Below are 239,920 nucleotides of genomic sequence, written 5' to 3'. Positions count from 1 at the left end.
GCGGCATGTGGGATCCTCCCAGGCCGGGGCACGAACCCGTGTCCACTGCATCGGCAGGCGGACCCTCAACCACTGCGCCACCAGGGAAGCCCCTACACTTTATTTTTTAGAGTGGTTTCAGGTTCACAGAAAAACTGAGTGGAAGGTGCAGAGATTTCCCATGTACCTCCTGCTTTCCCCACTATGAGTACCGGGCCCGGCAAATCCCATTTGTTCAGCTGTGAAGTGTTTTTTCTCTGTGTGTCTAGTGCGTCAGAATCAGGACCTTGCTGACTCAACCGCCTGCCTTTGTTGGGGTGGGGGGAGAAGGAGGGATCCAGGAACCCACTGCTCCTTGTCTGCACCTCCAGCCAGTTCTGTTTTCACCCCTGTGCATGGCCTGGCCTTTGAGGTTCCCCCTAACTTCTGTTTTTCTGGGGTCTTCTAGCTTGAATGCGTTTGCTTCTTAATGCCTTACCTCTGTGCAGGCTCTGAAGTTTTGGCTTCCTCTGGTCTGTTAAGTCAGTTAGATTTGACCGTCTGCTTTCGATCTTTCAAAAATTCCATCAGCTTCTCTCAACGGCTGATCTCCTTTTCTATTCTCTTTGAACTCACGGGTTTATATCCTTTTTTATTCCCTTATTGCCATTTTAGCAGACTTTGAGGAAGGAGTCAGATTAAAGGCATGTGTTCAGTCTGTGAAACATCATCTCATGTTCCTTCTTTTATTTTATTATTGTGCCCCCCCTGCCTCCACTCCCCTGTAACAGAGAAGAACAAACCTGACTCCATATTGGATCTGTTCCTGTAGCTCTAACTTTTGGGCTCTGTTGCCTGTGCTTAGTCATGCTGGCTCTGCACCTTTTGTAAAAGAATGTTGCCTGTAGCCTGAAATTTATGGGGTAGCCCATTCTCAAGGCTTTGACCTTTAAAGGTATAACACTTTTCCTTTCATGTAGAGATAAAAGGTTGCAGAACAGAGAATAACAGTTGTCTTGGTGGAGGTTTATAGGAACATTGTGACCAGACCTACATGGACAGCTGCAAGAACAAAGGGCTCTGGCACCAAGAGGCTTGCAGCAACCAGTCACCTCCCCTCCCCTTTTAGCATTAAAGAAGTCCAAACGAATTCTAACTCGGGTAAGATGGTCTTTGGGACATGAGTCCACCATCTTCTCTGTCAGCTGGCTTTCCGAATAAAGTTGCTATTCCTTCCCCCAAAACCTCGTCCCTCGATTTTTGGGCTTGTTGTGTGGCGAGAAGTACGAGCTTGGACGCGATGACATCCCATATGTGCACCTGCTCTCTAATGAGTGCCATTGCAATTCAACTTAACGTAAGTATTTAAACATAAGTATATTTTGAACAATGTATAAGATGCATGTGATTTACAGTTTTACAATAATGGCATTGTGCTGGGAATCCCATTTTGTTTTCAGCCTCCCTCACTTGGCTACATTGTAGATTAATCCTTCTGATTGCTGCAGGAAGGTTACCTCCAACTCTTTGCTGCTACATGTTGGTATCTGATGAACATTTTAACACATCTTCTTACACACCAGAAAACTGATTTTTGATACGTACCCAGGAGTAGGGAGATGGGATATAGGGTGTACGCATGTTAAATTTATTAAATACTGCCGATTTCTCTCCTAAATGGCTATGGCAGTGAGAACTCCTTAGAGCCCTTACATCCTCATTGTGGCTCTCCCTAAAGAGGGTATAAAAGGCAGCACTTCAACTTATATGACCTTGGAACTCTCTCCAGGAAAAGCATCTTGAGCGCACTGGGAGATGCTGATGTAGATTACAAGGGACTGGAGGAGCAGCACACTGTTTGGGGAGGTGGGAAGAGATTAGTAGCTGTAAGCCTAGCTCATTTTGGTTTTTTTTTGGCTGCGTTGGGTCTTCGTTGCTGCACGCGGGCTTTCTCTAGTTGCGGAAAGCGGGGGCTACTCTTCGTTGCGGTGCGTGAGCTTCTCATTGCAGTGGCTTCTCGTTGCGGAGCACAGGCTCTAGGCGCACGGGATTCAGTAGTTGTAGCACGCAGACTCAGTAGTTGTGGCTTGTGGGCTGTAGAGTGCAGGCTCAGTTGTGGCACACGGGCTTAGTTGCTCTGTGGCATGTGGGATCTTCCCGGACCAGGGCTCAAACCCGTGTCCCCTGCATTGGCAGGCGGATTCTTAACCACTGCGCCATCAGGGAAGTCCCCAAGTGAATGGTTTTAAAGTGACTTAAGCAACATTAAGGCTTGGGCAGCTTAGAGAACGGTCTAGTCTTTCAGGATGGAACAAATATGTGAAATGAAATAGTTAATTGTCATTACTTCTTCATCCCACGAGGTCTCTACACTTAGGTGCTAGAGTGAGCTGAATCTTCCTGAAGGGCAAAGGGGTCTAGAACATGCCTGCCCTGTGCCTGTGATTCTTCTGGGAATCAGGACACCCGGCTTACCTGTCCTGCCACCACACCTGAGCCCCACCCAGTTCCACCAACTACCAGTCCACATACAAAGCATCTCTGCAGAGTGGCTAATAATTACACTTGCTAATGATTTCTATTTTGCATATTATTTTGTATTTCCATGTACATTATCAGTCTTGGTACTGATTTTACTTCTCTATATACAAGAATTCAATAAAAGTGATGGAGGCTAAGACACTGAAGTGGTCTTTGATACTCAGTTTCTTCCTGGCAGTTACATTTTTCTTTACATTTTAGGAATACTGTGAGTTTATTCCGTTATCCATACATACAGTTTCTTAAACATTTAGGAGTCGTTGACCCCTTGGGGAATCTGATGGTGGATCCTCTCTCTGGAAAAATTCACATAAGCACTATATTTTGCATACAAATCTGAGGGCTCACAGACCATTGAGAGGCCATCACAATTATCCACCAGATTCTGAGCCTTGCATTAAATATTTATTTACTGCCTACTATGATTTAGGTGCTAAGGAACAAAAGGATGAAAAGGGAGCATTCTACCCTTGAGAGGAATACAACTTAGTAAGACTACAGAGCAGTAAACACTCAGGTGACAAGTGTCAAGAGAGGGTTGGTAGAACCCTGTAGCCCAGAATAGAGGAGTTTAATCCCGACTGGGCATTAAGAAAGGATTCCTGGAACAGGTGACATCTGCACTGAGAATTCTAACAAGCAGGAGAAAGCAAGGTCAAGTAGAAGGAGAAGGAAAGAACATTTCAGATAGAGGGAAAAGTATGTTCAGAAGGGAAAGAGGGGAATTCCCTAGCCGTCCAGCGGTTAAGACTCCACGCTTCCACTGCAGGGGACGCGGGTGAGATCCCTGGTTGGGGAATTAAGATCCTGCATGCCACATGGCACGGTGCCGCCAAACAAACAAAAAACAGAAGGGAAAGAGCCTGGTGAGTTCACGGAACGCAAAAGCATTTAGCTCTCTGATCAGCTGTCTGGTGGCTCCCGGCTCCATGCCTGCTTTTCTCTGTGTTGCAGGAGGCTGAGTCAGCAGAGTACACCAACCAGATCCCTCTGCCAACTCGCTTCTGCTGCTTCTGGGGAGGTGCTGCCGAGGGGAAGCGCTGGTAGGAGACTGGAGGCAGGAGGGAGGGAGGAGCCATGTTCCCTGCCCTTGTAGCATCTGGGGGAGGGGGCAGCAGTAGCATCAGTGAGTGGGGGGCACTCCTGGGTTCCTGGGGCAGTGGTGGCAAAGTGGCCCTGCAGCAGCAGTACCAGCAGTGGGTCAGCCTGAGCAGCCCAGCAATCATGAGCGTTGGGTGACACACTCCCCTTCTGCTCCAGCCTAGTACCCAGGCACTACCTCACTTCTGGGTCACCTTTTTTGCCCCTCCAGCCCTTACAAGTTTTGAAACCAATTCCATATATTTTACTGCCTTTGTTTAAAATACCTAGAGCGGCTCTGATTTTGTGACTGGAAACTAACGAATACAGCAATGGATCAGAAAATACGGTGGAGGAGGGCTGGGGTGAGGATTTGGTTGACTAGGTAATTGAGGCAGATCATTCAGGCTCCTCTTAGGAAATGACCAGGTGTTTGAACTTTATGCTAAGAGGAATGGAGACCCATGAAAGACTTTAAAGTCATGGTCAACTCAGTCACTTTCTATGAAGATCATTTGGGCTATAATATAGAGACCACTAAATGGAAGGAAGCTTTTGCAATGATCTAGGAGAGAATTTGATGGTGGCCGGTACTAGGGTAGTGGCCGTGAGGATGAAGAGAAAGGACTGGAAGGCTTTTTATGAGGTGGAATGGCCAGAACATAATGGGGCATTGTGGCCAATTAAAGGCGGCTACAGATTCATTGGCACTGTTTCCACTGATAGCTGGGTTCTATAGCTCCTCCTTTTGAACTTGGGTGTGCTCTGTAACTGCTTTGACAAAAGAATATGGCACAAGGGACACTGTGGCAGGTTCTGGGCCTTAAGAAGCCTGCAGCTTCTATTTCTGATTTCTTGCTTCTTGGAATCTCTACTATTGGAACACAACTGCCATACTTTGAGAAGTATAGCCAAATGGAGAAGTCACACATATATAGCTGCTCTGGTTGACAGCCCCAGCTAAGCTCCCAGCCGACAGTGGCAACAACTGTCAGCCATGTGGGTGCCATGTTGGACGTCCAGATCACTAGAGCCTTCAGATGACCCCAGCCCCAGCCCCAGGCCCAAGCAATTCCCATGCGTCTGAGCCCATTCAACCCAGAGAACCATAAGAGGTAATAGTACACTGTTGTTTTAAGCCACTACGTTTGTTGGTTTGTTTGTTTTAAAACCACTAAGTTTTAGGGTGGTTTGTTACACAGCAAAAGAAAACAGGAATATATGTGGAAGGAGAGAAAGAAGACAGAATCAGGATGATACCTAGAATTCCGGTTTGGGCCCAGGGTGGAGCCAGTCACTGCTGAGATGGAGACCACAGACAGATGAAGAGTTTGGGGGTCGGGATGGGGGAGTAAATGATCTATCATAAACTAGAAAATATATATTTTTGGAAATTCATTAAAATTTTTTCTAGATCCTGTCATGTTTTATCTTCAGCATTAGCCATCCTGATTTTAAACAGATTTATGTTTTGCCAATTCCTACCTTTAAGACCCTCTAAAATATGAACTTTAGTATCTTCTGCTATAAGAAAAGCTGTGCTTTTCAAAAGTACCAAGAGGAGCTGGTACCTATTTCATCACATTTAGTCCTTGTAGATCTAGGGATCAACTTCCAGGTCTCTTATTCGTTCATCAGATATTTACTCATCACCTGCCAGGGACTCAGCAGGACTCAGGGAGTTTACATTCTGATCCACAGGCAGACAAAAAACAAGCAAATGATCACCAATTTCTTTTAAAAAAAGGAATGAAAGAAGTAAGCAGGGGGCTGATGGAGAATAAAAGTTGAGGGGAACCCACTTTACATAAAGTGGTCAGGGAAGATTTTTAAGCTGAAACTTAAGGAAGTGGAGAGAACTAGCTGTGAGAAGAGGTGCAGGAGGGGAAGTGAGGGTCGGTAGCCACAGGACTGCCAAGAGTGCAAGGCCCTCGGTTGGTTAAATGCTCCACCAGATTCTAGGAACTGAAAGACTAGTGTGTTTGGAGTGTAGTGAGACAGAAGTATGGCAGGATAGAGCGGGAGAGGGAGAAGAGGCAGATTAAACAATACCTTTTAGGCCCTATTCAAGAATTTGCATTTTACTCGAAGTGCAAAACACAGGCAGAAAGAAGCATGAACATGCTCTGATTCAAGTTTTAAGAAGATAATGGTCAGATCACCCAGGAGGGGGAATACTGGTTGAGAAACTTGTGGTTTTGGACAGAGAAAGACAGCCTGGACTAAGAAGGTTCACTCTAATTTTCTTTTCCTTGGACTCTGTCTCTTCCTTTGTGAAGTGCAGGCAGAGAAACAGATCAGCAAACAATTATTCCCCAGTGCCAAGTATAAATAAGACTGTCTCTGGACTCCTCTTGCTTTGTGTAAAGATTTGAAACATTTTCAAGGTTGATGGTGTTTTCTACTCCTTTCCACCAACCTACTTCCCCCAACCTAAGGTTTCACACTCTATCAGGAACTGCCATCTGTGGCCTTTGATACACTGAACCAATTAGTGGCTTTTAAGTCACTGCACCATAAACAGTATTTGTTGTCTGCCAAGTTTGTTGGCAACTGGAGTAGGTGGGGTGGAATCTGGATGGACTCAATCTGTTGAAGATTAGTTTTGTTTTTTTTTTTTGTCCTTCTGCAGGGCCATAGGATTTATCTGCCAACAAAACTAAACTTGAGTGTAAGGGATCAGACTGAGGAGCCTTATTAACCTTAAATTCTATTCTCTTATCTAATACCTTTAAGTTTTTCAGTAACTCCATGTGGGTATTGATGAACTATCCTTCACTTAAGACATGGCAACGTAATTCAGCTGATATGCTTAAAAGCTTCTTCAACGTTCAGAGGCTGATGGCAATATGTGAAAAAGGTTCTAGTTAAAAAAAAAATGAGTCAATATTTTCGGTCAGTTTAAAAACATAGGTAACATTATAAAAGCAGCCCCAGAGAGATCCCTTGTCCCTTCCGCCACATAAGGACACAGTGAAAAGACAGGGTGAACCAGGCAACTGGTCCTCACCAGACACAACTTGACCCTGTACTTCCTAGACTCCAGAACTGTAAGAAACAAATTCCTGTTGTTTGTAAACATGTTAGATACACATGACACCTGACTACTTAGAGAGTAACAGCAGGACTTTCTTAAGGCATCATCTGTTTAGCCAAAGAAAAGTCAGTTACACTGTTACACAATCTGTTCAGTAGTCTAGTAACTTTGCACTTGATTTTTGTCTACTTGTAAAAATTCATTTGGTCACTAATGTATACAGATCCAATTAAGATTGAATATAGGGACTTCCTTGGTGGCCCAGTGGTTGGGACTTCACCTTCTAACTAGGGGGTACAATCCCTGGTGGGGGAGCTAAGATCCCGCATGCCTCCTGGCTAAAAACCCAAAACATAAAACAGAAGCAATACTGTAACAAATTCAATACTCTAAAAATGGTCCACATCAAAAACATCTTAAAAAAAAATTGTAAATTTAAGCAGCTTTCTTCTCCCTCCCCCTCACCCCCCCAAAAAAGTCCATCTTCCAATATAATATACCTTCTTAACCTCTAGTTAGGGGTGAAGAAACATTGTAAAAAATTGTTACATTCTTTCCTGAATCAGTGATTTAAACATGAAGGAAGGCAGATCTGTCTACCAAGATTTACTTTATGCTATCATGCTATTCATAATAGCACTTATCCAGCTATGTTTGAGAGTAAATCTTGAAGGAAATACCAACTCTTGTCTGCTGAGTATGCAGACCTGTCACAGGCTGAAAACACAGGTTGTCAAGGCCTTTAGGAAAATTACCTTTATAGAAGGCCTGTATAGGGTCTACTCTATGGTTGAGAACACAAGCCACTGCTTACACCTCACCCAGAGCTGGAGATGCCAAATAGAATCCTAAAAAAAGGTGTGTGTGTGTTTGGAGGGCCGGGCGGTCAGTGGTAGAGGGAGTGGAAGGCAAACAGGGACTCTTTCCTGCTACACTCATGGCGTAAACCGATGCACATACTGGTCAGCTATTTTTACAGCTGGTTTAAGTTATAGCCCTCAGTAGGCTCAGACCTGCTTCCAATCAAATCTGGCCTTCCCCTTTATGCGAAGGGTAACTTTTTAAAAGGAAGATTTTTTGTTCGTTTTTCGTTTTTTAAAATTCTTCTAAATTTCCTAAGGCTGCACAAGGGGCAATGCATCAAGCAAGGACGACATAGGGCGGGAAGTAAGAGAAAACAGTGATTTCTGAATTCCTTAAAATATGTTGGGTCCTTTTTCCTTCAGGAAAGGGAGGCAGGATAGAAAGAAAAGCAAGAGAAGTTGCAAAAGACCAGCCTAGGCGCGCCGTAGGTGCGCAGGGGGCTGAGCCGCAGCCAGGGTCAGGTCACATGGCGTCACCTCCGGGTCTGCGGGGCCCGGGGCGGCCGCTCGCTGTCCTGGCCCAAAGTCCAAGGGCGGCGGCAAGGCTCCCGCTGGGCGACGGGAGTAACGAACTGGACAGCTGCCTCCCGGCCGCAAGCACGCTCCCGCCCCAGCCCTCGGAGGCCAGCGCGCGACCGCCTCCGCCCCCAACCACGGCGGCAGTCCGCCGCGTGGAGAGCCGGATTCCGCAAGGGGCACGGCCCGCCCTCTTCTCGCGAGAGGTAGGAAAAGAGGAAGGTTGGGCTGGCGACGGCGATCTAGCCAATGAGCGAGCGGGAAGGGCGTGATCGACGGCCTCCTCTGAGCCCCGCCCCGGCTGCAGAGGCCCCAGTCGCCGCCCGCCTCTCCTTCTCTCCCTTCTTGCACTCCCTTCCCTCCCCGCCCCGCTCTTCTCTTTCCGTCTGAGGTGGCGGCCGGCTCCCTCCTCGCCAGCTCCGTTTTCCCTCTGCTCCCGCTTCCCTTTTCCCTTGTGCCCGGGCCCGGCCTGAGCGCTTCCTCCGCCTCCTCAGGGTGGCCGCCTAGCTCCCGACCCCTAGAGTACTGCGCCTTTTCTTTTCTCTGGTCTTCCGTCCGCGCCCGGCCCCGCCATGAATGAGGAGTACGACGTGATAGTGCTGGGCACCGGCCTGACGGTGAGGCCCGGCGGGGAGGGGCGGGGGTCCCGGGGCCGGGGGCCGGGGTTCAGGGTCGGGAGAGGGCTGGCCGCACGCCTTGCTCAGCCCCCTTTTCCCCATCCCCGCGGGCCGCGCCGCGCCTCGCCTCCGAGGGTCTCCGGGTGGGGCCGGTTTCCGCCGCGGTCTCGGGCCGCGCTCTGGAGCGGAGGCGGGTCGGGCCTGCGGCGGGCCCTGCGGGCCGGGCGGCGCATCGGGACGGGGAGGAGACACCGGGGGATGGAAAGCCCGGTCCGGCAGCTGCCTGGGCGGGTTGTGACGGCCGAGTAAGAGTAGGTGGGAAACGAGAGTCTGCTCTGCTGCAGCAGAGGCCGGAAAAGCCCGGATTGGTGTATTGATGCGTCTTCCTTACGGGTTGATGGCCTCTCGCGATTGGAAACAGAAAAGCAGCCGGCGGAGTGGGGGAGGGTGGAGGCCAATCACAGTGGCATTTCCTACTTAGACTTCAGCCTCTACTACTAGTCGGTGTCGGTGACGAGTCACTGGATAATCACTGTTTGGTAGGTAATTAAGTTCAATGAACTTACATTTTTGGAGAAAATTAGATTTCATCCTCCTGCCCCACTCCAGGTGAGAAGCATTATCCTTTTCTTTTAACCACCCTCCCATCCCACTTGAGCAACTGTAGAATGGAAATGAGTTTTCTCAAAATTTGTCTAGTCCATTCTCACCTGGCCTTTGCCATCTTTTACTTTTGTGTGGTCTGTCCTTGCCTACATTGTCTCTTCTGGAGGCTTTCCCCTGAGAAAGAGGTTGGTGATGGGGTGCTAGAGGCCAGGTTCTCTATTACTGCATGGTGTGCGTAATACCATGATAAATTTATTTTCCTGGCTGTCTGCTTAGAGAACTTTAGATAATATTCTGCAAATAATACAGGCAGATGTTTTACTTCTTTTTGTGCTTTTAAAGGAAAATGAAGACTATTCATCTTGCAAAATAATTCCATTTGAAGAGAGGACCATTTCCGTTATCAAAAGTTTTTTGGAAATTTGAAATTCTGACATTGGACTGCTTTGTTTTAAAAGATGAATACTGATTTTGATCTTGCGTATCCCATATAAACTGATCTCAAAGTCCGGAGTCATTTAATGTAAACCACTACGAATTTGTTGAAATGCATTGTAATCTCTCAAGATGGAATTAACATTTCTTTCAGCTAACACTCCAGAGTAACTATTTTAGATTTCTCTGGACAAGAGAAAACTGTCAAACTTGCATTTGGCCAGTTTTTTAGGAAAAGATTGTTGGGAACTAGAATGGCACTTTTCTGGCATGTCATTTTTCTATTTATGGTGATTTATGGTGATTGTTGGATAATACTCATTTCTGAATGCTTCATTATGTTTCAGCAGTCCAGAAAAAGAAATGGGACTGGCTAGGAAATAGTACCGAATAGATGAGATTGTTTACCTAGAAAGCTATTTAGTCATTTTGAATGTGAGGTATTGGGTTGAATTTCTTTTTTGATGGTGAGTTGGAAGACTGTTGGATGCCTAAATGAATAGCCTACCCACTGCAGGGTGTTTTTTTTTCATTTTCTAAGTGCTTAATTGGGATTCTGAGCTGAGCTTATTAGTTTGTGGTGGATTTTGCCCACTGGAATGGGCACTGTTGTTGCCAGCATATTGTAAGAGCTAGTTAGTTCCACTGTTTTTCTACGGTTATTGCTGGTCTTTCAGATTTGCTCTTGATTAGGGCAGTTAAACACGGACAAATAAGTGCAAATCCTTTCTCATGCAGGTTTCTATATGCCTAATTCGGAAGTATCACTTTGTCTCAAAGAGGGCACAGTCTTATTGCATAACAACCAAGTTAAGATAATGCACCTTATTTAAATTTTCATTTGGATCAATTGTGACCGTTTTGGTGAATGATAGATGCATACTTAACTAGTAATCAGATACATTTCTGCTGTCATTTATTATTTTATTTATTTTTGGCTGCATTGGGTCTTCGTTGCTGCACGCCGGCTTTCTCTAATTGTGGCGGGGCGGGCTACTCTTCCTTGCGGCACACGGGCTTCAGTAGTTGTGGCACGTGGGCTTCAGTAGGTGTGGCTCGCGGGCTCTAGAGCGCAGGCTCAGTAGTTGTGGCGCACGGGCTTAGTTGCTCCGCGGCATGTGGGGTCTTTCCGGACCAGGGCTCAAACCCGTGTCCCTTGCGTTGGCAGGTGGATTCTTAACCATTGCGCTACCACGGAAGTCCCGGGATGATTTTTTTTTTTTTTTTTTCTGGACGCGGGCCTCTCACTGTTGTGGCCTCTCCCGTTGCGGAGCACAGGCTCCGGACGCGCAGGCTCAGCGGCCATGGCTCACGGGCCCAGCCGCTCCGCGGCATGTGGGATCTTCCCGGACCGGGGCACGAACCCGTGTCCCCTGCATCGGCAGGCGGACTCTCAACCACTGCGCCACCAGGGAAGCCCCCCGGGATGATTTTGATAGTGATAAAATCTTATACCCTCATTTTTAGTGATACAGGGACTTTGATTACTTAAATGAAGAGATCACCAAAGTTAAAAAGCCTCAAATTATAATTAACTTTGAGTAATTGGTGTGAACATACCATTTACTTTTCTTAATTTTTGATTTATAAATATTTAGTGCCTGAGATTTAAGAACGTAAAAACAGGTGTGTGCTATCAGTTGTGGGTACCAAATACTGCATGATGCCTGTGTGTCAGTGCATTTTTTAGTGCGATTAACTTGTTACTTTTAATATAAAGTGTAAGGAAGTGTTGGGGTTTCTCTGTGTTGCCTAATGTTGTCACTGTTTTGTATCGATTGTTACATCTAAAATAAGGTCATAATAGTGCACAAATATTGATAGTAACTTTGATAAAGAAGGCATAAAACAATTTAGTGTAAACTAGAGCAAAATCTTCATTCTGTCTAGGAGAAATGGAATATTTCATATAATTGAGTTCTTTAAGGAAGTGAGGGCTTTCCCTTTAAACCATAACTTTTAGATAAAAACCTTTCAAATGGTATCACAACTTCTTTAACAGACTAAGGAACATAGTTAATGTACTGATAACAAAGATTTCACATCAGGAGGATTAATTACTGTTATGCTATAACATAATGAAGCCATTGAGACCTAGGGAGCTTTGTAGGAACTTTGGCCTCCTTACTAAGTCCTCTTAGACTGCTCAGCTTTGGGAGTTAGTTCTACCGTCTACTTTTCATTTTTTCCTCTTTGCTTACTTTGGTTAGTCTGGTGACTGTCGACAGCCTCTGACCACTTAATTTGCTGTTTCTGATTGACTTTGGGCTTGGCAATAAATTCATGAGTCTTCTTAGAAATAGTAATAAATAATAAAATAAGGGTAACTAGCTCCACAGCTGCTTGTGCTTCCGAGCAGTATTTTGTTTTGTTTTGTGCTGCATGGTAATTTTCGTAAGGAGTTTTGAATCGAAAAGGACACTTTAGTGATATCTAACCAGATTATTCTCAGCAGTATTTGTTTAAAACATTGTTTTATATCCCAGCCATACTTTTCTTCCTTTCTCTTTATTAAAATTTTGCGACTTCAAAGAGGAGTTTTTGTACCGCATTTAAAAATCTTGAATTGCCTTTTATATTTACTCCTTGACAATCCTTGCCATTGCTATTTGAGTTCTATGGACAAACAACTTTCTGTCCACTGCAGTAGTGATCATAGGACCAATGTGTTCAAATGTCTTATTTTTGGAAGGTATAAATACTGTGTAGGCAGTTTGTATTTTAAATCAGCCTTAAGCATACTGGTCCAGTAGAGTAGAAGTAAAATCAGACATATTTCAGCATTTCGAGGTAGTAGTGAGACATTTGGTTGTGAAGACCGCTAGGTAAACGTTTGGCTCGCATACGTGATACCCTGCAGTTACCCTTATGTCCCCTCTCACAGTACCTGATTAAAGACTTACTGGAGTAATGGCCTACTCAGTTTCAGTTACCTGTGACTGTTGTGCTCGATTATGGGCAATAAAAAGGCAAACACACCTGTCTGTGAGTAGCTTCTTCTCATGTGGGGGTAACTATAATATGAGTTAATATGAGAAAGTACTAAGTGCCATAAGGGAATTCACACATGTGGGAATTCAGATAGGGGAATCAGAAAAACCTGCATAAAGAAGGAGTTATTGAAGTTGGCTTTTAAAAATAATTGATAAGCAGGGTAGGGGGAAGGGGGTATTAGATGAAGGTAATCAAAAGGAACAAACTTAAGCTATAAGATAAGTACTAGGGATGTAATGTACAACATGATAAAGATAATGAACACTGCTGTATGTTATGAATGAAAGTTAAGAGCGTAAATCACAAGGAAAAATGTTTTTTCCATTTCTTTAATGTTGTATCTATGTGAGATGATGGATGTTAACTAAACCTATGGTAATCATTTCATGTTGTATGTAAATCAAATCATTATGCTGTAGACCTTAAGTCTTTACCGTGCTGTATGTCAATTATATCTCAATAAAACTGAAAAAGTTTAAAAAAATATTGGTAAGTTTTGAACATGAGGAGGAATGATTTTCTAGGCAGAGAGAGCAGTGTAAGTCAGTATTAAGAAAAGGATATATATTTAGGGGATAGGGAGTTTATTTTGTGTGAAACAGAAGGTATGAAGAGGTGTAATGGAAACAGTGTTGGAAAGAAGGTATATCACCAAGGATGCTGAAGATAGTAGGTTAAGAAGTTTGAATTTTATCTTCTAGGCCAACGAGAGAGGGTTTTGAGCAGGAATGATCTAATTAGAGCCAAATTTCAAGAAAAGTTATCCTTGACAGCTTTTAATGAGATGCATTAGAGGGACAGAGACATTTAAAGAAACACTTATTCTGCTGAAAACTAACTTCCACTTTTATTGTTATTGCTGTAAGACGTATACCACTGAGATTAAATGATTTAAAAGTTTTCTAGCTAATATATTTTATAGATAAGTATAAAGACACTTTTCTTTAAGATGACTTATTAGGTACCTTGTTTTCCTGATCACATTTTTGTGTGCATTTACTTTCTGTTTCTTTTTTTTTTTTAAATCACTCCAGAACTTTAAAATGCAGGAGGATTTAGTGTTAATAGTGTTTAGTTTGGTCACTTGGAAGTTACATCAGAATTTTTTTTTTTACATCAGAATATTAACGTACTCTGGTTCTATTCTCTTCCAAGCCTGAGTTGCCCTCTAAGTAGGAAGGGGGGTGGGCATTAACTTTTCCAGGATACTGGGATACTATTTTAGTACTAGTGGCCTTCGCAATTGTGTTTAGGTTCGTCACAGTTCATATTTGGGAACACCATACAGGCTGCTTCACTACGTAAGAGGTACTTCGCCTAGTGTGTTTAGGTGCTGTCCGTTTGAGTTAGTTACTCTGATTATTGCAAACCTAGCGCTATGTGTAGGTGCTGAAGGGAAGTGAGCCTCAGTATCACTGATTTGGTCCTTCCTGACCATCACCGCACCCACACATCTGCACAGACATTTAGTTTAATCAAATCTAAATCTAAAACTAAAAACTAAATCAAACATTTAGTTTAATCTGGTTACCTCTTTATGTAGGCCAACATGAAGAACCAGTTGGGTGGCAGATGCCATTATCTTAACTTGGATTCTGGGCCTGAGCTCAGTTTGGATGAAAGACCCACCTGAGATTGCCAGGCATCCTATGTGCATCATTAATGCATGCATGCATGCATTTGTTCACTTATTCATGCTGAGCACCTAATATGCTCTAAGCCCTAAAAATAAAAAATAAATAAGGCATAATAGCAAACAAAACACCAAAAAAACTTGGATTCTGAAGATGGTTTTACAGTTTTAGTTATTTTGGTTGTGAGTCTGTATATTCTTATCCTGTTAGGTCAGTTGTGGGTGAGCTTGAAATTAAGTGTGGAGCACTCTCATCTGTTAGTTTTAAAACTAATGTGTTCGTTAATATTCATTCATATATGTTTCCTGGTAAAAGTTATCAGTATTCTTGACATAGATGATGGATGGTCCAGGTTGTCTAGTGTGAAAAAAGGAAATTCACTTAGAGTATTTTCTCTGACTTTGATGTGCTTTGCTTTTTATTCTGTATTCACCAGATAGTAGTAGATTTTAATTTTGAGTTGTTAATTTGGGAAGATACTAAAATTTTGGGATCATTAATATATACCCTATACTCAGATGTGATTGGTTTTATCAGTGAATTAATGACTTCATCCCATGTTGTAAAGTAAAATTTAAAATATTACATTTGTGCTTCTATGTATTCTCTTGGCATTGTAAAAGCAGTCTTTTATAGATGGGTTTAGAAGAATCAGTGAACCTGCAAATTATTAATTAGCTTTTAATATATTTGCTCCAAGTGATGCCTTTAAAGGTAGTTAGTATCAGCTCTTTGGACTGCTGAATCTTTATATTCCTGGGTCCTTTATTAGGCCTCAGCCTTCAGTGCTTCCTTTGGAGCCATGGTCCAGTGAGTGGGTCATGCTTATTTGCAGTGAAGTATGAAAAGTTATATATAGAAGCTGTGCAACACTCAAAGTTGCTTGCTGTGATTTTGCTTCCAAAAGTTGAACGGTGAAGTCTACTTTTTGTCAACTGGAAATGTGACTATTTGGTTTTCCTTTGTTTATGTCATAATCTGTTTTTGAGATTGTAAATATTATTCTACTTTCATATAATATATTGAATCATATGTTAGTACTTCTTTAGATTTTTTTTTTTAAGCAAGTGATTTGCTTTTGATAATATTGGAGTTAATTTTTACAGTTAAAATACTTTCGGTTCTGTTTATCAAGACCTCATTAAGAAAGTTAAAAGTCAAGCTGTGGAATGGATGAAGATATTTTCAATATATATATAACCAATAAAGCACTTTTAAATATCTAGAATATATAAGGAATTTTTATATAGTAGTAAAAAAAAGAAAGCCCACTTTAAAAATGGGCAAATAATATGAATAGGCACTTATCAAAAGAAGGTACTACAATTATCAGTAAACTGTGAAAAAGTGCTCAGTCTCATTATTTGTCAGGCAATGTAAATTAAACCACATCCTAACTAGAATGACTAAAATTAAAAGGCCAGAACAAAATGTTGGGCAAGGATTTGAAACAACAGGAACTTTCATATACTGCTGACACAGCTTATGAAATTGGTACAACCATTTTGGAAAGCTGTTTGGCAGTATCTGTACTCTCCTTGATGTCTATCCAACAAGTGCATACATAAAAGACACATTGAGAATGTTTATAGAGCATTATTTGTAACAGCCCCAAACTGGAAACGATCCCAATGTCCACCTGTAATAGAATGGACAAATAAGTTGTGGAATATCTGTGTGGAGTATTCATTCAAAAGACTCCTATGGCTTTGTTACCCGCAGCGTGGTCCATGAATCAACTGCTTCTGCAACACCTGAGAACTTACTAGAGATGCAGACGGTTATACCCCTCACCCCAGATACGCTGAATCAAAATCTAGTTTCCCAGGTGTTTAATAAAGTTTGAGCAGCACTGCTTTACTAGTGGTTCTTGAAACTGGTCCTGGACCAGCAGTATTCTCACCTGGGAACTGGTGAGAAATGCAGATTCTCAGGCTCCACCGCAGACCTGCTGACTCAGAAGCTCTGGGGGTGGGGCCCTGCGTTCTGTTTTAGCAAGCTGTCCCGGTGATGTGGATGCAAAGTAAAGTTTCAGAATCTGCTTAGAATTTACATTTCTAACAAGTTCACAAGGTGATACCAAATCAGGAGCTCTCTTTGAGATCCACTGTTGGTAGGGCTAGGCAAACCTGTAAAAGTCCACAGCTTTTTCAGGCCACTTGGTCTTTGTCACAGCTACAGTTCCAATGTGGTACAGTGAAAACAGCCAACATGTAAATGAATGGGCATGGGTGTTTACTGGTAAAACTTTATTTACAAATATAGCCTGCAGGCTGGATTTGGCTCCTGTACTTTAGAGACCCCTGCCGTATAACAGTAAGAGTAAGAAAATTTCTATTGCAAACAAAACATGGATGAATCTTGTAAACATATGTTGACCAAAAGGTGTATACAAGAAGTGTATACTACAAGATTCTGTTTATTCAGAGTTCAAAATCTTTCCTCTTAAAAGTCATGAGCGTGGCTGTGGGCTGAGGAGTGGTTATGGCTGGAGGTGGCCTGGAGTGCTCATAATGTTTTTTGATCTAAATAAGAAATGATGCACCCTCTTGGAGTAAAATTTGAACCTGATAGTAACTAATTTAAAATATTTTTAAAATATTAAAATGAATAGTACATTATGGAGGAGAATTTGAGATATGTATGAATTTTTGAAAATAAAGATTTTAGAGTCAGGCTTCTAGGGGGATGAGCTTGTTCTCTGTTGTCTGGAGTCTTGGATAAATTTGAGAAGCACTAGGATTTATAAAGTTACAGAGAATTTCCTTTGTCATTAAAAAAAATAAAGCTCGCATCACCTAAACTCCGGTATAAGGGTTTTGGGTGAATGAATATCCCATCTCTGTGTTTCTTCTCATTAATCCATTAATTGGATTGACTTTCTTGACTGCTCCCCCACCCCATCTTGATTTGGTATGTCTTAGTATATTCACACTTTGTTTACCTTTTTACTGAGAGTGATGGTTTATAATCCTCTGTTGATTGTCAGTTGATTAATGGTTATCCTGGATACTTCATTTAGGGCTCTAGTTCTCAAACTCTTGGTCTTAGGATCTATTTACACTCTTAAAAATTGAGGTCCCTGAAGAGCTTTTGCTTGCAAGAGTATCTGTCAGTATTTATCCTATTAGAAATCAATGCTGAGAAATTAAAAAAATGTTTTTTATTCACTTAAAGATAACGGTGATAAACTCATTACATGTTAACGTGAATAACAGTTTTTTGAAGTATAACTGTTTTCCAAAACAAAAAAATTTATGAGAAGGGTATGGTTGTTTTACATTTTCTGCACATCTCTTTAATATCTAGTTTAAAAGATAGCCGATTCTTATCTGCTTTGGTGTTCAGTCTTTCATAATTTTTGTCATAGCTGAAGTATATGAAGAAAATCAGGCTTTAGACAGATGTGTAGTTGGAAAAAGGAGGAGTATTTTAATAGCCTTTCAGATTGTTGTGGGTATCCTTTTATAATTTACACCTAAACACAAGTGGCAGGGTATTTTTAAAGATTAATTGCAATATGAAATTTGAAACCACATCAGTGAACATTTCTTATTCCGTTACATTAAAATCTGTTAATCTAGCTTGCACTTTGAATTTCTCTTTTAACTTCCTGTATGATTTTGTAACATCATTCATTGGTCACTTGGGAAAGTACTGTTTTACTTAGTAATGCAGGTCTTCTGAATTGTTGACACATTTCATTATGCCATATCAAAAGCTCATATTTGTTAATATCACTGATGTTGTCTGAAAAGTCCTTTAAGTATTGGGGATCTGATGTACCCATGGTGGTGGATATAAGTTTTCCAAAATTCAGATTTTCATTCAAAAATTTTTTTCAATACATTTTATTTATTTTTAATATTTGGATGTGTTGGGTCTTCATTACTGCGCATGGGCCTTCTCTAGTTGTGGCGAGCAGGGGCTACTCTTGCTTGCGTCGGCTTCTCATTGCAGTGGCTTCTCTTGTTGCAGAGCACGGGCTCTAGGTGTGTGGGCTTCAGTGGTAGTTGCACATGGGCTCAGTAGTTGCGGCTCGTGGGCTGTAGAGCACAGGCTCAGTAGTTGTGGCACATGGGCTTAGTTGCTCTGTGGCATGTGGGATCTTCCCGGACCAGGGATCGAACCCGTGTCCTCTGCATTGGCAGGCGGATTCTTAACCATTGCGCCACCAGGGAAGTCCCTCATTCAGAATTTTGACTTTTCATTTTTGGCAACAAATACTGTTGGTTATTTTCCTTGACATTCATTTTTGAGAAAATGTCTGCCAAAATCCTAAGTCTGAGCAATCATAGTCTGTCAGTTATTTTTCCACTTAAAAATGATGATCCGTGGGGCTTCCCTGGTGGCGCAGTGGTTAAGAATCCGCCTGCCAATGCAGGGGACACAGATTCAAGTCCTGGTCCGGGAAGATCCCACATACCCCGGAGCAACTAAGCCCGTGAGCTACAACTACTGAGCCCCCGTGCCACAACTACTTAAGCCCGCACGCCTAGAGCCTGTGCTCCGCAACAAGAGAAGCCACCACAATGAGAAGCGCGCGCGCAGCGACAAAGACCCAGTGCAGCCAAAAATAAATAAATAAAAATAAGTATATTAAAAAAAAATGATGATCCATGAAAAAAGTAGCTAGGTCAGCTTACAAATCAGTCGCACAAAAGGCTTTCCTTGAGCTAGAATTGCTTTATGTGAACTTCCTGTTTTGCTACATGGGATATTTAAAAGATGGGTGTTCAAGGGTGTTGTTAACAGAGGTGATTTTTAATGCTTCATCAAGGGTAGTCTTAAGTGAAACTGGCCTTGTTTTTTTAAACCATGAGTGCCTTGTGGTGAAGAATATAATGACTAGTGCAGCTAGAGCCACCGCCTTAATTTGCTTTATCCACCATTGATCTTCTGCTGTCAGTGCAAGTATAACACAGTGGGAAAAAATGATGTCTTAGTGTTACTATGAAAATAGTTTAAACCTTGGGACTCAGAACACACTTTGAACCCTGGTTGCTTTAGGGCTTTGTCTTTAAAAATTACATCAAATATCGCATATACATAAGAATTAATTACTAAAAGAATGTTTAATGACAGGCTTGTAAAAATTATCTGTTTGAAACATGCAGTAACATTTTCCTTCCTTTGAAGATACTTACGCTTTCCCTGTAGGAATGTATCCTGTCAGGTATAATGTCAGTGAACGGAAAGAAAGTTCTTCACATGGATAGAAACCCATATTATGGAGGAGAGAGTGCATCTATAACACCGCTGGAAGATGTAAGTATTAAAATAAATTAATGTCCCTTTTGTACTTTGAGTCTTTTACTTGTGAATCTCTACTTTTTTATGGATGGTTTTAATTTTGTTTTATTAAATAAATTATCTGTAACATCATAATTTTCAGGAGCGCCTAGTTTGGGGCTTGTAGATATTTAAATTGTGACCTTTGTTGCCATCTGGAGCAGTTATCTATTCCCTCTCGAAGTTAATAGAGTGTAGACTTGACAGGGTGCATGGAGGGTACCTTTTGATGAAGACCTAACATATGCCAGGCACAGTGCCAGTGCTTTCCACATGGTCTTAGTTATCTTCCCAGTCACTCAAAGAGATTTTATCCCCATTTTTTAGATTGCAAAATAGTTTCTGTGGGCTTAAGATCACGGAGACGGGCTGATAACCCAGGTTATATGATTCCAAAGCTTAGTTCCTTTTTCTTGTAATTTATTTTATTGAAGTACAGTTGATTTACAATGTTATGTTAATTTCTGCTGTACAGCAGAGTGATTCAGTTACACATACATATATATATTCTTTTTTAAAATTTATTTTATTTTCATTTATTTTTGGCTGCATTGGGTCTTTGTTGGTGCATGCAGGCTTTCTCTAGTTGTGGTGAGCAGGGGCTACTCTTCGTTGTGGAGCGCGGGTTTCTCATTGTGGTGGCTTCTCTTGTTGCCGAGCACAGGCTCTAGGTGCACAGGCTTCAGTAGTTGTGGCACGCGGGCTCTAGAGCACAGGCTCCGTAGTTGTGGCACGCGGGCTTAGTTGCTCCGCGGCATGTGGGATCTTCCCAGACCAGGTCTTGAACCCGTGTCCCCTGCATTGGCAAGTGGATTCTTAACCACTATGCCACCAGGGAAGCCCTATATATATTCTTTTTCATATTCTTTTCCATTATGGTTTTTCACAGGATATTGAATACAGTTCCCTGTGCCATACAGTACCTTATTGTTTGTCCGCTCTAGTTTGCATCTTCTAATCCCAAAGTCGCACTCCATCTCTCCTCCAGCTTCCCTCCCCCTTGGCAACCACAAGTCTGTTCTCTGAGAGTCTGTTACTGTTTTGTAGATAGATTCATTTGTGTCATATTTTAGATACCACATATAAGTGATATCATATGGTATTTCTTCCTCTTTCTGATTTATTTCACTTAGTATGATAATCTCTAGGTCCATCATGTTGCTGCAAATGGCATTATTTCATTCTTTTTATGGCTGAGTAGTATTCCATTGTATATATGCACCACATCTTCTTTATCCATTCCTCTGTTGATGGATATTTAGGTGTTTCAAAGCTTAGTTCCTTTTGCTATACTCTGTGCTTCCTACTTCTTTAGAAAATGAGCACATGAAGCATTTCCAAAGTGTGTTTTACTAAGTATATTTATTTCTCTGTGTGGGGTTTGTTCACCATCCACGTGTATGAATCTGAGCTGTACTGTGCTTTATAGGAGATATATAGATATTGTCAGTTACTTTTAAAATAGTGACTTTGATGAAATAAACTTAATGTTTATATCAAAGAGGATTTTTCTCTATATTCAGGCATATAGGGAAGTTGAAAGAATAATACCAGTGGAATATTTTTTTGCTTCATGTCTGTTTGTGTTATTGGTTTTGAACCATTGAAAGTAATAGACATGATACTTGACCTAAATATTTCAGCATTCATCTGTGAAGAACAACATTCTCCAACATAATCATAATATCATTATCACACTTAAGAAAATTAACCATAATATCCAGACTATATTGAAATCCCCCACTGAACCCAAGAATGTTGTATATTGCTGTGTAGGAGTGGTTTGTTTTTTTTTAAACTAGTTTAAGCATTGCCTTTTGTGTTGTTTCCCTTTATTCTCTTAATCTACAAAAGTCTCGCCACCTCTTTTTTTTTGGCAAGTCTAGGCCAGTTTATAAGAAGGTATTGTTGGGCACTTCATACTGCATCCCATAAGGAGGCACAGTGCCTGCATCAGCATCACTGTTCATGATGCTCAATTTGATCTAGTTGAGGTGATGACCGCTGACCTCTCCATTGTAAATCATCTGTGGAGTGATGCACTGGCGTCATTCCTTCTTCACCTAGTATATTTATTAGCTAGTGTTAAGTAAGATGAGCAAGCTGTCCTGTTTCTTTTTTTTTTTTTTTTTTTTTTTGCGGTGCGCGGGCCTCTCACTGTTGTGGCTTCTCCCGTTGCGGAGCACAGGCTCTAGACGCGCAGGCTCAGCGGCCATGGCTCATGGGCCTAGCTGCTACACGGCATGTGGGATCTTCCCGGACCGGGGCACGAACCTGTGTCCCCTGCATCGGCAGGCGGACTCTCAACCACTGCGCCACCAGAGAAGCCCCCCTCTTTTTTTAAATTTAATTTTTATTTTATATTGGAGTATAGTTGATTTATAATGTTGTTAGTTTCAGGTGTATAGCTAAGTGATTTAGTTATATATATATCCATTCTTTTTCAGATTCTTTTCCCATATAGCTTATTATAGAATACTGAGTAGAGTTCCCTGTGCTATATAGTAGGTCCTTGTTGATTATCTATTTTATATATAGTGGTGTGTGTATGTTAATCACAAACTCCTAGATTATCCGTCCCCTGCGTGTTTCTCCTTTGTTAACCATAAGTTTGTTTTCGAAATCTGTGAGTCTGTTTCTGTGTTTTAAGTTCATTTGTATGATTTTTTCTTTAGATTCCACGTGTAAGTGATATCATATGGTATTTGTCTTCCTCTACTGACTTACTTCACTTAGTATGATAATCTCTAGGTCCACCCATGTTGCTGCAAATGGCATTACTTCATTCTGTTTTACGGCTGAGTAATATTCCATTGTATATATGTACCATATCTTCTTTATCCATTCCTCTGCTGATGGACATTTAGGTTGCTTCCATGTCTTGGCTATTGTAAATAGTGCTGCAGTGAACATTGGGGTGCATGTATCTTTTTGAATTGTGGTTTTCTTCACATATATGCCCAGGAGTGGGATTGCTGGATTATATGGTAGGTCTCTTTTTAGGTTTTTAAGGAAGCTCCATGCTGTTCTCCATAGTGGCTACACCAATTTACATTCCCACCAACAGTGTAGGAGAGTTCCCTTTTCTCCACACCCTCTCTAGTGTTTATTGTTTGTAGACATTTTGATGAAGGCCATTCTTACTGGTGTGAGGTGATTTGCATTTCTCTAATAATTAGTGATGTTGAGCATTTTTTCATGTGTTTTTTGGCCATATATATGTCTGTGTAGAAATGTCTGTTTAGATCTTTTGCCCATTTTTTGACTGGGTTGTGTACTCTTTTTTAATGTACTCAAGAACTTGGGGGTTTTTATTGAGTGAATATATACCACCTTTGCTTGTTCTGTTCCATCTTAGCAATAGAATTCATGAGTTTGAATGAATATTAAATTTTAAGCTGCAAGCTGCTTTTTAGAGCCTCAAACTCATGTAAATTATAAATTAACTGGAACTAATTTTAATTGTCTTTTCTGATTTGAATAATCCAAAATTTATTTTTAACTCCCTATGTAACCACAGAAGCAAAATTAAGCCTTTGTTAGCTTTTTATTTAATAGAGAATGAACGTAAATGATTTCTACAAATAGTAAGGGATGTTTCTGCAAAACTAGTACATCATAACAAATAGTTTGTTTTGTATTCCTGCTAGTTAAAAGCAAATACACACCATCTCTGCAATATTTATTTTGGCATTCATGAGTTGAGTAATATGTTTAATTTATATATGTATTGGAATAGTGTTACATGTTCTGATTAAAAATGAAATGCACTTGTACTTTACCTCATGTTGGTGGTATTTAGTTATACCAAAATCACTTCATCAAAAAATAGTTGTGCAATGAAAGTTAAATTTTGTTACATTATGTGTGTGTTTACTTTTGGTTTTAGTTATACAAAAGATTTAAAATACCTGGAGCACCACCAGCATCAATGGGGAGAGGAAGAGACTGGAATGTTGACTTAATTCCCAAGTTCCTTATGGCGAATGGTAAAGAATTCCAACTTAAACTTATGATAGTACATTGAATCCAATTTGAAAGTAGAAAGTAACTGTTGACAGAGAGTGTTACTCCAGTTATGTGGAAGTGGATTCTGTTGAATGGCAACGGTATGGTGAGTAATAGGGCCCATTAGAGGCATCTAGAGTTGGTAAGTTAAGAATGGAGGGAAGAGGGGGTGACTTCTTAGTAATTGGTTTTGGAGAAACAAAATTATGCTGTGGCATAATATCAGAATTGTAAGCATTTGTAACAGACTTTCCTCTTGATACTTTGGTGACAATCTTAGGTAACTGGGCCTTCAGAAACAGCCATATTAATGTTTTTTTCTAGTTTGTAAGCTTTCACAATTATTTTTTCATATTAATTTTTTCTCATTTTTTTCCTTTTTTCCTTCCGTTTTATTGAGATATAATTGACATACAGCACTGTATAAGTTTAAGGTATATGGCATAATGATTTGACTTACATATATTGTGAAGATTACCGTAGTAAATTTAGTGAAAATCCATCATCTCATATAGATACAAAAAAGAAAAAGAAAAAAATGGTTTTTTTTTCTTGTGATGAGATCTCTTAGGATCCACTCTCTTAACCACCTAGATCCCCTTTAAATGCTGGAAGATAAGGACTCACTGGCAGCTTCCTCCCTTAGATAAGGCCTCCTGAGCTCTCAGGTTCCCCTCAGCTTCCACCACTTCCTACCTTCCCTTAAGCCCAGTCCACCTTGCTCGTTTCTATTACCTGCCTGGCCTCAGTAGGAAATGAGTTTGCAAACTGGTCTGTAACATGCTAGGCTAGATAAGAGAGAAAAGGACAGGCAGGTGGGTGGGCGGGGGATGGGGGGCGGTAAGCAAGTAAATGTGAGTGAGTGAACAGTGAGAGACATAAATGCTCATATTCCAGGTAGGTCCCTTAACTCAGTTAAGGAACTGATCCACACACTGTGTATACTTTCCTCACTACACATGGAACTGGGTGGAACAGACATTTCCCAGGACAGTGTCTTCTGTTCATCAACTCCCATGGAACAGCTGGGGCACCTGACAAAGAATAAAAGGGAACTGAAAACAAATGATTGCATAATGTGTTAATGGCATTGCAGTAGTATAAAAAGTGTGACTTTTTTCAAATAATTATCATAATCAAGTTATATTAAAAGAAAAATTCCTACAAAGGCAATAATTTTGGTGTGCGCAGAATTCCAATCTCAAATCTTAACTTTTGGTAAATAAATACTAATAACGTCTTTGTGGCTGCTCTCAAATGTATGCCAGTCAGAAGATCTTCTTGAGGTTCACTCATCAATAGAAACATGGACACATCTCACTGTAATGCAGCAGAAATGGCAGCTATGAAGTCATAAATACGGCCTTAGGTGGCTCCAAGGAACACTGCAGTGGTAGAGTGGATCCACCCTCCTGGTCGGCGACCATGGCTTTCAGCAGGGTTCATATCACAGAACAGAGGGCTCATGCACTGGGGGTACTTAGAGATCACCTGATGATTCACTTTGCCTCACGGAGCACGAAGAGTAAGAAGAAACTGGATTCAGTATGCTCTAGTGGGCTTTTTCTTTTCTTTTTTTTTGTGGGGGGAGGTCTTTTGTGTGCTTTAAAAATAATGTGAAGTCCCTAGGTAACACCAAAGAGCTCAGTGAAGTCTGAATGATCTGACACTGTTCAATATACATGAAACTTTAAGACAGCTGAGTGGATTTATTTCTGTACATCCTTTTGAGAATCACTAATATTACTGGTTCACACTTGTGGGTCATTTCTGTTAGGAAATTTTTTAAAGGTATATGAAGGCAGGGAGTAGAAAAGGAAATAAGGCCAAGGCAGAGAGAAGGAGGTGGAAGAGGCGAGAAAACGGAGGAAAGTAATGCCTTAAGACTTTGCAAAGTTCAGTCCATGGACTAAGGGGCACTTGGAGCTGGTTGGAAATGCAGAATCTTGGACGCTACCTACAACTACCCAAGCAAAATTTGTATTTTAATAAGAGCCCCGGGCAATTCCTAAGCAGAATGACCTTAGAGAAGCACTGCCTTAACAGTCCATTGCAGGCTCTTTAATGTCAGAAAAAGGTGACATACGGTGAGAGAACTTCACAAAATGTCTTTATCTGGGCGACCCCAGACCACCTACAAAACCTGTCTGAGCTTCATTTCCTTATCTGTAAAATGGAGATGATAATAATAGTAATGTGATAGGGTGGTTCTGAGGATTGAGGGAGTTGTTAAATAACCCTTTCAAGGGCCTTGGCATAGAATAAGTAATGGATGTTCATTAGATTTTTGTTTTTAAAACGCATCACGGTATTTTCTTAGTTCCTGGTTTAATGGGTATATTATTTTAGAACATTATAATTTTAGCTGTTGAATTTTTTGAAACTTTTTTTTCCCTAGGCAAACTAATAAACTAATCCTTAACACAAACTAGAAATTTAAAATATACTCTTTTTCTCATATTTTTAGTTAGAGGAGTATCTTTAAATTGCATCTTGTGATTTTTAGCATCTTTTTCTGAGATGACGTTGAAAAACTAAATTGTTTATGTCCCATGAAATAAAGTATGTACCACCCTTTCCCCCTTTTTTGAATTTATGTTCTGTAATTTGGGAATATGTTCAGTGGAAAGATCCTATTGGAATTTTCCCTGAAATTTGAAGTTAAATAACTGAATTATCTTGAGGTTAATTGTAAACACAAAATTTTTATTATATAAATAGTAAAATTATTTAATTAAAATTAGAAAACACAGATAAGCAGAAAGGAAATAAAATTTTCATAACCAGAATCTTATTGTTTAGAATCACGGTTAATATTCTGGTGTATCACCTGCCAGTTTCCCCCCCACCTCTTCCCAGTTAACATGTTTTTCAGTCAGTATACTGTGAACATTTAAAAGAGAGAGGGAGGGATGGAACCAGGGGCTGGAGGGGATGATAAATCTCATTGTATACTCCTGGAAGTGTAGTATGGGGATAAAGGCAGTAATTTTCTTTCTTTCTTTAAAAATATTTATTTGGTTGTGTCGGGTGTTAGTTGTGGCAGGTGGGCTCCTTAGTTTCATTCATGAGCTCCTTAGTTGTGGCATGTGAACTCTTAGTTGCGAAATGCGTGTGGGATCTAGTTCCCTGACCAGGGATCGAACCTGACCACCCTGCTTTGGGAACACGGAGTCTTATCCACTGTGCCTCCAGGGAAGTCCCTAAAGGCAGTAATTTTTTAAGGCTTTTTCCTTTATATTGCCAAATTTTACTTCACCAGTAGACTGAGGCTGCCCCTTTCCCAGTACCTTTACCACTCCCAGATATTACTCATTTTAGTTTTTGTGATTTTGTCATACTAGAAGACAAAATAGTGGATTTTTAAAATATGTCTACTTACTAGAGGGTGAAATGATTTCTAGAGTTACTGGCTTTCATGTTCTTTTTTTTTTTTTTGCTGGACGCGGGCCTCTCACTGTTGTGGCCTCTCCTGTTGCGGAGCACAGGCTCCGGATGCGCAGGCTGAGCAGCCATGGCTCACAAGCCTAGCCGCTCTGCGGCATGTGGGATCTTCCCGGACCGGGGCACGAACCCGCGTCGCCTGCATCGGCAGGCGGACTCTCAACCACTGCACCACCAGGGAAGCCCGGCTTTCATGTTCTTTAATGAACTGGCCAGCCTTTCACTTTGCACATTTTTCTATTGACGTTTTGTGTTTTTCCTTATTGATATAAAAGAGCTTATTATAACAGCTGTTAAATGCCCTTTTGAAGTATGTTGAAAATATCTTTTCCAGTTTGTGATTGGCATTATATATAACTCCTGTGGTTTTTTTTTTTCTGTACAAAAGCTTTTATTTTTCACACAGTCATTGGTTGAGCTTTCTTTTATTGGTTTTGATTTGGAAGTATGTTTAAAATTTTTCTCTCTACCTCAAGTTTATAAAAATACTAATATCTGCTTTTAATGGTATTATGGTTTCATTTTTTTCACTGTATAAATAAGTTCATCTGTTTTGTTTTGTGTTTTTATGTCAGCATCTATCTTATTCCTTCATAGAACTATGAAAATATGTCACAATTTTATTTTATTTTTAAAAAAAAATTGTATTGGAGTAGATTTACAATGTTGTGTTAGTTTCAGGTGTACAGCAAAGTGAATTAGTTATAAATACACATATATCACTTTTTTAGATTCTTTTCCCATATAGGCCATTACAGAGTATTGAGTAGAGCTCCCTGTGCTATAGAGTAGGTCCTTATTAGTTCTATTTTATATATAGTAGTGTGTTTCTGTCAATCCCAATCTCCCAAGGTTCATCTGTCTTAACATGAATAAATTTATTTTATTACCTTGTTGTTTGAGAAGTAGAGATAGAAATTTATTTCTTCAAAATGGCTAATCAGTTGTTCCTCAACATCATTTATCTTTTCCACTTTGATTAGAAAACTTTCATCATATATTAAATTCTTTTACATGGGTCTCTATTTTTCACTGATTATGGACTAGTTAATGTACAGTATACTGAAACATTTGGCTGCATAAAGGTCTCCTCATTACCCTATTTCTTGTTCTCAAAAAGAATTTTTTTTGAATGTCCTTGTATGTTTATCCTTTCAAATGAGCTTTAAAATAATTTTTTTGGTTTCTCAAAGAAGTTTACAATTTTTAGTATACCAGAATTTCTTTGGTTTATCCTAGCTTTTTCTTGACCCAAAACTAGTATTCATTTTAATAAATATAAATTAACTTAGAAACTGAAAAGCACAAATTCCTGGAAAATTTTGCCTATGAGTTGTCTCTCTTTAAAATACAGTAGGAACTTTAAAGAAACCCAAACACACCTGCAGTTGTACTATAATTCGAAACCTCATACTTCTAATAATTATTGTATAACTTTTACAAAAGCATGTTGAAGTTATTAACCTTGAAGTTGTAACATTTAAAAAAAGTCTAAATATGCTAAGCAATAGGTCTGCATTCTGATTGTCCTATTTAAAATATGGCTTTGGAGACTTTTCTAGGAGTTACTGGATGGTGTTAAGAAAAAATTGGAAAGCCATTAGTATTAGTAAATGTACTTTTATTTCTGCTGATTTTTGAAAGTAGTAAGATTTAAGTAACAGTTTGAATTATGTGACTCTTACAGGTCAGCTGGTTAAGATGCTGCTTTTTACAGAGGTCACTCGCTATCTGGATTTCAAAGTGACTGAAGGGAGCTTTGTTTATAAGGGAGGAAAAATCTACAAGGTTCCTTCCACTGAAGCAGAAGCCCTGGCATCTAGTAAGTAATTCTATTTTATTTTCTCAGAATATTAAGATTTTATAACATAAAGGGATCTTAGAGATAAAATTTAAGGTCCCCTGCATTAGTCATCCATCCATTCGTCCAGTCAACAAAGATTTATTGGGTGTCTGTTATGTGCCAGACACTGTTGTAGGCAGTTGAGAGTACTTCAGTAAACAAGATGTTCAGAAATTCCTGCCCTTCCGAAGCCTGGAGAGGTTTTATCTCATGGAGCCTGTTGCTGGTGAAGCTGAGCCTTCCTAGGTCTAGTATACTCTTTTCAGATTAATAATTCGTGAGAGTCACTGTCTCTTGGACTGTTTCCTGTGCTAGGCTCTGTGAGAGACACTTCACATTTGCTTTCTTACTTGACTTGTGAAGCCCTTTGTGAGGTAGGGTTTCCATTTTATAGATGAGGAAACTCGGGCCCAAAATCACATAGGTAATGAGTGGCAGGATGGCATTGAAACCCTGGTGGGATTGCTGCACAGTCCGTGTACTTCATCACCCATCTACGCTGACCTCCTTTGCTACTCTATCCAACATGCTGTTCTGGTGGAACTCATCCTCTAAGTGGTGCTGGTGTCATTATCCACCATCTCTGTTTCTAGGTATTCCCAGTAAATATGGAGTGATTTTGTTTTCTGCCCCAAATTATTTCCTCTACTGGCTCATCAAAGATTTCTGCTTAACATTTTTTATTCTGAGTCTTTTAAATAGCAAACACCCTGAGAAAAAACCTTCCATCCTTTAAGGTGTTTTTGTTGCCATGCAGAGCAGTTTAAGGAAGGATAAATTTGTATATCTAAAGGGTAGATAAGTTTTGTAGGTGCTGTAGGAGTTCAGAGGAGGGAAAGGTTTGCATTGGGAGAATAGGAAGAGTGTCAGTAAATTCTCCAGTAATTATTTTGGCATTAAGATTGGAAAAGATTTCTCACCTAGGGGTCGTCCCTGGTGGCACAGCGGTTAAGAATCTGCCTGCCAATGCAGGGGACACAGGTTCGAGCCCTGGTCCAGGAAGATCCCACATGCCGCGGAGCAACTAAGCCCATGCATCACAGCTACTGAGCCTGCGCTCTAGAGCCCATGAGCCACAACTGCTGAAGCCCATGAGCCACAACTACTGAAGCCCACACGCCTAGAGCCTGTGCTCCGCAGCAAGAGAAGCCACCGCAATGAGAAGCCCACTCACCGCAACAAAGAGTAGCCCCCGCTCGCCATAACTAGAGAAAGCCCGTGCACAACAATGAAGACCCAATGCAGCCCCCCCAAAAAAAAAAAAAATTTCTCACCTAAAAACCTAGTTTAAGGGCTTCCCTGGTGGCGCAGTGGTTGAGAAGTCCGCCTGCCGATGCAGGGGACACGGGTTCGTGCCCCAGTCCGGGAAGATCCCACATGCTGCGGAGCAGCTGGGCCCGTGAGCCATGGCCGCTGAGCCTGCGCGTCCGGAGCCTGTGCTCCGCAACGGGAGAGGCCACAACAGTGAGAGGCCCGCGTACCGCAAAAAAACGAAAACAAAAACCTAGTTTTAAGTTATTTTGGCAGTTTTTCTAACTCCATTTATTTACTTCTTGCTATTAGGGGAGAAAATATTGGGCATAAAACGTTGAAAAACACTAAAACCAGAAAGTAAAAAATAGCACTAGTAATTGCAGCCAGGTTGGGAGTGACAGTTGGGTAAGGGAAGGGATGGCTTCTGAATGAATGGAGGGGAGTCCATGGTGTGATCATGGGTTAGAAATCATTTAAAGTCTTTTCAGTGACAGTGCATCTAATTTAAATAAAGTGTTTTCATAGAAATAAGAGTTCAGCAGTTTGAGTAGAACTCTTAAACAAAGTTTGTGGTTTTGTAATTTAAAATTTTTATTCTCTCTTTGAGCTCTTATCTATATTAATAGCTTCAGCCACTTCCTTCATTTAATAAAAATTGAAGGACTTAACAGTTTTATGTTTCTGTTTTTGATTTAGTATTTTCAAATATGTAAAACATTTACATGGCTTGAAAGTCAAAATTATATTAAAAGATATATTTAGAATCTTATCTTTGCCACTCCATTCTTTCCACCCTGATAGGTGATCATTTTTACTTATTTCTGATTTACCCTCCTTATGTTTCTTTTTGCAAAAATAAGCAAATATATTAATGTATGTATTTCTTAAGGTTAGATTTATTGAGGTTTAATTTACATATACTAGGATTTACCTATTTTAGTATACAGTTTCATGAATTTTTACCAATCACTACCTTATCAGCAACTATTTTTATATTAATGGATAGGATTTTGAATTTGGACTGGCAGGCAAGACAATTCTAGGCAGAATGAATGAATGGGGTAGGAAAAGTGTAGAGGGTGGGAAGTTCAAAAGAAAGATAAATAAAAACAAATTATTTTATGCTTTTAATAATAGCTAACATTTTTTAACATTTTGTGCAGGCATTTATATACTAATTATTTAATGTGTATAGTCGAAGTTTATTTTATATAGTCCTTCACTACAACCCTCTGAGACGTGGTGCTATTATCTATATTGACAGATGGGAACACCAAGGTATACAGGTGTGAAAGAGCCCAAAGCAGCATAGTTCATGACTAGTAAAACTAGTTTGAAGCCAGATTTGTCAGACTCAAGAACCCCACACTCTTAACCTCTGAACTATCTAGTATATAAACGTAGCTTCTCAGATATTTTAACAACTGTCACGTACACTGGAATTCCTTTTTTCTCCGTGCTACATATTTCCAGTTCATGTGGTTGTTTCTCATATAATATGCTGTCTAGGTCCCTTGGCCACTTTTCTTTGGAAATTCTCTGATTTGCCAAGATTATCTTATATATAATAGAATTAGAGCCAGACCAGACCTGATACTCCAAGTGTTGTCTGCCCACTCAGTGTCCTTGGGACTTTTACTTTCCTAGGACAATATATTTCTATTAATGTAGCCTAAGTTTACATTGGCTTTTTTAGGAGCTGTATATACTGTTGGTTCTTGTGGTAGGTCATGATGCCAGCTAAAACCTCAAGGTTCCAATAAATATTTGTTTATTGGTCACATGTTATTTTAGTCAAATAAATGAGGAGTATATTTGGCCTCTAGAGTAATGTTGAACACAGATACTATGTTCAGAGAAGTTTGAGACATTTTCATGAATAGCTTTGAAACGTGCCCAGCAAAATCTTGTATCCTCGGTTGAATCTTTAGCTTGCTTGTTTGTTCTCACTCTTACCGCTGTGAGGCATCTGTTTGTCGGGAGCACCTTTGACATCTCAGGGCTTGTGGCTGTCAGGAGTTGGTGTGCCTGCTGCAAAGCCCAGCTGTGAACTGGGGTGAGGCTGCTTAGGTCCACTGTTGGAATGACATGTTGTGTGCCATGTTTTAGTGCTTTTCTTGTGACGTTAATTCTACTCTGATTTTTCTATTTTTTAATTCACTTGTCAAATCTTATGCCTGTTAGTTAATTGGAACGCTTTTTTCTGTTCTCTTATTGAAACTGCTCTGGATTTTGTAGCTTTATTCTGTTTTAAAAGTCTTGACATAAGTGTCTTTTTTGGTAAATAACCCTCAGTGTGCAAGTGAATGAAGGAAAAGTAAAACCATTTGAAATGAGTGAAGGTACAACTCAATGGACTAATTGTGAAAAAGATATTTTCTAGTCCTTTTATCATATAATTTGAGTATTTTATTTATATATTGTATGTCCAGTATATGAATAAGTCAACTTCTTTTATATTCAGTCCCATCAGATGTTAATTATATGGATTGAATATTTATTGAGCACTTGCTATATGCCAGGTACCCTTCTAGGTTTGGGGGTAGGGAGGGTGCAACAGAAGGAAAAAAGTAAACAAAAATGCTTTCCCTTTTGGAGCTTCCATTAGTGGGAGACTGGCTATAGATAAATAAGGAGAAGCATTTCAGATGGTGATATAATCTGATATAAAAACGTATCAGATGGATATGGAGATGAAAGGAGGGAGTGAGGGTGGGGCTACTAGTTTAAATAGGGTGACCAGGGAAGGCATCGTCATATAGAAGTAGCTGTTATAAAAATTACGTGGTAGGGAATAATATTTGAATTTGTTAAATTAGGACTTTTTCAGAATGAGCACCGGGTCTCTCACATGTTGGTAATTGCACTGGTATCTGGTTCTGACATAAAGGGATGGAGGAGCAGCTTAGAGCATCTCCTCTGTGCTGGGAGACAGGAGTCCACTGCGCTGGGAGAGTGTCCCTGTCAGGCTCAAGGCTTGGAGGAGGGAGGGAGATGAAAAGAGGGAAAGAGTGGGGAATTTAAGAATACATAGTAGATTTTCATTTTTATTTTAAGAGAAGTTATGCGATAACTCAACAATAAACTGTTGGTAAGAGCTTTAGGTTCCAACAGGCAGTGTCCACCAGATTGACCCCCAAGTTGTAAGTGCGTTGCAGTGGTGACTCATGTTTCCTTTGGCTGTTTTACACCTTCCCCTGAAACTACACTTGTGTCTTAAGTAGGGGGCTGCGTGGTAATAGAATATTTCTTTTTAGCCTTATGCTTTTACTGTGTATGCAGTCTGTCCATTTTTTTAAAGCTAGGTTGTAAATATTAATTTAAAAAGTTAAATGTAGTCAGCTGTCATGATAGCCTCATGATCATTTTAATTTTCAGTTTTGTTGATTTCAGCTATAGTCTTGGGGGAAATAATGTTTAAATTATCACAATATTCAGCTGTCAACAGATATAAAAGAAATGGTTAAGCGTTTATTTTTAAAGCTATAGTTGTTTTTAAAGTAGCCGTATGGTTTAAGAAAGGGGAAGACGGAGATGGAACCAGAAATTTTTCTTTTCCTTTGACCTTGTCTTTCTACCAGCAATCTACGGTAGTAGGGATCCTGACTAGTAGGAAGAACTGAGGGTTTCTTAGGTGGTAGTTCATAGCTTTCTCCTGATCTACTTTTTAGTGTAAAAAGCAGTGAACTGCTTATCTAGGACTTCATTAAAGTGACTGGCAGCATAATCAGCATCTAAATTTCTTTGAGGTCAGAGATTGTTCTTGGTATCTAAGCTGCTTTTCCATTAAATACCAGAGTGTATCTTAGCATACAGAAAAAGAAAAAAGAATGAAGTGCATTGAGAATTTTAGGCAGTTGCTGGAGTACAGATCAGAGTTGTCAAAAAAACTTTCAGATAGATGCCTTCATGAATAATAGTTTTTCAAAGTCTTATTTATCTTGTACCTAATAAGAGGTATAATTATACATATTGCATTTAATTAATTACTGGTTATAATTACTTGTAATTGTGTAAAATTGAAGGCTTAATAGCTGATCTATTGTAATTATGACAGTTTATTTTAAAGTGTTATGAAACTGTCAGTTTATTTTAAAGCAATGTCCAAACTCCCATATTTTAAATTGCACATTGCCTTAGAAGAGCCTCAGATAACATAAAATATTTAAACTTTATTTTCACATTTTCTTTTCCTCAGTGTCCTATTGTGAGTGTGTGCTTTTTGAAAAATTATTTTTTAGGCCTAATGGGGCTGTTTGAAAAACGTCGATTCAGAAAATTCCTGGTGTATGTTGCCAACTTTGATGAGAGTGATCCTAGAACTTTTGAGGGCATTGATCCTAAGAAGACGGCAATGCGAGAGGTGTATAAGAAATTTGACCTGGGCCAAGATGTTATAGATTTTACTGGTCATGCCCTGGCACTTTACAGAACTGATGAGTAAGTTTTTTGGTTTTTAGATTTACATTTTTCTTGGAATTCTTCACTGAATTTCCCAATTCTGCAGAGTGGAAATTCTAACAAAACAAATATATAGCTCTATTATACTACTAAAGAAGAAGTTCTAACTGCATATTAGAGTTAGAGCCTTTTAAATAAAATATGGAGATGTTGAATTAAAATCCATTCAGAAAAAGATTTTAAATTGAATATAAGAATGCAAACCAAAGCCCTTTTCTAATGGTCATTTCCTTTTGTCTAGCTATTTAGATCAACCATGTTGTGAAACCATTAATAGGATTAAACTTTACAGTGAGTCTTTGGCAAGATATGGCAAAAGCCCATACCTTTATCCACTCTACGGCCTTGGAGAACTGCCACAAGGATTTGCACGGTGAGAGCCCATGTTTAATCTTTGTGCTAAAACCTCACTGATCCTGAACCTCGTCTTGAACGGTAGTTTATGATATGGTTGTGGTTGTGAATAATGAGACAAGATTTGTCTGTGAGTGGTGAGGTGCTTTTTGTTTTTATTGAAGTAAAATTTATATACAGTGAAACCACAGATCTGTGGTTAAAAAAAAATGAGTTGGACATATATATAGACCTTTGTAACCAAAACTCCAATCTAGATGTAGAACATTTTCCTTACTCCAGAAGTTCCCTTGTATCCCCTCATAATCACCAACACCCTTGCACTGTAACAGCTACATACCCTTGCACTGTAACAGCTACATCATCATAGAACACTTTTGCCTGTTTTTGAAGTTTTATTATATAAAAGGAATAATATATACTTACTTAAAAAATTATTTATTTATTTTTTGCTGTGTTGGGTCTTTGTTGCTGTGCACAGGCTTTCTCTAGTTGCGGTGAGCGGGGGCTGCTCTTCGTTGTGGTGCACGGGCTTCTCATTGCGGTGGCTTCTCTTGTTGCGGAGCATGGGCTCTAGGCGCGCGGGCTTCAGTCGTTGTGGCACACGGGCTCAGTAGTTGTGGCTCATGGGCTCTAGAGCGCAGGCTCAGTAGCTGTGGCGCACAGGCTTAGTTGCTCCGCGGCATGTGGGATCTTCCCGGACCAGGGATGGAACCCGCGTCCCCTGCATTGGCAGGCGGATTCTTAACTACTGCACCACCAGGGAAGTCCCTATGTACTCATTTTTATCTGGCTTTCGCTTAACAATGTTTTTGAGATTCAGCCATGTTGATGCACGTGCTGTTAATTCATTTAAAAAATACTGAGTAATGTTTCATTATGTGAATTATGTGAATATACCAGATTGTCCTGTTGATGGACATCTGGGTAGTTTTCAAAACGTTTTGGGGTATTATGAATGAAGCTACTATGAACTTTTGTGTAAAAGTGTGTATGGACATCAGTTGTCATATTTTTGGGTTCATATCCAGGAGTGGAATTGCTGGCTGATATGGCAAGTATATGTTTAACTTGATAATACTGCCTAACAACTTTCCAGAGTGGTGGTTGTACCATTTTACATTCACTTAGCAGCGTGTGAGAGTTGTGGTTGCTCCACATACCTGCCAACCTTTAGTATTGTCAGTCTTCTTAATTTTAACGACCCAAGTAGGTGTGAAATGCTATCTCATTATGGTTTTAATTTACATTTCCTGAGGACTAATGTTGATCATCTTTTCATGAACTTGTTGTATATAATTTTGTGGTGTGAGTGTTCATTTCTTTTGCACATTTTTAAAGATTGGGCTTTTTGTTTTTGATTTGTAGGCAATCTTGATGTATCCTGACTGAAGTCTTCTGTCAGTATATGTATTATAAATGTTTCTCTTAGTCTGTGGCTTGTCTTCTGATAAGCAGAAGTTTTAAATTTTGCTAATATACCAAAGGGTTTTTTTTTTAATGTTTAGTATTTTTTGGTTTCTAAGAAGCTTTGCCTACCTCAGGAGCACAAAGATACTCCTATGTCTTTTTCTAGAAGCTTTATAGTTTTAGCTTTGTGTTTAAATCTGTGATTCATCCTGAAATCATGTTGGTGTGTGAGGTGAGGCTTGAGGTTCACTTTTTTCTGTACTGATATTTAGTTGTTCTAGCACCATTTGTTGTAAAGTTGTCTTGGTGCCTTTGTGAAAAATCAGTTGGCCATATACACATGCCTATTTTGTTCCAATGATCTATTTACTTTTCCTATTCCATTACTACACCATCCTGATTATTACAGTTTTTTATAATAAGTCTTGAAATCAGGTAATATAAATCCTTCAACTTTGTTCTTTTTCAAAATTGGTTTGTCTATTCTAGGTCCTTGCATTTCTACATAGATTTTAGAAGAAGGTGTCAGTGTCTTGAAAACAATATTTGGTGTGATTTTAGTTGGGATTGAGTTAAACCTGTAGATCAATTAGGGAGAGAATTATCTTAATAACATTGAGTTTTCCAGTACGTGAACGCTGTCTCTCACCATGTATTTAGGTTTTCTTTGGTTCAGCAATATTTTGTAGCTTTCATTGTAGAGATCCAGCACTTTTTTGGTTCAAACTTATTCATAAGTATTATATGTTATTTTGATGCTGCTGTTAATGAAAGTTTCAATTTTATTTAAAGTTGTTTGCTGCTTATATACAGAAGTACAATTGATTTTTGTACTTCCTGTGACCTTGCACTTATTCTATTAGTTTTATAGATTTCTTAGAATTTTCCTTGTACACAGTTACATCATCAGTGAATAGAGAGATTAGCTTCTTCCTATACAACCTTTGTGTTTTTACCCTCTTAACTTTATGAACTGGCTAGTACTTCCAGAAGAATGAGGAATAGAAGCGATGAAGATGGACATTCTTGCTTTGTTTCCAGCCTTCAGGGGAATGTTTTCAGTATTTTATTATTAAATATGTTTTCTGTATGTTTTTTTTAATAGGCAGTTTTGTCAGATTAAATTCCATTTTCATAGCTTGCTGAGAATTTTTATTATGAATGGGTGTTGACATTGAGTTAATAATGCATATTTTCTTTATGCTATTGTGAATTTTATAGATTGATATTTGGATATTAAATTAACCTTGCATTCTTAGAGCAAACACTACTTATTCATGATGTATTTTCCTTTTAATTTACTGTTGGATTTAATTTGCATATATGTGTGTGTATGTATGCGTTTGTGTGTGCCTGTTTGTATGTGTACATTCACACACGAGTTCTTGTGCCTATGTTCATGATAGATACTGGTTTATAATTCCTGTAATATTCTTGTCTGTTTTTTTGTATCAGGGCTTAATAGACTCATAACATGAGTTGGAAGAGTTTCCTCCTACTCTGTCTTCTGAAAGAGGTTGTGAAAAATGGTATTGTGCTTAAAGGTTTGATAGAATTGACCAATGAAGCCATCTGGACCTGTAGAACTTTTTTTATGGGAAGGCTTTTGAGTGTTAATTCATTTTCTTTTAATAGAAATAAGGCTGTTCAAATGTACTATTTCTTATTTTCAGTTGTGTTTTTCAAGGAATTTGACTATTTCAAATAAGTTCTTGAACTTTTTGACAAAAAGTTGTTCATAATATTTCTTTATTATGTTTTTGATGTCTATAGGATCTTTAGTGAGGTTCCCATCTTCATTCTTGTGTTGGATAGTTTATAATTTTTCTTGATGGGATTGCATCAATTTTATTAATCTTTTCAAAGTGCCAAATTTTTAGCTTTGTTAATTTCCTTTGTAGTTATTTTTAATTTTACTGATTTCTGACCTTAATTTTTTCCTTTTACTTATTTGGGTTTTTTTTTTCTTTTAGTTTTTAAGGTTGAAACATAATTGATTTTATACTTTTCTTCTCTGACATAAACATTTGAAGGTCTAAATTTCCCTCTAAATATGTACCATCTAATATGGTACCCTATCTTTCCTATGATTTTTTTTTCTTTGACCCTTGGGTTATTTGAAAGTATAGTGTCTAATTCCTAAACATTTGAGGATTTCCCTAAATACCGTACTGACATCTAATTTAATTCCATTATGGTCAGAGAACAAACTTGTAAATTATCAGTCTTTGAAATTAATTAAGGCATAATTTATGGCCAAATATATGTTTTAGTGAATATGCCCTTGAAAGAATTCTGCATGCATGTTTTAGAAAGGTAGCTCATAGAGTTGTTCCAATGTATATTCTTACTGATTCTTTTTCTAGTTCTGTTGCTGAGAGAGGGTCTTCTACCACGATTGTGGATTTATCTGTTTCCTACTTTAGTTCTGTCAGTTTGTACTTCAGACATTTAAAGCTCTTTTACTAGGTGATACTAATTTCTGATTACACCAAATCTTCCTTGTCTCATACTAATATAACCATACCAACTTGTTTACTGTTTGAACAATTTTTTTTATCCTTTTGATTTTAAACCCTCTGTGTCTTTATATTTAAAGTGAGTCTCTTACAGCATATAGTTGAATATTGCTTTTTTATCCAATGTGACAACCTTGGCCTTTTAATGGAATTTTTTAGTCATTTATGTTTAATATAATTATTGATATGGTTGGGATTAGATCTGTTGTTTTGCTGTTTTCCCCCCCTCCCCCTGACTCCCCCCCCCAGGTTCCTCTTTCCTTTTTTGGAATTAATCAAATATTTTCATCTTAATTTTTAGCTGTGCCTTTTCATTTCTAATTTTTTAGTGCTCACTCCATAAATTATAATATCATCCTTCATTTATCACAGTTATTTGGAGTTAATACTGTCCTTCTTTACATAAACTGTAAGAACTTTGCAACAATCTCATCCCATTTACTATTCCTTTGTGCTGTTGTTGCCTATATTTTATGTCTACATACTTTATTAAACCCCACAATACAACATTATAATTTCTGCATTAAACAGTCAGTTTAAAGAAATGAAGGGAAGGAAAAATGTAATCATTTGTCCACAATTTTACCATTTTTGATGCTATTCATTTTTTCTTATAAATCCTTGTTTCCATCTGTTGTCATTTCTCTTCAGCTTTTCATTGGCATTATTGTAGTTACTGTTGATGATTTCTCTCAGCTTTTATTTTTATCTGAAAGTGTTAAGTCACCCTCATTTTTGAAGGACTTTTGTTGGCTTAAGATTTTTTTTTATTCAGAACTTTATAGCTGTTGTTCACTTGTGGCCTGCTTTGTTTATGAGAAGTTAGCTGTCAACTGTAATAAATAGTTGTTTCTGTGTTTTTGTTGTTTGTTTTTTGTTCTTCTGGTTGCTTTCAAGATTTTCTTTGTGTTTTTGGGAGTATAACTAGGATTTGCCTAGGTGTGGTTTTGCTTGGGATTTGCTGAACTGCTTGGATGTGTAAGTTAATTTTTTAGATCAAGCTGGGAATTTTAAAGTCATTATCCTCTTCAGATATTCTATCTCATTTTCTCTCTTGTCCCCTGGGACACTGATTGCTTGTATGTTAGATACTTGGTATTATTCCATAGTTCAGGGGTCTCCAACCCCTGGTAAAGGTCCTCAGCCTGTTAAGAACCAGGCCACACAGCAGGAGGTGATTGGTGGGTGAGCGAGCGAAGCTTCATCTGCCGCTCCCCATTGCTCGCATTACCGCCTGAATGATCCCCCCCATCACTCACATTACCACCTGAACAAACTCTACCCCCGCTCCCCCTACCCCTGGTCTGTGGAAACATTGTCTTCCATGAAACTGGTCTCTGGTGCCAAAAAGGTTGGGGACCGCTGCCATAGGTCACTGAGGCTCTGCTCATTTTTTTCTTTGTTTTATCTCTTTATGTTTCATATCGGGTAATGCATGTTCATTTAAGTTCACTAGTTCCTTTTTCTGTTATTTCCAGTAAGCTGTTAATCACATTCAGTGAGTTTTAATTTTTTAAAAAATATTTTTCAACTGACCTAGAATTTTTATTTTTTAAATATAGTTTTCATTTTTCTTGTGAGATTTTCTGTTTATTCATTTTGACTTTCACGAATATATAATGTTCTTTTTTTTAAATCTTCATTGGAGTATAATTGCTTCACAATAGTGTGTTAGTTTCTTCTGCACAACAAAGCAAATCAGCCATATGCATACACATGTCCCCATATCCCCTCCCTCTTGAGTCTCCCTCCCATCCTCCCTATCCCATCCCTCTCGGTCATGGCAAAGCACCAAGCCAATCTCCCTGTGCTATGCTGTTGCTTCCCACCAGCTAACTATTTTACATTCGGTAGTGTATATATGTTGATGCTACTCTCACTTAGCCCCAGCTTCACCCTCCGACCCCATGTCATCAAGTCCATTCTCTATGTCTACCTCTTTATTCCTGCCCTGCAGCTAGGTTCATCAGTACCTTTTTTGTTTTTTTTGATTCCATGTATATGTGTTAGCATACAGTATTTGTTTTTCTCTTTCTCACTTACTTCACTCTGTATGACAGACTCTGGGTCCATCCACCTCACTACAAATAACTCAAATTTCGTTTCTTTTTATGGAGTAATATTCCATTGTATATATGTGCCACATTTTCTTTATCTATTCATCTGTCGATGGATGTTTAAGTTGGTTCCATGTCCTGGCTATTGTAAATAGTGCTGCAGTGAACATTGTGGTGCATGTCTCTTTTTGAATTATGGTTTTCTTACGGTATATGCCCATTAGTGGGATTGCTGGGTCATATGGTAGTTCTATTTTTAGTTTTCTAAGGACCCTCCATACTGTTTCCCATAGTGGTTGTATCAATTTACATTCCCATCAACAGTGTAGGAGGGTTCCCTTTTCACCACACCCTTTCCAGCATTTATTGTTTCTAGCTTTTTTTGATAATGGCCATTATGACTGGTGAGAGGTGATACCTCATTTTAGTTTTGATTTGCATTTATCTAATAATTAGTGATGTTGAGCATCTTTTCATGTGCCTCTTGGCTATCTGTATGTCTTCCTTGGTGAAATGTCTATTTAGGTCTTTTACCCATTTTATAACTGGATTGTTTTTTTGATATTGAGCTCCATGAGCTATTTGTATATTTTGGAGATTAATCCTGTGTCTGTTGTTTCATTTGCAAATATTTTCTCCTATTCTGAAAGTTGTCTTTTTGTCTTGTTTATGGTTTCCTTTGCTGTTCAAAAGCTTTTAAGTTTAATTAAGTCCCATTTGTTTATTTTTGTTTTTATTTCTGTTACTCTAGGAGGTGGGTCAAAAATCTTGCTGTGGTTTATGTCAAAGAGTGTTTTTCCTATAAAAGTTTTATAGTGTCTGGTCTTACATTTAAGTCTCTAATCCATTTTGAGTTTATTTTTGTGTTTGGTGTTAGGGAGTGTTCTAATTTCCTTCTTTTACATGTAGCTGTCCAGTTTTCCCAGCACCACTTACTGAAGAGGCTGTCTTTTCTCCATTGTATGTTCTTGCCTGCCTTGTCGTAAATTAGGTGCCCATATGTGCGTGGGTTTATCTCTGGGCATTCTATCCTGTTCCATTAATCTATATTTCTGTTTTTGTGCCAGTACCATACTGTCTAGATTATTGTAGCTTTGTGGTATAGTTTGAGGTCGGGGAGCCTGATTCCTCCAACTCAACTTTTCTTTCTCAAGATTGCTCTGGCTATTCGGGGTCTTTTGTGTTTCCATATGAATTGTAAGATTTTTTCTTCTAATTCTGTGAAGAATGCCAGTGGTAGTTTGATAGTAATTGCATTGAAACTGTAGATTGCTTTGGGTAGTATAGTCATTTTCACAATATTGATTGTTCCAATCCAGAACATGGTATGTTTCTCCATCTGTTTGTGTTATCTTTGATTTCTTTCATCAGTGTTTTATAGTTTTCTGAGTACAAGTCTTTCACCTCCTTAGGCAGGTTTATTCCTAGGTATTTTGTTCTTTTTGTTGCAGTGGTAAATGGGAGTGTTTCCTTAATTTCTCTTTCTGGTTTTTTGTTGGTGTATAGGAATGCCAGAGATTCCTGTGCATTAATTTTGTATCCTGCAACCTTACCAAATTCATTGATTAGTTCTAATAGTTTTCTGGTGGCATCTTTAGGATTTTCTATGTATAGTATCATGTCATTGGCAAATAGTGACAGTTTTACTTCTTCTTTTCCAATTTGTATTCCTTTTGTTTCTTTTTCTTCTCTGATTGCTGTTGCTTGGACTTCCAAAACTATGTTGAATAAGAGTGGACATCCTTGTCATGTTCCTGATCCTAGTGGAAATGCTTTGTTTTCCACCATTGAGTATGATGCTTGCTGAGGGTTTGTCATATATGGCCTTTATTATGTTGAAGTAGGTTCCCTGTATGCCCATTTTCTTGAGAGTTTTTGATCATAAATTGGTGTTGAATTTTGTCAAAAGCTTTTTCTGCATCTATTGAGATGATCATATGGTTTTTATTCCTTAATTTGTTAATGTTGTGTATCACCTTGATTGATTTGTGTATATTGAAGAATCCTTGCATCCCGGGGATAAATCCCACTTTACCATGGTGTATGATCCTTTTAATGTGCTGTTGGATTCTGTTTGCTAGTATTTTGTTGAGGATTTTTGCATCTGTGTTCATCAGTGATATTAGTCTATAATTTTGTGATATCTTTTTCTGGTTTTGGTATCAGGGTGATGGTGGCTTTGTAGAATGAATTTGGGAGTGTTTCTCCATCTGCAGTTTTTTGGAAGAGTTTGAGAAGGATCGGTGTTAGCTCTTCTCTAAATGATTGATAGAATCCACCTGTGAGTCCATCTGGTCCTGGACTTTTGTTTGTTCGAAGATTTTTAATTACGGTTTCAATTTAATTACTTGTGATAGGTCTGTTTATATTTTCTAATTCTGCCTGGTTCAGTCTTGGAAAACTGTACCTTTCCAAGAATTTGTCCATTTCTTCGTGGTTGTCCATTTTATTGGCATATAGTTGTTTGTAGTAGTCTCTTATAATCCTTTGTATTTCTGCCGTGTCAGTTGTGTGATTTTTCATTTCTAATTTTATTGATTTGCATCTTCTCCCTCTTTTTCTTGATGAGTCTGGCTAATGGTTTATCAATTTTGTTTATCCTCTCAAAGAACCAGCTTTTAGTTTTATTGATATTTGCTATTGTTTTCTTCATTTCTGTTTCATTTATTTCTGCTCCGATCTTTATGATTTCTTTCCTTCTACTGACTTTGGGTTTTCTTTGTTCTTCTTTCTCTAGTTGTTTTAAGTGTAGGGTTAGATTGTTGAGATTTTTCTTGTTTCTTGAGATGAGATTGAATTGCTATAAACTTCCCTCTTAGAATTGCTTTGCTGCGTCCCATAGGTGTTGGGTCATTGTATTTTCATTGTCATTCGTTTCTATGTGTCTTTTTATTTCTTCTTTGATTTCTTCAGTGATCTCTTGGTTATTTAGTAGTGCACTGTTTAGCCTCCATGTATTTGTGTTTTTTACATTTTTTTTCCTGTAATTGATTTCCAGTAGCATTGTGGTCAGAAAAGATGCTTGATACGATTTCAGTTTTCTTCAATTTTCTGTGGCTTGATTTGTGACCCAAGGTGTGATCTATCCTGGAGAATGTTCCATGTGCACTTGAGGAGAAAGTGTATTCTGCCACTTTTGGATGGAATGTTCTATAAATATCAATTAAGTCTGTCTGGTCTGTTGTGTTATTTAAAGCTTGTGTTTCCTTATTTATTTTCATTTTGGATGATCTGTTCATTTGTAAGTGGGTTGTTAAAGTCCCCTACTGTTGTTGTGTTACTGTCGATTTCTCCTTTCATGGTTGTTAGTATTTGCCTTATGTATTGAGGTGCTCCTATGTTGGGTGCATAAACATTTATAATTGTTACACCTTCTTCTTGGATTGATCCTTTGATCATTATGTAATGTCCCTCCTTATCTCTTGTAACAGTGTTTATTTTAAAGTCTATTTTATCTGATCCCGAGTATTGCTCCTCCAGGTTTCTTTTGATTTCCATTTGCGTGAAATATCTTTTTCCTTCCCTTCGCTTTCAGTCTGTATGTGTCCCTAGGTCTGAAGTGGGTCTCTTATAGACAGCATATATATGGGTCTTGTTTTTGTATCCATTCAGCCAGTCTGTGTCTTTTGGTTGGGGCATTTAATCCATTTACATTCAAGGTTATTATTGATATGTATGTTCCTATTACCATTTTCTTAATTGTTTTGGGTTTGTTTTTGTGGTTCTTTTTCTTCTCTTTTGTTTCCCGCTTAGAGAAGTTCCTTTAGCATTTGTTGTAAAGCTGGTATGGTGGTGCTGAATTCTCTTAGCTTTTGCTAGTCTGAAAAGCTTTTGACTTCTCCATCAAATCTAAATGAGATCCTTGTTGGTTAGAGTAATCTTGGTTGTAGGTTTTTCTCTTTCATCTCTTTAAGTATATCCTGCCACTCCCTTCTGGCCTGCAGAGTTTCTGCTGAAAAATCAGCTGATAACCTTATGGGGATGGATCCCTTTGTATGTTATTTTTTGTTTTTCCCTTGCTGCTTTTAATATTTTTTCTTTGAATTTAATTTTTGTTTGTTTGATTAATATGTGTCTTGGTGTGTCTTTCTGAGGGTTTATCCTGTATGGGAGTCTCTGTGCTTCCTGGACTTGAATGACTATGTCCTTTCCCATGTTAGGGAAGTTTTCCACTATAATCTCTTCAGATATATTCTCAGACCTTTGTTTTTCTCTTCGTCTTCTGGGACCCCTATAATTCGAATGTTGGTGCGTTTAGTGTTGTCCCAGAGGCCTCTGAGATTGTCCTCAATTCTTTTCTTTTTTCTTTATTCTGCTCCTCAGCAGTTATTTCCACCATTGTCTTCCAGCTCACTTTTTCGTTCTCCTACCTCAGTTATTCTGTTATTGATTCCTTCTAGTGTATTTTTCATTTCAGTTACTGTGTTGTTCATCTCTGTTAGTTTATTCTCTAGTTCTTCTAGATCTTTGTTAAACATTTCTTGTATTTTCTCAATCCGTGCTTCCATTTTATTTCTGAGATTCTGGATCATCTTTACTGTCGTTACTCTGAATTCTTTTCAGGTAGATTGCCTATTTCCTCTTTATTTATTTGGTCTTGTAGGTTTTTACCTTGCTTCTTCATCTGTGACATTTTTTTGCCATCTCCCTTTTTTTTTTTTTTTTTAATTAGTGGGCTTGTGTTCCTGTTTTACTAGTTGTTTGGCCAGAGGCTTCCAACACTGGAGTTTGTAGGCTATTGGGTAGAGCTGGGTCTTGGTGCTGAGATGAGGAACTCTGTGAGACCTCACTCCAGTGAATATTCCCTGGGGCCTGAGGGTCTCTGTTAGTCCAGTGGTTCGGACTCACAGCTCCCACCATAGGAGCTTCCACCCGACCCCAGGCTCACGAATCAAGATCCCGCAAGCCGCGTGGGGTGGCAAAAAAGAAAAAAAAGAATAACAAAGTAAAAAGTAAAATTAGACTAGGAAACTAACAGATGTATTATAAAGAATGTAAAAATAAAAATAAAGATGAATCAACAACCAGAAGGTACATCAGTACCACAATAGTGAAAAAGAGGAGGAGGGAAAAGGAAAAAAAAAAAGCGGGGGGCGGGGGGAAGGTCCTTGGCTGTGGAGAGCGGGGCCTAAGCAAGGGTGAGGTTTGGGTGGTAGGTGGGGCCAATGCTCAGGACCCACAGGACTGGAAAAGGCCCTGGGGGCTGTGAGGGGTGGGGCTTAGGCTCAAGGAACAGAAGGGGCCCAGGCGTGCTCCCCACCCCTGGTCTCAGAGGGCAGGGGACCTCATCTGGGAGCTCAGCAGGCTCCCCGTGCCTGAGTGCACGGGGTGACAGTAACCCTCTGCTCCTCACCCACTCCTCTGGAGGGCCCCTCCCGCTTGCCTCTCAGGTACTCCCCTTGGCCTCCTTTCTGTGCCCCCCAGGACACATGTGGCCTGGATGGTGCTTTGGAGCTGGGGGAACCGGCTTGGGAGCTCCCCGTGCCCGAGTAGGTGGGGCAGTCGCCCTCCACTGCTCTCCCGCTCTTCCTGGAGACTCCCTCCCACCTGCCTCTCCTGATCTCCCCAGACTCAGGGGCTGATCTTGTCTGGCCTCCACTTCTCCTCCCCCCTTGGTCCCCTTACATCCTACTCGTTCATTATGGAGTTCCTTCTGTCTCCTTGGGGGTCAGAGTCCCCCACCAGCGCCTGGCAGCCGCCCTAGTTCTGGGGAGACGCTAACTCCGTGTCTTCCCACATCGCCCTCTTGACTTCTCTCCTATAACGTTCTTGAACATAGATCTTTGAACAAGGATGTTTGTCCTTGTACATATTCGTAGTAGCTGCATTTAACTCCCTGCGTATTTTAGCATCAGTAATCTGGGCATCTGTTTGTTTTGATCACTCTTTCTCTTTACTTTTTTCCATTTTCTTTTTTTCATGTGTCCAGTAATTTTTGATTGTATATTGGACATAACTGATTGGTATATTGTAGAGATGGTGGATTCTTTCTGTGATGAGTGTTGATTTTAGTTTTGAGTTGGCAGTTAAACTATTGGCTGTTCACCTTGAACTTTTGGAGACTTGATTTTATACTTTGTAGGTGGGGGGTCTTTTGTCTTTGGCTGAATCCTTCATGAGGTGTGGTCCTCTGGGGTTTCATTGGAAAGCCCAAGGTATGTACCAAGTTCCTCTAATATGGCAGTTTCAAACTTCAAACTTATTTGTCCTTAAGGCCTGTAGCTGTAGTTTCTCCTCAAGTCTTTTTGCCTTTTAGCTTTTGTTTTTTCCTGGGTTCCTTGGAGTCTCTCTCCTGTGTACAAGCATTTCTGGAGTTAGTTAAGGATTTGAAGAGATTTTATAATTTGGTTGCTCCCCATTTTGGAAGACTTTCTCCCACAATTTTTATCTCCTCATACAGCCCCAAACTCTATCTTATGGCACGTTAAATCAGTAAGACTGCAGGTTTTTTGCTTCTGTTCTAGCTGTCCCATGTTACAAGGACTGGGTAGGTCATTCTGTCAGGGGAAGAGCCATACAAACCACATGAAGATCTCATCCAATTGCTTCCTTCAAGTCTCTTGTCTAGTTTCTGCCTGCTTTTACTCACTGTCCAGTGTGCTTTCTGATAGATTTTTGGTTGTTCAGAGTCTTAATTTTTAATATGCAGGAGGATTAGACTTACAAGCTGTTCTTCCATTACTGGTCAGTGTGGTTTGTTTGCACTTGATATTCATAACTACGAATGTGAGACATCATTACATGGTTTTGACTGTTTTAGAATTGATGCTTTTATGACTTAAACTAATGCCGTCTGGAAGGAAACTGAACAAATAAATACATGTTTCCTGTAACTCATTAAAATCTAAGAAAGGAGACTTTAGTAGTTGAAATAATTATAAATTACTGATTGATTATAATTACAATTATAATTACTAATTATAGTTTAAATACTTTGCTAGGCTAAGTGCTATTTATGGAGGTACCTACATGCTGAATAAACCAATTGAAGAAATCATTATGCAAAATGGAAAAGTGATTGGTGTAAAATCTGAAGGAGAGGTAAGTAGCTTTTACAATTTAAGAAATATTATATTCTTGTAAAGAAAACTTTATTGTTTAATAAGTACTAAATTTGGTATGGACATCGATCCTAGATTTCACACCATGTATGTTTTCTTTATGGTAACTTGGTATTCATAATGACTGAAAACTTATAATGTTTAATATTTTCTGTTGTGTTGATTGTTGCTTAAGACTAAAACAAATTATGAATGAGCTCTAAATGGTAAGTATTATATATGTAGTGTGGGTTGGTGTCTGTCTCCCAAATTTTCATTTAAATTTAGCTTTATATGTACCACATAACTTATTGGTTGAATTGGGGCTTGGCCAATACTATTTTATTATTTAATTTATTATTATTAAATATTAGTAATGTTAATCATTACTGTTAACATTATTTTATTTTGGGTTTAGCCAAGGAACTGGCCGGGTGGAGTTTTGAGCAGTGTTTCTCAAATTTGAATTGAATGTAAATTGTTAATTTTGTCAGAGTACATGTTTCTCATTCAGTAGGTCTGTGGTGGGTGTGCATTTTCTTGCAAGCTCTCAGATGGTGCCAGTGCTGTTGGTCTGCAAGCCAGACCATATTTCATGAACCATCAACTTTTACAAATGGAACCGTTCAAAAAAGAAACTGAAAAACTATGTGTAAAAAAATATTTTGGGGGCTTCCCTGGTGGTGTAGTGGTTGAGGGTCTGCCTGCCAATGCAGGGGACACGGGTTCGTGTCCCGGTCCGGGAAGATCCCACATGCCGTGGAGTGGTTGGGCCCGTGAGCCATGGCCGCTGGGCCTGAGCATCCGGAGCCTGTGCTCTGCCCTGCGTACTGCAAAAAAAAAAAAAAAAAAGTGTATATATATATATATATATATATATATTGGGGATTCCTGATGGTATTCTATGGGTTCAGACCATATAATCTACACTCACTAGCTGGCCATCTGACCCTTTATTGTTGTAGGTCTTTTGTAACTACCTTGTGCTTCCAGCATACACATAGTAGATGTTTAGGAATAGGGATAAATGTCTTAATCTGATATCTCAAAGTTCTTTTTATTCATTCCATTTTTCTTTGCTTCAGGCAACTGCTTCCTCTTAGGACATTTCAGGGCTTTGATATAAAGAGGAAGACTATAATATAATACATAATTTATCTTGCAACTTAAGTTTTACTTAGTAAGTATAGTCTTAAAAGGAGAGATTATGGTCTGTTTCTAATATTAGAAAGAACTATTTATAGACCATTTACTTTTCACTGGGTCCATTTACATATAATGACATTCCTTAAATACACTGTTTCATTTAATCCTAACAACAACCTCTTTGAGGTTGGGTAGAGCAAGGATTTTAACCCTCTTCTGCCCAGTTTTAAAACTTATGTGTCTGAAAACCATGCAACACACTTTTCCTAATATTTCAATAAGATGTAGAATTTATAGATTTGCTCCAGGAGAATTATAGGGATTGTTGGCAAAGCTAGTTTTAATAGTTATCTATAATTCACTAATTATCTACAGTTAACTTGAAGATAACAGGTGATGTTCAAGAACGATGGCATCATTATACCCATTAGAAAGTCTTTAATGTTTTATTACAGATTGCTCGCTGTAAGCAGCTCATCTGTGATCCCAGCTACGTGAAAGATCGAGTCGAAAAAGTGGGCCAGGTGATCAGAGTCATCTGTATCCTCAGCCATCCCATCAAGAACACCAATGATGCCAACTCCTGCCAGATCATTATTCCACAGAACCAAGTCAATCGGAAGTCAGGTCAGTTTTGAAGATAAGCAGATGTGTGTAGGAATTCCAAATTTTATCTGCTCTATTATAGTGAAGAGACTCTAGTTTACATATGGAAAATAAAATGTGATGTATCCCTTTTAGCTCATAGAGATCCTAAGTCATCACTTTGAAATGGAAACGTTTGCCTAGGAGCCCCGCCTTGGACTTGTACCCCCCACTCTTTGGGCCTCCATTTCTTCTTCTGTAGAACTGAGAGGCTGGACTGGATGAGCAGGCAGTCTTGCCTGGTTTGAACATTGTGTGCCTTGTGGAGGTTTATGCTTATTAGTTGACCTGATTTCACTGTTACTTTGAGCTGATGACAGCACTGCTTTTGTGTCATGATTTGTCAACTTAATACTTGTATTTGATTTTAGCAGTGCGCTAGAAAACAACTTTGATTTCTCTGATTGAGATCAGGACTTAGCAGGACTTCCCTGGTGGCGCAGTGGTTAAGAATCCGCCTGCCAATGCGGGGGACACGGGTTTGATCCCTGGTCTGGGAAGACCCCACATGCCACGGAGCAACTAAGCCCGTGCGCCACAATTACTGAGTCTGCACTCTAGAGCCCGCGAGCCACAACTGCTGAGCGTACGCTCCGCAACTACTGAAGCCCACGCACCTAGAGCCTGTGCTCTGCAACAAGAGAAGCCACCACAATGAGAAGCCTGTGAACTGCAACGAAGAGTAGCCCCTACTCGCCACAAATAGAGAAAGCCCGCGTGCAGCAATGAAGACCCAACGCAGACAAAAATAAATAATAAATTAAAAAAAAAAGATCAGGACTTAGCTCTGAAATCGTAATTCCTAATCTGTTTGCTTTAACCAGTTTTCTTTCATCCACTAGCTTTCCCCCCTTTCAGTTAGAAGCCCTAAAGCTTTTAATTTTTTTTTCCATGTAAGAGACGAAATCACAGAAGATTATTATGAGAACTAAGAGACACAGATGAAAGTAATCTTTCAAGGGTTCCCAAGTAGATCTCAGGGTCAGGGAGAGTGTAAAAAGAGTAAAGGGAACCCAGTAATTAGTAATTATCTCTTATATTGGAAATTACGTAGTTAACTAGTAGTATACAGACAAGTAGAATCTATGGAATTATTATGAGCTTATGCCAACTCAAGAATAGCTTATTGTGTTTGCAATTTTATATTGCTTAAAAAATGAGGAATCAGTAGTTAAATAAATCCTATCTTAGCTATTCAAAACCTTTCTAAATGCAGGGTTCAGAGAGGAAGACAGGTTTCCACAGTGAGCTGTGACATCTGGGTAGAGAATGTCATCTCCCCGTCCACCGTTCACTGCCACATAAATCCTTCATCTCCAGTAGGCTAAGAGTTGCTGAATATTTGTATATTTTATGTATGACCTTGTTTGTCTCCATATAAAACTTAATCTTAGAATATCCAGTCTGTTCCAAGTAATTTTAACTCACACCTCAATGAAGTATGGGTGAAACTGAGTGCACACACAGGCCCAAGGTTTAAAGACCCTGGCAGTGAGGTGGCTTTGCTTGCTTGCAGATATCTATGTCTGCATGATCTCCTCCGCACACAATGTGGCCGCACAGGGCAAGTACATTGCCATCGCCAGCACAACCGTGGAGACCAAGGAGCCCGAGAAAGAAATCAGACCAGCTCTGGAACTCTTGGAACCAATTGAGCAGAAGTAAGTGATGCGTTCATTTATAGCAGCTCAAACCCAGGATTGCCTTTGGCTCCATGGTGAACAGAACCCCATGAGAACAATGAGAGCAGCCATCATCTCTTACCAGCCTCGGTTTTGAATTTCAGGCAAAGCGGTGAGTGGGCGTGTCAACTTCCCTGCTTACTTAATTCTTTTTCCCCTCCAGATTCGTAAGCATCAGTGACCTCCTTGTACCAAAAGATTTGGGAACAGAAAGCCAGGTGAGTGGCAATCTGAAAAGGGTAATTACCAGGCTTTATTGGGAGACATCACTAAATAGTCTTAGGTCTTTGTGACTTTCATTTCCAGATCTTTATATCCCGTACATATGATGCGACAACTCACTTTGAGACAACCTGTGATGACATTAAGGACATCTATAAGAGGATGATGGGATCCGAGTTTGACTTTGAGGAAATGAAGCGCAAGAAAAATGACATCTATGGGGAAGACTAACAGCAGTACATGTTATCATCTAATTAGGACAAACTTAAAATTTGGCAAATGATGCATATTGTATGAAATCAATATTGTAAGGCCTGCTTTTGTAATCAAAGCTGAGAGATTGCAGAGCACTGTACCAGTAAATATTCTTCCCCTTTCTAATATCATGTATTAACTTGTTTTCATGGAGTGGCTCTTCAGAATTGGCAGGTTCCCACATTCTGTTCAATTTAACCAATACTGGCTTGTTTTTTCTAGTGAAGGATCAGTTTTAAAACATTGTGATACTGATACAGAGAACTTGATACAGTATTTGTATCTTTTAATCAGTGTAGCCTTTGCAGTTATGAGCTTCTGCTGCTCAAGAGCTGTGTCAGTACAGTTTGCGTGCCATCTGTCCTCTTGACATTAAGGAGATACGGAATCGAATGTTCCATCGTTGGGGACAGTATCCCTCACTCCTCCCCACCCCTTTACATTTACATCAAGTGTTAGAACAGTGCCCAGGCAGCATAGCCACAAGCTGGGTTTATGTGGGCCTCCAATTCTAACCAAACTCCAGACTTTGAGAGTCATTTTGGAGGAAGCCTGTGTGCGGTGTTTTAATCTAATAAATTTGATGAGAGCAGAGGGGAAAGAAACTATCATAAAGCAGGTAAACGTAGAAGCTTCTTTTGTATCCCAGGTGTGGCTTCTTCAATGGACCAAGCTGCTGCAACGCAGTATTGATTTGACAGAGCCTCTGCTTCAATGATGTCTGTCTCACAATGGCTCCAAATGATTTCTGTACTGCAAAATAAAGCCAAACTCTGGAAACCAGCTCCCTCTTGTTGGTCTTTTGTGTCCTGACAATTCAGAGCTAGTAAGTATTGTACTGGCCTTGACACAGCTGCTCATTTCCTTCACTAGAGCTGAAAACGGATGCTGGGGAAGAGTGCTGAAGACCCTAGTGGTTGGTGGAGTGCTGCCATCTGGCTTCACTGTGAGTAGACCCCGAATTACTTCTTGGTACAATATAATTATTAGACCTTCTTAGATATCCTTAGTAGTGGTGTAGAACAAGGATTCGTTCCCATCAGAGAGTAAGTGACATCCGGTGGAATGGGTGCGTTAATGTATTTATTTAATAAGTTAATTAATTTTATTGTTGGCTGTGTTGGGTCTTCCTTGCTGTTCACGGGCTTTCTCTAGTTGTGGTGAGTGGGGGCTACTCTTCGTTGTGGTGTCTGGGCTTCTTGTTGCGGAGCATGGACTCTAGGCACGTGGTCTTCAGTAGTTGTGGCACATGGGCTCAGTAATTGTGGCACACGGGCTTAGTTGCTCTGTGGCATGTGGGATCTTCCCGGACCAGGGATCGAACCTGTGTCCCCTGCATTGGCAGGTGGATTCTTAACCACTGTGCCATGAGGGAAGTCCCAGTATTTTCATTTAATTCAGATTGTAGACAGTTTTTAGTGGTACCTCCTTTCCCCTTGATTGTTACAAGCCTCACTGTATGTGCTGTCATTTATATCGAGGACATTGTATTCTCTTTTATAGTTGAGTCGGTCATTTATGTCGGAGGAATGAGGACACTGTAACTGTATTCTCTTTTAAAGTTGAGTCTGAAGGACATAGACTAAGGTAGGCGATCTGTTAAAGGATTTAGGGTAATAATAACTTCGATTATCCAAGTGATTACTTTAGCTTTCTCAATCTCATACTATCCATTTTTGGCTGAAGAATTTTTTGTTGTAGGTGGGCTGTCCTGCACATTGTATGCACCTCCCTGGCGTGACAACCCCAGATAACCCCGGTTGAAAACAACTGCTTCCTTTTCATAAGATTATCTAAAATTCCAGCAGGCCTTTCCCCTCTTTTCCTGCAATATTTCACATTGTGAACCATTAACGCAGGTGGAGGCACAAGCTGGGTTAGTAGTACGAAGGAAGCATCAGGATGTCTTCGTATTCTGCACTCGGCATATTTATTGGAACAACTAACGTTTCTGTGCCAGGCCAACGGGGCACAAAGGTGATGAGGGCAGAGTCTCTGCAGAAGCTCAGTCTGGAGGCGCCTGCTCCTCTGTGGCCTGGCTAAGCCTTCAGTTACAGAATGGGCGGCCTCGTGGGTGCTGGAAGCTTCTTCAGGGGAGGAGCACGGCTGGCAGGTGCGCTGTAAATGTTACTTTCCTTTTCCGTAGTAATTTCAGATTAATTCAGTGTACCAAATACAGTTATGGTCCTATTAGATTCTTATCCCTGGGGTAAAAATCAGCTGAGTGGGTCTCTAAGCAAGAGCTAGGGTAAGAATTAAAACTCAGTCATTCTTCCTCCTCCTAAGAACATACCGAGGGGAAAGGAACACTTTGGGTTCTGTAGGGGGAGTATAAAAGCAGATAAATGGCTTTTGAGGGAAGTTCCTGTGCAGGCTGACATGACCCCCTGGAAGGGCCAATTGGAGCGTGTGAAGTGTCCTCTTGCTGGAGCCTGCTGCTCGGCACCGCACGAGGGAGGGGAAAGCACCGGGCAGGCCTGCGGGGATGAGGCTTGACAGATGGCGGCCAAAGTGAGGTAAGTGGTAGGATTCTTTTGGAAGCTACTTATTCTGCTAAATGGCCTAAAAAATTTAAAGTGCTGTAAAACATTCTCTTACAAATTTAATATTTGCTATAAAATCATTGCAGAAGCAGTTGAATGATTTTTAGTTGTCTTTATTAAAATGAAACAAATTAGGTACAAAAACCTTTGTTCCAAATAGATACTATGTATCTTACCAATGTTTTTGCTTGGTTTTGAGTTTTAAAGATTGTTGTAGAAATTATTTCTAATATAAATAAATGATTATTTCTTCCTCAGAGGATTGATTTTTGTAGTACGCTGTTTACAAAAACTGAGTAAGTGAAAATGACAGTTTATAAATTTGTACCATTTAGGAAAAAAATGTTTATGTAGTGTAGCATGAATAACAGCAGATAGAGCCATTGAAGATGTTAGTTTTTACACAGGTGGTAAAACCTTTAAAACAGACTACAACATGCATTACATGTGCATTTCTGACCTTAACGTGCAAAAACAAAGCTACTGGTTAAAATAGACTTATTTTTGCTACAATTGAGTACACTTGTGAAATTCTTATTTTTATCATTAATTTCAATGAATAGCTTTGAAGCTATTCTGCTTAAAATAAGAATAATTTAAAACAATAGTATTGAACACTGTAACCCAAAACTAATGGAAAACTACAGTGCTGCTGTGAACAAAGCCAGACAACAAAGTCAGACATTCTGGCAATGTGTAAAACATGAAGAAAAATGTTCCCCCAAGTTGTAGAACACTGAGATACACAGAACAGTCTTCTCATATAAATCAAAGGTTTTCAAAGAAAAGGGAAAATACTCATTTGTTGTTGGCATCACCGATGTCTAGGTAAGGTGCAGTTAAATCACCTGAATACAAAATTGATAATTCCGTCTTTAAAATAAAATAACCAAGAACTATTCCATAAATAGGATGCTACCTACTGGGGAAAATGTCTATGCATGTAGGCTACATTGTCTTCCGTCCTGGCAGCAGATGGACTGCAGGTGAAAACACTCATAGAATGGAGGTTAGTTATTTCATTAGTGATACTTGAGAAAGTCCCATTTATGCCAAACTAGCAGCACCCCTAAATAAACAAAACTTTAAATTTACAGCATGACGTATAACGTACAAAAGTTTTTGAGCAACTGGTTTCCCGCAGACACAGATGTCAGCATCTGCTGTCAGTTCCAGCTCACGTGGGAGAGAGTCACAAGTGTTCTTACCAGTAGCTACTCCTGAACGGAGCTGCTACTTTCTGTATATTTTCAATAAAGTCATTTACATCTGTAACAAGGATGCCACTGTTTTCAAAGACATCTCTGGAGACAACAGGCTTTTCTGTAAAAAGAAAAATAACCTCTTTTGGTGAAAAAAATTCATTAATACTTTTTAAAAGTAGCAAAATCCCTTTTATTGGAAAAAAAAGACTCATACACGTGAAGGAAAAAGCGAGCCTGTTTCAAGTGAGGAATGAGGTTGGAGCTCTGGGAGCAGTCGCCTCCATGGGCGGTGGTGGGAGGGAGGGAGCTGAAACCACTGATGGGCACTTTTTTAAAAGCTTAGATGGTTACACTTAACAGATCTAGTACAGGTTTTTTTTTTTTTTCTATTAACAGGACAAAACCCACAATACCTGCTGCCCCAGCCTCGTGTGCGTTTATTCCTGGCCGCCAATGACTCCACTTGGATGGAAGGACGTTTCTAAAGAGTGGACCTACTGGGCGTTAACTGGTTGATGAAAATTAGAACTTAAGGCTATGAATTTACCTGTAAGGAAGACGGCAAACCTCGCGTGGACACGCTGAATTTGCAGGTTTAGCAGACATTTCAGGTGCTCAGCTTTTGTTGATAATCGGGAGTCACACTGGTGATAATGAAGCAGCTCAAAGATATTTGCACTCTGATACGATTTCAATATTAAGTTCTTTTTATATGCAATTGAATCCACTCTGAAAAATACACAAAAATGTTAAATTTAGATAAGTCTAAGTTTGTGAAAGATTTTCTGTATCTTAATTTTCAGTTGCTTTATTCCTAGACTTTTCCTGGCCTTCACTATACTTAGTCAAACTCCTTTTCCCTTCTTTGTTCTTCTGTACGACACACTTGGCTTCCCAGACGTCACCGTCCTGTCGAATTCCCTCAAAACATTCCGAGTGTACTTACTCCTCGTCCCGTCAGGAAGGACAGCACATGGCCATCGAACACTGCTTCCAGCCATGTGGCTGGCAAGCCTCCCACTCATTCCCAGCGGGCCCCTTCCTGCATCCTGACTCATACAGCAGTGCTTCCCGTGCTTTGGCTCTCCAAAACCACTCTACTTCTTTTTGGTTAGATAGTCACCAACTTCATTAAGATCATCTAACAGCTAGAATTTTCTCACCTCACTTTAAATCTTGTTTCTACCTTTTATTCTTCCTTTTAGAGGAAAGTGTTCCATCCTGCAGCCCCTCCAGTACTCACACCCTCGCTCCTGCTTGCTGGAGAAAACCCAAAGCCTGCGTATTCCCATAGCTCTAGTCACACCATGAACTGCATCATGATGAATTTCCTTCCAGGTTTTATCCTTCATGTGTGTAAATTTATATGCCTGGCATCATACTGTACATAGTTTATCACTGTGAATAGAAATTTTTTATATGCTTCTAGTTACTATTTTATGCTATGTGTGGCATTATTTTGCATATTTAAAAAATTATGTATCTATTTAGTCCTGTATCTGCCTAGAGATGAATTAGAGGATGGTTTTGTAGCTACTCATAACCACGCATGGTTTTTGTTCTGTTTTGTTTTAGTTTTGGACAAATTCTCCCCGCCTCCAAGGGCAAAAGGATATGATAAGTTTTCTGAAAAGTTCTCACTATTCGAGACTGGCCTGATGTGAAGAGATTCCAGTGACATAAGTGTCTCTGTTTACGCAAAGTCCTATGCATGCTGAATTAATTTACACTGACCGATCTTAACAGGTGTGCTCTGCCACCTCAGCTTTCATCTGCTTCTGTACTTACTCCTGAAGTTGAACCTTCCCTCTGAAGTGCTGTGTTAACTAAGCCCTGTGAGGGCCCCTTGGAGCCCTTCCTCCCTGACAGTCTCAGCTCTCGGTTCCGCTCCCTCTTTTCCTCCTGTACAAGTTCCTCTCCTAAGTGCAAGCCTTTCCCCAACTGCTATTCTCGGCCATCTTTCGAGATCCCGTGCACATCCACAATTTCAGTTGTCTTCCTCCGGAGAAAGCAGTGCGGTCAAACAGAAGGTAACTGTCAGGTTGGAGACGAACATTCCGGGTCAAAGCCCAGCTTCCTGACTTCCTCCTTGTCTGCCTGGGTCAGGTCTGGCATCCTCTGTGCCTCAACTTCCACATCATTAAAGTGGGTTTGTACTGTCTACTTCCTATGTGTGAACTTATTAGAGATGGGACAGGTCATCTGTCACAGGACTGTTCTAATGACAGTCCTGTGACAGATGACCTGTCCCATCTATAGATTCCCCCAGTCCACCTCTGCATTCCCACACTCCTTTTCCCCTCTCATTACAACCTGCAGGCCCATCTTTGATACGGAAGGGCCTCCCGCAGGCCCCAAGTCTCTTCATTTAAGGGAGTCTGCCTGTTTCTAGTCTATTATTTAAGAGTTAAATTAAGGCTACATGCTGGTCTCAATTTTTCTGTCCTTGTAACTGGAGCAACCTAATTTACCAATAAATGTACAAAAACCCATAGGTGAATTTATTTTTTTTACATTTTAGGATTCCTGTGTGTGTCTGACTTGGTCACTGTTGGTCTGGAGAAGGCAACTCAGACCCTGGATTATGGTCACAACACAGCTTCCTGCACTGAAAGCCTTGCTATAAAAACAAAACCCGAAAAACAGTCCACAGACCTAAACACTGCCTTCAGTGACATAGACGATTTATGTTCTTACAAAGTGACCTTGTGGCAACACGTGGATGACACTGGTCCAGAGCTCAGGGAGCCTTTCTGGGTGAACCCAGGTGTCTCCACCCTCCCCCACACCCAGGCCTCAAATTCCATAAAGGTCTCACCTCACATCTTCTTTTAGCTTTTTAGTTTCCCTGTAGTGAAGCAACCACTTCCATCTTCCATTTTCATTTAGTTTCTCCAGGATTCTGATAATTTCCTTCAGTTGTACTACAGAATGAACAAGTTTGACAAGACAAGATGTATTTTAGGATTTTTGGCTTGTCTAGTCAAAGCCCAGGGATGATGATTTGTGAGAATAAGGCCCCATGTTTGAGTGTTGACCATCACTGCCACTCCTGTAGCTGGGCAGGAAGGATGCTGTGCCGCACTTTAACCCGTGGTCCCTCAACCCAGCCCCACCTTCTCACACTAGCAGGAGAGAAGAGCACTGCAGTCATTAGCAGTTAAAAGCTCTGAGTGTATATAAATCTATGGATGGAACGAAAGTGGGGTCCTGTTGCAACAGAGATAAGATAGGTCTAGGCTTCTAAATACAGAATCTACAAATATTTTCAACTCCACTTTCTATGCAACATTCATGCTTGTTAAGGTACGTCCTCCTCCTCTTCAATGGAGAAGTGGTATCCATGTTTACTTCTAATGTGCTATCAGAGCTGGGCAGGTTTTGATTGTACATAAAGTGTCTGCCCTGTGCTCTAACATTCTTTGACGTCAAATTCATTGCCCCGAGAGAAACTATTTATATATGAGTGTTTAAGGAGATGACTGAGAAGACTTCCAGTAGCCTTTTTTAGATTTCCATGATACCGACAAAATGGTAGGGGTGATGGCAACAGAAACGGAGGAAAGAGGGCTGATTCTAAACCAATATGTAGCTGATTTGATTTGGCAAAGGGAAGAATTGAATATAACAAACTCTCAAATGTGTATGAGTAGTTTAGCCACATTACTGAGAGGTTTTAATACAAAAGAGGTGAAGAGCAAAGTGCTTATTTAGCACAGCATATGACAGAAATTAAGCCCTCAACAGACGGTGACATATTGAGTTAATGCTGATTTCTTTTTGATGAAATAATATTTGAATCACTGGGCAAGGAGAAATTGATTTGACTAGATATGAAAGGAAAATGAGAGACAAACCTAATGTTAAAGTTTCTAGTATTCTGTCATCTGACACCACAAAGCCTCCTGTCTGGAACAGCTCTTGGTAGGTGTAACTGAGGACGTCTTCAGGGCTGTCGATTCCGGCAAAGATGACACTGGGAAGGTGCTTCAGCTTCAGCAGAGAAGGAATCTGAAACATAAAAAGGTACCCCGGTGAAGACAGGTTCATTGGGTCACTTTTGTCATTTCTATCCAAGGGTGTCCAAACTCAGGAACAGCTGGAAATATCTTTAACCTTGATGACTGACTGGTAATTCTGTCAGTTAATAAGGAATTTTAACTCCATCAGCAATGCTGCAAACTCATTAAGATTGGTTACAAAGTGGTCTCTCAACTCCAAAGGTGGAAGACGGAATGAGGGGAGAACACCTGAGGTTTGGGACCTGTAATCAGGCAGGTGGCAAGCTCACCACCACCCTAGTCTCCCACTTCACGTGGCGTCCATGCTGTGGGTTCAGTTCCTGCCTCCTGACGCAGGACCATAAGCCCAGGCTGAGCCTCGATGTCAGAGCTTTTTGGGACAAGCAATTACTTTTATTTAACTGATAGGTAAATATGGTAACAAAGAGTTAAGAAAATTTTCAAAAGTCCTTTTAAAGCAAGATTTATTACTGTTAGACATCAACAAATGTAGATTTATATTTCAGGTGAGAAAATTTTACCAGTCTCTCTTCATCGAAGTTCTCCCTTAGTTACTATGAAAATGTTCTTAACTCTGAGACATAATTTGCCTTATAAATACCTTGGTAAATTACAACGTTAGTATCAGTAGTACAAATGGTATTGTGCTTTAACTTCTTCCCTAAATAAAAAGGCAGTGATGAGCCTGATAATTATAGAATAACATAAAATGCCCAGAATACATTTCTCCGTAAGAAAGTTACTTCCAAACCTACCTGATGCAAATGTGATGATATATCTTCATTTCTGATGATGACTATGAGCATATCCTTCTCCCTGTAAAATGCTTGACAGAAATGCTGAGGTTCAATTTCTGTGTAGCCTCCTTTCCTTAGAATATGCTGAAAGATTTACAAATAGACATGATTTAAAAAAGGATACTTGCACAGAACTACTTTTACAGTTTACTAAAAATATCAAAGACCACATCCTGTTTACTAAATTACGTTCTAATAAGGCAACATAAATGGCAGTTTATCTTATTACCAGATGTCAGCTTTCACATATAAAATGACTCCTGGGTATCACTGACAACTGGATTTAGAAATTTATTTCAAAGGCAAAGCACTTTATAATGAATCTTTCATGTTCATAAAGTATCAAAAGTGGATTCTTCTGAAACCTCAGACTAATATACATACATGAACCTCACCCTATTCAAAGGAGTTACCTTGGGAAGGCAGATATTTACTTTAAAAATGCCATCTCCAGTCAAAATGTTTCTACGACTTTTGACAATACTTATGATGCCTATGCATTACTTTGAGTATCGATAACAAGGACGGATTCTGGAAGCTGGCAGTGGCTTGGACCCAGGCTTTGAAGAGTGGCAGGAGCCGGGTGTTACACTGTGCCTGGTTATGGGGCGCGGCTGTGTTCCACAGAGCAGTTCTGCAATAAGCCTCATTGGGAGGATAAGTTCGTGTAGTTAAAGAAGTTCCTTAACCTTGTCCTCCTTTGTGATTTTGACATTGTTTCTGTCTGAAGGATTCTGGAGGTTTACCAAAAACACGGACCATCACTTGTTATTTCCTTTCTAAAATAAGGTGTTACTTTGGTCAGTCTCCCCGCCAGATCTCAAGACAACTCAAATTTTGACTTCAAGTTTTCACTCAAAATGTATGGCAATGCTAACACAACATAGTGAATCAACTATACTCCAATAAAAATTTAAAAATAAAATGAGAAAAGTATGGTGATGTATTTTCAAAGACATTCCTACAGACAAGATATCTTTTAACAAAGAGCTCCTTAAAATATCTAAATATAAATCCTTATAAATCCTCACCTATTTTACTAATGAACGGTTTGAATTAATACATTTTCTGATAGGTTCAACATTTTCATCAGCTCCTGTGGAATTCTGGGCCATCCTGTCAACACCCTGAATCACCTTATGAGTAAACAGGACCTGATACCCCATCACTGGTGAATGCTCCAGGACAGACGGATTCTCCACCATAGCTTTCTGAGCTTTTTAAAAACACTTTGCTCTTGATCACACTTTATTCTCAAATGTACTTTATACTATGTCCACTTTCTCACTAGAAGTTGTTTTAAAGGTGCAAACAATTTGTTATTTTCTGTTGTAAATAGTGGCCACGTGATAAAATATTACCATGAAATGATACAGTCACTACCGAAACAAGCATGTTATCTAGAAGTACCATGAAATGATACAGTCACTACCGAAACAAGCATGTTATCTAGAAGTGTTACTTCGATAAACATCACTGTGACTGCTCCCGTATGAAAACCAGCGTCACCTGTGCTCTGTAAAAGACATGAGAACTAAGATAGTGCATTGTTGCTTTTGAGATGGAAGCAAAAAGAAATCAAGTATTTTGCTCAATGTGGTAAAACAAGGACATGGCCATGGTGCTAACTCAGTCGATCCCTGACTTATTTCAGCGCAGGTCAGGGTGTGGTGTATCTACTCAGCCAGAGAAAATCAACTTTAATTCAAGGTTAAAATAAATAATTTCCAGGTTACTTTTGGAGGCTAATCACCTTCCAAAGACTGAAGGCCACTTAATGCTTTATTTTTTCAACTAAAATCTTACCAAAATTGTCAGAAATTGCAACAAAGACAATGGGGAGGGGGGCGGGCGGAGGGCAGACCAGATATGGCAGCCATTTGTGAAGAATGTTGGACAACAAAAGGATCCTTGATTCCACAAATTTGGAAAAAACTAAAAATCATATTAAATGATACAAAACAGGAGCCATCAGCCGCCTCACAGGAGAACGTACTGCTGACTCGGGCGACACGGGGAAGCCTCGCGTTGAGGCCGGTTGCCTCGCTTTTCTAATCCACTCTCCGTGCTGTAGTGGAGGGACCACTCTGTCAAGTGCAAACGTGCTGCTCCTCATCTTTCAGAAACATTTCTCGGTGCCCTGCAGGTACCTCAGGAGAGCCCAAGTGCCCCCGCGTGACGTCCACGTGGCCCTTTTACCCCTGACGGTGATCGCCGTACCCCCGACCGCCCCCCACCCTTCCGGAAGCCTCCTCAGGCCCCGTGCTTCCCCCTGGGGCAGCGCTGAGCCTCGGCCCGCAGGTGCCTGATGACTGCGACGTCCACACTGACCGATGCGGGGCAGGACCTGCCAGGAGGCGCAAGGCGCGGTCTGGGGCCTTTCGCTCCTCCGCAGCGGCCCTGGCATCTACACGCCGCGCACCCGTCATGGCGACCGTCACGCTCGTCACTCAGCCCAGACGTTGCAAACATCTGCAGGCACTCTGTGCTCCTCAGCAGCTTGGCGCTGGCAGGGGTCTCCTGGGACACGTCATCCCGGGGCAGCCACCCTGACTTAACCCAAGACTTAGCACGAGGGCAGACACGCGTGGACCTGAAACAAATCTCATCGGGCATCGGGACCCGAACTCTTACTGGTCTACCCGCCCACACTTGGTGAGAGGCCGGCGTCCTCTCCTGAAGGATAACGTCCCTGGGCCCCTGACCAGGTCTGCCACCCTCAGAATGACATCTTCGCACCTGCCCCGCCACACCTGCCACAGCTGCACAGTTATCTTTACCATGTTTCTCACGTCCCGTTAGACCGTGAGGATCAGGAGAGGCAACGTTCCCCTCACCTGCGCACGCGGGGCTCCAACACGCACACCTGAGAAGGACCCTGGATCCCCCTCACTCTCCACACTAATGGAGGTACACAGGTAAGTTTTTTTTTTAAAGGTGAATCTTACCTTTGGCCTGTGTGTGTGTGTACAATTGAATATGCCTCCACTGGTACTGTTTTATGAAAAGAACTCACTGCACTAATCCTGGGTAATCATACAAATCTTCAAATATAGTACAACGGCAGATCCCTGTGGCCAAACCTTTAGTCTGCAGGGAAAGACTGAGCTGAGAAGCTGAAACACCACTTCATATCAATGGCTTCTTTCTGAAGCTGAGAATCCTGTATTACTTACAAAAAACGTAGACAGCAATCAAAATAATGTGAACTGTTAAGAAAAATCTGGCACTTTACCTTTGTTCTTACAAAGAACGACTTGTCCTCTGTCTCCACGAGGTGGAAGAGGAAGGTCCTGGTACAAGCCTCCTTCACAACCCTCTCCAGTTTCACGTGCAGACTGGTGCACAGGTCTGCAACCATGTCATCGTAGGAGGCTGACCGAGGGATGGAGGGACACAGCTCTCGGGGTTTGGCTTCTCCAGAAGCAGCATGTGGCTCTTTCTCCTGGAAGATGACCGGGTGGCTGTTCATCACCTTGTTGAATTCGGCGTATTCGTTGAGAATGAGGGAAATGTCATTCCGGGACTCTTTCAATGTACTGTTATATTTCAGTTTGTTGAGGTGGTATGAAACAGTCGAATTTCGTTCAGAGTTTGGGAGATGATTTCTATCGTGGCCACACCTCTCCTTCCAGGAGGAGGAGGAACGGCCCACACAGCTGGGTGTCTGCCTTCTCGCCTGCTGACCCTGGTGTCTGGGGTCTGAGTGCACGACTGTCACCATGAGGGGACTCCTGCTGCGGGAGGAAGGAGGCAGCCCTGGGGCCTCGGGCACTTTTGTCGCAGGGAAAGCCCCCATGGCGCCCTGGAGAGGGGGCTCCTTAGGAAAGACGGCGGTGGAAGGGGCGGAACATGGAGCAACTCCCGTCTTCACAATTTGTTTTAGTTTATGTGCAAAACGCAGATACTCCAGATCTAAAGTGTTCTGGGTGAGGTCGTCTGCCACCTGCCAAGTGTCTGTCCAAGAGCTGAGCAAGCCGCCCTTGGCCGTGATGCCGGGGTGCCCGCACAGGCTATGCAGGGTTCTCGTAGTGTCTCTTAGGTCTTTAGTGACAGTGAAGTTAGTGTAGGTCCTGGGGATCCCACGGAGATCTCGGATTTGGATGTAAGAGGGCACACACTTATCTTCCTTCTTTAATCCCATGGGCCAGCTTCTGGGAGAAATGCCCGTCTCCAGCCCTGGAACCTGGCTCGAGTAGCCCCAGTCGTCATTATCACTGTTGTTTAGGTTCAGGAAAGAGTCAAAACCATCTTTGGAAGTACGTTGTTTTTTCTCGGTGTGACTATATCGCAAAGTACAGGACTCTTCCGTATCTAATCTGGGGTTTCCACACTCACCAAAAGAGTCTTGATCCGAGTCTCCAGAAAGTGGTTCATAATGGATGTCAGAGTTCACAGTGACATCCAGGCCTCCATCTCGGGTCACAGAGCCCCACTCAGCCCTCAGCCCCTCATCAGCACTCTTATCTTCCACCTGCTCTTCAAAGACCCCACAAACAAGAGGGGCACAAGATTTGGGAACAAAGGAAGAAGGCTCTGTATCGATAGTTTCACCGGTTGCTGCTGTATTCTGGTAAGAACAGACAGGGAAAAGCCCACCATTCAGCAGAGCTCTTGCTGCACACGGTGACTCATCTTGCAGCATGTGGGCCGGTTTGTGTCTGTCTTCTGAAGAGGTGGTGTGCAGCTGAGAGCCGACACCTCCTAGATCTATAGCTGTTTCACATAACTCAGCTCCAGTTTCATTATTCTTCAGCAGACTGGCCATTCTGACGATCATCTCCTGTGTTTCAAACTCCATCTCTGCATCGCTGGGTCCTGCCCTGTGGGTTAGGGTGGCCCCTCCCGAGAAGAGGGTGGGCTTGGGGAGCTCCAGGTACCCGCGGGCCTGCACAGCCTCAGCTCCAGCAACTGGGTCAAGGCACAAGGACTTAACCAGGATGTAACAGAGTTCGTTTGTTTTCACATCACTGCTCGAGTCATTTTCCTTAAGGCTCTTAGAGCTGGTCTGCTGTTTTAATGACACATTCACACCACTTGGTGTGGTTGTAGAAACAAACGTGTCAGCAAAAGACTTATTTTCAAGGATCTTCTGAGGGCTAAACGGAGGCTCACTGGTATCCACAAGATGACTTAGGTGGGGATTTCTGTTCTCTACACTCATTGGTTGCAGTGGATTTCTTGACGTTACCAGGTTTTCTAGAGAATCTCTGCATGTGGCAGCTGAGGCAGGCTGGTTTAACTCTGCATCATGGTGTGGCACCTTATCTGAGAAAGAGTAACCCTCACCACACTCACTTGGGACAATTTCCTCAGTGACTTCACCAGGAAGGGTTAAAAATCTATCTTTTCTTCCTGGGTGATTTTTTAGTATTAGAGGCATTTCAGCAGAAAGCTGCATTTGCTGTATCTGAGTTAAGTTATCTTGTCCCACTGGATGGGTGGGACCAACAAAAGAATTTTCTTTTTCTGTTATGGCCAAATCTACTGTTTCAACCTGGGAGGATCTGTCAGTTTTCTTACAGGGTGCATCACAGAGTTTAAAACTACTTGGAGATACAGCCCAAGCTGGTTGTGCTTCTTCACCTGGTACCTGGCAGTCAGGGCTAGAAGCTGGTGACACTTCTTCAATTAAAGAACTGAAGGAGAAGTCTGAACCAGCATGAACTTCCTCTGCAACCTCAAGGGCACAGGTTTCTTTCGAAAGTATGAAAGCCACTGTCTGTAAGTTATCGCCTTTTCTCTCACTTTCTCGTGGTTTCATTGACGTGTGATCAGCAGAGTTCACATCAGGCACCTCTTCAGGCTCAATTATTTCTTCCACTGTCTCCTGAAGCTCTAAGCAGGGTAACGTGGCCTCCTGCTGCTGCTCCATTTCACCAGTGGATGCTTCTTCCCAGGGACTTGTGGGCGGTGATATGGTGAGAGTGAGGTCAAGGTCAGAATCCTCCTCTGATAACTCGAGGCTGACTTCCTCTCTAGTCACAGATAGGCTGGTTTGTTTGGTAAATGCAGAATTAAATGTTTCAAAACTCATATTTTCACTGTTTAGACCACTCTTGTCATTCTTTAGTTCTGAAGAGCCATCCGAAGCATTCCTCATTGATGGGATGCAGTCAAGTGAATCCTTTTCTTCCAAGGGGTCAGAGGCCGACGATGAGACTACTTCTTCAAGCTGGGACGACTCTACAGTCTCTTCCGAAGAGATGCTAAAGAGACTCTGAGCTGACAGAAAACATTCTTGAGAGAGCTTCATTTCTTCTCTGGGTAACAAATAACTAGAACTTTTAACTAGTGATAATGCCTCTGTTACAAGGGAATTATCAGACGGCGATGGTGAGCCTGCAACAGCCTGTCCTTTCTGTAATGAACACATTTCTTTAGCAAGTATCTCTCTACTCACTGAGGAGGCACAAAGGTACTTAGCGCCTTGTTGTCCTGACACTGCCAGAGAGGGAACGTCCCTAAGACCCTGTGTCTGTGCCTTTTCAAATGCGGACACAGGATGTCTAAGGCTTGTAGCAGGTGATACTTGTTTAATCAACTCCACATTAAAGGTTGTAGGTTTATCAGCTCTGTTTACAACTTCTGTCTGTATTGGTGCATAGGCATTTTTTTCAAAAGTGAATGTAACTGGTTCCAGATTAATCACTACATACTCCGTATCATCCTCCCCTTCCAACGATGACTGACATTCTTTGTTTATAGAGCTGCTGTGCTGGATAAGGCCCTGCAAAGCACCTGTTTTTGTTTGCATTTTTGCATGAAAAACATCAACTTTGCTTTCAAGGGTGCTGTACATAGACTTTTGAAAAATCATTGACGGATTGCTGATCCCATCGTAAGTCCTGGCGAATGTGGACTGTGTGACGGTATCATTATAAGAAGTCACCTGTGTGCCATCAAGTGGCTCAAAAGTTTTATCTTCAGCAGGAATAGAAGATCCATTAGTTTGGGTGCTTCCAATGCTAGAAAGCACCAGATTAGAGGTCTCTAGTTTATCTGATGACTCTTGTTCGGCTTTCCCCCCAATTATCTGAAACGATAAAAGCAAAAGAAATAAATTAATTAAAAAAATCAAGAGCCAAATAGATCTTTTTTTCAAGCATTTACATATGTGAAGAACAGAACAAAGATCAATTTCAGTTTGCTCTGTTCTTTTGAATCTTCATAGGGTAGAGATCAAGCAAATCCCTCTCTTCTTAGATAGGCTTAAAATACCCCCCAAATAGGAATTTGTTTTATCTAAATACACACACACGAGAACTCCAAAACTTTCTTAGTTGCACAGCCTTTTTTTTTTTTTAATGGACTTTTGGGAAGAAAAGTGGCTAGACCACTGGCAATTTAAAGACTTGAAAATGCAGACTGTTTGCTGAATAGCATCACTTAATTCAGAAATGCAGCAGTAGAGGAAAAAGTGCTCAATTAATTTAAATTATTTTTAGTAAGATTAAAAGATAATCTTTAAAGCAAAGAATAACTTATTTTAAACACCAGCTTTCAATTAGACTATAAATGCATTGTCATCTGGAATGTTCCCATGAGGAAACACTAATTATTATCTCTTGTACTCAGAATACACTGATAAGCAGCTTTCCCAAGGTATCAATCTCTATCCTGTTAAATAAAGGTCCCTTACCCCTTAGCTGTCTTCTTAGCTTATAACTGGACATAATCTCTCTCTCATTTTAATACCTCCCTATTCAACAAAGCAGTAGAAAACACAGTGCAGCTTGCATTAATAAACTAAACTAAAAGGACTGATTTAAACAGTACCAGAAAGGATTTAGGATAAACAGTAACAGAAATATCTCTGGACAATTTTGATAACCTCATAAAAAGGCTGTTTCTTTTCTTTTTTTTTTTAAAGGCTGAAGAATGGTCTTGTTCAGAATATGGTAAAGTGGATTGATCATACAGTTGACCTACACCTGAAGTTCTGGAACACTACGGTCACAGATTTCCTGCCATATTTTGAAGCAGTCGTGTTGTAAGTCAGGACCTGTGTTTCAAATCTCTTGTTAAAAACATTTCTGCCTTAGTCAAAGAAAGACACTGACCTGAGTAATTGGCAGGGAGGAGCTGAGACTTGGTTTTAAGAGGACACGACTGGCCAGATACAAAGCATAGAAAACTCTTGATGGTACACTCATTCTGAGAACAGTTCTATGACCCTCCCAATCATACTGTGGCTGATAATGTTGGGCCATAGTCGTGAATCTCACCATGCCTGTGCTCTTAGTGAAATGAAAACTTTGATAATCCTAGTTTGCCCTAGAATAGGGAGTGGTACAGGATGTGTGTGCACCTTTAAAGTATGGGTACAGTATTCAAGAAGATGACGGAAACATATTTCTAAGTATATGCTATAAAAAGTGTTAGGAATCATTAATTTTAACATTCTACTTTCTACTTAATACTCTTTCATGTTTGCAAGAAAATCATTCCTAATTGGACATTACTAAAGTACCACAACAAAAAATACTTTATAAGAAACTAGTGTGTGTATAAATATATATGTAATAATAAAATCTGCCTGACTAAACATAAATACTTTCTTATTCTAAGGTAGTGATTTTATGTATCTCTTTGAGAATAAGATGAAATTTATGAACGCCATCCTCAGAAAAAAAACGCATACACACGTAACATATATTTTATGTGTACACATATAAACACACATATGTGCATATATATACATAAATACATCCACAGAATTAGACATTGAGAAACAGCTAGAGTGTCCAGATCTGAGTCTTGGCCGGACAATTTACTATGTGCCTCCAGGCCATTCTGTACTTCTCCATCCTCAGTCTTCTCACCTATGAGATGGGTGGCACGGTCCTTACCTCACCCGGCCGTGTGAGAATTAACTGAGCTAATGCGAGTGAAGGGCTCAGACCAGTCTCTGGCCCACAGCGTTCCACCAGTCTTCATTCTGATGAAGATGAGCATCTGCAGACACTCACAGACCCTCTGAGGCTCACCCCTGGACCTGCAAATCCCCACGGAAGTCCAGGTACAGAAACTCAATGTTCACACAGGCACTGAAGGTGCCCAAACCCATGTAAAATTATTCTGTAATAAATCTGCTCTGAAAGCTTAAAAAGGCAGTTATTTTGTCAATCCATTTACTTAGAATCTTGATACAACTTTTTAATTTGCTCCAATTAAAATTCGATTATCAGGCTTCCCTGGTGGCGCAGTGGTTAAGAGCCTGCCTGCCGATACAGGGGATACGGGTTCGTGTCCCAGTACGGGAACATCCCACATGCCGCGGAGCGGCTGAGCCCGTGAGCCGTGGCCGCTGAACCTGCGCGTCTGGAGCCTGTGCTTCGCAAAGGAAGAGGCCACAACAGTGAGAGGCCCGTGTACCGCAAAAAAAAAAAAAAAAAAAAAAAATCGATTATCTGTCCTATCAGTTGAGAACAGTGAAATGAAACAAAGTGTATTTTCCATATTTACAAACAGTTATCTGCAGAACTATGAGAGGTCTGGCATTTTATTTACTGTCTCAGGATTTGTTGTTTCGCGGTACACGGGCCTGTCACTGTTGTGGCCTCTCCCGTTGCGGAGCACAGACTCCGGACGCGCAGGCTCAGCGGCCACGGTTCACGGGCCTAGCCGCTCCGCGGCATGTGGGATCTTCCCAGACCGGGGCACGAACCCGTGTCCCCTGCATCGGCAGGTGGACTCTCAACCACTGCGCCACCAGGGAAGCCCTCAGGATTTGTTTTTAAAAATATTTTTTAATATATTCAATTTTAGTTTCCTTTAAGGTTTATCAAAGATTTTTTATATTTATTATTACTGCATTTGATCCATAAACACTATTATAGGTAAACAGAATAAGTATTATTCACCTCTTTTAAAAAGTAATAAGCTCAGAGAACAAGTAATTTGCCCCAAATCATACAACTAAAAAGTTACATAATTATGGTTGGCTCCCAGATCATCTGAGGCCTACGATTTTTTTCCTACTTTTGTTTCTTCAATCAGGATGGTAGATAAGCTCCACCTGCAGACAATCCAGACTTTGTAAACTAAGTTTCTGGCATTCTAATCCTTTACATAGCTAGAGAATCCACTTTCCTAAAGAAACCAATTCCTTGTTATGAATGTGATTTTACGTACAAAAAAAATTTCTTCAAAAATAATACCAGCATTTACAGTATTCAGCTTTTACCTACCTCATTATTACAAGAATAGATGAAATTCTGGCTTTCCGGGGTCTCTGGATGACCTGCTGTTGCAAACATTTCTTTCTGTTCATTCTGCACCCAAAGCTCCAAGCCTCTCACAGGCGGTGGTTTCATGAAAGGAAGCAGGGGGTCAGTGTCTGGGAAGGACACTTTGGCAGTAGGACCTCTGGGAGCCTCATTAGTCTCCAACAGAGGGTCTACGGAGCACCCTTCTACACCGGAGGACTCCTCAATTTCACTGAATTCAAACGATTCTAACGTGCTATTTATGCACACGTATTTTGCTGGGTTGCTGTGTTCTACTACTTTTCGGGATGATTGTATGCCTTTGTTTTGATTGCTGTAAAACAGAGCTACCCACATATGAAGTAAAAGCCTCACTTCTTCCATGTTATCTGGTAAATCAGTATTCCAAGGCCTGAGATTTTAAAGAAAGAAGAAACCAAAATCATTGAAAATGACTATTTCAGTTGATTATCTTATCATAAATAAGTGCCTTAATTATTAACCTTAGTGTTTGTGTTCATTTTTATTTTAAAAATTACATGACCATGAAACAATGAGTAAAATAAAAATGAAGTTGATGTAACAAATAATTACAGTGAATCTGCCTGGTATTACTCCCAAGTTACTGGATTTTACACACTTCCTTCTCCCTCCCCAGAGTTTAGCACAAGTATCCCTTCTCGCTACATTTATCTCAACAGAAAAGTTCATCCATTTTCATCCAGTGTCACTCCTACTCACCCGTGTAGTGCTCTGATTACAGTCTTCTCCAGGGGGTTGTTGGTATACTTGCTGTCTAAGCTGAACACGTAATCTGCTTCCCATATGAAAGTGACCTTAAAGGAGCCATCACAGCTGAATACGGTACGAGAGCGGCAGAAGTCCTGCAGGCTGGAGGGCAGCACCCTGCTCCTGCGCCTGAGCGCTGGGGCCTCGGAAAGCTGCTGCAGTGGGGAGGTGACCTGCTGATGCCGAAATGGCATCACTTTCCCCACTGGGGTTCCCGCTTCAGGGCCTTTTGTGCCATTCTTGGCAAACGCAGGGCCTGGGGCCCCTCTCTGCTGTAGATGCTTCTTTGAATGTTCTGCAAGGAGCAGGGCATAGGAATGCTCCACAGCAACAAAAGAGCTTTGGCTTGCGTCGGAACTTCCTAGGGTTTCCTCAGGCAGTGCCAACTGGGCTTCTGCAGGGGCCTGAATGCCAGCAACCAAGCTTTCTTCCTCCTGGCTGACCGTGGGGTCTGATGTCAGATTACTCTTATCAGAGGGCTTGGATAACGGTCCACCTTTTTGACTTTTAACTCCTCTATGATATTCGTGGTCTGATGTACCACGCAAAGAATGTTCTTTAGAAAGCAAAACATCGTTTTGTGGCAATTCAGAGGAGCAGGGCAAGTTTCTGGGCTCAGAGGATGGTGTGGTAGAGGTAGCAGCGCTTAATGCAAGATCAGCCAACATATTTAGGGCCTGGGAGTCACAGTTGACAATGGAGTTTTCAGGTGGGTCTTCTGGAGCCACTGTGGTATTTTCTGGTTGAGCTGTACTTATGCTAATAACTTCTTGACCATCTGAAATTTCTGATTGAAGCTGTGAAGAAGTTTCTCCTTTGGCTTCAGCATAAAAGAAAAAAAGACACGTAACACTTGATTTCCATAGAATTAATTCTTTGTCATATTACTATGGTTCAGTGAAAATCAACAGTTAAGTCAACATATTCAAGAAAAACCTCTTGATATGTTGCATAAATTGTATGTTAAATTTTTATTACCAGAGTGAGGTCTTGTCCAACTTCCTGATGTATTATAATGTATTTACCAGAGGAACAAGTCTTAAGGAATGTGCATATTAATTTAAAAAGAAATCACCCTTCAAAACTGCATGTACTCAGGCTTCCCTGGTGGCGCAGTGGTTAAGAGTCTGCCTGCCGATGCAGGGGATACGGGTTCGTGCCCCGGTACGGGAAGATCCCACATGCCGCGGAGTGGCTGGGCCCGTGAGCCGTGGCCACTGAACCTGCACGTCCGGAGCGTACCGCAAAAAAAAAAAAAAAAAAAAACCTGCATGTACTGATCTACACACAAGGCATACTGCTCAGCTAAAGAAATATACAAAGAGAAAAAAACAAAAACAAGAAAAGAAAACAAGACTCCTGCCCTCAGAGAGCTTACAATCTAGTGAGAATCTAAGAATTTCTAAGTTTAAAGTGTATATTATAGAAGGTTAATGTACTTTCTTAGAAATCATTTCCCTTGGCAAGTTATTAGAGAAATCACCTAAGTTCAAAATAGAGATGATTTTTAACCATATTGATGTTTATAATGTTTATGATGTTATAATGATATTTATAATACGTTATGATACAAATAAAAAATGAGAAAAGTAAGAATATTCAGAATCGCCAATTAATTTCAAGTTTTAAAACTTCAGTTTCTGCATTAAAAATATTTCCTCTCTATTCTATCTGCAAAAAAGCAAATCTCCTCATCTACTGATAATTCTTCTTACAGCAGGTACTCAAATCTACCCACTGGCATTCGGTCAGAAAACTAACATTCTCAGGTGGTTTACTTGCCTTCTCAGGACTTCGATTCAGCCTTTTAAAATGTGGTTATCATGAAGGACAAAGTTCTCAACAATACTGGGCAGTGAGTCCCTGTAGCAGGTGGCTGGATGGACAGAAAAGCCAACTGTGCTCCTCTTTATAATTAGCAGTAGCAGGTCTGAAATAAATTACTGACCTGTCTGCAAAGCCCAATGACAGTACATTCACAGAGAAAACTCTGGCCTATGAGGTCATCAAACAGAATGACAAGAGTGTGTGTATGGTGAGGAGGGTAAAATTAATCAACCACTGCCCAGTTTTTATTTAAAATATCAAAGTCCAACAGGGTGAGGTACGAGAAAGTGGCCTAAAGAGGGCTGTCTCGTGAACCCTCTGGGTGTACTGGAAACACATTCATTTTAGGATCTGATGTGTTTACTGACACTAAGTTCATTCTATCCTTAAATACTATGGTTCTTACACTGAGTATCACTATGAGGAAGGTCGAATATAGAGAACACTGTATTGAGTCAAGAAAAAGGGTTCATTTTAATATGCGTCATTTCAGGTAAATCATTTAATAACTGACTTGTTAGAGGTTTTCAATTAATTAAAAATACAATACTGATAATCTATCTCTTTTAAGAAATATAGATAAAATGATGCCAAATAAATTATAAAAAATTAAAGAGTTCAGTAAATAAAAACTATATTGAAAACTTTAAAAAGGACAGAAAACCATTAGTTTCAGCAACAAAAGGATTGAGCCTTCTTAAACTCTGATATTTCAAGTAAAAGAAATGAAGTGGATTAGCATGGGTGATTAAGAACTAAAAGAAAAATTAACACATTATTTAAAAGGTGGTAATCTTAAAATTTTAACTTGGAATGTGGCTGCACAATATATACAGACACTTGCAATACAAATCGGCCTCTTTCTGAATACCCATTCTGGAAACTTTTCATTTTCTGGGCTCACTTTTCTGCCAATGCCCAGTTGCACACCTCCTCCCGCTAATCGATTAGCCTACAAGTATATAGAAGCCAATTCAGCACAAGGAATTCTAATGACAAGGCTGGGAATACAATGCATTATGTATGTATCTATACTCATCCTGTTTACAGACTAATTGGAAAGACAGGACCAAGACACACCAGATGATTGGAAATAGTATGAATTAACTCTTTAATGTTCTCAAAAACCCAAAAAAGAAATGAAAAAAAAAAGGAGAAATGAGTACAGATCAGAGCATCAGGAAATGGCTCCGTGTGGACTTAGCTGAGCAGAGGGGACTGCACAGGGGTGACAACAGGCGTGGTTCGTGTGGGTGGCACCATGTGCCTGGCAGGGAAGGCACGAATTGGGAAACAGCAGGAGAGAAATGTGGACCCGTGGGTAAGACCACCTCGTAACTGCCTGGGGAGACAAGCAGAGAGTCTGTGTTGGGTATGACTCTCTACAGGTTGTATGGTGATATGACTGAGGAGCTTTCAGAAAAATCTTCAGCCATAAACAACATTAACGAAACTGAGGAAAGGGACTTCCCTGTGGTCCAGTGGTTAAGACTCTGCGCTTCCAATGCAGGCAGTGTGGGTTCGATCCCTGGTCAGGGAACCGATATCCCACATGCTGCAAGGTGTGGCCGAAAAAATTTTTTTTAAAAATGAGGAAAGAAAAAACCAAGCTCATCCATAATACCATCACCCCAACAAAACAAGAGTTTCTTTCCCTGAATTCCACTAAATTTGAGGCTTTTAAAAAACCTAAAGGTAGATGAGAGAAAGTAGAATCATGAGATTAGACAGAAAATTGATGGAAATACAGAGATATGAGGAAATGAAGGTTTTTCTAAACAAAAAACACCACCACACATACAACACAGTAGGACTCAATACCGAAGATACTGTAAAATGTATAGATTTTGCAGCTTGGTGGAGCTGCACTCTACTCAGAGAGACGGGTGCGAAGAGGGACATGGAGCTGGGAGAAAAGTGAGGTCCGCGGTGATGAGGGAACGTGCCAGCAACGAGGAGGTTCCAGCAGGTGGAACACGGAACTAGCAGTCAGCTGCTGGCTCACAGAAGGAGACTTGGTTATTCACTTCCGCACAAGTAGAAGTAGAAAAGTAAAACGGCTTTTAAAATTAATTTAATGCCTTTTAAAACCAAATACAGGGAGGGGCTTCCCTGGTGGCGTAGTGGTTGAGAGTCTGCCTGCCGATGCAGGGTACACGGGTTCGTGCCCCGGTCCGGGAAGATCCCACATGCCGCGGAGCGGCTGGGCCCGTGAGCCATGGCTGCTGAGCCTGTGCGTCTGGAGCCTGTGCTCCGCAACGGGAGAGGCCACAGCAGTAAGAGGCCCGCATACCGCAAAAAAAAACCAAGAAAAAATACAAATGAAATACAGGATTCGGGATTACTGACTGCTTTGAACCATGTCTTTACAGTTCCCTCTGGACAAACTTATAATATCCTTTTTATAACTGATTATGGTCCAGAAAAATACTGCCAGATGCTACTTGCTTGTGAATTTAGTCATTAAAAAAGGCCATTTATACTTTAACTCTGCTAAACAGTTCACGTTCAGGCTTTCTGCAGAATGAAAAGTAGGGTCTATTTAGTGAAGGTATGAATCTTTGCACTTTCTAATTTATTCACAATGGGAAACCAAGTTACTTGTCCTGTCAGTGTCTGAACTAAAGAAGACCATAAGAACGTGACAGATTTCAACTGATCTTACACTGTTTCAATATGCTATTTTATAATCTCGATTAGTCTGTATTACGGTGCTGAAATTTACAGGAAGAGGACTTCTTACCAGGTTGTGGCTGCTTTCTGATTCTGGGATTCTGATTGCCTTTTACTATATTTTCCCTCTGTTTTTGTGGAGATTTCTTCACAGGTGGCTCAGCCCTTGGAACAGTTTTGACTGGAGATGTCTCTTGTTTCCTTGCCCTTTTAGCATTCGTTGACACTGGAACATCTTCAGAAATAGGAGCTTCTTGGTTTTTCCAATCCAATTTGGTTGTCTGTACAAACTGTGCAGTCAGCACTTCAGCACCTTATGCAGAAAAGACACCGTTTTTTAAGGGGCAGGGGGCTCACATATTTATCAGCATAGCTTTCCTTTGATTTGTTTTGGGGGGAAACTTTAATAATGGGGAACAAAATATAAAATTTGGGGTATTTCATTAAAAGATTTTTGAACTTGCTAAGTGTTGGTCTGTATCCCTAATTAGGATTAGGAGAAAAATATCCGAGTAATAACTTTATAAAAACAAGGCATGACTTAATTTTTTAAAAAGATTCCATAATCTTTGCTGACTGATGTGGCAGGTAAGGCTGAACATGCTAGTTCACAGCACAGGGTGACGGATAATTCAATTTACACAAAAGCGACACAGCTCCCATAAAGCCATATGGTTAAAACCATGATCACAATGTAGAGAAGAGACTGTAGGTTCACAAAGAGCCACCTTACATATTTTCCTTCACTACACCTAAATATCAAAGCTTTAACACTGCCTGAAAAATCATCTCTTAAGACAGAGGAAGGTACATTGAAGAAAGTCCTCTTCTGATTTAACTTCCTATAAATCTATTATAATTGCTCATTTCTCTTACAAAATGCTCAGCTTTACCTCTCACAGGGAAGGAAGGAAAGAACTAAAGGTGGAGGCACATGAGGAGAAAAAACTATTAACAACCTGCTTGTATCACACGCAGAAATCCTTTAAGAGTTAAAAAAAAGTTAATAAATGTTCCCCGTGAAAACGTTTTCCCCACTGACTATATAAAATAATCACACATGTGAATGTTTGCAAATATTTTAAAATCACATTATATGGAAAATACTATTTCTAATTGATTGAGAACAGAAAACATATTAAAGTTTCAGAATGTGATGGTTATTAGTGAAATGTAGAAAAGAGACCAATTTCATTTTATTCTTTTGAAGGTTAGAAAAACAAATGGTTTTTTAAAAAAGCTTTTAGACTCTCTTAATGTTGTACATTTCCCTGGGTCTAATTATTTTCTTCCCTACTAAACTATTAACGGCAATAAAGCAGCAGTTTTATTTGCTTTTAGAGTAAGACTTCTGATTTTATACCGGTTACAATTTCTAAAATTTTTAGCATAAAAAAAGGCAAAATATAAGTCAAGCAGGAAAACTGTTAGGACTAAATTAAGAAGAGAAAGAAAATAAGATGAGATGATCAAGACTAGGGGAAGCGTAACATCTGCATGGGCAGGAGGGGAACATCTCTCACAACCTAGGTCCTGCGAGGAAAAGGAGAAACACAAAACAGGTGATCCTGCAGGGACTGCCCTGCTTATTTGCATCACTCAGTGACATGTTTCTCAAACTGCATGCAATAATCCATGGGTGTATTATAAAATAAACTTAATGGGTTGCAACCAGAATTCTTTATTAAATGAAACAGAAGATATCAGATTGTATTACACATAGTTAGGGTAAATGCTCCCTGAAATTTCTATTTCAGTAATGTATGAATTTGTGTGTACTGGACTACAATATACAACGTATTTCTTTTTTTTTTTTTGAGCTTTTGTGGTATTATATTTAGTCATCTTGGCTGGTTTAATCACATCGTTGTTGTTGTTCATTTTTTGGCCACACTGTGTGGCATGTTGTGTCTTAGTTCCCTGACCAGGGATCAAACCCATGCCCTGTGCACTGGAAGTGTGGAGTTGTAACCACTGTACTGCCAGGGACATCCCTAAAACATATTTCTTATAGTGGATGAAATTAGCACACTTGAGAAACAGTGACAACATATATGTTGAATTATAGGTAATTTATTTAATACCTTTAAAATGGTTCATATAGAGAGAAACCCAATATGGTTGGCCTGGAATTTGTGAGGAAATGTAGAGTGTGAGTCGCTGCTTCATACTGCCGTTCTTTCTACCACCCTCCTAGACACACATACACACACAATTTCCCAAACTATAATTGGCCAGAAATAACTACTTGTTAAACCACAGGGTAAAATCTTAATTATCTAGGATCCTGGGGATCCACACACCTCCGATGTTTCTTCTTTAGGCATCAGAATTTTTAAATTCAAAATACTATAGATAGGGTTGGCAAATTTTTTCTGTGAAGGGCCAGACCTCAGTCACAGCCGCCCACCTGTGCCAGCGCAGTGAAGTACGGAGACAACAGGTAATGCCTGAGGGGCCCTTTGGCCCAAGTCTGCTCACCTCTTCTCTAAGGGGTCATAGAGCATAAGTTCCCTAGTTTTAAACAAAATACACCACACGTAATCTGAGATGACTCTCAGCCAAAATTGTGTTATTTGTTGTGCTCTGTTCACTGAAGTGCACTTGACTAACATTAAATGGCTCTGGACGCTGATTCTCCCTCAGTTTTCAGGGGGCAACAAAACCACTTGAGGAACTGTTTCAATATATATGTCTCGAGGCCACTGGACCTTGTTTCAGTAGGTCTGTAGTAGGATCCAGACGACCACTTTTAAAACACACAAAGGATTAGAAATTCTGCCCCAGGATGCTCTAGTTCTGGGAGAGTCCAGGCACTTCCCCCCTCTTTAAACATGTTCAGACTATCACTTATCAGTTTTTGCCATCTGTTCTTAGTGTGCCTGATTTTAGCAGATCCTCTTCTTCCACTCGAATTTGTCCAAGGACAGTTCAGAAACTGAATGACCTTATTTCTTAGACAGGTAAGTAAACAACTGAGTGATGATTTGAGCAGTTTTACAAGTGAAATACAAGCTTTCGGTGGGTGGGCTTTTGTCCTATTTCTTGATTTTCATGTTATCTAGATTAGTGCTTCTCCAACTTTAGCATGCACACAGATCACCTGGAGAGAGCTAACGGACACTGTCAAGCTACAGTCCAGGATGGTCACACAGGAACAGGGCTTACACACAACAGTTATTACTAATTGCTCATCTGAAAATCCATACAGACCATGCTTACCGTTTTCTCTTTTCCGAGGAAACTTGAGAGTTGTGGGAGAGTCTGGACGCTTGTTTGCTCCAGCAGGAGTTCTTCTGGGAAAGGGACGGCACAACTTCACCCTTTTACTCCGTACCACGGGCAGCGTGCCTGCTTTTCTCTTAGGCTGAACTCTCAGATTTGATGCTGGACTTAATGGGACCAGAGCTCCCTGCCTTGCTTTAAACATCTCTTCAGAATTCTTTTGTGTTTCTGTTTCTTTTCTTACTTCTGCCGCTGAGTCGTGAAATTCAGCATCTGGAGTCATAACTAAAGAAAATCCAGCATCACAAATTCCATCTGAAATACCTTATTTCTTAGACAGGTAAGTAAACAACTGAGTGATGATTTGAGCAGTTTTACAAGTGAAATACAAGCTTTTGGTGGGTGGGCTTTTGTCCTATTTCTTGATTTTCATGTTATCTAGATTAGTGCTTCTCCAACTTTAGCATGCACACAGATCACCTGGAGAGAGCTAACGGACACTGTCAAGCTACAGTCCAGGATGGTCACACAGGAACAGGGTTAACACACAACAGTTATTACTAATTGCTCATCTGAAAATCCATACAGACCATGCTTACCGTTTTCTCTTTTCTGAGGAAACTTGAGAGTTGTGGGAGAGTCTGGACGCTTGTTTGCTCCAGCAGGAGTTCTTCTGGGAAAGGGACGGCACAACTTCACCCTTTTACTCTGTACCACGGGCAGCGTGCCTGCTTTTCTCTTAGGCTGAACTCTCAGATTTGATGCTGGACTTAATGGGACCAGAGCTCCCTGCCTTGCTTTAAACATCTCTTCAGAATTCTTCTGTGTTTCTGTTTCTTTTCTTACTTCTGCCTCTGAGTCGTGAAATTCAGCATCTGGAGTCATAACTAAAGAAAATCCAGCATCACAAATTCCATCTGAAATACACGGAGACTGAGGACACTCTGCCAATAAGTCTAGTGCAGTAGATACTTCCAAAATGTACCCATTAGGATTTGAAAAATAAGATCTCAACTGAGTTAAAGACTGTAAAGGGCACTTTTCAGCTGGAGGAGTCACGTCAAAACCACTGGACACTTTGCCAAAGAATGCAGTCTCTTTAATTCCATCCTGAGAAGCAGCAGTCAATGAAGGACTTTTGTCCACCTTGTACAGTTCTTGGAGATTATGCTTTACTAATGTGTTTAGACAGATTCCTTTTTCAGAAAATGATTTCTTTGCTTCCAGCAGGGCACAATTAAGGGCAGGTAAAATAGGTACCACCTTCAATGAGATGTCATCTTCAACTTTCAAGTCTTTCAGCCCTAAAATATATACACATGTATTAAAAACCCAAAGTTCTTTTTTTTTCAAAAACATGCAGGAAAAAACGCTTTAGGTTACAAAATTACAAGATGGTTAAATATGATACAGTGTTTCAAATGGTAATCTAAATAGCAATTAATAGAAGACTTATGGATGCACTTAATGAACATATATTATCTACATATATATGAAAACACGCACACACAGAACCAAAAAAGAGTCACTCAGATGGGATCATCAGGTGAGAATGAAGAAGGCAGGCCCGCCTGCAGCTCCATCTCATCTGACCAGGAGCCCAGCATGGGCTCAATGCACCGGCATTTAGAGTTGGCAGAATTACTTTTCTATTCTCATTTTCTGCTTTTAAAATATATCTAATCTGTACCTTATATGACCTACTTCAAATTCTCTTAAGAAGGTAGTCACAGGTGCAAACTTTCAGTTATAAGATAAATAAGTACTAAAGATGTAATGTACAACATAATAAAAAATAATTAACACTGCTGACGTTACATATGAAAGTTAAGAAAGTAAATACTGGGACTTCCCTAGTGGCGCAGTGGTTGAGAATCCAGCTGCCTTTGCAGGGTACACGGGTTCGAGCCCTGGTCTGGGAAGATCCCACATGCCATGGAGCAACAAAGCCCGTGCGCCACAACTACTGAGCCTGCGCTCTAGAGACTGCGAGCCACAACTACTGAGCTTGCATGCCACAACTACCGAAGCCCGCGTGCCTAGAGCCAGTGCTCTGCGACAATAGAAGCCACCACAATGAGAAGCACGTGCACTGCAATGAAGAGTAGCCCGCGCTAGCCGCAACTAGAGAAAGCCTGTAGCAACGAGGACCCAATGCAGCCAAAGAAGGAGAAAGAAAGGGAATACTAATAGTTCTCATCATAAGGGGAAAAAATTTTTTGTTCTATTTTCTTTAATTTTGTATCTATATGATATGATGGATGTTCACTAAAATTACTGTGGTAGTTGTTTCATGATGTATGTAAGTCAAATCTTTATGCTGGTAAACCCTAAACTTATATAGTGCTGTATGTCAATTATATAATATCTCAATAAAACTGGAAGAAACTAGAGTTGCAACACAAACCAGCTGAACTAAAAGAAAGTAAACCCTAAGTAACCCCCAAGTCTCATGGTAACTACTGGTATATATTTCATCACCTTCTCTATCAAATGAAATTTTTTAATATTATGTAACTAGACTGACTAGTCTGTATTTTACTTCCTCTCCCTGGTTCACTCTCTGACTGAAATGCTAATTTTTCAGCAACTCAATAACCTAAAGGAAAATAGTACAGGGAAAAAAGAGAAAAGGTCAGGTCACTGAGAAATAGGTAATAAAATCCTAGAAAATGTAATTTATCAGTAATAAAAAACCCACAGATAATAAAGACCTTTGGTGCCTACTAAACTGAAGTATGAATTATACCATTCTTTTTAACGAAAAAGTAACTGCAAAATTAAGAAACACCTAGCTGAATACATTTATACTTGAGCAGGTATCAGGAAAAGAATGGCAAATAAAAATAAATAGGAAAATGTGGCTAGCCATTAAAATAAAAATTCCTTTCTCTGCAGTTCATTTAGATAGTAACAAGGAAAAATAAAACATGACAAAGTTCTTAGGTACTACTAACAGTTCACAATAAAGCAGTAGTTTTCTAGACAACTTCATTATTTCAAGAATTTGGAAAGGCAGAAGTCAGAACGATTTGTAACAGGCTATTATGAAATCTAAGAAAAAGAACTTTTTAAGTCTGCTAAGCGAAGAGTCACTCAATTTAAAACAAATAACCACAGCACTGAACATTTCTGAGTGACCAGAAATAGAAAAGTGTCTTAATGAACTAGAGGAGGCTGTGAACATTGAACACAACAATCCAATGTTTACTCAAAAAGAAATCCCGTGCTGTTCAACACCAAATGGTACAGGAACTAATGTTTCTTATTCAGGTGGTAGTGTACACCTAAAAATAAGAATAAAGGCAGAGCTCCTGCATACGGAGGGAGGCAGTGTGGGAACAGAGCTGGAAGCCTGCTCAGACTCAGCTGTTTGACCTTGGGCAAGTTTAAGTTTCAGTTTCCTCATCTTTGAAATGGTCATAATAAAAATACCTATTAAGGGCTGTGAAATCAATTGTGCCTAGCAGAATATCAATGTAGTAAATGCTTGAAAAATGCAAGCAGCTATTGCCATTATGTTATTATAATTGGTAATATTTTGCTTATTCCAAACAGGTAATGCCAGTAGTTCTCTGCTTTGAGTAGCTGAATACAATTTAAAAATATCAATTAAAAAAATTTTTTTGGGTTGGTTGTAGCTTTATAAATACTATATACTATATACAAATTATGTTTAAACATACACAGTGTGATTATAAAACAATGAGGAAAATTTCCTCATATGACAAAAAGAAATGACTCATTTACTTTAATTTATTTATTTGCTCAGCAAGCATTTATTATTTTTTAGGTGCCTGACATTTCTAAGCAGTAGGGATGCAGTAGAATACAAGAAAGGCAGGCATTAAATAATTATAAAAATAAATATTTAAATTATATTGGTGAAAAGCCTAGGGGTCCTCATTGAAGGAAAAGTGGTGATGGGAATAAATAAAGTGATATTTAAACTGACACCTGACAGCTATGGGTAAGTGGCTAGACCAGCACTTCTCCTCCAATTTTATTCATTATCTACTCCCACCAGAGAGAGCCTTTCTAGACTTTGTTTCCTAACTGCCCTCTGAAATTCTAATACCACAGATATACTGTATATCTATTTACATACTGCAGGAGCAATATTTTTTGCCCCTAACAGGCAATTCCTGGTCCTGGCTCGGGGGGTGGTCAACATCATCTGATCAGGGGGAAGGAGACAAGTAGTCCAGACAGAGGGAAGTGCTTCTGTGAGGACCTTAAGTCCTACTGACGGGGAGACTATGATAAAACCAACTCCCAGCTCTTGTTGTTCAATAACAAATGAATCCAGTTTTGGACATGCTGAATGTGAGGACCATCTGAGACATTTAAGTAGAAAGAAATGTCCATAGGCAGGTGGATATCTGAACATGGAGCAGACAGGAAAGGATAAGCCTACAAAGAAAGGAGATGAAGGATGAACCAGGGAGAGTAAAGGAAGAGTTATTTAAGAGAAGAAAAGAGTTACCAGGGTCATATGCTGCTGAGAGTTTAAGATGAGGACTGAAAAATGGCCCACAGGTGCAGTGAACTGCCAGTCCTGGTCCTTACCTGCTGACGGGGATGAATGGAATAAATGCAACCCGTGAAGACCCATCTGCTCCTCTCCAAAACCTACACAGAATGAGAATCAGAAGAAAAGTGAGGTTGCTGATCTTATACAATAAAAGTAAACATACTGAAAAACATTTATTCAAAAAGTTGTTCTTACTTGTTTCTGACATAAAGGCTGACGACGTAAGTAAAATAAAAAATTCTCGATCTTCTAAGCATTTGATGATTGCCTTAAACATAAAATAGCAAGAAAGAAGATTCAATTACTCTCTCCTTCTCCCTCTACCACATTCTTCAGTGATTTTTAAGCTCATGAAAAGTTAAAGAAGAAAATTCTTGAAATGTCAGTATTTATGGGAATCAGGACAATTTTGTCCCCAGTATCAGAAACTGCAAGTTCCTTAGCATTCAAGTAATCTTGGCCTTGTTATGGCTACATATAATAAATAACTAGAACATCATGGGTTAGTTTTAGGATAGTGTTCAACTACATAACAAATCAATCAGAAACAACGTCTTTCATTTTTTTCATTGACATGTTGGACATTTCATCCTGCTAAGTAGCCGCTCTGTTCCCATTTAGCCACTACAAATTCAAGGTCAATCAGACCTATGATTAACATGTTAAGCTCATTTTAATACAAAACATATCACAGAATCCTGGGACTAGAAAAACTGGAAGATACTATCCATTAAAAGAATCCTTTCTACAGCTTCCTAAGAGATGAGTAATAAAAGAAAATAACATCATTAGGTCCCCTGGTTATAAGAAATGCAGATGAAAATAAATACTTCTATTTTCCCTCTACCACAGTCTTCAGTGGCATCTTCTGTCATTCTAAATCACAGAGATAACAGCTCTTCTTCCCCATTAGTCACCATTTCAAAAGCCTATATACCCTTAACAAAGATAAAATTCAATGTCATACAATAATTTGTCAGTTAAAAAAACAATAAAATATACCACTTTATAAAGTGATAAAACATACTTCAAAAATTGACAGGTCATAAGCCTACAAATATGATAAATCAATAAATTATTCAACAACTCAAGTATGAAAAAAAGACGTCTTTTCTAATTATTTATTGGAACTAATTATGAGACTGAAACTTCACCCACAGGAACAATCACTATTGTGAGTGTCCAAACATTTCTATCACAGCCCCTATGCATTGGTTGGTTTACATTTTTGTCTCCTATAGTCTTGTAAGTTCCTTGATGGCAGGGACTATTTGTCTTTTTGCTTCTGGCACTCAGTAAGCACTCAAGAAAGAATTACTGAATAAATGTATCAACAGTTATATATACCCATATCTTTGGTATTTATCAGCAAACAGATGTAATTCTTGTTTTATTTTTTTATCGGTGTAAAGAGTAAAAGTGACAATAATTAGCTACATTATTCAGAATTTTAGTTTTGTAATATAGATGAAAGTAAAATCCTGTATCTGCTTAAAACTGTACATTTCTTTATTCCAAAATATGTGCAAGTAAAACAAATATGTAGTGTATCTTATTAGTCTCTCAAATTATGCGCTGAAAGGGCTATATAAAATTCCTATTTTAACCTTTGTGGGGAAAAAAATCTTAGAATCTTTGAAATATCTACTTCTAGCCTTTTCCATTCACACACAGAAAAATCCAGCCATACATGTCTTTACCACCTTTTAAAGAAGAGACCTTCCTCAGTACTGTTCTTGAAGTCCAGTGTTGTAGGTACAAGGGACATTTACTGCTTGTCCACTATACACCAGGCACCAAGGTGTCAAAGATGCTTAAGACATGATACCTACCCTCAAGGAGCTCAATGTCTAGGTAGGGAGACCGATATGTAAAGATTATTCATTATAAAATGAGGCAGGAAAAGCAGCCTGGAGCACTGAGAGCGAAGGACCTTATGTGATAAGTAATTTCTGTTAAGTAATTAACACACAAACTGTGAAGTAAAGCTGGGCACCGAGTCTCCTGAGTTCAATACCAGAAGCGCTCACAAGTAGACCCTTCACTAATGCATTTTCTGAAAGTATCTTTGAACTTCCTTCTTTTGAATTTCCAAATATAAAATGAACTACACTACTTCAAAAACACATAGCCTATAGTCCCAGTCGATATTCAGTGGTTATCTGCTCAGCATCTTGTGTCACCCACTGCACCTCCTTACTGCAGAATGGGGGGCACTGACCTCGCACCCAGTTCTGGAAGGTGGGCTCTGAGTGGCCTGAACTTATCAGTGTGGGCCATTCGCTTTCTAGTTACTGCTGAGAGACATGCAGATGATGGAACTGGTCTAAGGACATAAGCCATGGTTTGGAGGACGGGTTCTCTCTGGATGCAAAAAGGAGGCACGCAGCCCTGCCTGGCAGCCGAGGACAGAACTATTGCACAGAGGAGGGAGAAGCTGAAAGAAAAAGAGTCCTGAGCAAACAGCACTTGAACTTGCTTTACCATCTAAAACTGAAAAGTAAGCCTATCAAAACTCTTTATTGTTTAAGCCAGTTTGAATTTCTGTTACATGCAACTCAAGCATCTTACCTGACACTACCCCCAAGGCAGCTCACCTATCTATTCTGTTAATTTACTGGTTTCATACTGTCTACTACGGGGATAAGTCCGTTGTGCCACTAAAGGGCTGAGCAGACTTGTTTGGTCACTTCCATCACGCACACTGTTTCCTTTGGGATGTTTGGGAATCACTCACTATAAGGTCAGCATCTACTCCTTTCCTCAGACCGAGGAGCCCTGGTTAACACAGTGGAGAGGTCTTTGGATGTTACATATTTCTCAGTAGAATCGTGCTTTTCTAAGCTATGAAAACAATAGAAGCAGCAACTTTTCTTTCTTTATACACCTATGTGTTGACAAGGGTCACTTTTAAAGAAATATCCCACAAATCAATCTCCTTTGATTAATGCAGAAATACTAGGGATCTACTCAATTCTTCCATCATAAAACAAAAACAACAACAAAAAAGGATTTGAGAAAAACTGTCCTCCTATACTTAAAACCAGGAGTATGAACTGACTAGTGAGACACAGAAAAAGTAAACTAAGATACAAAGGGGATGAATATGTTAGCCAATAAATATCATGTCAATAAATATTAAATGATAAATATCCTCTGAAGGGAATTTCCTCGCGGTCCAGTGGTTAGGACTTGGCACTTTCATTGTTGTGGGCCCAGGGTTTGACCCCTGGTCAGGGAACTAAGATCCTACAAGCTGTGTGGCGTGACCAAAAAAAAAAAAAAAAAAAAAAAATCCTTTTAAGCAAGCTAAAACAATTCAATCTAGGCAGAGCCAACTAATAAACAGATATCAATTTCTCAATTTAAGGAAAACATAATAATAATATTTTAAACTGATGATTCTTACCAATTGCTCCCTTTTAATGTACTCTGTTAGTTTATCTACTTTTTCCCCTTGTTTGTTGGATAGTTCCACCTCATACATATTGAAGCACATATCTTGGCAACAGACTGTGAAGAAAACCAGAAACACAGAACATTTCCTATTTTAAAATGCTATTGTGAAAAATTCCGTTTCTCCCTAGACCCACCATGTGGCTGACATGGTTGGTCTTGGTGCTCCGGCCTGGTGTCAGGCCTGAGCCTCTGAGGTGGGAGAGCCGAGTTCAGGACACTGGACCACCAGAGACCACCCGGCTCCATGTAATATCAACCGGCAAGAGCTCTCCCAGAGATCTCTGTCTCAACGCTAAGATCCAGCTCCACCCAATGGCCAGCAAACTCCAGGGCTGGATGCCCCATGCCAAACAACTAGCAAGACAGGAACACAACCCCACCCATTAGCAGAGAGGCTACCTAAAATCATACTAAATTCAGAGACACCCCAAAACACACCACTGGACACAGCCCTGCCCACCAGAAAGACAAGATCCAGCCCCACCCACCAGAACACAGGCACCAGTCCTCTCCACCAGGAAGGCTACACAAGCCACTGAACCAACCTTACCCACTGGGGGCAGACACCAAAAACAAAAGGAACTACGAACCTGCAGCCTGCGAAAAGGAGATCCCAAACACAGTAAGTTAAGCACAATGGGAAAACAGAGAAATATGTAGCAGATGAAGGAGCAAGGTAAAAAACCATCAGACCAAACGAAGAGGAAATAGGCAGTCTACCTGAAAAAGAATTCAGAGTAATGATAGGAAAGATGATCCAAAATCTTGGAAATAGGATGGAGAAAAAACAAGAAACGTTTAACAAGGACCTAGAAGAACTAAAGAGCAAACAAACAATGATGAACAACACAATAAATGAAAATAAAAATTCTCAGGAAGGAAGCAATAGCAGAATAACTGAGGCAGAAGAATGGATAAGTGACCGGGAAGATAAAACAGTGGAAGTAACTACCGCAGAGCAAAATAGAGAAAAAAGAATGAAAAGAACTGAGGACAGTCTCAGAGACCTCTGGGACAACATTAAAAGCACCAATGTTTGAATTATAAGGATCCCAGAAGAAGAAGAGAAAAAGAAAGGGTCTGAGAAAATATTTGAAGAGATTATAGTTGAAAACTTCCCTAACATGGGAAAAGAAATAGTCAAGTCCAGGAAGTGCAGAGAGTCCCATACAGGATAAATCCAAGGAGAAACATACCAAGACACATATTAATCAAACTATCAAAAGTTAAATACAAAGAAAAAAATCCTAAAAGCAGCAAGGGAAAAGCAACAAATAACACACAAGGGAATCCCCGTAAGGTTAACAGCTGATCATTCAGCAGAAACTCTGCAGGCCAGAAGGGAGTGGCAGGACATATTTAAAGTGATGAAAGGGAAAAACCTACAACCAAGATTACTCTACCAGCAAGGATCTCATTCAGGTTCGATGGAGAAATTAAAACCTTTACAGACAAGCAAAAGCTAAGAGAATTAAGCACCACCAAACCAGCTTTACAACAAATGCTAAAGGAACTTCTCTAGGCAGGAAACACAAGAGAAGGAAAACACCTATAAAAACCAACCCAAAACAATTAAGAAAATGGTACTAGGAACATACATATCGATAACTACCTTAAATGTAAATGGATTAAATGCTCCAACAAAAAGACATAGACTGGCTGAAGGGATACAAAAACAAGACCTGTATATATGCTGTCTACAAGAGACCCACTTCAGACCCAGGGACACATACAGACTGAAAGTGAGGGGATGGAAAAAGATATTCCATGCAAATGGAAATTGAAAGAAAGCTGGAATAGCAATTCTCATATCAGACAAAATAAACTTTAAAATAAAGACTATTACAAGAGACAAAGAAGGACACTACATAATGATCAAGGGATCAATCCAAGAAGATATAACAATTGTAAATATTATGCATCTGACATAGGAGCACCACAATACACAAGACAAATGCTAACAGCCATAAAAGGGGAAATCAATAGTAACACAATCATAGTAGGGGACTTTAACACTCCACTTTCACCAACAGACAAATCATCCAAAATGAAAATAAATAAGGAAACACAAGCTTTAAATAACACCTTAAACAAGATGGACTTCACTGATATTTATAGGACATTCCATCCAACAACAACAGAATACACTTTCTTCTCAAGTGCTCATGGAACATTCCCCAGGATACATCATATCTTGGGTCACAAATCAAGCCTTGGGAAATTTAAGAAAATTGAAATCGTATCCAGTATCTTTTCGGACCACAACTTTATGAGACTAGATATCAATTACAGGAAAAAAAAACTGTAAAAAATACAAACACATGGAGGTTAAACAACACGCTACTAAATAACCAAGAAATCACTGAAGAAATCAAAGAGGAAATAAAAAATACCTAGAGACAAATGACAATGAAAACACGACCCAAAACCTATGGGATGCAGCAAAAGTTCTAAGACGGAAGTTTACAGCAATACAATCCTACCTCAAGAAACAAGAAACATCTCAAATAAACAACCTAACCTTACACCTAAAGCAATTAGAGAAAGAAGAACAAAAAAACCCCCAAAGTTAGCAGATGGAAAGAAATCATAAAGATCAGATCAGAAATAAATGAAAAAGAAATGAAGGAAACAATAGCAAAGATCAATCAAACTAAAAGCTGGTTCTTCGAGAAGATAAACAAAATTGATAAACCATTAGCCAGACTCATCAAGAAAAACAGGGAGAAGACTCAAATCAACAGAATTAGAAATGAAAAAAGGAGAAGTAACAACTGACACTGCAGAAATACAAAGGATCATAAGAGACTACTGCAAGCAACTATATGCCAATAAAATGGACAACCTGGAAGAAATGGACAAGTTCTCAGAAAAGCACAACCTTCCGAGACTGAATCAGGAAGAAACAGAAAATATAAACAGACCAATCACAAGCAGTGAAATTGAAACTGTGATTAAAATTCTTCCAACAAACAAAAGGCCAGGACCAGATGGCTTCACAGGCAAATTCTATCAAACATTTAGAGAAGAGCTAACACCTATCCTTCTCAAACTCTTCCAAAATATAGCAGAGGGAGGAACACTGCCAACCTCATTCTACGAGGCCACCATCATCCTGATACCAAAACCAGACAAAGATGTCAGAAAGAAAGAAAACTACAGGCCAATAACACTAATGAACATAGATGCAAAAATCCTCAACAAAATACTAGCAAACAGAATCCAAGAACACATTAAAAGGATCATACACCATGATCAAGTGGGGTTTATCCCAGGAATGCAAGGATTCTTCAATATACGCAAATCAATCAATGTGATACACCATATTAACAAACTGGAGGATAAAAACCACATGATAATCTCAATGGATGCAGAAAAAGCTTTTGAGAAAATTCAGCACCCATTTACAATATAAACTCTCCAGAAAGTAGGTAGAAAGGGAACCTCCCAAGAACTGAATCACAGAGCTACTCTACACCTTTCACAAAAGACCCTTTTAAGAATTACTTAAGGGAAAACAGAAGTAAGAGGGCGAGAGAGAGAGTGCACATGCACGCGTGCATGTGTGTATGAAAGAGAGGGTGGAAAAGAACTGGAACAAAGCTCAGGACATGCAGTGTACCATGATATCTGAACAGACCTTTGTGCTCCACGTAATTCTGTTTTCTAAAAGCAGCTTCTGGTAGTCTGTTTTTCAAAGACGACACTTTCATTACATACTTAAAATCTAGTTCATGTGGTCTAAAAAACAAAATAACAATATCATGTAATGTAATAAACACTGAAACTACAGCTTCATAAGTTTTGGTTTTCTAATATAAAGCAAACAAAAATATTATAACCACAAAAAATTCTTAAATCTATAAACGCCAGATCAAATAATGTACATATTCATAAATATTATAGATTTTTGAGTATGTGACCTCATAAACCATGGTCTGCAAATGTGTTCACATTTTCTGAATGCGTGCATTTCTGTTATAACCAAAATATCCAGACATGTGGAAGAATTATGCATATTGGAATGAGAATCTTCTAGAAATTACACTACGTAAGAACTTTTGATAATATGGGACTGCCGACCATGCAGTGCCACAGGATGAACCGCAGCCAGACTTGCATCATTTCCCCTGACTACCTTTTCCTTCTTTAAAACTCATTTTTAAATACTTGTAGACTTACAGATGCCTCCTTTCCCCCCAAATACTTCTTAATGTGTACCCTTAAGAAAAATATTTCTTTATATAACCACAAAACAATTAGCAAAAATCAAGAAATTAACAATGATACAGGACAATCTTTTAACCACAGACCTCATTCAAATGTTGCCAACTGTCTCACTAAGGTCCCTTGTAACAAAAGAAGGTACTTTTTTCTGGTTCAGGATCCAATCCAGGATGCTACATTGCATTTACGTATGTCTCTTTAGTCTCCTTCAGTCTGCAACAATCTCTTAGTCTTTATCTTCAGTGACCTTGAGATTTTTGAATAATATAGACCATTTATTTTGCAGAATGTCCCTCAATCTGGGCATGTTTAACATTTCTTCCTGATTAGATTGGCAGGAGCACCACAGACTGATATCGTGTTATTCTCTGTGCATCATATCAGGAAGCACATGATGTTTATTCCTCTCCTGGTGACATTAACTTAACCACTTAGTGAAGATGGTATCTGTAGCTTCTTCCATTGTAAAGTCTTTATTTTTTCCTTTGCGAGATATGTAAATACCATCAAACTTTCACCTACTATATCAAGCCTCCATTGATTATTATGATGTTGCCAAAATGTGATTTCCAAATTCCATCACTCTTTCTATACCTATTAGTTGCACTCTATAGTGAGAAAGAACTTTCCCTTCTCTCCCATTTATTTATTCACAGAATCCTTAATTTATTCTATGGGCTAAAAATTCCCTCCCTCTTCTTAAAAAAGGCCAGTAGAAAGTAAATGATTTCTAATAGCACACCAGTTTTCATTTTATTTTTCAATTAAAGCATGTCTAACTTTCAACAGTTTTGGGTGCAAACTAAGAATAGATTAAACAAAAAGATATCACAAGATGCCCTTCACAGTTCTCTCTGCAGAAGCAAATACTGTAATTCATCATAATGTAAATACATGTAAAAGCTACTCTAATACTAGTCTAGGAAAATCATGTGAAAATTGAAAAACTAGATACTGCAAACCTTATAAAGATTCTAATAGAATTCAGTGGCTAGAATCGGTTGCAACTGTTATCTAGGCAAGTCCAATTTGTTTCTTGGGGAAAGTCAAACTTCTAGCATCTTAGCCTGAGCGATCATTCTCCCATAAATGGATTAAGATACTAAAATATAAAAAGTGATTTGTCAAAGATTATAAAACTAACTTATTTCAAGGCAACGGTCAGATTTATATCTGAATTTAGGTCTCCTGTGTCATGGCCCTGTGCTCTATACATCTCCCCAAGAGTAATCTAAAACCAAGTACAGTTGCTGTATTTCACACCAGTGCCAACAAGCAAGACCTAAAAATGAGAATCAAAAAATTATACCAGCATCAGTAAAGGCACTTATTCAATACTTACAGTTGTTTTGGAACCAATGTACCGTAAGAGGACCAAAGAGTTATATCACACATCAGACAGCCTTGAATAATTAATTTCCCTTTCCATGGATAGATGAGAACTGTAAGAAATGAGGGTAAGAAAGAAACTGATTATTTTATTTATGAACAAAACATTTACTTAAAGAAACAGCTAAAAGAACCAATTAAATAATTTCTTACCATCTTCTTTGAGTTCAAGTCTAGGGGGAAAAAAAAGAAACATATTTTATAAGAGCAAAGGAAAGAAATCCAGTAAAACAAAGTATGTACATAATTACTTACATGCTTTTATGATTATGAGCTGGTGCTGCCATTTTTTTAGGTTCCCTGTACTGAAAAGCTACAATCACATAAGGACAGATCTGTCTGGGTCGCTCAATAACAGTGCTGCCTGAAAGTTCATAGAGGTAATACTGAAAGAAGCAAAATAAGTATTATCAGGGTAATACTACAGAATTCCACGTGCATCAAGTTTATTTCAACCCTACCCAACCCCAAAATTTAACTCATTAGATTTAGAAATGATTTATTCCCAGGTGACTATACCTGATTCAGTTCAAAGGTGCGAAAATGACTTGTCTTGTGAGAAACCTTGTTAGTATTTACAGCCACGTGGCAATCATAGCCAGAAGATGGGCTGGTATAGTTAGTTGTATAATTCTCAGACACAAACTTGACTCTTCCCTAGAATGAAAATATTAAGACTAATCAAATGTTTTCAAATAGCAATAATCTTACTCTAGGATTTATTTAAAAGTAGCCTAATAAAGAACATATACACGTTTGCTGTCAAGGTCCCGCCTCTTCATCAACAGGACCACCAAAGGCAATACTAAGAAGACAAATGATATAAATGGTACTTCAGTGAGCAATCAAAACCTGTATCCTCTCCCCATTAAACAGCTTATGATGTTGGGCAGGGCTGGCTTCTAAGCAGTAAAGTAAGGAAGACTGAGAGCACATAGGCAAAAACTAAACAGCAGTATCCACCAGACAGGGTGGGATATGGGGGCACGAAACCAATGGCGAGGCACAATCTGACATAAACAAAAAATGTTTGTTACCTGAGCTGACAGGCACGTTGTCTGCGGCAGAACTACAGCACTTATCACAGAGCAGGAGAGGGAAGAGTAAGGGAGGGAAGCAGTGACTATGAGCCAATGCAATGCTACTTTCCCTCCAGTTCTTGGGGACAAGTTTTGGAATATGAAGAGTTCACACTCTTAAAAAAATCAGTAGTGTTAGGTTTATAACCAAAGAACTTAAGATAGTAGGAAAGCTAAAACAAAAGCAAAAACAAAACAAGACCACAGAATATGTCCTCAAAAAGCCCCCCAACCTCTAAAATTAGAGTTTTCCTACTATTTGAGTGAAAATTCTAATTGCGTGATTCATTTATACTGGACTATTTAAGGGCATTTAAACATTTCTGAGATCATCAGTTGCAGGTGCCCCATGAAACTGTCAACAAGGTCTCGATGTTTTAGGGGTTAAAAAAATATATAAAGGTTTCTCATTTTGACAATTTAAATCAATGAACGTTGCTTTCTAAATTCATCTCTTATAACTGAAATCACACTGCTTTATAAGCAGCTACTTGTTTTCTGTTATTTACTATTTAAAAAGTGGCATTGTGGGACAGGGTGAGAGGAAAGCTTTTCACTGAATACCTGTTGTACTATTTTGAAGCTTTTTTTTAAAAAACATATTCATAGATCATCTATAAAATGAATTTAAAAAAAGCTTTGTCCGTAAAGGAAAGCAAAAAGCAGTTATTTTTTCTGACTTTAGATAGCTGTCTTTGGCAAGGACTATGTGTAGCAAATGATCTGCAAAGAACATTATCACAGACTGATAATCTTTCATTTTTAAAAGAAAAATTACACAGAAGCACATTTAGTCTTTACCTTAATTAGATTAAAAATTACAACATAACCAGACTTCCCATGATACCAAGGTCTTGCATGAAGATAGTCTGAGTATTTGGAAATGTATACACCTATAAAAGTATAAAAATAGATTAATTTACACTTTAAAAAGATTATTTACACATGGGTTACCTTTAACTGAACAAGACAACACAAAAGACAAATAAATGCTAACATTAAAAAACTATTTTGAAACTGCTTACCTTTTAAAAACTATTTGAGATATTCTAAAGGTATGGAAACATTAGAGCTGAGATACAATACATCTGTTCGACAACCGATTTTCTATTTGGGTATGGTAAGTGAAAAGGGATAAGAGTATCACATTTTTGGAAAAGTCTTCGTGAGTCTTTTTTTTCTCCATGCAATCATTCAGTGAAAAGGCCTATAGTAATCTGATTCTCAAGTTATTTTTTGCAAAAAATCTCAGTAAGTACTCATATTTAAGAATGTGTGCTGAGGTCTACTACACTGCAGCTGTGTGCCAGGCAGCAGTGCCACAAAGGGAAGTACAACGAGGTCTTGCCTTCAAGCAGCTTATTCTGCTGGGCTGTGAATTCCAGGGAGGCGGGGGTTATATTTGTTTTGTTCACCACTGTAGCCACATCACAGCCCACTGCAGCTTAATGGAGAAGTGAGTCTCAAGAGGGGAGAGACTCCTTTAAGTTACGACAGGAGAAGAGGATCCCCACACGGCAGCAGCAGTGAGAATAAGGAGGAAAGGACACATTTCAGAGATATTCCTGAAGTATCTCTTTTGAAATATAAAAGACAATGGTGAGGACATGGATATAGCAGACAGAGCAATAAACTTGTGGCCAGAAGATTGGGTTCCAGTTCCAGGTTTTTCACTTACTGCTAATAATAACCATGTGACTGAGGAGTATGTCACTTAAGCGGGCAGGGTGGGCATGAGTATAGATACATAAATCACAGGGTTCTCAGGAAGATTTAAAAAGATCCATAAACTTTTAAAACTATAATACACTACAGTAATATAAAGGATTACTTTCATACACAGAACTATCCATTTCTATTTGAGCCCAAAACTATAGAACACGCACAGGCAGTAGTGCTATTTTATTATTACCCCCAGTACACGTGATGAAGAAGATTGTGTATTTATAGGAGCAATCCAGCCTCTATCTACTCCACCACCCTACTGAAGCCAGCCTCTCAAACATCAACAATAAACTCATGCGATTGCAGTAAAGCACAAAAATGGCCTTAATTTTTAGAGATGTAAGCTGAGGTGTTTGCTTGTAATTCACTTTCACAATTTTCAGAAAAAAAATTTTTTTTAAACAAATGAAGAGAATAATGCAAAACATTATCTGTTAAATGTAGGTGATAGGTATATTATACTATGCTCTCTACTTTTTCTATGTTAGCATTTTTCATAATGAAAAGAAGCAGGGGTTAAAAAGAGTAGGGGAGAAGGAAAAATAGGTTTTAGGTAAACTGTTATTGGGGTTATGAACTTATCCCCTTTCATGTCCTTTAGAAGAGCTGAATATAAGTTTAAAAAAACATTTGTTTTACACAGAGTTACCATATGAGCCAGCAATTCCACTCCTAGGTATAAACCCAACAGAAATGAAAAAACATGCCCACATAAAGACCTGTACAAGAATGTACATAGTAGCATTTTTTATAATAGCCAAAAAGTAGAAACAATCAAATGTCCATCAAGTGCTCAATGGATAAAGAAAATGTGGTACAGTGGAATATTATTCAGTCAAAAAAGGAATGAAGTACATGCTACAACATGGATGAATCTCAAAAACACTAAGCTAAGTAAAAAAGTTAGTCACAAAAGGTCATATACGATTCCATCTACATGGAATGTCTGGAATAGGCCAATCCATAGGGGCAAAAAGTAGAGTACTGGTTGCTTAGGCTGGTGGGAGTGGGGAGTGACTGATGAAAATGGTCTAAAATTGATTGTGCTAATGGCTGCATATTCATTTTAGTGAATATGCTAAAAAAAATTGTATACTTTCAACAGGTGAAATGAATGGTATGTGAATGTTATCTCAATAAAGTTGTTATTTAAAAGAAATGGTCAGCAGGAATGTAGCCATGAAGCCCAGTAATCCTTCTCAGTGCTAATCTCCAACTTCTGTAGCATCTGACACTGCTAACACCCCTCCTTACAGCCTTCTGTTCTCTGTGAAACTCCACCTCCTGATTCTTCATCCCCTGGACTGCTCTCAACTCCCTCTTCCTAGTCTTGCCCCATGGCCCCATCCCTTGCTCCCATAACCACCTGAAAGTTCTGCTCTTGCCATCTTTGCTGCCCCATGTAACTATGTTTTTGGCTTCAACTAACACCCACCCGCTGCCACCTTGAACCCCAACCTCCAGTTCTAATCCCTTTTCCAACTATTTTTACCACCAGCAGGACAGCTTTCAGAAACACTTATGACCACCTCATTATTTCTCAAATTTAGCTCACTGAAGTAGTAGTGTTCATTTAGGTGTAAGCTCCAAGCTAAGCACTTGACACAGTCTCATGTAATCCTCACAGCAAATCTAGATGATAGTTTTATCTATTTTACAGATGAGGAAAGTGAAGCTTAAAGAAATTAGTGCTAATCCGCATTCTTGACAATAAGATTACCTTTCTCGTTTAACTCAACAGCTTCGCTACAATTTCCTCTCCTCCGTGTCTCTCCTCTACTGACAATATCAATGCAGTGTAAGTTACCTTATATCTGATTCTTTCCTTTCTGTTACTCCTCACATTCCACAGTTGCCAAGGTGCGTCAGTTCCATCTATTATGTGTTCCTAACTGCCATTATGATAATTCCGAAGAAATCCTCATTAGCCCCAGATGACTGCACTAAACTCTTGGCACTGAAAGATACCTTCAGTACCTTTTCTAGTCCAACCATCCTTTTAAAAAAGATAACTCCTATTAGAAAACCTTAAGTCTTAGATTCAAAGCTCATTTATATGTTTAAAGGTCTGCTTCCAAAGATTACTATTTATCATCAATGAAACTAGCATTTAACATAGGCATCTTATGTAACTAACTAAACCCCACTTCACCTTGTAAAAGAGATTCCTTTTCCTTACAGACGTACCTTTCCCTGGGTCACCCAGAGTGGTGATAGCACTGCTGCCAACACAGAGTCCACGCTGACATACCAACTTTGCCTTAAACAAAAGATCGTACTTTGCTTATCATATCGTTCTTGGGAGGGTCAATGAAATAACTCTATAATCTATATACAAACTTTCAATACAGAATCTGTACATTGTATGCATTCATGGCACAAAGTAAGCTTATGTAAGGCAATTGTGTTTTAGTTAATATTAACAGTTCAAACTTTTTCGTGAAATTTTATTATTCCTGTTAACAAAAATGTCACCAGCAAAACCAAATTAAACAAGCTCACAGATAAGTCCTCTCTTGAAGATTTCTTTTTCAATTACAGCTTGGGAATCAGTAAATTTGAAAATGTCTTATCCGCAAATGCTTTTTTTTTTTTTTTTGGGTATGAATCCATAACATATCTTATTTGGAAGTTAAATAAACTCTCTAGTATTACTATATAATCCATAAGTTATATGGTAATGTTAATTATTCTTTAGCAAATCTATCCCTGTTCTTTAAAAATCATGACCTCAACCGAAATACTACCTTTGAATTACTTTAAGTTGGATTATAGATCTCTAGCATTGCTGAACCGTATCTCGAAGCCACACACATCTCTGGAGACATACCTGCACACAGCAGTTTCCTTCTCCACAATTTAGGTACAACCAATAATATGGATGTTCAATTTTCAAAATAAGGCATGAAACAATTCCAAGTAACTAGAATGCTGAACGTGTTCATCTTGTCCCCAAAATCATGTAATTTAAACTTGAAAAACCTCCACAAGAAATAGAAAATATCTATCTAAACAATGATCGAGAATAGAAAATATCCATTCACTCCATTAAAAGTCATTATTAATACTTAAGAAATCTGTATTAATCAAAATCTCACCATGAGCTTACAAATGTATTCAAGATAAAACTAAAGAAAACCTATGGAAAGTTGTAGAAATCCAATCTCTTTCATGACAAGCTTTCACTGTCATTTACATTGCCACCAAACTAACAAAAAAGACTGATGAACTGGTAATCTTACAAACTTTATAGACCTAAAATACCAATATTTAACTTTAATGATATAATTAATTTTGTACATTAACATCACAAAATTACTTTTCTAAGATCGAATTCCCTTACCTGATTTTCAGTTTCAAACAGAAGAAATCCGTAAGTTTCTTGAAGTTCTTCGTGAGTATAGTTACTTGCTTTTTTTTCTTGGTAAAAAGTTTTGTACTGTATAAGGAGAGAATAATCAAATGTTATAAACATGTTATTTTGCCTTGAAAATTAATTTTTAAAAATGCATCATCTGAATTCCTCCTGCTAAAAGACTAATGAAATTTATTATTTTTCTATTCCGTAGAATATATTATAATTACCTTTCAAGTGACTATTTCCAAGGATCTTTTATTTCAGCTGAAATGTGATAGCTAAAAAGAACTAGGCTTATATATCAAAAATAATGGGTCTATTTCTTTAAAACTAAAATAAAACGAACACACAGACACAGTGTGTACCAAGCACCTCACCTCATTTAAGAAAATGTCATTTTTCACCAAAGTCACTTGACTGTACTGAAAACCATGCTCAGATGCAGAGTCCAAGTAAGAAGTATGGAGAATTGAAACTGCCCTCTGGAAGAGAGAGTCTGAACTCAAGGACACTGTCTCAAAAACTGTAAAACACAAACAAAAATAATGCAACTGTTTAAGATAACCAAAGGATGGGGAAAAGTGGCACACTAAATATCACTGAATACTGATACAGGAAATATATCATCTATGATAATAGGAAATAATCATCTATTTCCTTCCTGTATAATTAAGACATTTACAATGTGTTTTGGCTACCATATCTGGACTATCTTAAAAGATCTCACATGTGAAAATAACCTAAATGGATTATAACTGAGGGTGAATTACTTTTAATGCAAGAATAAATCCCTTTTGGTTTAAAGCTGGGTGCTGTAACCATACTGGGTAAAAGCAGATGCAATTGTAGTGTCAAGTTGGTGGTCAGCAACTGCTTAGACCAATGCTTCTCATTCTTAAATTTTTTTAAACCTAAGCCACATTTTGATAAACTTACCCTTCCTGTCTTCTCACCAAATCCCCAAGGAAGTCTGTTAGGTTCCTTGGAAGGAGCCTACTACTGCACACTCAGCAAACACATTAGAAATCATATTTCTTTGGGGCTTCCTCACCAGCCTGTACATGTCTATTAAAATTTACTTCTTATGGGCTGTATTATAAAATCATCATTTTACAAAAATAAAACTTCATTACTTTTTTTGAAAGTGCTTTTTTCAAACCATACCCATGTGTTATCCCAAAGATGTTGGTATACCCCTCCCATGAGAGGCATGTTTCCTAATTGAGAACTACTGACTCAATCCAGTAATTCTCTTGATTGAGCCCTTGTGTCTTTTGATTTTACCAGTCCTCACTTAGCAAGAACTGAGCCTAATGAGTTCTCATAACATTTAACGATTTGATTTGTTTACTCCTTTCTATTTATATCCTCTCTATTCTCTTTAACAAGGTTGGGGGGAGGATACACACTGATTATTGGTAAATAATAGAATAATTTATGTAAGACTGGAAGTTTGGGCCTTACAGTATAAATAAGTACATTAATATGGCTTCCTACTTATACCAGGACTCTGCCAATTACACTAAAGTTCAAAAGTTAAAGAAAACATAAGCTTTTTAATTAAAATTAATTTATGAACAACAGATTAAAAAACCCTAGACTATTACAGAAATCAAAACAAACATTTCAGTAAAATTAATTTGGACTAAACTGTCCTAATGCTTCAATTCCCAAGGTAATTTAAAAATGATTTTGATAACAATACTTCATAGTATCAAAAATAGAAGATTATAAATAGCAAGGAAAGAAAGAAAAGAGGATGAAACACTTAATATTCTGAAGTTGGCACATCTGATCTATATCGATTGTATCTTACTTTTATTTTTCCTCAGTTTCACCTTCTCTCTTTCAATATCAGTATACCAGTGCTGTGAAAAATATGGATATTCTAAAGAGATTCAAATAGCAAAACACCAGTGATAACAATTAAAAAATTATGGCTTTCTTTAGCTACTTCCTCAAAACAAACTGGGAAGCCTATGCACTTGCAAACTCCTTTTACAAATAATCTGTAGAGCTAGCTCAAATGCAAATCAGGATTCCTTTAAAAATTATAATTTTGGGGGCTTCCCTGGTGGCGCAGTGGTTGGGAGTCCGCCTGCCGATGCAGGGGACACGGGTTCATGCCCCGGTCCGGGAGGATCCCACGTGCCGCGGAGCGGCTGGGCCCGTGAGCCATGGCCGCTGAGCCTGCGCGTGTGGAGCCTGTGCTCCGCAACGGGAGAGGCCACAACAGTGAGAGGCCCGCGTACCACCAAAAAAAAAAAAAAAAAAAATTATAATTTTGGAAACCTAGTATCTAATTTTTTTAAAAGGCAATATAATATTTAAAGAATCTAATTATACTATGAGGCTCAATATTTGTGAAAGATGTTGCTTACAAGTGAAAGAAATAAAAGTTGTCATAGCTTTGGAAATGACCAATCTATGATTATCAACTTCCCTAAATTCTGCAAGATGTTAATAGATTTTAAGTTTCAGAAGTACTGAATACTACATATATCCCCAATTTTGAGCGTCAACGCACAATAATAAACTGAAAACTGTGAGAAATAATGCAATTTAAAAAACCCTATCTAATACAATGTGGGGAGTACTGCTCCCAATAAAGCTAGGACTAATGGTAATGATTTAAAATAAACAAGGAGGAACAAGTAAGAAATGACTTATTTTGTACTTTTATACTGTAACTTCTAAAACTATTTATTTATGGTTAAAAATGCTTCCTTTTTATGTCAGCACTCTCCAAATAGCCATATGTTAGAAAAGTAATAATTTTACAGTTGGCAGAAGGAAAAGCATATCAAAAGAGAAGTTAGTGGAAAACCACAATAAACCCTGAATCTTTCATGACTTCATAATAAATGACCTCAATTATACTCTCAAGAAAGCACAAGTTTCCTGCTCTATAATTAAGGAGATAATGAGAATGTTATTGATAAATCATTTGACATTGTCTCTTTCCATACAATGCGCTTTCATTTAACCACCTAAAACAAATGTACAAAACGAGGAGCATTAAATAAATGGATAGTTTCATTTTTTGCTGAGCAATGCACATGCTCTAGTTAAACATTCAAGATGATCAGAATATTAAGAGAAAGAAGAGGGGGCTATTCCACAAAGAAATCTAAAGCAACATCTAAGAAGGTAACTTGAAAAGTACCTGTCTGTAAAGCATAAAGAGTATCCCTTACGGTTTAAGTGACCAACAGAGAGCACACGGAAAAAACTGAAGTTCAATCAAAATGGCTCTGAAAACTGACTTAATATTCTTTCCTGTAGCACCTGGCTTTGGGCACGTTTCTCTGCCATTTGTGGATTGGATCTTAAAAGTTAGGTCAAGCTTGGGTTTCCCTGGTGGCACAGTGGTTGAGAGTCCGCCTGCCGATGCAGGGGACACGGGTTCGTGCCCCGGTCCGGGAAGATCCCACATGCCGCGGAGCGGCTGGGCCCGTGAGCCATGGCCGCTGAGCCTGCGCGTGTGGAGCCTGTGCTCCGCAACGGGAGAGGCCACAACAGCGAGAGGCCTGCGTACCGCAAAAAAAAAAAAAAAAGTTAGGTCAAGCTTGACACAACAAGTTGGATTCTGCTCAAAGCGCCCTGCATGAATCTCCCCCATCTCAAAATCCATGACAGGGATACTGAGTGTCTGATTTCGGGACACTTTTTTCTCTCTTTATAACTTCTAACAAGAGAGATAAAAAAATTATAAACCAGTTTCTGATGCTATACCACAGGTATCTATTTTCCATTCTATAAGCATCTGGTCTGAAAGCAAATAATGAGATGAACAAACGTCAACAACTTAGGGGTCACAGTAATCTAACAGAATCTAGCCACTTCTACATCTCCCCCAGACTTACATGACCACAACTCCTGTTTGTGAATTAAGCAATAGCACTTATCAAAGACAGAAACACTAAGAACCCAACAATATGTGCCATTAAAGGCCCTTATTAGTAGAATGCAACCTACACCTTTTAATACTCTCCATGCCTATATACTTTATCTCCTCTAAGTAGGTCATTTGACAGTTGCTGAAGGAACAGCCCATTCTTTAATCACCTAATCCTAAAATGTACTACCCTTACCTTTAAGATATCAAAGGACTGCCAGTTTAAGATATATACAACTTTTTTAAAACACAATTTGGCAGAAAGTAACAAAAACTTAAATGGGCATGGCATACCAAATAACCATTCCATTTCTGGGAATCTATTCCTCAGAAATATTAGCATAAGTGCAGGGGTTGTACGTACAAGGGTGTTCCATGCACCAACACCTATAACAGCAAAAACACTGGAGACAACCTAAATTGCCATCAATAGGGAAACACCTTGCAATTACTAAATAAAAACAAAGTAAATCTGTATATACTGACGTACAAAGATATCTATTGTATACTACTGAGTGAATAATATGTATTATATGTCATTTATTATATGTCATGTATTATAATAATATATGTATAATTATATACATATATTATTATAATAATATATATTATATATATAATATATATATTATATATAATATATTATATATATATAATAATATATATAATATATGTCATGTATTATATGTCAAAAAATTATGTGTTTGGAAGTATACAGAAAAAGATGTAGAAAGATGGGAAATCCAACCGTTAACAGTATATACACCAATGGTGATTGGAGAGTGGACAAAAAGGAGAACTTATACTTTTACCTTATATATATCACTACAATTTAGATTTTTCTTACATAAGCATGTATTACTTCTACTATTTGAAATATCTCAATTTAAAATCAAGTCAAATAAATCATAATTTCAAAGAAATACAAATACAGGAGTGTGACAATTTCTCTTGAACACACACACCTTTTCTGATGCAATTTGCAAACTTAATCACCTATCAATTTTGGACTAATAATTATAAGAAATCTGTAGCTACTGGAAGTTATAATTTTTTAAAAAGTCCTTTCATTTTACACAATCTAAATTGAAATCTAAAAAACTGTACTGTGCAACTTTGGATTCATTAGTAATAGCTTATAGCATTTAGTTTAATACCCACTCTTCTCTGATATGAACCTTGTCTTGGTCTTCTCTAACAGGGAATGTAGCTGGGAGGGTGGTCTTAATTCATTTTCACCAAGTATACCCCCAGAATTCTTGACATAGTCCTGTTCTCTGCTAATGTCATAAATGCTAAAATGAAAAAAGAAAAAATTAAATCATAAAGTGAATAGTTCTATTTCAGGCATATCTACTATATAAATAAATGTTTACTGAGCATCTAGTTTGCATTAGGTACAATTTTGTAATGTTTCCCTTCTTTGTCAAGTCTCCAGAGCTAAAGGCTAAATTTGCTGTATAAGAAGTAGTAACACACATAAATTGAAGTGGTTTTCCCCCAATTATTTAATTTCTAAAGAAAATTTTCTTCACAGAGATAAACAGGAATCAATTTTGCCTCATTGAAAAAAAACTTTCAAAATGCACAGATTATAGAACCACACCCACGTTCTACTGGTTGGAAATAATAAAATCAAATAGAACACAAATAAAACCTCTCCCCACCCCTAAATAAGTAATATTTGATTCACCCTTCATTAAACAAAACTATTAGTGATGACTATTCTGTATCTAGTACTATGTTATACCCTGGATTTTATCAAGACAAACGAGAAAAAGTCTCTATAATGAAAGTGTCCGGGTGGCCTGGAGATCTTAGAATGTGCTCACAAAATACTCCTAGAGTGAGTGTGTGACCTTTGGAAAGCAAGGGCTGTATCTCCTGGTGACAGTGGTCTCAAAGAGGAAAGCAGAGCTGGAAGTAAAGACCCTCCCAAACCAGATTACACTTGCAACTTAGAAAAGGAGTAGCAACAAAGGCACCATATTTTTAAAAACAATCCTCAGCTTCAGGAGCAGAGGAGGGAACCCTTAAGCCTGAAAACTGCTCTGTTGCATCCCTACACTGGGCTCAAACACATCTTCAGAGCTAGAATAAGATGAAGGCAGGGAGAGTGCATCTTTTCCTTTGTCCTTGGTGAGAAAGCTTTCCCAGAATTCTCTCTGCAGGCACCCCATTCTCACCTCATTGGCCAGAACTGAGTCACACGTTTATTCCTAAAACAATCACTAACCAAAGAGAGTGGAATTACCATAATGAGCTTAGAGTAACTAATAGTCACACAGCCCCCCACTCTCACCCGCCCAAACTGGTCCTGAAGCATGGGATCACCCCAAAAGCTAGACAAAATTGTGGTTTGGGGGAAGGGAAGAAAAAGGGAGGTGATTACTGGGAAGGCAGTCAACAACATTATCACACTAAGGTCTCAACAAGTTAGTGGTAGGTCTGCACTAGAATCCTGGTCTCCTGAATCCCAATTTAATTCTCCTCTCTTGACATAATGAATGATATAATCAATATTGCTACTTTTTCTAAAGAATCTTAAATATATTCACACAGTTCTACCTCAAATCCTTTTTGAAAAAAGGTGTACTATTATAAACCTATACATGCTATTTTTTGTAAAGTATACTGAATTTCTCAAATAATGAACTGCTTGCAGTTCCTCATGTGTATCGTGTTTCCACCTCTGCATTTGCTATTTCTATTGCCCTGAAAATGTTTACACTAGTGCCCTTTTTTGGCTTATCATTTGAATACTTACTTAGATTTCAGGTATCAGTACCTCTCTGAAACCTTTCATGACATATCCCATCTCAATGACACTGGCTGTTGGTATCACTGGGTACCCACTGTATCATGTTCCAGATTCTCCCACATATTTATAGTACTGATTTCGTTATAGATTTTTCTCCCTACCACTGGATTAGATGAAAAACTTTCTTGACTGGACCTTTATTTTCTAAATACTTTCTCACTCTTTTTGTCTAATTGTTGTGGCTATTCTATTTTTTAGGAGAGTTCTTCAGCTTTATTATCTAATCCTTTCCTGCTTCCTGAATAATTTCTCTCCCTTTTTAAAAAATAGAATCTCTTCTTTTACGTAAGTTGTATTTTCTCTTTTCTTTTTAAAGATACCACAGTTTACAGATACTTCTATTTCTATTCCACCCATATTCCTGCCCTGAGAAGTACTTGGTACCTCTAAATCCTGAGCCTTTTCCAGATTCTGTGGAGGGAATTGGCTTGCTCTTGTTGGCTTACCTCTCTTCAGCCTTCAGCATTCTCTAATCCACTAAATCATTTAGTAATTGACCACCTTCTTTTGTAGTTTCCCAAATACTGATTTCATTTATCTTCTCCTTTCTCACTCTCTTGATCTTTGTGGATTTATATCTTCACTCTTTTACTATAATCTTAGTGGAATTTCCAGAGGAGTGTACAACTGGAGGTGTCACAGACATAACTGAAGTGTCTACTTAATGTAAGTCTTAATTTCTTCAATCAAAAAATGTGCAATATACCACCTACCATGGTAGCTACTATCACCATTATTTTTATTTTAACTTTTATAATTATGAAGACCTCATTTTATTTACTTATGTATTTATCACAGAAGTAATTACATATCAAATCTTCAACAAATATTAATTTTAAAAGAATTAATTTTTAGTGTGTATTAACGCAATAACCATTTACTCAAATACATGAAAAGAACAGTCAAAGTAGATCTTCAATGATTTCTTTCAGAGTATTTATCATGGTTTATAATTACATAATCATAATTATTTCACTAATGTCTATTTACCTAATAAACCAAGCCTTATGAGGACAGGAATCATGTCTTGTTTTGTCTACTTGTGATTACCCAGCATCAGCCCAATGCCTGGCACGCAGTGAATGTTCAGTAAATATGTATTTGATAATTAAATGAAAGAATAATACTTATGCAATTTAATCTGTTCCAAAACTCAGAAAAAGAGCTTCCCAATTTTTTTTATAAAGCAGTCAAATGCTAACACCAAAATCTGACAAAGAAAATACTAAGAAAGGAAACTATAGATCTATCTCATGAATATTGATACTAAAATCCTAAAATATATGTATTGGCAAAGAGAATCCATCAGGACACTAATATAATAACAGAAGTCAATTAAGGTACATTTTAGGAATGTATGAATTGGTTCAATAAATAGGAAATCCATAAATTTAACTAACCACATTAACAGGTCAAAGTTATCATGAGGGGCTGCTGGAACATGGGATGAGGTAGGAGAGCCACATGTCAGACTGTCCAAAGGAAGTTACTATATACTTCTTTCCAAACAGATGACTTAGATAAGTTTTTGTTGCTGCACAGTATTTTTTCATTTATGTAGTATTATTTTGGCCATACTTAATCTACAAAACAAATTGATGCTCCCAAATAAAAGAAAGCTGTTCATTTAATGTAACACAGAAAAAATCCTACCATAAGTTGTTTAGGGGAAAGAAAAGCTGATAACAAAGGAGAAGTATGTATATATATATACACAAAGTCTTAAGAACATATACTATGATTTAAACAATGGTCATCATCTGTATAATGCTTATCAATATCTGATGTTTTTCTTGTTTATTTGATTATGCTCCCACCACTAGATTATTAGCTTCATGAATACAGGAATTTATCCTTTTCCATGCTGTACCCCAGTGCCCAGAACAGTGCCTGGTACACAGTAAGGTTTCAATACACATTCATGTATTGAATGAATCAATCCATATTCCAAATCACTTCACTTCTCTACTTAAACCCTTAGCGGCTTCTCGTTGCCCCCCAGAATACAACACACACTCCCTGCCATGGCCCTGTGAAATCTGACCCCTGCTTGCTTCCTCCACCTCACCTGATCCTCCCTCCTCTGGCTTACTACTACGGTCCAGCTACCCTGGTCTTTCCATTCAAGCTCTTTGCTCTTTTCAGGCCTTTGCACTTGCTGTTATTTCTGACTGAAACGCTCGCTCTCCTGTTTTGCCCTTGGCTTATCTCCCTCTCTTCTTTTAGTGAAATCTCAAGTTATTCCCTCAGATAAACCTCCTCTGATCACCCCACCTAAAGTAGGTATTTTCTTTAAATCACTCATTACAACATACAGCTATTTTGTCTATTTACTTTTGGGTGTGTGTGTGTCCATCTTTCCCAGCAGAATGTAAGGTCCACAGAGGCAAATACTCTTTGTCTTGCTCACAAAGCCCTTCAGTACCCAGCAGAGCTCCTAGTACCACAGTACTCAACGCTCTACCAAGTTATCTTTGGGTAGGTCAAGTACAGGTAATTCCTGTTTCATTCTTTTTACAGCTTTATGTATTATCTGAAATTTTACGTAAGCATAAATATAATCTGGGGAAGTAAAGCTATTTTCATTTTGGAAAAAAAGATCTTCCATGGCCCTACGTAGTGGCAAGTTAGTTTTTAAAATGAACACAAAGTAAATGAATGGAAATAACATTTCCCATAAGCCAAAACAGTAAGAGACCCATAAGATAAAGCTTCTCTATTAAAAAATACTACAGAATGAGAAATGTATGATTTTTATAACAATTTTTAAGTTTTTAAAAATTTTTAAACTTTAAATTTTTAAAATTTCTTAAATTAAAAAAAGTCTACCACGTACAAAAGTTTAAATGTTTTCTAATGTCAAGATAATCACCCACAGAAAGAATAAAAACCAAGATACCCTTGCTATTATTTGAAGTGCAAAAGTCCATTTGGAATCACTGCTTTACAATTCAAAAGACTTCCTAAAATACTATACACACACAGAAGTCTACACACACAGAAGAGTTGTAAAGAGTGATGCCATCTCTCTGGCAGTTCGGCAAGGGTTTCTCCACTCCACCCTCGCAGAATCCCATGAGTCAGGAGGCAAAGGCGCTCCGTAAACCCTTAAGTACATAAAACCGTTTGTTCACCACCTACCTCGGCGGCCCCACCAAAGCTTCACTCCCTAAAGCCCCCTGAAGGTGGGACACCCAGTCCGTCCCTTCTCCCAGTCTCCTCGTCACCCAGTTCTCTGGCAGGCAGCTCAGCGGCCAGGTGGGAGGCCCCAGACGCCAGGTGTCTCCAGGAGCCCCTGGCTGGGTGGGGGTTAGAGCCGGTCCCTCCTCCTCACCTCATGGTGTGTGGCGGAGGGGGCTGTCCCTCTGCCCAGCTGGCCCCTCCGGCCCCCTCCCGCCAGCGAAAGCCAGTGTGGCGGGGGCGGCGCGGGTTGTGCCTTTAAAAGTCAACGAGGGCGGGTGGTGAACCGCGAGCCGCGCACACGCGCACAGCCAGGTAGCCTGGCTGTGTGCCGGGTCGGGGAGCCGCAGTCTGGTCCGAGGGCTGGACAAGCAGAGTGTCCTCAGTTCCCTGTTTCTGACGTCTCCCAGTACTCCTAGGTGGACAGTTTTATTGTTATTTTACAACGATCGCTCCAAGCTTCAATTCCCTCGAAGGTCTTGCCTGCAGGTTATTCAGTAACCATTCTGGATTGCAAATCCTAGACCTAAACCGAAATCCACGTCTTTTCACCACAGTGACCCCAAGTTATTCTAACTCACCGCTGCTATAAAGCTTTCCCATTATTGTCTAGTAAATTCGCTGATTATAGTTTCATGGGGCTTTGCTGTGTAATTTACAAAAATAAAAGGTCTACTGAATATGGTTTTGGATACTCCATATATGCCCAGGAGATGCTGATACCAGCACCCAGGGTTGGGATGGGGTGCTTGTCCCTCCCACTAAGCCACACAGCCTTAACAAAACTCATGAAAAATAAAGTTGGAGTGTGTGTGTGCGTGTGTGCGTGTGTGCGTGTGTGTGTGTGTGTGTGTGTGTGTGTGTGTGTGTGGTGTTTGGCCTGATCTAAGGACGTCTTTCCTTTTGGCTTATTTTAACCAAGTAATCTAAGACATCCATATGCATTTCCTGGACCGTATCTGCACTTGCCAGCGGAAAACTAATCAGGAGCTCCTAGAGAATCATTGCCGCTATGGTATTGTACAAATAGAAAACATACAGGAAAACCTTAACTCACAAAGGAAATTACTTAAATTCATAAAGAATCACGTAGATTAATTACTATTTAAAATAACAAAATCACTTTGCATATTTAACATATGCAATGGGAGAGCAACTGCCTTCTTTTTAAAAACTTTAAAAAATTATTTCCATTGCTGGGGGAAAATTGGCTGCGGGTGGTAGTGGTGTGATGAATTGGGAGATTGGGATTGACATGTATACACTAATATGTATAAAATGGATAACTAATAAGAACCTGCTGTATAAAAATATAAAGAAAATTCAAAAGTAAAAAAAAAATTATTTCCATTGCTAAAAATCCCTTTGTACTATGATTTTTTCATTTAACTGTGGCTTACTTTTAGACTTAATATTCAATTTTTGAAGATTGTTTTAACATTTTCAAAATCCATTTCTACTATAAAAAAGATTTCTATATATCAGACAGATGCTTATAATCTTATATCATATTTTGTTTTCTTTCTTGCTATGCTGTGTAAAAAGTCAACAGATTCTTTGGAGAACATACTTTCCATATTCAAGATTATGCACTTTTTATTAGAATCACTTCGAAGTTTATATGGTGCCATTTTCAGACATCTGTATAAAGGAACCGGCCTTTGTTCTGGCTCATCAAACCACGTTTACTAATTTGTGCTTCAGCATCAAACTATCAGCCTGCAATGAAATGGCTGCATTAAACACATTACTGTATTTATACACTACAAAGACACTGTTAAGTAGTTTTGTCCTTCTTACAAGAAAATCCTAAGACTAAATTTCTCTCAGGGTCAATTACATTTTAAGACCTGCTTTAGATTATTTTGATTATCACATATAACAAAAGGGAAAGTGACATCTAATCCATACCATAACAATGATTTTTTTTTTAATCACCACCACCCCTAGATATATCCCATCACAAATGCCCTGGGCAGAGAATAGGCCTATTTACTAAAGGTGGCTCATAGAGAAGTGGAGGATAACCACAGGGTGAAGCAGGTGCTTCAACTGGTCAAAACAGGCCTCAGGAGTTGGGGTCTTGAATATTTAATGAGGGAGCAGGTGTACCCAAAGGTTCTAAACAGGGTCTATTTCACCGTACCAAGGAGGGCAGAGTCTTTAACATAGAATATTACCAAGGGATTTAGTTATCCAATTAAGTGTTACTAAATTCTTAAGAAAAAACAGAAAGTATGCCCCAGACACTTCTTAGAAAATTCATAAATAAAAAGAGGCCAAATTTAAAAACAAAAGGCCAATTGAGTTAAACAATAAAAACCAAAAGCTAGTTCCTTTTTAAAAAAAAAAGATTTTTTTTAATGTGGACCATTTCTTTAAAAAAAACTTTACTGAATTTGTTACAATATTGCTTCTGTTTTATGGTTTTTGTCCCCCCACCCCCGCCAGCCATGAGGCATGTGGGATCTTAGCTCCCCCACCAGGGATTGAACCCACACCCCCTGCATTGGAAGGTGAAGCCCTAACCACTGGACCACCAGGGAAGTCCCCAAACTGGTTCTTTTGGAATAAGTAACCTTTAGCAAATATAATCAATAAAGAGAAAAAATTAAATATCAACAAAAGAAGGCTAACCACAAATACAGGGAAAAATTTCGAAAATAATAAATTATCACACACTATACCAATAAATTTGAAAATTATAAAAATATAATTTACTAACATTGGTCTAAGTGGAAGAAACATCTGAATAAACCAATTATGATGAAAAAACTGAAAGAGTAGTCGCAGTCCTACTCCTCTCAAAAGACCAGTTCCAGAGTTTTATTGTCAAGGTTCACTTTTCACTTATCAGATTATCAAAAATCCATGAGTTTGGCAATGCAGTCTGTTGGGGAAACTGTGGGAAACAAAGGAAAAGAAAAGCAAAAGACCAGGAGAAAATATTTACTATGAAGGTTATAAAAGATTTATTTATACATTAAGACAAACAGATCAATAGAACATAAAAATGGAAATTCACAGTTTAGGAGTTATGAATAAGTCAATAAACACATTTCAAAACACCTCCAATTTACAGACTTAAAAAAGCCAAATAAACCCAAGCAAGATAAATATAGATACAGTGAAACAGCAGAAAGCTAAAAACAAAGGGAAAAATATTAAAGCAGCCAGAGACAAGGAACTGAAAGACTGACAGGTGACTTTTCAATAGCAATAATGGAAACCAAAAGACAGAGGAATGAGATCTTCAAATTGCTACAAGAAAATAACTGCCAACCTAAACTGCTATATTTAGCAAAAACATCTTCCTTAAGTGATGATGAAACAAAGACATTTTCAGGTAAACACAAACTAAGAAAGTTCATCTATTCTAAAGGATAGACTTTAAGCAGAAGGAAAATGGCCCTAGGTGGATGGTCTAAAAGATAAAACAATCAATGAATAATAGAGAAAGTAGCAAAAATGTGGGAAATATAAAAAAGGACTGACTGCAAGACACAATAACAATTCTAAACAGGTCTCCTTCTGTCTTATAAGAATATTAAAAAAAATTAAACTACATAATAATAACATGTTAAGTCATGAGGGGCTGAATAAAATTAAACTACTAAGGTTCTTCTATTATCTAAGAGGAAGGTAAAGATATTGGTTATTTTATTTTTATTATTAAAAAAAATTTTTTTTTTGCGGTACACGGGCCTCTCACCACCGCGGCCTCTACTATTGCCCTCTACGCGCAGGCCCAGCGGCCATGGCTCACGGGCCCAGCCGCTCTGCGGCACGTGGGATCCTCCCGGACCGGCGCACGAACCCGCGTCCCCTGCATCAGCAGGCGGACCCCCAACCCCTGCGCCACCAGGGAAGCCCTACTGGTTATTTTTAGATTTTGAAAAGTCAAGGATGCATGATATTTCTAGGATAACTATAAAAAGAGAAAAAAGTATAAAACTTCTGAAATAATATATGGGGAAAATGAAATGATATAAGATATTAAATAGCTATTTTAAAAAAAATAACAAAAAAGGAGAAAAAAGAAATATAAAACAGCCAGGACAAATAGAAAGCAAAAATAAGAGCAACTGCAGCAAATGTAAATAGGCTATATATCCCAGCTAAAAATGTTTGAAAATTGCATTAAAATTCCAACTGATGCTCTTTAAAATGAGCATATCTAAAGCATACACATGCATACAAATCTATAGCTATCTCAAAAATAGTTTAATAAATGAAAAAACAAAAAATAAACACAAAAAGAAATATATGATAAGACTTCCCTGGTAGCTCAGTGCTTAAGAATCTACCTGCCAATGCAGGGGATACAGGTTCAAGCCTTGGTCTGGGAAGATCCCACATGCTGTGGAGCAACTAAGCCCATGTGCCACAACTACTGAGTCTGCAAGCCAAACTACTGAGCCCACATGCCACAACTACTGAAGCCTGAGAGCCTAGAGCCTGTGCTCCGCAACAAGAGAAGCCACCGCAATGAGAAGCCTGCACACCACAACGAAGAGTAGTCCCATCTCACCGCAACTAGAAACAGCCCGCACACAGCAACAAAGACCCAACGCAGCTGAGTATAAAATATAAACAAATAAATTAATAAAAAAAGAATTAAAAAATAAAAACAAATACATGATAGAGATAATCACAAAGCTAAAAAAGGATTCACTGAAAAGACTAATAAGATAGATGATACACTACAGGCAAGATGAATTAATAGAAAAGGAGGAGGGGAGTTGGGAACAGAAGTATGCAGTATCAGAAATGAAAAAAGGAGACATAATTACACATTCTTCACACATTAAAAATAGGAAGAGGGCACTTTTAACAACCCTGTACCAATAAATATTACAAATTTAGACAAAATGGACAGAGTCCTAGAAAAAATCTAATTTACCAAAACTGACATAATTTTCTTTAAGAATCTAAGCAATCCTGCTACTATTAAAAAAATTAAATCACTAGTCAAGAATCTGCCACCACCAAAACTTCAAACCCAAGTGGATTCAATGGTAATTTCTACCACAACTGGTTATCCATATGTGAATAAAGTTAAAATTACAGCTATACTCCAAACTACCCACAAATAACAATTCTAAATACACAGACATGAAATAAAAATGTTTAAAATTAAGAATTACTAGCACCACAAAGAGAAAAAGAATTTGCAACCTACTTAACTATCAAAAGATTAGTACCTAGAGTATGTAAAGAAGTCCCAAAGTTCAACAACCCAATAAAAAACAGAAAAATGGACAAAGGATATGAACAGTTAGTACAAAAAAAGAGGGGGGAAAGACCTTTAAGCATATATAAAGATGCTCAAACGGTCCAAGAAAATGTAAATTCAAATAAACTGATACCACTTTTCACTGATCACACTATCAAAACCTATAAATTTATAAGCATATTCTGTGAGGCGAGGTTTTAGGAAAAATAGTCACTTAGGTATACTGCAGGTAAGAGTGCAAAATCCAAGGAAAAGCAATTTGGCAATATTTACCAAAATTTCAAAAGCATTTACATATTGACCCAACAATCAGTTTTGGAAATTAACTGTATAGAAATCTCACATACAAACTGACAACTCTACAAAGTTACTCCATGCACCACTGTTCCGTTTTTTTTTAATAGCAAAAGATTAGAAAAATATCAAATACTCTATCTACTACAGATTAGGTAAAACTGGTACAGCCACAAAGTAGAAAACTGCTTTTCCTACTCTATAGAATGAGTACGCTTCGTCTATACTTATTTGTGAAGACTTCTAGAATATACTGAAAAGTGGAGGAAAATAAGGAGCATAATAGCAGAAATTAGAGTAAGAAGGAGGAATATAAAAAAATACACTGGGGGAATGAGCTGGACAGGTACAGGGAAGAAAGACTAAAACATGCCTTTACATGTTTTTAAATTGTTTAAATAAATGATCCTAGTAACTTTTTTAGCAACAGGAAGAGTTCATCAACTAGTATATATAACATATTTCATTTTAATTCGTAGATATTAGTAAGAAAAAACAAGCAGCCTGTAGAAAACAGACCCTGAGTTTCTTTTAAGTAATCAGAGAAATGCAGTTTAAAACCACAGTAATATATCATTTCACTTCTACCAGACCAGCAAAGATTTTAAAAGTTGGACAATGCCATACGTAGAGAGAATGGAGAGCAAAGGGAGGTTTCATTCACAACTGGTGGAGTATAAATCAGAATCACCATCTGGGAAAAGTTAGATATTATCTAATGAAATTGAACATGCAAATATCCTCCCAATGGATCTAGCATTTCCACTACAAATATGCCCGATCAACAGTACTGTGTATATGCACTTGGAGATGACTGAGAACATTTATGGCTCCGCTAATTATAACAGCCCAAATGTTGGAAATAACCAATATGTTCATAAAGAATAAAATGGATAAACGTATAATATATTCTTAGAGTAGATTATTATACTTCAACAAAAACGAATGAATCACAGGAGTGGTTCCCAAAGTGGTGATGATAATGTAAGTGAGTTTTTGGTATTATATATTGAAATGTGCCATCATTTGGGAAATCTACATAATTCAGTGAACTAGTATCTTCCTCATGACCAATGCATGGGTGAAAGATCCCTTTAAAGTGCAAGCTACCAGACAAACATGTCACAAAGAAAGAAAACTACAGGCCAATATCACTGATGAACACAGATGCAAAAATCCTCAACAAAATACTAGCAAACAGAATCCAACAGCACATTAAAAGGATCATACACCATGATCAACTGGGGTTTATCCCAGGAATGCAAGGATTCTTCAATATACAAAAAGCAATCAATGTGATACACCATATTAACAAATTGAAGGAGAAAAAGCATATGACCATCTCAATAGATGCAGAAAAAGCTTCTGAAAAAATTCAACACACATTTATGATAAAAACCCTCCAGAAAGCAGGCACAGAGAGAACTTACCTCAACATAATAACGGCCATATATGACAAACCCACAGACAGCATCGTTCTCAATGGTGAAAAACTGAAACCATTTCCTCTAAGATCAGTAACAAAACAAGGTTGCCCACTCTCACCACTATTATTCAACACAGTTTTGGAAGTTTTAGCCACAGCAATCAGAGAAGAAGAAATAAAAGGAATCCAAACCAGAAAAGTAGAAGCAAAGCTGTCACTGTCTGCTGATGACATAATACTACAGAGAATCCTAAATACTTTACCAGAAAACTACTAGAGCTAATCAGTGAATTTGGTAATGTAGCAGGATACAAAATTTATGCACAGAAATCTCTTGCATTCCTATAAACTAATGATAAAAAATCTGAAAGAGAAATTAAGGAAACACTCACATTTACCACTGCCACAAAAAGAATAAAATACCTAGGAATAAACCTACCTAAGGACACAAAAGACCTGTATGCAGAAAACTATAAGACACTGATGAAAGAAATTAAAGATGATACCAACAGATGGAGAGATATACCATGTTCTTGGATTGGGAGAATCAACATTGTGAAAGTGACTCTACTACCCAAAGCAATCTACAGATTCAATGCAATCCTTATCAAACTACCAATGGCATTCTTCACAGAACTAGAACAAAAAATTTCACAATTTGTATGGAAACACAAAAGACCCCGAAGAGCCAAAGCAATCTTGAGAAAGAAAAACGGAGCTCAAGGAATCAGGCTCCGTGACTTCAGACTATACTACAAAGCTACAGTAATCAAGACAGTATGGTACTGGCACAAAAACAGAAATATAGATCAATGGAACAGGACAGAAAACCCAGAGATAAACCCACACACATATGGTCACCTTATTTTTGATAAAGGAGGCAAGAATATACAATGGAGAAAAGACAGCCTCTTCAATAAGTGGTGCTGGGAAAAACTGGACAGCTACATGTAAAAGAAGGAAATTAGAACACTCCCTAACACCATAAACAAAAATAAACTCAAAATGGATTAAAGACCTAAATGTAAGGTCATACACTATAAAACTCTTAGAGGAAAACATAGGCAGAACACTCTATGACATACATCACAGCAAGATCCTTTTTGACCCACCTCCTAGAGTAATGGAAATAAAAACAAAAATAAACAAATGGGACCTGATGGAACTTAAAAGCTTTTACACAGCAAATGAAAACACAAACAAGATGAAAAGACAACCCTCAGAATGGGAGAAAATATTTGCAAATGAAGCAACTGACAAAGGATTAATCTCCAAAATTTACAAGCAGCTCAGTATCAAAAAAACAAACAACCCAATCCAAAAGTGGACAGAAGACCTAAATAGACATTTCTCCAAAGAAGATATACAGATTGCCAACAAACACATGTAAGGATGCTCAACATCATTAATCATTAGAGAAATACAAATCAAAACTACAGTAAGGTATCACCTCACACCAGTCAGAATGGCCATCATCAAAGAATCTACAAACAATAAATGCTGGAGAGGGTGTGGAGAAAAGGGAAGCCTCTTGCACTGTTGGTGGGAATGTAAATTGATACAGCCACTATGGAGAACAGTATGGAGGTTCCTTAAAAAGCTAAAAATAAAACTACCATACGACCCAGCAATCCCACTACTGGGCATATACCTGAGAAAACCATAATTCAAAAAGAGTCATGTACCACAATGTTCACTGCAGCTCTGTTTACAATAGCCAGGACATGGAAGCAACCTAAGTGTCCACTGACAGATGAATGGATAAAGAAGTGGCACATATATACAATGGAATATTACTCAGCCATAGAAGGAAACAAAACTGAGTTATTTGTAGTGAGGTGGATGGACCTAGAGTCTGTCATACAGAGTGAAGTAAGTCAGAAAGAGAAAAACAAATACTGTACAATAACACATATATATGGAGTTTTTTTTAAAAAAAGTTCTGAAGAACCTAGGGGCAAGACAGGAATAAAGATGCAGACGTAGAGAATGGACTTGAGGACACGGGGAGGGGGAAGGGTAAGCTGGGATGAAGTGAGAGAGTGGCATGGACTTATATATACTACCAAATGTAACATAGATAGCTAGTGGGAAGCAGCTGCATAGCACAGGGAGATCAGCTCGGTGCTTTGTGACCACCTAGAGGGGTGAGATAGGGAGTGTGGGACGGAGATGCAAGAGGGAGGAGATATGGGGATATATGTATATGTATAGCTGGTTCACTCTGTTATAAAGAAGAAACTAACACACCATTATAAAGCAATTATACTCCAATAAAGATGTTAAAAAAATGCAAGCTAGACCAATAGGTTTTAATATCGCATAGTTTGAGAAGTTCATTGATTCCAAACTCTATATTTCAGCTAACCGTTAAGAAACTATTAGGTTTTGATGAGTATTAAAGAAAAAGATAACTATTTAAAAGAATATTAAAATATTCCTCCCTCTTCTAAACATACAGCTTAGTGAGGCCGGATTTTTTCATATACTTCAACTAAAACAGTATATTGCAACTAACTGAATGCAGAAGCAAACATGAGACTCCAGTCATTAAATATATTTGCGAAAACGTAAAACAAAAACACTCTTGCCACTAACTTATTTTGGGTGTTGGAACATAGTTATTTTTCATTAAAAATGTTGTTTAAGATGTAGTAGGTTTACTATTAGTAGTAGTAGTATTTTTTAGAGGTATACAAATCTATAAGCAATACACCATATGCTTAATGGTATATGTAAATATACCAACATCTACGTTTAAAATTGGTTGGTTTTAATATCTAATATGATATAATCCACATAAGCAAAGGATCTTTGTGGTCCTCAATACTTCCTAGAACTGTGAAGGAGTCCTCAAGTTTCTGAATTGAGCTATAGGTACATGCTTCAACAGGGATGGATCTCAGAAACATAACGTTTAACGAAAGTAATTCACAGAGTACACAATATGATTCTACTTAAAGTTCAAAAACAGGTGAAAGTAAACAATATGTTGGTTAAGGATACATATATGGTTGATAAAACTGTAAAGAAAAGCAAAGGGATAATTAACACAAAATTCAGGATGACCATGGTGATGGGGGCAGAGAATCCTTTGTTTCTGGAGAAAGGCACACACCAAAGGCTTCTAAGGTACTTGTGATGGTCTATTAAGCAGAGTACACAGATACAGTTTTTTGTTTTTGTTTTTTAAAACAGTATATACAAATGGTATATTTCACAACAAAAATTTTAACAGAAGAAACAAGGAGACATACCTATCCTCTTAGAAAGAAAAACTCAAAAGAATGTCTCTTTTCAAATTAATCTATAAATTCAATGCAATCACAAACAATATCTATCCCAACAAGATTTTCTATAGAACTTGAAAAGATGATTTTAAATTTCATCTGGAAGAAAAATGCAAAAGAAGAGCCCAAAATTTTTTTCAAAAGAAAGTACCAAACTATGTTATAAAGCTACAATAATTAAAACAGTGTGGTAGTAGATAAATGAGTCAAAGAAAAGAAGAAAATTCAGAACTCAATTAAAAAAAAAAATCAGCAAAGTATATGACCTGGCCAAAAATGCTTAATTTTCCTACTACCCAAGGAAGATAAACATTTAAATGAGATGTTATTTCAACTATTAGAAAATTGGTAAAATATTACCATCCGGTGCTGGCTAGTGGGGAGATAAAACACATCTTTTGAGAAAGTGAATATAAAAAGGTACAATCATTTGAGGGTAATTTAATACCATTATTATCCATCATTCTCAGAAGCAATCAAGTCTACGATTCATAGAAATACTATGATGAGCACATGAAACACTGCTTATAATGGCAAAAAAATCACTGCAGCATTTTAGTTATAAGGGAAAACTTGAAAATAATTTAAACGTCCATCAGTAGAGGAATGAAAGACTCATTTGACAAATAGATGCCATATCTATTTAATTACACTAAGTAGATATATCACACTGCATTTATTTAACAAACACTACGTCTCAGTTAAGTTTTTAGACACTTTGCAGATTTTAATTCATTTAAGCAACTATGTCTGGATTACAGGAGATGCTCCTGATACAGCTCTTTTTTAAAAAGAACTGGTTACACTTGGACAAATGTCCTGAAAACACAAAATTTCAAACACTGTTCTTTGTCTTCCTTAAAATAGTTGTGAACACTGTGTCACTTTTAATTTTTCTCCACTATGAGTTATTTACTGTTGTACTGAGTATACTGTATAGAGCTATCCGGTTCTAGAAGGCAGTTTTTCAAGAGAAAAGTATTTTTACACTATTAAGGAATAGCAGCTTTGTTATAAACCTCCTGAGTAGGCTTACTACCAATCTCATAGCCTATAATATTAAATATATCCAAACCCCTTTCCCCTTCTAATGCTTTTTCAGGGGAACACCGTGGGACCTTGGATCACCAACGTTACTGCAATAACACCGTATGCTTGCACAGCACTTAACGTCTGGAATGTATTTTCAAAAACCTTACTGTTCTAATTTTACCTTACAGGGAGAATAAAGGGTAAAAGAGGTGTATTTAAATATATGGATTTCAAATAGACAAGTGGTGATTAAGAGAAACTTGAGGCTTTTCAAAGGATCTTCCCCCCAATTTTGAGGTTAATGTGCCACGTTCTCCCACAAATGCTGCTTGGTGCCACCTTCAGACAAACTGCTGGGTTGAATGGACCAACCTACGATGACGCGCTACTTCGGTTTTCAGCTAAATGACCCTCCCTGGGGAAAGACCTCTTCTATGCCTACTTTAAAAAAGAAAAGGTCACACACGGCCAATGAAGTCTATGCAGAAGGAAAGCGGAGGTGCGGACTTCACCAAGAATCCTTAGAAAAGTACTTCACTGCCAGTCCCAACCCAAGGAGCAAAGAAAGCTTCAGCTGGCTACTTCTTACAACGTCCACGAGGATGCAGCGGTCCTCTCACAGGCAACTCAAAGGAAGTGCTGAACCACCCTACACTTTCCACCTCCGAAAGGGGAAACAGGAATTCTGACGCCTTACACACCTGGAAGACGCTGACTGACTACAAACAGGTGAAAATCGGTGTGTTAGCAGCTGAAAGCGGCCACAGGTGGAGTCAGAGCCGAAGCAGCAAAGCAAAAGCGATTCTGAAAACCTCCGACCCCCGCCCCTCCCACCCAGAGCAGCGCTACCAGGCAAGAACGCGTGAGTCAACTCAGCATCCATGAGAAGCATGCAAAGTCGACTGGAACTCAATTTTTCATTAAAAAATAAAATGACAACAACGAACCCCGCACAGCCCGAGCGGCCACGCCGGGCACTCGGCCCCGGAGGACGGGCTCCTCTCGCCTGCACTCTGGGTGGGCGTTCACGAGAGGCAGTCTCACCTGTCCTGTGCGCCGCCGCCGCCCCCGCGGACCGAAGATCAGCGTTCAGTTTCCTCCCCATGCTAAAATGCTGTCCGCGCCTCCACACGCGCTTCCTCCCCTCAGGCCCTCGAGGCCAAGCGTGACAGATCCCGTCGGACCCTGCCAACCAGCCGCGCCCGGGCCAACTCCCCGGGCCGGGGAGCCTTCGGGCCGCCCCTTGCAGGGACTCCCCTCCTCCCGGTTCCACAGGGCCCGCGTTCGCACAGGCTCGTCAGCAGCGCGCGGGACCCTCCACGTCGCAAACAGTCCTTCCTCTCCGCCCTTGTGCCAAGAACGCCGCCCGGGCGTCGCGGGGCGGCTCCGAGGCGCCGGCGGGAGTGACGCGGGACCGGAGTCCAGGCTCGGAGCCTGCAGACCTCGCCGCGCTCGTCAGCCAAACGCTGCTCCTGCCCCAGAGGGTCATAGGAAGGCACGAACGCTGAAACTCCCCACCACCTGAGGTAACAAGTCGACTTTCTCAGTGACTGACGCTGGAACCCGGAAGTAAAACCCCACGCCCACAGGAAGCGGAGATGGGGGGAGAGAAAGTGAAAACTGAACTGTCGCGTCCCTAGGAGGCAGGAGCCAATCGCTGGGGAGAAGCCGACGCGCAGGCGCGAGCTGCGGCCGTCGTCCACGCGGCGCTCACCTCTCTCCTCTACGCAGGCGCGAGCCCGCGGCGCGGCCCGGGATTGGACAGAGGATTCTGGCGGGCGCGGTTGCCCGGCGGGCGGAGCGGGGCGTCTCGCGGGGCTGACGCGTTACCGGAAGCGGAAGGCGCGCAAGGGGAACCGCGGAGGCGCGGCCATGACGGCCTTGAATGTGTTTGCGGGTGTCTTTCGCCTCACCGTTGGGAGTATATACCTCCTTGAGTCTCCTGCTACAGCTGCTGCAGCGTTGCTTGTCTTGTCTTGCCCAAAAGCGACGTTTACGAAATCACGCCTTTGTAGTAATTTAATAAACGTTGATCCATGTAACATTTGTTTATGTGGTGGGTTCCCTAGGAAAACACCACTAGAAGTTTCTATTCCATGCAGAGTTAAGGGAATAGCATTACTATAGCAATGCTGTTACCACAAATAGCATTACTTATACCAATCAGAGATACTAGGTGATGCACTTAACCGTGAGCCAGACACTGGGCCACACTATGGGAACAGAATAATTTACTCATTCAGTAGCATCTTTTATTGTTTACTGTGGCCAGGTGCTGAATTAGGCACTAAGATTACAGTCATGAATAAGCCAGATAAGGACCTGCACAGAGTGGAGCTTATTCTAGAGGTGGATGACAAACAGTAACAAGTAACACCACCACCACCACCAGAACAGAACTTAATAATACTGCAGTGAAAACAAGCCAGAAATGCTGAGGATGGGGTTGGAGGCTGGAGGCCGGAGCAGAAGAGGCAGAGCTACAACGTCTCACTGAATAAGGGACATTTGAGGTCAAACCTCAGTGATAAAAACAGACCAAATTAGTTCTTGGAAGATGAGGAGGAAGAACTTTCCAAGCAGAAGACAAAGTAAGTACAAAAGTCCTAGACATGAAATTGTGTTCAAGAACTGAGGAAGGTTGGCTGTAGAAGCAGAGACTGAGGTACAGCCGATGTTTTCAAAGTACATAAAACCAGTATGTACAACTCCCTGGTTTATCACAAAGCAAATATTCATGAAACCACCACCCTGGTCAAGAAATAGAACATTGCCAAAAACCCAGAAGTTCCTTCTTGCGCCACCTATGGATCAATACCCACTCCCCTTACCTACCATCAAACCTAACAACGAATCTAACTTCCATGGTAATCTCTTCCTTTCCTTTCTTAGTAGGTTTGCTGCCTAAATATGCATCCCTAAACTTTATCATTTAGTTTTGCTTGTGGTTTGAACTTTATATAAACTGAATGGGTTTGTGCCTGGTTTCTTTGGAGTAACACTGTGAGACTCATGTTTTTGTGTACACAATTCTTTCATTTTCATTGCTATATATATAGGGGTGGGTGTAGTACATTTTCTTTATCTATTTTACTGTTGATAGACATTTGCATTATTTCCAGTTCTTGGCTATGATGAATAATACTGCGGAGCACAGGCTCCGGACGTGCAGGCTCAGCGGCCATGGCTTATGGGCCTAGCCGCTCCGCAGCATGTGGGATCTTCCCGGACCAGGGCACGAACCCATGTCCCCTGCATCGGCAGGTGGACTCTCAACCACTGCGCCACCAGGGAAGCCCTGAACTTTCTTATTCACATCTCTGTACACTTGGGCATCATTTATGTTGGGTGTATTACATGCTGGACGTGCTGGACATGATGATTTGGACTTTTTGCTTCAGCAAATATTTATTCCCTTCCCTCTTTTACTGTTGGTCAGGTTTGCTTTTCTACCCCATTGATATTGTCCTTGGTCATATGAATGCTTTTGGCTGATAGAATATTAGCAGACATGATATATGCAGGAGTCTTGTGTGCTTGCATAGTTTGATTTGGCTCCTGAGTGCAGGTGATGCACACGAGGAGACCATAGTCTCATGTAGCTGTTGCCCCTTCAGTCTGAGCCCTCAGAATAAGCACATATGGAGCAGATGTGAATCCAACCTGCAGGCCAAACCAATCTTAGATTAGCATAAACTTAGACATCCCAAAGACTGGTGAGTATGAGAATTAATGCTGTTGTCCTAAGTCACTGAGCCTGGGGTGGTCTATTATACAGCATTATTGTGGCAATAAAGAAGGCATATGTTCAGCTTTAATAGATAAAGTCAAACTTCTTGCAAATTGGTTTTACAAAGTTATATTTCCACAAGAAATCTATGAGAATTCTAGTTTCTCTACATCTTGGTCAATATTTTTTAACTTTAGTTACTCTGAAGGGTGTCATATGGTTTGAATTTGCATTGCCTCCAACTTTGTTCTTTTTCCAATATTTGAATAGTTTTGGCTATTCTAAGTCATTTGAATTTCTGTATAAATTTTAGAATCAGTTTATTTTCTACCTCAAAACACACATACACACACAAAAACAAACAAATCAAAAAAAAACAAACAACCCACAGCTTCTAGGATATTGCCTGGGATTGTGTTTAATACATAGATCAATTTGGAGAGAATTAACATCTCAATATTCTACCTTTGAATTCATGAACATGATATCTCTATTTATTTAGGTCTCTCATATTTTCTCTAGGCAACATCTATATTTTCCAGTGTTCAGGTCTTGTGCACATTTTGTTATATTTATCTCTTCATATTTTTATGGTATTTTGAAATTTTAATTTATAATGGCTTATTGCTAGTATATAGAAATACAAATGATGTTCCCATAGCAACCTTATATCCTGCAACTTGCTAAACTCACTAATTAGATCTAATAGCTATTTGTGTGTGTGTATGTGTGTGTATTCCTTAAGATTTTTCTAAGACAAACATGTTGATTGCAAATAAAAATACTTTTCTTTGTTTCCAATCTGTATTTTTTTTCCTATTGCATTGGTTAAGTCCTCAAATGCAATATTGAATATAAGAGGTGAGAGCAAACATCTTATTATTGATCTATGGGGAAAGCATTCAATATTTCACCATTAAGTATAATGTTACCTTTGGTGTTTTCTGTCCTTTTTTAGGTTGAGGATTTGCCCTTTTATTCCTAGTTTTTGAGAGCTTTTATCATAAATGAATGTTGAATTTTGTCTGCATCTATTGAGAGGATTATATAGTTTTTTTTAATCTACTAGTATGATGAATTACATTATTTTCAAATGTTCATCCAACCTTGAATTCCTGGGATGAACCAAATTTACATAGGATGCATTATCCTTTCTCTATATTACTGGACATGAATTGCTATATTTTGTTAAGGATTTTGGCATGTATGTTCATGAGAGATATTGGTCCACAGTTTACTTTCCTTGTGATATCTTAGTTTTGGTATGAGGGTAACTCTAGCTTCACAGAATGAGTTGGTAAGTATTCCCTCATCTTTTAATTTCCAAAATACTCTGATTAAAATAGGTATTATTTCTTCCAAAAATGTTTAATAGAATTAATCAGTGAAGTCATTAGGGACCTGTATTTTCTTTATAGGGAGTTTTTTTAAGTACAAATTTTATTTCATTAATAGATATAGAGTTATTAAGAATATCTATTTTAGAGGAATAGAGCTCTACCAATACCACTGTCACAGCAGGGTGACTGTGGGCTTTCTCCCAAAGCCCCAAGGAGAAACAGCAGAAGCTTAACACTGTGTGTTTGAGGAAATAGATACCACCAAAATAATCCAGTGAGTCACTGAGCAAATAAATAAGCAAATAACAGTAACAAGGCCCCAAGGGGTGAGGGGAGAACAGCACACAGAGTTGTGGCAATTTATTACATAAATGTTCAGCTTCCAACCAAAAATTATGAGTCATGAAAAGAAAACAGAAAAGTATGACCATGCACTGAAAAAAGCAAGCAACAGAAACTCTTGTGAGAGTGACTAAAATTGTATTTAAGAAAGAAAGACTTCAAAGTAGCCATTATAAACATGTTCAACAGACTAAAGGAAAGTGTGATAAAAGAAGTAAGGAAAGATATGTTGACAATATCACATCAAATGAAGAATATCAATAAAGCGAAATTATGAAACCAATTCTAAAAAAAACAAAGAGAAATTACAAAAAAGAGCCAAATGGAAAGTGTGGAGTTGAAAAGTAAAATAATTGAAATAAAAACACCTAGAGGGACTCAACAGTGATTAGAACTGGAAGAAGAAAGAATTAGCAAGCTTGAATATAGATCAATAGAGATTATTGATCAAGCTGAAAAACAGCATAAACAATAAAGAAAAAGGAAAAAGAGGCTTCAAGATGGCAGAAGAGTAAGACGTGGAGATCACCTTCCTCCCCACAAATACATCAGAAATACATCTACATCTGGAACAACTCCTACAGAACACCTACTGGACGCTGGCAGAAGACCTCAGACCTCCCAAATGGCAAGAAAGTCCCCACGTACCTGGGTAGGGCAAAAAAAAAAAGAAAAAACAGAGACAAAAGAATAGGGACGGGACCTGCACCATTGGGAGGGAGCTGTGAAGGAGGATAGGTTTCCATACACTAGGAAGCCCCTTCACTGGCGGAGACTGCGGGTTGCTTAGGGGGGAAGCTTCAGAGCCGCGAAGGAGAGCGCAGTAAAAGGGGTGCACAGGGCAAAGTGGAGAGATTCCCGCACAGAGGACCAGTGCCGACCGGCACTCACCAGCCCGAGAGGCTTGTCTGCTCACCCGCTGGGGCGGGCTGTGGCTGGGAGCTGAGGCTCGGGCTTCGGAGGTTGGATCCCAGGCAGAGGACTGGGGTTGGCTGCGTGAACACAGCCTGAAGGGACTAGTGCACCACAGCTAGCGAGGAGGGAGTCCGGGAAAAAGTCTGGAGCTGCCGAAAAGGCAAGAGACTTTTTCTTGCCTCTTTGTTTCGCGGTGTGTGAGGAGAGGGGATTCAGAGCTCCGCTTAAAGGAGCTCCAGAGACGGGCGCGAGCCGCGGCTAACAGCGCAGACCCCAGAGATGGGCATGAGACGCTAAGGCTGCTGCTGCCGCCACCAAGAAGCCTGTGTGCAAGCACAGGTCACTCTCCACACCTCCCCTCCCAGGAGTCTGTGCGGCCCGCCACTGCCAGGGTCCCGTGATCCAGGGACAACTTCCCCGGGAGAATGCACGGCGCGTCTGAGGCTGGTGCAGCGTCACACCAGCCGCTGCCGCTGCAGGCTCACCCCACATCCGTACCCCTCCTCTCCCCAGCCTGAGAGAGCCAGAGCCCCCGAATCAGCTGCTCCTTTAACCCCGTCCTGTCAGAGCGAAGAACAGACGCCCTTAGGCGACCTACACGCACAGGCAGGGCCAAATCCAAAGCTGAATCCCAGGAGCTGTGCGAACAAAGAGGAGAAAGGGAAATCTCTCCCAGCGGCCTCAGGAGCAGCGGATTAAATCTCCAAAATCAACTTGATGTACCCTGCCTCTGTGGAATACCTGAATAGACAACAAATCATCATAACTTGAGGAGGTGGATGTTGGGAGCAATGATATATATTTTTTTCCCCTTTTTCTTTTTTTGTTAATGTGTGTGTGTATGCTTCTGTTTGTGATTCTGTCTGTGTAGCTTTGCTTTTACCATTTGTCCTAGGGTTCTGTCTGTCCGGTTTTTTTTCTTCTTTTTTTTAGTATAGTTTTTAGTGCCTGTTATCATTGGTGCATTTGTTATTTGGTTTGGTTGCTCTCTTCTTTCTTTTTTTTATTACTTTTAAAATTTTTTCTTAATATTTTTTTATTTTAAATAACGTTATTTTCTTTTCTTTTCTCTTTCTTTCTTTTTTTCTCCCTTTTATTCTGAGCCGTGTGGATGACAGGCTCATGGTGCTCTGGCCAGGCATCAGGGCAGTGCTCTGAGGTGGGAGAGCCAAGTTCAGGACATCGGTCCACCAGAGACGTCCCAGATCCACGTAATATCAAATGGCAAAAATCTCCCAGAGATCTCCATCTCAATGCCAAGACCCAGCTCCAGTCAATGACCAGCAAGCTACAGTGCTGGACACCCTGTGTCAAACAACTAGCAGGACAGGACCACAACCCCACCCATTAGCAGAGAGGCTGCCTACAAGCATAATAAGGTCACAGACACCCCAAAACACACCACCAGATGTGGACCTGCCCACCTGAAAGACAAGATCCAGCCTCATCCACCAGAACACAGGCACTAGTCCCCTCCACCAGGAAGCCTACACAACCCACTGAACCAACCATAGCCACTGGGGGCACACACCAAAAACAATGGGAATTACTAACCTGCAGTCTGTGAAAAGCAGACCCCAAACACAGTAAGGTAAACAAAATGAGAAGACAGAGAAACATAGCAGATGAAGGAGCAAGGTAAAAACCCACCAGACCTAACAAATGAAGAGGAAATAGGCAGTCTACCTGAAAAAGAATTCAGAATGATAGTAAAGATGATCCAAAATCTTGGAAATAGAACAGAGAAATACAAGAAACATTTAACAAAGACCTAGAAGAACTAAAGAGCAAGCAAACAATGATGAACAACACAATAAATGAAATTAAAAATTCTCTAGAAGGGATCAATAGCAGAATAACTGAGGCAGAAGAACAGATAAGTGACCTGGAAGATAAAATAGTGGAAATAACTACTGCAGAGCAGAATAAAGAAAAAAGAATGAAAAGAATTAAGGACAGTCTCAGAGACCTCTGAGACAACATTAAAGACAGCAACATTCAAATTATAGGGGTCCCAGAAGAAGAAGAGAAAAAGAAAGGGACTGAGAAAATATTTGAAGAGATTATAGTTGAAAACTTCCCTAATATGGGAAAAGAAATAGTCAATCAAGTCCAGGAAGCACAGAGAGTCCCATACAGGATAAATCCAAAGAGAAACACGCCAAGACACATATTAATCAAACTACCAAAACTTAAATACAAAGAAAAAATATTAAAAGCAGCAAAGGAAAACAACAAATAACATACAAGGGAATCTCCATACGGTAAACAGCTGATCTTTCAGCAGAAACTGCAAGCCAGGAAGGAGTGGCAAGACATATTTAAATTGATGAAAGGGAAAAAACCTACAACCAAGATTACTCTGCCCAGCAAGGATCTCATTCAGATTCGATGGAGAAATTAAAACCTTTGCAGACAAGCAAAAGCTAAGAGAATTCAGCACCACCAAACCAGCTTTACAACAAATGCTAAAGGAACTTCTCTAGGCAGGAAACACAAGAGAAGGAAAAGACCTACAATAACAAACCCAAAACAATTTAAAAAATGGTAATAGGAACATACATATCGATAATTACCTTAAATGTAAATGGATTAAATGATCCAACCAAAAGACATAGACTGGCTGAAGGGATACAAAAACAAGACCCGTATATATGCTGTCTACAAGAGACCCACTTCAGACCTAGGGACACATACAGACTGAAAGTGAGGGGATGGAAAAGGATATTCCATGCAAATGGAAATTGAAAGAAAGCTGGAATAGCAATTCTCATATCAGACAAAATAGACTTTAAAACAAAGACTATTATTACAAGAGACAAAGAAGGACACTACATAATGATCAAGGGATCAATCCAAGAAGAAATATAACAATTCTACATATTTATGCACCCAACATAGGAGCACCTCAATACATAAGGCAAAAACTAACAGCCATAAAAGGGGAAATCAACAGTAACACAATCATAGCAGGGGACTTTAACACCCCACTTTCACCAATGGACAAATCATCCAAAATGAAAATAAATAAGGAAACACAAGCTTTAAATGCTACATTAAACAAGATAGACTTAATTGATATTTATAGGACATTCCATCCAAAAATAACAGAATACACTTTCTTCTCAAGTTCTCATGGAACATTCTCTAGGATAGATCATATCTTGGGTCACAAATCAAGCCTTGGGAAATTTAAGAAAACTGAAATGGTATCAAGTATCTTTTCTGACCACAGTGCTATGAGACTACATATCAATTACAGGAAAAAACCTGTAAAAAATACAAACACTTGGAGGCTAAAAATACACTACTTAATAAGCAAAATATCACTGAAGAAATCAAACAGGAAATCAAAAAATACCTAGAAACAAATGACAATGAAAACACGACGACCCAAAACTTATGGGAAGCAGCAAAAGCAGTTCTAAGAGGGAAGTTTATAGCAATGCAGTCCTATCTTAACAAACAAGAAAAATCTCAAATAAACAACCTAACCTTACACTTAAAGCAATTAGAGAAAGAAGAACCAAAAAACCCCAAAACTAGCAGAAGGAAAGAATCATAAAGATCAGATCATAAATAAATGAAAAAGAAATGAAGGAAACGATAGCAAAGGTCAATAAAACTAAAAGCTGGTTCTTTGAGAAGATAAACAGAACTGATAAACCATTAGCCAGACTCATCAAGAAAAAAAGGGAGAAGACTCAAATCAATAGAATTAGAAATGAAAAAGGAGAAGTAATAACTGACACTGCAGCAATAGAAAGGATCATGAGAGATTACTACAAGCAAATATAAGCTAATAAAATGAACAACCTGGAAGAAATGGACAATTTCTTAGAAATGCACAACCTTCCAAGACTGAACCAGGAAGAAATAGAAAATATGAACAGACCAATCACAAGCACTGAAATTGAAACTGTGATTTAAAATCTTCCAACAAACAAAAGCCCAAGACCAGATGGCTGCACAGGCAAATTCTATCAAACATTTAGAGAAGAGCTAACACCTATCCTTCTCAAACTCTTCCAAAATATAGCAGAGGGAGGAACACTCCCAAACTCATTCTATGAGGCCACCATCATCCTGATACCAAAATCAGACAAAGAAGCCACAAAGAAAGAAAACTACAGGCCAATATCACTGATGAACATAGATGCAAAAATCCTTAATAAAATACTAGCAAACAGAATCCAAGAGCACATTAAATGGATCATACACCATGATCAAGTGGGGTTTATCCCAGAAATGCAAGGATTCTTCAGTATACGCAAATCAATCAATGTGATACACCATATTAATAAACTGAAAGAGGAAAACCATATGATCATCTCAATAGATGCAGAGAAAGCTTTTGACAAAATTCAACACCCATTTATGATAAAAACCCTTCAGGAAGTAGGCAGAGAGGGAAGTTACCTCAACATAATAAAGGTCATATATGACAAACCCACAGCCAACATTGGTCTCAATGGTGAAAAACTGAAACCACTTCCACTAAGATCAGGAGCAAGACAAGGTTGCCCACTCTCACCACTATTATTCAACATAGTTTTATAGTTTTGGAACTTTTAGCCACAGCAATCAGAGAAGAAAAAGAAATAAAAGGAATCCAAATCGGGTAAGAAGTAAAGCTGTCACTGTTTGCAGATGACATGAAACTATACATAGAGAATACTAAAGATGCTACCAGAAAACTACTAGAGCTAATCAATGAATTTGGTAAAGTAGCAGGATACAAAATTTATGCACAGAAGTCTCTTGCATTCCTATACACTAATGATAAAAAAATCTGAAAGAGAAATTAAGGAAACACTCCCATTTACCACTGCAACAAAAAGAATAAAATACCTAGGAATAAACATACCTAAGGACACAAAAGTCCTGTATGCAGCAAATTATAAGACACTGATGAAAGAAATCAAAGATGATACAAATAGATGGAGAGATATACCATGTTCTTGGATTGGAAGAATCAATATTGTGAAAATGACTATACTACCCAAAGCAATCTACAGATTCAATGCAATCCTTATCAAACTACCACTGGCATTTTTCACAGAACTAGAACAAAAAATTTCACAATTTGTATGGAAACACAAAAGACCCCGAAGAGCCAAAGCAATCTTGAGAAAGAAAAACGGAGCTGGAAGAATCAGGCTCCCTGTCTTCCGACTATACTACAAAGCTACAGTAATCAAGACAGAATGGTACTGGCACAAAAACAGAAATAGATAGTGGAACAGGATAGAATGACCAGAGATAAACCCACACACATATGGTCACCTTATCTTTGATAAAGTAGGCATGAATATACAATGGAGAAAAGACAGCCTCTTCAATAAGTGGTGCTGGGAAAACTGGACAGCTAAATGTAAAGAGTGAAATTAGAACACTCCCTAACAACATACACAAAAATAAACTCAAAATGGATTAAAGACCTAAATGTAAGGGCAGACACTATAAAACTCTTAGAGGAAAACATAGGCAGAACACTCTATGACATACATCACAGCAAGATCCTTTTTGACCCACCTCCTAGAGTAATGGAAATAAAAACAAAAATAAACAAATGGGACCTGATGAAACTTAAAAGCTTTTACACAGCAAAGGAAAACACAAACAAGATGAAAAGACAACCCTCAGAATGGGAGAAAATATTTGCAAATGAAGCAACTGACAAAGGATTAATCTCCAAAATTTGCAAGCAGCTCATGCAGCTCAGTATCAAAAAAACAAACAACCCAATCCAAAAATGGGCAGAAGACCTAAACAGACATTTCTACAAAGAAGATATACAGATTGCCAAGAAACACATGAAAGAATGCTCAACATCATTAATCATTAGAGAAATGCAAATCAAAACTACATTGAGATATCATCTCACACCAGTCAGAATGGCCATCATCAAAAAAATCCACAAACAATAAATGCTGGAGAGGGTGTGGAGAAAAGGGAACCCTCTTGCACTTTTGGTGGGAATGTAAATTGGTGCAGCCACTATGGAGAACAGTATGGAGGTTCCTTAAAAAACTAAAAATAGAACTACCATAAGGCCCAGCAATCCCACTACTGGGCATATACCCTGAGAAAATCATAATTCAAGAAGAGTCATGTAACACAATGTTCATTGCAGCTCTATTTATAATAGCCAGGACATGGAAGCAACCTAAGTGTCCATCGACAGATGAATGGATAAATAAGATATGGTACACACATACAATGGAATACTACTCAGAGTACATTAACCTATGTATAATGGGAGTAGCAGGAGAGGAGAGAGAACAGAGAAGAAAATATATTTGGAGAAATAATAGCTAAAAACTCCCCAAATTGATGGAAAAATAATAAGATAGACATCCAGGAAGCTCAATGAACTCCAAGTGGTATAAATTCAGAGAGTCACAAACAAACACATCATAGGAAAAAAATGCTCAAAGTCAAAGACAAGGACAAAATCTTGAAAGCAGCAACAAAAAAATAACTTGTCGCTTATAATAGACCCCTGATAAGATTAACAGCCGACTTCTCAGCAGAAACAGTGGAATCTAGAAGACAGTGAGATGACATATTTAAAGTACTCAAAGAAAAAAAACTGTCAACCAAGGATCCTATATCCAGCAACTTTATGTTTCAAAAGTGAAAGTGAATAAAAGACTGTCCCAAATAAACAAAAACTGAAAGAATTTTTTGCTAGCAGATCTGCATTGCAACAAATACTAAAGAAGTTCTTCAGGTTGAAACCAAGTGACCACAAATGGTAATCTGAATCTGCATGAAAAAGCAAAGAACTCTGGTAAAATTTATTACATAAAGATAAAAAACAGTATAAATGCATATTTTTCTTCTTCATTCTCATAACTAATTTTAAAAGCCATGAAATAATATGTACATAATGTAATATTGGGCTTATTGGGGCTTATAACATGTAGAAATGAAATATATGTACAGTACAGTTGCCAATAAAAGCACAAAGGAGGTAAGTGGGGGCAAAGCTGCATTTGGCTAAGGAAATGACAACAGATGGTAAGGTAATAATTATAAGAATGTATTCTTGGGTTTGTAACATTTGTATGTGTAATATGTATGACAATAATAATGCAAAAGGAAAAAATGGATTAGATCTAAATAGGTGTAGCATTTTTATATATCACTGAATTAAGCTAGTATAAATCTGAAGCTGATTCCGATAAGATGTATATAGCAAACCCTAGAGAAAAACTAAAATAAACAAACAAAATTAAAGAAATGAAAATGCTACAATAGAAAATATTACTTAATGCAAATGAAAGCAGTAACGGAGGAACAGAGAAACAAATAAGACATGAGACATATAGAAAACAAAAAATAAAATGGCAAGACATTAATCCAACTATATAAATATAATTAAATGTGAATGGATTAAACAACAAATCAAAAGGAGAATTAGTAGAGAGTTCAGCAGAATGGATTAAAAGATGATATAACTATAGTCTGTTTGCAGGAGAGACACTCTAGATCCAAAGATATAAGTATATTGAAAGTAAAAGAATGGGAGTATATTCACCCATAAGAAAGCTGAAATGGCTATACTAATATAAGACAAAACATACTTTGAAACAAAAAAGATATTCCTAGAGATAAGGAGGGAAATTTATATAAGTATCAATTCATAAGGAAGAGATACCAGTTATAAATAGATATGCACCTAATAACAGAACTCCGAAACACATGAAGAAAAAACTGCAGAAATGAAGAGAGAAATAGGCAATTAAACAACATAGTTGGAGACGTCAATACTCACTTTCAATAATGGATAGAATAATAAGATCAACAAGTAAACCTTCTTTTCCTAAGTTCCCCCTTGAGAGGGCCTTGGGAACCACGGAGGAACTGCTCCCCAAATGTGTGTGGAGAAATGGATCTGTGTGGTGCAAAGGATTGACTGTGATGGCACTGGAGGTGAACTCGTTCAAGAGCACCTGCTGTGGAAGTGTAGTTGAGTCACGGACTCCAGCAGCCAGCCCACTGGACCCACCATGGCATTCACATTTCCTTCAGGATGCTCCTAGACAGTAACCATTGGCATGGAGAATTGGGAAATTTTAGGCAAAACAAGTTTAATCACGCATTAATAGTTGTTAAAACTAAAAACACCAAAACAGCATTTTGCTTTCTGGCCATGATGAAGTAACTGGTGTCATTTTAGCTTTTCACTATAAATTTCTGGAAAACTGGGAAAAACATTTACAACAACTATTTTCAGACTTTGAACAAGAGATAGCCCAGCACTTTGATCCCTGAACTGAAAGAAAGTGAACAAACAAGCTTTCTGACTGGATGCATGTATTGCACCATGGGTGGGAAGGGAGAACCCCACACAGAATGATGGTATTGTTGAGCTAAGGAAACAGAAATTTGAGTTTCAAGAAACTAAGGTGGTTTGAATTTTTGGGACAGTACACAAGGAGGAGAAAGATATGTGAAGAACTCCAGAAATTTGCATAGGGGTTCACTAAAGTCTGACTGAATACTAAGTTTCACATGTATAGCGAGAGACTCCAAGAGGTCAGGAAAAGAACTCCCAGAAAAAGACTCCTGGGGAGCTGTAGAATTACCAAGTACCAGAGCTCACACAGGCTTGGAAGACATTTGAGTTCTGACCTACCAGAGAGGAAAGAAAGACCTTGCTGAACACCTGGGGCATTCAGGAGAAACCCCTGAAAGCCTTGCCTTAGTAGGTTAGCAAAAAAAATAGTAGCCTTAGAGATTAACAAAAAAATAGATAAATGAATTACTACATAATAAGTATTTTGGGAACAATTCTTTTTAAGTTCAGAAAAAAATTACCTTAGATTCTACACATAGCAACAAATTCCAGATGGGTTAAAGACTTAACAGAACAGAACAAAACAGAATAATATACATATTCTGGCTCTTGGTGGGTAAATACATTCAGAATATTGAAGATAAAAGACATACTCTAAGAGAATATATTTCTGAATATATAAAAACTTAAAAAATCTTTCCTACAAGAAAATGTTGAAATCAAGCAACAGAGTGGAGAAACATTATAACATAGTAAGCTAATAATAAGGAAATGTTTGCTTTCTAATATATTTAGTAAATACTTGCATACACATATATGTGTGTATATATGCATACAGATACAGATATAAATACATCTATACATAAGTATATAAATATATGGTATATACATATATAAATATAAATTTTAAAATATAGTCTATACTCAGATCTAGATGATCCTTTGTTAAGGAAGAAATATTGAAGAAAATACAAACATACAAACACACGGCATTGTCATAGGGAAAAACATAACATCCCCTGGGCAAATATATTCATTAAAAAATGTACTGCACTTAGTAAAAAAATGCAAGAAACTTGCAAGAAAAATGCAAGAGCCTAATTTTGGTAGACAAGTGGCAAAAAGGTTAGAAACACATATTGCTAATAGGCTTGAAATGTCACTTCCAGGCCTGGGGCGATGAATTTCCCCGCGCTTGGGATTCGGATAGACGAGGTTCAAACCCTTGTGGGTACAGCGCCGGACTGGTGGTAAAGACTCACTCTTAGGGGAGACCTCTCCTGGGTCTGCTCTCTGCTAGTCCTTATGTGTTTCCAGATGGGATCATTTCTGATATTTTTACTTTTCAGCTCAAACTAACTTCTGCATTTAGGCTCAGTACAGGTCCCGTGATGTGGCTGCAATCGATTACTCAATCGCCCACTTGGAATCATTTGTAAACGGAGTCTTCATTTCTGTCATGAGACTTCAAAAGGCGTGGTGTATGCGTGCGTTTTAACGAACCTGAACAATTTGGAATTTATGATTTCTCTGGAAAGATGAAAGAAACAGGGGTATGCCAACTCGGGTAGGAAGTCTGTCTTTAAAATGAAAGTATGGGGGGAGGGGCGGGGAGGCTCTGGAGCTTTGCTGAGGTCGATTCAATACAAAGGAAGGTAGTGAGTTGTAGCAGCTGGACACTTTTGCACACGGACACTTAGACACGTGGACACGTTTTACACACGGACACAGGACATGTTCTGCACGTGGACACATGGGCGCAATTTGCATGCACATACATATTTTGCACACGGACGCTGATTTTGCCCGTGGATACTTGGACATGTGGAAATGTTTTGCACACGGACACTTGTTCTGCACTTAGACACGTTTTGCACACTGACACGGACGCGCAGTGCACATGGACATACGGGCACGTTTTGCATGTGGACATATTTTGCACCTGGACACGTGTTTTGCAGAGGGACGTATGGACACGTTTTGCACACTGACACCCTCTGCACATGGATACACGGCACGGTTTGCACAAGAATATTTTGCACATGAACACGTTTGCCTAGCAAACACCAGCGGCGAGCGCGGAGTCAGACGCAGGTGTCTGCGGCTTGGCGAAAGCCCTGAGCTGGGGGAGCCGCGCCGGCCGGGCCTGGAACTACAACTCCCAGCGCGCGCGGCCGCCTCTCCTGGACGCGCGGCGACGCCGATTGGCCCCGCCCAGCGGGCGGTGCTAGTGGCGGGGCCGCAGAGCCGGGACGCGGGGAGGCGGTGGCATGGAGACCCGTGCCGCAGACGGCAGCTTCCTGGGCGACTTGGGTACGTGCGGGTTGCCGGGAGCGCGGGGCCGCCTTCGTGGACCGAGAGCTGCATCTGCTTACATTCGCCCCGGGCAGGGACGAACCCGCTCCGAGGGGTCGTCAGGGGCGTCTGGCTGGGTCCGGGTCGGAGGGCCGTGTCTTTAAAGGAGCAGGTCCGGGGGTCCCATGCAGCTCAGACGCGGTTTCTGCGTCCGGCTCCTGGTCCCCTGCCGGCCGGGTCATCCTTGTGACTTCAGAACCGGAGACCCACCGGAGCGCTGCGCACCCTGGGGAGGATGCGGGACTGTGCGTGGTCATTGCCAGGTTCCGAGGGGAACCTAGGAAATGCCCACGCGGGACCACTCGTAGGGCAGCCCTGGCACGGGCCCGGGGTGGGAGCTGGACCGTCTTCCAGGCGCCCTGTGGGAAGGTCGTGCGCAGGGTCGTTCGCATGCAACGGATACACCCAGGAATCCAATCCAGAGGGAGCATGTGCCCTTGTCGCACTGTGTGAGACATGCGACCTCGGTTCTTAACTGAACCTTCTTTACCGTTTGGGCAACCCGAGAGTAAAATGGATTCGAGGGCAAAAGGCCATTCTTTGGGGAAGCAAACTTTCCCGCCTACGGAGTAATTCTAGGGCAAATGAGCAGTGAAAACACTTCCAAAGCCTGCAAAGAAAAAAATAATCTATAAAGTATTTTTACACTGATAAAAAAAATGTAGTGCGAATGAAAGTGAGAAGTCTTATGGGTTAATTTAGCTTAAGACGAAGTGCAGTCCTCGCAAAGCTATTTTAGTTGATTTTGCAAAACAGCCACCTGCCACAGGATCAAAGGCATTTAATAAGCATCTCTGTTTTTACTTGGCATTCCACCCCAGGCAGGCACTGGGCTTTGACCCTGCCAGTGTGTGCTGTGTTTGGTTGGTTCACCGTGGAAGCTTTTTAAACACGTTTTAATATTTTTGTTCATGTGCAAGGTTCAATAGCATAGCATCACTTCCGAGTATGTTTTTTGTATAGTTTAAGGAATGTATCTTTAGAAGAAAAACATATTCTAAACTAATAGATGCACCGTTTCTGGGGTTTGTGGCTACTTTTGACATTGTCATTGTTTAATTTCATATATTTCTCTCAAAATACATCCTGCTGACAGTTTTATTCTCAACACTAATGAATAAACTCAATGTGTTGAATCCAGAGCGACACTGCTATCCCAGCAGAAGTAGAGGCCCATCATAGGAACTTTAACGCATTTTATCATTCTGATCTCAAATTCTATACATGTGGTATACTCTAACCAAACCGTGTAGCTTTATTTTTATTTTTTTAAATTAAAAATTTTTTTTATTGGAGTATAGGTGCATTACAATGTTGTGTTAGTTTCTACTGTACAGCAAAAGTGAATTAGCTATATGTATACATATATCCCCTTTTTTGGATTTCCTTCCAATTTGGTCACCACAGAACACTGAGTAGAGTTCCCTGTGCTATACAGTAGGTTCTCCGTAGTTTTATTATTATTTTTTAATGAATTTATTTATTTAATATTTTTGGCTGCGTTGGGTCTTCGTTGCTGCGTGCGGGCTTTCTCTAGTTGCAGTAAGCGGGGGCTACTCTTCGTTGTGGTACGTGGGCCTCTCACTGCGGTGGCTTCTCTTGTCGTGGAGTACGGGCTCTAGGTGCACAGGCTTCAGTAGTTGTGGCTCGTGGGCTCTAGAGCGCAGGCTCAGTAGTTGCGGTACATGGGCTTAGGTGGTCCGCGGCATGTGGGATCTTCCCGGACCAGGGCTCAAACCCGTGTCTCCTGCATTGGCAGGCAGATTCTTAACCACTGCGCCACCAGGGAAGCCCTGTAGCTTTATTTTTAATATAACACCTCACAGAGGTAAAGGTTGCAGTCTTATAATATGGCCTTATCAATAAGAACCAAGAATTTAGGGTAAGTCACATCCTAAAGTGAATCAGTGTTTGTTACTTAGCAAATGTAATTCATATCATTATTGACCCTAGGTTGTGTCTATTTGTAAAGTTGAAAACGTGACTCTCGTATTCAGCATCTGTGCTCAAGGGCTTCTGACTTGGAAGCAAGAGGTTGGCAGAAGATGAAAGGGTGCCTTAGGGATCTGGGCTCTAAGCAAGGTGAGCTGCTGGCGTTCTTCAGTTATCCTCAGCCAAGAAGTCTAACCAGTTCATTGGCCTCTGGGGTGTTGGGAAGATGGGATGGAGAGAGAAAAGGAGAGGCAGCCCCTGGGACCGTGATGAGAGCCACTGAGCTGCTTTGCTGTGGGCCAGGCACTGGCCACGAGCCCTGTGACAGTTGCAGGACAGTCATCATTATCGATTAACTTAGAGGTGAAACTGAGTTTGCACAGCTAGGAAGTCACAAAGCTGAGGTGTTAACACAGGTGGTTCTTTTTTGTTTCGTTTCTTTTTGCTTTGCTTGTTTTATGTTAAAGATCCTTTTGTTCTTCCTATCAGATAGGTTCATCTGTAATCAATTTGTAGGGCTGCCTGGAGCGCTGAGCTGGTTTTGTGACTGGGATGGATGACCCATGTCCACTGTGGGTTCTCAGGGGACTGGGGAGCACCGCTACCAGCCATCATCTCTGTACTATAGCACCTTTCGGGCTCTGAGAAATGTCTTTGCCTCCAGGGGTCCACAATCAGGATGGTAGACTGATCTGAGTCCCCGGGCCCGGGAACCTATATCCAAGTTCATCCTTTTGTTGAGTCTGTGGAATTTGATTTTTTTTTTTGCTGCGCTGCGTGGCTTGCGGGATCCTAGTTCCCCGACCAGGGATGGAACCTGGGGCCCTGGCAGTGAGAGCAAGGAGTCCTATCCACTGGACTGCCACGGAATTCCGGAATTTGATTTTTTAAACATAGAATTGTATGGAAAGTACTTTGAGAGATCTAGATAATCAGTGCCCTGGCTGGGAGGTCAACTTCCCTTAAAATCTTCTCAAATCGTGCTTCTGTTTCTGCCTTAGCGAAAGCTGCATTCTAGAAGTGTCTAGACGTGTCCTTTAGTGGAGAAGCCTCTGGGCACTATATTACACTGCTAATAACAACGTTTGAAGGAATTTAGGCTGATTTTAACACCAGCTGGGATTCCCGGTAGTCACTGCGGCCAGGAGTGGCTGCCGACTATAGCAGTACAAGTGAGTTTTGATTTTTTTGGTATAACCTTCCTGCCCTGGTCATCAGCACCGTGGGGTGGGAGGGAGGCAAGGGGAGGGGTTGGGTGGCAGAGAATTGGATAAGCGGTTAGTAGGGGCTGTTGAGTGAGGGCGAAAGTTGGATTCGGGCGTTTCTCCTTAAGCATGTTTAGGAAGATCTTTCTTTCCTTTTCCCTGGATGTCTGCTGCTTCGGTAACCTCTTCCCACTTTTCTCTTTTGCTTTCACTTGTTCTCTTTCACTTTCCTTTTGCCTCTCCTAACTGAGCTTTGACTGTCTTGTCCCTGTAGGAAAGTAAACCTTTTCTCTTTAATTTTTATCACATTTAACAGATCTTAAAACCACGTATGCCAACCTCAAGTTTACTGACAAACAGTATTTGGGGTATTCATAATTAAAACACTGAAATAGAACTTGTTGAAAAATCTCTTCAAGAGTAACAAAATTCTCAGCCCCAGTTTCTAAATAAGTGTTTCTACATATAAAAATGATTTCCATTTTCCCTGAGAATCAAGGTGACTGGTAATATCAAGCTCACTGAACTTTAATTCGGACAGCACGTTAAAGATGGGTGGTCACCACAAAGCATTTATTAAGCACCACCTGTGCCAGGCACTTTGCATGTATTGTGTCTTTGGTCCTTGCAGCATCCTCCGGAGCAGGTCTGTCATTCTCAGGTGCTGGTTTCTTTGTCCTTGTGGGGGTTTGCCCCTATTTTGTTTTTTCACTCTTTACTGTCAGATGGATGTGTGCACTTTGCCATGATTTCTAGGTCCTTTTAGCTCTTCAATTTGTTTTTGCTTTGTACACACAAATCCTTGGCCTTCTGGGACCTTGGGGGACAAGTCACTCGGGACCCCTGACTTTCCCGAAAGCTGAGTTTAGCCCGCTGAGAGCGGTCCTCAAAACACCAGCTCCACTGTGGCTTCAGCAGCCGCTCCCGGCGGCTACATCTGCACACCGGTGCCCCACGGGCATGGATGGGGTATGGGGAGGCTATCCATCATCATTTCAAGAATATTTATCTACTGGGGTATTTGGGGAGAAGGGCTTATTTCAGAGCTGCAGCTGTGGCCGAGAAGGACATGTCTGCAGCGAGGGCCCTGGGCCCCCCTTCATGACATACCTGGAGCAAGATTCCTGGCCCAAGCAGCATTGAAGGGTGCCTGGTGGATACTGAGCACGTTGGATCCGCTTGTGGTGTAGGTGTTCTCCGTGGCGTTTGGAAAACACTCTTTGTTTGAACGGGGCTGCTGTGTGGAGGGGCCCCTGGCTGAGGGAGGAGCGGTCAGGGTCTGCACAGGGGTCGGGTTCTAGACTCTGGACAGGTGGGTAGGGCTGATAAGTGCTCCGCTCTGCATGTGGAACGGGAGCCCGGCAGGCCCTGCACGTCACAAGGCCAGGCTCTCGAGGAGGGCCGGTGGGGCCTTGGCCGAGAGCTGCGGTTTGGGCTCAAAGAGCAGGATTCTGGGCTCTGGATGACTAAGCAAGATGCTGGTAAATTGGCTCTCTGGAGAAAAAAGGAAAAAAAAAAGGAAACCTGATCTGATTTTCTGCTTTCCCTGGTGTAAATACTCACCCCCATGCTGATTTCAGCTCCCAGGGGTTTCCGCCTGGCGGAATTGCTGAATATTGAACAGTTGGCCAGGGGAGCCGGTCTGGAACACCCACCGCTGGACACGCGTAGAGAAGGTGGGTGCCAGGGCCAAGGGGCTGGGACTCCTGCATTGCAGGGGACTCATGCGGGATCCAGATGCTGGAGCCGGAGTCCCAGGTGGGGCTTTGGAACATGACAGACAGTAGAACTGGAGGCTGGGACCCAAGCAGGACCAGCAGAAATAGAATGATGCTAACAGTCCCATCATGGTCATAGTGTGTGCTGTCGTCGTACACTTGCCTGCCACCATGCCGGTCACGCCCAGCAGGATTTCACTGTCATTACAGCCACCCCAGGGGAGTAGGCAAAAACATCGCCATTTTACATGAGAGAAAGCTGAGGCTTAAAAAAAATTGATGTGTAATTGAAAACTGAGGCTTTGAGAGGATAAGTGACGTGCCCCAGGTCACGGGGCTAAAGGACAGACAGGCGTTGGACTCATGAGCTGGGTGGTTCCTGAGGCTCCTCACCATGTATCCCGCTCCCAAGGGAAGGCTGACGCTGAACCACTTGAAGTGTTCAGCTGGGGTTTCTTGATTCCCGAAGGCTGGGCCTGGGCCGGGCAGGGCCAGCCCTCAGATGTGAGAGTGTCAGGGCCCGGCCAAGGTACACAGGGGTGTCGGGTTGGGAGTCAGCAGGTGCACGTCTGGTGCCCAGGCTGGATCAGTCAGGTCAGGCAGGGGTGCAGAAAAGTGGCAGAAATGTTCTCAAGCGTCTGTCATTCCTTCTCGGGGTGACCTTGCACTTGTCCGGTAGAAGATCCTGTAGGTGGTGTTGGTGAGACTCTAGTTTTGCAGATGACGGTTTTCACTTAGTCCTTCATGAGCTTGGCTTGCCAGCAGCCACTTAGCAGAAGGAGTGACACAGGTATCTCCATGACCTTGAACCGAAGCATGGGCAGGAGGCAGGAGGGGCCTGGGCGCTGCTGTCTGCCCTGCAGCACCAGCACCCTGGTGCTCTGTCTTCTGGGGACTGCAGCCTGGGCTCTGCTACAACAAACTCCTGTTTAATTGATGCCCTGGCCCCTGGCACGGCCGGAGTGGGCAAGGCCAAGGTGTGGCCCAGGTCAGTGTCAGGGCTGGGCAGGCCTGTAAGGGGCCGGTAGTGGGGTGTACTTTGGCGGGGGCAGACCCAACTGCAGTAGAAGTTTTCCGGCAAGTAGAACAGGCTTCTGGAGAGTCTATTTATTTGATACCTGTGTGTCAGGCGCTGTGCTGGAACAGGAGGTCGGCGGCTGCGGTCCTGTCCTAAAGATGCTCGTGGAAGGATGGAAGAGGCGTGAAATCAGGTGCAGCTGTGTGTACAGAGGTGGCTTACAGGAGGGCCTGGGTGGGCAGGCTGCACGCTGGAAGGCTTCCTGAAGGCGCTAAGACTCGGTCTCGGTGGGGAGGATGGAGAGTGGGGGGCTGAGTGGGGCACAGCACCCCCAAAGGCACAGGCCCTGGACCACCCGACCCTATGCCAGCTACATGAAGCTCAGTGTAATTGGAGACAAGGGTGTGTGTGTGAGGGTGGTGATGGGAGGGTGTGGGGGGAGACTGGAAAATGGGGCTGGGACTCCATCCTGGAGGGTCAGTTTGCCTGGCTTGCGAAGGAGTGTGGATGCTTTTCTGGAATCAGGAGCAATCTAAGGGTCCTGAGCAGGCCCCCCATGACCTGCTGATGACCTAGCTGCATTAGGGAGGGGGCGAGGGGAGGGGCTGCTGGGGCAGGGGAGCACCAGAGGGGGCTGTTGACGGGATGAAGGGAGGGAGGGTGACGGGAAGGGGGTGCTAGGAGTCCACTTATGTGGCAGGGCTGGGATTTAGGGGAAGGCTCATCCCCGAGGGAACTTGCCAGAGGGAGGGTCTCAGGTTTCCAGGGCGGCCCCTCTCCCAGGGCGATGGTACAGGGGTGGGGGCATCTGGTCACAAGTGGGGTCCAGGCACAGGGCCAGAAACAAAGCCTGAGGTCAGTGGGTTGACCAACGTACAGCGTTTTCCTGCCTCTCTTCCCTGCTAGCAGACGTCTTTTTGCTTTAAAGTTGATAAGTACGTGTCAGCCGTCCCCCATCTTCTCTCTGGTGGGGGGTCGTGGGAGGGGTCGGGGGTGGATGCCTCTGAGCTTCCCACTGAGGACCAGCGCTCCTTCATGCAGCTGCAGCCCCGGGGGCCACCAGGCACCCCGTGTTCTTTACCTCTGGGGTGGCTCTCCCCTCCCCCTGTGCTTCTCGGGGTCTCCAGAGGCCATTGAGGCTACCACCTCCCCCTGACCCCCACCTCCCACTGTAAAGGTGTCCCCCCAATGACATCCTGTGGTTGGTACCAGCTGTGGGTGACAACCTCCCCCATCTCCGGGGCCTCCTCCATCTTTGTTACTTCTTCAAAAAATAATTTTTAGGGCTTCCCTGGTGGCGCAGTGGTTGAGAATCCGCCTGCCAATGTAGGGGACACGGGTTCGAGCCCTGGTCCGGGAAGATCCCACATGCCGCGGAGCAACTAAGCCCATGCGCCACAACTACTGAGCCTGCGCTCTAGAGCCCGTGAGCCACAGCTACTGAGCCCGCGTGCCACAACTACAGGAGCCCACGCGCCTAGAGCCTGTGCTCTGCAACAAGAGAAGCCACTGCAATGAGAAGCCCGCGCACTGCAATGAAGAGTAGCCCCCACTCGCCACAACTAGAGAAAACCCACGTGTAGCATCGAAGACCCAACGCAGCCAAAAATAAATAAAAATTTTAAAAGTGACATTTAAAAAACATAATTTTTAAAGTTTTAATTGTGGCTAAAAACATAGAAATGGTTAAGATGGTAAATTTTAAGTGTGCAGTTCAGCAGTATTAACTACATGCACATTTTGGTACAACAGAGCTCCAGAATTTTTTCATCTTATAACACAGGAAACTCTGCACCTGTTCACCTTCCCATTTCTCCCCTTCCCCACCCCCAGCAGCCACTATTCCAGTTTCTGTCTCTACGACTTTGATTCTAGGAACCTCATATAAGTGGAATTGTACAGTATTTGTCTTTTGTGACTTGCTTATTTTACTGAGCATCATGTCCTCAAGGTTCATTTACGTTGTAGCCTGTGACAGAATCTCTTTCGTTTTTAAGGCTGAGTAATAAATATTCCATTGTGTGTATATATCACATCGTCTTTATCCATTCTTCCCTTCATGGACACTTAGGTTGTTTCCATGTCATGCCTATTGTAAGTAATACAGCAGTGAATAGGGGTGCACATATCTTATCGAGTTAGTGTTTGCATTTTCTTAGGATAAAAACTGCTGGATCGTATGGTAGTTCTGTTTGAATTTTTGAGGAACCAGAATACTCTTGTCCAAAGTCCTTGCACCACTTTACATTCCCATCAACAATGCACAAGCGTTCCAGTTTCTCCAAGTCTTTGGCAACATTTATTTTTTGTTTTTTGATAGTAGCCATCCTAATTGGTGTGAGGTGGTATCTCGCTGTGGTTTTAGTTTGCATTTCTCTGATAACTGGTGATGTTGAATATCTTTTCTTGTGCCTGTTGACCATTTGTATATCTTTTTTAGGGAAATACCTATTTAAGTCCTTTGGTAATTTTTTAATTGGGTTATTTATGTTATTGAGTTGTAGGCATTCTTTATATATTCTGATATACATGGTTTACAAATATTCCTCCCTATCCTATAGGTGCCTTTTCACTGTTGACTGTGCTCTTTGATGCCCACAATGCTCTCCTGTGTTATCACACCTGCTGCTTCTGATCTCTGCCCTCAGTTGCTGCTAAGACAACTGCAGCTGATGTTTATTCACTAGAAAATATGGTTCCCAGTAAGTTGCACTTCCTCTATAGACTGGTCATAAGGAGATAGAATTAGATTTTCTTTAAAAAATTTTATGTCCATACTTTATCATTCACATTAGTAATTCCTTCCATTCATTCGTCCCTTATGCACTCAACAAGCAAGTGACGTGAGCATCTTTTTTGGGCCTCACACTGTGCCAGGTGCTGGGAATAGAGCCAAGCCAGTGATGCCCAGCAGGCTCACTGCAGCCCCGCCTCCTCGGTGATGCTTTCCTGATGGGCTGTCTTGCTTCTAAGTTCCCGTAGCGTGACCTGTTCCACCACTGTCGCAGTCGTCCTGTCCTGTTGTTTTGAATTGTTTCCCCACCCTCCCCAGCCCATGACCGTGACCTGCTGATTGCCATGTCCATCCGTCTCTGTGCAACGCGGTGGGAGAGGCTGCATCTACCTGCACGGGCTGCTGAGGGATGCTCAGGCCTTCCCTGCACCGCCTTCCTGAGCTGCACTTTCCTCCTTCCTGCAGGACCCAGGACTCGCCCTGCTCTCCTCTTTTTACTCAGTCTGCCCTTGGGGTTCTGCTCCCTCCAGACTGACTTGAGAGTGATCCACAGCTGCTTTCCACTACCCACCCCACAAGACAGGCATACGGGCGGCCATTCATCACGACTGGGAGACATACTGGGGTCCCCAAGCTTGGCTTACTTACTTACTCCTGGGACAGTAAGTAAGAAGTTCCCCAAGCCTGGCTTTTACGTTTGTGGGGATCAGATCTTCCTCTGCATTCCAGTCCTCCCTTCACTTCCCTGGCCCCCCATGACCCCTGTGGGGTCACACAGTTAGGTACAATGAGGGGGTTAAAATACCACAAATAGACTCCATTTATGGAGCACTTACTCTGTGCTGGGCCCAACGCTAAGTGCTTTTACTTTCATTCATTTAATTTTCATAACCCACCGATGAATGAACTATATTATTATCCCAATTTACAGGTGACAAAACTGACAGTCAGGGAAGCTATTTCTCGCACAAGCTAATAAATGGCCGCACCGAGTTTTAGCCCTGAGCCGTTTGGCTCTGGAGAACCCTGAGCCACGCACCATGCGGCTCCACTGCGGGGGTGGGGTAGGGCTGTAGGTCGGCGGAAAGGAGGGGATCTCCAAGAGGGGACAGTCATCAACACATAACCCAGGAGGTTATCCACCTGCCAAGGAAACACATTCACCCCAGATATGGTTCGTGAAAGTGCTTCTGATAAGACTTGGGAACCATGTGGTTGATCAGAAGGTTTTCTAGGGAGATGTGATAATAAAATGTAGTTATAATAAAAGGAAACTGCTTATTATGAAGAGGTGTGTAATGTGGTCATCTGCCGAAGTTGGGGCTTGACAGTAAGGATGTGTCAGCATAATCCAGCACTGTTGTCATTTATGACGTTTTAAAAGAGTGTCTAGAAGACTGCCCTGTATCCCAGGTGCTCTGACGGGTGTTGAGAAAACGTCCTGTAGTTTCTGCATCTGGGGAGTTTACACTCTGAGTTTGCATGCGTTTGTCTGCACCCGGCTTAAACCGTAAAGAAACATCACCCTCACACCACAGGAAGCCTGGCTGTCAGGGCTGCAGGCCCCACGTGACCAGTGACTCACCTGGTGCTTCCCATCCTCAGAGCCGACGTTAGGCAGGTGGTCCGACGGCCACGGCACTTCCCAGCTCGCGTCTAGGCAACATCGGGGGCGAGGGGTGTGTCGAAACTGTGAACGCTGTCAGCAGCCTCTCCCTCATGTGTCGTTCACTGGAGTTGGGTCAGACGTCCTACGGGAAATGGGAATCCTGTGGTTAACTTAGACCGCTTGTCTGGGTGGGATGGATACACGGCACTACTAGTCTACTGCTGCTGCACGGCAGGCAGCCAGGTGGGGACCGCAGCACAGTAAGCCCTGGTGGAGGCACAGACGAGGGGCTCACCCAGCACGGATGAGGCTGAGGCTGGGCAAGGCCTCCTGCAAACCTGACCACTGCACTTCAGTCAGGAAAGGAACAAGCAGGCGTTATCTAGGATGAACAGGGAGGGGTGGAAGGTGAGATAGAGAGGCTAGAGGTGGGGAGAGAAGGGGGAGAAGTGGTGTCGGTTCTTAAGTGTGTTCTCCAGACCAGCTGCATCAGCATCGTCTGGGCACGTTTTAGAAACTTAGATTCCCAGGTCCCACCAAGACCCACTCAGCTCTGGGGGTGGGGCTCAGCAGCCTTCGATTTCACAAGCCCTCCAGGCGATGCTGATGGAAGCTCCAGTTTGAGAACCCTTGGCTAAAACATGGGAGGTCAGGGTGCTGCATCTCGTGCACCTGGTTCTCTAGAGCTGAGGGCAGGGGAGGGGGAGAGGTAAGGCATTGTGGAAGAAAGGGGGGATGTTAGAGAATTTTACTCCTTTTTGGGAGAGGAGTCGTGCCTTTGTTTATTTCTTAATCAACACATTGTTGTTGAATATGTATTTTACGAGGTTGGAATGCAAAAATAAATAATTATAGTTTGAGATGAATGAAAATGAAGAGATAACATACCAAACTTATAAGCTGCAACTCATGCCATACTTAGAGAAGATTTATAGCTGTAAACGTTTACATTAAAAAAAAGAAGAAAGAGCTCAAATCAATAACCTAATAACCTTTCATCTTAAGACACTGGAAATGAAAAAGCAAACTAAACCTAAAGACAGCAGAAGCAAAGAAATAATAAAGATTAGAGAGGAAATTAATGAAATAGAGAACAGAGAAACAATGCAGAATATCAACAAAACAGAAGTCGGTTCTTTGAAAAGATCAACAAAATTGACAAGTCTTTAGTTAAACTGACCAAGGGTGTGTGTGTGGGGGGAAAGATTCAAATGACAAAATCAGCAATGAAAGAGGGGATGTTATTATGGACATTACAGACATAAAATGATTATAAGGGAATACTGTGAGCAATTGTTTGTTAGTCTGCTTGGGCTGCCATACCAGAACACCACAGACTGGAGGCTTAAACAACACGTTTATTTCTGAGGTTCTGGAGGCTGGACGTCCAAGATCAAGGTGCCAGCAGGCTTGACTTCTCCTGAGGCTTCTCTCCTGTGCTTGCAGACAGCGCCTTCTTGCATGTCCTCACATGGTCTTTCCTCTGTTCATACTCATCCCTGGTGTCTATGTGTCCTAATCTCTTCTTATAAGGGCACCAGTCAGATTGGATTAGGGCCCACACTAATGGCCTCACTTTATTTGGAGTTACATCTCCAAATACAGTCACATTCCGAGGTATTAGGGGTTAGGGCTTCAACATATGGATTTTGTGACAGGGGGCACAGTTCAGTCCATAACAAATTGTATGCCAACAAATTAGATAATGTACATTAAGTGGACAAATTCCTAAAAAAGATAAACTACCAAAGTGGACTCAAAAAAAAAAGGAATAGATTTATAACAAATGAAGAGATTGAATTATTAAAAAAACTTAAATAAATGAAAGCTCAGGCCCAGATGTCTTCACAGATGAATTTGACCAAATATTTAAAGATTGAATACCAATTCTTCATAAACTCTTCCAAAAATTAAAAGAGAGAATACTTCCCAACTCATTCTCTGAGTCCAGTATTACTTTGATGCCAAAACCAGACAAATACATCAATCACAAGAAAAATGACACTTATGAATGTAGACCCCCAAATTCTCAAAATATGCACCAACCAAATTGAGCAATGTATAAAAAAGATTATACACCATGACCAAGTGGAATTTATCCCAGGGATGCATGGTTGGTTTAACATCTGAAAATCAATCAGTGTAATACAGCATTTTGACAGAATTAAGGAAAAAAAGCCAGCCTGATCTTTGCAATAGATGCAGATAAAGTACTTGACAAAATGCAACACCCTCTCATGATAAAAAGACTCAACAAACTAGAAATAGAAGAGAACTTCCTTGACCTGATAAAGGGCATTTATGAAAACCCACAGCTCACACGATGGTTCGTGCTGAAGGACAAACCTCCAGGACCAGGAACATGGCAGGAGGTGCCTCTCGGCACTTTTGGTCAACGTGGGGCTAGAGGTTCAAACCAAGGCAGTTAGGCAAGAAAAAGAAAAGGCATTCAGATTAGAAAGGAAGAAGCAAAGCTACCTCTATCTAAATGCATATGACATGATCTTGTATGTAGGAAATCCTGAGATTTCTGCTAAAATTGAATAATTAAATCAAGTCCCTACTTTGAAGGCTCTCCCAGGCCAGGAGCGGGGACAGTATAAGTGCTGCATTATAAGCATGTAGATGTCAGGGTTGTGGGAGACGTGTCTTCCGGAGAAGGAGCTATTTCAAATGGGTCCACGTGGATGACATAACATCTAAACAGGAGATGCAGAATGGATGATCGGGGTGGGGGCAAAGGTGGGCTTCTCAGGCAGAGAGAATATATGCAGAGATGCAGGTGTGCAAGGGCAGGGGGCCACATTGAGCCAGCTGTGTGTCTGGAGAGAGTGGGCTTGTGTAGGGCAGTGGTGGCAGATGGGTCAAGGAGGTGAGCAAGCTCCAGATCATGAAGGACCTTGTAGACCTCACCAAAGACTTGGACTCCACCCCTGGGCAGTGGGAATCACTCAAGGGTTTTGAGTAGGGGGTGTTTGGACCAATTACACCACTGTGTATACAATGGCTTGGGTTTCGTAAAGGGTCCTGGGGTTCATCTGACCTGGACAGAAGTGGCGTGCTCTTAGCACTGCATGTTTTTCTCTCCAGGTTTCTGGGTGGAGCGCACCCCCGTGCACGAGGCAGCCCAGCGGGGGGAGACACGGCAGCTGCAGCAGCTGATCGAGAGCGGGGCCTGCGTCAACCAGGTCATGGTGGACTCCATCACGCCCCTGCACGCGGCCAGCCTGCAGGGCCAGGCGCAGTGCGTGCAGCTGCTGCTGGCCGCCGGGGCCCAGGTAAGCCACCTGCAGCATGGTCCCCAGACTGATGGGACCAGCTCCAGAGAAAAAGAGGCTTGGGAAGAGCGTTATGTGTTATACAACACATGGGAAGAAAGGAAACCACTGCAGGAGGCTGAGGAGGAAGGAGGAAACCAGAGTGGGCTGTAGTGGGGGCTGAAGGAGGAGGGAGGGCTGGTCTCCAAGGCAACCACACCGAGAGGACCGGTGAGGGTGCTCGTGGACCTGGCTGTTGGGAGGTCACTGGTGGTGGAAGAGAAGGCCGGGTTAGCAAAGTGATGGCATGCTCGGCTCTGCACGTGGGCAGGCAGGCTGTGGACACAGAGGCGGGCTGCCTACCGGGCTGGCGGGACCTTGGCGGCAGGAGCCTTTTGGGCTCAGAGAGCAGGATGACTAAGTGGGATGCTGGCAAACTAGCTCTGGAAGGACAGGTAAAAGGAACAAGAACAAGATTCTGATTCACTGCTTTCCCCTAGTTTACATACTCACACCACAGCCCACGTGGAGTCCCCAGCATATGGTATCTGGTATCCGGCTGGTAGAATTGCTGGGTATTTACCAGTTGGCTGGGCGAGCTGGTAGGAGCTGCCCTGGGACAGAGGTGGGGGGTGAGGAAGAAGGGAAGGCTGTGTTCTGCTCACTCTTCCCAGAACTCGGCTATGAAGGCGGTTCCAGAGGAAATGGAACAGGCTTCAGCGTGAACCCAAGTAAACAGCTGAATTTGCACAAATTCTAAGCAGAATCTGCCAGTTTGGGGAGTTGCCTTTTCCTGCCTCATGATTTTCCAACTAGAGGAGGCATGTTAAACAGTTTCAGGCACACCTCCTAGCTGAGGCCGGAGTTAAAGCCCGTTTTCACACCCTGCCTGTGCTTAGTAGGTGTTGGGGTGGTGGCCGGAGTGAGGCTAAGCTAAAAACAGCCCCCAGCTGCACGCCCGCTGTACTCAGGCGGCCAGTAGACACGCCCTACTTTCTCTCTCTGAACCCCCTTGCCTGGCACGGCACCTCAGCACGTAATAGAAAACCTAAGAACTTCGAAAAACTACGTGGTGTTTCAAAGATGAACGTGCATCAGGATGAGAAGGCGAGTGGCCTGCATCTTGCCCTCTGATGCTCGTTTCCTCCCCCCCTCAAGGTGGACGCCCGCAACATCGATGGCAGCACCCCGCTCTGTGACGCCTGTGCCTCGGGCAGCATCGAGTGCGTGAAGCTCCTGCTCTCCCACGGGGCCAAGGTCAACCCGCCCCTGTACACGGCATCCCCGCTGCACGAGGCCTGCATGAGCGGTGAGTCGGGTAGCGGTGATAGCCAGGAGGGGAAGCCATCCGCTGGTGAAGCCGGGCTCCTGGGCTGGGTCTGGCTCTTGGTCCGTCAGCCGTGGAATCTGACGCTTTTCCTCCTGGAGATACAGCCCTCACCCAGGGCTGGGGGCTGAAGGTAGGGTTCTATTTCTAGCTCATTCGGTGCCTTTCAGATGCTAACCCTGGAAATGGGTGCCCTCGGCAGCCGCTCACTTAGTGGCTGCTGTCGTTCTGGCCTGCAGGCCCCTGATCTTGTGGGGAGATGAGGCCTAGACGCACCCCCAGGCAGGAACTCTCAGAGGAGCCGAGAGCTGGTCCTCAAGGCTCAGGGTTGCCCCCTGAGAATAGGTGGATTTCAGACGGTGGGAGGATATGGCTGCTCCAGCCTCGCTGGGTCACACGTGCCCAGCAGAGGAGCTACAACAGGCAGAACTGGAAATTTGGGGTGAGGCCAGCTGATGGGCAGTGTTTCAGATGACAGACCAGGGAGTTTGGGTTCGACTGTTTTGAGCAAGATTTGCACACTTGTGTCTTGTGCTTTGGTCGGCACGGTGTTCGTCTTCGCTGCATTTGTTAGGGTGCGGGGTGTGGGCTCTTCCACGGCTGCACACAGGGCCAGTCTTTGCTGCCCTCACCCCGAATCCCACAGTTAGGGCACCTTGGTCGCCCACAGGCACTGGGAATTGCTACAGACGGCTCAGAAGGTTTTTGAGCAGATGCTGAATGATAAGAACACATTTTTGAAAGGTTCGTTTAGTGGCCATCCATGTGCAGCGTAGGGGAGGGAAGCTTATTTTTCTTCCTTCACCTATCTTTGGTTCATTGGCCGGGGCCCTGCCGATGAGGCTGACAAGGGACCAATTAACAAGAGAAAAACAAGTGGAAGTTAGCGTGTGCATTGCACATACACACGGGAGAGCTCAGGCAAAGGGTGGTTAGAATTGGGGTTTATGTAGCATCTTAACAAAGAGCAGTAATTCTGTCGAGCAGACACAAGACCAAGGAAAAGGACTATGAGCTTCTAGGGATGATAAGTTATATGAAGGCAAATACAGCAGGGAACTCCTGGGAGACAAAGGCCAGTTAGTAAGATTTGCGGTGTGGACTCCTCTGGTGCCGGCTCTGGGCTGATCAGGGTCTAGAGTTGTCCCTGGTGGTTCACTTCTGTCCTTCCTAGTAGAGACGGGAGGGGACACCTTTATACATTTATGTCCTGCTTTTAGGCAAATGGGGGAAGACAAGAGAGCTTTTCTTGTATCTGCTGCTTCTTACTTGTCTTCAGCTCCAAACAGTCCTTATGCCAAAGTGGCATATTTTGGGGTGGCATATTCTGCTGCCCTTTAATATGAAATGGGGGGGGCGATATCCTGGAAATGAAGAGATGAGCTGGGGGCCATCACAGTGACCCAAGTGCAAAGCTCTTGGAGCCCAGGTGGGATGGATTCATGTGCAGAGCTTTGAGGGAAGAATCAATGGGATTTGACGTGAGGGAGAGGAGAGCACGGCGTCAAGACCGACTCAGGGTGAGGAGGAGGCTGGCTGGGGAGTGGGGGGAGGACCTCGTCGTGGGGGGCATGTCCCCCGGTGAAGGGCCAGCGCCCGGTGGTGGAGGTGGGGCTGGGTTTCAGGGCTGGACATGGAGAGTCGGTGCCAACAGCCAAGCACGATCAAGGGGTGAGAGAGGATGGAGTCTGGGACGGGATGAAGCCTGACCCCAAACCAGAGTTAAAGATGCCGGAGAGGAGCCGGGAAAGAGGACAGAAAGGTGTCTGCTGAGAGGGGGCAGGGAACCCAAGCAGTGGGGAAGTTTAGGGAAGTTCATCCAGGCGGCTTGGCGTTCCTGACACAGCTTGGGGGGCAGCTGGAGATGGGGAGCCCCTTCCTTTTCCCTCGAGGGCTCGAGAGCAGAGAGGAGCCTTCTCTGCGTCCACAGCTGGTGAGCCCAACTTTGTGTTCTCCCAGCACGGGCGCCAGCCGTGCCCTCCCTCCCTTTCTCCCACTGCCTGGTGAGCTCGGGGGGCCACTGAGCTCCCGGGGGAAGGACACCCGCGCCGTGTCCAGGACCCACTGCTCCTGGTCAGGATGCAGGCCCACTTCCCTTCCCTCCTGCTGCCGCCAAGCTCGGGGCTCACCTGCTCCAGCAGCCGCGTGTCTGCCAAGCCTGTTATTTCACATATATGTGATACGATGCCTTTCCTCCGTCTCCATTTCTTTTAAGGAAGTTCTGAGTGTGTGAGGCTTCTTATTGACGTTGGGGCCAACCTGGAAGCGCACGACTGCCACTTTGGGACCCCTCTGCACGTGGCCTGCGCCCGGGAGCATCTGGACTGCGTCAAAATGCTGCTCAACGCAGGTGCGTCATGTTTATACCTGCCCAGCTCACCGCGGGTGCGTTGTGTTCACCTGTGCTGCAAGCTGGCAGAGAGCTGACTGGTGCAGTCAGGCAGCCCAGGTTTGCAGCTGGTTCTCCCACTTGTCAGCTGAGTCCTTGGGCCTCAGTTTCTGCATCTATAAAACCAGACAAATAAAACTTATTTTGCAGGACTGTTGGGAGGATTCGTGATAACATTTCCACAGTACTTGCTGAACAGTAGGTGCTCAACGAACACGAATGATTATTTTTGGCAGCCGCAGGGGATTGTCCCCAGGGCCTGCCTGGTCTGAATCAGGAGATGGGGTCCAGGGGAAGCAGGTCAGTTGCGTCAGGATCCAGGAGGCTGTCAGGTGTCCTAAGGATAGAGAGGTTCCCATGGTGAAAAACAAAAACAACATAAAAAGAACCCACCAAGAGACTTCCCTCGTGGCGCAGTGGTTAAGAATCCACCTGCCAATGCAGGGTACACGGGTGCAATCCCTGTTCTGGGAAGATCCCACATGCCATGGAGCAACTAAGCCCGTTCACCATAACTACTGAGCCTGCGCTCTAGAGCCTGCAAGCCACAACTACTGAGCCCGTGCACCTAGAGCCCGGGCTGTGCGATAAGAGAAGCCCGCGCAATGAAGCCCGCGCACCACAACAAAGAGTAGCCCCCGCTCGCCACAACTAGAGAAAGCCCGCACACAGCAACGAAGACTCAACGCAGCCAAAAATAAATAAATTAATTTATTAAAAACAAACAAACAACCTGCCCAACTGAAGCTAGAGTCAGGACCTGTCGACCACAGAAGTTTTAAAATGTAGCCAAAGCGGCTATGGGCAAGGAGTTATTATGAACCCAACTTAAATTTCTTTTTTTTCAAGATTTTCTTTATAAAGTAGGGTCAAATCTAATGCATTCTTTTTTTTCTTTAATTAATTTACTTACTTTGGGCTGCATTGGGTCTTCGTTGCTGCACGTGGGCTTTCGTTAGTTGTGGTGAGCGGGGGCTACTCTTCATTGCAGTGAGCGGGCTTCTCATTGCGGTGGCTTCTCTTGTTGCAGAGCACGGGTTCTAGGCGTGTGGGCTTCAGTAGTTGTGGCATGTGGGCTTCAGTAGTTGTGGCTCGCGGGATCTAGAGCACAGGCTCAGTAGTTGTGGCGCATGGGCTTAGTTGCTCTGCGGCACGTGGGATCTTCCGGGACCAGGGCTTCAACCCGTGTCTCCTGCACTGGCAGGCGGATTCTTAACCACTGTGCCACCAGGGAAGCCCCCAACTTAAATGTTTTGTTGAGGGAACATTTTAGCTCAGCCATCTTGTCCATTCTGGGGGCAACCTAGGGAAAAACCAAAATGGTTCAGAAATAGAGGATGAATTCTTTCCAGATGACGGTCTTTTGAGCATCAGTTATATACAGTTTTTTACTACTGAGTCTTATTCACTTTAACGTGCCACTCTTAAGTCTTTTCAGTGAACATGCTTCATTTTGTGTAAGGTTAGTCACTGGGGTAGTTTTTGTTTTTTATGCAAAGATTAAATATCTAGATTAGAAACAGTGGGTCTTCCAGCCGAGTCGCTCATGGGATGGTTGGATCCCGTTTTACCTATTGTTCCTGTTGAGTTTTTTTTTTTTTTTTTTTTTTTTTTTGCGGTACGCGGGCCTCTCACTGCTGTGGCCTCTCCCGCTGTGGAGCACAGGCTCCGGACGCGCAGGCTCAGCGGCCATGGCTCACGGGCCCAGCCGCTCTGCGGCATGTGGGATCTTCCCGGACCGGGGCATGAACCCGTGTCCCCTGCATTGGCAGGCAGACTCTCAACCACTGCGCCACCAGGGAAGCCCTGTTGAGCTTATTAAAATAAAAATTTCATAGCACAGCCACCCTCTGCGGGGCGCCTGGCGTGCACGTGTGCAGTACACCTTCATCTGTTTTCTCTCTGGTTCCTTTCTCGTGGTTGGAGGGGAGAGGATCAAGCAAGTGGTGTAACCCACTGTCCTTTCCGTGTCCTGAGGACCCTGTGTAAGTGGTGACTCCTTTGTAAGAAGTAGGAAACCAGCTCCCCTCGACCCCTGGGTGATGGAGTTTCCTGGTTCAGTAACCGAAAGGATCAGAACTAGAGCAGATTTCAGGGTCTCTCTGACGCGGGGGGCTCAGCAGTGTCAGCAAGAACTCACCTCGTCTGAATCTCACATCTCTGCCTTCCTCACCGTTCCCTTTATCCCACGCCTGGCGTCCCTAGTAGGGGAGAAATGGCTGCAGCAGCAGAGTTTGGCTAAAATGCAGATTCTCGACTCCTGAGGCTTCTGATGGCTTCCTCCCCTCAGAAGAGCGAAACTCCCCCCTCACACCTCCTCCATGTCCCATCGGCCTGAAATGGGTTCGTGTCCAAACCTTATCCCATCCCTTTGGCTGAATTGTGCCACATTCTGAGCGGCTGGGGTCTGGGTTGAGGAGAGGGATTCACCCAATCAGGGCCCAGCCCTGCCCCAAGACCTCTGCCCCGGGACCCCTGCCCCACACCGCAGGGTGCAGCTCTTGGGTGGGAGGCAGCCATGATGTCCATGACGGCCTTAAGCAGGGGATCCGGTGGTTACAAAGGGGGGTTCCATCCCCTGGGAGTGAGGGCTGAGGAGATTTCCCCTGGGGCAGGATCCTGAGGTGTGTCTACCACCAGCTCCAGATTTCATCCCTGATTCTGTTGTAATCTCAGATGGTCTCCTTGACACTCCTTCCTAGATCACATGCATTCTTTTTTCTTCTTAAAGAAAACTACTTTTTAACTATGGAAAATCTCAAACATACGGAAAAGTAGAGAGAAGAGGACAGCATATGCTTTATTTTTAGAGTAGTGATTTGTCACTTTTTGCTGGAACATCTGATGAAAGGTATGGACCACATCTCTAGAAAAATACGCGTGCAGGTGCTTTTGCACGCAATTTTGGAGAGGGTCCTGGCCCCGCGGGAGGAGCAGAGCCGTCGGGGCCACATGGTGCCCCCCGGGGTGGACTCAGAGGCTTTCTGTTGGCAGCGAGGTCAAGCTGCCAAGCTGTGGATTATTTTGGCAGAGGATTGCGGCCAAGGGGGTGAAAGTCCAGTTATTTCTGGTGAGGTAACTTTTAATCTGGTCCCCGGCAGTAAATATTTAACCGTGCTGGGAGCGTTCAGAAGGGGCGTCCACCTTCCCAGCAGTGCTGGTCCCTCACGTCTCTGCTGTTGTCTCAGTGAGCGAATCCCAAGACCCTGTGCTTGCCATCCCGTCCCGGGCATTGCGCTGGGTTCTATTTTTATATATATGTATATTAAAATATTTTTTTAATCGGAGTATAGTTGATTTACAATGTTATGTTAGTTTCAGGTGTATAGTTAAGTGTATCAGTTATACATATACATATATCCATTCTTTTTTAGATTCTTTTCCCATATAGGCCATTACAGAGTACTGAGTAGAGTTCCCTGTGCTATACAGTAGGTCCTTATTAGTTATCTATTTTATATATAGTATTGTGTATGTGTCAGTCCCAGTCTTCCAATTTATCCCTCCCCACTTCCTTTCCCCCGGTAATCGTAAGTTTGTTTTCTACATCTGTGACTCTATTTCTGTTTTTGTAAATAAGTTCATTTGTATCATTTTTTTTAGATTCTACATTCATGCGATATCATATATTTGTCTGTCTGACTTACTTCACTCAATATGACAATCTCTAGGTCCATCTATGTTGCTGCAAATGGCATTATTTCATTCTTTCTCATGGCTGCGTAGTATTCCATTGTATATATGTGCCACATCTTCTTTATCCATTAATCTGTCAGTGGACATTTAGGTTGCTTCCACGTCTTGGCTATTGTAAATAGCGCTACAATGAACATAGGGGTGCATGTATCTTTTTGAATTAGAGTTTTGTCTGGCTATATGCCCAGGAGTGGGATTGCTGGGTCATATGGTAGCTCTATTTTTAGTTTTTTGAGGAACCTCCATACTGTTCTCCATAGTGTCGTGCTGGGTTCTTGGTGGGCATGTGACAGCCCCTGTCCTTGTTCCCTGAGGTTTTACTGAATCCACTCTAATCCTGTTTTGCTTTGAAATCAGGCTTTTGATCACGAGCAAACACTGATCCCTTCTCTCTGACGCGTGAATTGAGAATTTTTAAGGCCTAGGTGGCGTCAGGTGTTTTGCTGGCTCTGGCTTTTGTCCTCAGTTCCAGGCAATGTCATCGTTAGTCCCATAAAGCCACTTTCTCCCTGGCTTCTCTGTCCCTTCTTTCCTCTGCCCCCCTCCCCATCCCACTGTTCTAATGAGTATCTGTGTGTTATTGGTTGAGACATGAACTTTTCATCGCGGTAAATGGTGTTGTTATAGATTTGACTCTCCTTCCTGTTTGCTCACCCATTCCTGAGTTTTCGAGACCCACCCGTGTTGCTCCAGGAAGCTCTGGTCCGTTGTTTCCAGCTTCTGCGGAGATGCCAGCTGCCCCTCTTAATCACCAGCCCTCTCTCTGCGCCCAATCCAGTGATACCAAGGCACATTTTAAACAGATCCCGTTTGTCCCTTGGAACAGTCACCCCACCAAGCCTTGTGTACCGAGAACCCACAGTGGGCGGGAGGGAAGAGCTGTTCAGTGCTGGTTCTCCTTGACCTTGAGAGTGACTCTGCTTCCCCACCCACCCTTCTCCATCCCTAAAATAGAGACAGCCTCTTTCCTCCCCGATTGGCAAGAATATTGAGAGAATTAATGACCTGAGAGGAAGCCACAGGGACTTTAGATTCTGCAGACTTTGCAGCTTATTTTTCATTACAAGTTTAATGTTCAAATTCATATTTGCATTATGACTGCAACACTATAACATTACTTATTTGTATCAGCACTATTGGAAGAAACCCCTGATGTGGTAGATTAGTTAGATTGTGGGGAAAATGCTTCTTTTATTTCATGGGTTGATTTTACTATTACTTTTGTAATACGTATCTGCTAAGTTAAACAATTAGGTAATTTATCCTGCTTCCTAACTGACGGATTCTTCTTCCTGAACTGCCGTCTGAGTTTTGACTCTGGGAAGTATGGGAGCTTTTCTTCATGTGTGTTGTGTGCTTGCATGCTTGCTATCTTCTTAGCATCACACAGGCCGCTTTAAGAACACAGTTCTTATATTCTACTAGGGGATTAAAATGATTTTAAGTCAGAAAGCAGAAGTTTTCAAGTATTTTTGAGCTGTGGGACTAAAACATCTAATAGGCTTATACCCCCTCATTTCCTCTTGTTCTGACCCTCAGAATTTCTTATTACACAGTGACATACTGGTGATCTGACTTTTTTTAAGCCTCACCTTGATAATATTTTATGATTGTGATTTGAATCTGTTATTGGAGGGAATATCTTCACTGATCCTGGGCTCTTTGCTGGCTTCTTGAAAATACTTTTCTCCCATCTCCTTTCTCTTGTAACCTCCTTATCCACTTGGGAGCAGACCTCAAAGAAGTTGGTATTTTCTTAAAAAAAATTCTGAGGCTCCAGGGGATCCCACTGTATAGAATGGTGATGGTCGTGCCCTAAGAATGGTGTTTTACACAAATCATATTTTTATCAAAATCTCTTATTTTTAAAAAGCGTCTAAAAATGCTGTGTTTAGCTATTACTTGTTTGCATCTTTCTGAATGTATGCTGTCATCCCGAGAGTGAGGTGGATGGCAGAGCTGAATTCACAGTTACTATACTTCCTCTCTATCTGACCTTCAGGGAATTTGGGGGGAACATTCCCTATTTTCCCTTTGAGCTTCCCTTTTGTAAAAGATTTCTTATATTTAATGTTCATTCATTCATACAACACACATTTTTAGAGCCACTGTCCTGTGTACGTGGTGTGTGCGTGCATGTGATGTGTGTGCCTGAGTGCATGTCTGTATCTGAGGTGTGTGCAACTGTGTACCTGTGTGCACGTGTGTGTGCCTGTGCGTGTGTGTCCATGGTGTGTGTGTGTGTACACATGGGAGACGGCAGGAGAGCTTGAGCAACTCACCTGAGCTTCCAGAGCGTCAGGACCTGGGGACAGACAGCATAGGGCGTTAGAGCAGCCTCTGAACTCACAGGGAAGGTTTCTGTCTTGTTTTTCTTCTTTTTGGTTGTTTCCAGTTATACTTCTTTTTTAGCTCTCTTTTCCTAAGGAAAAATAAAAGGAATCAGTGCTTCTGGATTTTGAAGAAGGTTTTGAAAAGGCTGCAGCAGAGTCTTGATTTTGTTCCCGGGGAGGGGTTGCCGCTTTTGTGTCCTGTGCTCCTTGGTGACGTTTGTTCCTGCTCTGGACCTGCAGGGGCCAACGTGAACGCGGCAAAGCTCCACGAGACGGCACTGCACCATGCAGCCAAGGTGAAGAACGTGGACCTCATCGAGATGCTCATCCAGTTTGGAGGCAACATCTATGCCCGGGACAACCGGGGGCGGAAGCCATCCGACTACACATGGAGCAGCAGTGCCTCCGCCAAGTGCCTGGAGCACTATGAGAGTGAGTGTGTGTCGTTTGTGTGACGCCTGCACTAAGGTCTGCAGGGGAACCTCGTGCAGGAGGGCTTTGTTCTGATCACGTATCAGTTCATCTCTGAGTCAGTCGTTTCTTGACTCAGACTGGGTCCCTATGAGGCCGATGATATAGATGCAGCCCTCACTCTTCAGGAAACAAAGGACAAACCATCTGGCTAAGACAAGACCTCCTCTCTGGGACACATTTTTAAATGAGTTTACATAGAATTACAGTCACAAGAGGCTTTCAAACACTTATCAATTGAAAAAGAGCCCATTTATTCCACATTTTGCCAACCTTACCCAACCAAAATCCATCATGAGTTTAGAGGCAAATACCATCCACGTCTACTGGGGAAACATTTCCTAGAAGGTGTTTCTTTTCCTGCATTCAAATAATTTGGGGGAGGAAGTAAATGGGAAAATGAATGTCACTAGTAATTCTGTTTATTTTTCTTTCAGGGAGCTTTGTCTTTCATAATGTTTCATAAGTTGAGAATACTTTCTTTGGTTGATTTATACTTTGATCAAACACAGATGGTCCTAAAGGCAGTCTTCGAGGCCAGGCTCTGCTCTGTACACATTCCCATGGCCCAGCTGCCAGGGACCTCCAGGCACTTTCCTTCTTTGGCCCTGGTGTCCATCCCTCGTGAGCTATAGCTCCAGGCTTCATCTTCAGGCCTGTGGCCCTGACCCTTTGCCACCAGGATGTGCATTTGTGGACTGTCTGCCCCTGTGGGTCAGTTCTCCGTGGGTCCCTGTGGCCTGCAGCGATCAGGAGCAGAGCAGAGCCAGCACTGCCCGCCCGAACCCTCCCCCAGCCCTCATTTGTCTGGAAGTTTGACAAACAAGCCTACTAGCTGTAGATTAGTGCTTTGCTGGCAAATCTGTGTGCTGAGTTAGAACGTTATGGGGGAAAAAAAAATCACAAAACCCCAAAAGCCAGAAGCTCACAAAGTGAAATCCCAGTGGCCATGACCTGAATTCCATTTCCTGATCTTCCATCCTTGGTCCCTATTTGTCCTTCCTGGTCGCCTTCCAGAGAAGGTACTCAGGGTTCAGCCTCTTTTCAGGAAAAGGGAGGTGTTTTCAGTTCCATGTTGGTACTTGTTAAGTTGAAGGATGCTGTGCTTCTTCCTTAAGTTAAGCTAACCTCACGTGCGTCTTGTCCCCTTTTTCCAGAGACACCTCTGAGCCTGTCCCAGCTCTGCAGGGTGAGCCTGAGGAGGGCGGCTGGCGTCAGGGGGCTGGAGAAAATTGCCAGGTTGAACATCCCTCCCCGGCTCATTGACTACCTTTCCTACAACTGAGCTGCAGACAGGGGGTCAGGGTGGGCTGGTGACACCGGGCTGCTGGCCTTGCTGAGCCCAGCGTTGGGCCACAGGGTCGCTCTGCCCTGGGTGCCTGAAGCCATGCTGTTGCTGTAGAGAACTGGAGTCTCTCCGGGCCGTCCTGTTTCGTCTTCTCTGCAGACCCTTGGCAGGTGTTTCTGAGGCCCTGGGAAGGCCCTGGGCTGGTCCTCCTGGGACTTCAGTCTAACTCTGGCATCCTCCCGGCCGTGCAGTTGTCTCTCTTCACAGACCTCCCTTGGAGGGATCGTCAGGAAAGACTCTCCCAGGAGCACAAGGGAGCTCGGCGGGGCTGGGGGTCCAGGGCCTGGATGCTGATTCCACACGCCCGGGAATGATTCCTTCATCACCAGGTGGCCCTGGGTGTTCAAGAGGAGGACCTGTGCTGAAGAGGGGTGGGGCCCTGGGAGGGGGGGTCCTGACTGCGGCCTGGACGCCACTTTGGGGACAGCCTGCCACTTGGGTGCTGTTTTCTGAAGCCACAGTTGGCACTTTCCGAGACCCACCTGCGCCCAGGTGTACCCATCGCTCAGGGGGCTTTATACGGGTCTTAGCGGGGGAAGCCTCAGGCTTCTTATTCCCCACAATAAGCTCAGTGTTTCTTAGGAAGTTTTTCTTTGAGGTCTTAATTCTTTTAAAAAGTGTATAAAGCAAAAACTTTTAGACACATACGCTGTAACACTTAGGTTTCGTTAACAAGTCTCTAAAGCAACAGGTAAAAGGAAGGCATCTCAGCACATCTTCCCAGGGGTAGTGATCCAACGTGAAGCACTGTTAGGAAGCTCTTCAGAGATTGTTTTTCATCTCTCTACAGCTGAATGAATGAATGAATTCATTCTAAATGAATCCTATTGCCACCCTAAGTTTTGCTCATTCCTTGAAGCTCTGCAATTGCAGTTGGCAGGAGAGGTCGCTGGCACCTGGTGGGTACTGTCAACCGTGGACTTATGCATTTTGTGGATACCTAAGGAACATCTGTTATGCTTCAGGCACTGGCTCAGTGTTTTGAACTGGCTAAGAATGTGACTCGCCATCAAGGCAGGGAAAGAAACGGTTTCACAATCTGTTTCTTTAGTAGTAGAAACAAGTAATTCTACATGATAAACCATGAGGTAACATGACGTAGTATGTTTAGACTGCATCTGTCTGCTTAAGATTGTATATCATAGTTTAAAAAACGAACCCAAAACCCGGGAGTTAAACTAGAGGACTTCTGTATAAGTAGCTGAGGTCTATTTGGTTTCAGGGGAAATGGAGAAGGTACCGCTTGTGAACCCTCTTGAGGGTCAAGCCTGAAGCCATCGTCCCCAGACATGTGACCTCACCAGATTCCCCCAGGAGTGTGGGGAGCAGAGTGAGCGGGGATGGGCCAAGGCCACGCCAGCTGTGCTCACAACCAGAGGCACCTCTTGGCAGGTCTACTTGGGTGGGGCCCAGATCTGGTGGAAAGTTCCATGCTGGCAGCCGTGGGTATTTTCCAGCTCCTCGGTTCTGGCTGTTGTTACGATGGTGCTTCATCGTATGTGGAGATAAGAGCCCCTCCCATTCGGCTGCAGGTGTACATGCGTGTTCTGGGTAAATCAGTGTATCTGCGTGTACTAATAAAATTAAAAAGAGCGTTGGGTTCTGCCCTTTCATCTTTGTAACAGGAACTTGCCTCTAGCCATGACAGTTGCTAACATTTCCACACGCGGAGTGCTCAGGGCAGAATCCGGTCCCCATACTCACTGCTCAATAAAGGTTGTTGGAGAGAGTCCATCCTTGTGTTCACATGGCCCTTTTCTTACTTGTGTGTGTGCGTGTGTCAGCTTCATCCTACGGGAGTCAGAGGGGCCACTGTCATCTCCTCTGGGTTTTAGATGGTCAAGTGATGTCTGTCTCACATTCCCATCTTCCCCCCTCTCTGTCCCTGATGCTGGTCTCAATGCCACCCACATGCGGAGAGACCCTGCCCAAGGGATCAGATGACTAAGATTCTAGGGCCTCCAGTACCTACCCCTCCCCATCTTTACTGAGATGTAATTGACATAAGATTCTTCAGTCTAGACCCATCCGTAGGGTGGGGCTGAAGACATCTCTCCAGCCCTCTGAGCCTGGGTCTTCCCAGCTGCAGGAGAGGGATCAAAGGTCAGACTTTGATCATTGAAAGGATGTTGATGATCAACCACTGAATCTTAGCAGTGAGAAAATGAGGCCCTGTTAGGCTCAGATGTTTTTGTGAGGCCAAAATTAGGTGATTAGAAGATGCCTTGAAAACTGAGACGTGCTCCTCAAATGTAAAAGTTGTATGTATGACTGTACTGTGGCTTTGCTGATGTGTGTAGATCTTACAGCCACGTAATGATTCTCTTCTGACTTTGGGATAGGACCACCTATTTCAGGAGTAATCGATTCAGAAGTCCTCGCAGTTTACATTTTAAAACTCAATGTGCGCATAGGGAACTATATTTAATATCCTGTGATAAACCATAATGGAAAAGAATATGAAAAAGAATATATATGTGTGTATAAATGAGTCACTTTGCTGAACAGCAGAAATTAACACAACACTGTAAATCAACTATACTTCAACAAAATTAAAAAAAAATTCAACATGCAGCTAACAGATTTGGAGAAGACATTTGCAACACTGATATAAATGGTGATCGAAATATACAAGGATGTTTTATAAATCATTCAGAAAAAGATTAACAACCCAGTTAAAAAAACAGGCAAAGACGATGAACAAGAAATTTACAAAAGCGGAAACCTCAAATGTCCCGTGACAGGAAAGGATGGTCACTAATGAAGAGAGAAATGCAAATTAGTGAATACACAGTTCAACAAAATGATACTGTTATATACCAATATCTTGATGAAAATGAAAAGGTCTGACAGTTACTTAATGTTGATAGATCGTATGGGTAAATGGGAACTCACAGACTGCCAATGGGGATACAAACTGGTACTTGTGTTTTGGAGAGCTATTAAATGGTACTGTTAAAAGTGCTTACACCACATGTGCACAGCATTTCTATTTCTTGGGGATTTTTTTTTTCCCTTCCAGTTTTGTTGAGATATAGTTGACATACGGCACTGTATAAGTTTAAGGTGTACATCGTGAAATGATGACCACCTTAGATTTAGCGAATATCCATCATCTGATACAGTTACATTAAAGAAATAGAACCCTCAGAATGGGAGAAAATATTTGCAAATGAGGCAACTGACAAAGGATTAATCTCCAAAATTTATAAGCGGCTCATGCAGCTCAATAACAAAAAAACAAACAACCCAGTCCAAAAATGGGCAGAAGACCTAAATAGACATTTCTCCAAAGAAGATATACAGACTGCCAACAAACACATGAAAGAATGCTCAACATCATTAATCATTAGAGAAATGCAAATCAAAACTACAATGAGATATCATCTCACACCAGTCAGAATGGCCATCATCAAAAAATCTAGAAACAATAAATGCTGGAGAGGGTGCAGAGAAAAGGAACACTCTTTCACTGCTGGTGGGAATGTGAATTGGTACAGCCACTATGGAGAACAGTATGGAGGTTCCTTAAAAAACTACAAATAGAACTACCGTATGAGCCAACAATCCCACTACTGGGCATATACCCTGAGAAAACCATAATTCAAAGAGTCATGTACCAAAATGTTCATTGCAGCTCTATTTACAATAGCCCGGAGATGGAAACAACCTAAGTGTCCATCATCGGATGAATGGATAAAGAAGATGTGGCACATATATACAATGGAATATTACTCAGCCATAAAAAGAAATGAAATTGAGCTATTTGTAATGAGGTGGATGGACCTAGAGTCTGTCATACAGAGTGAAGTAAGTCAGAAAGAGAAAGACAAATACCGTATGTTAACACATATATATGGAATTTAAGGGGAAAAAAATGTCATGAAGAACCTAGGGGTAAGACAGGAATCAAGACATAGACCTACTAGAGAATGGACTTGAGGATATGGGGAGGGGGAAGGGTGAGCTGTGACAAAGCGAGAGAGTGGCATGGACATACATACACTACCAAACGTAAGGTAGATAGCTAGTGGGAAGCAGCGCATAGCACAGGGAGATCAGCTCGGTGCTTTGTGACCGCCTGGAGGGTTGGGATAGGGTGGGTGGGAGGGAGGGAGACGCAAGAGGGAAGAGATATGGGAACATATGTATATGTATAACTGATTCACGTTGTTATAAAGCAGAAACTAACACACCATTGTAAAGCAATTATACTCCAATAAAGATGTAAACAAACAAAAAAAGAAATAGAGAAAAAATGTTTTTCCTTGTGATGAAAACTCAGGATTTACTCTCTTAACGACTTTCATACAATGTACAGCAGTTAATTATCTCTATCACATTGTACGTTACATCCCTAGTACTTATTTAACTTGTAACTGGAAGTTTGTACCTTTTGACCGCTTTCATCCAATTCCCCCTGGTATTTCTAGTTTAGCGAATGTACCTTAAGGAAACGCTCAGATGTATCAAAAGGAGATGAGTGGGGATGTTTAGTGCCGCCGTGTTTGTCATAGTGAAAGACCCCATCAGTAGGGGAGAAGTTGTACAAGATATTCATGTATTCACATAATGCTTACACTCCGTGACAGTTAAGATGAATTAAGAGTTACATGTCTTACCACTAATGGATCTAAAAATTATAATGGCAAACGAAAAAATGTTGCCAACCTTATTTACATGTAGTATGAATCCATTTGTATAAACTGAAATATAAAACAGTCTATCTAAGAATACCCGTGTGTAGTGAACACACATCATGGAACCCACACGCCAGTGTCATGCAGTGGTTACCTCTGTGAGGAAGGGACATGTGACTTGGGGATGGGAACAAAGGGAACTTCAACTCTGTGAGGTTTCATATGTTTTAAAAAAAAGACATGAAGCAAATGTGACAGAATGCTGCAATTTGTTCATGTTGGGTGGTGAATATGTATGTGGCATTAATATACATGTAATAACACATGGGTTAACACATGTAATAACACACGGGTGTTATTCTCCATGTGTTTCAGCGTTTTTATTCATAACAAAAATTTAATGCAGAGGAGGGACAAAGGGTAGAATTATCTTAAAAAAAAGAGATCTGTGTGACTGTTATTAAGTGGATTCTGTTTAAGAATCCCTCTCAGCTTCCTATTGGCGATGAGGTCGTGTTTTGGGTTCTAAGATCTGGTATTCATTCCACAATATGTGCTGACACTTTTTTTAAAAAATTAATTATTTTTGGCTGTGTTGGGTCTTCATTGCTGTGCGCAGGCTTTCTCTAGTTGCGGCGAGCGGGGGCTACTCTTCGTTGTGGTGTGCGGGCTTCTCATTGCGGTGGCTTCTCTTGTTGGGGAGCATGGGCTTTAGGTGCGCGGGCTTCAGTAGTTGTGGCTCGCGGGCTCTAGAGCACAGGCTCAGTAGTTGTGGCGCACGGGCTTAGTTGCTCCGTGGCACGTGGGATCTTCCTGGACCAGGGCTCGAACCCGTGTCCCCTGCATTGGCAGGCGGATTCTTAACCACTGTGCCACCAGGGAAGTCCCTAACACTTCTTTTTGACCCACCTCGTTCATGGACGAGGAAACAGGCTGCAGCTACTTCCTTAGATAAACTAGGCTTTAAAGGCCCTGAGCGTGCTGTGCGCTGTGTGGCTCCCAGGGCTGGCCTGCATCTCATCGGAAGGAAAACGTCAGGTAAGATCCCTTCCATTGCTTGGCCTCTCCTGCTTTGGTGTGACTTACTCCCTGGATGACTGTGAACCTTCCAAAGTCCCCAGCTTCCAAATCCCAGCCGTTGGAGAGATCAAAGTGTGTTCCTATAACCGGAGGAACCATTTCACAGCAGGAAGACTGGCCTCAGGTTCCTGGGCACTGCCCAACCTCTGCAGGTGGAAACGAGGGGAGGGGCAGGAAAGAGTGGGTCTCCTGGCTGCCTGTGTCCCCATCTCCCTCAGAGGAGGTGAAGTCTCCTCCCTCCCTCCTGCCCTCACTGATGCCTGCACAGAGATGCTACATGGGGTGACCCATCGATACTCCTAGATGAGCTTTGGCATTTGTTAAAAGCAAGACAACAGACCCCAATAAAGCCACTTATGCTAAGCCCCACGTCACCAAACCGAGACATAATTACAGTTTCCAGTCTCCCAGAACTGAACCCAGAGCAGTCAGTCAGGAACCACCTGACCAGCACTAGTTACACAATCTGCCTGACAGACCCTTGCACTCCCTAAAGAAAAGTGACCTTGCAGTAACCAAGCCGCTTTTTTTGCCTAAAATAACTTCCTTAATCTGGCTCCCCCTGGCCTATCAAAGTCTCTCATTTTGTACAGCTAGACGGACGCGGCTAGACTTGACTCAGTTTCCTCAAATAAACTCTTACAATTTTTAATATTCCTCAGTTTATCTTTTAACAAGTTCTTGCAGACACAAAGGATGCCTTTGCAAGCCCATTTCCTCTCCTGGGCTGCTTTCCTTCCGGGGGTAACACCCCTCACGTTTAAGCATTTGAGTTCCTTTATTCGGGAAAATGAGCCTAAACCTGGCTCCCGGCACGAAGCTCACCAGCTCACGTTGTGAACAGCTATGCTGTCCCACGGGAGTGCTAGCAGGCTGATTGCTTTCCCACCCTCGGCGGCCCCGCATCATTGACTGTTCTCCCTGTAATGGCCTGGAAAAGACTTCCAGATCCCGGAGACTTTGCTTCCTCTTTCCTCAGTGTGAGTACCATATGCATCGACAGCTAAGCCCATGTTATGTTGGAGTCGAAGTCTGGTGATCTCTGGCAGTTTGAATGCAAATATGTCCTAAGTTGGCCCCATCTAAACAGGGTGCCTCCTAAAAGCCTAATGTCTCAAAACCACAAATAAAGGGAGGAGAGATTCGTGACAAGTCTCTCTCTCTCACACACAGTTCCTTCCCCGTATAGAATTTGACTTCCCAACAGCTGGTCTCTAGGTGTGTAGTTCTCAGGAACCACAGACCTCAGAGATGAGAATTGGCAGCTGAACTCTGAGCTGGGTGTGCAAGTGGCTTAGCTCTCTGCTTTCTGCATGATCTACAGAGAACACTCCCACTGCTTCTCGTTGTTCACCAAATCCCGAGGCTCATTCTGCTGTGGTAGAGGCAGGGCACTGGATGAGATGAGAAGCAGAACGTTCTCTCAGCCCCTTGGTCCACTTACCCCTCCCTCCCTACGATCCAACTTTCCATCCATTCATCCATCCTTCCTTCCCACATCCATACATCTATCCTTTTTTTCTTTCTTGTTTTAACCAGTTATTCTATTTTCAGTTCTCTGCTGGGCACTGAGGATTCCAAAAAAACCCACCAAAACCCAAAACCAACACCCCAAACGAACACAAATCCTGGCCCTGAAGGATCTGAGATCACTTCTCAGGGAGCAGACACAGGAACTGCAACTGGAAACAGGGCAGGTGAGGGTCATGAGCCCCACACAGGAAGGAAGCTCCAACTCTACTCTTAGGAGGGAAAGAGAGAGATGACCTTGCTTCTGTTTCTCAAGTCTGGGGTTAATAAATACGATTGCATTCATTTTTATATCCATGGTGTTGTATAGTTTACAAAGCTTTATAAGGACTTGAATTATTGGCAGGACCTTTCCGGAGTGAGTGTGAAGATGCAAAAGACTCATTGACGCAGTTTCTCTTTTGTTTCATACTTTTCTCCCAAACACAGAAACAAGAGACTGAAGTTTAATTTTACACGTGTGAAGTGTTTACTCTAATCCCTTCTTATGCTTACTGTTTCCAAAGACCTGGAGGAGACTTTTACAAAGGGCCAGATTGGGCCACGCAGGGAGCAAGAGATTTTGCCTATGAGCCTCTGGGGATCTATACCATGCAGAACACGGACAGATGATTAAAAAAACTGAAATTAATTGAGCTGTAGGAAAAAAAAATCATCACAAGCTACCTTCAAAGAATCTAATCATTACTTTTTTTTCCCCCTTTTTATTCTAGAGAGTCAGAGGGGTCCCTTGCTTCTTTTAAAAAAGCAAAGAGTGTACAGCAAAAATAGGAGTTAGTTCTACTTAATAACCACCTGAAAAGGGTAGCACAGCGAGAGGGTGGAAGGTGGAGGCACGGAGGAGGGGAAAGGAAGAGAGAGCTAGTGGAAGAAGGGTTGGGCACCGGCTCCTGCTTGTCGGGGTTACCAGTTCTACCAACTGCCCTTGGTGGCATCTCACAAGAGAAGACTGGCCAAAGCTCTCAGAACAGGCTGACAGTAGGGTGCTGTTTCTGACATACAGGGCACCGATTAGAGCAATATTACCTGCAAGGCTTGAGGACATCAACCTCCACACCTGTAAGCCAGGGAGCCACACCTGAAAGGCAGCCCCAGGATCAACTCCACATGCCTCTAAAACAAGGGCCGCACAACCGCGGAGACCTGATCAAACCGAATGACATTTCTAATCACAAGGAAACTAATCACGAGGAACCAGACGGGGGACTTTGGTTCTTAGTTGAACACATTACTTTACAGAAACAAATATGACAAGCTCCCAGCCCAGCCTGCAACAACGTGTTCCTTTGTGTTTTAGAAACATGTAATCGGTTTAACTGATTGCCTGTGATGGTTAGAGCATCCTGCTAGGGTCTGCCCTGGTCACAGAGGAATAAAACCCAAAGCAAGGCAGCCAGCTGACTGCAAACTCGAGGGCTCTGCTCAGGGCTGTGGGGACACTGCTCGGGGAGGGGCCGTCACCCGCAAATGGAAGCATGACGGAGTCCAAAGGCTGGATGGTGAAGGATGAGGACCGAATGCACTCGAGACTAAACAAAACAATTTCAAAGACAGGCATTTGGTTTATATTGAACTTGAGAGAAAGCAGGAGGAGGAAACCTTTACCAAGATGCCCAAGGCACTTCTGGTTTTAGAAGTTTGTAACATGGGTTGTCCCACCGATGTGACTTTAAACGGAGGTGGTGCCTTTTGTCACAGGTATGCCTCCAGGACTCCTGTGAGTCACCTGCAAGTCCAGTTTGGTGCCCCAAATGGGAGAAGAGTGGGAGAGAGAAAACGAATAATGAGAGAGAGGAAAATAAATTTCTAAGTTATTGGGCAAAAGTTGGATGAGAAAGAAACAAGTTAGGGGTGAAAGAGATGTTGAAAACTTGTCCCAGCAGAGTTTGGTTACTACCTGGAGTGACACTCACGGGTGGGAGGCCTCGGGGTGGATTGGGAGGAAGGGATTCTATGAAGAATGTGATGGTTAATTTTATGGGTCACCTTGATTGGGCCAAGGGATGCCAGGTAGCAGGTTCAACATTATTCTGGGGTGTCTGTGAGGTTCTCTTTGCAAGAGATGAGCATTTGAATCAGTAGAGTAAGAAGACCACTGTCGAGTAAAGAAGATGACTATCCTTAATGTGTGGGCACCATCCAATCCTTCGATGGCCGGGAGAGAACAAAGACGGGGAGGAGGGGACATCTACTCTGCCTGACTGCTGAGCTGGACGTGGGCTTTCTCCTGCCCTCTGACTGGGACTTACACTATTGGTGTCTCTGGTCCCCGGGCCTCCAGGTTTGGACTGAAATACACCACCAGCTCCCTGGGTCTCCAGCTTGCAGACAGATGGTGGGACTTTCTGCCTCCATAATCGAGTGAGCTCTGTGTGATAAATCCCCTGCTCTCTGTCTGCATGGATATGCATATCCCATTGGTTCTGTTTCCGGGGAGAACCTTGACTAACACAAGAAAGGAGTATTTTGCAAATCTGATGGTCGTGATTCAACATGGTGGTGTCTATTGAACATAAACTTAGGACACACCATTTGCCAAGCAAAAATGTGGCTTAAAAATCGGCATTTATTAAAATATGTAGCATAGTCTGCTACCTACTAAGCACTGTCTTCCGTCAGGGAGTAATGCCTGAAAGCAGCTAGGCTGGGATTTCCAGGGTTGGGGTCAAACGGACCTAAAATATCCAGTCCCACACCCTGATCTGCCAGGAAGGAGATAGAGGTGATCATGGGCTTTCCTCAGCTTCTGTTCCAGTGGTTCCCAAACTTTTGCATGGATCTGAGTCACCTGGGAGGTTTGTTAAAACAGACTGCTGGGCCCCCAACCCCAGAGAACCTGATTCAGTCGGTCTGGGGTGAGGTCCAAAAATCTGCATTTCCAGTAGGTTCCAGGGGAACGTGGCTGCTGCTGGAGGGGTGTCGGGAAGACCCACACTTTGGGGACCACTGCTCTGCCTGCTGCGGTTTCCTCTTCACCAGGCTCTCGGATTTTAGCTTCTAGGCCCTGTTTAGTGAAATGTCCTTGACGTCTAGTACTTTAGGGAGATGTATGCAGCCTCGCGATGCCAGGCACAGCCGAGGCCATTTGCTGTCGTGGACCCTGCTCCGTGCTTTCTGGAGGAATCGCAGGGAGCCAGGCTTCTGAGGCTGGAGTCCTTGGAACGTTGATTCCCGGCTCCTGGCTACAAAGAATAACACTCTCTCTCTGCTGCCGTCTGTGTCGACTTCCAGATGCAGCCAAGCGTCTGAACCTCAGGAATACGCTGTAAGTGTATGGACTTGGTGCGGACAGATGGCTCTGATCACAGCCCCGGTGTGCATCATTATTTCCCTCAGGATGTTCCTTCCAATGGCTGAAGGAAGTGACAGATGACTGGAAGAGATCCAGAGACGTTGCCTAAATCTCGGTCTTACCAGTGAACGAGGGCAGGCCACCACGGATTGAGTTTCCTCTGGTGTTTTTTATATTTCCAAGTGAATCCAGGACCCTGGTAAAGCCTGGCCCTTGAGCAGCTTCATAAAGTAAAGGAGAGGGCGTGCTGCCATTTTCTGCACTGAAAACAGCAGAATAAACATGTAACTTGGGAAGTGGCTGCATCCGAGTGCATGGCAGGGTGGGGATGCTTCTCTCCCTTCTGGGGATTTGCCAGACTGAACCCTCAGCTGCACCTTATTTCCTCAGGAGGTCCTTTTGCCCAAACTGGGACATCTGGTCCCCTTAGGAGATCAGAATGCCCACCTGGGCTGGTTCCTGGGGGGGACACTGAGGAAGGCAGGTACCCGGGATCAGGAGTATTTCTCATGGTGCTCAGGAAGCTACAGCCAGAGTGGGGACCCAGCCCTTGCCCAGTGCAGGCAGGACTTTTTTTTTTCTGTTATAGTTTTTTTTTTATTATTCAAACAGAAAGTCACAAAAATTATAATCATCCTCATCAGTTCACTCAGTCCCATGTAATTAATTTTTTTATCTTGATCTTTTGTTAGCACTTTTATGAATTCATCAGTTTTCCATTAGAGTTCTGAAAATGCTTATTCATTCAGTTCAGCAGTATAGTCAGTTACCAGAAACCTGTACTTGTCAGAGTCTTTTCCATGAATTCCTTGAAGATGAAACCCTTTTATAGGAACATTTTTGCAAAAGCATCAGAGTACACCCAGAACTGTCTGTAATTGACAAAAGACTTAAAAATGACCATGGTTAAAGATTTAATGAAAGTTCATAATAATGCAATTGACAAGGAAATTTAGTTATTTCTGAGATATACATTTTAAAATAATAACTAGAACTATGACTTATAACATTATACCAGAACATATAAGATTTTTAGGAATTTCATGTAACGTCTGAAACATTTATATTCACATATTTCCATACAAATAACCCAAAGAAAGTTTAGTACTAGTTTTGTTTTCTTTCTAATTTTGTTTTATTTACATTTTTATACAGTACTTATTACAGTTATTAGTCATCAATTTTTTTTTTTTTTTTTTTGCGGTACGCGGGCCTCTCACTGTTGTGGCCTCTCCCATTGCGGAACACAGGCTTCGGACGCGCAGGCTCAGCGGCCATGGCTCACGGGCCCAGCCGCTCCACGGCATGTGGGATCTTCCTGGACAGGGGCACAAACCCGTGTCCCCTGCATCGGCAGGCGGACTCTCAACCACTGCGCCACCAGGGAAGACCTAGTCATCAATTTTATACACATCAGTGTATACATGTCAATCCCAATTGCCCAATTCATCACATCCCCACCCCCACTCCCCCGCGGCTTTCCTCCCTTGGTGTCCATACGTTTGTTCTCTATATCTGTGTCTCAACTTCTGCCCTGCAAACCGGTTCATCTGTACCATTTTTCTAGGTTCCACATACATGCGTTAATATACGATATTTGTTTTTCTCTCTTACTTCACTCTGTATGACAGTCTCTAGGTCCATCCACGTCTCAACAAATGACCCAATTTTGTTCCTTTTAATGGCTGAGTAATGTTCCATTGTATATATGTACCACACCTTCTTTATCCATTCGTCTGTCAATGGGCATTTAGGTTGCTTCCGTGACCTGGCTATTGTAAATAGTGCTGCAGTGAACATTGGGGTGCACGTGTCTTTTTGAATTATGGTTTTCTCTGGGCATATGCCCAGTAGTGGGATTGCTGGATCATATGGTAATTCTAGTTTTAGTTTTTTAAGGAACCTCCATACCGCTCTCCATAGTGGCTGTATCAATTTACATTCCCATCAACAGTGCGAGAGGGTTCCCTTTTCTCCACACCCTCTCCAGCATTAGTTGTTTGTAGATTTTCTGATGATGCACGTTCCAACTGGTGTGAGGTGATACCTCACTGTAGTTTTGATTTGCACTTCTCTAATAATTAGTGATGTTGAGCAGCTTTTCATGTGCTTCTTGGCCATCTGTATGTCTTCTTTGGAGAAATGTCTATTTAGGTCTTCTGCCCATTTTTGGATTGGGTTGTTTGTTTCTTTAATATTGAGCTGCATGAGCTGTTTATGTATTTTGGAGATTAATCCTTTGTCTGATGATTCGTTTGCAAATATTTTCTCCCATTCTGAGGGTTGTATTTTCATCTTGTTTATGGTTTCCTTTGCTGTGCAAAAGCTCTGAAGTTTCATTAGGTCCCATTTGTTTATTTTTGTTTTCATTTCCATTATTCTAGGAGATGGATCAAAAAAGATCTTGCTGTGATTTATGTCACAGAGTGTTCTTCCTATGTTTTCCTCTAAGAGTTTTATAGTGTCCGGTCTTACATTTATGTCTCTAATCCATTTTGAGTTTATTTCTGTGTTTGGTGTGAGGGAGTGTTCTAATTTCCTTCTTTAACATGTAGCTGTCCAGTTTTCCCAGCACCACTTATTGAAGAGACTGTCTTTTCTCCATTATATACCCTTGCCTCCTTTGTCATAGATTAGTTGACCATAGGTGTGTGGGTTTAATCTCTGGGCTTCCTATCCTGTTCCATTGATCTATGTTTCTGTTTTTGTGCCAGTACCATATTGTCTTGATTACTGTAGCTTTGTAGTATAGTCTGAAGTCAGGGAGTCTGATTCCTCCAGCTCCATTTTTTTCCCTGAAGACTGCTTTGGCTATTCGGGGTCTTCTGTGGCTCCATACAAATTTTAAGATTTTTTGTTCTAGCTCTGTAAAAAATTCCATTGGTAATCTGATAGGGATTGCATTGAATCTGTAGATTGTTTTGGGTAGCATAGTCATTTTCACATATTGATTCTTCCAATCCAAGAACATGGCATATCTCTCCATCTGTTGGTATTATCTTTAATTTCTTTCATCAGTGTCTTATAGTTTTCTGCATACAGGTCTTTTGTTTCCCTAGGTAGGTTTATTCCTAGGTATTTTATTCTTTTTGTTGCAATGGTAAATGGGAGTGTTTCCTTAAGTTCTCTTTCAGATTTTTCATCATTAGTGTATAGGAATGCAAGAGATTTCTGTGCATTAATTTTGTATCCTGCAACTTTACCAAATTCATTGATTAGCTCTAGTAGTTTTCTGGTGGCATTTTTAGGATTCTCCAAGTATAGTATCATGTCATCTGCAAACAGTGACAGATTTACTTCTTCTTTTCCAATTTGTATTCCTTTTATTTCTTTTTCTTCTCTGATTACCATGGCTAGGACTTCCAAAGCTATGTTGAATAATAGTGGTGAGAGTGGACATCCTTGTCTTATTCCTGATCTTAGAGGAAATGCTTTCAGTCTTTCACCATTGAGAATGATGTTTGCTGTGGGTTTGTTGTATATGGCCTTTATTATGTTGAGGTAGGTTCCCTCTATGCCCACTTTCTGGAGAGTTTTTATCATAAATGGGTGTTGAATTTTGTCAAAAGCTTTTTCTGCATCTATTGAGATGATCATATGGCTTTTATTCTTCAATTTGTTAATATGGTGTATCATATTGATTGATTTGTGTATATTGAAGAATCCTTGCATCCCTGGGATAAATTCCACTTGACTGTGGTGTATGATCCTTTTAATGTGTTGTTGGATTCTGTTTGCTAGTATTCTGTTGAGAATTTTTGCATCTATATTCATCAGTGATATTGGTCTGTAATTTTCTTTTTTTGTAGTATCTTAGTCTGGTTTTGGTATCAGGGTGATGGTGGGCCTCACAGAATGAGTTTGGGAGTGTTCCTTCCTCTAAAATTTTTTGGAAGAGTTTGAGAAGGATGGGTGTTAGCTATTCTCTAAATGTTTGACAGAATTCACCTATGAAGCCAACCGGGCCCGGACTTCCGTTTGTTGGAAGATTTTTAATCACAGTTTCAATTTCATTACTTGTGATTGGTCCGTTCATATTTTCTATTTCTTCCTGGTTCAGTCTTGGAAGTTTATACCTTTCGAAGAATTTGTCCATTTCTTCCAGGTTGTCCATTTTATTGGCATAGAGTTGCTTGTAGTAGTCTCTTAGGATGCTTTGTATTTCTGCACTGTCTGTTGTAACTCCTCCTTTTTCATTTCTAATTTTATTGATTTGAGTCCTCTCCCTCTTTTTCTTGATGAGTCTGGCTAATGGTTTATTAATTTTGTTTATCCTCTCAAAGAACCAGCTTTTAGTTTTATTGATCTTTGTTATTGTTTTCTTTGTTTCTATTTCATTTATTTCTGATCTGATCTTTATGATTTCTTTCCTTCTGCTAACTTTGGGTTTTGTTTGTTCTTCTTTCTCTAGTTCCTTTAGGTGTAAGGTTAGATTGTTTATTTGAGATTTTTCTTGTTTCTTGAGGTAGGCTTGTAGAGCTATAAACTTCCCTCTTAGAACTGCTTTTGCTGCATCCCATACGTTTTGGATCGTTGTGTTTTCATTGTCATTTGTCTCTAGGTATTTTTTTATTTCCTCTTTGATTTCTTCAGTGATCTCTTGGTTATTTAGTAACATATTGTTTAGCCTCCATATGTTTGTGTTTTTTACATTTTTTCCCTGTAATTCATTTCTAATCTCATAGCACTGTGGTCAGAAAAGATGCTTGATATGATTTCAATTTTCCTAAATTTACTGAGGCTTGATTTGTGACCCAAGATGTGATCTCTCCTGGAGAATGTTCCATGCGCACTTGAGAAGAAAGTGTAATCTGTTTTTGGATGGAATGTCCTATAAATATCAATTAAGTCTATCTGGTCTATTGTGTCATTTAAAGCTTCTGTTTCCTTATTTATTTTCATTTGGGATGATCTGTCCATTGGTGTGAGGTGTTAAAGTCCCTCACTATTATTGTCTTACTGTCGATTTCCTCTTTTATAGCTATTAACAGTTGCCTTATGTATTGAGGTGCTCCTATGTTGGGTGCATATATATTTATAATTGTTATATCTTCTTCTTGGATTGATCCCTTTATATTATGTAGCGTCCTTCCTTGTCTCTCATAACATTCTTTATTTTAAAGTCTATTTTATCTGATATGAGTATTGTTACTCCAGCTTTCTTTTGATTTCCATTTCATGGAATATCTTTTTCCATCCCCTCACTTTCAGTCTGTATATGTCCCTAGGTCTGAAGTGGGTCTCTTGTGGACAGCATATGTATGGGTCTTGTTTTTGTATCCATTCAGCAAGCCTGTGTCTTTTGGTTGGAGCATTTAATCCATTCACGCTTAAGGTAATTATTGCTATGTATGTTCCTATGACCATTTTCTTAATTGTTTTGGGTTTGTTTTCGTAGGTCCTTTTCTTCTCTTGTGTTTCCCATTTAGAGAAGTTCCTTTAGCATTTGTTGTAGAGCTGGTTTGCTGGTGCTGAATTCTCTTAGCTTTTGCTTGTCTGTAAAGCTTTTGATTTCTCCATCAAATCTGAATGAGATCCTTGCTGGGTAGAGTAATCTTGGTTGTAGGTTCTTCCCTTTCATCACTTTAAGTATATCATGCCACTCCCTTCTGGCTTGTAGAGTTCCTGCTGAGAAATCAGCTGTTAACCTTATGGGCGTTCCCTTGTATGTTATTTGTCATTTTTCCCTTGCTGCTTTCAAGAATTTTTCTTTGTCTTTAATTTTTGCCAATATGATTACTATGTGTCTCGGCATGTTTCTCCTTGGGTTTATCCTGTCTGGGACTCGCTGCGCTTCCTGGACTTGGGTGGCTATTTCCTTTCCCATGTTAGGGAAGTTTTTGACTATAATCTCTTCAACTATTTTCTCAGGTCCTTTCTCTCTCTCTTCTCCTTCTGAGACCTCGATAATGTGAATGTTGTTGCGTTTAATGTTGTCCCAGAGGTCTCTTAGGCTGTCTTCATTTCTTTTCATTCTTTTTTCTTTATTCTGTTCCGCAACAGTGAATTCCACCATTCTGTCTTCCAGGTCACTTATCTGTTATTCTGCCTCAGTTATTCTGCTATTGATTCCTTCTAGTGTAGTTTTCATTTCAGTTATTGTATTGTTCATTTCTGTTTGTTTGTTCTTTAAATCTAGGTCTTTGTTAAGCACTTCTTGAATCTTCTCGATCTTTGCCTCCGTTCTTCTTCTGAGGTCCTGGATCATCTTCACTATCATTATTCTGAATTCTTTTTCTGGAAGGTTGCCTATCTCCACTTCATTTAGTTGTTTTTCCGGGGTTTTATCATGTTCCTTCATGTGGTACATAGCCCTCTCCCTTTTCATCTTGTCTATCTTTCTGTGAACGTAGTTTTTGTTCCACAGGCTGCAGGACTGTAGTTCTTCTTGCTTCTGTTGTCTGCCCTCTGGTGGATGAGACTATCTAAGAGGCTTGTGTAAGTCTCCTGATGGGAGGGACTGGTGGTGGGTATAGCTGACTGTTTCTCTGGTGGGCGGAGCTCAGTAAAACTTTAATCTGCTTGACTGCTGATGGGTGTGGCTGGGTTCCCTCCCTGTTGGTTGTTTGGCCTGAGGCGACCCAACACTGGAGCCTACCTGGACTCTTTGGTGGGGCCAATTACAGACTCAGGGAGGGCTCATGCCAAGGAGTACTTCCCAGAACCTCCACCACCAGTGTCCTCGACCCCACGGTGAGCCACAGCCACCCCCCACCTCTGCAAGAGACCCTCCAACACTAGCAGATAGGTCTGGCTCAGTCTCCCCTGGGGTCACTACTCCTTTCCCTGGGTCCCGATGCGCACATGACTTTGTGTGTGCCCTCCAAGAGTGGAGTCTCTGTTTCCCCCAGTCCTGTCAAAGTCCTGCAATCAAATCCCACTAGGCTTCAAAGTTTGATTCTCTAGGAATTCCTCCTCCCGTTGCCGGAACCCCAGGTTGGGAAGCCTGATGTGGTGCTCAGAACCTTCACTCCAGTATTGGACTTCTGTGGTGTAAGTGTTCTCCAGTCTGTGAGTCACCCACCCAGCAGTTATGGGATTTGATTTTACTGTGACTGCACCCCTCCTACTGTCTCACTGTGGCTTCTCCTTTGTCTTTGGATGTGGGGTACCCTTTCTGGTGAGCTCCAGTGTCCTCCTGTCGATGACTGTCCAGCAGCTAGCCGTGACTCTGGCGTTCTCACAAGAGGGAGTGAGCGCACGTCCTTCTGCTCCACCATCTTCGTCCCTTATCTAGCCAGGACCTTTAACCTGGCTCCAATAGCATTCCACAAGGCCAGAGATAACAGCTGTCCATGTTATTGATGTTCCCTCCTTCCCCCCCATCTCCCCTCCTTCTTCCCTCCCTCCCTTCCTTCCACCTAGCCATCCATGCATCCATCCATCACGTCTGTGTGTCTATGTATCTATCTGTCATCCATCTATCTATGTCTATCATTTATCTGTCTATGCCTTATCTAGTAGAAATGTATTACATGTCCAATACACGGTTCTGAGCTGGGTGTTGGGAGGGGAAAGCAAAGCTCTTAGGTCCCCTCCAGGACCTAAGTGATATCATCTCTTTTCTGGGGTTCTCTTTTAGGATGGGGGAAACTTTCCCTAAATCTCCCTAACAGACATCCCTCATCTTTCTGCAGCTCCCCCCAGCCCTGCCCCACCGCCCACTCAGCAGACATTGGGCAGATGTGGACTAATGTTCATTCCTGAACCAATTGCTGGCAATGAAGTGATGGAGATTTGCTTAGACTAATCACTGGGGTGAAATGGGTGTTGGGGGCCCACAAAGGGACCGCCAGGGAACACAGTAAAGGCCACCTACTGTGGCCTAGGACATGTGCGACGTGGCATCAGGAAATACAGTGGAAAGGAAGGAGGGCAGGGAGATTTATTCTGGAGGCGGAGGGGACCTTCTGAGGGATTTTAGGGAATAACAGGAGCTGGGAGACAGACAAACAGATGCAGAGGCTGGAGGCACGAGATGCAAGGCCCGTTAAAGTTTCTTTGAGGAGTAGGGGAGGGGGAAGGAGAGGTGGCAGTGAGGGACAACAGTGAGGAAGGTTGTGCCCTCCAGCTCAGATGTAAAGCAACTGGACTGACAGAATGACTGCATTAAGTCTGGATGGTGGTCTCGTGAATTTAAGCCTGAGTTCCTGGGAAAATGGCAGTCAGTCTCTCTCTCTCTCTCTCTCTCTCTCTCTCTCTCTCTCACACACACACACACACACACACACACACACACACACACACACACACAGTAAAGGGATCAAGACATGGAGCTGGCTGACCACCCCCTTCACTCAGCTTAGGACCCCGGTTCCACCTGTAGCATTCCCTCAAGACCAGGCTGAAACGTCAGCAAGACCCTGTGCAGGTTTGGGGATAAGGTGTGCAAAATGCAACCTCCTTCTAGACTTTGCCCCAGCTCTGCTGGCCAAGAAGATGCGTCCTCACCTAAGGCTTGGACCGGCCTCCCTGGGCATCTGCTGTGCACGTAATACAGGAGGGAGGAGAAGGACCTTTCTGCCATGAGGGCCGAGGCATGTCTGTGTCCCCCTTGGAGCCAGATGTCATGTCCTTGCTCTCTTGTCCTCCTTTGGGACAGCCTAACCTGACTCAGTTCTGGCCCTGCAGGACACTGGACTTGTAGGAGGACCGGCCGCTGGGCAGAGCAGAGGCCACATTTTCTCTGACACGGCCTCATGCCAACATTTAAGGAGCGGGGAGACAGGAGGGGCAGCAGAAAGAGTTCCCATCTGAGCTGAGGGAAAGAAAACACTATTTTCCAAAATAGCATATTCTCAGGAAATCAAGCATTCAAAGGGAGACGGAAGCTTAAAGTCCAACACACTTCACCTGGAACAGGTCAGGTACACGGCCTAAGTGAGCCTGGAGACCCATCAGGGCCTGTCAGCATTTTACTCCCCCAGATAGAAGAGGGCCTTTTGATTTAGACCAGAGAGAAGAAATCCGGGCAACTGGGACTTCCCTGGTGGGCCAGTGGCTAAGAATCTGCCTTGCAATGCAGGGGATGCGGGTTCGATCCCTGTTCAGAGAACTAAGATCCCACATGCTGCGGGGGCAACTAAGCCCACGTGCCACAACTACTGAGCGCTCGAGCCACAACTAAGAGCCCATGTGCTGCAAGCTACAGAGCCCACGTGCTCTAGAGCCTGCACATCACAACTAGAGAGAAGCCTGTGCACTGCAATGAAGTAAGACCTGACACAGCCAAAAATAAAAATCAATAAATATTAAAAAAAAAAAGAAAGAAAGAAATCCAGGCAACTGAATTCACATCTCCCAGGTCTGTTCCTGCTTCTCAAACAGCACATCAGTCAAGGAAAATCTCAGGGTTGGGTGCACCCGCCTGAACTTAGGGAAGGTGCCAGCCATGGCTCACCGTCCGAATGTAGACTGGCAGACCAGCATGTCCTTGTCCCACAGGCTCAGAGCTAAGCTACGTGCTGAATTATGTTTGCCTTCAAGGACACTTACCCCAAAGCTTGGTTAAAGACCCCATCTCCAAATGCAGTCACGTTGGGAGTTATAGATTCAACGTGAACTGGGGGTAAGGGGGATGTAGTTCTGTCCCTAACATAGCAATATTTGGTTTACTTCCTCTGTACTGTAAGATTCTAAAGATCTGAGACCTTTTTTTTTTTTTTTTTTTTTTTTTGCGGTACGCGGGCCTCTCACTGCTGTGGCCTCTCCCGCTGCGGAGCACAGGCTCCGGACGCGCAGGCTCAGCGGCCATGGCTCACGGGCCCAGCCGCTCCGCGGCATGGGGGATCTTCCCGGAGCGGGGCACGAACCCGTGTCCCCTGCATCGGCAGGCGGACTCTCAACCGCTGCGCCACCAGGGAAGCCCTGAGACCATTTTTTTAAAATTAATTTTTATTGGAGTATAGCTGTTTTGGGGACCATGTTATATTCACCTTCCCCAGTATCTGGCACAGAGATAATCCACACATACTGGTTGAATGAATGGATGAAGGCAGGGCTACAGGGCTGCCATGTACAGCTGCCCAGGCTGTGTACTTCACAACTCCACCCAGACTACCGTGTGAATAGAGCCTCCTGGAGTTATGTAGGACTATGTCCAGTTGGATGACCATGCTCCTTCTTCTAATGAAGAGAATTTGGGGTGTGCTTTTTTCTTAATTTCCCCAGAGTTGCTATGCTATGCTCCCATAGCTGTGTAAACTCTATGTACCTCAAGTGTAAGTATTATTATATCAATTAGGCTGTGAATAACAGAAAGCTGACCTCTTGTCTTACACAAAGGAGGATTCATTATTTTTACATAATAAGTCTGGGGGTAGCTAGGTACTGCCTGTGGTTTAGAGCAGAGATTGACAAACTTTTTCTGTAAAGAACCAGATGGTAAACATTTTCAGTTTTTTGGAACATATGTTGCAACTACTCTACTTTGTCATTACAGGGCAAAGTCAACCACAGATGAATTGCATGGCTGTGTTCCAATAAAACTGTATTTACAAAAATAGGTGGTGGGCCAGAATTGGCTCATGGGCCACAGTTTGCCAACCCCGGTTCCACGGAAGATTGAAAAGAGAGAATGCCAGGGAGGAACGGTCGGGAAATGGTTAAGATGGTCCTGTGCTGCAGAAGGTTCCTAAGCTCGCAGACCACAACAGCTTGTCTCCACAGTTGCCACAAGTTCAGCTGCCCTTTGGGGTTTCTGACCTTTGAACCAACAGTGATCAGGGTGTCCTGGCAGAGCGACCCAGCCTCACGACCCGTCCACAGTGCCTGGAGGGTGAAAGAGGCCACAGCACCCTATCCTCAAGCCAGAGAGTCAGCGAAAACCAGAGATAAATCAGGGCAACTTCCACTTCAGCAATCAGCCCCGCCATGCTGGTGGTCGGCGACAGACTGCCACCCAGAGGGACACAGAGTAGACCCTCCGGGCCCTCTGTGACTCCCCCGAAGCCTGGTCCTCTGTCCCCTGCAGAGGGAGATGTCCTCCTTCTCCCCCACACACACCGTACCTCCCACGGCGGCGCATGGGCCTGGGCCCGACCCTTAGTGGAGGCTCTAACCACCCACCCGCCCGGCCACGCGGGACTGGCCACTTCTAGACGGCGTCTGTCCCCTCTTTGCACAACTCAGGCTTTGCTCTGAGATGACGGTGAAGCTCTTACTTACCGGCCTTCATTCTCTCCTTGGGATCGAAGCAAATGAGTCTGCTTTTCCTCCCGCCTGGCAGTCAGTCCTGCAAAGAATAACGATGGAGGTTATTCTTCTCATCTCGGGCTGTCACAACGCAACACAACAGCACAGGCCAGGGGCTGAAACAACACACATTCGTTTCTCACTGTCCTGGGCACTGCCAGGCCCAGGTGAGAGCCTGCTTCCCAGCTTGCAGACAACGGTCTTCTCCACGTGTCCTCACAGGGTGGAGGGAGGGAACTCTGGTCTCTCCCTTCTTGTAAGAAAACGAATCCCATGACCCTCATGACTTCATCTACCCCTAATCACCTCCCAAGGCCCCGCCTCCACGTACCATCACAGTGTGGGTTAGGGCGTCAACACAGGAATCTGGGGGGACATAAGCTACCAGTCTGTGACATTATTATTAAGTTCCCATTTCTTGAGCCTCTACTGTATATCACAGGAGCTGTATTGGGGACATATTCCTTTCTTCTCTGTTTTTCAGATGAGAGAAGGTTCTGAGAGGTTACACGATTTATTCAAGATTGTCTGCATGTCTCAGAGAACAGATGAGCCAGTCCACTCTGTGTAAACAAACGAGGATGGCCTAATCTTGTTCCTTCTCTGGAAATGTATTTTTTTGCCTTCGTAAGAGCTCCAGGCCGCATTGTGACTGTCGTGGGCCCGAGTCACACATGTCATGTGTTCATGGTCTCCTGCCCCATTAAAACACACACACACACACACACAAATTATATTTCATGATTGTGTTTGTAGGATTATTACATATTGCAGGCTGGATTATTATATATTCATCATTATTATATTCATTTTCTTCCTTCTTTATTTTGGAAGAACAAGTTGAAATGTTTTCACGGACTCTTAGAAGCACCACGGACCAAGCACTGCAGCACCCCTGCCTGGAAAAGTCAGCCTGATAACGAGCAGGCCAGGGATTTAGCCACTGGGCTGCCGAGGGGCTGCTCTGGGGGAAGTGGCACCTGGGCTCTGTAACTACTGAAGCCTGAGCCAGGAGAGATCCCCGACTTAAGCTTTTTAACCTCAGCAGGAACCTCCTTGGGGTCCTCCGTGTGTCTGCAGCTCTCATGGATGAACTAAGGGTTCACCCCAAAATTCTGGCCAGCCACTTGAGGAGTCGCCATACACACAGACCCCCTTAGCCTCACTGGCTGATGACCTGTGGGGTGAAAGGTGCCATGGGGGAAAGCCTGGCATTCTGGTGTTTGGCCACAAGGGGGCACCGATGGTCCAGCCTGCTGCCTGGCACCCAAGCCTGGCCCTACCCGCCTGGATCTCCGCCCTGTCAGCCTGGCTGCCCCCTTTCTGGCCCAGGTTTGGTGAGCTGTGTGGCCCTGGGGCAGGAGTGTCACCTCCCTGGCCTCAGGCTCCTTACTGAGACACTCAAGGTGGACTGTAAAGATCTCTGAGGTCACTTCTGCTCTCAAAATTTAATTCTGCAGGAAATACAGCTGGGCCAAAGCACAGCTGTGGGCCCCAAGGCCGGTTTCGCTTCTGCTCTGCAGTTACCCTGGCTGGGCGACCTGGGCTAAGTCACTTTCCCTCTCTGGTTCGCACTCGCTTGCTGTAAGAAAGAGGCCTTTCAGTGGGCCACCAGCCAGTCTGGAGTGTCCCCGGTGACCCTGACTTCTCCTGCTGAGAAAGGGCTGGGGGCTGGGCCATTGCAGAGAAAGGGGGCTGGACGCAGGCTGCTGGGGGCAACCCCACACCTGGAAACCAGAACCTTCTGTCTTCTGCCTCCAAGGCCCAGAGGAACTCCTGGTTCTGGGGCTGCAAAACCAACCCCAGATCCTCCAACAAGAGCTTTCACTGGCTCTGCCTGGATCCCACTGGGATGAGGGATATTAAATGGTTGCTTTTTGTGGTAAGTGTCTCCACGTGGCTGTGAATTCCCTGGGATTTGAATACCCGGTGTCTCCAGTGCCTGGCCCAGTGGCTGGCAGCAGGCCCCACAATGAGCAGACGTGCTGCACAAGAGTCAGCTGGGTGCCAGTTAAAAATACAGAGTTTCAGGCCTGTTCCTGTGATGGATTTTGTAGGTCTGAGTGGGCCCCCGAAAATCAGCATTCTTTCAACGGGCTGCTGGGTAAAGCACCCCACAGAAATGTTGAAAGAACGAATAACTTTCATTAGTGGGTGGGGTTTTTTTCACCCTATCCTTTTTTTTTTTTTTTTTTTGGTTTCTTTTTGTTTTAAATCGTATCTCAGCACCTTGGAATTTGGGGAAGAGGGATGTAAAAATAGCCATTTTTCAGAGTCAGGCTTTCCCATCTCATGTTTAGTCTGGGACCGCGTCCTCAGCCTCTCCGGGGCTGCGGTCACTGTGGAATGCTGGTGGCAGTGCACGCCGGGCGCCCCTGAAACCCCTGGCGCTCAGCCCCCCGCGCCTGCCCAGGGCAGCTGGGCCACCACCAGCCGCCTCCTGGGGCTGGCCGAGGGCACGCCTGAAGCGTCTCTCGTCCTGGTGGGCCTCGATTGACCCCGCACAGGAGAAACAGTTGAGCGGATAAATGATGTCTGCACCAGAGAACAATCTAACTCACAGACGCAAAGTACCTGCACCTGAGGGTACTACCGCCCCACCTCCTAAACCCCAACCCCGGCCAGGTGGGATGACGCCACCGCCCCTCCTCCTGCCCTTGGGGAGGCAGCCCCCGCCCCCTGCAGGGGTGCCGGGCCTCTGCAGGCCCCCTCCAGGCTGCCTCCCCCTGTCAGGGCCCCGACACCCACACAGCCTGCACACTCTCCCCGCTCCGTAAGCCAGGCTCCAAAACCAGTCATAACAAGCTCACCAAAGAGGAAAGGGTGGGGGGGAGTTAAAAAAAAAAAAAAGTATCTTGGCCTCAAAACCCAGAACCCGATTCACTTCCAAACCACATAAAACGGCCAAGTGACAAGGCTCCCGCGTCTGGGCTGAGGGCTTTGCCTCGGGGGTCCCCCCCCCCCGCCCCGCCTCGGAAATGGGCGTCTGGAAGAAGCGGGTTGTGGTCAGACCTGCTCTCTCATCGCGCCCCTCCTCGGCCCCCCAGCGACCCCCATCCTCTTGGAGAGCAGAGAGGAGAGTCTGGCTGGTGGGTTTCCTGTTAACTCTTCCAAGCGTTCCTGCCCCAGGCCTGTGCAGTTCAGCCCCTTCGTCCCTCCCTGGGAGGGGGCACAGCCCCAAGCCCCCGGGCCCTCGCCTCCCTTCTCTGCTCACCTCTTCCCGGAGGCAGCAGCCAGCCCTGCGTGGGGCCTCGGGGCCTCTGAGTCCGGGCGTGGGGCGTGCAGGGGAAGCGCGAGCGGTCACTCGGAAGACGGCTCCGGGGGGTCAGCCTGCTGCTGCTGCTGTTGCTCCTGTACTCCGTGAGGCTCCAGGGGCCAGGTCCTCCCGCCCCGCAGGCCCCTCTTCTCAGCACCGCGCTGCTAAGGGCGGGAGCTGGACCACTGGGCGGGCGTCACCGACAACGCCAGGCGCTCATGCACGCGCCCACGCACCGCGCGTGCGTCGTCTCAACGTTCAGTGAGCCCTGAGCACCTACTCTGCTCTCTGTAGACCTGCAGGCGGGCGGTTCCAGACGTTGGGCTGGAGAGACCCAGGCTCTGAGTTACAGCTCGGCCAGGCTGCAGAACCACAGGGAGCCGGGGCCTGAGCCTGCGCTGGCGGGCCAGCGGCCGCAGCTGGGACCCATTACCTGGCATGGAGTGCTCGGCCGCCTCGGGTCAGGTGTCTTTCCTGCTTGGAAGAGGAGATGAGGGTGCCTCCCTCGACCCGTGGAGCAGTGCAGGCCTGTGTGGTTGATGTGGCCGGCTGGGGTCCTGCCTCCACCACCGCCTCCTCTGATCCTGCACTTCCCCCCCAACCCCAAGCCCTGTCTGGGAGACGCCCTCCAGGACACGACAGCCCACATTTTTTTTTTGTCTGCGTTGGGTCTTCATTGCTGCGCTCGAGATTTCTCTAGTTGCGGCGAGCAGAGGCTACTCTTCGTTGCGGTGCACGGGCTTCTCATTGTGGTGGCTTCCCTTGTTGCAGGGCACGGGCTCTAGGCGTGCGGGCTTCAGTAGCTGTGGCTCACGGGCTCTAGAGCGCAGACTCAGTAGTTGTGGCACACGGGCTTAGTTGCTCCGCGGCATGTGGGATCTTCCCGGACCACGGATTGAACCCGTGTCCCCTGCATTGGCAGGCGGATTCTTAACCACTGCGCCACCAGGGAAGCCAGACAGCCCCCAATTTTTTGTGCCTCTGAACTAGATGCTCTGTGAAGCTCAGGCTGGCGTGTCCCTCCTCCCGGCCAGGCTGGGTGATGAGAGGTGAGGACAGCCTCCCAACTGTGCTTTGCCCCTTTTTCAGCAGTGCGATGCTGCATGGTATTTAACCTTTTGAGGTTCAGTTTCCTCACTAGGAACATGGGGAGCCTCGTAGTTCCTACATCCAAGAATCCCAAAAGACTCCTTATTATTCAATCTTCCCGGGATGGTTTCAAAGTAAAATGCTGGAGAAACAGTCCTCATAAAGGCTCATTTTATGGAAGTCTTCTAATGTGTCAGGTGCAGTCCAAGTGTTCACACGAATTATCCCATGACATCCTCAGACTACATCTGTGGGGTAGATATCACCATGATCCCTAGTTGGCTAAAGAAGAGCGGATGCCCAGAGGACTTAGGGAACGTGCGCAAGGTCACACACCTATTGGTGGTGGAGGTGAGACTCCAGCCTGGGCGTTGTAGCCCAGAACCCCTGCTCTTTGTTTTCCGACTTTATTATGGTATAGTGGACATGACATAGTGGAAGTTTGAAATGTACAACCTGGGAACCCACACTTGTAATCACCACCTTGTCCCACCTTCCAGTGTGGAAGCGTCAGCCAGAGCCTCCCCTGCTTTTAGAGCTCCTAGCATCTCCTTTCAGAGCTGGAGGAGCCCTACCCTCCAGCTTTTGGATGAAGAGGTGATGTGTGCAAAGTGACTAACCAGTGGTGGGGCAGGGAGCTTGCTCTGAAGCACACAACGCTTGCCGCTTTCAGAAAATTTCCTCTGGCTTGAGTCTGTGCAGAGATCTCAAGGCTCCTTTAGGACTTGGAGTCACTGCGTTCCACTGGGCCTTCTACTCACTATGTGCGTCCGAGAGGTGCCCTGCTGCCCCAGCCCGAGGGATGAGTTGGCAGAATCTTCTGGCTCTGGTCTTGCCAAGCTCCGCCCACACCTGCTAAGAACACTTGGTCCTCAGGGCAAGGCCCACTCTCCTTGGAGTGCTATTCAAGGCCCTGCCCACCTGCCACCTGCTCCATCCCACGTGGAGAAGTCAGCTCTAGGGTCTCCCTGGACGCCCCTCCCCAGTGGCACCTGTACCCTTCCTCACACTCATGGCTCACACATCCGTCTGACCCGTAAACTCCTTCACGTCTCTGTCTCCACTTAAGCATCCCATGCTCTCACGGAAAATTGTGGATGCTGGATGGCGACAGCCATCCCTCAGATAAGAGGGTCAGAACTCAGGATGGAGAGGGGTTTTCCGTCCACCCCCAAGAAAATCAACACAAGAAGCGGAACCAGAACCCAGACCCGAGGTGTCCTGGGTGGAGTTGTTTACGGAGGGACATGGTCTCCCCGCCCAACTCTACCCCAGGCACTGAGAAGGAGCCCACTGGGGGTGGGGTCATCACACACAAGCTGCGGACTGGCAGAGCACCCCCCCAAACGTATATGACTGTGCTTCCAACAGGTGAGCATCTCCTACCACGAAAACCTACTCCCCGGATTCCTCCTTCCCCAGACTCCTGTACCCAGAGTGAGAGAATGCATAAAAATGAAACAACAAAATGAAACATGTTGCCCCAACCCCCAAACACCCTTTGTTAGAGCGATCCGGAGGATTAAATGGCTGGTGGAGACCACAGGATTTTAAACTCAGGCTCCTGTGGACAGATGGGCACCTGGCCTTGAGGGGAGAGCCCAGAGGAGGGGCCGGGAGGGCAAGCAGATGGAAATCTGGCAAGAGCAGGAGGCTGCTGTGAGCGGCGGTTAGGTGAGGAAAACTGAGCTGGTGTGAGCAGAAACCATGGGAAGGAGAAGGCTTTTCCAAGAAATTACAGCAGTATCGCCTTCCAAGTGGCTGGGGACCTCTGCAGACATGATCTCATTGCCCCTCCCCCCAGGGCCTCTGGGGGAACCCGGGGTCAGGGGTCTCTGCCCCGGCCTGAGTTCAAAGAAGACTCCACCTGCCGACTCTCCCAAAGAGGCCTGAACCTGGCGTTCCCTCACTGACAGCAGAGGGACCAGAAAACTCCCCTCACAGCTGATTTGACAGAAGTCTCCTCAAGCTTCAAGGGCCCTTAAAAGCACTTGAAATCTCTCAGGACAAAAATGACTGTAACAAAAACAGTTACTCAAGGAGAACTGTTTCATTCTGTACCAAGGGAGTTGATTGTCTATTTGCTTTGGTAAGATGGGCCTAGGACCCAGCCACTCTGCTCAGGGTTCTCCAGAGGAACAGAATCAATCGGATATATAGACATACAGAGGAGATTTGTGATAGAAATTGGCTCATGTGATCATGGAGGCTGAGAAGCCCCACCGTCTGCCATCTACCAGCTGGAGGCCCAAACGAGCTGGGGGTGGGGGGTGATTCAGTCCAAGTTCGAAGGCCCCAGAACCAGGAATAATTGTCGATGTCCAAGGGATGGATGTCTCAGCTCAGAGCGAGCAAACTCCCCCCTTCCTCCATCTTTTTGTTCTATTCGGGCCCTTGATGGACTGGATGGTGCCCACCTGCGTGGGCAAAGGTGGTCTTTCCTCAATCCACCAATTCAAATGCTAATCTCTTCCAGAAATACCCTCATAGCCACACCTGGAAATCACGTTTACTGGGCATCGCTTAGCTCAGCCAATGTGACACATGAAATGAGCGATCACACCAGTGTGGATGTGTGGTTGGAGATACTTGCGTGCCTGGTGCAGCGGGTAGAGAGCATTTGGGGCATCAGCTAAATGATGTTTCTGAGCCTCTTCTATGACATTAGCACTTTGCTAGACACTGGAGGATACATGAGCCAGAGCGAGACCTTATCAGCAGGTGGCCGTGTGGCAGTGGGAGCAGAGTCAGCTCAGAAGAAGAGAAGTTTGGTGGCCCTGGGCACTCTGGGAAGGCTTTGTGCCATCGTTAGGAGCCAGCCCTTGTCTGTCAGGTACCAGCTGTGCGCCAGCTCTGTGCTAAGTGATCTCTAGACACCATCCCATAATATAATCTCCATAACAACCCTGGGGGCTGTATAGCTGCAATTCCCATTCACAGCCCTTAGAGCAGTGCCAGGAACTGTCCACTGATGTTCTTTAGTGAATGGTTGACAATAATGCCAATAATGCCATTGCAAAGTAAGGAGACTGAAGCCACCGAAGAAAAGTAATTTGTCGCTAGTTGCCAAGAATGAGAACAAGGGAATGGGCTTCCCTGGTGGCGCAGTGTTTAAGAATCCGCCTGCCAATGCAGGTGACATGGGTTCGAGCCCTGGTCCGGGAAGATCCCACATGCTGTGGAGCAACTAAGCCTGTGAGCCACAGCTACTGAGCCTGCACTCTAGAGCCTGCAAGCCACAACTACTGAGCCTGCATGCCACAACTACTGAAGCCTGTGTGCCTAGAGCCCATGCTCTGCAACAAGGGAAGCCACCACAATGAGAAGCTCGCGCAACGCAACGAAGAGTAGCCCCCGCTCGCCGCAACTAGAGAAAGCCCGCAAGCAGCAAGGAAGACCCAACGCAGCCAAAAATAAATAAAAATAAAGAAATTAAAAAAAAAAAAAGAACAAGGGAAGAAGACCCAGACCCCCAGGGTCCCGGCAGTTAGAGGCCAAGCCTCAGAGCCGGACAGCCCCGCCTGGACCAGGCTCTGCCTGTGAGTGGCTGACCCTGGGGAGAACATGGACTCTGAAGGCATTGACTGGAATATGGAAATAACAATATTTCTTTCAGAGGGCGGTTGGGAGGATTAAATAATATAACAAATAAACTTGCTCAGCACAGGACTGGCCTAGAGTAATTGTTCAATAAATTACTGTTATTTCATGAGCTTCACTCGAGCCCTGGGTGTATGACAGCCTCTTAGAGTCAGGCTTCACCTCCTGAGATTGTGTTTTATCAGCCCTCCTTTGATGCGACGTCTTCCTGAAACTTCGGGCTAATCATCCGAATCTTCCCACATTAACACAGAATGACTCATACAGGAACCTAACTAAGGCTTTTTAGTGTAGACATTCTCGTTTTTGAGAGAAAACAGCCCTGTTTATTTTAGCTGCCAACATGATTGAAGTTAGAACTTGCTGACCGTGGTTATTGAAAGACACTAGAATAAATGACCAAAGGCTTTTTGGAACTCTCTTTACCTAAATACTTTGAAGAATAAGGATATTAGAGCTAACAAATAAAAGAAAGGAAGGAAGCAAGGAAGGAAGCAAGGAAAGGAGGAAGGAAGGAAGGGGAAAAGGAAAAAAGAAAGATAGAAGGAAATAGCTAAAATACCACAACCAAGAAGAATGAAAACCAATTGCTAATCAGGCTCCTATCTGAGTGTCAGTTGTGAAAAATATTTGTTGACTTAATGAAGATCCCATATCTTGCGTGGGGTTGTTATAGGAAGGTATTGATTGCATCTGAGCCGTGGCTATGAAATCTGCGAGCTGTGACACCTCAGCCATTTATCCTCTACGGAGGAAGGGAAAGCAGAACTCACATCCAAGGCAACCAGGGTGTCTGCGGGGCAGAGGTAGTCACATTGGGGACGGCTGGGGGAAAGGGAAGAAATCAATTTCTCCATCTCCGTGGTCACAGGGCTGTGGTCTGAGGCAGATGTAAGAACACGACGTCCTCCAGGGCAGCAGCATCCGGTTCCCTTTGCTGCCAACCTAAAGAAACTCGAGAAGTCCCAGCAGCTGGGGCCAGGGCAGTGCCGGAGCCAGCCGTGGTGTGCAGATGAAACGCAGGTTGGGTGGGGTGTAGACCCTATAGAGAGACTCGTGGGAGCCGCTGACTTTCAACCCTCCTCTTTTCCAGCTCCCACTATTTATTCTGGCTCCTGGCAGCAGACCCCTGTGGGGACAGCGGGACCTCATGGAACAGGGGCAGGGAGGAGGCATTCGAAAACCACAGGGTTAGTGATGAGACAGGGCAAAACACACCCAACCAAAACAGGGAGCTTAGGGCGGGTCGGGCATGTGGATTTCAGGACTATTCCATGACTGTCAAGGGCAGGGCGCAGGGCTAAACACACCCAGATTCCTGGCTCCCGGCAGACCTTGATTTCCTGAAAAACTTCCACAAAGTGATCCCAAAACCATGATGCACTGCCCTCTGCCCCATAATCACAAGCAGCAGCTTTGAGGTTGATGAATTCGCCTGTGATCCCCCTAGAGACCACCGAGGTTTCCGTACACCTTCCCCGCCCCATGCAGCTCATTGGGCTGGGTGAGCCCGGCACTTCGTGACCCCAGCACAGACTGGACCAGCATCCGTCTCCAGCATCCCCAGGGACGCCACCCCAGGTCCCGACTGGCTGGAGCTGTGGGTTCATCCCCTCCAGCTACAAAGCCTTTCAGAGCCGGAGGTCCACCTGGAGCTCTAGCATGGAGCAAACCCTGTGGTCCTAACCACCTGGACCAGAGCTTTCAACCTTGTGTTCCTGCCTCTTTTGTTCGTCCTGCTTGCAGGGGTGAGGGAGGTGGAGAACAGAACCGGACGGATCTCAGGTTCAGTCTCGGGGGTAGGGGGGACGGGCACTGAAGAGGCACCTTCCTGGTTGGGGGCCTGGGAATGATTAAAGCCTCTCCCAGCCTCCCCCTATCTCTCTGCTGGGACTGGAGACATGTTTTTCAAGGATGTCACGGATTGCCTGTTTGTCTGCGTTTGTTCCCTGATCAGTGGGGCCGTGGGGAGGTGGTCTGCATGTGTCTGGCTTACTGGGCCCTCCAGCGCCTGTTCACACGTTGGGTGTTGGGACCGTAGGACCTTAACTGGTGAAAGGTCAACGGTCACCTTGATTGTTACCAGGCTGCCTCACCTCCCCCTCCCATCGAACAAACAAAACACACAAGCAAACAGATCCTTCTGACGGCCCAGACCTGACCTGCTTGGGAGGAAATTCTATCCTGGCCAGTGGGTTCAAGGGGATTGTGAACACAGGCCTTCTCCCTGCTTCCTAACCGTACAGGTCACCCCGTGAGATGGTTTGGCTCATGAAATTTAAAAAGGAGTCAGGACGAAGGTAGACTGGATTCAGGATGCCTCCAGACCTCCCCTTGTTCTTTCTGCTTCTGCGCAAAGGCGTCAGATCTTTCCAGTCCCATCCTGGTCCGGTTTCACCATCTCTAGGGGGTCTGGTTGTGCGGGACCAACCACACACAGGCCATGTCTTCGATTCTATGCTGAAGAGAGTACTTCCGGGGGACCAGGGGTGCGTGGTTAGGAAAAAGAGCCACCACATACTGTTAACCTAGCAGAACCGTTTGGGAATGTGGATACCCATACCAGTCCTGCCTTCCGGTTTCCAAGGATGACCCAAAGCAGTGAAGACTTTCCTCTCTGAACTGCTCACCTGCAAGGAGAAGTGGTCCAGGACTCAGCTTCTCCTTTTCCTCTTCACAACACCCGCCAACACTCGACTCAGAGGAGGCTTTTTCTCCTGGCTGATCTCAGTTTTTACTTTCAGGGCAGGGATGCTGCCTGATCCTTCCTTGTATCCTCAGGGCCAAGCATAAAATCTAACACAGTACTAGGTTCCTAAAGTGTTGAGTGAATGATGAGTAACAGTCAGGAAATGCCAGGAGGAGAAGGACAGAGAGGTTATCTGCAGAGCCAGAGGTGGGAGAAATGCAGAGGAGATGGTGGCTTGGTGATCTGGATGGGAAGATACGGGACCCGTTTTCTCTCAGACTTCTGCTGTTGTCTGAAACCTGACTGATTCCCCTTCTGGAATATTTACTTAAGAAGCTAAAGAGAGAGGGTATTACCTGGAGAGTTAGCAGGTTTCTCTTCTCAGTGGCCAAAAGCCAAACAGATGGTTGAGGGCGGGGTCCGGGGCGCCGGCTCGCAGTGAGCTGAGCATCCTTCACCATGAGACCTGGGCAGCTCCAGACAGGCCTGTGAGATGGCGAGGACTTCCGTGGGGCAGTGAGTCACTCGTTCTTCATGGCATAGCTGTGGCCTTCCAGGAAATGGTATTGGACACGCACGCATAGATACGCACATGCAGTGTGTGCACCCACGGGCATGGACTGGCTGCACCAAGCGGATACGACAAGCCTTGCCCACCCACAGTTCCTCCAGCTCGTTGGTCCAGCAGAGCCTGGGGACTCTGGAAGGGTAGGACCAGGTGGAGAGGAGATTTTCCATGATGCTTCTTCTCTTTGTTGATGTTAAGGTGACCAGGATAAAGACCCTGGTCACCTGGGGGCTCCTGTGTCATGAGCAGACCCGAAGAATATGTAAGTCCACAAACATTTCAATTAGCGGGATGCTGGCGAGACTGCAAACAAAGCCTGAGGACGTAGAGACTCCAGTGGATCTGCTCGGCAGTCACATAGGTTATACCTGTTAAAAATCACCAGTCACTCACGGAGGAAACGATCAGTGAGCTCTCACCACTCTGCACCAGGCCCTGGGCCAGAGTACAGAGTACCAGGGTACGCTGGTACGGCAGGGAGCAGGCAGGCGCGGTGCCTGCCCTCAGGATGTGAGCTTCCTTCCATGCCCACATCAGTACCCCAGCATTTCCCCAAAGCTTGTCCATTTTGAGTTTTCCCACAAATAATGTTTCTATGTACCCAAACCAAAAGGCCCCAGGAAGGAGAGCAAGGGTGCTGCAGAGTAAATGTTTGTCCTCCACCAAATTCATACGCTGAAGCACTAACTCAAGGGGATAGTGTCAGGAGGTGGGGATTTGGGAGGTGATGAGGTCATGAGGGTGGAGGCCCCCATGATGGGATTAGTGCCATCATGGGATTAGGGAGCCCAGAGAGCTCCTTCGCCCCTTCCTCCAGCTGAGGACACAGCTGTCTGTGAAACAGGAAACGGGTCCTCAGCAGACACAAACCCTGGCCACACCTTGATCTTGGACTTCCAGCCTCCAAAACTGTGAGAAATAAACGTTTGCTATTTATAAGCCGCCCAGTTTGTGGTGTTGTGTTACAGCAGCCGAGCTCACTAAGACAAAGGGGTGACATTAAAATTCCCCCAGCCCTGCTACCTACATTAGAGCCATTGGAGGCGGATGGCTTCTTGGAGGTCACAGGGAGATGCCTCTTTAGGTCTAAGAGGGTGTAGTGTCTGTACAGTGAACGCTGGAGCACCACTGCTCTTCCAAGTACCTGGTTCAAATCTTACCTCTGCCTCTGCCTAACTGTGTGACCTGGGCCAAAAGAGCTAACATCTCTGGGCCTCCATTTCCTCAGCTGTACATTGGGAGTAAAATCAGAATTGATCAGTGGCTGGAACGGGGCCTGACACCCAGCTTTCATGGTGGCTTCTGATAACTCCCACGCATGTTAGTGGGAAGCACCGTCAGACTGTTGATTGTCCATTTTCTGTTAGACCCCTCAGTCTGCACTGGCTGGGGTCACAGGCACAGGGGTACGTGTGGAGAACTCAGGTTCTGAATGCAGACCCGGGCCCCATCCTGCTGTCGGGAGGCTGCCTGGGATGGCACGTGGCGTGGACGCCGAGATTAGTGTCATTCAGATGGTGAGCAGAGGGACAGACCGTGGCAAGGTCTTGCTGCCTCTTCAGAGACAGGCAGTGGAGGAGGTCCTGGCACAGAACGTCGAGCTTGACCTTCAGCTCTGGGCCTCATGGACCATTTGGGGAGGAATCGCTGGTTTTCTGCTCTTTGGAAAGGATGCACCTGCCTTGCTACATGCCCTTCTCTCACCAGTCCGCGGGGAAGTGAGGACAGGTGAGCAGACCGCACAGCTGCCCGGAAGAACAGCGAGACCTCGACGGGACTCTGTCCCCTGTCTGTGGCCGCATTCCTGTGACTGTCAACCACACCAACCTTCTAGCGCCTCTTCCCGTCTCCTCGGCCATGCGTCCCGAGGTGCAGACAGCAGTGACCACGAGCAGACACCCCTGGCCCAGGCCAGTTCCCCGAAACTCTTGAGGACTCGGGAGATTGCGGCCGCTGAACTTGTGCTGTGAGAGCTCAGAACGTAAACGAGCGGCGTGGGGACCGTGCGGAGGGACGCAGACACCCTCGGCGGCCCGTGGTCCCCGCAGCGACGGCGCCTCGGTGGCCAGATCGCTCAGAAGTGAACCAGGAGGCTGGCCGGAGGAGAGAGCTGGATGGGCAGGCATTCAGGCGACTCACCGACTACAGATTCAAAGAGAGAAGTTCGTACTGCACACCCCGAAGAGGAGGGACCCTTTTTCCAGCCCCCATGCAGAGCCCACCAGGCAGCAGGCAGAAAACTCAGGTTCTCAAACGCAGAGTCGCCTCCGCTCAATCCTAGTCTCCCGCCAGGCTCTCACGGCGACCAAGAAAAGGACTTGGTGACTCTGCATCCAGACTCTTCCACCCCATAGGTAGTGGACCAGATAATGGATGGTCCAAATCAGGCCCTTTTCAGAGTGAAAGGGGGAACGCAGTAATGATGCAGGACTTGGATGGACCCCAGACTCTAGTGCAGGGACCGGGAGGCCTGATTGCAGTCCAGCACCACCGCTCATCTGTCTGGGCTGTTTCCTCATTGTAAAATGTTGTTGTTTTCATGGGATACTTTCTGACTCTAGATACCCAGCAAACGTCGGCCGCTTTACAGGAGTTTATGTCATTGTGTGTGTGTGAGGGAATCTACTCCACTTATTCTAAAATATCTCCTAGAAGGAAGGACCTTCTCAGCCGAACTTACCTTTTAAGGAACCAAGCAGAATTTCCTGCATGTCAGCCTTGGTGATGTTCGCCCCACAGCCAATGAGGCTTTAACAGTGAAATACAAGCATTGTTTCCCTTCATCCCTGTCTTTACTTCTCTTAGCAGAGCAGTGATTTCTCATGCTCTCTTTCCCATAAACCTCTCACTCACCACTCGAACTCCCACATACCCCGCCAAGCAAAACAGAAACAAAATTGTAAATGATCTAAGACCAGAATAGGTGCTTCCTGATACCACTCCTGCAGACATCGCAGTTCATGTCGCCAAATCGCTAAGCTCATCTTCCCAGACCCCACCCCCACCATGTCCTCCTCTGCCGGGCACTGCACAGCTGCAGGTCCCTGCTGGCCCCTGGTCCCTCTGAGTGCATCGGCCCTTCCTCCTTGGACGTGTCTCTCAAACTTCTCCCTTCCCCGCCCCCATCACTGCTGCTGCCTCCCGCTGGCTCTTCTGCTTCTTCACGTCACCAGACAATCCTCCCAGAATCTCTCGCTCATCACGTTGCCCGTTCTGCTCAAGGATCTACAACCTCAGCACGTTGTAGGGACAAGTCGGGATGTCACAGTGGGACGTCTGAGAGGTTCCTGCTCCGTGGCTCCTGAATGCCTGGACAGCGGGACTTGGTGGGGCGACTGGCTGGAAGGGAGGGATTAGGATTCGCCTTGGAGTGACCTCTATAGCAAGCATGACGTGTTTACTTCCTGTGTGATAACAGATGCATGCAAATAGCAAAGGTTTCTAAAGATGGTTTTACCAGAGTGCTTCATGGGTCAAGAAAATCCACATCATGGGAATTCCCTGGCGGTCCAGTGGTTAGGACTCAGCGTTTTCACAGTGGTGGCCCGGGTTCAATCCCTGGCCGGGGAACTAAGATCCCACAAGCCATGCGGCGTGGCCAAAATAAATAAAGAAAATAAGTAAAGAACATACATATCCACCTGATGTTAACAGCAGGGCACCTGTCAGCTTACATGACGGAAACGTCCAGAGGTAGGGCCAGATCCTGGGGGATTCTCTCTGGGAATTCTGTCTCATCAGGACTAGAGGTCCATTTGTCTGTGCTTCTCTGAGTCCCGCCTCCTCCATGGGGCAGGTTTGTCCTCAGGCTGGCTTCCCTCATGGTGATGGCCTGGCTGTCACACCTCCCGGGGCATGTGCTCTCCTGTTCGCCTCCAGGAGGAGGGAGGGGGCGCCTCTTCCCCCAAAGAGAGAACAAACCCTGCATTTCACCCTGAATGCGCGGACTGAGTTTTTGCATCCTTCCCTGAACCACACCTGTGATGAGAAAAATCACCTGGAGCTTGGGCTGTGTCAGTTCTCTGCAAACAATGGATGTGGGGTGGGGGGGAGGGCGGTCCCTGGTGTCCACAGCAGCATAAGGCTGAGAAAACGCATCAAGAATAACGTCCAGTGAACACTGTGGTCCGTGACTCTTTGTGAATTATGGTTCTTTCAGGGTATATGCCCAGTTGTGGGAATGCTGGGTCTTATGGTAGTTCCATGTTAAGTTTTTTAAGGAACCTCCATACTGTTCTCCATAGTGGCTGTATCAATTTATATTCCCACCAACAGTGCAACAGGGTTCCCTTTTCTCCACACCCTCTCCAGCATTTATTGTTTGTAGATTTTTTGATGATAGCCATTCTGACTGGTGTGAGATGATATCACATTGCAGTTTTGATTTGCATTTCTCTAATGATTAATGATGTTGAGCATTCTTTCATGTGTTTGTTGGCAATCTGTATATCTTCTTTGGAGAATGTTCATTGCAGCTCTATTTACAATAGCCAGGACATGGAAGCAACCTAAGTGTCCATCAACAGATGAATGGATAAAGAAGATGTGGCACATATATACCATGGAATATTACTCAACCATAAAAATAAACGAAATTGAGTTATCTGTAGTGAGGTGGATGGACCTAGAGTCTGTCATACAGAGTGAAGAAAGTCAGAAAGAGAAAAACAAATACCTTATGCTAACACATATATATGGAATCTAAGGAAAAAAAAAAGGTCATGAAGAACCTAGGGGTAAGATGGGAATAAAGACACAGACCTACTAGAGAATGGACTTGAGGATATGGGGAGGGGGAAGGGTAAGCTGTGACAAAGTGAGAGAGTGGCATGGACATATATACACTACCAAACGTAAAATAGATAGCTAGTGGGAAGCAGCCGCATAGCACAGGGAGATCAGCTCGGTGCTTTGTGACCGCCTGGAGGGGTGGGATAAGGAAGGTGGGAGGGAGGGAGACGCAAGCAAGCGGGAAGAGATATGGGAACATATGTATATGTATAACTGATTCACTTTGTTATAAAGCAGAAACTAACACACCACTGTAAAGCAATTATACTCCAATAAAGATGTTAAAAAAAAAAAAAGAAAGAAAAGAATAACATCCAGGACTTCCCTGGTGGTGCAGTAGTTAAGAATCCGCCTGCCAATGCGGATTCCTGGTCCAATTCGAAACCTGGTCCGGGAAGATCCCACATTGCCGTGGAGCACCTAAGCCCGTGTGCCACAACTACCGAGCCTTTGCGCTAGAGTCTGCAAGTCACAGCTACTGAGCCCGCATGCCACAACTACTGAAGCCCACGCGCCTAGAGCCCATGCTCCACGCCAAGAGAAGCCACTGCAATAAGAAGCCCGCGCACCGCAACGAGCCCACATGCAGCGATGAAGACTCAACACAGCCAAAAATAAATAAGTAAATAAATAAATTTATAAAAAAAAAAAAAGAATAACGTCCAGGGGCAGCTTGGGTGAGGGCAGCTGATGGGATCTTGTGTGCGTGTGGGGCGTTAAAGCCCCGTCTCCTTCTGGGCACGAGACTGCTCTCCTGGCAGGAGGGATGTGCCTGAGAACTAATTGGGGACGGGGAGGGGGCTTCTCTGAAAGAACCATTTCTTCTTTGGAAAAGGAGAAACAGTGCTTCTAGAAGGCTCTCCTCTTGGACTCAGGCTTGCATCCACGCACGGTTGCTGAGAACACATCTAGTCTACGGAAGGGAAGGAGCGGGGTCCAGGGTGAGGGGCACCTCTGCACGCCGGTCCTGGGCCTGCTGGGCTGGAGCCATCAGTGAGTCTGCCCTTCGGGCTGGAATCACTCACCCGGGCACACCTCTCCCTCTTGCTTTCTCACTTTGAAACCAGCATTTTGTGTGACACTGTAGCCCCACTTGGTGTGGTCACGGAAGAGGTGAAAACCACCTACAGGCCTCAGTCTCCCCAGGGAAGATGCGGAAATGAGTCAGCGGAAACTGTGAGCCGGGCTTCTAGGTACCAGCCTGAACCTCAATGGCCAAACCGGAATTGGGTATTGGTGTTTAAGTCCAGGAAGGGCCCTGCTTGCCTGTTTGTGGTGACCTGTGACCTCTCCACTGTGCTCCCTTTAGGCAGGAAACGGCCAGCACACCTCACTTCGCTCGTGTCCAGGCAACAGCATTTCTAGGCTGGAGAGTGTGTGATGCTCTTGGTGAGGGAGCTGCCTTGGCTCCGGGGCACCTGTGTTCTATGTCCAGGCTACCCCGGCACCTGCCCATACTCTGTGCCTGTCCGTTTAGGTAGACGGCAGTGCATGCGCAGCTGCTGAGTTGGGGTCACACAACAACCATTCGGGGGCATTCGCTTTGGTGGACCCCGGGTTTTAGAACAGTGAGACCCACCGGTTGGACCTGCTAGACCCCGTGGGCCTGACTATTGAACACCAGGAGACGCCATGGCTGCGGGAGGCCCAACGCTGATGTGGGAAACCCAGGAGGAATTGAATCAGACCCTGGAGACCCAGAAGGGACCTAGTGACCATCTGATGCCCTCCTTTGAGCTTATATAGGGGATGGAGGCCCAGGGAGGGGGCAAGATCTACCCCCGAATTAAACCCTGGAAAGTGATGGAATTAGAACTCTTGGGCCTGTTGCCTCCTGATCTCCACTTCTGGGCTTGTTACTACAAATACATCATGTAACTGGATCCACTTAACCTTTTAAAAAATTTATGGCTTGAACAATGTGCGCCTTTAGCTCTTTTAAGAGGTAAAAGCAAAAGTAAAAGCCGCCTGGGCAGTCTTATCACTTCCAGTTCCTGGCCTTCCAATCACGTTGAGATGCATTCTCACGTGTCCATGGCCGAGGGGCAGGGGGGCAGGGGGAGGGTCTGTCCAGATTTCAGGATCCTGAGACCTGACTCATTGGACTCTCTGGTAAAGAGCTCAGAGCTCGAGTGCTGTGGACAGGAGGTAATTGTCACAGGAGGGGACATCATGGTCCCTTTCCACTGTGGCCCTAGGGGAATCTGGCCTTAAGATGCTTTAAGGTGACAGAGTGTGAGAGAAGCAGCTACGTGAAGGTTTTAACTTGAGTCAGTGAGGCATGTTCTGATGAAGCCATCAGGGCTGACGCTGGGGAAATCAGGGCACACGAGAAGACCTCTGCCCATAAGGTCCGCGCCTGCTCGTGGGCACGATTTTTGTTTTCGTTTTTCAGAGTGAGAGCTCAGCCTCGCTGTTTCCCTGCTCCCCGCGCCTTATATAACCCTGTGGGCTGGATTTAAAGCCAGATTATATTTTTAGGTGGAGAGAGAGATTACTTATTAGGTCTTAGGAGGAGTGGAACTCAGTTTGGCCGATGCCTGTTCTGCGAATTAATGTGCTGTTTTCACCTGGGCTCTGGGAATGACGCTGCCTCAGGAACAGAGCGTGGATCCCACAGCAGCCCTGCCCCCCACCCCCAAGGCTTCAGTTTCCACCTCACCTTCAGGTCTTCCCCAGAGGAATCCTGGGTGAAGCAGGTGGAGACCACTGAAGACAGAGCCAGTGGGAGGGAGCCTAATTCTGAGACAGGTGGGGAGGGTGTCCCTGTGTCCATGCAGCCCCTGGGGCGGCTGCCTGCCCCCAGGTCCTGCATCAGTAATTACATCACATCTGCCTGATGTCCTGGAGCCCAAGCACCATGTTCCTCACAGGGCCGTTTCCTGTAGGGAGCAGGAAAGTGGGCCAACTTCTCCCTTCTGAGGCTAGAGAACAGGCTCTTTCTGATTTGGGACATTAGACAGTATCACTTTTAGGAGAGGGCGAGAAGGAACTCATCCCTTGTAGAAGAAGACAAGACAGCTTGAAATCTGCAGCAACCCCAACATTTGAAGGGTACTTCGGTTGTGCTGTTGCCCTCTCTCCCCTCTGTCTCTCTTTGTCTCTGTCTGTCTGTCTGTCACTGTCTGTCTCTGTCTCTCTGTCTCTCTTTGTCTCTCTGTGTCTCTGTCTCTCTGTCTGTCACTGTCTCTCTCTCTCTGTCTTTATGTCTCTCGGTCTTTGTCTCTCTCTGTCTCACTTTTCACTGAATGTACTGACAGAAAAATGCACAAGCTGTATGCGTTCAGCTAGCTGACATTCTATAAACTGAGCCCGTGAAGTCAGCCCCAGCTGGAGACAAAGCAGAGTCAGCCCCCAGGGGCCCTGTCGCTGTCCCTTCCACTGATCCCCAAGCCCAGGGCAGGGGCACACGGACGCCAGCAGCTTGGCAGTTCTGCCTCTTCTGGGGCCCCACGTGGAGGGTCCGGCAACCTGCACTCTCTGTGTCTGGCTCCCTCTGATCCGTGTTTTTGTTCCACGTCCCTCGAGGGGCCCCAGACAAAGTTGTGTCATCTGGACATTGGAGCCAGCTGGCAGCTTCCCAACAGGACCACGTGGGGAAGGCAGGGTGGGTCCAACGAGACCTCCGTGCAAAGTGCTGCCTCCCAACGGCCACCATGTCACGCTGGGCGTGCTGACCAGCTGCCGCAGTGCCCAGGAGCCCCGACACCCAGGGAAGGATGCCCTGTCCTCGCCACCCAGAAAACCACTGAAGAGCAGTGCTTTTCAGGGCCGAAACCATGCATCACACACATGCACGCTCTCCTGGGAAGCCCGCTGCTGCTGCTTTTTAATTTTAAAGTTTAACCAAAGTCTTGACCCAGTGATTTAGAGAAGAGACAAATGTCTCCTGAGGGGAACGACGCGGTCTCGCTGTTTACCATTTCTAAAGCAACTTCTATATCACGAAAGCCTTGGACTAATTTCCCTTTGTCACTCCTCACGCCCCCAGTGCAGGAGGGAGTTTTCTATTGCACGAGGGGGAAACAGAACAGGAAACGAGGTCACGCTGGGCAGAAGACTCAGTCTCCCTTGGAGGTGAGAGCACAGGCCATACCGACGGGTGGCATCAGCCCCAGGGTGACCGAGCCAGATGTGGGTCACGTCTCTCCCACCGGCGCCAGGGTGGGCCCCCCCCCAGACACCTCACCACACAGAGACACCCTGAGGAGCCCCTTCAGCCTCCAGCCACCCCACGAAGAGCTGCGACCTGTGTGTTGACGCAGGAAGTGTTTCTCCTCGACCAACCCGATGGCAACCTCACCCCCCTGCAACCCCCAATCCTCTCCCTGAACAGGAGCTGGACCAGATTCCACTGCTCTCTGCACACTCTTGATATTAAAAGTTAGTCTGTCTAGTTTGAAACCATGACTTATGAGCCAATTCAAAGCTCTGCACCTCCTTTTCATACCCTCTCCTAGGCTGTGGAAGGACTGTATTCGTTTTCTAGGGCTGTCATTACGAAGCACCACACACTGGGCAGCAGAAACTACAGAAATGGGTCATCTCCCAGTCCCGGGGGCCGGAAGTCTAAGATCAAGGTGTCAGTAGGGCTGGTTCCTTCTGAGGCTCTGAGGGAGGATCCGTTCAGGCCTCTCTCCCTGCTTCTGGCGGCTTGTTGGAAAACTTTGGTGTCCCCTGGCTTGTAGAAGCATCACCCCGATTTCTGCCTTCATGTTCAATGGTGTTTTCCCCTATTTGTAAGGACACCGTCATGTTGAATTAGGGCCCACCCAGCTCTAGGATGACCCCATTACATCTGCAATGACCCTATTTCCAAATAAGGTTACATTCTGAGGGACTGGGGGTGAGGACTTCAACATATGGATTTTGGGGAGACATATTTCAACCCATGACGCAACTCTAGGTGAAGGTGGGGAAGAGAAGGGAAAATGAAGAAATGGTTTCAGTTAAAGCCAGGCCAAGCTACAGGGCAGAGTTGGAAGTCAGGTAGCAGGGAGGGTTGGGAGAGGGGAAGGTGGAGATTGGGATGGACCTGCAGGAGGATTCTGGGGGCCTGGCCATGTTCTGCTTTCTGCCTGCTTGTGTTATAGACTAGATGCTTGTGTCCTCCCAAAACTCACATGTTGAAACCCTACCCCTCCGCCCCATGTGATGGTGTTAGGAGGTGGGGCCTTGGGATGAGATGAGGCCATGAGGGTGGAGCCTCAGGGATGGGTTTGTGCCCCCGTAAGAGTCACGAGAGAGCCGGCGTCCTCTCTGCTCCCAGACATGTGGGGACACAACGGAAGGCAGCCTGCAGCGGGCTCTCCCCAGAACCCCGACCACACTGGACCCCTGCTCTTGGACTCCCAGCCTCTGGCACTGTGAGGAATAAGTTTCTGTTGTTTAAGCCCCAGCCTGCTGTTCTGTTCCAGCAGCTGAAGAGACACGTGCTTACACAGTTGCTTCATAATAATTCACAAACATTTCTGTTTTACACACTTTTCTCTATGTGTGTTATATGCCACAATTTTTTCAAGGTTAAAAAAAGGGGGGCATAGAAGTCAAAACTAGAATGAGGTATCACCTCACACTGGTCAGAATGGCCATCATTAAAAAGTCTACAAACAATAAATGCTGGAGAGGGTGTGGAGAAAAGGGAACCCTCCTACACTGTTGGTGGGAATGTAAACTGGTGCAGTCACTCTGGAGAACAGTATGGAGGTTCCTTAAAAACCTAAAAATAGAGCTACCATATGATCCAGAAATCCCACTCCTGGGTGTATATATCTGGAGAAAACCATAATTCAAAAAGGTACATGCACCCCAACGTTCATTGCACCACTATTTACAATAGCCAAGACATGGAAGCAATCTAAACGTCCAACAGCAGAGGAATGGATAAAGAAGATGTGGTACATATATACAATGGAATATTACTCAGCCATAAAACAGAATGAAATAATGCCATTTGCAGGAACATGGGTGGACCTAGAGATTATCATACTAAGTAAGTCAGAAAGAGAAAGACAAATATTACACGATATCGCTTATATGTGGAATCTAAAATATGATACAAATGAACTTATTTACAAAACAGAAACACTCACAGACATAGAAAGCAAATTTAGGGTTACAAAGGGGAAGGGGAGAGGGATACATTAGGAGTTTGGGATTAGCAGATATTCGCTACTATATATAAAATAGATAAACAACAAGATTCTACTGTACAGCACAGGGAACTATATTCAGTATCTTGTATATAATGAATAATGGAAAAGAATATGAAAAAGAGTATATATATATAAAACTGAATCACTTTGCTGTACACCAGAAGCTAACACAACGTTGTAAATCAACTACACTTCAGTTAAAACGGGGTAGGGGGGAGGTGTGGCATAGGAAGAAGTTTGCTTACCTGAGTGAGGCTGTGCTTGGTGGTGGAGGGTCCCGACGTCAGTCTGGTTCCGTGGGCACTGGGGCCTCTCATGACATGGCAGGTCCTGTGTAGATGGTGGGTCTGCTGTGTGCATGCGTGTGTGTGCACGTGTGTGCCTGTATGTGGGTGCGTGTGCACGCCCACGTGTGTGTGTGTGTGGTGGTCCCAGGCTCCTTTTGCGACTGGAGGCTCCCCGAGGAAGGAGTTGCTGTGTCCCCCAGCCCCACCTCGGGCAGACACTCCCCATCTGAGCGGGGGGCCCCTGCTCCGGGTTCCCCTCTTTCCCCTCTGCTCAGGGGGAGCCGTGGGAGGTTCTGAGTGCCTTTCTGGCCTTCCAGAGCCTTGTTGAACTGGGAGGATGTCCTCTCCTTCCTTCCAGGGCCCTGGTCTCTTAAAGCCCCTGCTGATTTGGCTACCCCAGAGACCTTGGCCCTCACGCATACCCCACACCTGGGGGACCGTGTCATGTACTCCTAGGTACTTCCACATGCTCCGCCCCTGCTCAGCAGGTACCGGCTGGAAGGGGAAGCCGGCGCCCTGCCTGGAGGAAGGACACCTGAATGAGCCTCACTTGAGCTTCACCTGGCCTCAGAGAGGAGCACGCTCTCCCGTGGGCTGGGGAAGAAAAGCCCCTGGCCGTAGCCCCCCAACACAGGGCCGTACCCCGACCTCCTTCTCCCCCGGGGTCGGGGTGGCCGTAGGCAGGTTGTGCCACCTCTGCCCTTTGGGGCGGCCCCCCTGCTGGGCCCTTCAGCCCCCTGACAACGTGAGGACACGGGCTCCTCCTGTTTCCAGCACCACATCCTAGTTGCCAAGTGCAGCGCTTGGCTGGGATCTGCTGTCGTGCTGGTGCCTCAGTGTCAGCGCCGTGCGGGGGCTGGAGCTGCAAGGCTGACCGCCACCTGGTCCCCTCCTCACGGGGTTCTCTGCCGCCCAGCGGGGATAGACGGGAAAGGCAGACAACTGAGGTGTGGCGGTGAGCGGACAAGCCGAGGGCTCCGTACACCAGCCAGACCACTGAGAACTCAGAGATGAGTCCACTTCTTTGAGCCGTTACCTCATCTGTACACGAGAAAAGGCTTTTTGGTGATTAAATGAGACAACGCATGTCAAATGACAGGTAGATCACAGGTGCTTAATAAATACTAGTTATTTTATATTACTTACATTCAAACTCCTTTTCTAATGCCTCAAGTCACCCCAGTCTTTATCGTGGCCTTTCTCTTGTTCCCAGATTTCTCTCTTTTCTTCTGATTCTTTTGGGATCTGGAAGTTGATAACATCCTTCTATGGCTCACCTGCCATCTTGGGTCTTTATCATTCATGTCTACCAGGGTGAAGGAAGCATGAAAACCTAGACTATGTTGTTTTTCTGAATGCTATCAAAAGAGTTGGAAGAGAAGAGTAGAATCTTCCTTCCCACTTCTGTTTTTTATTTCCTTCTCATTGTCTCCCTTTCTCTCCTTCTTCTCTCTTGCTGCAAGCTACAAGATGATAGCATAAAAAAGCATGGAAACAGAAACTTAAAATTAGCATATATGTACAATGCTGCTGCTTTGGGCAATGGAAAAATAAACCATGCCTACATTTCTATTTTTCCCAGAATCTGAAGAACAACATTGGTTATTTGGTCAGTTGGCTATTCCTGGGTACATTTCAGAAATGACTTGTGTTTATTTATTAGTGGGTATTTTTAACAGTGTTTCAGAGCATTTCTCCAATAACCCCGCAAAGGAGTGTGGGCTCCAGCCCTGGCGAGGGACGGGGTAGAAAGGAAAAGATGTCATGGCTGCTGGAATCACCACCCGCTCTCTCCTTAGCACTTCTGCTCACTGGGGCCCCAACATGGGGGCAGTCATGGCCGTCTGAAAAGCAAGGCTCTGAGCTTTGTTCCTCCACCGGGGCTTCCGTGAAAGGACGTTGTTAGAGCCTGAATGGGATTACTTCACACACACACACACACACACACACACACGGCTCAGGCAGAGATTCTGGAGGCAAAAAAGGATGGTGGATTCCTGAGCAGTCGCCCACAGACCTGAGTGGCCAGGAATGCTGCCGGCTCCTGGGCACTGACATCATCCCCCCTTCTGGCTCTGGGAGGAGCCCTCTGACCTCCAGGTCTTGGGGCAATTATTTTTAGCCTCGAACCCACCCTGTGGCATTTCCATGGTGCACTTGAGGGAGACAGAATTTTGGGGAGGGCCCCGTTGGCTTTTTTGAGCTTCCATCTCTGCCTCTGCCTGTGAAATTAGAGACTGTTAAGGATGGAAACTATGGGTCCAGCATCTTCATTTGGTGGATGAGCCTGGAGAGGTCGACAGTCAGCTGCAAATCTGCCTTCCTGTTCCCCAGCTCTGCCCCGACCTCATCCCCCCTGCTCTGTTCTGTTAAAGCAGTTCCCAAAGAACCTGCTCTTGGGACCACCCTCACTCTCAAAAATTAATGAGGGGCTTCTCATTAAAAAAGGCAGTGGTTAAGAATCTGCCTGCCAATGCAGGGGACACGGGTTCGAGCCCTGCTCTGGGAAGATCCCACATGCCGCGGAGCAACTAAGCCCTTGAGCCACAACTACTGAGCCTGCGCGTCTAGAGCCCGTGCTCCACAACAATAGAAGCCGCGACAATGAGAAGCCCGCGCACCGCGATGAAGAGTAGCCCCCGCTTGCCGCAACTAGAGAAAGCCTGCGCACAGAAACGAAGACCCAACACAGCCAAAAATAAATAAATTAATTAATTAAAAAAAAATTAATGAAGACCCCAAGAGCTTTTGCTTATTTGGGTTATAGCTATCGATGGATGCCTATGTTAAAAGTTAAAGCTGAGAAATTAAAAATATATATTATGTATTAATTCATTAAAATACATTAATAAACTCATTGCACATTAACACAACATATTTTATGAGTAATAACTATGTTTTCCAAAACAAAAAAAATTAGTGAAAAGAGTGGTATCATTCTCCATTTTGCAAACGGTTTTCATGCCTGGCTTCATAGAAGACCATGGGATTGTAATATCTGCTTCTACACTCAATTGTTTGCAATATCACACGTCATGTAGCCTGTGGAAACTCCACAGTGAGAGACTGAGAGGGAAACTAGCAACTGTCTTTGGATTGTTACAGAAAGCCTGGACACCCTCAGGGTTCCCTGTATCACACTTTGAGAACCACTGGTCTGTGATCTATCCATCTTTAACCCTCTTTTTAACTCTGGCTCATACAGTCATTTAATAAACATTCATTGAAGAATTGCTGAGTGTTGAGCTGGGAATTTAAAGACAATGTAGCATATGTGACTCTGAGTGCAAAAAGAAACAGCCGACTTTATCTTTCTATTAACGATGTAATTATCTGATCTCACGCCCATCTTTCTCCAGGATGCTGGGAAAATTAACCTCTATCCTTCCCGGGCTTCCCCATCCAAAGATTGTGGCATATTCCAGGGTCTTGAGTAGAGCAAAAGCTCTGGGGGACGGTCCTGTGGCCTGACGCCCAGTCTACTCGGGAGCCGTTGAAATAGTCACTGCTTAGCAGTCGGCCCCACACCTCCACATCAGGCTTGAGGCTGGAGGAGGATCTTGCTCGTGTTCCCACCTGCCCCTCTCCAAGAGTGTGGGTACAGGGCCCCACTGGCTCCCCCCTGGGAACCGCAGTCCTCTCTCTCATTCCTTCTTCCTCCCCCCTGGTTCCTTCCTTGCAGGCCAGATTCTTCTCCCTGTAAGTTTCTTCAAGACACTGACTCTCTCCCATCCACCACAAAAAGCCAGGGAAATGTGCAGGCTATTTCTGCTTCCTGCCCGCCTCCTGCCTCCCTTGGAATTAAGAGAGTTAATAATAAATGTGCCTGGTGCACACGGAGTAGCCAATAGATGTTCCTATTCTCATTCTTGCTGCCTTTACTCAGGGGACATTGAGGCACAAAGTTTGAATTCGAAAGGGGAAAATTCAGGAAGAGAAACCCTCCAGGGTTCACATTTCCACGTGTCCCGTGAGGATGACACCGTGTCCTCCCCTTCACCAGCTGCCCTTGATGCCCAAGCAGAGGATGAGGACCGTCCCCCAGCCCCCTTCTCCTCCATAGCCACTCTCCTGTCTCGGATCACACCATGTATTTTGTTCATGGAGAAGCCTGCTCCTGGATCATCCACAGATTGTGAGAATCAGCGGGGTCTGTGGAAGCTTCTGCAGAGCCCCTGGGTCACCCATCCTGCCTGTGCTCAGGCCCCCCGGGAATGGGCAAATCTGCAGAGACATCTGCTCCTCTCCAGCATGTTTGTCCTCCTTCAGGTGACCACCTGCCACCCCACCTGTTTTCAGTGGCGTCAGCTGTGAGCTCAGTGCCTCCTGGGAAGCCCCCCACCATGGTCTGACGGAGACGGTGGTCAGCCCCAGGCCGTTGCCATGGTGCAGGTCAACCATGTGGGTCCATCTTGTAGAGTCAGTGATTATTGGTGGAATGGCAGGTGTGAATGGGCAGAGGAAGGTCACCTCCGTGTAGGCTGAGAGCGTCCTCTATGGGATGCAGGTGGAGTTGCCACTTCCTCTCTCACCAGCTGGAGCCCATGGGGCAGCTCTATCTTGGCCAAAACCGTTCTGGTCATTTGATGCCTTTGCCCATCCTGATGGGGCTGCTAAGGCATGGTCTCTACTAGTTGTACATGTGTGTGTGTCCCCGGGCACACAACACTCAGAAAAATGGCACAGTATGGAGTCTTCTTGTTTTCTCCTAGGCTGTCAGCTGCAGGTCCCTCCACAAAGCCTTGGGAGTAAGTCTGGAAGAAATGTGGTTGGTGGACAATTAAGACTTTTTAAGTGGAAAATACCCTCTGCTTTTTTCTTAGGATGTGAACTCCGCGGATGTCAAGCCTGGTGAGAGCTGCTGTCGGACTCCTTTGTAAGACCAGGCTGGTGACTGCCAAGTGCCCCTGGTCTCCTGTGTGCTCAGGACAAGTGGGGCCTGGTCCCGACTGTGGCTGGGCCCCAAGCCCCTGTGAATCTGGCAGCCTTATCCTCCTGTTCCCCTGGCCCAGAAGCTGGAGATGAGCAGGACGCCTTCTGAACCATACCAAGTTCAGAGCAGAGAAACAGGGTTAGGACTCAGCCCCACAGGCCCCAGCCCCCAGCTTCCTGCACAAGCGACATGACGTGGGGTGATGGGGGCCTCGAGTCAAGAACTACAACAGATCAGGGCTCAGGAAAATTGCCCGCGTTGTCTGGTTCTGAGCAGACTCACTCGAGGTGAATCAGAGGTGAGTCAAGCGCCTTTGAGGAGGAAATGACTTCCCCGGCGGCCCTTCCTGGCCAGGGCACCATCAGTCACTCTCAGGAAACAGAAGGAGCAAGAGAGGAGACAGCCTACAAACTCTTGGTTGCAAATGTCCCTTTTCTCCCAGGATTTGGTGGAATTGTCGTGTGATGAGCCTCCTGTGGGGCTGGGTTGTTTTTTGACCAAGTCAGGCCTGTTCAGTGAGGTGTGGGAGTTCCCTGAAGACTGTTCTCCATATACTTTCCAGGGTACCTGTCCCAGGGCATAACCTTGGCTCTTCTCCTGGGGGAGGGGTGTTCCCTGGAAGGCAGGACATGGTTGCCTAGAGGCTGGAGAGCCTGCAGTCTCATAGCTCTTTAGTGGCCTCCAGGGCGGAGGGCTTTGTGGTGTGGACCCAAATTTCCGTGGCTGCGATCATGGCTGTCTTAGACTGTGGACTCTGGGAAGGCACTGGCCTTTCTGTCTATGAGGCTCTGGTGTCTTTCAGCCCAGCAGCACCCACGGCTAAGGTACGATGATTTCTCAGGTCAAGCATGACTTTTTCTGCTGACAGTTTATTTCCACACCTCCTAAAGGTGCTTAGAATCCGAGTCCTAGTTAGGGATGGAGGGAAATTTGGATCATCTAAACCCTTCATCTGACAGAAGAGGAAACTGAGGCTCTATGCCTGTGACGTACTCAAGGTCACCGAGAAATTCATGGAAGACCCAGGACAAACCCCAGGTTTCTTCTCTGGCTGGTCCACTGTGTGCTTTATAGTTTCCATGAGGCTAGTTAATAACAGCTCAATTTTCATATGCTGTAATTAATACTAATACAACTAATAATAATGGCATGTTGTTTCTGTAACTCTGGAAGTTACTCCTTAAATTTGGGTCCTAAGTCTCCGTTGCCCGACCTTCATAAAGTTAGGTATGAATGCAGCCTACACTCCGCAATGCAATGATTTGCTGATCGTGATTAGGCATCATATTTTGGGGGTTGATTTGCCTAGAATCTCGATTTTTTTCCCCTCCTCTGTTCTCACCATGAACGCAGGATTCATCTCCGCACAATCTGTGAACTGTTCCCAATAAGACTGTCCTCATTTCATCTCACACCCCCCCACTGGCAACACCAAGGGCTGTAACTGATGTGGTTCGGAGACCCGAGTCCAAGACGTAAAAATGAATCCCCTGTGACGGTCTGGACGACGCAAACAGATCCAGCGTCTGGCTTTAATGGGAACGAGAAATTGCTAACAGATGACGGTGGGGCTCACGGGCTCCAGTCTCTGGCCTCCAACAAGAACCCTTCCTGATGGCAGCTCCTCCCCCACATGTGCCCCAGACGTCGGTTATTTACAGGACACCACCCAGACCCCGCGATGCTAAATGTATAGCAGCAGAGGCTGCATGTGTGATGGCTGAGGTCATGGTTATTCATTTTAGCTGTAAAGACATTTGGTTTATAAAACCCCAGTGACTCCACTGGGAGGGGCTTTCGGAGAAGAACAGCCCCCGAGTTCTCTTTCTGTCCCAGCACCGGTGGGATCAGCACTTACGTCACTGGCCCCCATTCAACGCTCTGGGGCCAAGGAAGGCTCTGGACTTGCTCTGGGCTATTTTGCCTTTTGGAGGAAGATGGTGTGAGTCACAGTGATTTACTACAGACTCAGCAAAAATGTGTCTGACGTGCTTGTGTCCCAAACAGAAGGCACAGAAACTGCTAAGAAATTACATGAGGGCTCAGAAACAGACATTTTGGGGCTCTGCAAGAGGCATTTGGACAAGTCCATTTCTGGAACCAGTTTTCTCATCTGTAATGTCAAAGTTGGGGTGGGGGGACCAGGCTATTTCTCAGTCCCTCTCCAGCCCTTACAGTGTGCAAGCCTGTGAGCGTGTTCTGTTGTGTATTACCAGGGTGTTTTTAATCCGCATGCCGCCTCTCCCAAGGTGGCTGCTTCCTGGAGGTCAGGGGCCATGTCTGGGTGTACATGGCTATTTCTCTACCTTTTCTTGCCCCTGTGGGTTCAATACGCTTGAACTAAAGAGGTTAAGTGAGAGGCAGAGACGTTACTTAGAAGAATTTGAAATAAACCGCACGCCCCACACCGTGTCACAGGCACGCACCATGGAAAACGAAGGTGAAATGGGCAGTAACAGGCCATCCTACCTGGCAGGTAGAGGGCTTGCCTTTATGGATCCAAAGACGTCCAGGTCGATGGGTGACAAATAACGGCCATTATTCCCAAAAGGGAACTCTTTTCAACCCTCTGCACATGAAAGAAGAATCACTGTCAGTGGGCGCCTTTTGAACACATCCAACAATAGCACAGACTAAGATAAACGTGCCCCAAATCTACGCTCTTTTTGGCAAGTTGCGATTTAGCAAAACCGTGCTCATGTAGAGAAAGACGCGTGGGACAAAGTGGTACCGTGGGTGAGGATACACGTGATTTACATTTTCTTCTGCTTGTTCATTTGTATTTTCTATATTTTTAACCACAAACGCAGATAAAGTATGTCAAGAAAAAATCTCAATCCCATTTAATCAGTAATTTAAGAATGATGGGGAGGTCCTGCCCCCCCACCCCCAGAGCAATGGGCTTCCTGCCGCCCCCAGGGACAGAACCACTTCACTCTTCCTCTTTCTTGGTTGGGGTTTGGGCAAGTCTACACACTCCCCTTATATCAGCAACTCACATAGGATCACAGGACTCCATCCTCTGTAACAGCCAGTCTTGTGGGACGCCCACGGCATGGGTGGATTCTCTCTCCTTTCATGGCATTTCACTTCTGAATCAGTCTGTGGGCCCTGAACTCTATTCTTTCTCATGCCGTCCTTGCAGTATTTCAGGTCCATTTGTGAGCTCACCTCTCCAAATCTTCGAGCAGGTCCCTTGAGAGTGGTAATTGTGTCACCTCCCTCTTAAGTTTTCTTTCTTCTTCCCTCCCTCCCTCTGTCCCTCCCTCCCTTCCTTCCTCCCTTCCTCTCTTTTTTTCTCTTTCCTTCCTTCCTTTCTCTTTATTTCCTCCCTCCCTCCTTTCCTTCCTTCCTTTTCTTTCTTTCTTTCTTGCTTTCTTGTTTACTTGCTTGCTTTCTTTTGTTTTCTGGCTTCGTTGAGCTAAAATGGACGTATAACATTTTGTAAGTTTATGGTGTAAAAAGTAGTGATTTTTATGCATGTATAACAAAATCACTACCACAATAAGGTCAGTTACATCCAAAAACATGGAATGCCTCACAAATTTGTGTGTCCTCTTTGCTCAGGGGCCATGCTAATTGCCTCTGGATTGCTCCAATTTTAACACTTACATTATTTCTAGTGACCTAGCCTGGTGCTTCATATCTAATAAGCATCGAGAAATAAATGCAAAGTGCAATTGTGTTTGAACCACACTGACAGCATCCTGTCTGAATTCTGAGAATCTGTAAGTCAAGGACTTCAAGGCATCCCGATGAAGTTTGCCGAATGCAACAGAGAAAGAGGATGAGTTCGGAACATCAGGGCGTGACACCGTGAGCAGGCGAAACATGCAAGGAAAGGCCGTGAAACCTCCGTGGTCACGGGTCACTGCATTTGCCTTCTGGGTGGCTGAGGAGCAGTTGTGGCAGGTGTGGCCTGGAGGGGCTCCCAGAGCAGACCCTGATGGAAAGCACAGCCGTGGTCCTGCTGCCTCTGCCGTGTGTCTTTCCCGAGGTTGACCCAGCGGGAAACTTGGCCCAAAATCCTGTGACAAGCTCAGCTTCGGGCCGTGGTGACATTGGGCCTTGGAGGCTGTGAGTCCTGCACTGAGAGGATGCAGTCTGAGTCTCGGGCTCATTCCAGAGGCTACGTTTGCAGTGCTCTGTGCGTGCACAGGGCGCACAGGGGCCGAACGGCCTCCCCATCGCCGCTGGCCCATCTCTGGCTCATTCATCTCCTGCAGCTGTCGGCTGAGAACAACAGGTGAAAGCAGGCCCGGCCTATTGTCCTGGGAAGCCTTTAGCTACGCCTGTCACCCCCTCGCCTGGTGCAGACCTCCAGCTTAGAGTGCCTCAAGCTGGGAGGCCAGCTCTCTGCACGATTGTGACCCGGAAAGACCTCGTTCCAGACCCAGCCTCGAAAGTTCCCCACGTCTGGGCCTGGGAAGTTGTCCCGGGGCCTCTTGAGGGGTGGGGTGAAAGGCAGGGACAGGTGCAGGCCCTGATGGCTGCAGGTCCGAGAGTGCATTCCGCCTCCAGGCTGGGCCCCTGTCACCAGCAGGGTGGCCCAGGGCGCCTGGTGTTTCAGGTCCCCTCTGTCTGCCCATCTCCCCAAATCTTCAAGCGGGCCACTTGGGGGTGGTCATTGTGTGTCTTCCTTTTAAGTTCTTCCTAATGGTTTAGTTGGGTACTTTATTGTATATATTAAACCTCAAGACAGAAAAGCAAAATGCAATTGTATTTGAACCACACTGCTAGCATCCTGTCTGAATTCTGAGAGACTATAAGATGAAGACTTCAGGGCATCAGGATAACTTTGCCAAATATGACAGAGGACCAACAAGGAAGACTGAAGGTCAGGACCCTAATGAGGAAGGTGGAGGGGCGGTGACAGATGGGAGGGGCCCTCAAGCCTGGGGGCGGGGTGGGCTGGGAGGAGTTTGGTCTAATCCCGGCCCCAGTTACAGTTCTGTCCTCCTGCAGCCATGGCTCCCGCCCGCCTCCTTGAGAGGGAAGGCCTCCTTGCCCTGCTCTGATGGCTCAGACACGCGTCACCTCTTTGTTACCTCATTACTGTTTTTCCTTCTCTTTTTTTGTGGCGGGGAGCTGTGAGTATGAGGAGAAACAGAGTCACAGTAGGTGGGAGACTTGGGAACAAGTTCTGGGGAAGGGGGGGGTCCCCAGATCATGAGCACAATGATGGAAAGCACAGAAGGGTGGTGAGTCTCCGTACGGCGCCAGTCAAACTTGAAGCGAAACGTGTGCTTCCCAGCAAACTGGGGTTGTCTGCGTCAGAGGGTCAGCAGGCCCCTTCCATGGATGCACACGGCGGGGGGGCCCAAAAGCTGGGCATGGGAGGGTGGATTCGGGGCTGGGGTCTGCCCGCTGGGTGGGGGGCTTTCTCCTTCCATCCGGAGGGCTCCTTCTGGCTTCATCCTTGGTCTCTGCAGCCCAGCAGGCTGCGCCCCAGTCAGTCACAAATGAGGATGGCGAGCCGGACAATTTCCCCGCAAACGCTACTCCTCCTGTGTTTGGAATTCTGGGCACCAGCCTCACTCCTCATGGAACCGCTTACAAAGATGCCATTTAATTAGGCTGCTAAGTCATCGAGAGGGCAGTGAGCAAGCGTCCCTTTATTGGATTTTCTAGCCTGGAGACTGTGGAGTCATCATTTTCCCCTCTTGCCTCTCTCTCCCACCTCCCCTGGTCCCTGCCTCTCTGCCTCATGGCCTGCACTCTGCTCAGGACCCTCGAGGCTGTTTCTTCCCTGCAGTCCAGCCAGACCACACCCAGACTGATCACCTGAGAACCCCACTTGGGCCCCCACCTTTTAAACCTTTGACGGTCACCCACCGGCCACGGGACTAGGACTAAGCCCCTTACCCTCAGCTTTCAGACAGGTTCCTTCATCTGCCTGATCCTCCAAAGACCCCCGGGAGGAGACCTCGACCCCCCACGAGGTGTGTTCCTCCTTTCCCGCCTGGCCTGCTGCCCACACCCCCGTGCCGCGACGGGGGTCTGAGTTCAGTTCAACCTCAAATCCCCCTCAAGCCTGGCCAGCCTTGGGCACTGTGGCGTCCCTGTCTGGAACTCTTATTGTAGAGAGGCTTTTGTGGTTCTTACCACTGGTTGTGTTGTAATGTCATTCACCTTTTTACTCACATATTCTATCCAGCTAGATGAAAACCCCATTTGGTCAAGGATGTCTCATACGATTGAACGTCGGGACATCTGTGTAATCGTTTCTCAGTCAAGTCAGTAGACTCTGAATTATCAGCACAAAGCATCTCAGGGTGGGGGGCTGGGTGCTGGGGCAGCAGGAGTTGTCGCGGGTAGGGGCTGCAGCACAAGGCCCTCTACCCCTGGACTGTTCTCTGTGGTACTGCGTCTAGGGACCTCCATGAACCCAGAGCAGGGCTGCGTGTGTGGTCGGCCACAGGCTTCAGCCCGTGGATGGGAACCACCCGCAGCTCTGGTGACGGCCCTCCAGGACGGACTTGCGGTGGCCACTGACTTGGGACATCTGGGACTTGCCTGCAGTCTGGAGTCCCGTGGATGCCCCCTTCCCTCCCAGTGCCCCTCCCCCTTCCTTCTGCTCCCATGCCAGCTGACCCAGCTTCCCTGAGCCATCATCCCCATCATTTCCCAGCACAGTGCCGCCGGGTCCGCACGCCATCTTGGGGGAGCCCTCCCAGCAGCCCAATAAACTGGCTTCAAAATAGCTTCACTAAGCCCACTGGGGACACCCAGTCTCCCTGGCTCCCAGTCCCCCAGTCCTCCATCACCCGGTCCCAGTTGTGCTCGTGGAGGGGCTGTCACTCAACATCCTGGAGTGCAGGTCTATTATTAGGCAGCTCCCAGTGCATGCCAGCACCCACACTCCCAGGTCCCTCAGGTCCACCATCTGGCTGCCAGTGGCTGCATGTCCCTGGGTTTTTTGTTTGTTTGTTTGTGGTATGCGGGCCTCCTACCGCTGTGGCCTCTCCTGTTGCGGAGCACAGGCTCCGGACGCGCAGGCTCAGCGGCCATGGCTCACGGGCCCAGCCGCTCCGCGGCATGTGGGATCTTCCCGGACCGGGGCACAAACCCGTGTCGCCTGCATTGGCAGGTGGACTCCCAACCACTGCGCCACCAGGGAAGCCCATCCCTGGGTTTTCTTAAGGAAAGGCGGCTCTGGCCAGGAGCATCCTGGGGGTGACCAGGTGACGGTGTCCGGAAAGAGGAAATGCTTGCTAAGTCTGGGTGGGCTCTCCTTGGAGAGGGTAAGGGGAAAATGGGGGCTGGTGATCACTGGGTCCTGGCCGCAACGCCTGCCTTTACTTCCAGGACACAGGGTTCTTTCTGCAGGGCTGGGACCCGGGGGAGGCAGGCAGGGCATCCTGCCCCTAATTCAAGGAGGAGCTCAGTCTCAAGTCTGTGCAATCCCTCGCCTCATTTCCCTCCCCCCTGCCTGGTACCATGCTCCACAGCAGAGGGGTAAAGAGAAAAGTACGGGCTGGGGGTGCCATTCCACTGATCACTTCTCTGGCCCTGAGTTTTCTCATCTGTAGAATGGATGTAATGAAGCCCCAGCCCATCTGCTTTGCGGGGTTGCTGGGATCACATATCCTCACGTGTGATGGGGTGATACTCGGAACGCCCTGCAGCCTGCTAGCCGATCGACTGGATGGCAAACGTCCCTTCCTGCCTTGCCCTTGGGTCACACATCTGTCCTCACCTGCCACCTTGCTGGCACGTGGGAAGAGACCTCGCACCCACAGTAGGAGTGGGCTCCGATCTGTGTGCTCTTCAGTGCAGACCTCGTGCTGTAAACCCCAGGCTTCCCAGAGCAAAACTCCCCTTGTGCTCAGAGGCTCCCAGCAGTGGGGAGGGGAGTAAACCTCACCAGGGCTGGGGAGAGGCATGCCCCCTGCCCCATGTGACACGGGTGAGAGCCATCATTCTTCTACAGACCTGCGGGCAGGTACGGGTGTGGCCTCTGCTCACACCAGGCGGTGCCACTCGTGAGAGTTCTCCCCCAGCATGGCAGCGGCAGCCGCCCAGCCCCCGGGCTCAGGCCATGCGAGCTGCTGGGGTTGTGACTGGGAGCCAGCCTTGTCGCTCCCAGCTCAGCCTCCAGCTCCAATGAGAGAGACCGGGCCCTCCCTGAGCTGCAGCTCCGGCGGGGACTCCAGGGGCATCTGGGGGCTCTTGCCCGGTGAGGCTCCAACAAGCCTGCCCGGGGGCCTGGAAGGAAGGCTGTCTGTGCTCGCTGCAAGACTTCCTCCAAGAACAATGGAAGAGAAGATGCCGTCTTCCGCTGGGGAAGCTGGACCGAGTGTGGTGGCTACAGGTCTCCGAGGGGTCAAGTGAGTGCTGCCGGGAAGCCGCCTCCCTTGGAGGAGCGGGCATCACGAGACTGCCCTACCCGGGCCCGACCCTCACCCCTTAGGGCATTTGGGCAGCGGCTCCAGCAGGGAGGAGCTGCTTCTCCTGCTTCCTGGGGCCGCGGTTGCTCAAGGGCGGATGGGTGGCAGGGCGGGTAAATGGCTCTTCCGGGTCAACAGCTTTCAGCATTATCACAAGTCGTCTCTGACCACCTTCACTATAAGATCTTTTTATGAAGACACTGTCTCCGCCTTCTAGAAGATCCCAGGCTACTTACAGACAACTCAGAAAGCATGGCAGGACGGGAGGCAGCACAAGACCAGGGACCCTGGAGCTCGCTGCCCCAGTTTGAATCCTAACTCAGCACCTGAGTTAGGCACCTGAGGCACGTATGGAACTTCTCCAGGCCAAGGTTCCCCCCAGCCCTGCCCCCAGCACATGGGGATGAAGACAAAGCGTCTACTTTACGGAGCTGTTATGAGGGTTAAAGGGGTCACTGTTTGCAAAGCCCTTAAAAGAGCACCCGCATCACACACTCACAGTGTTGGCAAAGTAAATAACCTACAACTATGTAAAGGGCCACAGGTGGCCACGACGAACGGGTTTGTAGAACGGGTTTGTAGTGGGGGAGACGGTATTCCGGTTTTAAGACGCAGCTTAGTTTCAGTTGCTTCGCATCTGGTTTGGGTTTGGGGAAAGGCACATAGGCAGGAAGGCGGTTCCCAAACAGAGAATTTGACAAGCAGTTAAAGACACGGCCTCCTTGCCGGGGAGCCAGTCTCCGGGACAGAGGCCTGCACTGTCGAAAGGCACTGTGTAAATAACTTACTTACTTCTCTCACCAGTGCAAGTGACAGCTCCCGAAATCAACATCGATGAGACAGGAGGGAAGGGGGCAGGGCACGACCTTCAAAAGAATGACACAGCCGGTGAGGTTATGACATAAACTGGTCAGAACCCATTAGGCCCAAGACGGCAGAAGATTTGACTTCCAGTGGACCTTGAACCTGGATATATGATTATTGTAATGGTATCAGGGCGACCAGGAGTTCGGAAGTTGAGTTGTCCAAACACATTGAGGCTGGCCAGCCGTCCGAGTCTAGGGCCCTCCAGGCAAAAGCAACTCATCAACCTTTTAAAAGCGCGCAGCTGAGTCACTAACACCAGTAGCAACGACTTAGAAACATTTACTAGTGCTTTATCCGGAGTGACGGGCTCAAAGCACGATGAAATCCTAGGAAAGTTATCTCCATCGTATAGATGAGGCAACTGACACACAGAGAGATGAATAACTTTTTCAAGGACACACAGCTTATAAATACTAGAGTTAAGGTCCAAACCCAGTGAGTTTAACCACACCATTAAACAGCTCCTGGGTTACACAATCACTTACATTCTAAATGCAATACTGGAACCTGCATTCAAACGACATCGGTCACCTTAACGTCCAAGATCCACACACCTTCCCTGAGGGATTCCCAGCTTCTAGGCAGTGGAGGGGAGCAGGCGATGGGCCAGCACACAGGTGTGTTCTGGTCACATCTGCTTTCCAAGATGTCTTGTTCCTACCTGCTCACACGGGGTTTGTGAGTGACTAGAACCCTCCAGACGATTTCTGGGCAGTCAAACTTCCCCCATAAGGTATTGCTTAAAATGATTGGTTTGGGCCCATGATTCTAAGGTAATGAAGTCTCCTTTACCAGTTCAGTCCTCTGAAGCCCATTAGCTCTGCCTTGTAGCTTGGTATTCTCTGTGGATCTGAACAGCATGATTTCATTCTGGTCTCTGATGAAACAGCAAAGGAACAGGCTAGGGACAAGACACTTTCTTCAGCTGCCGTTACTTCATCAACTACAGACCGGCGCCTGTGGACCCTCCTGCTCACTGATCCAAAGGGTGTTCTCAGAAAGGTCCTCACCCCGCCACCCCACCCCGGGGTCTTCTCCCCCAGCTGCACTGCTTTGTGGCCCTCTCTTTACCTTTCCTCCCAGATCCTGTTCCTGCACTTGGGGGGTGTCCTCGGGGACAGGTTCTGAAACCAGAGCTGCTGCATTCCCTCCCGTATTGTCTTCAAAGCCAGGGGAGCGAACAAGCCTGCCTGAGATTCACATTACAGCCGGGGCTTTGGAAGGCCAGGGGCCAGCGGCAGCCGTTGCCAAAGCAACCAGGGGTGCAGAAAAGAGCAGAGGCTCTGGCCTGGCCTCCAGGGGTCAAGGAGTGGAGGGGAGGGCCAAGGGTCGGGCCCAGGTCCACTGTTTAGGAGCAAGTGTCCCAAATGTCAACCGAGGGTCCCTCTGCCTGCTAAGGATGGCCAGCGCCCCCCGCAGCGAGCACCCTGCTGCATCCCACCGACAGGTGTTCCTGAGTATCTGCCACATCAGGGGTCCACCTGGCCCTGCGGAGCCCTTCCTTTTGTACACATCCTCCCTCCCACCCACCCGTCTTCAGTCCCATCCTCCCCTTCTCTCTTCCTCTGTTGGGACTCCTTTTTCCCTCCTTTCCCAGGTATGAGAACATGAGCATCGAAAGACTGAAACAGTAAGACATAAATTTAAATTCAGATGAAAACAAGGCCTGGGGAGGGATGGATGGTGGCCACCTGGGCAGGTTCACCCTGTAGCCTTAGCACCTCGACCTCCGAAGGGCCAGTCCCACCAACGTTGGAACCAGCGATCGGTGGGATCACCCCCGTGAGGACCCCTCGATAGTGTCCTCCCTGGGGAATCAGAGGGGCTTTGCCCTTTGAAGACCTTGAGAGACGTGGCCCTTCCTTCGCTCCCTGGGCCCCTCCGGCCCATCCCGAGCAGCCGTATCTCGGGAGGCAGCCTTCATGCGTGTCCAGCCCCAGCTCTTTTACCTTCTGGAAGAGGAAAATGCTGTAGGTCCAGTTACTTATGGAGCCCCTTCGCCTGAGCACAGGTTTAAACCAGGGCTCACTTCTTCAGGTGCTCTCTGCTTCATTCCCACCACCCTGCAGGCTCGTTTCTAATCCCTTGATTTTGTAATAGTTCTTTGGGTTAACTTTGTCTTTCTCAAAATATCCTGATCAGAGGAATCACGCAGAAGTGGAAATGGAGGGTCAGAGAAGGCTTTTCAAGAGTCAGGGTCATCCCAGTGAGGCCGCGGTGGCAGGTGTCGTGCAGAAGGCAGGCGTGGGAAGGGGATGCCCATGGTGTCTGTCTTGATGGCGGGCCGGCCTCCTGCCGCCAGGGGGGTGTGGAGGGACGCCTGGCATCAGGAGGAAGTGTCTGAGCGTCCACCTTGTTGGCTGTGTGTCTGGACGTGCCTTGAGAGTCTACAAAGCATTGTTTTTATGGTCACAGGACATTTACGACCATCCACAGAACAGCAGGTGCTGGTGAGCTCGTGGCTGGGCATGCTGCCCGCACACTTTGGACCTGAGACCATGTCGGTCATTAACCAGGCGGCCCTCCTAGTGGGAGGCACAGGGGATGTGACAGCAAGAGCCTAACCAGGCCCGTGTGACCTGGGGCCAGCCTCCCGTCCTTTGCCTCCGTTTCCTCGTGTGTGACGCGGACGGCAGCAGGCCTGGCCTCGCAGGGCCACTGAGGGGAGTGGGTGAGTGAACAGCTGGGCCCGCCAGCCCCTGGTCGTTCTTAGTTCCCTGGAACATTCTAAGTGCTGGGCACTCTTATCATTACAAAGGTCAGAATCCTGGACTCCAGCTTGTTTCTGACTCTCGCCCGGCTGGACGGCACCCCCGACAACCTCTGAGCACCCCAGTCTTCTCCAAAGTCCCCGCGGTCCTTTATGCTGAGCTGAGACTGCTCCAGAGCAGCCTTCCCTGGCGGCCTCAACCGGGCATCCGCTCAAGCGGGCGGGCCCAGCCTCCTGCCCGCTGCCCCCTCCTCTGCAGCAGGCGTGGGCAGCCAGGAGTTTTGCACGTTAGTGTCAGATCATGAAGTCCCAGTACATTTGTCAGGCCCAGGAACGCTGTGTGCGGCCTGCTCCAGAAGGAGCAGCTGCGTTTTGTCCCCAGCCTCCTGCAGGCTGGCCTCGGCTCTGGGAGGAGGAGCCGCCTGGGCTGAGTGGGGCAGGTTGGGCATTGCAGTAAGTCTGCAGGCGGGATGTTGTTCTGGAAGAGATGGGCACGGTGTTGGGGGCCTCTGAGGCCTGGCGGAGGCTGGATGTGCCGCTGGGAGCGATGGAACGGCCCGGATGTACCACCCAAAGCCAGTCACCAGGAGCCCCTGGTCCTCAACCACACCCATCTCCCAGGGCTCTTATGAGCATTTTCTGCACAGAAAACCCTTAGCACAGGTCCTGACAGGTCGAATGAACACTCATTAATTTCCCATCTTTCCAACGGAAGACCCAACCACGCTGACTTAAACATATACCAACGTAGCCCACCGGCCTCCAAGCCCTTTCCCTCCCTGGCTGGCCTCTGTAAAGTACCCATCACGTGTGGAACAGTCTCAGATGGAGTGTGTTCCTCATGAGGGAGGGGCCCAGGGCAGTGTTGTGCATCTCAGTTTATGCTTTGGCTTTTAACCTAGCCACTTGCCCGGCGCAGGGTTTCTCTCTCCCTGCGTCTCATTTCTGTTGGGGGGCGCCTGGCCTCAGGCTCTGTCCTTGTTGAAACCATGTTTGCAAGGCCTCAGAATGACTCAGACGTCAGTCATCCGCTTGCCCTCGGCGATGTGTTTAATCTCCCTGAATTTTGGGTTTCTCATGCTGTAATGCAGGTGGTGTGGTCAAGGTGACCAGGTCCGGGTTTGTGGGTGTGAAAGCCACGTGAATAAGGGCTCCGAGAGCATGTACCCAGGGGGAGGCCCGGGGAACCTGTGAGTGCCCTGAGGAGAAGGAACCAACCCCGCAGGGAGGCCCAGAGCCACCCTCTTCAGTGTCAGGGCAGCAAAGAGCTTGTGGCTTTGGGATCCTGGTCCTTCTGAGGCCCAGCTCACCCAGGGAGGTGTGATTATCGGTTCAGAGGCCTGCAAAGTGCAAAGGTGGCCATGACAGGGCGGGGAGAGGGCTAACAAGGCCCCTCGAGCCTGGGAGCCCTGGAGGCGCCGCACACACTCGGAGCTCCCGCCAGCTCAAGGCCAAGGCCACCGGGCAGCAACTCAGCAGGTGTGAGTCCTGCATCCAGGGAGGCCACCGCGAAGCTCTGTCCTTACCAAGTCCACGGCCTGAGGCCCAGGGCCCAAGGCAGGAGAAAGAGGACACACAGATGGGACTGCTTTCAGCTCTGTGGTCACTCCCCTGTCCCTGTCCGCCACCCAGAATCTACTGTCCAGGCTACGTTTCTCCAACTGCAGAGTTTCCGAATCCCACTCCTGGGCCCCAGGTGTGGAAGAGGTATGAGCAGGTGTGCCCACCTCCACGGGTGTGCAGGCAGGAGCGGCCCTTCTCCTTTGCTCCTGGATCCCACAGGGCTGGTGGAAACTTGGCCCCAATCATGGTCACGGCTAGATTTCCTCTTCCTCTGCTTTCAAAATCCCAGACACAGTAAGCATTCCATATGTTGTGTGAATAGATACCAAATTTATAAAAAAAAATCTTGTGTCAATAACTTTGGCTCCCTGACCTTGTCCCCATCCACCTAAAGAGGATTCTAACCCCCGTGCATGGCACACATTAGGTGCTTACTAGATACTTGCTGAACAACTCCTGCTGCAAGAATTCTGCCCTCCAGCCCTGCCACCTGAGGAGTGGCAGCTACACGACCCACGTCCCCCGGGGTCCTGAGAACAGAGGCTGTGACTCAGGAGCACAGGGCCCTCACGACAAGGCCCTGGGCTGTTGTACTGGAGGGACCTGAGCCTGGCAGTGTCCACGTGGGAGGGTGCACGTTCCCACCTGGCACGCACCCCACCCACAAGCACAAACACGCGTTTGCATAAACGCGTGAGGTGTGAGCCACGTCCTTATTGGTCAATAGAACTTTATCCGCAGAGTGACGGGCTCCGTGCAAGCCCTTCACTTGCTGAGCCTCTGCCCTACTGTCCAGACCACTGGTAGAACTGCGATGCCCCGTGGCCCCTCCCCAGGTCAGACAGAGGCAAGAATGTCCAGGCTCTGCTCCCCTGTTCACATGGAGAGGAGGGGTTGCAGAACAGGGCTGTCCCCTAGTGATAACGGCAAATAATTCCACAGACACACGGAGCCGATCTAACCCCGGACTAAAGGGGAGGGGGCTTGCAGATGCTCATTTCACTCCAGAAGTCCAGCTCACACTGAGGACTTCCCGTCTTTTGGGAAGATTTGTGATCGTGGTAACACATTAAAGAGTGGATGTCCCTTTACAGCAGATAACCATCCTTTAAAGATGAATAAGCAAGCTCATTTGAGGGGCAGATGGCCTCACAACAGTTTTTCTAGAGCTAATTCGGAGGCTCTGCTCCAGACCTTTTCTGACTTCTTCCTTCTTTTCCATCAAAGCACACCCACCAGGTGCCTGTGCTTGGTAATGGGTGCCATGGAGGAAAGGGAAGATGGACTGGAGAAATGAGTGCTGGGTAACCATTAGCTTAACAGGTTCTATCTTCCCTGGCAAAATTATTTGTGATCCCATTAAAATACTTATGTTGCCATCAAGCTTTTGAACTGGTGATCTTCACGTTGGAAATGTCAGGTCTTAAGGCTGCTGGAGAAGGGACTTTGGGAAGGTGGGCTTCTGAGATTACAATAGTCGTTATTTCATTCAACCAACCAACTGATCAACAACAACCCAACATTGATTGAGTACCCACTGTGTGCACAGACATCTGCAAGGCAAAGCTCAACATCACACCTGGGCAGGTGAGACCCCAGGTGGGACTGGATAGGAATCAGGGCTATTGTTAGGGTGTGGAGCTCAGGATGGGGTGTCTGTGCTCAAGCACTACTTGAAGTCGGTTCAGATTGGTTGAGATTCTTTGAAGATTCCATTTTAAGGCACCTTAAATGGGCCCTTTCTAAAGGGGCCCCTGACAATGTAATTGTCACAGACTTGGAGTCCCACTGTCACGCCTGACTCTGGGGTCCACGTTTAGGTACACAAGATGGTTGTTCACTTTCTGTGCCTCAGTTTCCTCACCTGTCAGTAGGATTGTTCTGTGGATTGAATGAGACAGTGAATACAAAATGCTTAGAGAAAGACCTGGTATATGATAACTGTTAGCTCTTATTACCACCAGACTGTTGCCAACTGAGTGTAGAACTTACAAGGAGGTGGGCACCGTCCGTGCCAGTGGTCAGGCTACAAAGCACATCTCTGGACGCCAGGGCTCCGCAGAGAAAAGCACAGCTGCTCTGGGGGTCACATGCTGGGACTTGAGGACAGTTGCCAGCTGTGTGACCTTGAGCAAATCACCTCCCCTCTTGGGGTTTTCATTTCTCGGCCGAAGGCAGAGTCAAAGGCCTTCCTTGCTTACCTCACACTCAGTAGCAAAATGAAATGAGGGGCTACACAGCTGTGAATTGTCCTCAACACCCTGCTTTTTTTTTAAAAAAATTAATTATGTATTTATTTTTGGCTGCGTTGGGTCTTCTTTGCTGCTCGCGGGCTTTCTCTAGTTGCGGCGAGCGGGGGCTACTCTTCATTGTGGTGCACAGGTGTCTCATTGCGGTGGCTTCTCTTGTTGCGGAGCACGGGCTCGAGGTATGCGGGCTTCAGTAGTTGCGGCTCACGGGCTCTAGAGCACAGGCTCCGTAGCTGTGGTGCACGGGCTTAGTTGCTCTGCGGTACGTGGGATCTTCCCGGACCAGGGCTTGAATCCGTGTCCCCTGCACTGGCAGGCGGATTCTTAACCACTGCGCCACCAGGGAAGTCCCGCTCATCACCCTGCTTCTAGGAGCCTGGAGCGACTCACCCAGGCAGGTGGGGGCCACGTTCTCTCCTGCTCAGGCCCCGAAACTTCCGCAGTGGGTGTCCTTCCTGGGCAAGCCGAGCTCTAAGCTGCTAGCTGGCAGGTGTTGATCTGACTCAGCCAGAGAAAAGGGAAAGAGAGGAGAGAAAGGCGGGAACAGTGCAGGCAGGTATCTCTCTCTCCCTCCTTCTTCTCCCTCCTTTCTTCCTGGCGTTCTCTCTTCATCTCTCTTTCTTTCTTCTTTCTTTCTCACTTTTCCTCTTTCCTTTTTAATCACTTCCTCTCTGATTAAAGGAATTGTATCAGACACCACCTGGGCACATCTTCTCACTCTGGGTAACAAACATTTGACCTTCTGTTTTGGAGCTGAAAGGCATTCTGAGCTGTTCAGAAAGGGACACAGGCAGGACTTTTGATGGGTCCCTGGGAAAGTGAGGCAGCGGCTGTGTCCCTTCTGGGGGAAACCCACGGGGCGGTGCAGCGTGCGGCACAGGGACAATGAGTGTCCCTCTCGGTGGGGATCAAGCAGGCTCGCCAGCATGAACAGACTGGGACATGTGGGCATCAGCCTGGTGCCCTGATGAGGCTTCCTGGCCTCTGACCGTCGCCTGGCGGAAACCGATGTGATTCTCCAGATCCGATGCCTTATCTCAGGTCCCTCGGATGTGCCCACCCCGCTCCCCATCCTTCAGACCATGACTGTCATCCAGTCCTCCCAGGAGGTGAGTGGCCCCGGCTTTCCTCCAGAGTCTCCCCAGCCTGTTGTGAGGGGTGAGCTCTACCCACTTCCTCGTGTGCCACCCCCTCCGATCATCAAAGAGCCTCTTCTGGAGGCAAGCCTCCTCTTGGAATCCAAAGTTCCGGCTCTCCTAGCTGAAGATTCCGGGATGGGCACTGGTGGCTTATCAGGAAGTGAGAAATGGGTCCGGGGCCCTTCTTCCTTTTTGCTTTCTTGTATGAAACTTGAACACGCTTTGAGGCAAAGTGGGCAACTCTGACTCGGTGGAGAATCTTGTGCAAAGGGACTCAGGGGAAACAGAAGAAAGACAGACATTTCAGGACAGTATTTCATGATGGGGAGCAAAGTTGCCATCCTGGTGATGTCATCACCCCCCCCCATAATCTTACTACTGCAGGAGAGAGGCGTGTATGTGTTCCCCCCTCATCTGCATAGGAAACGTGCTCACTCGGGCACCTGAGGGCTTTCAGGATTTGGTGGCCATGCCACACTCTTTTGTGACTTCGTCTCGCCATTTCCCTGTGGACCCTTGGAAATTCTCAGCAGTGGAGGGGTGGGGTGGGTGGCATTTCTCACAGGCTGAGGGCCTGCCTGAGCAGACAGAGGCAGAGCAAATACATTTGGTTCTTACTTGGGATCCTACCTGAACCCAAAGACACATGAGGAAGGTCAAAGTTAACATCAAAAGCCAAGCTCCTGGGCACCCCCTGCAGTCCTGACCCTCCCTCACACCGGTGTTCCCCATCCCAGTAACTGACAGCTCCAACTTTCAGTTGTTCTGGTCAGAAAACTTAGAGACCCTGATCCCTTGCTCTTCCTCTCCCTACGTTCAGTCCTCCAGCACATTCGGCCAGCTCTCCCTTCCAAATATGTCATGAATATGACCACCTATTGCAATCTCCACTGTCGATCATTAGTAGCCTCCCAGAGGGCCTCTCTGCTTCTAGAACGGAAGGTCAAGTCCTTGTTACCCAGAGTGAGATGTGCCCAGGTGTCTGATACAATTACTTTAATCAGGAAAAACGTAATTAAAAAGGAAAGAGGAAGGGACTTCCCTGGTGGTCCAGTGGCTAAGACTCCTTGCTCCCAATGCAGGGAATGTAATCCCAGGTTTGATCCCTGGTCAGGGAACTAGATCCCACATGCCGCAACAAGAGCTCGCATGCCGTAACTAAAGATCCTGCATTCTGCAACGAAGATCCTGCATGCTGCAACTAAGACCCGGTGCAGCCAAAGAAACAAATAAACGGAAAGAGGAAGAGTGAGAAAGAAAAACGAAAGGGAGAGAGAATGCCAGGAAGAAAGGAGGGAGGAGGAAGGAGGGAGAAAGATACCTGCCCGCAATCTTGCCGCCTTTCTGCCCTAACAATACCCACTAAGTAAGGTGTCTTTACACAGAAACGCACAAAACAAGGTTGCGTGTTAACCAGCAGCTGTAGGAGTCTAATTCTGCCTCTCCTCCCTGCCCAGGAGCGATGGTTTAGTGTCTGCTAATTCAGTGTTCGTGTCTATTTTAACGAACATCACTACTGTGAATAACAATAAGCAACCGTACTTTGTCTAATACTAAGTGAGAAATAAAGGATGGAGAGAATCCAAAACACATAAAACAAATTAGCTAACAAAGTCCAAGAGAAGAGAAACTAGCATATCGTACTGCTTCCTTAGATATGCATCTCCCAGCCCTCACAGGTTGCAACACTTTACAGGTGTGTTGCCTGGGCCCCATTCTCCTCCCTTCCAGCCTCTCTCTTCAGTTTGGGGGATATTTTGACGCCTCTATGGTCAAAGCCAAGAGAACTGAGATGCTCTCTGAAGTTCGCCTTCGGCACGCCCTCTGATCACTTATTCTATTTTTCTACGGGATGTGAGGTGATACAGTTCCGTGTACACAGCTGCACAGGTTGATGAAGTTTTACACGTGGATACACTTGTGAAATCAGCACTGGATCAAGGTTTAATGATCTCTGATCCTCCTATCATTTTCGATCTGAGCCACCTACCTCCTCTTACCTGGTGAGTGATATTAGGAATGACCTCACCTGTCGGGGAGAGACCGCACCTACTACACCCACATCCAGGTGTGGCTTTTCTATTTAGGTTCAGTAACATGGCCATAAATTAATAAAATACATTTGATATCATTCCTATCACAAAACAAACAAAATGCACACAGGTATCGGAAAAGGAGAGTTATTCCCTTCAACCACAATGAAAAATACTGGTATTATTTAATTAGCTGACTCTCTTAAAATGATTCCTTAAGGAATACAAGTTTTGAGCAAGGGAACATTCCCCCTTCGCACTGGGCAAACATTTATAGATGGTTACTTTAACAAAATTTATTTAAATCTACACCTATTTTTGCCCCACAAATATCTTCATAATATCTTGAGAAGTCAAATGTGTGCAGTATGTTTGCTTCCCACAAGATACAGCAAGGTTTGTGAGATGACTTCCATTCATGCCCGTCTTTTGTGCATTTACGGCTAGCTTAATTTTTGAGCCAAATCACCTGTCAGAGTAGTTTCTGATCATGTGTGTGAGAAAAATCTTCAAAACAGTTATTGTTATATATATAGTGTATATGTATATGTGTATATATTTATATTTAAATATATATTTAAAATATATATCTATTTATATTTAAATATATATTTAAAATATGTATTTGTTCTAAAAATATATATTTTAAGATGCTTTATGATCTTGCATTGTGGGAATTGTGCTGTGCAGGGACCCAGAACAGCCCCATTTTATCACTGGATGAGCCAACGCCAAAGGAAGATAACCTATTTCCTGCTCCCAGGGAAGGATTTTCTTACCCTACCCAGAGCTCACCAGTGCTGGAGTCATCCTAGCTACGAGGAAACAAATGGGAGGTGCACTCAGCGCTGATCCTGGTGGAAGCTGAGCTGTGACTCACTTTGACTGACACAGGACGAGGACAAGCCCCTGCCTGTGGGCCCATTCCTAAGAGGAGGCTGGCGGGGTGGGAGGGTTGTCATGGTGATGGCCAGTCATCACGATTATGGAGAAAAGAGAAATCTGGCTTAAGATGAAATATGAGTCTTAAAAGGAGGGAGCGAGCGGATCTGGGAGACAGTGGGAAAGGAAGGCTGGGGGAGCGTCTGAAGGCCTAGAGGAGGGCCTATCACACGATTATGGAAGGGACACCTGACAGCTGCTGTTGGATGCTGCTGCAACCAATAGCAACGGGATGTCCCAAACCAAGATGAGAAAGTACTGGGGCTCCTCCCGGAAGCCGGTAACCTGTGAATCTCACAGAAAGCTCCCTCAGCCTGGCAGGAAGACTCTCAGAGACAACGAACCATGGGCCACGGTGGGGATGGGCTCCCCCACAAGCTGTGTTGAGTTGCTTCTCTTCCTTTTCTGTGCAGCCGATTGTCTGCCGATACTGAGCTCCGTTTGCTCCCTGGAGGTGGTCTGAAGCCCTGTAGGCCACCCATCCTCACCAGCACCTTGTCTCTGCCACCAAGACACCGGGTCCTTGGCCAACAGCCCCCTCCATCCCCTCCCCTACTACATCAACAAGCCTCAGGTGAGGGCAGGAAGGGATTAAAGGGCAGGTGAGGGAAGAGTCTGAGCCTGGGCCTCTCGCCTCCCCTGTGTCTCATCCCACCAGCCTCCCAGCGTCGGCAGGGAACAGCTGACTCTATCCTGAGTCACACCTTCTCAGCCAGAGACAGCTCATTCCCTGGCCCCGTCCGCACAGACAGACTCCTCGAGCCTCTTTAATCTGCGCTGAGGAAATGCGGAATCCAGTCACCCGAGCCTCCGTCTCCTTCCGGAGCAGGACAGACGTGTGTCTGTGGCTGATGGGGTGGATGGAGGTGTGGGAGCACACGTCATCGTGGTCCACAGCGCACAGCTTTCCAAACGTTCCGGAAAATCAGGGTGAACCCCCGCCCCCGGACACCCCTGGGCCTCTGATGAGTGGCTAGTGCAGCAAAAAGCCTCATTAGCAGGTCCTTAGAAAACGAAAAAAGACCTAGGGCTCACCTACACACAGACATCATTCTAGAAACCGTCCAGCCCCAACCAACCACCAAAGGCAAAGAAAGAAGGAAGTGTATTATTTTGGCATCTACCACGGGCCAGGACCCTGTTCATTGCCTCTTTGTGTTGTTCTGATAAACACAGTTCTGTCAGGTAGACGAGACAGAAGCAGACAGTGCAGGCGTTCTCCAAATCATTTCGTTTTCCATGTTTCCTGCCCCTCCTCCCCCTACTTCCAGATGGGGGACGTGGCTGAAGCGATGTACGCCTCTTCCAGGCTGGACCCAGGCCCCCTCCTCTCTAGCTTCCCCTCTCCCCCAGTCAGCTGGTTAAGGCAGCAGGTCTGGTGGAGGAGCATGTGCCGCAGGGCAGAGCAGAGCCACCTGGAGAACCGCACGATCACTCTGCTTTGCCTGAGACAGAAGTTAGTCACCAAGGCTTGCCGTTGCTTGTTACAGCAGCTGGTACTTCCTTGGACGAATACAGCAGGAATTATACACGCTTTATGTATGACACAAACGGCACAAAAAGAATACGTAGTAAAAACACAGATCTCCCCGACTTCAAAGTCCCTTCCCTTTGGGGAACTCTGGGCTATTGCCTTTGGTGTTCATTTCATTGAGATTTCAGTTGTGTTCATTGAAATGTCCATGTCCTCTCTTCCCAGGGGTCAGCCTTGGTCTGTGGGGTCATGAAGCCTCAGTGGCTGGGGTCACGAAGGTGGCGATGACAGGCCTTTCTGCTGCTGGGGGGCTGTCCCTTCAGGGCCTCCTCATTCCTTTATGGAGACATACCAGGTGGGGAGGAAGTGTGAGGACACGACTCTGGGGACAGAGGTACAGGAAGAGCAGAGGAATCTGGCTGCTGTCACTCGAGGATTTCAAAGAAGAAAATGTCCACATCCCTGAGAAAGAGGAACCATTTTGGGGCTGGCTCACTGCACTGGCCCGGGCTCTATACCAGGACTCATCAGGGCCTGTGCTGAGCCCCGCTCTCTATGTCCAGGCAACACAGTGTGAAGTAAACACAGCCCTGGGCCTCCGAGTTTACTTTGGGGGACCAAGGAGGTGGCAGGCGCTGCCGCTGATGGGAGCAGATGAATAGTTAAAGAGCATACAAGATGCCTCTAAGAGATGTTCCACCTTTTGTGACAGGGGTGGGGCCGTCAGACTGCTTTCCAGCCCTGAGAGCGGCTATGGGGAAGACGGGCCGGGTGTAGAGATAAACCTGGGTGGAGGGTTAGGACCAGAGCACGGGGCGGTGGTCGCGATCGGGAGCAAGGAGGGGGCCGAGGAGGTGATGTGAACTTGGGAGGGGACTGTCAGGAGAGGCAGAGTCGGGAGCCTCACTCTGCCACTCGGAGCTTTTGCCTCTGGGAAGCGTCAGTAACCTTCCTGCACCTCGGTTTCCTCATCTGTAAAATGGAACTCTCTCCCCGTACTGTACTGAAGACTGAAGGATTAATTCATGCAAAATCTTCAAACAACTCCCCACGCTAAGCTTGCAGGCAATGCTAGGTATTGCTGTTGTTATTTGCATGACTATGATCACTGATGGGATGCTGACGGTGGTAAGAAGCCAGAAGGGACATTGTCCACCGAGTAATGTCCAGCGTCCTGGGCACCTGTTTGAGCCCCCATGTGCTCTGACTCACCTTTCCCATCATCTCCTAACAGAACTGGACGACCTGTCAGCAGATGCTCAACAAGCAGGTTGCACAAAGAAGGGAATGAAGCCAACGCAGACTCTCCCAGACCCTCCCCAAATGGCTGTGCACCACGACCCTCAGCCAGCCCTTCATCCGGGATTCATACGACATGCAGGGTCCACTTGGGTCCTTTCCCAGGCTGGTCACAGGGTGGGAACGCATGGGTCAAATGGATTCTAACTGCAGGTGTGGAAGGATCTCCCCACTCTGCCCGCCCATCCTTCTGGGTCCTCCTCACGGGCGGGAAAGGAAGCTGGTGGTCATCTCACAGTAAGGCCACGGAAGACACTCTGCAGCCCCGCTCTGGGCGCAGCCTGAGGACTGCCCCCCTTCCATCTCGAGTCACTCACTGGGATGTGGTGTCCAGGGTGGGAGGAGAGGCCATCGGAACAGAAGCAAACGGCCCCAAATCCCATCCTTTACAAGACAGCCATCCTGTCTGGCCAAGAGTAGGATAAACCAAGCCTAAGGAGGAGCGAGGGTCATGGTTGGGATGTTTAGCGACCAGATCTCTAAAATCATAGTCACGGCTCAACGTTTTCTCTGTGGACACCTTCCTCCCTCTCTGTGTCGCCCCGATCTCTCCACCACTGAGCTTCCATGAATTTAATGACGGTGCCACTTACTTGCTATGTCACCTGGTACCTCGGAGCATTATTTATGGGTGACGGTAATAACCTACCTTTATAGGGAACTGGTACGTGCCAGGCCCCTGGGTACCTCTGCACTTAACCTCCCCAACAAAGCTCACCCCCATTTTACAGATGAGGAACCGGACCTTGAATAACTTGTCCAGCAAGGCACAAACTCTAGTACATGGCAGGGCTGGACCTTGACCTCTCCCCAGCCTCGGACCAATAAACTCAGCTCTTCACCTCCGGAAACCGTATCACCGGCTCTTTGAGAGCCACTCTTGGGTGGTCATGTTCCTGCTAATCTCAACAACCAGCCACGGATGGATTGCTTGCCTCGCAAGACTGTTTTAAATAGAATAGAATGTGCTTCTCCTAAGGTGTCCAAATCCTTAAGAAGATCATTTCCAACTTGTTTCCAAAGCATCTTTGGATGGGATCAGTCCATTACCCCCAGCCTTATGGTCAAGACTCGTCCCCCTGCACCCACACCCCCTTTTGCCATCAGTGCAAGCTGTCTGGAGACAAAGCCAAGAGTGAGAGGCAAAGACTCAAATCTATTTCGGGGAAGAATCTGAAGGGACTTGAGTAAAGATTCTGCAAACAACACTACATTTCATTTTAGATGAGAACCCGACTGGCCCTTGCCCGTTAGTTTTGGTGATGTCACATTGTTTAAAGTTCAAATATTCTTTGCATTTTCCTCCCAACGCTGCAGTTACATTAGAGGCTGGCTTGAAGGACCAGATATTTATGGATGTGCATGTCTACTGATTACGCCTGGCTGCCTGTGAGTTTTCCGAGCCACCGGGGAAGGTGTGCTTTGTGCAGAGCGAGAGAGTATGTGTGAAATATTCTTTGAATAATGAACGCGAGGTGCTCTGAGAAGACTTGACTTTATTTAGACATTCCGTTTCTTCGCAGTTTCCTCCCCGGAGGTCCCTTGGCTCTCTCTCCAGACAGTGTGTGTGGGGTAAGAAAAAGGCAGTGTGCGAGGGGTGGGGGTGGGTCTGCAGGGGTGGTGGGTTGTGACTGCAAATCAGGGGAACATAGATTTTTCTTACGAGGGAGATTGCATCATTCATACTTGAAAATCCCACGTGGAACAACTTGGCTAAATATTTATATGGTCCAGGTTACCCAGAGGTATTGTGGATCTTGGGGAAGAGTTAAAAAAAAAAAAAAGCCCACTTGATCAAAGATCAAAAGTTCACCCATGGCTATGGTCAGTGCAAAACTGCACCAAGGGTCTACACTCTAAAATATGTGCTGACATGGTTCTCTCAATTTATTAAGCACTTTGCTGAGGCATCCTCTGTGGAGGGGAAGACCCATAAAAAAGTTCATGCACTTACCAAAAAAAGTGCATCTATGTAAAACTGAGTTATGGCTGTAGGATGAATCGCTCATATAAGGACGCTTGGGAGAGAATTTCAGATTGTATCAACTATGATTTATCTGGGCCCCAATACACTGAAGTATGTAACGATCTTGACTTGGAACTACACTTCCTTCCTCCAAAGTCTCTCCCGCCTCCAAGACAGTGATTTCAGGCAGGATGCCTTTGTCACTTGTAAAGGGTGATAGAACCAGACAGCTGGCTGATTCTGTGATGCTGAAAACACCAGAGCTGTCTCCAGACACTGGGCTCCTTGTTAAACTCAATCCAGTGAATATCTTGGAAGCACTTTCTTTGTGCCAGACATTCCAGGGCATTTGGGAATCAAAGGTGAGATCAATACCACACACAGCGAGTTTCAAGTCCCCTGGGAGGAGCCCAGGGGAAACCTTCCCTAACAGGTGGTGTCCTTGAGGGATGGTTAGGATGGTGCGTCCTTCCTGTGTCCAGATGGAGACCATCGCCTTGCCCCTCGTTTCTGCCCAGGACCCCGCTTCTGAAGTAGACAGCTGGAGGGCACAGTGTCCTTCCCCATGCCAGGAGGGGGCCCGGGGCTCCTGTCAGCGTCGGGGCATGTGTGCCCAGAAGTGTAGGAGCGAGGTCCAGCCCTGTCCAGCCTTGGCCACTGCCCTCCCAGGTTCGGGCTGGAGCCTCCTGCCTCGGTTCTGGGCTCCTTGGGTCGGGATGAAGAGGAGAGATGCAGGGGGCAGTGGTGCTGTGGTCCAGAGTGGTCTCTTCATGCCAGGCACCGTTGCTGGCCTTCTCCAGGGGTGAGTCCCTAGCACAGCAGCTTTCCCCGATGTGGGGGACACCCTCGCGAGCTGGGCTCCTGTCTCCTTCCCTTAGCTCTGCTCCTGCACCCCAGGAGCTGCCTTCCTTCCGGGTTAGCCTGTCCCTTCTGCCGCGTCCGCTCAGCTCATGGGAAGGCTCGTGCCACCCTCCCACGCCACGATGCACAAGTGCCATCCGAACGTGCTAGCTGGCTCCCTGTGTCCTGCAGGGAGACCCCCACCCCAGGCAGGCGCCGAGTTCAGTCTTCTTCCAGGCCACGCCCCCCAGCGCTGTGGTGCAGCAGTGGCACCACGAGGGTCTCTGGGGTGTAACTCCTCAGCCAGAAAACTCAGTGAGTTCTCTGCGGCCCCACACTTTGCTTGTGATCAGAATGTGGGGCTGGGGAAGGAGAAATGCTCGGTCTACTCAGACTCTCTCCAGGACAAAAGACGCCTGGAAAGAGCACGTGATGAACTGTCTGATGGACGGTGCGGGCAGTAAGTTAAGCTCCGGAGGATCTCGAGGAGGGAGAGGTCAGCTGGGATTTCCTCCTGGAATGCCAGGTGGAATTTGTCGCTGGATTGTAACAGGGCAGTCGCTACTTTCAAAAGGAGCTGCCTTTGATGTATTGTTTGCTCCCAGCTCTAAGATCAGATGTACCCACGACGACTTCCCCTGGTGCTCAAACAGGACACGCATGGAGATGAAACATTTGGCCTGGCTGAGCTCAGGGAAGGTCTGGTTATTAGGGGAGAAAATGTCCAGCCTGAAAGATGCCGGGTGACTCATAATGCAGAGAAGTTTCTTTGATGTGAGATGGGCATTTTTTATCTTGTGAGGTGCTGGCATACTGTGCGGGGAGCTCCTATACGTGCGAGGCCCAGCAGGTGCCCCAGGGGGTGTGCACAACCTGGGAAGAGGGTCTGGGCTCCCTGTGAGGGAGGGCTTCCTGATCATCAGGACCTTCTCCCAACGCAAGGTGGAGAGCTCCCCGTCACCAGAAGTGTTCAAGTAGACTCTGCACAAGACAACGTGTCGTGCTGGACTCGATGCTTCTTGCCAGTCCTGATAAATTCAAAGCTCCTGGAAGCGTAGGTCTGTAGAGACCTCAGACCCCTGGTGGTTTGGGAGCGCTGATGATTATTCAGCCCCGATTGTCTGGTCTTCATGAGACTGATGCTTTTATGGTTTGGTTTTCTCCCTGCGGGGTCAGATAAAGGTTAACCCTTTATCTCAGGAAGGCAGCAGGAGCAAGTGACAGGCTCAGAGTTGCACTTGTTTAGGGAGTGAGGGCTGGAATTCATACAACCCTATGTTTTATGAGCCTCCAGGAAAGGCTGTCATGGCAGCACCTGTAAGACAGGCTGGGGCCTGGGACCCTTTCCTGCAGTGCTGCAGTGCTTGCCTCTGGACACACTTCTCCTCGTCTCCTTGAGCAACAAAATACAAAGAAACTATAAGGGACTAAAAATAACTGCGTGCCTGCCTGCTCGCGAATTTGGGCAAATTCTGGACAAGATACAAAGAAACCAAAAAAACCCAACTGCCACCCCCGAAGAGCCAGGGAGCAAAACAGGGTGTCGGGAGCAAAAGCAGGGTCCTGTGCGTGCCCCCTGCACCCAACAACACCAAAGGGGTGGGCAGAACACCTAAGATCCCCCTCCAGCCGGACCCATGGACACACCCCTACCCTCGCCCATATAAGGAACAGGTTCGCGCCCCACCTTGGGAAGCAAGCAAGGGAACTTGTTTGTTCTCGCTCCTCCCTGCTGCAGCAGGGGCCCCAATAAAGGCTTGCCTGAATTTCTTGTGTGGCCTCTGATCAATTTCTATTGATTAAGGGGACCAAGAACCCTGGTGAGCAGCACGTGCACAGGCCAGAGCCCCAGGAGGGTGGAGGGACCCAGCTCTCCTAGCATGAATCACCAGGCCTGCCAAGATGCTCATCACTTAAGTACCGCTTTATCCCAGGCCTTGGATTTGGAGGGAGAGGAGAGGGGGAGCTTTCACCTCTCTTGCAATGTAATTCTATGGTACAGCAGTTGCTTATAACATTTTAAAAAATGCAAAAAATATATTTTAACATTTCTCACTTAGAGCAAAGTGATTCCCATTACTATGCAGCTCCCTTAGGGGCTGGACTGGGTCATTAACCTAATAACACCCCCTGAACCCTGAAGCATGGCTAGTTCATCAGTTCACTACAATGGAATGATCTGGAAAGAAGGAATGCATAACTAGTCAAGCGAGTGTTGGTTTTATGGGTGACTGGTCGTGGGATGGTAGGGAGGGGGGTGTTTTAGATCCAGGGTCTCTGATCATAACATTCCTGGGCTGCAGGGCACTTAGGAATCTGCTAGTCCAGCGTTTTCTAACTGTGCTTCCCAGAGACCTAGGAGTCGGGGGGGGGGTCTTCTCCCATCCCCCTCTTCAACCGGAGCACCTCTGCCTTGCTCTGCTTTACAGACCTGGTTCAAGAGAGGAAAAAGTTCGCGGGCATCACTCCTTCTGTGCAGCCAGGCCTGGCAGGTCTTCATGGGGATGGGGCAGTGAGAAGCTCTGCCTTTTCTGAGAAAAGCGAGTGGTCCCAAGTGTAAAGGGTGGCTCAGGGTTTGTGGGGACATGGCAGTGGGAGGCTCCGGAGAGCTGAGCGCTTCCAGTCAGGGTCTTGGGGTGGGGCAGAAAGAGGACAAACCGTTTCCCATTCAGGGACCAACCGCTCCGGCACTGGGATTCTGGACCTGCCATCAGTGGTTTGCTCTTGGCCGGCCTCAGGGTCCTGCACTTCCTGACCTTGTGCGGAAACGTGATGTGTGTGGACATTTCTCTGGGATGCAGGGGCTGTCAGGTGAGGGGAAGTGGGGGCTGACTGTGATAATTACACTCCCAGAGGGGTTCAGAACCCCTACTGATGTTGGCTACATGGAGACCTTGAACCTCATCTCCTAGTTCCTTTCTCCAAGTAACTTCTTGAGCTGCCCTCGCGCTTCCTTCAGGGGGGAAACAAAATACCCTCAAGCCTCGGAATTTGGAATCATTATTGTGCCCTAGATTGCTTATTTGTGTGTGTGTGTGTGTGTGTGTGTGTGTGTGTGTGTGTGTGTGTGTGTGTGTGTGTGTGAATGAGCTGGGATTTGTAAGCTGGTTGTGACTCAGGGCTGGAGCATCCGTGCTTCCTCCCTCGCCCTTCTTTCTGTTTGGA

General features: G+C 44.0%; 3 protein-coding genes, 2 long non-coding RNA genes and 1 other non-coding gene across 12 annotated transcripts; 3 read left to right on the top strand and 3 right to left on the bottom strand.

Moving 5' to 3' along the window:
* The first annotated feature begins 3,176 nt into the window (after positions 1–3,176).
* LOC132504029 (uncharacterized) lies at positions 3,177–4,998 on the top strand. The gene is made up of 3 exons (XR_009534703.1): positions 3,177–3,365; positions 3,454–3,542; positions 4,782–4,998. It is a non-coding gene; the product is annotated as an uncharacterized LOC132504029 (long non-coding RNA).
* A 3,318-nt stretch (positions 4,999–8,316) lies between these two features.
* On the top strand, positions 8,317–52,696 carry GDI2 (GDP dissociation inhibitor 2). 2 transcript variants are annotated; one of them, XM_060159589.1, is made up of 11 exons: positions 8,317–8,612; positions 19,442–19,549; positions 23,463–23,562; positions 28,713–28,847; positions 34,364–34,562; positions 34,825–34,956; positions 47,865–47,964; positions 49,565–49,736; positions 51,271–51,415; positions 51,600–51,654; positions 51,743–52,696. In XM_060159589.1, exons 1-11 carry the CDS (start codon positions 8,568–8,570, stop codon positions 51,887–51,889), a joined length of 1,338 nt encoding a protein of 445 aa, XP_060015572.1. In that variant the 5' UTR covers positions 8,317–8,567; the 3' UTR covers positions 51,890–52,696. The 2 variants fall into 2 exon arrangements, with proteins under 2 accessions (XP_060015572.1, XP_060015581.1); XM_060159598.1 differs by having other exon boundaries at positions 19,421–19,549.
* Positions 52,697–54,568: 1,872 nt separating this feature from the next.
* Positions 54,569–121,698, bottom strand: TASOR2 (transcription activation suppressor family member 2). The gene is made up of 26 exons (XM_060159610.1): positions 121,198–121,698; positions 111,601–111,777; positions 104,036–104,169; positions 99,354–99,499; positions 98,962–99,057; positions 97,806–97,878; positions 94,695–94,786; positions 93,334–93,471; positions 93,070–93,200; positions 92,968–92,987; positions 92,768–92,867; positions 90,839–90,939; positions 87,149–87,252; positions 83,935–84,007; positions 83,775–83,837; positions 79,805–80,509; positions 79,203–79,490; positions 76,051–76,293; positions 71,433–72,300; positions 70,674–71,103; positions 63,716–67,516; positions 60,439–60,564; positions 59,519–59,672; positions 58,480–58,585; positions 56,209–56,390; positions 54,569–55,779 (listed from the first exon to the last, which is right to left on the bottom strand). The coding sequence occupies exons 2-26, from the start codon at positions 111,621–111,623 to the stop codon at positions 55,661–55,663; spliced, it is 8,316 nt and encodes a 2,771-aa protein (XP_060015593.1). The 5' UTR covers positions 111,624–111,777; positions 121,198–121,698; the 3' UTR covers positions 54,569–55,660.
* Positions 121,699–135,722: 14,024 nt separating this feature from the next.
* LOC132525964 (uncharacterized) lies at positions 135,723–154,663 on the bottom strand. Of its 2 annotated transcripts, none has more exons than XR_009542414.1 (3): positions 154,073–154,663; positions 147,336–147,501; positions 135,723–137,753 (listed from the first exon to the last, which is right to left on the bottom strand). It is a non-coding gene; the product is annotated as an uncharacterized LOC132525964 (long non-coding RNA). The 2 variants fall into 2 exon arrangements; XR_009542415.1 differs by lacking the exon at positions 135,723–137,753 and adding an exon at positions 146,186–147,206.
* Positions 136,961–162,958, top strand: ASB13 (ankyrin repeat and SOCS box containing 13). Of its 5 annotated transcripts, XM_060159480.1 has the most exons (8): positions 137,049–137,101; positions 140,077–140,247; positions 143,128–143,217; positions 150,450–150,637; positions 151,775–151,925; positions 154,159–154,293; positions 160,602–160,793; positions 161,990–162,958. In XM_060159480.1, exons 3-8 carry the CDS (start codon positions 143,175–143,177, stop codon positions 162,115–162,117), a joined length of 837 nt encoding a protein of 278 aa, XP_060015463.1. In that variant the 5' UTR covers positions 137,049–137,101; positions 140,077–140,247; positions 143,128–143,174; the 3' UTR covers positions 162,118–162,958. The 5 variants fall into 5 exon arrangements, with proteins under 5 accessions (XP_060015453.1, XP_060015446.1, XP_060015466.1 ...); XM_060159463.1 differs by lacking the exon at positions 140,077–140,247 and having other exon boundaries at positions 137,000–137,101; XM_060159483.1 differs by lacking the exons at positions 140,077–140,247; positions 143,128–143,217 and adding an exon at positions 145,578–145,718 and having other exon boundaries at positions 137,019–137,101.
* A 51,847-nt stretch (positions 162,959–214,805) lies between these two features.
* LOC132504668 (U6 spliceosomal RNA) lies at positions 214,806–214,909 on the bottom strand. The gene has a single exon (XR_009535016.1). It is a non-coding gene; the product is annotated as a U6 spliceosomal RNA (small nuclear RNA).
* Positions 214,910–239,920: the final 25,011 nt, after the last annotated feature.

This window comes from Lagenorhynchus albirostris, chromosome 1, assembly GCF_949774975.1.
Source record: "Lagenorhynchus albirostris chromosome 1, mLagAlb1.1, whole genome shotgun sequence".
In the NCBI taxonomy this organism is placed as follows: domain Eukaryota; kingdom Metazoa; phylum Chordata; class Mammalia; order Artiodactyla; family Delphinidae; genus Lagenorhynchus; species Lagenorhynchus albirostris.
This window is presented reverse-complemented; position numbering and strand designations above follow the sequence as displayed.

Excerpts from the sequence above, each read along its gene's own strand:
- ASB13 (XM_060159463.1), top strand. The coding sequence starts at position 137,059 with ATGGAGACCCGTGCCGCAGACGGCAGCTTCCTGGGCGACTTGG. Across the intron at positions 137,102-143,127 it reads CAGCTTCCTGGGCGACTTGG|GCGCTGTGCTGGAACAGGAG; the intron begins GTACGTGCGGGT and ends CCTGTGTGTCAG. Across the intron at positions 160,794-161,989 it reads GTGCCTGGAGCACTATGAGA|AGACACCTCTGAGCCTGTCC; the intron begins GTGAGTGTGTGT and ends CCCTTTTTCCAG.
- GDI2 (XM_060159589.1), top strand. The coding sequence starts at position 8,568 with ATGAATGAGGAGTACGACGTGATAGTGCTGGGCACCGGCCTGACG. Across the intron at positions 23,563-28,712 it reads CAAGTTCCTTATGGCGAATG|GTCAGCTGGTTAAGATGCTG; the intron begins GTAAAGAATTCC and ends TGACTCTTACAG. Across the intron at positions 47,965-49,564 it reads GTGTAAAATCTGAAGGAGAG|ATTGCTCGCTGTAAGCAGCT; the intron begins GTAAGTAGCTTT and ends GTTTTATTACAG.
- TASOR2 (XM_060159610.1), bottom strand. The coding sequence starts at position 111,623 with ATGTTTCTTCCACTTAGACCAAT. Across the intron at positions 92,868-92,967 it reads ACTTGAACTCAAAGAAGATG|TTCTCATCTATCCATGGAAA; the intron begins GTAAGAAATTAT and ends CATTTCTTACAG. Across the intron at positions 59,673-60,438 it reads TATCATCACATTTGCATCAG|ATTCCTTCTCTGCTGAAGCT; the intron begins GTAGGTTTGGAA and ends TTTATGTTTCAG.